The sequence below is a fragment of the Euprymna scolopes genome, chromosome 11 (assembly GCF_053919585.1).
Source record: "Euprymna scolopes isolate OS-2025 chromosome 11, ASM5391958v1, whole genome shotgun sequence".
NCBI lineage: Eukaryota > Metazoa > Mollusca > Cephalopoda > Sepiida > Sepiolidae > Euprymna > Euprymna scolopes.
The window spans coordinates 105,004,060-105,292,417 of record NC_136492.1 but is presented as its reverse complement, the minus strand read 5'-3'; the positions used below and the strand labels follow the sequence as shown (position 1 = coordinate 105,292,417).

Here is a 288,358-nt window from a genome sequence, read left to right as displayed (position 1 = left end):
GAAACCGGTCCCTAACATCCAGGTGTGATACATATCTAAAATAAAAGAGAAAAACAAAAATACAAGCCAGAAATTGTGTTTGAAAAAATGTTCAGTGAACCTGAAATCTTCTGCATAGAGAATAAACTTAGTATTCAACAATATTTTCGCCAAGTAAACATAATATTCAAGAAAACAAGCAAATGTTACGCAAGCAATAAAAACAGGTGGGTATTGTATAAAAGAAAATGAACTGGCTTTTTATTCCTAATTACCTCCCCTACTTCCGCCCCGTACAATGATGGATAGAAAATTATAGAAATATTCGTATTATTGGTGGATAAATCTTAATTTTGTGCACTTTGCTGGGATTCAAGCTGAAATATCGATACATTCCGCCTAGATTAAGGGCGTAGTTCTTAGTGTATTCTGTGCGAGCCTTTTCTAGTCTCACACAAAAACATGCGTTCACATCTCAAGCTATATTACTTGTCATATACATACGCGCACACAAACATACGCGCCCACGTCCACACACGTACATATATTCACGTTCGCGTACATACACTCACATTCACGTGTATATACACACACACTAATGCTAACATACACACATGTACTCACATACACGCACGCATAGACAACGTCACTTCCCCTTTCAAAGGAAATCCACACATGCGCAAAAGACCACCGGAAACAAGTATAAAAGCTAGAGCAATAAGCAGCATCTTCCTTTTCCATCTCGCCTTCCAAGGTGAGTGGTTGGCGCACCAGCCACCGCCGTTTCGGCAGGTGCGCGCATGCGTGTGCCTCAAACCACTTATGTGGGACAAAAAGCCAACAGACAGTACGTACACTTTATACGCTTTCTCTCTCCATGAACTGGATTGACATTCTCACTCTTTCTCTCTCTCTATCTACTACTTGTGCCAGAGAACACCACCGTGTAGCTAACGGCTAACATGGTGCACAGTTTAACTGATGTCAACCCTCTATCCTTTGTCTTTGTCTACACGCTGGACTATCATTCCCATTTTCCACTACATCACTCACTTCTTTTCCCACGCGCGAACAAACGATAGTGACCCGAACGTGAGATGAACACACATTTCCTTTTCTTTCTTCACCACCAGTCCCGCAACAAACGATGGTTACACCCGCGCAGACATGAACACGTGTTATATCTAAAACATTCATTCTTTCAGCAGTAAATAAACGACACGTTTATCTTATCCATCAATTGAGTCTTTGTTTCCTTCATTCCATTCGTTTCATTATTTTCTTTTGTAACGGGATTAGGATTTATATATCTTAGTCCTCTACAATTCTGCCTAGACACAGGGTGTTGTTTTGTACGTTTTGCTGAAGCTTCAAGCTGAATTATTAATACACTCTGCCTAGGTACAAGGGATAGTTTTGTGCACTTTGCTACTGTTCGAAATGAAACATCAATACACTCTGCATATGTTCAAGGAGTAGTTTTTGTGCACTTTGTCTAAATTGAAGGTTTGGTATGTGCATTCTGCCTAGGATGAGAGTGTAATACCTTTGCACTCTGCTTAAATTTAGAGTGTAATAACTTTGCACTCTTCAAAGGATAAAGTTTGGTATCTGTAATCTCTGTTTATAAACAGTTTGTCGTATATATATATGCACACGACCAAAGATCAATGTAATAACTAGGGCTGTGACAACAGAATATTCTTTTCATTATTTTGATGATCGAGTACATATCAGTTAATATCTTATATGTTTTTAGATAGAGTGATGTGGTTCTCGATTGATTAACTGCGTCTAACTGTGTCGGATATATACTCGAGAGTTAAAACAATAATAAGAATATTTTTTGGTCCTCTGCTTAAATCAAACTATAACATCTTTAAACTTTACACTTTAGAACTATTATTATTATTATAATTATTATTAAATAGGAGGGTAGTAGTAGTAGTAGTAGTAGTAGTAGTAGTAGTAGTAGTAGTAGTAGTAGTAGTAGTCGTCTTGAAATCAAGACAAAAAACATGGGTATAGTTAACAAAAAGTGTATTAGCAAAAGTATTTTACGAAAATACACGTCATGATTCTGCAGTCATAACTGCCACAAATCGCTAGTATTTACTTTCTTCCTATGGCAGAAAGATATTACGCAAGGTCAGAAGATGGGGAGAGTCTAGCTAGCCCCGTCAGCATTCCCTGGTCAGGACGTCTCTGGCAATAAGAAATTAACTTAGTTCACCTCAAAGAAAGGACACAAGGTATCCGAGGTGGAACACCTAGAACTACCCAGTATGAACGCCTCAGCTCGCCAGATAAAAGGCCATCAAAATGCCCTAGTTTCATGCCAGTATCTAAAATGGATATTAAACCAATAATGATGGTGACCCTTGAGCATCATTTATTCATTTCAAATGAATCAGATGATTATTGTTGATATTCGTTTCCCTGATATCTTTCTTGTTAGAAATCTTTCTAGTTAGAAATCTTTCTAGTTAGAAATCTTTCTTGTTAGAAATCTTTCTTGTTAGAAATCTTTCTTGTTAGAAATCTTTCTAGTTAGAAATCTTTCTAGTTAGAAATCTTTCTTGTTAGAAATCTTTCTAGTTAGAAATCTTTCTAGTTAGAAATCTTTCTTGTTAGAAATCTTTCTCGGAAGACATTGAGTACTTATGAGAGGGACCACGTGTAGGTTGTCAACATGCCTAAGTGAAGGTGTTTTTGTGGAACGAACTTGGCACACTTAGGTTGTTAGTTTATTTCGTTAACCAATCAGTCACTGTCATCTCCATGATGATGATGATGATGATGATGATGATGATGATAATGATGATACACCCTGATATCTTTATGTCAAATGATTGTTCATGCTTTAATTCCGGATACAATTTTTATTGCTACACTTGCTTCAGATATGTTTTCATATCGATATATAAAATGCTTTGTACATTAGTCAGTTACTTAAATACTCATCTCTACCACCATTGTAAATAATGTTCCTTTTTTTTTCTTCCGTGTATCTAAAACTAAACAAAACTTTGATGACAAAAGCTTTCTTTCCAAGAACTTCCTGTCTCTGGAACACAATTCCATGGAGCTGCTTTCATGTTGACTACATCATTGTCATTTTCAAATCTGCAGGAATTTCGAATGAAACCCTTTATTTAATCCATGGAGGTTGCATGCTCTTATTAAGTTTTTAGTAATTTGCAATTGCATTCTTAGTATCACCTGCACTTTATGGTCGAACTGTCATCTTGTCATCAAATTCTGCTTATTTTACGTATCATCTCCAATTTTCTAAAGATGTTCTCCCATCATCCACCTGGCAAACTCATTAACTTAGATGACTTTTGGCCCGTGATAAGAAGTAATTCATTAGTAGGGCTATGACAACACCATACTCTTTTCATTGTTTTGACTCTCGAGTATATATCCGACATAGTAAGACACAGTTAATCAACCGAGAACCACATCACTCTATATAAAACATATAAGATATCAACGGATACACACTCGAGAATCAAAACAATGAAAAGAATATGCTGTTGTCCTAGCCTTATTCAATAGTATAAAAAATTAGTATTTTCTTCTGTCTATCATGTTTAAGTTTAAAATAGCATTTTCATTGCTCTCTCATGCTTAAGTTTGAAGTAGCATTTTTTCTTTTGCAAAAAAAATGAAAAAGTTTTGAAAATTTTTTTTAATCCCGCCAGTCATGCACAGTGCACACACACTCACACCTTTGATCTACTTTTGTGAGTCTTGCCTAGGAATGTGTCGTGTTAAGTAAAGTTAAAATCCAAGTATCCACATTGAATTTGATGGAACCTGTTACGTCTAATGATACACGTTATCAGTTTAATACCAATTCCAAAATGAGCAGACGATAAAGTATAACCTTTGACAACCTTTTTATTTAACAATTTACAGAGCAAAATGGTAAGGCAGAAGCCACTGGGTGTATGTGCGTGATGTGAGACATATTTGTCTACTTCCCATCTGTCATGGCGGCTCTCTTTTCTACGTAGGGTGATAACTTTCTCTTCTTCTGTCCAAGGAAAATAAGTATTAGTTTTAAGTTGTATCTAACAGAAGCCTCATTTCTCGCTGTACAAATGCAGAATAAATGCTATTTCATGCCACGAATGTATTCCATCCATCGTGTTTTTACTTCAATCTGTATTTTATTTGTTTTTTGAATGGTGAAGGTATTTTATTCTATAGGGTTTCGTCAAAAGATCGCATTTTAATGGTCTGTCGACTTGAGTTTAAAATAATATTTTCATTAGTCTCTTATACTTAAGTATGAAATATGATGTTTTTGTCCATCATGATACAGCAGATAAGATACAGCTTAATCACGTTTGCACACCGGTACCTGATAGATTACTGAAGGTAAGCAACGTTGAACCCGGTCATTACTAAAATGGGTGACTATTTGGGAATTCCAGGTGCTGTATGTGCTCTCCACTTATCTCGGCATTGTTTCCAATCATCTAGCACTTCTCCTTGCCATTGGACTCAAGCAGTGCCGACCCAGAAGAGGTGTTGTTGGAGATTGCGCAACCCTTGCCTCACAATTACTTGTGCAGCTATCCTTACAAGGGGTATCCATTGTCTTTTGAGACTGAACGGAGGCATCGATCGAGTCTATTATGCTTAAGTTTGAAATAAAAGTTTTTCTGTATTATTTGGACTACTGTTCACATCTTGGCTGTTATTTTCACAACATTTTCACTGATGTAATTTTGGCACTTCCAATATGTTTTGTAACACCCTGGAATCTATTTGGAATTTCGAATAGGACCCTTTATTTAATCTATGGATATAACTTGATCTTGTCTCAACAGATATGACTGGGTAAAAGTTTCCTGAGTTCAACAAGATGCTCTGAAGATGGTTAGAGGTTGCACTGTGAGAATGACACCCAAGATGTAATTAGCAGTCTGAATAATTCAAATGATCCAAATTGTAAATCCTCATTGAATATTCCCAAACATTCTCATTTTGTTGTTATTTTAACGTTTCGGCCGATCTAACCTCCGAGCTTCTTTGGATTCATCTTTTTTTTTCTTTTTTTTTTGAACTTGTAAACTTTTGTCTGTCACAAACAGCAATTTAATTGCCAGATGTACAAATTGAATGTAGGCATCTTAAGAATGGTCATTCCAGCTGTTCAGCCATGGGAGAAATGAAGAACGCACTTGTTTTCTCTATAAAGGATAGTCTCTCCGTGCACAAGGTACGCGATTAAAAGGAAAATGACTGTAACTAAAAGTATATGAAAAGTGACATCAATAAAAGATCACACACGTAAAAAAAGCGATTGTTCTTCTCCGGAATGCGTGACCATTAAAGCCACCCCTTTAAAATACTATTTTTAGTTGTATCTATTATATAACGCGTCCAAATTGATATATATATATATATATATATATATATATATATATATATATATATATATATATATATATATATATATATATATATATATATATATATTTCATGATTTTCTTGGGGGTACAAAACTTTATGAAGGCAATCATGAAGGGAAGACGTATTCTTTCGGAATTCATTTTATATTAAAAAAAAAAAAAAGACCTAGGAGAAAAGGAAAATGAATAGCGACTAAAAAATAAAAGTAGAGAAATAGAAAAAACAAAACAAAATCAAAACGAGTCAATTAACATGTTTCGCCCTCACTCAGAAAAATTGGGATCGAGGGATTTCTTTTTTAGTAATTTATTTTCCTTAATGATAAAATCTAAAAAAAAAAAAAAAAAGAGACGGGAGCAACACTATGGGGATGAATTTTAGAGGCTGATCACGTTCACACACACACACACACACACACACACACACACGTGTGTGTGTGCGTGCGTGTGTGTGTGTGTGTGCGAGAGAGAGAAAGAGAGAGAGAGAGAGAGAGAGAGTTAAATAAAAAAAACGTTTGGTAATCTCCAAAAATACCGTTAGGGCTTACAACGTGGCCGCCAGAAGAGTCAACAAAAAACTGCGAATAAAATATATAAAACTCGTAATTTCTGTTTTTAAAGTGGGTTGTCAATTTTCTTTATAAAATATACTTCCAAAATAAACTATTACAGTCGTTTAAAACATAATAGAAGTATTATTCTTTATTAAAAAAAAAAATGTTTACAAAATGTCTACGAACGTGCGTAGACATTTTGTAAACATTGTTTTTAAAGCCTAACGGTATTTTTGGAGATTACCCGTTCACGGCTATGGCGAATTTCTTTTTACACTCGAGCAGAATGTTCGAACATTAGCCTGCCAAGTAGAAAAGATGGATTGGAAGAAACAAAAACAGAAATTATCCCTGCTATTTAATTATTTGCATGCATATATATATATATATATATATATATATATATATATATATATATATATATATATATATATATATATATATATATATATATATATATATAGATAGATATAGATAGATAGATAGATAGATAGATAGATAGATAGATAGATAGATATTAAACCAGAAAAATTGATGATGAACATAAAAATTGAATAAATTACGATAAATTACAATATTTATTAATCCATAAAAAATCCAAACAAGGAATTCTGATGGAGAAAATGTCTTAACCGATGTTTTTTTTTTTCATCAGAAGATAAACATGAGTAAAAATGTATCACTTGTTAGCATAAAATTTTAAATTTATTAAATTTTAAATATGTAAAATTTTAAATATATCAAATTTTAAATATATCAAATTTTAAATTTATAAAATTTTAAATATATCAAATTTTAAATATATCATTTTTAAAATTATCAAATTTTAAATATATCAAATTTTAAATATATCAAATTTTAAATATATAAAATTTTAAATATATAAAAGACACATTTCTGAACTAAAAGGTATTTTCAATAGAATTAAATAAAATATAATTGGATTTTGAATTTTTTTCTATATTTTAATTATCCATCAGACTGCACAATTCCATTGAATTTAATTGACTTTGGACTTTGCATTTTCTTCATTGTGGATCTTAATGATTATTTAATATTTTGCAAATTTAACTGAATTTTTTGGACTAAACTCTAATCCATTCACATCTGGATTAAAGAGTCTGTTAGTTTTCCGTTTGAGCTGTACTGATTACAATTTTATTAATCATTTGATTGACTAGTTAATTTAGTTAACTGAGTAATCTATATATCTATAAAAGTGAACGTGTCTGTGTGTGTACATTTTCCTTCGCAATAACTCTGTAAATTTTCAGTCTACAGATTCGAAATTTGATATATAGGGTACTGAGATTTGGGAAAATCTATGTGATCGGTTTTCGGCCAGAAATTTTGCTGTTAAGGGGTCAAAGTTCAACGATTTGACCTTTGAGAACTCTACCAAACTCCTCCGACGAATTTGAGTCTAAGCATTTGAAATTTTAGATATAGGTTCCTTGTACATAGATCTAACTTAATAAATCGACTTGAGCCCAAAACAATAAATTTTAAGGGGTCATAATTGGGGTCAAACTTTAAAAAAATTGTCCGTTTTTTTTTTTTGTTCAGCATACACCTCCAAACACCCGGGCAACGCCGGGCTGAAATGCTAGTATATATATATATATATATATATATATATATATATATATATATATATATATATATATATATATATATATATATATATAAATTAATGAAAACAAATGGATGTAGTGTTTACCTGATATACGTAATGGTAAACTTCAAACTAATATAAATAATTATATTTATATATAGAAATTTATATTGAATATATATATATATATATATATATATATATATATATATATATATATATATATATATATATATATATATATATATATATATATATATACTAACAAAAGTACCTGTCATTGACTGAGTTCAAAAACAGCCTACAGAAAATGGACTCTGATTTATGAAAGTATGATAGGTTACGAAAAAGAAGGGTTGTAAGGAGATAGCTTCGAATTTGGGGGTATCAAAACCAAAGCAAAATATGATGAAAGTAAAAATAAAATAAATAAACACCATAATTTATTATACCATACCTGTTCACACTTAAACACTTATCACAATATTCTGTGGATCTATATAAAAAAAACCTTGTTAAACTTTGTGACATATTTACATTTTATGGAGGTCAGGTGCGAACGAACACCCCATAATTTTATCATACCATATTTCTTCAAACTGAAACATAATTATCAAAGTATACTTACGCAGATAGATATGAAAAGTATTTATTAAAGTTTGTGCTTATTTCTATTCTATGGAGGCCAGGCGCGAACGCAGACCCCACAATTTTATTATACCATCCCTATTTAAGATAAAACATACTTATCAAAGTATTCTTATGTACATCTATATCAAAAACACTTGTAAACGCTTTTTTTTTTTAATTTTTAAATTTTTTATTTCCATACTTTGTGGACCAGGAGTGAACGCAGACCCCACAATTTTAATGAACCACCGTTCTGCCAGATCAAACATACATCTGTGTCTCGATACATCTTCTAACATTATATGTAATCAGTTTTTTAAAATAGTCAACCATATAGGAGCCTATTCATAACCACACACACACACACACACACACACACACACACACACACACACACACACACACACACACACATATTCAGCTTTATATATATATATATATATATATATATATATATATATATATATATATATATATAATTCTTTCCAAAAAACAGTATTAATATATATATATTACTATTATTATGAGAATTATGGAAATAGGATTCCGATGAAATAGAGAAATAAAAAAGGAACAAACCAAGTTTATGTTGTGGTCTTATTTAAGGGGGTCACAATATTAAGGTGAAGCAATCCTAGTGTTCACTGTGAGCAGTTAAACTGCTTGAAGGCAGAAATGGCAGACGAATCCATACTATCCTGGATATAGAGGTGTTAACTACGCCAGAACACCCTCCTCCAAAGATCTATTTCCCCGAAATATAGTCTTTCTTTCTTGGATTGACACATTTTAGGTGTATCAGAATTTTTGTAGGAATTTTTGACACCCCTAACACGAAACTGCGAATAAAATATAAAAATCTCGTAATTTCTCTGTTAAAAGTGGGTTGTTTATTTTCTTTATGGATTATACTTCCAAAATAAACTATTAAAGTTGTTTTAAAAGTAATAGAAATATTTTTTTTTAAACAGTAATGAATTTTCCGAACTCAATATTTTTCAATTTTTAAACTTTAAAAATCTATCAAAATTTTTCTATTGATTCTATTTTTACGATATTTTCAGGGTCAATATGAAATTTTATGCTCTTTCCAATAAACCGAATATAATATTTTAGACAAACGTTTTTAAGTGTCTATTAAAAGTAAATAATTAATTTACTCACCGAAAAGTAAATAATTAATTTACTCACAAATTGAAGAGAAAAGGTCAATAAATAATATATTCAAATTTAAAACAAAAAAAACGTAGTGTTTTTTAGAATTTTACCTGTAAAGTTTGAAGTTTAAAACCTTTTTTTTTTAAACACGTTATTTGTTTTTTCTTTTTTTTTTTAATGGAACCTTGGTCCTTGCTCCTTTAATTAAAAAAGAAATTAGGGCTTGAATTACATTTTTCGAGGAGTTATAAGTTTGGAAAGACAGAGGGTCGAATAATTCACGCCTCCCATTTTGAAATGTCTATTAAAAAGTAAATAATTAATTTATGTACCAAAGTCTTATATATCACAAATTGAAGAGAAAAGGTCAATAAATAATATATTCAAATTTAAAACAAAAAAACAGTACTGTTTTCTAGAAATTTACCTGTAAAGTTCGAAGTTTAAAACCTTTTTAAAAAAAAACACGTTGGTTTTTTTTTTTTGTTTTGTTTTGTTTTTTTGGTTTTTTTTAATGAAACCTTGGTCCTTGCTCCTTTAATTGAAAAAAAAAATTAGGGCTTGAATTACATTTTTCGAGGAGTTATAAGCTTGGAAAGATGGGGTGGAATTATTCACTATTTTCACGAAATTTCTGACACACCTAGACATATTTCGGTACTAGTTTGAGGGGATTCCATGTCAAATGCGTCATACAGTAGGTCCAACGTCTTTTCTTCTGGTGGAGTTTCACTTAACTCATTCGAAGTGCGTTTGTTTATCTGGTTCCAGTGTTTCTTATGCATGGAATGTGGTCCTTCCACCATTTAGACCATACAGCCGATCCTGTTCATGCAGTCCAGCAAGTATTATTATCTTTGTGTTTCTGGAAGAATATTTTTTCTTCCAGCACATAATTCTTCTTGGGAACAGTTGTCTTTGCAGGTTTTATCTGTTTTGGCAATAATTTGTCGGATCAATCTAATTGTCTATGGTTAACTGTAAATATTGTTTTGCCAAGTTAAAATTCAAAGTTTTTTTATTATTATCATAAATATTTTAACTTGTTTCAATTATTTGCTTTTGTAAATATGTTATTGCGACTCTAAAATCTACTACTGTTTCAAATATTTATCTTCAATAACATTTGTTCTTTTTTGTTATTCATTCGCTCTCTTGGGCAGTCTGGTGTTGTCCGGAAGTTTTTCTTACTTGGATTCTCATTTTTACTTGTTTCAACATTACCTGCCATCATTATTCAACAATGCTGCAGTTATTAACATCAGCTCAATAGTTGGTTGTTAGGATGAAACCGAGCTCAATAGTTGTTTATTGGGATGAAACATAAAAAATAAAGTATGACGTGATAAATGAAATTAGCACACTATTTATATGAGGTCCAAGAATTCAGACACAATCAAAAGTTCGCATACAATCGTTTCTTAACGATTTTTGAATATTTTATTTTTGCTTGAAATGATTCCAAAAAGTCACTTCTTTAATTAATTTAATCAAATGTCCACGTTTTTAATTTTTTACAATTATTTTAACTTTAAAAACTAAAATTCCAAATTTAAATTAATATTATTAATAAGCATCCGTCTTGCCATTTCCTTAGTATATTATTAAGAGGCATCATGTTTATGATGAACAGTAGTGGTGATAGAGAATCTCCTTTGTACTTTTATTTCAATTATGTATTGCCCTTCACCTATCAGTTCAAGTCTCCATGTTTGCATCGCTTTTTCAATCAAATTGATAATCTTATCTGGTATTTTGTACATCTTCAAGCATTCTATTGTCCATACTTGAGAGATTATGCCTACACTTTTTTTGTAGTCGATCCATGCCATGGCTATGTTCTTTTTCTACTTTTTACACCTTTCAGAATCTTTTGGTTTATGTATAGTCCATCATGCACTCCTCTTTTCCTTTTTTGCACAATTATTAAGGGAGTGGTAAATATATTCTCTCACTTATGCTGTTAAGATTTTCCACATGGTTGGTAAGCAGGTTATGGGCCTGTAGTTGCTAAAGCAGTTCTCTTTTCTGTATCTTTTCAAAGTGGTGTGGCTTTACCCTTGATCATCTATTCTGACAAGTCTGCTTCATAGATACATCTTTTTGGGTTTTGAATTAGCCTTTAATGTATGGTTGTGAATTTTTGGAACCAGTACATGTGTATTCTAGTTTGCTATTTTTCTTCCAGTTTGCTATTCTTCAATGTTTCCTTGCCGATTTTGTTTACTATCCCTTCTTCAGTTCGCTGCAACTCTTCTTTCATGTTTTCAGTCATTCGGCATTTCTGTTGTGGTTTTGTCACTCTTCTCATATTTTGCTCCAGTAGAGTTTGTTCTGATTTTGTTTTTCCCCCGTTTACATTTTTATAAAATTAGCTTTCATTGTTTTCTAAGGAACTGTTTAGTTTATGCTGTTCTGATTTGTATCTATATTGCCTCAATCTTCTTTTTTTTTTGCTGTTAATTTTTGTTTTAGTCCTTCATGTTTCTTGTTTAGTCTCTCTCTGTGGGTTCTATTTTCACTTTTCCATCATTTTCTGTTCTCTTTCATCTTGTTTATTGTTTTGGGTTCTTTAATTTTTTTGTATCTGGGTTTCCAGCCTGAATATTCATTCAGAGTTTTTTGGTTATTATTATTATTATTATTATTATTATTATTATTATTATTATTATTATTATTATTATTATTATAGAGTAATATAAAACTATGAAATAAGAACTTCTATCTATCATAATTGGTTGTATATACTCTTAAATTGTGATTTTTTCTTGCTTGATTTCTATTTGTGATATTATGAACGGTGTTGATGAAGAGACTTTTTGAAATCATGTATAGTATAATACAAAATAAAAAGCATTAGAAATGGTCATATACCAAATTTAATTGTGTTTGAATTCTTGGAACTGATATAAATAATGTGATACTCTTATTTATCTCAACTTACTCATATATATATATATATATATATATATATATATATATATATATATATATATATATATATATATATTAGCATTTCAGCCCGGCGTTGCCCGGGTGTTTTGAGGTGTACGCTGAGCAAAAGAAAAAAAAAAAAAACGTCAATTTTTTTAACTTTGACCCCTTAACATTTATTGTTTTGGGTTCAAATCGAGTTATTAAGTTAGATCCATGTCCAAGGAACCTATATCTAAAATTTCAAGTGTTTAGACCCCAAATTGTGGGAGGAGTTTGGTAGAGTTCTCAAAGGTCAAATCGTTAGAATTTTGACCCCTTAACAGCCAAATTTCTGGTCGAAAACCGATCCCATCGATTTTCCTTAATCTCAGTACCCTGTATATCAAATTCCGAGTCTGTAGACTGAAAATTGATAGAGTTATTGCGGAGGAAAATGTACACAGATACACAGACACATTCACTTATATATATATATATATATATATATATATATAGTCATCTATATGCAGTACTGTTTTGCTGTTTCACTGTTCATCAGTGCGGCTAGACAAGCAACTACCTCAAGCCAAGATCAAAACCCGACCGTCCAAACAACAGTCAGAGCTTCTAACCATTGCACTATTTGGCTGCTGCTATGCAGGCAATGAATTATCAATGAAGAAAAAAAATGGCTATAAAAAGTAGACAAAGGAACAGGAAATAACTCTGACTCGCTTTTTAGGTTTGTACAGCGATATTTATTGCTTCGTTGTTACAACCATGACGTCACCAATGTGATGTAGAATGTTCTCCAAAGATTTTGAACATTATCTCGTCTCTGTCGAGATCTTTATCTTTCTTTTTTTATAGTCCTTTACCCCCCCCCCCCGGTGACTTCTACTTCTCATGCATTTACATACACACATTCAGGCTATGTTACAATAGTAGAGGGTGGAATGATAAAATTGTCGCCCTAGGAAAGACGACATAATTCCATTTCCGTTTGATGAAAACTGGTTTTCATTTTTTGTTTGTAGACCATCTATTAGTTGACCAGTTGTGTACAAATCCCAAGAGCGATAGAAGCCTTCTATCATGTCTGAAAGTGACATAATGTTCAGTGAGCGAGATCGGAGATGCATCGCTGTACAACTCATGTTCTCTACCGATTCAATTTATGACAACAGAACCATTGCCAGCACCCTCAAAATGCATCGCTGTATTGCTATGAATAACAGGGTGATGGTCTTTGGTGTGGTTTCAAGTAAGGACCACATCATTTCACCTCACATTTTAGAATCCGGCTTGAAAAACTGCACCTAAATATGTTGAAGAGTGTGGTAGCTGCTGGCAGACCCTCTGTGTGACAGCAGGACTCGGTGCCAGCCCACAAGTTCAAAGAGCCCCAGACTTGACTTCAGAAACAGTGCTATGATTTTGCCCCCTTCTCTCACTGCCCCCCTCCTTCCCCGACCTGAACCTGCTGGACAACTTCGTTTGAGCATCACCAACATGATCTTCCACAACACCAAAGTCAGCCTAATTGCCACCATCCGTCGAGTATTCGCCGAGCTCCAAGTATTGAGGCGGTGATTGAGGCAAAAAGTAGTTACATTGAATAGATGTCAGCTCTACTACAAAATCAAGTTACCTGAATTGATTTTTTTCAATAAAAGTTTTAAAATAAAGCTGTAGTCTTGCTTTCTTCAGGGCGAGACTTTTATCATTCCACCCTGAAATTTTCAGAAAAGATACGCAGTCTCATGACTTATAAATTCGTTTCATCAACTCTAACAACATTCATTCTTGTTAAAACTCGTCTCATGTAAATTCAACTAAAGTTTACACATAAAAAAAACGACAATGCTGAGTAAATAGTTATTTTTTTTAAGTTGACAAAGAAAATAGAATGTTTGAAACAAGAGAATATTTATTTAGTTAGAATGTACTAAGTACTATTATTACACATGTTGTTCAAAATTGTCTGATTTATATCCTGCTTCTTTTGTGTCAGCTCATTTCACTTGTTGCTCTAGTGGTCTTCATTAATTTGCTGTTAACTTATCAAGATTAAACGGTTTCATTTCATTTGATATTAAACCATATGTATAAGTAAGTGTTAGGGTTAGAGTTACGATTATATCGACATCATAATCGTATTATTTCAACACTATTCATATACTTTTAAAATTAATCATCTACGTATATTAATATACTAGCAGGCCGTCCGGCGTTGCCCAGTCTTAAAATATGCATAACTATAATATTTTAATTAATGCAGAATTCTTATTTATTATAAGCAGAAATACCGTAGGTATTGAACATAACGTTAAATTCTTTTAAAAAATTTAAAGTAAAAAGAAAAAAAACGGAAAGAAACTGAGACATGCGCATGCGAGTGTTATAATTTTTCTAAACATTTCACTTCTTGTAATAAAAAAAAATACTTGAGCTGAGATCGAAACCAAAACTTAAAGTTAGTAAGTCAAGTAAACCATTAGGACAATGTGACACGATCTTTAAAAGGTGTTTTCAAACTACTTATTATTAATATAAGTAATCTGTAATGTGAACTATTCACTTATGTGCATTTGTGAAACAGTTAGCAAACAGATAAAAATCTGATCACTCCCACGTACGAATTTTTCAATTTTGATCCCTTAGCAGGCCTTTTTGTTCCGGATAAAACAGATTAAAAAGTTTCCCACACGTCTGAATATCGTATATACAAAATTTCACATCTGTAGATCAAAAATTCGTTGGATATATTGGTTGAGAAGTGTCTTCACACACACACTCTCACTTTTATAGATATATAGATTACATTCGCTTTATTTTGTTTCAGCTAGTGCAAAGAGATCTTGATTTCATTATGATTTAAAATTTATATTTGAGAACTCTTTTTAAGTATAGACTTTGTCTCTTTTTAGGCTGTTATCTATATTTTGCAACAACCTGGTCTTTAAGTGATTTCTTAAGATTTCTTAAGTTTTCTTATTAATTAGGCTGTAGTGAAGTCAAGACTACTACTACTACTACTAATAATAATAATAATAATAATAATACCATTACAGTATACTCTCGCCATTTCTCTTTCTCTCTATCCTTCCCTTTTCCTTCCTTCTTTCCATCATTCTTTTCTTTCTATGCGACTAGAGGTTTTAGCCAATCAGGACGGAGGACAGTTCTGTAGGGAAAGAAGAAGAAGAAGAAGAAGAAGAAGAAGAAGATATAAGATATTCAAGGCGGAAGACGGCTGAAACCAAGACGGAGAGACGAGTTGTTCCCGAGTCATTACACAAAATGAAAAATCCCGAACTTTCTATGACCCCATACAACTTACAGGCTTACTGTAACCTTGGATGCTTAAACGTATATAAAAACTGTTTTGTTTTTGAAATGCCCCGTTTCTTTGTTATCATTATCCCCAGATCTCTTTCTAGACCGTTCCGACACTCCCATCTTCTTATTAATTTTGACAACTCCCCAAGAGGAGGACCCGCCGAAATGGTGACCTACCCAACAAAAGTTACATTATGGTAACCACCATAAGGCCAGTTGTGCCTGCCACAGCTGGTATATTTCTACTTGAGACCATTCCCAAAGTCCTGATATTTAGTGATCTTTTCATGTCTGGCTCTACTGAGTTACAGCAATAAAGAGAACAGTCCTTTAAAGTTCAATATAACAATGCATGATGGTCTTGTCTTCTATGTATTTGCCTGCCTGTAATGTCTCAATTGCTATTTGCTTTTTCACTTCTCCTCACCACTTGGAAGTGGTTTTGCCTGAGAGCTAGAAAATAAAGCATGTGTTTTACTCATTTTACTTTCGTGCTACCAGATGAGGCTGTCTGAAGATACCAGTTTCCTGACCGAAAATGCATCAGATATTGCTGTTATTGTTTTCCATTTTTCTTCTGCAAAACCCAATCACTTGTGTGAAAAAGTAAAACAATACTTTTGTAGGTCAGTGTAAAAAAAATACATATATACAAGAGAAGAGGAATTTATCCATGTTTTCTGTATACCTTTTTCCTTTTTTTTTTTTTTTTTTTTACATGGGAGTCAAGGCTCGGAAGCCACTTGAGGATAAGGGTATATCGCGTAGTAGATTAGAAATTGAACCTTCGGCTTACTTTTGCCAGCCTCGTAATTCTAGCTTCCCTTATTTTATCTTTTAGTCCTTACATTCCATGAGCAATATTTCTGGCGAAGGGAAAAGAATTGCTGTTTTATGGGTTGAAATCTAGCCATTTAACTTTTATCGTTGGCTAGTTTTTGACGTTGAAATATTTTTTTAAATCTTTTTTTTTACATCAAGTGGCTTCATCTCTTATCTGGATCGATTTCCATAAAAATATTCTTAAAAAAGGTTAAAGAATATTCAAGTATGCACATTTCATTTTATAAGAAAAGACGCAAGGCTTAAACTTAATAATAACTGATAATAATAAAAAAAGGAAAGAATTTATTTGACTTTTGATATATACACAAAAATATTCCCTCATCATCATCATCATCATCATCATCATCATCATCATCATCATCATCATCATTTATTCCATTAACTTCACAGTGTTATGATGTTTTACATCGTTTTTTCCCTCCCAAGAGCAGGCTTTTACACCAAAGCTATTCAGGATAGTCAAAGAGTCAATCAAATGGAAAGCACCTGGCGTAGGATGTTTGCTGAGCCAATCAGAACTGACCTCTGGAGTACAGTGATGTTATATCTGATTCCCAAGGAGTTCAGCTGTTTCATGAGATCATCATGAATTGAGTCAAGCACACCTATGATTATTAGCACAATGGAAGCTTTCTTATTCCACAATCTAGCAATCTCCCCCCCCCCTCAGTTTTTGATAGTTCTGTAGTTTTTCATTCTTCTTGCATGTTAAGTTGATGTCTTATTATTATTATTATTATTATTATTATTATTATTATTATTATTATTGTTATTATTATTATTATTATTATTATTATTATTTTTATTATTATTATTATTATTATTATTATTATCATTATTATTATTATTATTATTATTATTGTTATTATTATTATTGTTATTTTTATTATTATTATTATTATTATTATTTTTATTATTATTATTATTATTATTATCATTATTATTATTATTATTATTATTATTATCATTATTATTATTATTATTATTATTATTTTTATTATTATTATTATTATTATTTTTATTATTATTATTATTATTATTATTATCATTATTATTATTATTATTATAATTATTATTATTATTATTATTATTATCATTATTATTATTATTATCATTATTATTATTATTATTATTATCATTATTATTATTATTATCATTATTATTATTATCATTATTATTATTATCATTATTATTATTATTATCATTATTATTATTATCATTATTATTATTATTATTATTATTATCATCATCATTATTATTATTATCATTATTATTATTATTATTATCAGTAGTAGTAGTAGTAGTAGTAGTAGTAGTAGTAGTTGTTTAATTTTGTCTTCTTTTTCGGCAAACTAGAAAAGTACCTGATTCAAAGTCAGCAGTAATTTGGTTTCTGAAATATAGACTTCTTGTTTTGGGTCACTAACTCTTCTGGTTTGATAAGTTTTGCATTAATTTTAATTTATTTATAGTTAATGAATGATTTCAGGTAGTGAATAGGAATGACATTGTGAAGTGGGTAAAGCCAGTTAGTTATCAATAATTTTCTTATTCATTGTTATTAAGATTTTTCTTCTTTCTATTTTCAGATCAAACCTGACATTGGACAAAATAACAACATATTTATTAAGAACACTACATTGTTGCATTCTCAGACGTCTTTCCAATGAGGAAATAATATTTTTGACAACTGCTTTTAACGTTGTACCCCAAACGTTGGCAAAAAACTCAACCACAACCAACAGATATTACTCACAAAAGATACCAAAATGTTTGGTTCCAAAAACAAGTCTTACAAATTTGGCCTTTATGTGCCCAAAGCTTTCAAAGACAATTATCCGGAACTAAACGCTGCCTATGCAAATTTTGGTTATAGAGACACCGAGCAATCTAAAGTCAAACGCAAACTACCACCCATTCCAACTGAGATGGACAACAGCAGGATTTCCATGACGATAGGTAATAGCGTAAAGCCTATCAGTCCTTTGGCTCAGGACATGTACACTATTTCCACTGATCCACCTGAGATGCGTCCACATGGTTATCAAACGACGCATAACCCGCTATACAACTCTTCGTCAACAACGCTTGATTCTGACTCATCATCAATAACCCCAACTCGACATTTTTCAAGTTCCACAGATGCAGATGAGCCTTCAGTTGCTCAGCTATCCCATGATATGCAGGACATGTCTCTTCGGCTTCCATCCGAGTTGACCAACACAGTTACGGAAAATCCTTTGTTTATCTCAGACAGTAACAATTCCATCAAAAAAGATACATCAAATCAGTTAACGGTTGTAGCAACCATGGAATCAGATTATCTTTTGAAGAAGACAAATTTACAGTCGGTCTCAGAAGATAGCGATGAGCTCTTTATTCCAGAGCCAGACTATGATGAAGATGAGTTCACCATTGACTTTAAAAGTGAAGATGCTGATAAGCTTGCCTATAACAGAAATTCTGGAAGTACACTCTACAAAGACTATGAAGGAGAAGACTTTGGTCAGTACCTTTCTGATGAAGATGACCAAACTGAGGACATCGGTTTCACTTGGCGGAAGAATATTCGACACAATTACCCTCGCAAAGCACGGACAGAGGTCAAACGACAAAGGTCATCAAATCAGAAAAGAGCAGAGAAATTATTTAAGTCAGCTCCCAAAATGAAAGGTGGCACAGTGCGGCAGAATCTACGAGAGTTCAGCTTTGCTGATGCTAAAATTAGTCTTGGGAAAACTTTTAAAGAGTTTTCCAATAATCGTTACAAGAAAAACACAGAAGTTACTGCGGATGATGAGCATTTTTTGCGATCACGAAATTCATATGAACAATTTCTAGGGATAAGATTTTCTCAAAGTTTGGAAGGGGGAAATCAGAACTGGTCCCATAAGGATATCGATAACCAGAAAAACTTTGAGAGAGCCCTCGATTTAGACTTTACTGGCAAGTTAACCAAAAAATTTAAAATTAGTAGAGATTCTATCGTTGGTCGTCTAACGACTAAATTACGTCGGAAATCGGAATCAAGTTTAAAAATTCCAGAGAATTGATTGTTTTTGCTTAAAAAGTTGTTTTAGAAAAATTGAAACTCAATTAAAAAAATGTGAAAATGTTTGAACCAGAATTATCAATTGTTTGCATTGTTCTTATTTGGACTATTGTCTTTACTGTTAGTATTTATTTGTCAACTACATTTCAGGCGATCTGTTCTTTAGCCTTTTTAAGGTGTATTCTTCATTCACAGTGATATTTTTCTTATATTCGATAGTATTGATTATTTGTGTAATGAGAATAAGATGGATGTAACATTAAACAAAACTTTAGGTCAGGTGACCCACATGCAGAGCAGGAGACTTCGTTGGTTTGGTCACATTTAAAGAACTGTTGAGATAACAGGGTGAGTTGGCAGGGAATGTCCAAGAAAAATCATGGGATGAGGATGGATTTGAGAGAAAGAGGGATAAATAAAACATCTGTCTATAGATAGGTTAGTTTGGAACTCAATTTCAAAAAGCAGTCCAACACATGTCTGCATATAACACAGATGTTAAACCAATGATGATCATATGTGCTGGTGGTTACTGTGGACTTAAAAAGACCAGGGGATAGATAGGCTAAAATGTAGTGGAAAAATAGATAGTAAAAATGAATTGTCCTATTACGAACAATGCAAATAATAGGTTCCCATCCTCCAAATTAAAAAAAAAAATTGCAGTTTTCTTTTAATTTGTTTGAAAACCTTCGGTCATCACCAAGTGACTTTCAGTTCATTTTAAAAAATTATGGATGCAAAATTTACTAAGCACTTTGATTTTACAAACATCTGTTATAAACACAGAACAATAAATTAGTCCATGACTAAATAATAATAGTATTAGTAGTATTAATAATAATAATAATAATAATAATAATAATAATAATAATAATAATAATAATAATAATAATAAAAACTAAAATTAAATAATTAAAAAAAAAACATGGAAGCAAAGCTCTCTTGAAACTTTTTAATTTTTATATTTGAAAAATGTTTCACACGTTACATTTGTTTACATGACTAACTTGTTTAACAAAGTGACAGAAATATTTGTCGCTGAACAATGACAAAAATTTGATTAACATTTTTTTTTTAAGTTTGATCTAAAAAAAAAAAACAGTTTTGAAAATTCTGCAAATACTTCATTTATGTAGAGGCTTCCATAATTTTTAAGCCTCAAATCTGGGACAATTTTCAATTTTTTTTTTTTTTTTTACCGGTACTCTTATAATAAAGAAATACTTTTATTAACTAATTAAAAAATATTTGAACTGAAAATGATGTCAAACAAAAGCAACCAGGTCTTTGTTTGAGAGGAGTCTGCCCATTGGTCAATTAAAATATTAGCCAGTAAGAGAAAAATAACAATGAATTTGATTGGTTAGCTAGCTAGTATAAACACTATCTGGATATAAAAAACAACTGCTAACAAAAAAATCTTCAGATTTAGCTTGCAAGAATAAAAGACGCCTTCATGTAGCTTACTTGGCCGAACGCAGATATGAAATAACAACAACCCCATTCATTAAACTGAAGCGTGGTAAACCCATTCTCCACTGTGTTGGCTACTTGTTGAATGAACTTTGTAATGCAACGACTAAAGAATTGTCATATATTTTAATGACATAAATGCATCAGTTTACTCCACCCATGTGTCACATTGATACGCCGGGCGAGGAATGTTGATGCAAAACCAAACACGTTGATGCAAAAAATTAGCAACGCAAAAGTCATCTTGCTATTGTTGGCGTAGCCAGCAATGTGTATTGTTGTATGTATTACTAAATCTAGAGAGAAAAACCTTTTTTATAGTAAAGCTTTTTCAAGAACCCAAGAACTTATATGAATGAGCAACAATAAAATAAATGGTTAAAGTCAACATTGTCTGCTGTTTGTGACATCCGGTTTCTGTTCCACAGACGGGACGACGGTAACAAGCAAGACATTTTATCTTCTATTAAGCATTATCTTCCTCTTGGATAAGATAAAAAACCCTCTTTCCCATGTTAAGAATGTTTTTCTTGTCAGCTTGACAATGTCTAACTCACCAGCCAAACGGACAGCAGAAACCGGAAGTCAAAAAGAACAGTTAATCTTGACTATAACCAAATAAACTAATCAGAATCCATACCTGATTCATTTGCATTTTGTATAAAAAAAAAAAAAGCTTTCATTATCAACGTCAGTGTATTCCTTACTGAGCCAGTCTATACCACGAAAGCATTGTATCTACTGCCTGTCATCGTCAACCGATGGTTTCCATAATAAATGCTTGGCCACTCATCTGCTTCTGACTCAATGTAGGGCACACAACCACTGGTTTTAATTATTTGATCCTTATCCTTTTTTTTTGCTGACACAAGCTTTCATTTGTATTATTTGGATTATTCGAACTACTGTTCTCACCTTCGTATTAATCTCACGTTTCAGACGATGGAACCTTCGGCCTTCTTCAATATGCATAAAATTTTGAATGGAACCCTTTATTTAATCCATGCGTGCATCTTCCTCTCATTCCGTGTAGATTCCTAAGTTTTACAAAAAGATTATCAGGTACGAGATACACCTGAAAAAGGTTGAAGTTTACATCAGCCAAAACGTTGTGAGAATAACACTCAAGATGAGAACAGTAGTCTGAATTATATGAATGATCAATCCTCATCTAAAAAACTCAAAAACGTGTTTTAATTCCTGCCTTTTCCTTTTTCTGTTATTTTATACCTTTTAAATTGAACTAAAACGTCTAGCTAGCATTGCCCGGTAATGGATGAGTATGCCTGTCTACTCCTGTTTTCATCTGTGTTAAGTGTTGAGACATTATGTTGAACAAAAATGGCGGCACTAAATAAAAATCGGCGAAGAATCAGTGCAGTCACGATCTTGAGTGTTGAGTAATTCTTAGTAACAAAGATGGTGGCGAAGAATTAATGCAGTCATGATTCAGTTGTTTCAAGACAGAGGTTGACAGCGAATTGAATTGAATCCAAAATTCGATATTTTTTATAATAACGTTTGAAGCTTCTAATTAGTTGATTGTCATAACTGTGGTTACAAAAACAATCGTCGAACTCATTGGAGTCATACCTTGACCGGTAATCAAAAACATTTTAACTGTGAACCTCACATTACTATTTTATGCTTTTTTTTTACTTTTTATAATTTTTATATACATAAGTAATAAGTGAAATAGAGTACTCTTACAATCAAAAGTGGCAGATACTGATGTTAAATTTTTAGAAAAATATTGGTCGTACATTAACAAAATAGGCGAATTTTACAACCAAAATGACAGTTCATTGTTTGAATGGGAATAAGCATTTGCATCAACTGTTTTTTTTTCTTGTATCAAGAGAGATAACTCTTGAATTAGTTATCTCTTATAGTTTTTTTGTTGATTTTGAGATTTCACATTATCAAGACAGGTAACTCCCGAATAAGTTATCGTCCATTCAGATTGTCAAACAAACATACCAGACGATCAGCAAAAGACCCTGTATTAAACCTAACCACCATTTTAGGTGGCATCAAAATATTCTACTATTTAAGAGAATTTTTAAAGGCATGGTAATCAACTTACATTATTTGCAGAGCTTTGGCATATATACCCGTTTTTAAACAAAACAATCATTATATTAGAAGTTAAATTCATTTGCAATTGTGCATGTACAATGCACAATTGCAAATGAATTTAACTAAGAAGAAATTAATACAAAAATTGCTGATTTTTAAAAAACTCTTATTCAACCTCCATCAATTCACAGAACTTTGATTTGTAAACAAGAATGATGCACTGCAGCATCTGCCATGACTATACAATCAAGCTGGAGTTGCCTCTTTAGATGGAGGCCTTTGTAGTTTATAAGGAGACTTGGGTTTGCCCAGTTACTAGGCTGCCCCTCTCAGCATTGCAGACAAAGTCTGACAGAAAGGCAAGCCAGTATGGTTGGAGCCAGCACAGCTGTAGGAGTTGCCGGAAAAGTGTTGCAGTGCTTCACCATCTGCCTATTGGGACTCCAAAACGAATTTTTTGTCAGGGTGTACTCCCTTAACCTTTGCCTTTCTCAAGGCATCCACAAGGTAGTGGAGATATTTTCCCATAGTTTGGGTGTATATATATATATATATATATATATATATATATATATATATATATATATATATATATATATATATATATATAATTTATTTTTTCTTTTAATAAAAGACAGTTTTTTCACTCAATCGGCAGTCCAAGGCGTTGCTATGCCGACGGCCAATTTAATATGATTAAAACAGACTTTTGCTTTTACTCATAGTTTGTTTGTTTGTTTGTTTGTTGTTGTTGTTGTTGTTGTTGTTTTAATAAAAGAACGCGTTTTCCTTCAATCAGCGATTCAAGATATTAATATGCTGATGGCCAATTGAATATGTTTAAAACAAGCTTTTACTTTTACTCATTCGTTTGTCATGATTATTTTTGTTGTTTCTGTCTTTAAACTATCTGATACTAGCAGCCTGTCGGACGCCCTAACCTACCCTGCCTTACCCAATGCATGGTATATATTTTCAGAGATTACAGTGAAGATATCTGCAGTAGAACAGGCTTGCCTAAATCCATACTGTTGGTCGGACAGAAATTTATCAGCTGTAAGTGGACTAATGTAAGTGGTGGACTATAGCTTGATTAATTAATGACTCAAAAATTTTAGTGAAAAGAGGGAGGGGGCTAATGAGGTGATAATTTAATGGGTCAATTCTTTCGTCAGAATTCTTATAAACTGGTACCACAGAAGCAGTTTTCCAACATTCAGGAAAACAAGATTCATCAAGGCATTTGTTGAAAAGTTTGGGAGAGAACTGGAGCAACCTCAGCATAGTATATTTTTAAATAGTACAGCCGGGATGAGATCAGGTCCACATGTTTTTGAGGTGTCTAGGTTTTTTTATGATATCACGTACTTGAGAAGGGGTGATTTTCAAATTATCTAGCGTGGTTTTTGTCTGCAAAGGAATATCTGACAGGGAGTGGTTTTCTGGGTCTAAAGTAGAGTTGGAGGAAAACCGACAGGTAAGCATGTTAGCCTTCTCAGTTGCCATGCAAACAACTTCAAGATGTTGGATAGTGGGGAATTGTTGATTGCCCATTATTTACTATACTGTTATAAATTTTCCAGAAATCACAAGTTCCTAATTTCTGTGATTCAATTCATTTTCTGCTGGTTTTGGTAGATTCTCTCTTAACTGCAGCTATTTCCTTCTTACAGTTACTTCTAGCTTCTATAAACTTTTGTCTATTTGTACTGCACTTTTGTCAGATAAATCTGTATTATGTATGCTGCCTTTGAGCAATGGCAACTGCACAAGTAGAAGTAAATTATTGAGGAAAGTGGGATTTGCTATAGAACTTCTGTGTGAGAACATGCACTCTTATTGCTGCTTTGAACAATTCAGTGGTTTCATTTGTGCACTGTTCTACAGGAAAACAAAAGATATTTCCCCATAGAGCATCTTTGATGTGATTCCTGATAGCTTCCCAGTCAGCCTTACTGTAGTACCTGGCTCTTCAGTTAGGCATCGAAAGTTTAGCGTTATATCTATTGTTATCACAACATGATCAACATTCCCGAGAGAGTATTGGGCATTTATTACACAATCCTCAGGAACTATGACCAAAAAGGAAGTAAGGCTTGCTGGTGCTCATGATTTGGGAGACAGGTCAGGAACATTACTGTGTCAGGGAATGGGAGTTAGAAAAGTTATGGATGATGCTACCAGCTGTGTCTGTGTAACAAGAGAAGCCAATGTGGTGGGCAGTTAAGTCACCAAATACATGTACTTGGGCGCTAGTGTCTTGGGAGAGTGCTACATCTATGCTGTCAGAGACATGATTGATTAGAGTACAGTCCTGGGTCGAGGGAGAACGGTAGAAAAAATATAAGTACCTAATGATATGTTTTAAAGTTAGTCCAAAGAGCACATGAAGGCCATACCGTCCGATTCTAGTTTAGATTCCTTAATTATGGAGAGGGTGTTACAAATATAGACTGGAAATCCGTGCATGTGTTTGTCAGAGTCCTTACGACAAAGTGGGAGATAACCAGACATATTAAAGATGTTAAAGGGGATGGAGAAGTGTAGTAAGTTTCATTTAGCACTAAGATATCCAGGGAGTTTGCTAGGAGAAATGATTCTACATCATCTAAGTTAGTTCTAAGTCCACGGATATTTGTAAATGCAAACCTCAAGGGAGGAGGTGAATCGTTGTTTAAGTGTGCGTCGGTTTGTTCATTATTTTGAATTAAGCTGTCATTTCATTTAATATTTTCGGTTCAGGATGAGAGGTTCTAAACAAAGTCAATGTGCATAGCCTCCATCATGCAACGCAAGTAGACCATCAGCCAATTCCTCGTCCACAAGTATGTGGCCTCAGGAGTACCCACCAGAGATGAGTTATGTGTGACATGGCACTACAATCATCTCGATATTATGCAACTGATTATAGAGCAACTGCTCTAAGTACTACGAAAGAGGTAGGACTCCTACACTGCTAGGTGGAATACAGCAGCTAGACAAACTGTCAAACCAGTAGCTTCAAATCTGGTAGACAAGAGTGGCACAGTCTAATCATGTGAGCATACATGGTAAACAAGCACCCACAAGATGGACAGTTTTAGGGGAATGGAATGAAGTAGAAGTGGGGGATGGCATTTATTGCCCTAGTCAGGAAACAAGGCCAAGCACTGGGCATCTCTAATGAGTCCCTACGAATCTGCATGGAATTTCAAACGGAACTATTTATTTCCTTTGTGGGGGTAGCATGCTCTTGTTCCGTCAGTCATGACTGGATAGATGTTCTAAGCAATTGTACTTTTCTGGTTGCTCACACTAAGGATTGAACCTTCAACCTTTAGAAGAATATCATTTTACTTGCAAGGAACCATGACGTAGTGGTTAGAGTACTTAGAAAAATTTAATTGTAAAGTGAAGTAAATAAATTTAATTGTAAAGTGAAGTAAATAAATTTAATTGTAAAGTGAAGTAAATAAATTTAATTGTAAAGTGAAGTAAAAAAATTTAATTGTAAAGTGAAGTAAATAAAAGGTTCCATTCAAAATTCTGTACAGATTCCTGAGTTCGACAGAAACATTCCCGAGTTCGACAAGATACACCTGAAGAAGGTCAGAGCTTACATCGACCGAAACGTGAAAATGAAACTCAAGACGAGTAGTCCGAAGAATTCAAATAATACAAACAATCCTTTTAGTTATCTGTTTATAATCTTTGCAATTCAAAAATTATAAAAACATTACAAAGAACATTTACACTTTTAATCCAATATCAATATACAGATCAAATTCTATTAAATATTTCATCAAATAGTTTCCAAAATTGTCCTCTTAATTACATCATAATATGATATTTTGTATTAGGGTTAAGGCACCTTCCAGTGTTTTCTGTAAACTGCCGAGAGGATTCTGACAATAGCACAGTCCTTATATTGCATGAGTACCAAAATGTTCTACAGTCTGATCTGACTTGTTCCAAACAAATTCAATTAGTTAATATGCCAAATTTTTTAAAATTAATTGAATGAAAAACCCAAATTTTACACAAAAAGAAAGTAGTTTGCATGGGTGTAAAAATGCTATTTCAAACTGCAGTATTTTGTGATGATTAGGGCTATAACAACAGCATATTCTTTTCCTTGTTTTGACTCTCGAGTGTGTATCCGTTGGTATCTTATATGCTTTTAGAGTGATGTGGTTCTCGATTAATTAACTGTGTCGGATATATATCGAGAGTCAATACAATGAAAAGAATATGCTGTTGTCATAGCCCTAGTGATGAGACACGAATCTGGGAGTTTTGTGAGGGGTGGAGGTACACATTAGGTAACATTACTGTTAGGTTCATTCTGGTCTGGAGTGGTTGTAACTGTCAGGGTCTCATCTATGAGTTAAATAATATTTTTGCCAGGAATGACATTAAATTGTCTTGGACACCCTTGAGCAAGGTGTTCACCATTACTACACTCCACTACCCCTCTTCTAATCCCATATTTTCCAGCCTTTTTTAACTTACGTGCCTAATTATCCTATTTCATCCAATAGTTTCCAAAAATGAAAAGAAAGCCGTCCAGACGCAAAATTACATTCAGCACAAATTGACCCAACTCATTGGCTTTTTGGCACGAGCAAGGTGTAGTATCTGTTCTGATGCTACACTTCACCGTTTTCCTGCCACCTATAATAATAATGATAATAATAATAATAATAATAATAATAATAATAATATGAAGAAAAATTCTCATTGTTGTTGCTATCCTATTCCCTAACCCGAGTAAGTAGTGAAACCTCCTCACCCTCCTTAGAAAACTGACTCGACACAAAATTGCATCGAATGATGAGGCATCAATTTGTGGACTTTTTATTTATTTATTTTTAAATACTAATGGTTCACCACTTACAAAGGCCAAAACTACTCAAGGATAAAGGTCAATGAGATTTTCAGTTAAATGATGGGACATTACTATGAAAGGATTAAGGACTATGATTTTTTTTTACAAACGAGTCACCATTTATCAAGGCCTGGAAGCCACTCGAGGATAAGGGTTAATGAGTGTATGGTAGGCAATGGCACAATATCGTAGTAATCATTAGTAGTGGAAATTTGGTAAATTGGATTATTTAAAGGGATGGCTCATCCAGAACTTTGAAGACGACCAAATTGTAGTCAGCTGGAAAGCAGGGAAACAGAAGAGAGTCCCACAGATGTGCAGTTCTAAGAAAGCAGCTTTATTCATGGAACCTACGTTTAGGTTTAGGCACAAATAAAGAGTGGGGGAAATTATTGATAGTGTTTTCAGCTAGATGAGTGTTTCTCCTGAAAGTTTGGCGGGGTGGGGACTATAGATTGGCGCTCAGACGAGCACTTGTCATGAAAATAACGATAAAGATGAAACAACAGATTTGATGCACGTGTTTTATTTCATATCAGGTGTAATGGTCAAGCCCAGACGCTTGTCAAAATATGGAATCTCACAAGATGAGAGCCATTCATTTCAACTGATGCCAGATGGGGATCAGAGCATTGATGATGTAAAAACAGAAGCTTGGTTTTAGATGCATTAAAAGTAACCAGCCACCTCTTTCCCCATTGTAACACATGCTCAAGATCAGAAGAGAGAGAATCAGAGAGAACTTGGTCATTTACGGTCTTTAATGTACTGCCATAGATGGTAGTGTTGTCAACATAAATATCTACGAATGATCTAAGGATATGATTTGGAAGATCATTGATGTAGATTAGGAAAAGAGTTGGGCCCAGGATGGAACCCTGAGGGACTCCAGCATTAATACTGTGACCTTCTGATTTCTGTCCATGAACCATTACTCTTCTGAACCTACTTAGCTTCTATTATTGTTTTCTCTTTGAACGTGTCTTATTAAAAAACTAAAGTGCTTTAGAGTGACATTTTTCAGCTAAAAAAAAAGTCTGTGAATGGAAACTATGCATAAAATTCCTGCTTGAAAAACAATCGAATGACTGTTGTAAAATAAAAAGTTATGTTTGAACATGAGGTCTAAGTATGAACGCCTTCCTTAGGTTTGCAAAGGCGCTATTCCATTAAGGCCCATTCAACATGCTATCTATTGATCATTGGCAAATTTCCAGCGAGCATCAAGAATGCTCGAGAGACTACTGTGGTTGGATACCTTGATGAAAGATGTGACACTGGTGAAATCTGCTTGAGGTCATCATCATAGCATTTTGGTCCATCTTGAAATCCATTGTTGGGCAGTGTCCAAGGCATCCCTTGGGTACACATCAGAGCATGCCTCACTTAGGATACAGTCTGTGAGGATGCAAGTCAGTGTCACAGGGACATCAAGAGTCCTGTACATAGCCCCATTTGTGCAAGTTGTCTGGTATTTTCGTAACCTTCACTCAAGCCCCATTGAGTGTTACCCACTCTTTCCGGAGGAGTTCAGATCTCTTTTGGTGCTGGAAGAGCTTCATTATTGCCATCTTTGACTGACTCATTCAACCAATGCAGGTGAAAGAACACTGTTGTCATTCATCCAAAGCCTGAAATGGTGGCAAAGCTCTTGCAGAATGGTAGTCACTGTGGCACTTCTGGATGTTTATATAGGAGATGGTAATTGCCGTTGCTCTGCTTGTCATGCTCTGCCTTCACTATTGCCGCTTGAAGAATCTGCAGCAGAGCCATTTCAGATATGCTGCAAACAAATGACAGGTTGGTTGATTTTAGGTTGCTGGCAATTGTCTTGAATATCTTATTGAACTCAACATCAATCTTTGTAGCATGAGCAGAACACATTCATGCCGATTAAATAGCACAGTGCTAAATCTGCACACTTAAAAACTGGCTTGTCATATAAAGAATTAATGCCCTTTATGGGTCTGTTGCAGGGGGTTAAAAGGGCTGAAAGTGAAAATTGACTTTACAGTTAATAAAGTAGACACAAACCAAGGAGGTAATAGCAATAGCAAAAAAGGGTGACAAACACAGGTGTTTGAATAAGGATGATAAGTACTGTGTTTTATTTATGGACGATAAATTTATATGAAAATAGAGGTCATGTCTGATGCTGGAACTAGTTGCTGGCCGCCAGTGGGCACTGGAATGGATAGCTGGATTTCAGTTGCCATTGGAGCTGGTGGTTGGAAGCGTTGGGATCTGCAGACATCTGGCATCAATTGAAATGAATGATTCTCGTCTTGGGGAGGCTCCATGTTTTAACAAGCTCCTGAGCTTGACCTTTACTCCTGATCTGAAATGGAACACATACATCGAATCTGTAGCCAAGGTCGCAGGAAAAATAGTGGAATCCTTCTATCGATCCTGTAGATATCGACCTGCTGATGCAATTCTCTACTTATATAAGAGCCAGGTACATCCAAGGATAGAATATTGCTGTCATATTTAGGCAGGAACTGCTAGGAATACCTTATCCTGCCTTGACAGAGTTCAGAATAGACTTCTCTGCAACCTCTTTCTCACAGAAGAGATGTTGCAAACCTGTCTCTGTTTCATCATTATTTTCATAGCAAGTAAATTGCTTGTCAGTAAGAAAGGTTCTACCAAACTATAAATATTGGAGAAAGACATTATATTTCGAAATATTTGCGATAAGTATTGGTTATTCATATTATTTGTACATTTTCACAACGTTTCAGTCAATATAACCTTCTTCAGGTGTATCTTGTCGAACTCATGGATGTTTCTGTTGAACTCGAGTATTTGGGCAAAATTTTGAACAGAATCCTTTATTTACTTCTCGGGGGTAGCATGCCCTCATTCCATCAGCCATGACTGGATAGAAGTCCTAAGTAATTTACAATTATATTTTTAGCCGCCCACACTGAAAACTGAACCTTCAACCTTCAGGAGAATATCACTTTTTACAATTGATTTTTTCAAGTACTCTTGGAACAGTTCTAGTACAAATTTTGGGAACTGTTAACCTATTTTATTTCTAGTTGTAAATATCACGATTTATTACTAATTATCATTACTATATATCATAATATATATATATATATATATATATATATATATATATATATATATATATAATCTCTCACATTCTGAAAATTCTGTAACAAAAATGGCTTGCTAGGTTAGCTCTGCTGGATGGCGTCATCTTTTCGACTAACAAAACAAACGCCCACGTGTTTGTGCCTTGTGTAGGCATGCGCGACAACAAAACTTGGGGTTTTATAAGCGGAAGTCTCGGGGTTGTCAGGAATCTCCGGGCGCACGCGCAAGAGGAGGGATTGTGAGACATCAGCTTGGTGTTCAGCTAGTTGGATGACCATATCCCTTGTCGAGATGAAGTAGGTCTATTCCACAGCTTGATTTCGTCGCGGTTTGCTTGATCTGTGTTGGTTAATAGAATTTCGTTTGCTCAATTGGTAAAATGCTTGTCTCGCATGCAGGAGACTGTCTGACTGATGAGCCCAAATGAGGGCAAAACTCGAGTCTTAGACTTCCGGTTTGTTAGCTGGCATAGCTCTTGCAGGCTGCAGCGTTCTTTGGGCTGTGGAAATAATTATATATAATATCTCACATTCTGTATATATAAAAGGCAAAATGTGTGTGATCATTTCGTGTATGTCTTCAAAAGGCTTCTTTCGCACGTGCTCCCAGGGTCGTTACTATCGCTTAAAACTGTGTATATAGGTCCTATATCATAATATCTAGGAATTAGTAAAGCGTGTAGCGTATAGATTTATTTACATCGATTTTTACAAAATTATTGTTATTTTGGCTTCTCGCGTGTTGATTGGGCTTTTTAGTATAAATAAAATGAAACTAAACTCAAACGGACGTGTTCGCGGCAATGCGCCGGGAACAGACGCTTACGCTGCGTGACTTCTATTTGACCTTCTTAATTAGGTCAAATGGAAGCAGCAAAGTTAACTTTTATTACGCACGCCTGTTTTTATAGTTATAGTTAGATAAATAAATTCAAACACGTCTACGCTGTATGTCGCGGTGGCCCAATGGTAACATCGCACGTTTTTTTTTTTTCACACATTAATTTCCAACTCAAGGGTACGGGTTCGATTCTCATACTCACCTACCAAAACATTTTTTTATTATTATTTAATCCCCCCCCCCCCGGAGTTTTGATTTACCTCAAGACACCCGGGCATCGCCGGGTACCCCCCACTAGTATATATATAAAGGTCACTTTGTGTGTGTGTGTGTGTGTGTGTGTGTGTGTGTGTGTGTGTGTGTGAGTTCCTTCTTCGTATTTTTCAAAACAGCTAAGCCTATCTTTTGCTAATTTCACACAAAGGTAATTTATGTGTCTGGCAGTGTTCTTAGATCTGTTTTGTATAGAAATTAATCTGATTAGCATCAAAAATTAAAAAAATCCGATCCTAAAAATAGTCTTTCTTTCTTATAGATAAAAGAATTTTTATAGGACAATATTTTATGCTACTACATCCAAGGGAGATAATTCTCAGCAAATTAAAAAAGATTAAATTCTCAGCAAATCATTTCTAAAAAAAGAACCAGAACTATTGTCATCTGGAGATATAGCTCAGTGGTAGAGTATTTGACTACAGATCGAATGGCTCCCCTGTTCAAGCCCGGGTGAACTTCACCATTTTATACTATTTAATTTTATTATTAATGAGTTCCAATTATGATAAAAGAAGAGGTGCCATTTAAAATCGCCGCAAATCATTTCTTCATTTGCATATTTTAAAACTAAATGTTAATCGGAAGTGACTATTCCAGGGAATTCATTGTCAAACCCAAATACCAGCTGACATGATATTGTAAACAAACACAGACTGAATTTGGTGAATAACATTATCATTATTATTTTTTAATTTTTTGTGAATTAGTCCACTGAGCAAATTATTCCTCCTATATTCATTAGAGGGTTGATTTTATAATAATTCATATGCAATCTGCATATATTAAAGTATTATGTTTAAGCATATTGTACAACTGGGGGCAATGCCAGGCATCCAGCTGGTATATATATATATTGTTTTTTAAAAAATAATTATTAGATCAGGGTTAAGGTTTCGAACGAAGAAGATTTCATTTTTTTTCCATCATATTTTCCCTTTTGGCAATGGTTTCAACCATTTGTTTAATTAAAAAATCGATATTATGCGTAAACGCTTACTTTCTTAAGTGGTCTTACGATTTTCACCAGGACTGTATATATATATATATATATATATATATATATATATATATATATATATATATATATATATTAATGTTATTGTTTACTTATTACTGTTTGTTTATATTGTCATTACACCATCAAAAGAACTACAGCGGCAAAAGAACTGCATCATCAAAAGAACTGTGCGATCAAAAGAACTGCATCATCAAAAAACTGCAGCATCAAAAATCAAAAGAACTGGACCATCAAAAGAACTGCATCATCAAAAAAACTGCCCCATCAAAAGAACTGTGCGATCAAAAGAACTGCCACATCAAAAGAACTGCACCATCAAAAGAACTGTGCGATCAAAAGAACTGCCCGCAGGACGCTGTGTTCGTTTACAGGTGTATACTGGTATAATTTGACAGCCAACAACAATGTGATCTATTGATACAAACAATGAATAAAAGGGATGGATGTCACACAGTTTTTGACATTTCGTATAAAATGGGAGAACATGTCTGGGTAAAACCTCCAAATGCTCAGTGCACTACCAAGTTTGGCAGTGTTAAAATAGGTGCAATCATAAATCCTTAGACCATATTGGTTGATGGTGTCCCACGTCATGTGACAGGTGTTCATCCCCGTACATATCTGTCATGGTATCGGCTTGCCCATTCCTTTGTTTACAAAACACTTCACACCATTTTTAACAAACAGGTTTTAAGCCTCAAAACTCTTGACATTTCAAACACTTCCCACATCCCTTCCCTCACACGCAGTCAAATGTTGAATAAAAATTATTTAAATACAACCACTCAATATCCTAGATACTTTTGACCACAACAAATTTGGTAGTTAATTAACTATAGTTAATTAATTGTGACCCTGGTGTTCCACTATAGTAAGCCTCCTTCTAAATAAATTCTGCAAACTTCGGCCAGAAAAAAGTCAGTTCAGACAGAAGGCTCCCACCTTCGACAGTCAAATGTAAACACTTCGTCTTCAGGCCAAGATCAAAATGTAGTATCTGTTCCGACAGATACTGCAAGCAAAGACCATATGTGGGGGTAGCCCACATATCAGACCTTGGTCAATGTAGGGGCAACCCTTCATACCAGTTGCCACTATTCAGCTCCCATTTCCCACCCATCGGGAGCTGGTCCCCTTTTCCCTCCCTCTCTCTCCACATTAAAAAAACGGCCTTGTGCCTAATTTGTTTAGTGGGGAAGCAAATAAATACTCCCACCTTCGACAGTCGTCGAGCTCAGGGAATGGAAGAAGATACTAGCAATCAAACTGCCCTTTTAAAAGCAAAATAGAAACTACTAAAATGCGATTTAATCTTTCACTCCTTACTGCCTACTTCATCGCCCTGACTCCTGCACTTTCAGCTCCCATTTCTCCTCTGACTCGTGAACTTCCAGCTCACTTCTCTCACTCTGACAGTTCCTTCTCCCTAACTCACTCTGACAGCTCCTTCTCCAGCTCTCTCCTGCTGCTCCAACTCCAGCAGCACTTGTCCAGTTTCTTCCTGCGGTTCCTGTCTGTAGTCTCTGGCTGCTCCAATGCTCACTAATGTCCAGCTCTCTGTTCCAGTGACTGTCAATACCAGGCTCCAGGATCCAGCCTTTCCTGCAACTTCTGTTCCTGTCAATCCATCCCTTGGCCACGTCCAAACGGACTAGACCTACCTGAGGACTCTCATCACACCTCAAGGACGTCCACATCTATAACTTTGTGACGTCATTCCATGTTGCTCAGGATCCAGTTTTCACAACTCCATCTCTATTCAGTATCCAGCATTCCTATCCACCCAGTCTTCACTACTGTCCAAATACAGTATTTCATGTTCTCTACTCTTCCTACTTCCAGAATCTTCATCAATCGATTTTTCTCCATTTCCTTTAAATTTCTTTGTGTATTTATGGCGAAATAAATGCAACGTTTCTTTTCAACTGTCCACCTGCGTTTATCCTCTTTTCTTTGCCATTTGTCATATTTTGCCTGCATCTATTTTCTTAGTTGTACGAGCATTTGGCATTCAGCTTATAAGCCTGCAGCAACGCATTTTCTTGCTCAGAGGACAATGAGGAAGATAGTATACCATTCAAGGATAACTCTGACCCTCTACTGCTCAGAAATGTTGCCTTCAGAACCAGAAGAGATAGTGATGGAATCTTTAGGTAAGAATAGTAGTGATGGTGAGGAGTAGGATGAACACGAGGAAGCTACCCATCCGATTTTATGCAGAAATACCCATCAAAGGCGATCACCATCTCCCTGCCATTTGTGTAATAGTGATATAAGGGAAGGGGGGAGGGGTAATAGAAGATACTATTCACACAAGCGGAACCACCTCTGTTTAGCTTTTCAGGTAACAAGATCGCCAAAGGAAAAAGAAGAAAAGAGAAAGTTCAGTTTGTAGATAGATTCTTTATATACATGTGGCATTAATTTGCATATGAGAAGAATAGCGGCTATAAGAAGGACGAATTGGAGAGGACAGTGAGTTGAGATTTTTGACAGCTGAGAGAAAGCATAAACATTGAGAGTTGGCAGTTTAAGTTAAGAGTACGAATTGCAGCATTCATAAGAAGTTCTGACAATTTTTTTCTTTTACATATATTAAACCAAGTATCAACATTATCAGAGTCTTAATCATTCATATATATATATATATATATATATATATATATATATATATATATATATATATATATATATATAGATGGATAGTAGATAGATAGATATGACAGAAAAGTATAGACACTAAGATAAATATGTTCCTTAGATTGATATATGCTTATTTATATTTACAGATAAGAATAATGCTGAAATAACTATCTCATTAAAATTGCATCTAACAATATTGAAGCACGCCACAAGCCAAAGGAGCATCAGACCTAACAGAATTTCTGTGAGGTTGAATCGTAGGGCAACATGAAGGTGGCCTTAGTCAACCCAAAGTAGCAGAAAATCTTTCGGTACTCTTTTTTTTACTGTTAATAGGTCACACAATTCACAAGAGGACAAAGAATACACAAAACCTTATCTAAGTCGCCCTGGGCTCTCTGAAAGATCCTTGTGTCTTGTGAAAAGAAAGGATCCTCAGTGCAAAGCCTCTAACATTGCAATACATGTTGGTGTCAGTCCCAGAACAGCTGTCAGGTATCTTCACAAACTGGTCTATTACTACGAGAAGGAAACCTCTTCTTCGTCCTGCCAATATCGAGCTTAGAAAAGATAGGGCTTGTGATATGGTGGAGAAACCTATAACTTTTTAGACCAATGTCATTTTCTCTGAGTGGAAGGGTATAGGTATGGAGGCTCCCTCAGCAAGAATTTGACTTAAAAAGACTGCAGCCAATGCTGAAACATAGGTGTTTCTCGGTTATGGTATGGGGTGCAATTTGGAGTGATGGTCGCTCAGACCTGGTGGTGTGTGAAGGAAACATCAATTCTTCTAAATTTGTTTCAATATTATATGAAGGACTCCTACCAATATTTTCAAGTAGTAAAATGAAATAAGTTAACTCTCTATTTATGGAAGATGGAGCTCCTTGTCATTCTGCTAGGGTGACATAACATTGGTTGAGCCAAAATGGGATTAATAAAATGAAAACCTTTGTGGCATATTAGCCCGGAACCTTCACAAAAAGAAAAGGAAGCCACCTTCTAAGCCTGAACTTTTAGCATTATTGCATCAGACATGGCAAGAAATTCCTCTAGATGATATTCATCAACTGATCAATGCCATAGCAAAGAGAATTTTTTTTTTTTTACACAGGCATCACCACATTATCAAGGCCAAGAGGCCACTCAAGGATAAGGGTTAAAGAGTGTACAGTAGAAATTAAAAAATATAGTAATCATTAGTAATGAAAATTTGTTAAATTTGTTAACATGGAATGGCTCATTAAGAACTTGTTTACGTTAGACTTGAAGACAACCATATTATCGTCAGCTGGAAAGCAGGAAAATGGAAGACAATTCCATAGGCTTGCAGTTCTAAGAAAGAAGCTTTGTTCATGGAATCTACATTTAGGTTTAGGCACAGATAAAGAGTGAGGGGAAATTATTGATAGTGTTTTCAGCTAGACGAGTGTTTCTTGTGAAAGTTTGGCGAGGGGGGACCATAGACTGAAGCTCAGTCGAACACTTTCCATGAAAATAACAATACATCAGAGACAAGCTCGCAACATCTCTTCTGTGAGATAGAGGTTGCAGGGAAGAGAAAAGGACATCTCCTACGAGGCTATGAAGTCTATTTTGAACTCTATCAAGGCAGGACAAGTTCTTTCTAGCTGCTCCTGCCCATATGTGGCAACAGTATTCTATCCTTGGACGTACCTGGCTCTTATATAGATAGAGAATTGCATCAGCAGTGAGATATCTACTGGATCGATAGAAAGATCCGACCATTTTTCCAGCAGCCTTGGCAACAGATTTGATGTACGTGTTCCATTTAAGATCAGGAATAATTGTCAAGCCCAGAAGCTTGTCAAAACATGAGGCCTCCTGAAGATGAGAGCCATTCATTTCAATTGATGCCAAATGTGGATCAGAATGTTGATGATGTAAGGAGAGAAGCTTGGTTTTAGATGCATTAAAAGTAACCAGCCACTCCTTTCACCATTGTACCACGTGCTCAAGATCAGAGGAGAGAGAATCAGAGAGAACTTAGTCGTTTACTGTCTTAGATGTGCTACCATAAATGATAGTGTCATCAGCATAAATGTCTACAAATGATATAAGGATGTGATTTGGAAAATCATTAATGTAGATTAGGAAAAGAGTTGGGTTCAGGATGGACCCCTGAGGGACACAAGCATTAATACTGTGAGCTTCTGATTTTTGCCCCTCAACTACTACTCTTATCAACCTATCAGAAAGAAATGATTTAATGATTGAGAAGACATTTCCAGCTATACTATAGCTAGAGATCTTGTGAAGTAAACCTTTATGCCATCCCCTATCAAAGGCCTTAGATATGTCAAGAGCAATTGCCCTAGAAAGGTTGCCTCCGTCGAGAGATTTGCTAATCCTATGAGAAATAACTGTAAGCACATCTGCTGTAGATCTAGCAGAACGGAAACCATATTGAGTGTCACTAAGAAGGATATTTTTGTTGAGATGGTTGATTACTTCTGTATTTAACACAGATTCCAGCAACTTACTCATGACGCACAGGAGACTTATTGGCCTGTACTGAGAGGGGGATGAGCGATCATCTGAATTCTTAAATACAGGGCATACTGATGAGATTTTCCAGGGTGATTGAAAGCTATTCTCCTGAAGACAACGTTTAAACAGTTTTGTAAGTGTGCGCACTAGTTCTGGTTGAAGTTTTTTGAGTACTATAATTGGAATACCATTAGGGCCGATTGCTTTACTGGAATCAAGGTTTTTGATTAGCTTGGCAACATGACGTACAGATATTTGTATATCAGATAGCGTGTTTTCTGATACAGGAGGAAATATTGGGGGTTGGCAGCCTTGGTCACAATGGGTAGAATTAGCTGCAAAGTTCTTGGCAAAGAGTTTGGCTTTGTCTGATGCTGACGAGATTACCTCAGGTCCATTGATGATAGTTGGGATAGAGCACACGCTTCTGTTCAGGATTCTGTTTGCTATTTGCCAAAACTAGTGGGAACCAAGCTGCTGCTCAGCTACTTTGAACTTGACAGATTGAGTATACAACTCTCTTGCGTTTTTTATTACTTTCTTACAATGGTTGCTGGCAGTCCTGAAAGCGGCTTTAGTTTCCATACATCTATTACGTTGGAAGCAGTGGAAAAAGTGATTTCTGTGCGCACATTCTGGAGAGGACCATGGCTGGCTGTTAGGTTTTTGCTGGAACTTTTTCGAGGGTATGAAGCGGTCTATACCTACAATTAACCATTCCGTCAGGTATGATACTATAGAGTACACATCCTTTTTAAACACAGAACGCAGAGGTAGATCGGATATAAATGTACGGAAGCTATCCCAGTCAGCCTTAGTGTATCGATATACTGTACGATGGAGAGATACGTCTGGGGACTTATTACATTTCATTTTTATCTTAATTGATACAACAGAGTAGTCGGAAGATCCAAGAGGAGACAGAACAGAAACTGAACATAGTTCAGGACAAGTTGTGAGAAAAAGGTCTAGTAGACTCGCATACTGGCCGTCATTGTCGGGCACACGGGTGGGTTCATGAACAATCTGAGTGAGGTCATAAGCAATGGAGAAATCATGACAGAACTTCCCCTCATCATCGGTCTTGTTTGAGTGGGTCAACCATTCGACATTGTGAACATTGAAGTCTCCACATACGTGAATGTTAGCTGAAGGATAAGCAGATAGGACATGGTCAATTTTCTCAGATATGCTTTTAAAGATAGTAACTCCGCTGTTGTGGGGGCAATAGAGAGTAAATATAAATGTAGTAGTGTGAGTTAATGCAACCCGGAAGCACATATAGGGTAAGTTAAGATCTTCTCTGGAGATGTCCCTATCACATGGAAAGCCATCTTTAATATAGGCACATATTCCATGCCCAGGGCGATCTAGGGGTCAGATTTAGAAGTTAAGTTAGAGTAACCTTTAATTGCGAACTCTTCTAGGGAAATAGCCTGTCCAATGCCAGTTTCGCTTAAAAATAAAAGGTCTGGTTTAGTCTCCTGTAATTGGGTTTCAACCTCTGGAAGGTTAGAACGTAGACCCCTGATGTTGGAGAAGGAGAAGGGGTCTACGCTGGAAGTTGGAGAACCGGGTTTAATCATGTATTTTTATGTCAACCAAGTGTTAGTTATTAAATTTGTCATCATTTATTTTTGATTTTGTTCTATAAATTATATGTTTATTGAAATAAACTGTTCCTATGGGCGTCTATACTTTTCTGTCATGTCTGTGTACATATAAATTCAGAACTAATTCATAAATAAAGACTTTTCCCTGAAACAGTTTTTAAAAATCGTCTGCAGTTTACATTAGAGTGGTCTCCCTTGTTTAAAACCAGCCTCGTTTCTAATTCCTGTTTCGTATGGAATCTCAAAATATTTCATATTCTAAATTATTTTTTGTAAGCAGTAATTAAACATTTTCGATATATTTTTTTATTAAATTATTTGATATTTTTTAAATTAAAAAGCATTTTTTTTTTCTTAAAAGATAAAAAAAAATAGTTAAATATTTGTATAGCGCCACCGGTACGAATCAACCCAGTTCCGTTAATGGAGTCGTGTTTTTATCGAACCCTGATCATGAATTCCTATATAAAAACGTGCCCGTTTTGAAATATGAGTAAGTTCTTGTTTAATATTTCGTTGCATTTATTTGGTAATAGTGCATCTGAGATGCACTGCATCTCTGTAATCGCGCTGAAATAATAACGTTATCATTTAAAAACCATTCTTAACATAAGGAGGGGAAGATGTTTTGTAATTATTCTGTACTTTCACCTAACAACTTAATAAACGAATATATCGTAAAAATTGAATTTAACTGGAAAATACTATTTAAAAAAAAAAAAAATAGGATGCTAACGCAGATACATAAGCACCAATTCTATGAAGCATTAAAAAATAAATGTAACTTTAATTTTCGTAGTCTGGAAATATTTTAAGAATTATGAAAAACAAGTTGTAAAAAAGGAGCCCCACCCCCCTCTACAATCATTATTATTATTATCAATTTTAACTAACTCTATCCACCTGATTGTTTGAAAGTCTCTTTACTTTAATGGTTGTCTGTCTCGCTAATTGCGTTCTCCCCCCCCCTCTTTTATTTTTTGGAAATTTATAATTTTCTAGTTAAAGAATCGACTTATTAACTTGAGGGTATCGCTCTTCCTTAGCTAGCCACATTTCAACATGTTAATGGCGATTATTTGTCACCTGATTTTTCATTTTGGCTTTTTACGTGTACGATATATAAAAAAAATACATTCCTTTTATTTATTATTGATTTATTTATTTACTAAAAATTAGTTGTAATAAAATAAGTTTAGGATGTAATATTGAAATCAGTTTCATTTTATGTGACTGAAAACCAAAATTATATATATATATAAGTTGTCCTGCTAATTCGCGATGTCGAAAATAATCTCAGCTGTTTTGTCAGACATAAACACATCTGTCAAGTAAAATGCTTTCGGAGTGATTTTTTTTTTTTTAATTTAATTTTTTTTTATTGTTATAAGATAAAAATAATTAACTTCCGTCATTTTAAAAATTCATTTCTTGCAGAATGTTTTGTTTTAACGATAATTCTTAACGAAAACACTGTTTATTGTGTTAGTGTTCTACAAAGTGAAACTATTTTCGATATTTGCTTTTTTTCAACAATAAAACAGCGTATTTTTTCATTACTCATGAAATCATTCGACGATTGACTGACGATTCATGTCTCTACTTCACTTTTGGTTGCTGTTTCGTTTTTAATTGAATTTTTGGGTTTGTATTACTGTACACATAGATTCGAAAAAGTTGTCAAAAAACAAATATATAACAAATAAATGTTATCAAAGGCAAGATAACTTACTTTTCTACCTAACTGGATATATTTTTCGTGTTTTTATTCAATGTAACATGCTTATTCAGCTCGAAAAACATACAGTGTTTACCGATGTATTGGAAAATTCAAAATGGCGCCCGATACTCTCTTTAACACGGTAAGTTCAGGAAAAGATGTTATAAATAATAAACTAGACAAAATACTGTTAAAAATTCGCTCATTATATGTTACCGTGACATAAGTTGACATATATTCGGTGTATTTTAATAGTATTTTGTCTAGTTTATTATTTATAACACCTTTTCCCAAACTTACCATGTTAAAGAGAGTGTCGGGCGCCATTTTGAATTTTCCAATACATCGGTAAACACTGCATGTTTTTCGAGCTGAATAAACATGTTACATTGAATAAAAACAAAAAAAAAATGTATCCAGTTTGGTGGAAAAGTTATCTTGCCTTTGATAACATTTATTTGTTATATATTTGTTTTTTGACAACTTTTTCGAATCTATGTGTACAGTAATACAAACCCGGTGCTTATTCAGATTAGCACTTATGGCAGCAATTAAAGGTAAGAAAAAAAAATACAGAAACGAAAATTTCATATTCCCAAATTCACATAAATCGATCAAGTAGTTTTATTTAAAACTAAGAAAATCGAAATTCATGATTTTACTACTAAACTACATTGAACATAAGGCTGGGTTTTTTCATTTCTCATCTTCAAAGATGAGAAATGAAAAAACCCAGCCTTATGTTCAATGTAGTTTAGTAGTAAAATCATGAATTTCGATTTTCTTAGTTTTAAATTTTAAATTGTTCCTCCTTTTTTTATTTCATCGGATTTAATCATGGCCGACGAAAATACTGACTCGCTTAGTCGTAAAATTTGATTTTCTTGAATAATATACCCCCTTTTTTATTTTTTTACATTAGGTCCACACTCCACCGCTACAATTTTTTTTTAATGACGACTTTATAAATTTTCGACTATGCTGAATAAAAAAAATCTCATTTAATTTTGCAGAGACAAGTAGTTTTCGAGATATAAAGACCTGTATTATGCAATGTAATTCACTGGCCGCCAAAGGAGACTGATGTGTGCAAGGAGACAAACTGAATGTGTGGGTGGATGCGAGCTCTCTGGCAGTTGGTGTGGTGTTAGAGAAGAATGGGGCTGCAATTGAGGATGGCTGCTGGTTGCGACCGATGAATGACGCTGCTCATATCAACTTGGCAGAGCTTGATGTGGTAATAAAAGGCATCAACCTGGCACTCTAGAGGAAAGTCAGAAAATTATGCATACACACTGATTCGCTATGTGTGTACCAATGGATATTGGACACACTGACAGGCAAGACCAGGGTACGCACTAAGGCGGCCACTGAGATGCTGATCAGACGGAGGTTGCAGAACATAAGAAAGCTGGTAACAAAGTACAACCTGTCTGTGGTTGTGATATTTGTCACTTCAAACTGCGACCTTGCAGATAGGCTCATTTGGGTGCCACAGAGATGGTATAACACCATGAAGAAGGAAGCTGAGCCAGTACCATTGTTATGTGCTGCCTCTGTTGAGGTGGCGGACTAAATCAGGAAGATACACCATAACAGTGAGCATCCCGGAGTGAGATGAACATGCTATTTTGTGCAGTTGACAATCTGTCAGTGTTCAAAAGTGCAGTGAGAGTGGTAGTCAAGGAATGCCAAACATGCCAGTCAATCGACCCCGCCCCAGCTAGATGGCTAAAGGGTCGGCTGGGAGTAGACATGAGTTGAAGCCGACTGGATATGGACATAACCCATTATGGCAGCCAACACTTCCTCACACTGATTGATTGTGGACAAGGTTCACGATCTGGCACCTATTAGTAAGACATCTGTGAATTGGAGTCCATGTTTTACAAAAGGGCACCACCTAAAGAGCTCCTCATGGACAATAACACAGCCTTCTGCAGCGGGGAGTTCAGGTGTTTTGTAGATGTGTGGGAGATCCAGCTCAGTCATCGATGTGCATATGTGCCGAATGGCAACAGCATAGCAGAGCGATGCCACTGAAGCGTGAAGAGGATTGCATCCAGGAAGCAATGCACAATCACGGAGACAGTCTATAGATATAATGCAACATCAAAGGATGTCATGACTGCTGCGAGTGCACTCGCCAATGCGATTCATTGCTACCAAGTGCACATCAAGGGCATTGACGTCCGTCTGCCTGATCAACGGGGAACATGAGGGCCGTATAAGTTAGGGGACACTGTCGGGGTGAAGCTTCCCAATAGCCAGTGCACCACCAACTTTTGAAGAGGATGAATCACCAGCATCGTTAGTGAGCAGGCTGTGCTGGTTGATGGTGCTCCACACCATGTGAGGGATGTCTGGCCAGCCATAAATACAAACCAGTTTGCGAGTAGTGGCAGTGGTGAATCCTCCAACAATGAACTGTGGATTCGACTCCTGTTCCGTGTTGAAATTAAATTGTTTTGAGCAACCTGTCTTTAGAGCTGAGGAGTCTCTCTCTTCTGGAGGTGGGCGGTGCTGAACTGACCCATATTTTTTAAATTTTTTTATTATTTTTTTTTTTTTTTTACATTGTAGTCACCACTTATCTAGGCCCGAAAGCCACTCGACAAAGTCACTGGACAAAGCAGGGGAGGGTAGAGTGGTAGCTCTAGATATATCTAAGGCTTTTGACAGGGTATGGCATGAAGGCCTTCTCAGGAAAATCAGATCATACGGTATCACTGGACGAATACTTAACATAATTAAATCCTTCTTAGATAAGAGAAAAATTCAGGTTGTCCTCGATGGTCGTGCATCTAAATAATATGATATAAATGTAGGAGTGCCTCAGGGGTCTATCCGTCGACCCTTATTATTCCTAATATTCATAAATGTACCTCCCCAACAAAATTGCCTCTGAGGTGGGTATCTATGCTGATGACACCACACTCTATAACAGGCACGATAGGAAAATAAATGAATACATATCTAGGGAAATGGCAGAAACATCAGAGGATGACCTCCAATCTGTAGTGGAATGGGGACAAAAATGGATGGTCACATTCAATGCTGCCAAGACTAAATTGGTTTCCTTCAATAATTACAAGAAACCTTCTCTACCACCAATAGCAATGGCCAAAGATTCATTATCTGAAACTACTTCTTTTAAACTCCTCGGCCTAACATTCACAAGAAACATGAGTTGGAACAAATACATTGAGAGCACTGCCAGGACCGCTGCAAGGAAGGTAGGCTCTCTCTACCATGCTAGAAAGCTACTAACACCCGAAAGTATCCTGTACCTCTATAAGGCCACCATTCGCCAATGTATGGAGTATTGTTGTCATATTTGGATTGATGCATCTGCTACTAGTCTTTTGCTCCTAGTCAAGGTCCAAAAGAGAGTCTCCAACCTGATAGGTCCTGAACTGTCATCTAAGCTTCAGCCTCTGTCCCACCGACAAAATGTTGCATCCATCTGCCTGTTCTACAAGTATTTTAATGGTGAATGCTCTGACGAACTGCAGACACTGGTGCCCCCACAACGTAAATATCCTTGACAAACCCGACAAACATATAAATCCCACTACTACAGAGTAGAGATCCCTAGATGTAAGAGAGCTTTCGACTTCAGTAGTTTCTTCCTCAGAACTGCTAGACTTTGGAATTCCATTCTGGGTCCTTGCTTCTCCAACTGTACTGACATGCAGAAGTTCAAGTGTTATGTGAACCGACATCTTGCTGCTGAACTCCCTACATAGTATACCAGTAGCTTATGTCCCTGATAGTAGCCCCTTACACCAAAGTGGCAATGTGCCTTGTTTAGGGTGAAAATGTAATTAAAAAAAAAAAAGAAGGGTTATTGCGTGTACAGTAATCAATGAGATAATATCGTAGTAATCATTAGTAATGGAGATTTGATTAAGTGTCTTACTTAAGGGGGCGGTTTATCAGGAATTTGTTTATGTTGGACTTGAAGACGTCCAAGTTGTAGTCAGGTGGGAAACAGGCGAACGGAAGAGAGTTCCACAATCGTGCACTTCTAAGAAAGAAGCTTTGTTCATGGAATCTACGTTTTGATTTAGGCACAGATAAAGAATGGGGAAAATTATTGACAGTGGATTCAGCTAGACGGGTGTTTTTCCTGAAAGATTGGCGAGGGGGAACCAGAGATTGGAGCTCAGACAAGCACTTATCATGGAAATAACGATAAAACAAAGACAGGCTCGCAACATCTCTTCTGTGGGAGAGAGGTTGCAGGGAAGAGAAAAGGGCATCCCCTACTAAGCCACAAAGTCTATTTTGTACTCTGTCAAGGCAGGATAGGCTGTTTTTAGCAGCTCTTGCCCAGATGTGGCAGCAGTACTCCATCCTGAGATGCACCTGGCTTTTCTATAGATAGAGAACTGCATCAGCAATATTCCCTTCCTATTGCTTGTTCATCTTGGTCAAATAATTTGTGACAAAGATGGAGTTATGGACTGGTGCATTCGCACAAATCTTTCGCATCATCAGTTCCTTGCAAATAATTGTATGTACAGTTCCCACACTGACCTCAAACTGTGCACTTATTATTTTTATAGACACCCAATGGTCCTTATCCATGAAATTCTTTATTTGGCCAATCAACTTCGGTGTTTCCTTACTTCTTCCACACCTCTCATCACCCCTCGCAGACTGCCTGCCTTCCTTGAATCCCGTATGCACTCAAAAACTGATGCTCAATTCTTGCGAGATGGTCCAAAAGCAGCCTGAAGTGTTCCATTCGTTTCTGTGGCATTTTTTCCAAGTTTAAAACAATTTTATTGCATATGTCTTCATGTCCAGATTGCATTTTTGAAATTCACCAGCTGTAACAATCAGGCTTTGGTAGGGTGTATTCCAATTCCTGCTGGAGCTGTTCATTTGAACCTGAAATCATAAGAATTGGTCAGTCATCTTATAAGATGTACAGCAATAGCATACTGAATTTTCAATTGACAATTTTAAAAATTTTAAATGCAATTTATTGAAGACACCTAGTATGAGGTTTTAATCCTGTAAATAAAACTTTGATTTGTTTATCACTATGAATAGTGAAAAAGAGAAAAGAACTTGAAAATGGATGATATCACAAAAGGCAAATAGTGTAAATGAAGGGTAAACATCAAAGCAAATAGTGGGAAGAGGTGAATGTCTTAATGTTTAATTTAATAAATATAGTGTTGAATTCCTTGAATATTACGTCTTTCAATGAATTGCTTTCTAACAAAGAAATAATTGAAGGTATTGTCTCTCTCTCTCTCTCTCTCTCTCTCTCTCTCTCTCTCTCTCTCTCTCTCTCAGATATGTGTATCTCTAATCTGTGTTTCAACCAATAAGGATAGACAGTATGAATCTTGAGTTATTGCTTTCTCTCTTCCATGAAAAATAGTTTTATTACATTGCGTTTTATAGCAAGTGGACACTTTTATACTGAATACTTCCTTTCAAAGTTTTTGGTAAGTAATATTTAATATTTAATAGCCATAATTTGAAGAGGGAAAGGGAGGAGGTAGTCTTGGCAATGCTCTTTTAATTTTTTGTCTTCCTTGAACTGGTGTGGGTGGGGATGATATAGTTGGTTTTAACAGTGATAACATTAAAAACTAAGACAAAACAAAATGTTATGTTTCAGAATTTTTTAGATGAGCATTTATAATTTGCATCATTTGGATTATTAAACCTACTGTTCTCATCTTGAATGTTATTCTCGTGACCTTTTGGTCGATAAAACCTCTGACCATCTTAAGATGTATCTTGTCAAACTCTAGAATCTGTATGGAATTTTTTTATTTAATCCATGCGGGTAGCATGCTTTTGTTTTGTGAGTCTTGACTAGGTAGAAATCTTAAATAATTCAGAATTGTGTTCTTAATATCGTTCGCACTGTGAATTGAACCTTCAACCTCCAGAATTCTGTCAATTAGAATTGATTATTACTTTTTTTTTTTTTTTTTTTGTTTTTTTTTACATAGGCGTCACCACTTATCAAGGCCGATAGGCCACTCAAGGATAAGGGTTAAAGAGTAGTCGAAAGGACAATATATTAATCGATAGTAATGGAAGTTCGGTAAATTTGTTAACTTAAGTGGAACAGCTCATCAGAAACTTGTTCACGTTGGACTTGAAGACAACCATATTATAGACAGCTGGAAAACAGGAAAACGGAAGACAATTCCACAGGTGTGCAGTTCTAAGAAAGAAGCTTTGATCATGGAATCTATGTTTAGGTTTAGGCACAGATAAAGAGTGGGGGAAATTATTGATAATGTTTTCAGCTAGACGAGTGTTTCTTGTGAAAGTTTGGCAAGGGGGGACCATAGATTGAAGCTCAGTCGAATACTTTCCATGAAAATAACGATAAAGCAGAGACAAACTCGCAACATCTCTTCTGTGAGATAGAGGTTGCAGGGAAGAGAAAAGGACATCTCCCACCAGGCCACGAAGTCTATTTTGAACCCTATCAAGGCAGGGCAAGTCTTTTCTAGCAGCTCCTGCCCATATGTGGCAACAGTATACCATCCTTAACTTAACATTTTATTTGTTACACCATGCAAGATACACTTAAAGAAGGTTAGAAGTTATGTCGGTCAAGATGTGAGAGTAAATTCAATATGAGAACATTAGTTTGAATAATCCAAATGATATGAAATATATGATCTAGCTCGAATTTAAATTCTGTTTAACTTTCCGAAATGGATATTTTCAATTTGAAAACATGTTTTTCTGAAATATATAATTTTTTGAATGAATGCTAAAAATTTCTGATTTTTTTTTTATAGTTGATTTTTTTTCTTCGCACATTATTTGAATCTTTAACTTAAAAAAAAAATCAAACAAAATTTTTGTTGAGAAATAATATTTTTGCATAAATCTTTAAAATATAAAGTTATTTTAATTTTAAAAATTAAATTTTTTGAACACTTTCTTACATTTCTCGTTTTGACATTTTCATGCCAGTTAAAAAAAGTCTTATGGAGTATATAGAAATAAAATTAAATATTTGATAAGATTGACCCTCAAAATTTCCTTGTAAATTCATTTTGTACTGTTATTTAAAATGAATTAACATTAACATTAACAGCTATTTCACATCTTTCAATTAAGAAAACTTCAAATTAAACACGTTTTCATTATTTACTTTTTTTAATGGTTTCTTCAATCATTTAACACCTTTATTTTGATTTGAAAAACATGAACATCAGACAGAAATTTATAAATTATAAGAAAACCAGAAATTAGGAATGATTTTTATTTCATTTCAATTTTTATATCAACAAAATATTAAGTATTATTATATGAATTATTTAAAAAAGGTTTCTATTGACAATTTTTCTCTTTAGATTATTTTTTCTTATAATTGTTTTACATTATTAAAATCAACAAAATCTATTTTTAGAAAAATCATTATTTCAGCCATTTTCTTTTTCAAAATAGATTTTGAAGCCTTTATATTGGCTAGCGAACAACAAAAAAAAAATCACATAGAATATACAACAGCAACAGCACAATATTTTAAATAATTTTTAATAAGACTTAGGTTCCTCAAATGGAAAATGACAAATAATTTAGTAAAAGAAAAAGGGTCATATCGATTTCAAGCATCCCAAAATAAGCAATGACCGAAGGGACACTTTTTTTTTTTTTTTTTTTTTTTTTTAGTAAAACTGGATTTTTTAACTTTTACCCTCAGTTGAGTTGAATTGTAAACAGAAAAATATGTGCTTTTATAAATTTTAGATCAGACTTTTATTAAAGAACATGTCTCCCTATTTTTCTTTTTTTAAAAAAACTGGGTTTTATTTACAAAAAGTAATTTTTAATTGTTTTTATAACAAAGTATATTTGTAAATGAACCTATGTATTTTTTAAATTATTAACAGATGAAGACAGAAAAATCCACCTTATAATCTGATACGTTCATATATTTAGAAACTTTTTTTTTTTTACAATCTACCATATGCTATGAGCCACTTACATAATTCAGAATCATGATTCTGGATTATGTAGATGGCAGTGTGAATTTTTCTTGTTTATTTTTACGAGTATATATATTTTTAGTGCTGATTAATGCCCCACTGCTATAAGAATAATACTAAAAACATATATTCAGAGAACTATATATAAAAATATCAGTCAAGCAACAAAATCATTGTATGCTTGCATAATAAATAAAACTTAAAAATTTTTATTTTTATTTTAGATGATCATAAAAATGAAGCAGTATGTATCTACATGAAAACAATTATTCCCGTCTAGAAAAAAAAAAAGCATAGTATTGTAAATACAGATGCCACATATAAATGCTATATGCTCACACTAGTTCCCTATATCTAGTGCATGTATTTTGGATATTAGCATTTATTATTTTAATTGTTAATTCCTCTTTTCATTCTGGGATCATTCAATCTCCCAACTCCAATCTCTGGTCCCCCCTCGCCAATCTTTCACGAAAAACACCCGTCTAGCTGAATCCACTGTGAAAAATTTCCCCCACTCTATATCTGTGCCTAAATCAAAACGCGGATTCCATGAACAAAGCTTCTTTCTTAGAACTGCACGCCTGTGGAACTCTGTTCCGTCTGCCTGCTTCACTCCGGACTACAACTTGGATGTCTTCAAGTCCAATGTTAACAAATTCCTAATGAACCGCCCCCTTAAGTAAACACTTCAGCAAATCTCCTCTCTAACTTAATGTACTTGCAATAATCCTTATCCCTGAGTGGCTTCCGGGCCTTGATAAGTGGTGATCACTGTGTAAAAAAAAAAAAAAAAAAAAAAAAAAAAAAATTTACAGGTCGTAGAATAATACTTACTCTCTAATTATTTCATCCTCACACATTCCCATTATAAACCAGGGCAGATATTTCATAGTAATATCTTTCCGCCGACAACCGAAATTATTTACTTTTCATCAATCATGTTTTCCTATTCTCTTGCCATGAATTGCATGAAACAAATTTAATAGCCTCAACTTCTTTGATCCTTTAGAAAAAAAATTTGTTTATTAATTAATGAGTTAAGTCAGGATTTCATTTTTCTCTATTTTTATATATTTTTTATTTTAACCAACAAGTTTTGATGTTTGGTTCAAACCATGTCTGATTGTAGGTTCAATATCTGGTCATTCTGTGTCAAATCATCCCAAAATATGGGATTTTGAAACCCATATCCTCAGATCTGGTTGTAGTTTGCACTGCAGATAGACGATATAGGAACTAAGAAATCATGAAAATTCGAATATGTAACTACAAGTGGTTTCCGAGTTAGATCATTTTTTATTTTGGCGTTAATCGCATAATGCGACGCCTGGGCGACAATTTTGTGATGTCATTTCTTTGAATATTTTCTGATTAAAACATCATATGGCCCTGAAAATTCACCCAGGTAAGGTTTTAACCCAAGGAATCCAAAAAATGAAGTCTTATAGAGCTATTAAGGGTTTTGGATTTTTCCACATGTACCCCAAAATCGAATAAAAAAAGGGTGTAGCTGGCATAGTAACGCATTACTTTTTTCATATATTTTTTTTTTAGACACATTGAATTGTCTCTGGACCAAAAATGGTTAAAAGTTCTTATTTCGTTTACTCACAGTTTCTATTGAAAATCTGGTATATTTTTGATGGTAATAAAAAATATTCTCTCCCCCTATTGAGTGTGATAATTAATTTAGATGTGTTAAACTTAATTTTGGAATAAATTTTTGAGTAAGCCAGATACTAAAACAGTTAAGTATTAGGGTTGGAAACACCAAGCCGGATAAAAGTATGCTTTTTTATAAGAAACCAGGATAAAAGTATGCTTTTTTATAAGAAACCAGTAATAGGATGGTAAAAATCTTAAGAAACTTCTAGTACTATCTCAAGCCAACAATTTTGATTAAGAAACTTCTTAACCTCCAAAAGACTATGGGCAGTCACTTTGACCCAACTTTTTAAACTTTTGTTTATATTTTCCTGAAAACGCAATTTTTTCGCTCTGATTTCTATATAGCTTCCTGAATATTTCTAACCTATCATAAAGTGTCAAAAAATCATAAATTTACAAAATAATTTTTTTCCAGGGATGTCCTTGAGAGTAACCCCCTATCAAATTTTTTCAAAAATTCTAAAATAATAAAAGTGATCTAAAATGATCAAAATACAAAATTTTATTGCTTTTCATGATGAGATACTTAAAACTACATGGAATCTATTTGAAAATATAAAAATTTTAATTAATGTAGCAAAACTTGATGAAAAACAAAATCGGTTTCCTTGAAAATCACATTTTTCTAAAAATCATAAGATTTCTTGACTTGACCATACTTCTTGAAGTCATTGCACATCAACAAAATGCAAAGCACTGCTAATTTTTGTTGATATGTGATCTAAGAAGGATATAAAATTGTTTCAATTTCTTGTGTTTCATGGGGTTTATACACATTTTAAAATTCTGGGTGAAGTTGCCCCCCATCCCCTATGGTCCACTGCACTCTGGAAAAAAAAAACATGATTTTGCGAGGGTTAAGAAACATATCCTACATTACTTTAAAAAAAGTGAAAATGGCATATTTGTACTACAAAGCCCCAAATATTCACACCTACACTATGTTTACCTTACAAAATGTCCTTAAACTATAATTTCCAGAGTACTTGAGAAATTTGATTAAGAAACTTTTGGAACTATGTCAAAAATTAAAAAACTTCTTGTACTAAGAGGCCAACTCATATTTCTTATAAAAAGCATATAAGCAAAATGTAGGTTCTAATTTTCTTTTTTACCTTTCTTCAGAAAACTAGATGACTTACAAGGCTTGCTCCATTGGTGTTCAACTCAATTTGAGTGTCACAAGTTTGACTATAATCAGTGCAAGGGACTTGAGAATTTATCAGACTTGGAGCAAGGAATTGTTGAGACGGATGGCAAAAGACCTGGAGGCAAGAGGATATAATGTAACACCAGGTCACTTTCTTTGTCGTCAGTGCATAAAAAAATATGTGAGTTTGACAGTTGACATGATGAATCCAGACTACAAACCTGCGAGTTCTATGAAAAATTCATAAAAAACCTTGAATGCGAGACTACACAGTGTTGCTTCTCATAGCCGTGTTCATAGCATCAAAAGGAGGTTAAAACAAATTGTTGAAACATTCAAAAGTGACATGTCCATGGTGATAAAGTTGATATTGATGAACTGACTGTGCAGAATTAATGCCCAGTGCCCAGTGAAACAGACATTAAAGAAAAAGCAGCAGAACTGGATCGATTACATTATCTGATGAAAGAGAAGTTAAAGAGCACTTCAACTCCTGATCAAATCCAAATCATGACACTTACTCCCGATTTCTAGTCTTGTGCATATAGCTCCAAATTCTTCAAGATGTCTGAGTATGTTGTTCGAACTGCCAGAGAACTGGAAAGGACAAATGGTATTTTGTTAAAACCTAAATCTAAAAAAGGGAAATGATTTTCCCCGGAAACAGTCGACCTGATAATAAAAATGTATGATAATGATGAATACAGCCACCAAATACCAGGCAAAAAAATTTTTTGTTAGTATAGCAAAGGGTATTCACAAACAAATTCTTGATAATGTGTAATTTGCATGAACTTTACGTTGCTTTTAAATAAAAGTATCCCAATGTCAAGGTGGGGGTTTCCAAATTTGCGGAGATGCATCCAAAGTGGTGTGTTTTAGCTGGATCTACCGGTACGCATTCTGTTTGTTTGTAACATACATCAGAATGCAAAACTTCTTGTCGAAGCCATGAAATGGAACGTCACTTACAAAGATTTGATTTCAAAGTTTGTGATTCTTCTAACAAAGAGTGTATGATGCATTGCTGTGGAAACTGCCCTGGTAGAGTAGCATTGCAGAAATTCTTGAATGAGGAGCTGTATGATATGAACCCTGATGACGAGTTTCATTTTAGTCAATGGGACATAACCGGCCATGCAACATTAGCATACGCAGAATATAAAGATCTGTTGATTGATACCATTGATAATGTTACTAGACACTCATCTAACAAAATGCCAAGCCAATTACTTGAATCAAAAGAAATAAAATCTTTGTTCCAATGAGGTCCTTGTTCTGGGAGACTTTGCAGAAAACTTTCAATTTTTAATACAAGATGAAATTCAAAGTCATTATTAATTAACTTAATTCAGACCTTATTATTGCATGTGGACAAATGATGGCTGCGGGATAAAAACTTCAAGAATTTCATCAATTTATGCTTGCATAAGGAGGACTTTGGCATTGAAAGTGAGTGGGTTTTCTTCACCACCAGTGATGGAAAATTTCCTTGTGATGAAATTGGTGGTTCAGTAAAATGGGATGTGGCTAAGTGGCCAATAATCAAATTTTTATTATAAAGCTATGCTTGCTATCTGCCAGGTGTCTGCCATCTGTTTCTTTGCGATCAGTAAAGAAACCATGGAGAAGGTGAGAAAGTCACTTGAAGCAAGGTTTTCCAGTGCCAGGAACCAGAGCTAGTCACCATTTTGTACTATTGTCAACATCACAAATTGGCCATAAGTTGTCCAATGTGGATGAACTATATATTGATATTCATGATTAACTTGCCATCAATTCTTTATATCTCTGACATCACACCAATGCAATATATAACCTGTATTTCTAACTCTTTCTGGGGGGTTGGTATCGTGAATGAAATAAATGCAGAGGAAGTTCATGCATCTCCATGAACCATGCAAGACATTCAGTTGGCCACAGATTGATGATACATGGTTTGTTCCCATCAAGAAAATTTTTTGTGTTGTATCCCCAACAACATGTACCAAAGGACATACATAATAACTGACCAAAAGTATCAAAAAAACAATTTCTGCATTTCAGTGGCATAAAGAACACAACAGCATGTAAATGTTGAATGATGACTTTGCTTGTGAAATCTACTATTTTCTGAATACCATTTCACTGCAGCTGTTTTATCTTTATTTTTACATATTCAACTTTTTGTAATGGACACCTGTTTGAAAGTTTATGGAATTTGGCACGAATGGCCACTCCCCTGGTTTAACCCCATACAGATCGAAACTGTTTACTTCCCATTAAGGTACTTCTCAGGGAATAGTTCAAGTTCGTTTTTGTGTATGAAATATTTTGTTCACTCAGAGGGGCCTAGCTAAAACAAACAGTCCTTATCAAAATTGCCATGTTTTGTATAAGAAAAGGGAACAAGGGGAGGAGTCAAAAAGGCAGAAAATGAGTGTACATAAGTTTTTGAATGATCTCAAGACTTTTGAAAAAGTCTTTACTTTCAGCAATGTGAGTGAACAAAACAAGAACTTTTAACCATTTTTGGTCAAGACACAATTTAATGTACGAGATAAATATACAGAGAAAGCCTTTGTGAAAATTACTTTTATTGTAAATATTTGATTGAATTGAGCCGTTTACTTTTAGTATCTGGCTTACTCAAAAATTTATTCCAAAATTAAGGTGTGATGCGAGTTTAACACAAGTCTTAATTGATTATCACATCCAACAGGGGGAGGGAATATTTTTTATTATCATCAAAAATATACCAGACTTTCAACAAACTGTGAGTGAACGAAACAAGAAATTTTAACCAGTTTTGGTTCAGAGACAATTTATTGTGTCTAAAAAATATGAAAAAAGTAATGCGTTACTATGCCAGCTACACCCATTTTTTATTCGATTTTTGGCCACATGTGGAAAAATCCAAAATCTCTATAAGGCTTTATTTTGAAGAAAATCTGATGCTATTTTTGGATTCCTTGAGTCAAAAAACTTAGCTGGGTGAATTTTCAGGGCCATATGATCTTTCCAATCAGAAAATATTCAAAGAAATGACATCACAAAATTGTCGCCCAGGCGTTGCCTCATGCGACTAACGCCAAAACAAAATTGCTCTAAATTGGAAACCGCTTGGAGTTATGTGCTCAAATTTTCATGATTTCTTAGTTCCTATATTATCTATCTGCAGTGCAAATTATAGCCAAATTTATGGATATGGGTGTCAAGCCCTGGATGATTTGACACGGAATAACCCTATCTGAAGACTTTGTAGCTACTTTTACAGATGATTTATTTTATGTTTCAAACAATTTTTGTTTACCCCTATTGCATTCAATTTTATATTTTTTTTCAATTCAATAATTTTTTTTTTTTCAGTTTCATGATGGAAATGACTGACTCTACAAACCAGAATGTTTCAAATGGCAAAAATAAGCCAGAAAAAAATGAAATGTCTACAAATTCGGAGGTTTGTATTTGACAAAATTATTTAATTTCTATATTCTTTGTTTGCTTCTGTATCTGCGTTTGTTACAAATGTGTGTATTTATTTTTTCTTTGACGCAGCCAAACAAGGAGCTCCATCTGTCATGTTTCAGTTTGAAATAGTATTTTTTTAAAATGTGCTTGTGCAATATAATGGAATTTCGAACAAATGCATTTTAAGTGAAACACGATTACGTGCGAAATAAGTATAAATTACAAAAAATGATCCAGCAGAAAAATAATTACAATTAAAAATAGAATTTATCAAATTATCAATTTTTTCATGTTTTAATATGGAAAAGTTGTGATCAATTTTGTGTCACAAACTAACTATCTCCCTTACTTTCCTAGAAATCTGTTGTTGAAAAAATAGAAAATGTTGGACTGCTAATGTCTGATTGTTTTGTGAAAAATACATCATTTTTTATAATTTTGGGAATTTATACTAATTTTGACATGACATATAAGTACATAATAGCATTGCCATCACTAAATAAGAAGACTGGATGTATCCAACTTTTATGTCTTGTTTCTTGTGACTATGTGTTGCTATAGTTAGTTATGGTAGTATATTCATGGATGACGTCTTCATTTTTTTTTTTTTTTTTTTTTTTTTTTTTTTTTTTTTGTGACTCCGTTGATTACTGAAGCCCGATGCGTGATCTGCACTGCTTTGCACAGATAGAGCACAGGAATAATTGTTTTCATGTAGATTAAATGTATCGTTTCTGTTGGACATGTATTGTTTTTATTTATGTATTAATTTATGTGTTCACCATCGCCATAAACATCAAAGAGACCCAGCCTCGTTAAAACGTTTTTCCTTTTTTAACTTTTTAACAGAAGATCACAACCGAGGTGTGTCCATTACACGTATAATTTCTGTTGGACATGTATTGTTTTTATTTATGTATTAATTTATGTGTTTACCATCAGCATAAACATCAAAAAGACCTGGCCTCATTAAAACGGTTTTCCTATGTGTTATAAATTCTCTAATAATAAAATAACTGAATGCCCAGAATAATGTTCGTTATATAGAACTGTACATATCTCCAACTGTGGATATTTTCAAAATTTTTTAAAACTTCACTGACCACATATTGATCAAAATGACTCTAAAATTCACCAATGAAAAATCACTTTATGACTTTCAGCTCTGTATTGATAATGTCTGATATAACAATAATTATAATCCATTATTATAAATTCAAATTATTTTCTTTTTTAAGGAGAAAACAAAAGATACCAGCAATGTGAAAAAGAACAAGAGAAAACCTTTGTATCTTTGGTCGACTGCAGATGTAAACAAGTGGCTACGAAAACATTGCAGTTGCTATTGTGATATGTACGAAAATATGTTCCTCGATCATGAGGTCACAGGTAAGAAGCGGTCTTGTTTAGTAAGATTACTAAGTCAAATTTGATAGATTATTTATATTATCACAAATCAGCCCCGTTTTAGAGTGGTAAGATGGGTAAAAATAGTAAAGTTAATTTTGAAGGTCATTTTAGTAAAAATTAGATGCAAACAAAATAAAAATTGTTCTCTTTATAAATGTACAATTGCTTCTCTTGTGTCATTAATATTAAAATAGACTTTAACTGTTAAAAAAAAAATGCTCCACTTGATTTAAAAAGATAATTTATTAAGTTTGTAAGGCTATATTCAAAGAAAGTCTGTTCTTTAAATCATCATCATCATGCAGTCCGTCAAGATTGACGATAACTAGTTGGGCCCTCAGTGCTTTATCTCTCAGTGTTGGCATAGTCTCACTTCATCACCACAGGACTTTCCACCTTGGCTCCAAACTTGCTTGTGCAGTTTAGGTGCAGTATCTGTTGCGCATCAGATAGACCTCCTCTGAACCTCCAATGCTCATGTCCAGTGGAGCGAACCCGTGACGGCTGGTAGCAGAGTAATCTCAGTGAGGTAAACAGTTGCCCTATCGTGTCCGCTACTATGCCTTTTCTTTCTGGATGAGGTTCCATAGCCTTTTAAGGTAAACTGCAAGGCAGCAGTCGGATTTGAAGTCAGTTCCCACCTCTTAGACTTTTGCTGTGATAAGGCCCACAAGGCAGTGGTGTTTGATTTTGGTGATTGGTTCCCCTAGTCTTCGCCCAACCAAGGGCACCCACAAGACAGTGGGGTAGAGGTTGGTAGTGTGCCAGGGCATGTCCACACATCGGTGAGCCACAATGCACTACCTCTGAGGTCCCCTACTACTCCGAGATCTCCTACAAGTTTAGCCTGGGGCTGCAAGGCACCCAGTTACCGTGTGTGGCCAATGTGGAGGCACTGTAGGAGTCTTGATGATGGAGAGGCTATGTACTGGTAGGGAAGACTTATGCATAGCTGCTCCCTTTTCACCACGAGGTTAGCCAGCGGTGTTAGCTGGAAGCGAGTAGGTATGCAAGCATGAACTTAACACTAACTAATACCTAACACAGTAGACGCATCACATCCCCATGCCGGATTAAGAATCCAAATGCACACACTCTTTAAATCGACTGAAAGAAATAAAGAGTGTGTAAATTGGTAAAAATAGTAAAATTCTCTTCAATTTTACATTGCTATATCTCAATTATTTTGATGAAAATTAGATTTAACTTTTTCGCTTCATAAATGTATAATTCTTTCTCCTGTGCTTTTCATAGTTTATTTTTGTTTGTTTTTCCTGGTTACTTCAAGTTACTATTTTTGTTGATTGACCATTTATTTTTTCTCTAGCCTGGGTGCCCGGTATTGCCCGGGTGTTTGGAGATGTGTGTTGAGCAAAAAAAAAAAAAAAGTGGTAGTAGGCAGGCAGTCTCTGACCCATACTTCGAAGGAGGAAAAGAATGTGAAAAAAAAAGTGACGTCTTTGCTGTTGCATCCATCGCAAAACCGGAAGTGGCAAAGGTTTAAATTAAGGCTAGTCAATCAATAAGAGGGTATGACTTTTGAAAATATTGACAAAAAAGAAAAAAGTGACCCCCCCCCTTGTAGAAAAGTGCTCAGTTGAGGGTGAAGGAATTAATGTTTTCAACCAATTTTTTTAATATTTGTCGTCTGAAGGGTTGAGCTTTAAAATGGTACCAATCTCGTGAAAATCCGTCTCCTCTGTCGAAAGTTTTAGACAAACATACATACATTTAAACAGGTAGGTTAGATTTATATTATAAATGATGGTATTTTCAAATTTTTTAAGCGCAATATTGTGTATCTCTGCATATAAAGATAGTACAATTTTAAAGAAAAAGTGCCACTCATTAATATGGTGGACTTAAGTTGTCTTTCTTTAAAAATCCAAGCTGAAAACTTGAATGAATTAAATATTTTCACTATTATCAAATTGTTTCCATCTGTTTTTATATTGTTCAAAATTGAATTATTCTTATTGATTTACTGTTAAAAGAAAAATCCAACTTTATCTTTGTTATGAATCATATTCAGAAGATTCAATGTATTAGCTGTTGAAATGAATCTTGTATGAACAAAATTATTCTTCCATGTCAAGGGATAATGAGATTTAGTCCAATGTTTAGAACTGATTGATTATTGTTTACGTTATGATTAATTTTAATCTCTCACAAAATGATGTTACAATTTTAAGTTTTAATTTCGCGCTTCTTTAAAACCCGTATGTTTAGTTATATGTGAACATTTGCTTCTGGACCAATAGCAGACAAGATGAGAACTTTTCTAATTTCCAATTAACTTTGAACAGTTATAATTTGGTGACTAATTGAGCAACCAAAATAAACTTGGTATCTTTATGCTTTACAAAGATCTTATACCCACATTCAAATTGTTTGCATACAATAAAAATAAGATTTTGGTTATACAGATACTTCTCTAAAATATTTCTACATAGGATACTGGAATTTAGTGCAACTTGGATAACAAAATTTATTGTATTTAATTATTTGGACTACTCTCCTCATCTTCTAGTTGTTGTTTTCACGATGTTTTGGCCAATTATTCTTCTGGCCTTCGTCAGGTGGTTAACCGCGACGGGATAGGAATGTTGCGGTTAACCATCTGACGAAGGCCAGAGAAATAATTGGCTGAAACGTCGTGAAAACAACTAGAAGATGAGTATAATAGTCCGCAAATAATTAAATAAAAAAAATTATACAAATTACTCATCTCAAAAAGAATTCCAAATTAATTCAATAATCGGATAGCAAAGTATAACTTTTAAAGAATACAACCTCTGAACACAACAGAAACGGAACTACCGATTCATAGTAACAGAGCACTGATAAATCAATTACCAAATACAGGAGCTATCAATCTTATTGAATAAATTTCCTGTATGCCATATATGGTTTCTTTTGTCCATGGGTATACCAAAATATTGTTCTTGATTTGATATGAATAACATTTAATTCAAATTTTCGTTTTGTTCTTATTATTCAATCACCAAATCCAATTTCTATTTTAAATTCCATTTGTTTTAATACATGACGTTGCATATCGTATACTATATTCCTACTTTATCTGCTGAACCCATGTATTTAAGAAGTATGGTATTATGCCATTATCCTCCATAACTTCCATTCAACAAAAGTCTCCTATATAGTGTACTCCTTTATTTTCATCCCTATGATAGTAAATATTCCTTTACATCTGTTTTTATTTGTAGTTTTTACTAATTTTTCCAGATGACACCTTAAAGCTATTACAACCTAAAGTTACGGATTACGCTATGCAAAATGTGAAAAAAAAGATGAGTTCAAATAATGAAGTTGCTTAAAATAAATCATTAATTGCCATTTTGTTTCTTATTTTAGGTCGTACTTTGATTCGAATGAATGAGATCAAACTGGAAAAAATGGGAATCAAAGACGCTAATCACAGGTAAAGTAACACTCGCAAATTTGGTTGGCTGCTATAAGAAAAAAAAATGTGATATATAAGAAAAAAACAAAGTATTTATGTATTCATGTTTTGTCTTCATTTCAAGATTTTCTTTGGAATAATTGATTTGGAAAAATAAAAAGTAAAATATATATGAAAATATTTTGTGCATCTGTAAAGTGAAAGAATGTTTGTGTTCTTCAAACAAAACATAGTCATTAGAATTCAAAATATGTAATACGTTTATGACCTGGAATGATTGATTTCATTTTAGGAATTCCAACAATAAGAAAAAAAAAATCTGGTGCTTTTTTTTTTTTTTTACATAGGCGTCACCACTTATCAAGGCCGATAGGCCACTCAAGGATAAGGGTTAAAGAGTGTACAGTAGTCAAAAGGACAATATAGTAATCGATAGTAATGGAAGTTCGGTAAATTTGTTAACTTAAGTGGAACGGCTCATCAGAAACTTGTTCACGTTGGACTTGAAGACAACCATATTATAGACAGCTGGAAAGCAGGAAAACGGAAGACAATTCCACAGGTGTGCAGTTCTAAGAAAGAAGCTTTTATCATGGAATCTATGTTTAGGTTTAGGCACAGATAAAGAGTGGGGAGAATTATTGATAGTGTTTTCAGCTAGTCTAGTGTTTCTTGTGAAAGTTTGGCGAGGGGGGACCATAGATTGAAGCTCAGTTGAACACTTTCCATGAAAATAACGATAAAGCAGAGACAAACTCGCAACATCTCTTCTGTGAGATAGAGGTTGCAGTGAAGAGAAAAGGACATCTCCCACCAGGCCACAAAGTCTATTTTGAACCCTATTGAGGCAGGACAAGTCTTTTCTAGCAGCTCCTGCCCATATGTGGCAACAGTATTCCATCCTTGGACGTATCTGGCTCTTATATAGATAGAGAATGGTGCTGGTATATATATTGTCCCATGCACTAATTGTCATTAGATATGTGTTGATGAAACTCAACAGGAACTAAAGAAAGGATTTAATGAACATAAGTTACAGAAAAGAACAATTCCTTGAATGAATGCACTATTATCTCATGCATTACAATATGATCATTCTTTTAATTTTAAACAAGGTTGACTCATTAAATTTATTTCAAATAAATCTTGGCAAAGACTTCTTGAATCAGCAGTCATTATAAAGTCTAACACAATTAAATGAAGTAACAGCTTGTATAATTTATTTCCTTTAATCAGTAAACTTATATTAACAGAATTTAAATTTAGATCCAGATGAATTTAGATTTTACACCACATAATTATATCATAAAAAAGCCAAAAAAAAACCCCCACTCCTATTTCATAAGCACAAATATTTTGAATTCTGATGACTATGGTTCATTCGTAAAAAAGAACAAAAATATTTTTTCATGCCAAAATCGTTATACGTTTTTTGAATTCTAATTGTTATGTTGTTGAAAAAAAAAATCAATCATTCCATGTCAAACATATTACAAACTTTACAACAAATGCCTTAATGAATCATGCTTTCTTGGTTGCTAGAAAACTGCTTTTGTGGTACCAATTTACAAGAATTCTGGCGAAAGAACTGACCCATTAAATTATCGTCCCATTAGCCTCCTCCCGCTTTTTGCCAAAATATTTGTCCATAATTAACCAAGCTCTAGTCCATCAACTTACAGCTGCTAAACTTCTAACCCACCAACAATATGGATTTAGACAAGCCCGTTCTACAGCAGATATTCTAACTGTAATCTCTGAACGTATATACCATACACTGGACAAAGCAGGGGAGGGCAGAGTGGTAGCCTTAGTTATATCTAAGGCTTTTGACAGGGTATGGCATGATGGTCTTCTCAAGAAAATCAGATTGTACAGTATCACTGGATGAATACTTAACATAATTAAATCCTTCTTAAATAAGAGAAAATTCCAGGTTGTCTTCGATGGTCATATATCTAAACAATATGATATAAATGCGGGTGTACCTCAGGGGTCTATCCTTAGACCTTTTTTAATCCTAATATTCATAAATGACCTCCCCGAAAACATTTGTGTCTGAGATGGGTATATTTGCTAATTACACCACACTCTATAGCAGGCATGAGGGGAAAACAAATGAAATATCTAAGGCAATGGCAGAAACACTAGAGAAAGACTTCTAATCCGTAGTGGAATGGGGACAAAAATGGATAGTTACATTCGATGCTGCCAAGACTAAGCTTGTTTCCTTCTATAATTACAAGAAACCTTTTCAACCAACAATAGCAATGGCTAAAGATACATTACCTAAAAGTACTTCTTTTAAACTCCTCAGCTTAATGTTGACAGGGAACATGAGTTGGAACAGATGCATTGAGAGCATTGCCAAAGCTGCTGTGAGGAAGGTGGGTTCTCTCTACCATGCTAGAAAGTTACTTATGCCTGAAAGTATCCTGTACCTTTATAAGGCCACCATTCGCCCATGTATGGAGTACTGTTGTCACATTTGGGCTGATGCATCTGCTACTAGTCTCTCGCTTCTGGACAGGGTTTAAAAGAGTCGCCAACCTGATAGGTCCTGAACTGTCATCTAAGCTTCAACCTCTGTCCTATAGATGAAATGTTGCATCCCTCTGCCTGTTTTACAAGTATTTTAATGGTGGATGCTCTGATGAACTACAAGCCCTTGTACTCCCACGATGTAAATACCCCTGACAAACCCGACAAGCAGCAAAATCCCACCCCTACACAGTAGAGATCCTTAGATGTAAAAAAGCCTTTTACTTTAATAGTTTCTTTCCCAGAACTGCTAGACTTTGGAACTCCCAGGTTCCTGCTTCCCCAACTGTACTGACATGCAGAAGTTCAAGTGTAATGTGAACAGACATCTTGCTGCTCAACTCCCTACATAGTATCCCTGCAACTTATGTCCCTGATAGTAGCTCCTACATCAAAGTGACACTGTGCCTTGTTTGAGGTGAAAATGGAATAAAAAAACAATTACATATTTTGAATTCTAATGGTTTTTAGAAAAAAAAAGCAAAAACATCCTTTCACATTACAAATGCACAACATAATTACAAATATTGTACTTATATTTTATTTCTGTAAATCAATTATCTCTAGGAAGTCTTGAAATAAAGATGAAATGTTAATGTATATCAATAATTTTTTTTCATTTTTCCATCATGTTTAAATATTATTTCCATAATTTTTATCGTCTGTATTGTTTTGTTTTTCACCCAACTTGCAAACCAGTGCTTGCGCTTTCAGCGATTCCAAAACGATACATCCAGAAAAAGAAAACCAAAGAAAAACAAATGTCGGTGATGGTCGAGATGAGTGATTAAAAACTTCATTTTCAGATATTTTTTTTGGTACTAGTGCAATTATTGATCCATGCTGAAATAATAACGTTATTATTTAAAAAGCCATTCTTAACATGGGGAGGGGAGGGTGTTTTGTACCTATTCTATACTTTAATCTTACAATTGAATAAAAAAACATATCATAAAACTTCAATTAAACTTGGAAATATGATTTAAAAAATAGTGCGGATCAGTAAGTGCACTAGCACCATTTTTTTTTAATATGATTCTTAGAATATTCTTTTAAATTAAAAAAAATGTTTTGTTTTAGGCGAGAACTAATGCAGCAAATCTTGCAGCAGAGACTGAAACATGAACGGACAGAACTAAAAAATGCTGATCTGCGTGGAACATTGATGCTGACATTTCATCAGAATGGAAGTAAGGCATTTTTATATTGTAATACAGGGTGACCCATAAAAAACGGTCCCCAGCTCTAATTAGGCCCCTGTTTCTTACTGTTTTGTCCGAATTAAATGAAACTTTGGTCATAACTAGTTTATTATATTCAAAACATCACATCAAAACACTACGGTCTTTGGCCTTTTTTTCTTTTTTTCTCCATTCTACAGCATATGTTCCAGATGGCCTCTTTTGTTTTTTGTTTTTTTTTTGGGTCACCCTGTATTAATTTTGCATTTATTTGGCTTTTAAAAAATATTTGTATAATCGTGATTTATTTATAGCAGAATTAATACTATGAATTTTCTTTGACATCTTCTCAAATATTATGTATTAGAAGCTTAGAGATGGTTGTGGTTACCAGTGAAGACCTATGTTAAATTATTGTTAAGGCAACTGCATTACTTAGTAATTTTCTTTGGAAAGTTGCAAATTCAACTCTATTCCTTCAAACTATGGGTGAAGTTGGTAGTGGAGACAAAAGCCTTGGTAAGGTAACTTATTTATGAGAAAGATCTCTGAAATACACCTATGATCAAATAGGTCTGTTATGTGGCGAAATCAAGTCTCTGTATAGTCATAACTTGCCTGATAAAGAGAGTGGATCTTCTTCACTATAATATACTATCCACTTAAAGCAAAATCATGTGAAGTAATTCCAATGGAGAGGGACTATCATATATTGTCTATATATATAAAGTAGTAGCGTTTGTGTGTTTGCGTATACAACTCTCCTATAGCCCACACCACTCGACCGATCATGACCAAACCTGGCATGATGATGGTCTCCCACCTAATGATGGTGCACATCATTTTTCAAGGTCAAAGGTTAAGGTCATATTTAGTGCGGCTCTTCATATACTCCCCCACCTAGGGATGGTGCATACCAAGTTGGGGTTCGTCACCATTCGGGGAGGCCGCCATCATGGTGCTGGTCAATTTGAATCAGATCACTCTTCTCCACCCCATCCCCTCAACCAATGAAACAAACCATTGGGATTCTTTGTGATTGTTTCAATTTTTATGTGTAACAATATGTCAACTGTAATATAATCTATTTGCTTTAGAGTTCATAGTTGAATTTCAGTCACTTCAGGGAGTAGTTAAAAAGGTTTAAATACCTTTAAGAAATAGTTGCTCTTACAACATTGAAGTGGGTACCCAAGCGTACAGCGAAGTCCCGCACGATTATCTTTACTAGTAGAATAATATTACCTGCTCCTAGATTGGTTTGATGCTATGGATATTTATTTGCTTTATTTATTTTATTAAACAAATTAAGAAATGGTTGAAATTCAAAAGTCGTTCAAGAACAAAGGAATTCATAAATATTGGATACCACGTTCTCTAATTTTTAAGGGTTGAGCCTTATGTGATTTTCGGTTGTGACATGAGTATAATACCTTTGATAAAAAATATGCAATCATCACTCTGCACAAAAATTTAAGTAAGCACACATCTGAGACAAAGCCGATGGTATTTGTTAGGCAAACTTTCTGACTTAATAGAATCTTAGTTAATTGTTGAAATGAATCTGGTGGTTTTGTTGATTTGCATAAGGGGAGATCACTCTAAACATTTAGTGGACAAGTACAGAAAAAACGTGGATTGATATAAAATGTTTTATGGTTGGACATTTTGCATAAAAGTTTTAAGGCTTAGTGGGAGGGGGTATAACTGTAGAATATGAAATATCGTTTTAAATAGGTGACATTAAAACAAGCATCTCTTGTTAGTAAAAATAAAATAGCCAGCAGAATAAGGAAAGAAGAGGAAAACTGAAAAGTATATCTGGCACTGCAGTTTTAGTATTATTAGATAGGGCTAGTTTTCAGGAGAGATGGAGAAATGACAAGGTTATAGGGACTTGCTGTTGTCATGCGTTTGTGTGCATTTTGATAACAAGTGATGTTATTTTGTTATCAGTCCAAGATGTAGATGTTGAGGACTTTTTTTTTTTTTTTACACAGGAATCACCACATCAAGGCTCGGAGGCCACTCGAGGATAAGGGTTAATGGGTACACATTAGTCAATGTGATTATAGCGTAGTACACATAAGTAGTGGGAATTTTGTAAATTGGATTACTTTGGGGGACGGTTCATCAAGAACTTGTTTATATTGAACTTGAAGACAATCAGATTGTAGTTAGCTGGAAAGCAGGCAATCGGAAGAGAGTTCCACAGGCGTGCAGTTCTAAGAAAAAAACTTTGTTTGTGGAATCTACATTTAGGTTTAGGCACAGATAAAGAGTGTGGGAAATTATTGATAGTGGTTTATCCAAGTCAAAAAAGAGGACAGGTTAATTTTGTGTTTATTTACTTTACAAATTGATAATAGTTAATTATTGGATTTTAATTAATTATAAGGTTAAACTCTAATGATTCAAACTCGATAGATAATGACAAACTTCCACCTATTAATATGGGAGGGAAGATTATCATCAAAAGTGTCCTGAATTGTTAACTTAGCACCGGACTTACTACTTAGATATAAATAAGTCACTTATCCTCATTCCCCCCCCCCCCCGTTTTTTTTTTTTAATAGAGAGTAGATAATACAGTGAATGTGTTATCGGCAGCTCCAGTAACTCTCGCTTCTCCTATTTTGTCATTCAGTCCTCATTCAGTGAGTGATTTTTCTGACAAAGGGTGAAGAAAAAGTTGCTTAAAGGTCGGTAGTACTTCGTGACCAGTAGTTTGAGATGTCGGATTTTTTTCTGTCTCTGTCTGTCCTTGTGGCCATGTCACTAGTAAGGGTGCTGGAGGTAAACGTTTTGTCTGGGCTGACGTTATCCGCCTGATGGTCATGGACCCGAACCTTGGATTAACCACTAAGGAGGCTGTCCTATCAGCAGGCGCAAAGTACTGGGACTGCTGTATTGCCATTTGGTGAGTGGATCTGGACCATGCAGTAGTCTCTGGTGGGGCCTCTCGATGCCATACTAGTGGGTAATTGTTACGGCTTTACCTTTTCGTGTGCTACAAAAAAAAAAAAAAAATTCCCGTCTTTTTCTCTCTTACTTTCCCTCTCTGTACTGCTCTAACCAAGTATGCCGACCTATTCCACAAATCCCAAAACCTCAACATGAAATATCTCCAGAATAAAAACTCGATTAAACCTAGAACCCCATCTTCCAACGTAGACCCCTACTACCAGGTCTCCTTCTCCAACATCAGGGGTCTACGTTCCAACCTTCCAGAGGTTGAAACCCAATTACAGGAGACGAAACCGGACATAGTATTTCTAAGTGAAACTGGAATAGGGCCGACCACTTCCCTAGATGAGTTCATAATTAACAGATACTCTAATTTAACAGCTAAATCTGACACCCAAGATCGCCATGGGCATGGAATATGTGCCTACATTAAGGATGGCTTCCCGTGTGGCAGGGATATCTCTAGAGAAGATCCTAATTTACCCTATATGTGCTTCAGGGTTGCACTTGCTAACACCACTGCATTTATATTTGCCCTCTATAGGCCCCACAACAGCGGAGTTATTATCTTTAAGAGCATATCTGAGAAAATAGACCACACACTGTCTTCACATCCCTCGGCTAACATCCACATCTGTGGTGACTTGAACGTCCATAACGTGGGATGGCTGACCCATTCAAATCATTCAAATAAGACAGATGATGAGGGAAGGTTTTTTCATGATTTTGCCATTGCTTATGACCTCACTCAGATTGTTCGCGAACCTACCCGTGTGCCCGATACACCCGGTCAATATGCAAGCCTCTTAGACTTTTTTCTCTCAACTTCCCCTGAACTATGTTCATGTTCCGTTCATTCTCCTCTAGGATCCTCCGACCACTCCGTCGTATCATTTAAGATAAAAACGAAATGTAAGAAGCCATCAGACGTACCCCTCCACCGTACTGTATACTGATACTCTATGGCTGACTGGGATAGCTTCCGTACATTCATATCTGATTTACCTCTGCACTCCATGTTTAAAAAGGAAGTGTCCTCTATAGTATCAGATCTGACCGAATGGTTAATTGTAGGCATAGACCAATTCATACCATCTAAAAAATTCCAACAAAAACCTAACAGCCAGCCATGGTTCTCCCCAGAATGTGCTACTGCTATCGCGCACAGAAATCACTTTTTCCATAGCTACCAACGTAATAGATGCACTGAGACTAAAGCTGCTTTCAGGTCTGCCAGCAACCACTGTAAAAGAGTAATAAAAAATGCAAGAGAGCTATATGCCCAGTCTGTTAAATCCAAGGTAGCTGATCAGTGGCTTGGATCCCACCAGTTTTGGCAAATAACAAATAGGATCCTGAACAGAAGTGTGCGTTCTATCCCAACCATTATCAATGGACCAGAGGTCATCTCGTTAGCGTCAGACAAGGCCAAACTATTTGCAAAGAACTTTGCAGCTAATTCTACCCTATGCGACGAAGGCCATCAACTCCCCATATTTCCTCCTATAACACAGAACAAGCTAGGTAACATACAAATATCCGTGCATGAGGTCGCCAAGCTAATCAAGAACCTAGATTCCAGTAAAGCAACTGGCCCTGATGGCATCCCAATTATAGTGTTAAAAAAGCTTCAACCAGAACTTGCTCCCATACTTACGAAACTATTTAAGCGCTGCCTTAAGGAGAAGTGCTTTCCGACTCCCTGGAAGACCTCATAAGTTTGCCCTGTATTTAAGAATTCAGGTAATAAGTCATCTCCCTCTTAGTACAGACCAATAAGTCTCCTGTGTGTTATGAGTAAGTTGCTGGAATCCATATTAAATAGAGAAATAGTCAACCACCTCAGCAGGAATAACCTTCTTAGTGACACACAATATGGTTTCCGCTCTGCAAGATCTACCGCAGATGTGCTGACAGTTATATCCCACAGGATTAGTGAATCTCTTGACAAAGGCTTCCTTTCTAGGGCAATTGCTCTTGACATATAAAAGGCCTTCGACAAGGTATGGCATAAGGGTCTACTTCACAAGATTTCCAGCTACGGTATAACTGGAAATGTTTTCTCAATCATTAAATCATTTCTCTCCGATAGGCTCATAAGAGTAGTGGTAGATGGACAAAAATCGGAGGCCTACAATATAAATGCTGGAGTCCCTCAGGGATCAATCCTGGGCCCAACTCCCTTCCTGATCTACATCAATGACCCCCCCTAAACACATAATTAAATCATTCGTTGACATCTATGCTGATGAACCGACCATCTACGGCAACACATCAAAGGCTGTAAATGACAAAGTTCTCTCTGATTCTCTCTCCTCTGATCTCGAGCGTGTGGTTTAGTGGGGGAAGATGTGGCTGGTTACCTTTAATGCATCCAAAACCAAACTCCTATCCTTACATCATCAACGCTCTGATCCCCAGCTGGCATCAATTGTGATGGATGGCTCTCGTCTGGGTGAGGCCCTGTGTTTTGACAAGCTTCTGGGCTTGACCTTTACTCCTGATCTGAAATGGAACACGTACATCAAGTCTGTTGCCAAGGTCGCTGGAAAGATGGTAGGATCCTTCTACCGCTCCAGAAGATATCTCACTACTGATGCAATTCTATATCTATATAAAAGCCAAGTACGTCCAAGGATGGAATACTGTTACCATATCTGGGCAGGAGCTGCTAAAAACAGCCTATCCTGCCTTGACAGAGTACAAAATAGACTTCGTGGCTTAGTGGGAGATGCCCTTTTCTCTACCCTGCAAACTCTCTCCCACAGAAGAGACGTTGCGAGCCTATCCTTGTTTTATCGTTATTTCCATGGCAGGTGCTCGTCTGAACTCCAATCTCTGGTCCCCCCTCGCCAATCTTTCACGAAAAACACCCGTCTAGCTGAATCCACTGTGAAAAATTTCCCCCACTCTATATCTGTGCCTAAATCAAAACGCGAATTCCATGAACAAAGCTTCTTTCTTAGAACTGCACGCCTGTGGAACTCTGTTCCGTCTGCCTGCTTCCCTCCGGACTACAACTTGGATGTCCTCAAGTCCAATGTTAACAAATTCTATATGAACCGCCGCCTTAATTAAACACTTCATATAATCTCCACACTAACGTAATGTACTTGCAATAACCCTTATCCCTGGGTGGCTTCCGGGCCTTGATAAGCGGTGATCACTGTGTAAAAAAAAAGAAAAAAAAAAAAGTAGTTTCTTCTACAAGTTGAAAATAAGAACAGATATTCATAAAATGTGCTGCATGCAGTAATAAAATATAATTTCAAACATAAGTGTGACAAAATGAAGGAAAAGATGGACAGATGTGTCTCAAAATTCTATGTAAAAATTGTGACAAGACTGACGTTTACAGCCTCTGTTAAAAATATTACCTCGGGACAAAAATTATGATCTGTCATAAATTCAGTTTACCCCTCCCTATCCCATCTTAACTGTTTTTGACTTTTAATCACACTTTTATTGAATTACAAAAAAAAATTCTAACTTTCAGGTTGCAATTCTGATACGGATACTTCTAGCGGACAGCAGGCTCAAGCCAAGAAGCCAATGAGCTCTCTTATAGCTTGGTAACCTGCCGACGTTGATTTGTAAGTATCTTTTAGTGATTTCTGTCATGTTTTTCTATAGCTATACAAAGTTTTCTTGTATTTTTCAATTGTATAGAAAAAATAAAATATAACAAGAAATAGAAAAGACAAAATCCAGAAAATTAACTCTTAGTCTACAAATGTGCTTTTCATTTGATTTTACATTTTGTGCTGAATTTTTTATTTCATTTGTCTTATTCTTTCCTATGTTATCCTTACATTCAATCTTATAATAACGTATAAAAATGGATAAAACCACACAATATAAAAGAAAAAAAATCACAAAAAAATACCTGTCGGTAATTGAATCAAAATATGTTTTTTAATTAAAATATTTTTTGTGATTTGTTCACTTTTTCATTTTATTTTTTCTATACATTCTGTTCAATTTTATTTTATCCTTAAATTTTATATATACATTTCTTAAAAGGCAAGAAACGGATGTCATAATGGAAAGGAAAAATTTAAAAAGATTTTTCTCCAATTTTTTTTTTTCTCTAGACATAGATGTAACTAATTTTAAGTAGGGATTTCCAAAACCTATATGCTGAGAAAAATAACAAATACAAAGCTTATATTTTTAAAAACATTGGTGTAAGTCCAGAATTCAACCTAATTTAAAAAAAAAAAAAAATGCAGATGGTCATCCAAAAATTACATAAATTGATAATTTTTTTTTTTTGTTATAGAAAATCATTTTTTATGAGTTTTAGTAATTCATGATATACTGTAAACATTACAGGATTGATTTTAAAAATCTAGGTAGTTCGAATTATCTCCCTTTAATAAACAGGACAGACCAAAACACAATGTCTTGCTCCCTCATAAAATTTGATTTTCTTAGTTAAAAAATAACTACTTGATCAATTTATGTGATTTTTGGAATGACATTTTCGTTCATCTACAAATCAAATTAATTTTAGTATATGTGTGTACACTATATATATATAAACACAATTTAAGACTGTAAATTAAAATTTACAAGAATTTATTGTTCGACAGGATACTTAAAAATAAATATTAAGATTTCCTTAATCCACAAAGTTTCAAAGAATGTTCTTTTCATCAGAGGAAATATTTTAGTAAATAATTATTATAATGAATCTATGAATTTGCCGATATTGGTATAAATTGAAACTTCATTATATGAAAACTAATCATATATGCAAAACAGTGTAAAAAGTTCATGAAATGCTGTAAAGAAATGAACAAATCCAAATGAAAGGATATGTTGTGGTTAGTCTATTTTATTTTATTACATTTTCACCCCAAACAAGGCACAGTGCCACATTTGATGTAGAGGCTACTACCAGTGACATAAGTTGCCAACATATAGGTAGTTTGGGCAGCAAGATGTCTGTTCACATTACACTTGAACTTCTGCATGTCAGTACAGTTGGAGAAGCAGGAACTCTGAAGGGAGTTCCAAAGTCTAGCAGTTCTGGAGAAGAAACTATTAGCGCAGAAGGCTTTCTTACATCTAGGGATCTCTACTGTGTAGGGATGGGACTTGCTGCTTGTTGGGTTTGTCGGGGGGAAATTACATTAAGAGGGTATGAGGGCTTGTAGTTTGTCAGAGCATCCGTCATTAAAATACTTGTAAAACAGGCAGAGGGATGCAACATTTCGTTGATGGGACAGAGATTAAAGCTTAGATGACAGTTCAGGACCTATCAGGTTGTTGACTCTCTTTTGAACCCTGTCCAGGATTGAGAGACCAGCAGCAGATGCACCAGCCCAAATGTGACAACAATACTTCATACATGGGCCTAGTAGAAGTACAGGATACTTTCAAGCGTAAGTAACTTTCTAGCATGATAGAGAGAGCCCACCTTCTTCACAGCAGCCTTGGCAATGCTCTTGATGTATCTGTTCCAACTCATGTTCCCTGTGGATTGTAATATTTAACTAGCAATACACATGAAAAAATTGAAATGGCTTAAAATATTTCAATATTGGTATACTTAGAAAGAGCTTGATGAGGTAAGAAAGAATCTTTTTAAATTTTTTAAATCCAATTAAAATTAAGGAAGTTATGACTATTTTTGTACCTCACACGTTTGGATATTTTCCCCTCTTTAAGACCACATTTTCGTCACATTTTTACTACTTTTTCAGTAAAAATGTTATATCTTTGTTAAAACACAAGATTAAGCAATGAAATTTACCATATAAGTGTATTTTTGTACTAGGAATCAGAATATGTGACTGAAAATCTCCAAAAGTTCATGGTTTCCAAATAATCTACAGTAAATGTGCATGAATATGCTGCAATTCCTTAAAAATGCCATGTATCCATAAACAGAAAAGAAGTTGGAGAACTCAAAGTTGAATTGTAATGTGCTTTATGTACAAAAAACTTAAATCTAAACATAGGAATATTTAAAAATGAATATATTGCAATATTTCTTTGGTATTATTGTAGATTAACACCTGTTTAACCCCATCCAACCCCTTCTGACCACCCCCTCCAAAATGTGATTCTACCTTTTTAGGCAATTATGTATGAAATGCCATGAAAAACTTTAATGAAAGATAAATCATTTTAGAATTTAATGTAAAATAATTCTCGATTACAGGTCATTCTAGCGTTTTAGGGCAGTTAACTGTTTTTGTTTTTTTTATGGGAGATAAATCCTGTATGTTTTTTTTTTTTTTAAGACGATTATGTATGGTTTTAAGAGGGTTTTTATGCAATGAGAATATGGGGAGGGTTGCCATTTGGACTTTGAATTAATTGTAGGGCTAAGGAAAATTATGTGTGAACATACTGAAGACTTGACAGAAAAAACCCAACAAAAACAATATTGGGGGGGGGGTACTTTCACAAAAATATAATGTAAAATAATTCACCATTTCCAGGCCATTCTAGCATTTTAGGACAGTTAACCAATTTATTTTTTATGGGAGATAAATCATGTGCATTTTTCTTTAAGGAAAGATCTATTTTTTTTTTGTTTGTTTGTTTTAGACGCTTGTATGTGGCTTACAGAGGTATTTCGTTGAGGAGTGGGGGGGAGCTTGACAGTATTCAGATTAACACCTCTTCTTATTGGTTCCCAAATTTCATGACGAAATTCTTCATACAATCGTGGTACAAGCCTTTAGAAATCAAGGGGTGGGGTATTACAAAACCTTACCGAAAACGCCATTTTATGACGTTCACATTTTTATCACTTTATTTGCTTAAAACTCTTAAAATATATAATGTACATTCATATTTATTAATTCATTTGAAAGTATATTCATTTCCGAACAAAACAGTAATATTTTGAAGACTTAAAGTGCTTTGATTTAAAAAATATGGCTATTTTAGTAGAACTACCTTGAAATCTGTGATTATCCAAAGCGTTTTGTTCGTCCGTGTGTATTACTAATTTAAAACTAGTGAAATTCAAGAATTAAATAAATAGAAAATGGCTTTATTTTTATAGGTTATTCTAAAAGGTGAATTGGTCAAGATTCAATGCTCTTATAAGAAATAGTCTGAATTGTAATAGGCCATATGGACATAACACTTTCACAAATTCTCTTCATTAATCACTTGCAGACTTTTTTTTTTTTCTACAGAATAATTGGATTACACTTATTTTGGATTTTTAATTTGGGTTTGCAAAATTATAAATTGTAGCTATGTTATTATAATACGATTATCTTTCATTTTCAAGATTCTTTTTTTATTGCATGCAGAATAAAGATTTGATTGATTTTTATTTTTAGTTGATTATTTAAAAATGTTCTATATTAGCAATTATTTCTCTATAAACTAATGTGTGTGTATATATATATATATATATATATATATATATATATATATAATATACATAAATGCGAGCATGAAAAGTAATATAGTTAAGATTAAACTTAGAAAAGTAAAAAGATTAGTTAAAACTGGAAAAGAAATGGTCAAGATATTCTAGTAAAAATATAAATTTATAAATATAAAAATATTGCAGCATTAAGAATTTATGTATAATGTTAAATTGAATTTAAAAAAAACTCTTAATACTGCAATATTTTAAGTTATAAATTTATTATATTTTTACTAGAATATCTTGTCTTTTCTTTTCCAGTTTTAACAACTAGTCCTTTTACTTTTCTAAGTTTAATCTTTATCATATTACTTTTCATGCTTACATTTTTTTTTATATAATCCATGATTTTTCCAGGCTTTGCTTTGAAATATTTTCTTTTTTGTGTTCAATATCATACGTATTGTCAGCAATCCATAAAAAAAATTATTACCAACTTAAATTGAGTAAATAAAACAGAAAGAAGGCACAAAAAAGAGAGAAACAGAATTAACGGGTGCCATCGTAAGGAAAAGATTATCAGCCCTAGCATGGCAAACAGCATCACTTTTGTTAACTCTCTCTATATAACCCAAATGCAAGCGACATTCCTGCTATGATTTTGAAGGTGTTAATGACAAAAAAAGTTGCTATGGTAACCAACAGCCAATCAGAAGAAACCATCTCTCACGTTCCTTACTTATTTTGAAGACTTTTGAACACCATTAATTTTATTGTAACTTTTGTTTTAATGAATGAAAATTGAAAATTTTTATTTTAAAATATAACTGAACAGGTGACCTATGAACTGTAAAAATTGTTTGAAATTTGGTCACAATTTGGTTGTGAAGCTTTAAAGCAGTTCTAAATGAATATCAGTAACACTTAAACATATATTCAAACATGGTAGTGTTTGAATGATATATATGACTTTTATTTACCTCCAACAAGGCATGTTACCACTAAGACATAAAATTAGGAGCCAGATTTCTGCTATTGGTACAGTCAGCATATATATAGTGTGTGCGTATATATAAGACATGTAACAAATAGATAATAAGATCCATTGTTTACTAACTATTCTTTACTATTGTATCTCTTTATATTTTCAAAGAATTATTTTTTTTCTTTTAGGAGAAGCATTCGGTCAACATGAAAGCATCATCGAGATAAAAGGACAAATATATATATATATATATATATATATATATATATATATATATGTGTGTGTGTGTGTGCATACTTTTAAACACGTCAAACTTTACAAATAGTGGATTGCTGTTTATTTTAAACTCCTCAATATGGAAGGAGGAGGAGGTAGTATACTCCCACCCACTCACCTTTTTCCAAAATTTAAAAATGTAAAACATTTTTTTTTCTTTTAACATTTCATTTCGATAATGGAGAAAGTTTTGAGCCCACCTCCTTTTTTTTTTTTTTTTTTTTTGGAAATGGCTGAATATACAAATGCTAACTTTCTTTATAATGAGTAAACATGACCAGAAAGCTTTGACATTTGAAATCGAAATAAAGTAAAACATTTGATATATAAAAAAAAGGGTGATATAGATTCTTTTCACATTATACAAGAATTGACCTAAATAAAAACATTTAAAAGGTCAAATTCTATAATATTCAATAAATGAAGTTTTTTTTAGTTCTTAACATACTCTCTTACTTGTGTGTGTGTATGTATGTATGTGTATATATATATATATATATATATATATCTGAGTGTGTGTTTCTCTAAAAGTCAGAAAAGGAAAAAAATGAAACATTTGTGTTTTTCTTACCTTTCTGCCTTTTATAAATTTTGCCTTCATGATATTTCATTTTATGATATACTAGCGGGGGAGGGGGGTAACCGGTGTGGCCCGAGTGTTTGCAGGTGTGGGAGGTGGGGGGGGGGGTGATCAAAACAACCCTGTTTAAAAAAAATAAAACCTTGCCAGGGTGTTTAGAGGTGTAAAAGAAAAAAAAAAGTTTTAGTAGGAAAGTAGGCTTGAACCCCGAACCTTTGATGTGGAGGTGGAAAGAAAATGGAAAAAAAAACCCTGGGACCTAACTATCTCAGCCACAAGAGAAGAGGAATGAAAAGCAGCTTAATTTAACATTTATAAAATGAAATTAACAGGTGCGAGAAACTTAAGTCGCGTGATGTTTGACCTTGAAACATGACATGGCTGCAAGCCAGTTTTTGCTTGTTTTATACTGAAAAGCGAAAGAAACACGCGGCGATCGAAATATCTGGAAAAAATAGCACGTGAAAGTCGGGCAAATTATATACACATGCGACCCCCGTTCTTAAGTCGTAGATATTATCATTTAGATGTGATATAAAAAGTTTTAAGAAGACGCGAGCTGAGCGAGAAGGCCGACGAAAAAAGCCTTTTGCAGACATACACAAAAAGCGAACATACATACATACACACATTTTCGCTTTTATATATATAGATTATCTATTTTATACACACACACATGCATGTTTAGTAAATGGCATATTGGATATGAATGACAACAAACTTTTAGAAATGAGAATACAAGTATATTTACAAAGCAGAACCAATACTTTGATTCAGATGATTTTAATCTTGTCACACTGAAACAGAAATCAGTTTCTACAGAGACGCACTGCAGAAAAAAATGACTTCAAAAACAACCTCCTACCACATCTTTCCTACTGCATAGAAAACTATCATCCACCTTCTCATTACTCAGACACCAAGGTAATGCTCTTTCATATGAAGCTGAGGCACTCTTGCAAGAAACTCTGACAACACACACTCTTCACAAACTACACCTCCCAAAGTGCTGTAAACAAATTCAACAATAACTACATCATGAAACTAAACCATAAGTTGCAGAACCTAATTTCTGACATCGTTTGGAAGATTCTTGGACAACTGGATGTTGTCCAAAACCTCAGCAACACTGAGTTATTCACCACATAGAAGCTCTCGGCTTCATATAAAATTTTCTACTAGGATCCACAAAAACTGCACCACCTACAGCACTCTATACAACTATAGGAACTCTGATCCTGACCTAACTAAAAGTTTCATCCAAAGCCATCTTGGCCATATCATCCACACCTCAAGAATGAACATTTCCTAAGTGCTATATGACTACTCCAAAAAACTAAGCCTCCATACTTAACACCAATATAATTCCTATAGAAAAAAACTGCAATATCGTCATCTTTTACCAATAAGATAATAATGAACATCTTTGATAACCACTTGAGATATGAACTTAGATAGAAATCTCCAAGAAAAATTTAACAATAATTTCAAAACCTTAACCAAAAAAAACAAGGAATGGAGTTTATTAATCATATCGGCAAACCGTACCATCAGCTTCTCTAAAACATACAAATCAGACATTCTCCAATAATCCATTATATACAGCATAGGAAGCCCCTCCCTCACTCCTACATAACAGCACTAAAATGATAGTAAAATTATTCAGCCTCTTACTAAGTATCATCGACCCTGAATACAGACAAAAAATTTAAGATGCCTCTAAAAAGTACAAAACTAACTTCGAAAACCACATTATGAACATCCTCATCATTAGCTCCTCCCTATACAGTAACTTACCCATCAAAAACTGCATTAACATTCTTGCTAAACCCCTAGACAAAATAAATTTCATTTGAATTAAAGGTATCATTGACACAATTAAAAAATATCTTTTTCATCACTTTCTACAACAGTACAAGTACAACAAAAATTTGACCTATCAAATCTTTCTATTCATACCAGGCTATCTTTTTGTAAACTTTCTGGGGATGATATCTTTCAGTAGCTGAAAACACTTCTTACTTATTTCCTTATTCCATGGGGTTTCAAAAATACATCTTCATACTTGGACAACAATCTGAATATTCATTTTTGCATCTGTATATATTTCTATATAATCTTTTGAACATTCTTCTGAACTTGGACGCTTTCAAATCTTGCGCTAAACAGCAATATTATAGCAAATCTATATAAGATTCCTTTGCTAATCATTTTTCCTTTGAAGAAAGCCAAATTTTTTAAACTCCATGGAATAAGAAAATAAGTTACTTTATCTTGTATTTCTGGTTTTATGAACAATAAATGTTGTGAATCATGATTTGCATAATTGCAACTCCTCATATATATATATATATATATATATATATACACACACACCCACAAAAAAAAAAAAATAGTTATGTGCTGTAATCATAAATATTAGTAAACAGGGAGTCTATTTTTAATATAAGTATTTGAAAGGTGGGTGGGTAAAAACTTATGTATAAACACATCTCGCTAATTGAAGACACGTGCGCAAATATTTTTCGTCATCTAATATCTTATATGAAGACAATCACTGACTGTCATACACAAAAACAAAAAGCTAGTGATCTGTAACGACTTTATTATATGCAAATTATTTCTTGCAAACTCAAAAATGTAAACTACATTAAATGAATGAAATATATATAGCTGTAATAAAGCCAACGATTTATAGCTGGAATTCTGAGAAAATTCTTCAGAAAATTCACAGAATTTCAAAATTGTTTCAAGTGTTTTGCAGTGAATAATAAATTCTAGGAAGATTTTACAGTGTGCATACATCTAAATGAGCGATTCCCAGTTTAAAAAAAAAAGTGGACTTTTTATGGATAAACTGTTTAATTAAATTCACTGTTTATCTTCCATTTTTTATAAACAGCAACATTCACGTATCAAAAACAATTGAGTGTAAATTAAGCTGTCAATTTGTCCTAAAATTCCATGCAAATGTTGAAATTATGTTAAGTTGAACATTTCAATGCCCTCTCAACTTTTTATGAATCTGTAACTTTTTTGGTTTTTTGAACCTGTAACCATGATGCAACTTTGGTTTACAGTTTACAAAGTTTTTTTTAAAAAGTTTTTTTTAACCTTAATGGGAGAGAAGAATATCAGTTTGTGACGTTTGTCTTGAAACAATAAACAAAATATTTAAAAACATTTTTTTCTTTTTTAATCAAATTCGTTGAATTTCCTTGAATACATGCATTACTTTCTATGAAGCAAATTTCAGGAATGATTTAAATTGTAGATGTTAATCTTTTTTTTTGTGGGGGGGGGTCAATCCTTATGATTATACCTCTTGCTGATTAGAATCAAATGATACGCATGAAGTTGAAAGCAACCAATTGGTGATTTTGGTTATTGAGTTTGCATTGATGGAGATGGACCTGTGGGATAGAAACACACTTCTGGCATTTGAGCCCTTTGTCTTGGATCTGTTCTTACCCTGAGGAGAGAGTTTTATGCCAAGAAAGTTATTCATAGATTGGTGTTTCACCGTATCAAAACTCTTCAGTGGTGAAATGTATTCATCTCAAGATTCCAAACTACTTGAGTTGCTCCATAGTAGATATGGAATTGAATTTCCATAATGATTGGCAATTTTATGTTGAAAGTAATGACCAACTTATATACCTATTAGATAACTTAAGATCATATAACAATACTATATGTGGCTGAACACTTTATTTCAGTTTTGCAGAATTTTTGATAGTTATGTATTAAGACATCCTTAACATCTCTTTTCGTGTGAATACCAATTAAAATGAATCTTGCTTTCCGGGCTGCTGGAAAACTGCTTCTGTGGTACCAGTATTCAAGAATTCTGGCGAAAGAACTGACCCATTAAATTATCGCCCTATTAGCCTCCTCCCACTTTTTGCCAAAATATTTGAGACCTTAATTAACCATGCTCTAGTCCAGCACCTTACAGATTCTAAACTTCTGACCGACCAACAATATGGATTTAGACAAGCCCGTTCCACAGCAGACATCCTCACTGTAATCTCTGAACGCATATACCATTCACTGGACAAAGCGGGAGAGGGCAGAGCGGTAGCTCTAGATATATCCAAGGCTTTTGACAGGGTATAGCATGAGGGTCTCCTCAGGAAGATTAGATCATACGGTATCACTGGTAGAATACTTAACATAATTAAATCCTTCTTAGATAAGAGAAAAATCCAGGTTGTCCTCGACGGTCGTACATCTAAACAATATGATATAAATGCGGGAGTGCCCCAGGGATCTATCCTTGGACCTCTGCTGTTCCTGATATTCATAAATGACCTCCCTGACAAAATTGACTCTGAGATGGGTATATATGCTGATGACACCACACTCTATAGCAGGCACGACAGAAAAACAAATGAACATATATCTAAAGTAATGGCAGAAACACTAGAGGATGACCTCCAATCAGTAGTGGAATGGGGACAAAAATGGATGGTCACGTTCAATGCCGCCAAGACAAAACTGGTTTCATTCAATAATTACAAGAAACCTTCTCTACCACCTATAGCAATGGCCAACGACTCTTTATCTGAGAGTTCCTTGGCCTAACGTTCACAGGAAACATGAGCTTGAACAATTACATTGAGAGCATTGCCAGGGCCGCTGCGAGGAAGGTGGGCTCTCTCTACCGTGCTAGAAAACTTCTAACACCCGAAAGTATCCTGTACCTCTACAAGGCCACTATTCACCCATGTATGGAATATTGCTGTCATATTTGGGCTGGTGCATCGGCTACTAGTCTCTCGCTCCTTGACAGGGTTCAAAAGAGAGTCACAAATCTGATAGGCTCTGAACTGGCATTTAAGCTTCAGCCTCTGTCCCATCGTCGAAACGTTGCATCCCTCTGCCTGTTCTACAAGTATTATAATGGTGAATGCTCTGATGAACTGCAATCACTTGTGCCCCCACGACGTAAACACCCTCGAGAGACCCGACAAGCTGCAAAATCCCACCCCCACACTCTAGAGATCCCTAGATGTAAAAGATCTTTCTACTCCAGTAGTTTCTTCCCCAGAACTGCTAGACTTTGGAATTCCATTCCAGGTCACTGCTTCCCCAACTGTACTGACTTGCATAAGTTCAAGTGCAACGTGAACCAACATCTCGCTGCCCAAATCCCTAGATAGTACCCCAGTAGATGTTTCCCCTGATAGTAGCCCCCTACACCAAAGTGGCAATGTGCCTTGTTTGGGGTGAAAATGTAATAAAAAAAAAAAAAACAATTTGATATTTATATACAGTTTCTACTCTACATACGAGATTAATTCATTTCTGGATGGTGCACATATTTAGAATTTTCCCATGAGAAATAATTGAAAATCAACTAATCCATTTCCAGCTCACCAAATCATCCAAGTTAACCCAAATTAACTATAAAACACTGTTACCTAGTGGGGACGGGATCATAGCAGGAGGACGCATAATGGGGACGAGACATTTATATAATTGCATATATGGAGACGACGATGATAACAATTATTTGTTGTTCATATTATTAATAGGAGCTGATATAGGTGAAGAGAGATGTGAAATAGTGCTTTTTAACAGAGGGGATTACATTATTTATGAGGGGATCCCATTAACCCTTTGTCTGTACAAGAACTTTATAATTAACCTGTTCAAAAAAACAACTAAGACAAAGGCTTACAAATAACATGATGACATTTATTCGAGCTGGTGATGAGAATGGTCGGGTATCTGATGTGTTAGGTTCCCACATTTTATTCTCCCCTCTCTGCCTCGCTTCTGAAAGGGGCTTAGGCTACTCTCTTCCTCTGACTGTTCCAAACTCAACTTCTGAACTCTACTCTAATCTGACTTTTTTCTAACCCTAACTTAACTGAATATATTGATTGTATCTTTCTTTGTGACGTCAGAACGTGCTCAACTATATGAATGCTGTTTACGTGTATTTTGCATATTACTCCAACACATTTCTAGCAACACGAGGACATTCCTTAATTTCCATTGTCCTAACTCTGACCTTACTAGTTGTAGTTATTTTTAATATAATGGACAATTCTCTACATTCCTATAATTGTATCTAAATAGCAATATTAATTATTTTTTTTAGCTTTTGATTACGGAGTTCAATTCTAGCATTCTTCTTTAATAAATATTATTTTCATTCCTATTTACTTTGTTTCTTTAATTACCGGGATCTGTCCCCCTCCATACATCTTCCTGCTTACTAAAAACACATTCGAATAGTAATCACACTTAAAAATACATTAAGAAGATGATATTAAGGAAATAAAGTGCGAGTTTATTATGAGCACTTACCATGGAGGAGGACAGCGGCGGCTAAGGGAGGTGAATGCGTGGTGGTGGGGGAGAGAGTTGTGGGAGAAGTAAAGAAGCGCAAGGAACTGTTGACGATATGCATGCACTTACATTTAAAATTAAAGATAACTTTAAATGAACTTAAACTGAATTTTTTTACTGCACTAATCTTATTGTTTTCTGTTTTTTGTTTGTTTCTTTTTGTATTTTTTATTTTTAAACGTTATCAGTTTTTACTTTTTTTCATTTTCTTTTGCTCGTTTAGTTGGGCTTGCAACACTTTCACTTTCTACAGGTCTTTTAAACAAAGAGGTTTGTCTCAGTCTCCAAATGCTATGGAAGTACATAATGCAAGCATCATTAAAAAAAGCTGTAGCACAACCATTTTTTTTTTTTTTTTTTTTTTTTTTTTTTCAACGAAAGCAGCAATTTCCCTCCACTTGGCCTTTAATCTCCTTTGTAGAAGTAAACCTCTCCGGCTCATCCTCCTCCTTGTTGCTGATCTCTTGCAACACCTTCATATGTTGTCAGTGTCTCTCCTCTGTTGATGCAGCCTCACATTAGAGGTTCTTGTAGATTGAGAGCACCATCTTGGAGATGATGCTCTCCGGTATCTCCCGTCAGCTCCTTGTTTGCGGATCCATAACAACAGAAGTCTCTCCATCTTGCCATGGGTGTCGGTCCTCAATTTGGAAATAAAAATCACACCCTTGGTCGGTTTTATACCTTTTACAGCATCTTTCTGTTTCAATATTGTACAGATCATTGATGATGACTGATCGCACTGCTTCACTAGAGCATTTACACAAACACCACGTTTATGTTTGCTTATTATCTCTTGCTTCATTTCGATTGACATCATCCTCTTCTTTTTTCTCAGAGTTTTTGAACTCATAGTTAGGGTCAAAAAAAAAGTTACAAAAAGGAGATGCAATGTGATAAAAATAACACAAGAGTGTGGGATCAGGTTTGCATGGCAGGAAACATACCTACTAACTGGGATGGGCTGGTGCTGGGCAGTTTCAACCACTTAGCCACCTAGTGGTAGCATCTGGAAACTCTCGTAATTTGAATTATTTCTTGTGTGTAGGTCAAGATCTTTGCTCGGAAGACATCTTGTCTCGAATTTCTCATAAATAGAGTAGCTCATATGTAGAGGGCCCACTATATATATATATATATAAATAATCCAAGGTTTACACTTATTATACATGCTCTGTTTTTGATCTTAAGCAGTTTTATCTTTTATAAATATATAACAATGCTACCCCTCAATGACCATTGATCTCCTTTTTGTACCATTGGTTTGATTGCTGAGGGCACATGCATTAATCTACATATTGTATTCAAAGTGAAAGCAATGAAGATACACATAAAAGCAGAAATATATACATTGTGTATTTGGCTTGTTGATAGCAGGTGCATATCGTTGAGCTCTCGCCGTTAGCATCTACATCTGATTGAAATTCTCATCTTTCAAGTTCAGAATGTCAGCCAAGAGTAACTGTCATACAACTTTGTCTGCTCGTCTCAAGCCTTCTAACTCACCTTACTTGGAGAAACTGCCCAACTTGATCTGCTGGTATACTCTAATTTTATCTGTATGATCTGCTAATCTACTTTTGACCAAAAATCCTAATTGCATGGCCTTTTTCTCTGTTATGCTTAGCTGGTCACTGAACTGACAACATCCTTTTTTTTTTTTTTTTTTTTTTTTTTTTTTTTCCCTCCTCAGTTCATCATCTTGCCACCAAGAAGCTAACAGCTAATTGTCAGGTTGCCATTCTGTCTGCTGATTCACCATCCTTTTTATTGTCACTTGCTTATATTTTTTCCTATTGTGAATTATTATTTATCTCCATATTTTCCAGAGTCTCTGCTATGGAGAAGTCCATAGTATCGCAATAAGACATTATTAGCTTAAGAATTATCCAAATAATATGTACTCTGACCTTTGCATGTTTATGCAAAAAATCAAAAGATAATAAAAAAAAAAGCTTTGTTTTTATGAGATGTTGCTATTTTATGTTGTTTTTTTTTTTGTAAACTTTTCATTATCCGACACTTTTTGTTCATTATTTTTTGTTATTGGTAAAACATTTTATTTTTCTGTATAATTTTAAAATATTGTAGTTGAATTTTTTGATTTTATTTTTGTCTAAAGCTGTTTTAAAAAAATTGTTTTGTTTTCTTTCATTCGTTACATGATTTCACTTTGTTTTATTTTTAAATTTGATTTTTTTTTTGTCTTATCAAATAAAGAATAGTTTTTTAAATTCAAGTAAAACACTAACAAATTTTATCAATAATAAAATCTATACAAATTCGGGTACTTGTACAGTTTAATAAAGACATTAAAGAATGAAAATATCGTAAAAAGGTTATATTATACGCATCCATTTTAGACTGAAAATCTCTGGAAAAAAATTTGACTTAATTTGATCGAGTAGTTTTTATTTTATTTTTTTTACAGCGGAAAAACACATTTTTATGACAGTGCATTGAAGTCAGCCATCTTGGAATCTTTTGAACACGCCATGGAGAGACAACTCAATTTAAAGCGCATACACTCCCTCGCCATCTTTAATACTAGCTTTTCTTCCTAAAAAATCAAACCTTTTGCTCGGTATCATAACAAATTGTTTTTTCGCTATAAAAAAAAAAGAAAAGAAAACTACTTGATGAAATTAAGTGAAATTTTTTTTTGGAGGACTTCGTTCCATAACGGATATGTACAATATAACTTTTTTTTTTTTCGATCTTTTCATTTTTTGATGTCTTGATTAAACTGTACAAGTACCCAAATTCGTTTTTTAACAATATTAAACGTTTTCAACAAACAAGTTTTCTTGCATTTTTGAAAATGTGACTCTTCAGAGATTGTTTTTCAAAACGAATATAATAGCTTCTTTCTGTGTTCGGAAGAAACCATGTTTTCATAGAACACACACATGCATATGGTTGCATACCTGCAAACATTAGCATGTTGATACTGTAAATATCTTTGTTCATAGAAGAAGCTAATACTGAGGAATTGTGATCCATATACCTACCTACAAACTATAGTAAACTTATATGGATGTATATAGTTCACTTGAATAAGAATTGTGGTTTCTACTTAATATGCAATAGATACATTAATGTATAAGCGGAGAAAAATGTTTATATTTTTATAGAAAATTTTGCTTTAGAATAAAAATAAATGAATAAAAATAAATGCAGGTAAAAATTGTTAAAAAAAAATATATACTGTGTGTGTGTGGGTGTGTGTGTGTGTGTATATATATATATATCTATATATATATATATATATATATATATAAACGGTCATTTCATATAGATTATTGATCTGTATTTATTAATATAATATTAAGAAATCGAATACAATTAATTTATTCTTCCCAATGCGAACATATACAAATGTTGAAATGCTGGAGGATGTGTGTGTGTGTGTGTGTATATATATATAAAATGTGTCTGGTATGTCTATGTAAATATAGTTACATTTATGTATGTGTATAAGTATCAATCATTGAAAAAATATATTAATAAATAAACAATAATTATTTCATATAGATTATTAACAAAGATAAAAAACTCAAATTCATTCCTTGAAATGTGAATTTATACTTATGTTGAAAAGTGAGATACTCTTACCTATGTGCATGTGAGTGTATATATGTACACTCGTGTTCAGATGGAAGTATAAACATGTCGATATAGGAAGGTGTATATTGTGTGTAGATATATGATTGTACGCTTGGATGTGTGTAGATGTGTGCGGCCAAAGAAATCACTCCACCCCTCCACCAAATATGGTTAACCGTGGTGCTGGAATTGCCGTGGTGCTCGTGGCAAGATAAGTGTTTATCCTAATCCATCCTCATCCTAAAATTGCTAACTTTGTTATTTCTTCTCTTTTAAATTTCTTATTTTATTTTGTAATTTGTAATTATTTGTATTTTAATAATTTATATATGTATTTATTGTTTTTATTTTTGTTTCCTGGGCTTGCCTAGTGTTAAATTCTCCCCCCTCCCCCTCCTCCTACAAACCTAGCAAAACACCAACTACGTTCTCTCCCAGCTTAAATAAATGATTAATTCCACGCTCTGTACTAAGGAAGGCTAGAGATAAAAATACCTTAGGCAGGATAAATTTTCCGAAATTAGCACAAACGTGGATTTATTTTTTCTACCGTAGAAGTCAGAAGAACTTTATTTAAGTAATATACCTAGTATCTACAATTACCATATGCTCGCTTGTATTAATAAAGAAGCCTCGTTGATATCTCTACCAAACCACTGGATATAGCTTATAATTAACTGTTACTATATTTGTAACTGAAATCTACAGTGATCTTAGCCGCGTCACTAGGACCATTTTCTGTATAAATACAATGTTTTGTCACCGACTTGCATGCTAAATAGGGAAAAAGAAGAAAAAAGAATTATTTTTTTTGTTTTAGTTCTGTTTCCTAAGCTAAAACATTACTTGAAACTCTAAATCCTAATGAAACTCTACTGTATTCTGTAAGTTAATAACCCTGTCCCTTAAAAGCTAACAATCTGCTCCCCCCCCTCTAGCTGCCACTAAAACTCTACATTACACACACCTTAGTAGTGGAATCCTTAGCTTCCAGCTCCTAACCTTCACATGCTAACCGCCTAACAGTCATCACTAAACATCTATACATTTCTACCTCTAAGGCATGCATTAGAGTTCATTCTTATCCAGTTTGGTACTTACCAGCCAAAGTATGCACTCAGATGCAAAGCGATCTTCATTACATAACAATGTCTCTTCCTAGATGGTTTTGCAACGATTAATACAAAACCAAATCTGATACTCCCTGTTATGCAAAGCGCTCGATGACTCTTAAATGAAAACTGAAATTATCTTCCTTCAATAGTAGAAACACACTTAACACCGACAACTTTTATCTATTCGCATCTACTGAAAACTTGCCCAAATATCTATTTACTTAATTATACATACGGAATACACCATGACTTAAAATTTACCTCCAGTTATACCCCTACTGTACTGCACCTACATCTTAACCCTCCTGTAATCCAAAATATACAGTGACTGGGCAAAATTCTTAGCTCAATTCCTAATACCTACTCAAACTATAACGTTATCCTGTACCTAAGCTAACATATGAATTAAATTTTTTTAAAAATGTAAAAATCTAAAGGTAAAAGTCTTAATCCACACTAATGCCTTTCTAACAAGCTTGCTCACGTTGTTGCTTCCACTGCATGAGTTTTTTTTTTTTTTTTTTTTTTTTAAGTAACAATGAAATAGCAATGTCCCTAAATCACTTTGAGGAGTGTAACTATTCATTAGATATATGACCTCTACAAACTAACCCTGTAACATTAACTAACCACGTGGGGTCGCAGAAATACCTGGATTAGGACTCAGGTGCGGAGCAAACCCTCTCAGGGCTGATGGACCCAGTAGATCTTTCCAGATCATCCGTCTAGGAGAAGGAAAACTCTAAAACTAAACCTAAGGGGAGGGAGGCTTCTCCAGTCTTGGATGACAACCTTCCTAGAGCTGGTGACTCAAACAAATTACCGGTCTGCAAACCTAAACTGCTTAAGGAGTAGATAGGCTCTGTCTATCGCCCGGCTTCCATACTCCTTTGCCTATTAGTCAGGCGCAGAGATGCTATCACAGTGATTTGACAAAAACACTCAGTGGTAGATCTTGTTTCTTGTCTAGGGCTATGAACGCCGTTTTCCCCACTCCCGACACATCCCACCCCTCAAAACTGGGCACTTGGAAGTGCTTGAGTACCACATATGCCTGTGCAATTAGATTGGGTTGACCTTCTGATGGGTTGAGGGTACCGGATTGACAGTTCTTGGCTGCTGTTTCCGACTGGTAGTACAGGAGCCCTAACTCTTTGGTAGTGCTTAGAGCGGCTGCTCCATCAACAGTTGTATAATATCGGGATGTTTGTAGTGCCATGTTGCGCATGGAAAGGGACCCTGCACTCATCCCTGATGGGCTTTCCTGAGGCCACAGTCCTAGTTAAAGAAAGGTCAGCTGATGGTCTACTTGTGTTGCATGTCTGATACTCTGCATAACCTCTTGTTCAGCTCCCCCTTACCTAACTAAAACTCTTTAAAAACATGATGACAGTACAATAAAAAAATAAGCTTAAACCAGGTTTGCCTCCTCCCTTGAGGCTTACATTCACGAACATCCGTGGGCTTAGAACTAATTTAGCTGATGTTGAAGCATTTCTCCTAACAAATACTCCGGATATCTTAGTGCTAAGTGAGACTAGCCTACACTCCTCCATCCCCTCTAACTACTTTAACATGTCTGGCTATCTCCTACTCTGCCGGAAGGACTCTGACAGACATATGCACGGACTTGGAGTTTACATTCGTAACACCCTCCCCTTGACTAGAGAAACAAACCTAGAATCGGATAATCAAGCCTTTATGTGCTTTAGACTAAACATGCAACATAACATTAGCTACTTTTATTTTCTCTACCGCTCTCCCTCGACTCAGGACTGCACCATAATAAACAAAGTCTCTGACAGCATAGACACAGCACTATCCCTCGACACTAGCGCACAAGTACATATATTTGGTGACTTTAATGTCCATCACAAAAACTGGCTTGGATTCTCTACTTACACAGATGCAGCAGGCAGCACAACACATAGCTTCTCTATATCTCACTCCCTATCACAAATGGTTACGTTTCCAACCCGTTTCCCTGACCAGCAAGAACAACATGCATCACTTCTAGATCTGTTTCTGACTACAGTTCCCGAGGATTGTATAACAAATGCTGACAGCCCACTTGGGAACGCTGATCATGCAGTGATAATGGTCGAAATCGCTCTAAACTCTACACCCAAAATTGAAGAGGCAGTGCTCAAAACGAGATATTATAAAAAGGCTGACTGGGAAGCCATCAGAGATCTTATCAGAGATGCCCCATGGGAAAATATTTTTTCTCTTCCTGCTGAACAGTGCGCAAATGAGACCACTGAATAGTTCAAAACGGCAATTGAAGCACATGTTCCCATGCAGAAATTTTATAGCAAACCCCACTCTCCCCAATGGTTTACTTCTACTTGCGCAACTGCCATTGCTCAAAGGCAGCATGCATACCGCAGATTTAACCGACATAAGTCCAGTTCAGACAGAAGTATATAGAAGCTAGAAATAACATTAAGAAAGAAATAGCGACAGCTAAGAGAATTTACTGAAACCACTAAAAAACGCATCGAAGCACAAAAATTAGGAACTTGTGACTTCTGGAAAATCTACAACAGTGTAGTAAAAAATGGGCAATCAACAATTCCCCACTAACCAACAATCATGAGGTTGTTTGCTCAGCAACCGAGAAGGCTAATATGCTTGCCAGTCGGTTTGCCTCAAACTCCACACTGGACCCCTCCAACCACCCCCTACCTGACTTTCCTTTGCAGACAGACGCCACGCTAGACGATCTAAAAATCACCCCTGCTCAGGTGCATGCTATCATAAAAACCTTGACACTTCAAAAGCATGTGGACCCGATCTCATCCCAGCTGTGCTATTAAAAAAGTGCTCAACCGAAGTAGCTTCAGTTCTCTCCAAACTCTACAACAAATACCTTAATGAATCTTGCTTTCCGGGCTGTTGGAAAACTGCTTCTGTTGTACCAGTATTCAAGAATTCTGGCGAAAGAACTGACCCATTAAATTATCGCTCTATTAGCCTCCTCCCACTTTTTGCCAAAATATTTGAGACCTTAATTAACCATGCTCTAGTCCAGAACCTTACAGATGCTAAACTTCTGACCGACCAACAATATGGATTTAGACAAGCCCGTTCCACAGCAGACATCCTCACTGTAATCTCTGAACGCATATACCATTCACTGGACAAAGCGGGAGAGGGCAGAGCGGTAGCTCTAGATATATCTAAGGCTTTTGACAGGGTATGGCGTGAGGGTCTCCTCAGGAAGATTAGATCATACGGTATCACTGGTAGAATACTTAACATAATTAAATCCTTCTTAGATAAGAGAAAAATCCAGGTTGTCTTCGACAGTCGTACATCTAAACAATGATATAAATGCGGGAGTGCCCCAGGGATCTATCCTTGGAGCTCTACTGTTCCTGATATTCATAAATGACCTCCCCGACAAAATTGCCTCTGAGATGGGTATATATGCTGATGACACCACACTCTATAGCAGGCACGACAGGAAAACAAATAAACATATATCTAAAGTAATGGCAGAAACACAAGAGGATGGCCTCCAATCAGTAGTGGAATGGGGACAAAAATGGATGGTCACGTTCAATGCAGCCAAGACTAAACTGGTTTCATTCAATAATTACAAGAAACCTTCTCTACCACCTATAGCAATGGCCAATGACTCTTTATCTGAGAGTACGTCTTTCAAGCTCCTTGGCCTAACATTCACAGGAAACATGAGTTGGAACAATTACATCGAGGGCATTGCCAGGGCCGCTGCAAGGAAGGTAGGCTCTCTCTACCGTGCTAGAAAACTACTAACACCCGAAAGTATCCTGTACCTCTATAAGGCAACCATTCGCCCATGTATGGAGTATTGCTGTCACATCTGGGCTGGTGCATCGGCTACTAGTCTCTCTTTTTTGGTTTGATTTTCCCATATTCTTCAAATTTCACCGATAATTTCTCAACATATCTTCTGAGCAGAACAACTGTTACTATTCTGTTTTACTATGTTTTTCAAGCGTGCAACAGGATTTCATTTATCTGGTCATTTTTTATTTTTGTCCAAAGATCATTTTGCTTAGCAGAATAGATATGATTTAGTTTTGTTTGGGTTGATCCTGTTAATTGTAATGTTTTCGGAGTTGTTTACGATTTTCATGACTGTTTTTATTGATTCACCAGTACAGTAGCAGGTGCTAGTGTGATTGCAAGACACAAGAATTAGGAATAATGTTTATAAATTTTTGAGATAAAGATTTATAATAAGTGTTATTTGGATTGTTTGAACTATTGTTTTCATCTTGGATGTTATTCTTACAACGTTTTGGCAAATGTAATCTCCAATCTTAAAATGTATCTTGACAATGGCTCTAATTGGTGAATGGTGGAAAAACTGATTTTCTTTTCTTTCTTTTTTTCCAACAAACCAACATCGTAGAACTCGAAATGTATGATGTTTCTAAAAATGAAAAGAGAATGGAGTCATCTCTTTTCACCATTCATCTATAATCGCCATTGTCAAAATACATGTGAAGAAGGCTCTAGGTTACATTGGCCAAAATGCTGTGAGAATAACACCTAGAATGAGTACAGTAGTGCGAATAATCCAAATAATAAACAGATGGAATAAGTTCAGAGGATATCTGTCTACTAACCAGCATAGCATTACCATTGTCAACTAAGAGAAGAGTTTATCAGGCATGTGTATGCAGCGTATGTATACTGTGTGGTGTATCAAAGTGAAATCTGGATTGTGAAGGTTGAGGACATAAGTTGGATGGGGATAAATGGTAGGGCAGTTGTCCTATGCATGTGTAATGTAAGTCTTAAAGACAGGCTTAGCTCTGAAAAGCTCAGAGGAAGATTAAATTTGGACAACACAGGAATATGTATTCAGAACAGGAGACTTTGGTGATATGGCCATATTGAGAGGATGAATGGAGTAGATGTTGAACAATTCAGGTAACAGGGGTAGGCGAAGGAAAACATGAGAAAAAATGATAAGAAAAAAAAAATATATATATATAAGAGCAAATAGTTAATAAAACATGTTAAAAAAACACTTTGAAAAAGAGTTAAAAACATATTTAATTTGAAAAAGAAACATTAAATAAGTGGATAGTCCTTAATCCGCGGAGTTTCGAAGAAATACTTTCCTTCTCATCAGAGGGTAGGATTTAGCAAAATGCGGGATCGGATTTTGCCTGCAAAAGTATTTGATGAAACTACAAGTAAGTCAAAGATCTTACTTGATAACAAAAAGTGAAGCAGAGGGAATAGGGTGAAGAAAAAAGTGATTTCAGGTGAATGGATAGTTTTATTTTATATATATATATATATATATATATATACACACACTAGCAGAGAGACCCGATGTTGCCAGGGATTGAATGATGATCAACGAATATTTTGCACATCTACATTTTTATTGTCATCGAAATCCATGAAATCGCTCCGAGGGGGGGGGGGGAAGATTCACATGCCTCCATGCAGTAACTTAGTCCAAAATATATGTTATTCTACATTGCACTCTAGAGAACCTAGTTTCTCATCTAAAATTATTTTATAGAAAATTCTTTCCAGTTAACAGAAAAAGAAACATTAAAAAATTTGTGCGGATTTTGAACACTGTTCCATTGGCCTGCTTCTTGGCTGATTACAATATGGTAGCCTTCAAGTCTAATGTAAACAAGTTCTTGTTGAGCTGTCTCCTTAAATAATCCAAATTCTACTCAATCTACACCAATTATGATTACTAACCTTACATTCATTAACCCTTATCCTCGAGTGGCCTTCAGGTCTTTATAAGTAGTAACTCCCTCGTAAAAAAAAATCTTAGAGTCTAAGAGTTAACATTTGGATGAGCCAAATAAAAAAAAAAAAAGATTGTCATAAAAAAGCAAAGTTATGATTTATTAGCAATAATGAATTGACTGAAACACCTCAACAGAAGAGAAAATCTCAGAATGAATGGACGTCTTATGATTCTTGCTTTTTGCCATCCAGGACAAGTTCTCCATAGTAAGCTGTTACCGTTTTCAGTTTGTTGTTGAGAATATTCTGCTCGACTTCTACATATCCGTGAGGGGCAGCCAAACTGCTGAGCTGTAAAAAAAAAAAAAAAAAAAAAAAAAAAAAAAAGTTTGTATTGATCTAATTTTATCAATAGCAAAAGCAGAACTGTCGATTATAGTCAGCTAACATACTTCCTAATTTCCGGCATAGTGCTACCGGAAGCGGTGATGATGAGAAATCAGTTTCTTCACTTTTTTCTCTCACGCATATATCTGTTATATATCATATTTATTATTTTGATTTCAATAATTTTATTTTATACATTCATAAATATATATTTATTATATAAATTCAAACAAAAACGTATTTTAAAAAAAAAAATAAATAAATAAAAAACTTATTTTATAATTTCATAAACATATTTCTTATAAAATTTCAAATTAAATAAAAAGTTTTGCTTTTTAATTTTGTTATTACAAGTGCAAATAAAGACTAATTGTGTTATTTTTATCTGCATAGTTTTGTTAATTTTTATTGTATATTTTTCAATAATGTCCTTTTCTTATATTTTATTTCAATAAATCGCTTTCACAATAGAAATACTGAAGAACAATAAAAGTGAAGGAACTAATTTGTCTTGTCATTGCTTCCGGTATCGCTATAGCAGAAATTAGGAAGTATGTTAGCTGACTATAACCAAACTTCCTGATGTGTAAAAATTAAAAAAAAGATAAGTTTCTTAAGTGCGATTAATATCAGAGTTTAACTTTTCAAACTGGCAAGACACAGCTGTGAAGTGGTGATGATTCTCTTACCAAATAACAAGGAAATCAATTCTTTATAATTTTGTCAAATATATTGTTGAAAAGAAAAAATATATATATATATCAATGCAGTACTTAATCAGAATTAAACCTATATTTAAAAAAACTAAATCGCAGAAAATTTTTTTATGATATATGTACCTAATATGGAACGAAGTTGTCATATTCTAAAAATCATGTAAATTGATAAAGTATTTTTTTTTTAATATAGAAAATAATTTCTTTCAGCAATCTTAAGAGTAAATTGTAGCCATTATAAGGCTGATTTTGATCACAATAATTCGAATTGAATTGTCTCTCCCTTATTTATAAAACATGGCAGATTAAAACATAACATCCCGTTTCGACATAAAATTTGATTTTCTAAGTTAAAAATAAAAATACTTGATCAATTTAAGTGATTTTTGGAACATGGCATCTTCGTTCCATGAGGAGTATGTAAATTATAAACTTTTTTCTGCATTTTTGTTTTGAAAATAGATTAAATTCAAATTAACCACCATTAATGCAAATGATTTCTTTTTGTTACACCTTCGTATGAAACTTTATTTATTCATCCTTGAAAATGGTTCAGGTCGGTTGAACACTACTTGAGCCAAATGCATTCCAGACAATTTCTACACATCTCTGATCCAGACTCAAGAACTAAAAGATGATATGTTTTTAAAAAATATTTAAAAGAAAATATTATTAAAAAAAATCTTTGGTGTCCCCTGATTTGTTTTTTTTTTTCCTTGTTTGCAGTGACATAATTCATTTTTCTTTCACTTATTTTCGTTTAGTTTTAGGCATAAATAGAGAGTAATGGAAATTGTTGACTGTGGTTGAAGCTAGATGAGTGTTTGTTGTGAATGTTTTAGGGAAGAGAGGCATAGCTAAAGATTAGTTGAGCAACTGCCATGAAAATAAGTATTTTCGTCAACTGATCTTTAATCTATGCTTCCCTTCCTTACAACATTCACAACACTCATCTAGCTACAACTACTGTCATTAATTTCTATTACTCTCTATCTATATCTAAAACTAAATGAAAATTCCATGAACAAGGTTTCTCTCCTAGAACTGCTTCTCTGTGCAACAATATTGTGGGTCTACTTTCCAGCTGACTATAACATGGTCGTTTTCAAATCAAATGCAAACAACTTCCTGTCTATCAATTTCTACCCAATTTACAAAACTACCAATCATCATGGTGTTGTCTCACTGGCCACGTGACACTCATTAACTCTTATCCTTAAGTTGCCTTTGGGCCTTGATAAGTGATGACTGCTTAGTAAATGTTATGTATTAATCAGAGGAAACTCATGCCAAGTTACATAAAATGAATTACCTGAACAGAACAATTTTACGCCACTTACAAAGATTAAAATCAAGATATAGTAATACTGAACCTAATGTCTGGAATTCTTATTCAAATTTTGATCAAAATCCATTACATGATTTTTATTATAGAAAAGGCGTAAAAAGATCTTTAAAAACTTGAGATTCAGCGAATCTTACTTAATTAGTGTCTAATATCTGTTATATATGGAAGAGGACAGACCCCAGTAAAGAAAAATGTAAATAGGATTAAAAATAATATTTATTATAAGGAAAAGGTTAGAATTGAACCCAGTATTCAAAAGTTAAAAGTGAATACATAATGCAATCTCAGGAATTTAGTGAATTGACCATTGTGTTTAGAAATAAATAAATAATAATACAAGTAGTAGGTCAGATATTGGATAATCTAAATTAAGGAATGTCTTTGTTTTGCTAAAAACCACGTGAGGAATCACATGGTTGGGCATTGTTTCTGATGTCACAAAGAAACATAGATTCAATATCTTCAATAAACAGGATTTGAGATCAGTTCAGCCAGAGAAGAGTAGAGACAGATCAGTCAGGGTCGAGTTGTGGAGTTGCTAAGCCCCTTTCGGATGTGAAAGAAAGGGAAGAAAGGCAATGTAGAAATCAGCAAGTCAATTGAATTCTTGCTGAATGGAATAAAGATCATATTTATAAGTCTTCATCGTCATTTGTCAACTTTCAACCTGAAAGGTAATGCGATTTTGTCTATCGTATTTGTAAAAGAACTTTGTATGAAAAACCTTCCTTCCATAAAATGTAACTGAATCCTTCTTCATAAATAATGAATCTCATATGAGTTAAAAGACTATCTATGCCTCTCTTTATAATCATCTCCTATGTGTTATAAATATGAATATGTGTAATTATTGTAATTGTTTCATCGGCGTCACTTCACTACTATTCAATATACGGACCAAGTTTAATTCAAATCTGATTAGAATTTTAAAAATAGAAGTTATGCCGATATCATGCTCCTAAAAATACTTTAAAATGCTTCAAAGAAACTGAAATTTAGGGAATGTTTACTAATTGATGCCTGTTAAAATTTCACCCTTTGCATCAAACTAAATTTAACTAAGCATTACTATGTTCCAAAATTCATAATGATCAGTTAATTAGTTTAGAAATTAATCCTGTACATAAAAATTTATAAACATATATAAATACCTAATTTTATATAGAGATATATATTAAATAAGTGTGTGTACCCTGTACATGGCATCCATTAACACTGTAAACATGGATAAAAAAAAAAAAGACTCACCTGTTCAGCGCTTGTGTTTCGAGGTACACAGAAGGCAATGTTTTGGGTTATTTTTCGTGCAACAGAAAATATACTGGAAGTATCAAGTTAAGGAGAAATGCATTGTAATTATAGAATAATTCGTTTATAATTTCATTCAGAATGAAAGGAATTTTTTTTATTTTTTATTTTGATTTTGTTTCTTTATCATCTTGATCAAGATTTCAAAGAGCTAATCAATTCAATGAAATATGTACATATTAATATGCATAAGTTATTTATTTTTTATTCCATCAGTAAGAATATATAATATAGAATATATAATAATTATCTATCCAATCAACTTTTACTAATTATAAATCTATAATCATTACGCCTTTCATTTATATAAAAGATCTTATCTTAAATCCATTGGACGTTTGTATCCACCTTCTTTTTAAACTGGGTGAATCTTTGCCCTATCTACTACCAACACAATAGCTGGACACAACAGAGCTTCTAACCAATGTATGACTGCATTAGCACGTGCAATTTACTTTACTGCTGTCCTTAAGCCAGGATTGAGACTCAGCTGCTGAACTGACAGCTGGTGCTTCTAACCTTAATGTTATCGTCCAGTACCTGTTGAATGCAAGCAACATTCTTAGTTGCCAGAGAGCTTTAATTATTTTTACCTAATGAGCAATGCCTTTAACTAGTGGAATGTGGTGATTTTCTTTTGAGAGCTCGATCCAAGAGCCAGAGGAGCGAACAATATATACATATGCGGACAAATTACACAATGTATCATACAATGAAATGCTGTGGAAACAAGATGAGTAAAACAAAAAACAAAAGGAAAAACAATTTCTTTTGTCTTTTTTTATACACATGCATACAAACAGATAATATACAATTCGAATCTAAAAGCTGAAAGATTTTTCATGATAATAAATAATTGAATAATTAATTAAATATATTAAAAATATACACACTTAATTTTGATTTCTTATGTGAACAACAAATTATACGTCGATTATAAAAGGATATGCCTTAAATTCCATCTTTTCAAGATCAAATATTTTGGCTTTTAGGTAATCTGGTCCACCCCAGGGTGGACAGAGGAATACAACATCCACTGCTTTCAGTTGAGGTACGATGTTCATATAGTCACCAACAATAAATTCAATACGATCTTCTACCCCGTACACTCGGGCATTGTGTCGGGCATACTCCACCTTAATTGGATCAATGTCGATAGCAATCACTATAAAACAAAGTAAAGAATTAATGGAAAAACGGTGGCAAAAAATGACAGATCAGATATGATTGAAGGAAGAATTATTAAATAGAGAACAAAGCAAGCATTTAAAAGCAAACAATATAACTGCAATAAATACACTAAGAATTAGTTTTAATTAAGAAATAGATTGAAAATAATGTTAGAATGAGGAAGAGGAGTTGGCAAGACTGATTGGTTGAGAGAGAAGGCAGTTTGGAAATAGTACTTAAGTAGTTGAACAAATACGAGACTATGAAATCTCTTATCTGTAAGTTCTTCAAAATGGATAGTAATGGTGAGAGCAATAATAATGAACGAAAAATATGCAGCCGTAAATGAAGTGTGAATTTCCTCTTGTAAAATAATTGTTTAACACAAAGCATAATCTACCAAGTTGACAATATATAATAGTAATATTAATAGAGTAAAATAATACATGGGAGAAACTTACATACAACGATTCTATAATCAAAAAAAGATAATAATAGAATATAAAGACATTACCATTTTTTCTATTTTTATGGTCACAGATCGTTTAATATTTACTAAATGAAAAAAATAATTTGGATTTCATCATATTTAGTTTAATCTCCATTTTACATGTTTGGATGCATTAGATATCTTTAAAAAAATGTACTTTCAAAGAAACCTATCTGTGTCCAAATCTTTATTTTATCCTTGGGTCCATTTTTATCACTTCTCCCATGTTTTCCTTGGCCTTCCCCAGTGAACTGAACATGCTTCCTGAACTGTTCTACATCTACTAACCCAAGAACTCATAATTTCTTTTAGCATGACTATACCATCAAAATCTATTCTTCTGCACACATATCCCGAAGCTGTCCAGATTTAATTTTCCTCTGAGATCATCAGAAATAAACTTGTTTTTAAGACTCACACTATACACATCCATCGTACCATTCTCATATCATTTCTCTCCATGCAACACGTTTTCAACTCTCAATGGCCAGGTTTCACTTCCACTGCATACCAGATAGACTCTTCCTTTGGTTTACTGTGGTAACACTCTGCTGGTTAGTAATAACAGAATTTCCCTGAATGTATCCCATTTACTGTTAGTTCTGTCAATCATATTAGCTTCACCCTCACATCAATAGTTTCACCATGCAAATATTCTTTCTCCACATCAGAGTTCTCATCCCATCTTCATTGTCTTGCACATCTTTTACACAAATTGGTTAATAGATACTGCTTCAGCAACTTATAGATCCCAAGATTATTGAATACAATAGATTAGATTTGAATTTGGCATAGTCGATTCCATAGTCTGAGATGATATCCATTAGGTGAATCTCACACCCTTAAAGGAATTGAGGATAGTATTGCTAAATCTTGTAAGGAAGTATCTGCAAAGAAAGGCGAAAACAAACTTACCATGTGCACAGGTATAGGCAAATTGGATAGTGTTTCCACCGACACCACAGAACCCATCAACAATAACATCGCAACGGCATCTCTCTGCAACGTGCTCAGCAATTCGTTCGGGCGATACAGAAAACCAACCTTCTGCAAGACAAAAGTAGTTTTACATGTTCAGACGTTTACCACAACTAATAGCAGCAATGTGAGTAGTCAATACAACAGAAAAAATACGGCAATAAAAAATTAATTTCCCAACCTGGGGTTTGTGGGTGAAATACATTTTAAATAATTTGAAAAATGTTCAATTATTATCAGTTTTGGTAAATAAACAAACAAACAAAAAAGGGAACATTTACAAATAAGATACTCATTAGAGTAATTGAGCTGATGACAGGTAAATTTTTCTGATTTTTTTTGCATGGTTTTCTTACATAGTTCCAATCAGTTCCAGCGAAAAAAAAGTAAAAATTAAGAGAAAAACAACATATAGCAGGAAGTCGTTCTTTGATAAAAACAAATCTATCGCTATTTTCATGGCAAGTGCTCAAGTGAACTCTAATCTATGGTTCCCCCTCTTGCCAAACTTAAACAAATAGCACTCGACTAGCTACAGCCAGTATATATGATTTCCCCCAATCTCTATCTGTTCCTAAATCTAAATGCAGATTCCATGAACAAAGCTTCTTTCCCAGAACTGGCCACCTGTGGAACACTGTTCTGCTGTCCTGCTTCCTGGTTGAATGCAACATGATAGCCTTCAAATCTAATGTAAACAAATTCTTGCTAAATAATCATAAATAATCAAATTCTACTCCATTTACACTCTTAACAATGACTACACTACCACCTTACATTCATTAATCCTTATCCTCGAGTGACCTTCAGACTTTGATAAGTGGTGACTCCCAAGCAAAAAAAAAAAAATAAAAAAATGTCACCTAAGTTCCCTACCTGCATCATAAATCTTTTCAACACTTAGCAGCAATGTGAGATCTCTGCTTTTTGATAGAATTTGACTTTTTGTGTAAATCAGAAAAGGCTTTCTATTTTTTTATGTACACTGACAAATTGCTACAGATTTATATCCTTATGTTTTCTTTTTTTTTGTCGTTTAGTTCAATCTTATTTATATTTCCTTTCCTTTCTCTTGTTTTATCTTTCTATTTTCCTATTTTTTCCCTCTCTTTCTCTTTCCATCTTAGCTTGATTTCCCCTGCTTTGCCAAACGCCATACTTCAAACGATTCACAATGTCGGTAGGGGAAGGTAGAAGACATTTGTTAAAGAAGGTTTTCCTATAACCCCTCACACACATGCACTTGGAGGAGGTTTCTCTTGCTAACAACCATGTATTTTTTTTTTCTTCTGTATTTCTATAAAAGGTACTTGGAACTTTTTTCACACAAAAAGCTAATTTTTATGAAATTTAACAAATTTAAAAGCAAAAATTAAGTTAAAACATATCAATCAATACATATTATAGATTAACATCCTTCATGACCCAACTCTTTAATAAATGAGATTTGGCTCTTTTTTTTTAGACGATTATATGAGAACACTTTGAAAAAATTCTTTTATAATTCAAAGTGGAGGATTAGTTTTGTATATAAATTTAATGTAAAATTATTTCCTGGCAATTCTAGTGTTTTAGGACAGTTTTTTTTTTTTTTTTTTTTTTTTACATAGGCATCACCACATTATCAAGGCCAAGAGGCCACTCAAGGATAAGGGTTAAAGAGTGTACAGTAGAAATTGGACAATATAGTAATCATTAGTAATGAAAATTTGGTAAATTTGATAACTTATATGGAACGGCTCATCAAGAACTTATTTACGTTAGACTTGAACACAACCATATTGTAGTCAGCCGGAAAGCAGGAAAATGGAAGACAATTCCACAGGCGTGCAGTTCTAAGAAAGAAGCTTTTTTCATGGAATCTACGTTTAGGTTTAGGCACAGATATAGAGTGGGGGGAATTATTGATAGTGTTTACAGCTAGACGAGTGTTTCATGTGAAAGTTTGGCGAGGGAGGACCATAGATTGAAGCTCAGTCGAACACTTTCCATGAAAATAATGATACATCAGAGACAAACTCGCAACATCTCTTCTGTGAGATAGAGGTTGCAAGGAGGAGAAAAGGACATCTCCTACGAAGCTACGAAGTCTATTTTGAACTCTATCAAGGCAGGACAAGTCCTTTCTAGCAGCTCCTGCCCAGATGTGGCAACAGTATTCCATCCTTGGACGTACCTGGCTCTTATATAGATAGAGAATAGCATCAGCAGTGAGATATTTACTGGATCGATAGAAAGATCCCACCATTTTTCCAGCGGCCTTGGCAACAGATTTGATGTACGTGTTCCATTTAAGATCAGGAGTAATGGTCAAGCCAAGAAGCTTGTCAAAACTTGAGGCCTCCTGAAGACAAAAGCCATTCATTTCAATTGATGCCAGATGTGGATCAGAATGTTGATGATGTAAAGAGAGTAGCTTGGTTTTAGATGCATTAAAAGTAACCAGCCACTCCTTTCCCCACTGTACTACGTGCTCAAGATCAGAGGAGAGAGAATTGGAGAGAACTTGGTCGTTTACTGTCTTAGATGTGCTACCATAAATGGTAGTGTCGTCAGCATAAATGTCTACAAATGATGTAAGGATGTGATTTGGAAGCTCATTAATGTAGATCAGGAAAAGAGTTGGGCCCAGGATGGACCCCTGAGGGACACCGGCATTAATACTGTGAGCTTCTGATTTTTGCCCCTCAACTACTACTCTTATGAACCTATCAGAAAGAAATGATTTAATAATTGAGAAGACTTTTCCAGCTATACCATAGCTAGCGATCTTATGAAGTAAACCTTTATGCCATACCCTATCAAAGGCTTTAGATATGTCAAGAGTAATTGCCCTAGAAAGATTGCCACTGTCGAGAGATTTGCTAATCCTATGCGATATAACTTAAAGCACATCTGCTGTAGATCTAGCAGAATGGAAACCATATTGAGTGTCACTGAGAAGGTTATTTTTGTTGAAATAGTAATACACACTGACGAAAAAACGCTTTGGATAATCACAGATTTCAAGGTAGTTCTACTAAAATAGCCATATTTTTCAAACCAAAGCACTTCAAGTCTTCAAATTACTACTGTTTTGTTCGGAAATGAATATACTTTCAAATGAATTAATAAAATGTGAATGTACATTATATATTTTAAGAGTTTTAAGCAAATAAATTGATAAAAATATGAACGTCATAAAATGGCGTTTTCGGTAAGGTTTTGTAATGACCCTCCCTGTTTTCTAAAGGTCCGTACCGTGATTGTATGAAGAATTTCGTCATGAAATTTGGGAACCAATCAGTAGAGGTGTTAATCTTAATACTGTCAAGTGTCCGAAATATTTTTGACCATTTCTTTTTTTGTTGTGTTAAAAATAAGACTTTAATATGACGAGTATCGAACATTTTGAAAAAAAAATTCTTCGGACACCCAGTAGTAAGTAAATCAATCTTTTTACTACCTTTATCAATTAAAAGTATTATTTTATGTTGCGTAGGACCGCGGTAATTGATAATTTAAAAGGACATACCCGAAAAAAAAAATTGGTTCTATTTCTCGAATTTGGTCAAATGAAGTTAGTATTACTAGAATCAGCCATAGCACAGTGTAAACAACACGCGTTCTTTAATTTTTATTCAAGAACGAATTAAGAAAAACATGAAAATATGAATATAAATGTTCTTATATGTTTTAATTAGAGCTATTTTGTTATCAGAATAACATTAGTTAAGAACTATTTGGTTTTCAGAATGTATAATAACAACAATCCCAACCAATTCGGCATTATGAATCTGTTGCAATTTCTCACATTTCTCGTCAAATTTAAAAACATGGTTAAAAAAACAAAATAAACTTTTGTAGATATATAGCTTGCATGCACTTTTATTCTTTAAATTAGTTTTGAACAGTGAATTAAAACAATGTTTTACTGCGAACAGCCACAAATGTTTTTTTTTTCAAAATCAAAATAAGTATCAAAATCTCGTTTATACATAGATTCGAAAAAGTTGTCAAAAAACAAATATATAACAAATAAATGTTATCAAAGGCAAGATAAGTTACTTTTCTACCTAACTGGATAATTTTCTAGTGTTTTTATTTAATGTAACATGTTTATTCAACTCGAAAAACGTACAGTGTTTACCGATGTATTGGAAAATTAAAAATGGCGCCCGGCCGGACTCTCTTTGACACGGTAAGTTTGAGAAAAGGAGTTAAAAATAAAAAAAACTATACAAAATACTGTTAAAAACTCACCGAATATATGTCAGCCTATGTCACAGTAACATATATTGAGCGAGTTTCTAGCAGTATTTTGTCTACTTTTTTATTTTTAACTCTTTTCCACAAACTTACCGTTTCAAGAGTCGGGCGCCATTTTAAATTTTCCAAAACATCGGTAAACACTGTTTTCAAGCTGAATAAACATGTTACATTAAATAAAAACACTAAAAAATTATCCAGTTAGGTAGAAAAGTAACTTGCTTTTGATAACATTTATTTGTTATATATTTGTTTTTTTAACAACTTTTTCGAATCTATGTGTATAGTAATACAAACCCTCAAAATCTATATCAATATTCTTGAAATTTTAAAAGAAAACACATCAAACTACAATTAGGAAGCTTTTTATTTCGCTATTTTTTTTTCTACTTATTAAGCGAAAGATATTTTTACAACCTGCTCCAGCGTAGTATAAACGGCCTATGGAATTAACACCTTCAACCTCGAAAATAGAAATCAACAAATTTATGGAATTTTCTTTGAAATTTCGCAACGCAGTTTCTTATTAAATTAAAACTAAATATAACATTTGCTGACTTATTTACCTGTCGAATACACACACACACACACACACACACACACACACATATATATATATATATATATATATATATATATATATATATATATATATATATATAACTTTCTGTAAAATATTTATTTGAAATGGAAACGGCATTTTGCAGTTAGGACAACAAAACAAAAATGAAGTAACGGTTCGTATTCCTAAAACACTCTTTAACCCTAACAATAACACTAAGTTCGAGTGGCAAGCCCCCCCCCCATAAAATACCTCTGTAAACCACATACAAGCATCTAAAACAAACAAACAAAAAATAGATCCTTCCTTAAAGAAAAATACACATAAAAATAAATTGCTTAACTGTCCTAAAATGCTAGAATGGCCAGGAAATGGTGAATTATTTTACATTAAATTTTTGTGAAACTAACCGCTCCCCCCTCTAATATTGTTTTTGTTAGCTTTGTCTCTGTCAAGTTTTCAGTATGTTCACACATAATTTTCCTTAGCCCCTACAATTAATTCAAAGTCCGAATGGCAACTCTCCCCATATTCTCATTGCATAGAAACCCTCTTAAAACTACACATAATCATCTTAAAAAAAAAAAAAAAAAAAGCATGCATATTTTCCCATAGAAAAAAAAAACAGTTAACTGCCCTAAAATGCTAGAATGACCTATATTAGGAAATTATTTTACATTCAATTCTAAAATAATTTGTTTATCTTTCATTAAAGTTTTTCATGGCATTTTATACATAATTTCCTAAAAAGGTAGAATCACATTTTATAGGGGTGGTCAGAAGGAGTAGAGTGGGGTTAAACAGAAGGTGTTAATCTACAATAATACCAAAGAAATATTGCAATATATTCATTTTTAAAATGGTCTTATGTTTAGATTTAAGTTTTTTGTACATAAAGCACATTACAATTCAACTTTGAGTTCTCCAACTTCTTTTCTGTTTATGGATACATGGCATTTTTAATGAATTGCTGCATATTTATGCACATTTACTGCAGATTATTTGGAAACCATAAACTTTGGGAGATTTTCAGTTGCATATTCTGATTCCTTGTACAAAAATACACTTATATGGTAAATTTCATTTCTTAGTCTTGTGTTTTAACAAAGATATGACAGTTTTACTGAAAAAGTAGTGTAAAAAATGTGACGAAACGCATATGGTCTTAAAGAGGGAAAAATATCTAAACGTGTGAGGCACAAAAATAGCCATAACTTCCTTAATTTTAATCAGATTTAAAAAATTTAAAAAGATTCTTTCTTAGCTCATCAAGCTCTTTCTATGCATACCAATATTGAAATATTTCAAGCTATTTCAATTTTTTCATGTGTATTGCTAGTTGAAATGGTTGATTACTTCTGTATTTAACACAGATTCTAGCAACTTACTCATGACGCACAGGAGACTTATTGGCCTGTACTGAGAGGGGGATGAGCGATCACCTGAATTCTTAAATACAGGGCATACTGATGAAATTTTCCAGGGAGATGGGAAACTATTCTCCTTAAGACAACGTTTAAACAGTTTTGTAAGTATGGGCGCTAGTTCAGGGTGAAGTTTTTTGAGTACTATAATTGGAATACCGTCAGGGCCAGTTGCTTTACTCGAATCAAGGTTTTTGATTAGCTTGGCAACATCACGTACAGATATACGTATATCACATAGCGTGTTTTCTGATACAGGAGGAAATATTGGGGGTTGGCGGCCTTGGTCGCAAAGGGTAGAATTAGCTGCAAAGTTCTTGACAAAGAGTTTGGCTTTGTCTGATGCTGACGAGATTACCTCAGGTCCATTGATAATAGTTGGGATTGAGCACACGCTTCTGTTCAGGATTCTGTTTGCTATTTGCCAAAACTGGTGGGAACCAAGCCGCTGCTCAGCTACTTTGGACTTAACAGATTGAGCATACAACTCTCTTGCGTTCTTTATTACTTTCTTACAATGGTTGCTGGCAGTCCTGAAAGCGGCTTTAGTTTCCATACATCTATTACGTTTGAAGCAGTGGAAAAAGTGATTTCTGTGCGCAATGGCAGCAGCACATTCTGGAGAGAACCATGGCTGGCTGTTAGGTTTTTGTTGAAACTTTTTAGAGGGTATGAAATGGTCAATACCTACAATTAACCATTCCGTCAGGTCTAATACTATAGAGGACACATCCTTTTTAAACATGGAATGCAGAGGTAGATCAGATATAAATGTACAGAAGCTATCCCAGTCAGCCTTAAAAAAAAGTTTGTTTTTTTTTTGCTATAAGAGATAAATTTTGTGCATTTTTTTTTAGAACATTGGGTTTATTTGTTTTTATACGTGGTTTTTGTTTGGGAAGAGTTGCCACACACACTTAAGATTAGTGGTAGGGTTAAGGAAGGTTTTTTAAAGGGCGTTGCTACTCAGGGTAAGTGGTAGGTTTAAAAAAAAGTTTTTATTAGCAGAGCTTACCACTCAGATCTAAGGTTAGTGATATGCAAGTAATTATTTTCACTAACCTTTCAGCATAAAAAAACAAAAAACAAAAACAAAACACACACACACACACATTTATCTCCCATAGCAACAAGTTCTTTAGTTAATGATTCTAAAAGCTTAAGCTTCTTACATTCAAGTGGCAATATGTCTTGCTTGGGGTAAATATGAGTAAAAAAAATTTTAAAGAAGGCCAGAAAATACAATGGCTGAAAAATTGTAAACATAGCAATAACAAAGATGAGGATAACTGTCTGAAACACATAAATAGTACCATTTCTTGTTTCATGCATTCTACATAAATTTTACCACAGAAACACTTTTATTTAGGGATGTTGGCAACCTTCATATCGTTCCTCTCGTAGGTACCTGATGTCTTTCTAGAAAGAATTCTAACTAGAAAGACATCTAGGAAATGAATGTCAACAATAATTACAGTAGAACCCTGGGATACGGCATTAAAAATTAGTGACAAAATACAGTACAGTATATGATACACATGTATATAATCAAATAACATTATAAATAACACCGCAAGGCGAGGCAAATACAGTAACCAGGAGCAGAAAAAAACATCATATTCCACATTGTAACCTGAAAAAAAAACGTATCCTAGGGCCACTGATTCATGTGAAATAAATTAATTAGATGATGGCCAACAACAGCAGTAGAATCAAGTTGGTTAAAAAGTTTGATTTATATGAATTTATTTTACTTTTATTAGCGTAAATGTTGGATACAAAATGTTGAAATAGCTGATAAAAATCTGGTGGTCCATTTTATCAAATTGTCTCCAAAGATTTTTCAATTAAAATTTATAAAAGGAAGATCAGTGAAATTTAAAAAATTGTCTCCCTTAGAAAATCTCCTTTCAATTTACATAAAGTAAAAATTTTAGTGAAATCGAACATAAAACTAAGAAATATACATTCAATGTTCACAGGTTCTCAGTCAGTGTCATTAACCATTTAATCACATGACCTTGCTGATTCTGCTGTTGGTATCAGGAGGTTGACATTTTTTTTATTTTACTCATTCACCTCAAACAAGGCACAATGTCAGTTGGATGTTTAGGACAATATCTACAGGGACACTATGTAGGAAGTTGAGCAGCAAGATGTCTGTTCACATTACACTTAAAACTTCTGCAGGTTATTACAGTCAGAGAAGCAGGAAACCAGGAGAGAATTGTAAAGTCTAGCCATTTGAGGAAAGAAACTATTAGAGTAGAAGGTTTTCCAGCATCTAGCGATCTCTACAGTAAAGAGGTTGGATTTTGCTGCTTGCCAGGATGTCAAGAGAGCACAAGTGTTGATGAAAGTTGCCAACATCCCTAAATAAAAGTGGTATGGAATGCACTGGATCAAACATTCTTAAGAAACATGTTTTTTCTATGGAGCGTATTAGATGTCAACATGTCTTTTTTTTTTATCTAAGTTGTCTGTCTATGATGCTTCTCCAGAATCCTCCCCCATCATATTAAAAACAAAAATATGTATGATACTCGTACCTGAGATGGAAAGATAATATCGTACATCAAAGATCACATAAATTGATCAAGTAGTTTTAGTTTTAAATAAGAAAAAACCGTGGTCCTCTCTGGTGCTGCATGTGAGATGACGTCACAAAAAATAATGAACAAATGATGAATGTGAGAAATGTGAAGGACCAACGTTACATATTTTCGCTAAGTTTCAGAAAAATCTAATGGATGGGCAAAAGTTATGGGATAAAAAATATCATTTTTTGCAATTTTCGGGCATTTGTGACCCTTTTTGAGCTCCTGGGAATGCCGAATCCCAGTGAAAATGGTCAAATGATGCAGTTTCATGCCTTAAGACATGTATATTTGAATTCAGCACCATGGAAAACTACTATAGAGACATACATATCAAGTTCTTGAGTAATATGAAAAAAGAGCTCCAAAAGAGCCGTAAAAGTCCCAGAGGAATGCGAACCAGAATTTTGCCAGGGTCACCCATACTGAATTTATATTAAGAACAATGACCTCCACATTTTGGCAAAGTTTCAGGAAAATCTAATGGATGGATCAAACGCTATGGGGCAAGAACTTTAATTTTTGGCCATTTTGGGGCATTTTTGACCTCTTTTGAGCCCCTGGGGATGCTGAATCCCAGTGTAAATGGATAACGGTGCAGTTTCAGGCTTTAACACATGTATATTTGAGTTGACCACTGTTAAAAAACACTATATAGTCAGACATATGAAGTTTTTGTTGAGAAATATCAAAAAAGAGCCACAAAAAGGGGCGTGTTTAGCACTGAAAGTCCCCGGGGATGCGAACCAGAATTTTGCCAAGGTCACCCATATTGGATTTATATTAAGAACAATGGGCTCCACATTTTGGCCAAGTTTAAAAAAAAATCTGATGGATGGATCAAAAGTTATGGGGCAAAATGTGTCATTTTTGGCCATTTTGAGGCATTTTTGACTACTTTTGAGCCCCTGGGGGCGCAATGGGAATTTTTGTAAAAAATTTTTTTTACTGTGAATTATGTGTATATCTATTTAATGAAATACAATTTGTGGCAAAATTTCAGGAAAAACTAAACAGACAGTTATCTGGCAATAGTCCGGACTATCGGACGCATGGATGCCACTGAAAACATAGGTCCCTCTCTGATAAATCGGGAGACCAAAACTAAACAGACAGTTATCTGGCAATAGTCCGGATTAACGGACGCCACTAAAAACATTTTTTTTTTTCACCCCAAACAAGGCACAGTGCCACTTTGAAGCAGGGGGCTACTATCAGGGACTTAATTAGCGGGGTCATTATGAAAGGAGATGAGTAGAAAGATGTTTGTTAACATTACACTTGAACTTCTGCATATCATTGCAGTTGGGAAAGCAGAATCCCGGACGGGAGTTCCAAAGACCCGCAGTTCTGGGGAAGAAACTATTGGAGTAAAAGGCTTTCTTGCACCTAGGGATCTCTACTGTAAAGGGATGAGACTTAGTAGCTTGTCGGGTTTGTCAGGGGTAGTTACGTCGGGGAGGTACAAGTGTTTGCAGTTCGTCAGAGCATTCACCATTGAAGTATTTGTAGAACAGGCAGAGGGATGCAACATCTCGTCGATGGGACAGAGGCTGAAGCCTAGATGACAGTTCAGGATCTATCAGGTTGGCGACTCTCTTTTGAACCCTGTCCAGGAGCGAGAGACAAGAAGCAGATGCACCAGCCCAGATGTGACAACAGTACTCCATACATGGGCGAATGGTTGCCTTATAGAGGTATAGGATACTGTCAGGCGTAAGTAGTTTTCTGGCACGGTAGAGGGAGCCAACCTTCCTTGCAGCAGCCTTGGCAATGCTCTCAATGTATCTATTCCAGTTCATATTCCCTGTAAACGTTAGGCCGAGGAGTTTAAAAGAAGTACTTTCAGGTAATGTGTTCTTGGCCATTGCTATTGGTGGTAGAGAAGGTTTCTTGTAGTTATTGAAGGAAACAAGCTTAGTCTTAGCAGCATTGAATGTGACCAACCATTTTTGTCCCCATTCCACTACGGATTGGAGGTTATCCTCTAGTGTTTCTGCCATTTCCTTGGATATGTGTTCATTTGCTTTCCCCTCATATCTGTTATAGAGAGTGGTGTCATCGGCAAATATACCCATCTCCGAAACAATTTTATCAGGGAGGTCGTTTATGAATATCAGGAATAATAGAGGTCCAAGGATAGACCCCTGAGGTACTCCTGCATTTATGTCGTATTATTTGGATGTACGACCGTTGAGGACAACTTTGATTTTTCTATTACTTAAGAAGGATTTAATTACATTATGAATTCTTCCAGTGATTCCATATGATCTAATTTTCCTTAGAAGACCATCGTGCCATACCCTGTCAAAAGCCTTAGATATATCGAGGGCCACCGCTCTACCCTCCCCTGTTTTATCCAATGAACGGTATATACGTTCAGAAACTACAGTTAAGATATCTGCTGTTGAACGGGCTTGCCTGAATCCATATTGTTTGTCAGTCAGGAGTTTAGCAGCTGTTAGGTGCTGGACTAGGGCTTGATTAACTAAGGACTCAAATATTTTGGCGAAAAGCGGGAGAAGGCTAATGGGGCGATAATTTAGTGGGTCAGTTCTTTCACCAGAATTCTTGAAGACTGGTACCACAGAGGCGGTTTTCCAGCAGTCGGGAAAACAAGATAAGTCCCTCTCTGATAAATCGGGAGACCAAAATCAAATTTTATATCTAAACTACAAACGATGCTTTGATGATGTCATCTTGAAAACAGTTTGAAGGAATAAAGGAGATAACTCCAAATAATTAAAACTTTTACAAGACTTGAGAAAGTCATAACATGGAGAGAATCGGGCATTGGAAAAATTCAAATTCACTTAAAATGATTCTCTTTATAAAAGAAAACTGCTTGACCAATTTACATGACTTTTGGTGTAGGATATTTCCTTTTCATCACAGGAACGTACATCATACAGATCTTTCTTTTTTATTTTTTTCATGGGGTAAGGTAGAGGAAGATTCTGAACAAGCGTCAATAAATTTTCTGTAAAAAAAAAAAATAAAGGGAAGTAACTCTGAGCACATAAAATTAATAAGGGGAAGTAACTAGAATTAATCCAACACATGTAAAAAACAAATAATAAATTTTAAAAGTTTTTAAAAATAAAATAACAAATCCAGGTCGATTTTTTCTTTTGACATATGATGTAATAATTGAATAATATACAAAACAATCTTACCAGTATCAATTTTAATTCCTTCATCAAATTTGGAAAAAAGTCGGAACCTCTGTGCCCAGTATTTCGTTAAAGTTCTGTCCTTCAGAATCTCTGCAGGCAATTCAGCAACCTTAGTCTTGGATCTAGAACTATTCCATTTCTTTTTGGTTTTGGTTTTCCAACATCTGGAATCCAAAACCTGATCTCCACTGGCACTAACGGAATCATCCTGAACGGAGTCACAAATAATATCAGTTGTTAACCCTTCCAAGTTGTCGTCAGGTTTTAGAGTGGAGTTACTATCACAAGTTAATACAGTATCATTATTATCATTGATGCAAATTTTGTTGTCACTACTATCCACATCTCCATCTTTTTCACAAACTCTTTCAAAAGACTCAGTGTTTTGATCCATAATGTGGTTGCCATTTTCACTATCCATTTCCTCTGTGAAAAGGTCTTTGGTTGTTGGCTCTTCTGTGACAGCTTCAATTGAATCAAGGAAATTCTTTACTTTCTTTAATGTTTTGCTTTTTAAATGCACAAACTTTGTAGGTGTTTTAACAGCAGAATTATTAGCAGTGTCCATAAATTCGCCCTCACTTTCATCATCGCTGTCAAATCTGATGTGCATAGGTTTTTTCCCAGCATTCAATTTCGCATATTTTGGCAAAGAATCATGATGAACCATTAAGTGCACTCTGGCAACTTTAGCAGATTTCCTAAAAAAAAAATCATCAATATATCTATAAAATTTTTTTAAAAAATAATCAATATATCTATAAAATTAAAAAAAAAAAAAATCATCAATATATCTATAAAAATTAAAAAAAATCATCAATATATCTATAAAAATTATAAAAAAATCATCAATATATCTATAAAAATTATAAAAAAATCATCAATATATCTATAAAAATTATAAAAAAATCATCAATATATCTATAAAAGTAAGAATGTGTGTGATGACACTTCTCAACCTATATACTCAACAAATATTTGATCTACAAACTTCCAATTTGGTATATAGAATAATCAGACATGTGGAAAACTTTTTAATCAGTTTCCATACAGAAAAAAGGGCTACTAAGGGGTAAAAATTGAAAAATTGGTACTTGAGGGTCATAAAACTTTTAGTTATTTGTCAACTGTTTCATGCTTGCGCATGCATGAATCATTCATATGACAGCTTCTGTATGTTAAGAATAAGTAGGTTTGAAAACACTTTTTAAAGATCATGGCAAGTTGGCTTAATGGTTATCATACTTGACTCACTGTCTTTAGGTTTTGGTTTCAATATCAGTTCAAGTATATTTTTTTTAAAACTTCCAAGAAGTGATCTATTCAGAAAAAAACATATTTGCATGCACATGTCTCAGTTTCTTTTCATTTTTTTTTTTTTCATTTATTTTTTGAAGGAATTTAATGTTACAGTTACATCTGCTAGTATTTAGATATTAGTGTTAAGACGATTAATCAGAATCAGAATCTGAAATCGAAAAAAAAAATCAGAACTTTTGAGGGCATCATAATTGGTCTCGGAAAAATTTGTGTCGATTTTCCGATGCCTAAAACTGTTCTTTTAATTGCTTCCATTTGTTCTTATTTAAATCTTAATTTTCCAAAAATGGCAGTAACATGGGAAGGGAATCAGCCAAGGTGAAGAGAGATGTTAAAAAAAAAGTGGTCGTAGGCAGGCAGGCCCGAACCCATGACGCGAAGGCGGAAAAGAAAGTGAAAGAAAATCTGACGTCTTAGTCGATGTCTCCATGACGTGACCGAAAATCAAAAGTGTTGAAATTAACCAAAGTCAATCCAACGGTGACGATGACTTGCTAAAGTGAAAAAAATTGATCCTTGTTCATATAAAATGCTTTGAAGATATATTTTATGTACGATTTTTAATATTTATTTTCAGCAGTGCTGAATACGCAAGTAGGGCTAGGTAATAAGTTATGAAAATATATATAGCCATTATGTCAATATATAAGTTATGAGAATATATGGCAATTAAAGTACACAATTATTTTTTGTTTGATTAGTTAACTAAACTAAACACCACATCAATATATAAAGACAAAAGGTAACATGAATTCAATACATTTTAGCTCAACTATTCCTTATGGGAATGAAACACAGAAAATTCTTGCAGCTTAATTGACACACATATATTTAAAGTGATGGTTGTGTTGTTCCAATGAGAGAAAAAAATGTATATTTAAAAGAGTGTACCATCAACAATTGTGTGTTTTTCAACCTTTTATCATTTTTTATTTTTATAACGCGTTTCAAGCCTTGTTCAGCTCTCTTAAGACATTTTTATAAAGGTTTTTTTAAGTGAAAGTTTGAAATGTTAATTTGGAGAACATTTTACATCTGATAACACTGAATGTGTTTTTCAGAGAAATGCCAGTCTCAGACTTTCTGTCACCAATAGTCAGTGTGATGTAGTCCAATCAGAGTAAAGTTCATTTAGTGGGGAGGAGGCTTTTGGTCCATTTGGTGAAGATTTTTATGTTTTTTTATGACTTTCTAATCACATACACACACATATATACATATGTATATATATATATATACACACATACGCATATGCATGTAGGTACATACACATGCATATATATAGAGACATATGCAGGGGCACACACATACATCCACCCACCCCTATATATATACATACATATACACACACATACACATGCGCATACATCCACCCACCCACACACATCCACCCACTAACATACCACACACATATTGGTTAAAGTTTTCTTTGTCTAGAAAGATTTTCTTTTATTAGGCATGGGCAGTGGTGTATTTTGTTTCTAATTGTTTGTTTAGTTTAGGGAAATGGTATTATACTGGATATGGATGTGTGCACCAGTGAAAGTGTGTGTGTGCTTTATTGTGCTTGTTTTATTTCGTGTGTGAGGGTGCACATTTGCCTAAGTATGCATGCGTGTAAGTGTATTTTGTGTTTTGCCTATCTATGTGTATAATTATTGGGAAATGTTTAAAGCGGGGTTGAACTTTGCTATGAAGTTTTTTTCTTGTGTTAGTAAGTATATATATATATATATATATATATAATAGTAAGAACAGAGCTGTAAAGTAGGAATTTACAAATAGTTTTTATTATTTGGCAGAATACACCAAAACTGGTGTGCTAGGAAATCCTTATTCCGAAGAGTTTCAAAAAATGCTAAATCTCATCAGAGGGAAAAATAATTAGATAGAAATGCTAATTTTTAGCGTGACTATGTATTTGCTGGTCACTGCATAGGATGAAAGTAAAAGTTTCATAGGTTTTAGTTACAAAACTTAAAAAACATACGAATATAGATATGGAAAACAGTTTATTCAGAGTTCAACATAAAGGCAGAAAAAACAACCAACCGTGGATTAAGGATTTCCTAGCACACAAGTTTTGGAGTATTCTGCCGAATAATAAAAACTACTTGTAAATTTTTACTTTACAGCTTTGTTCTTACTATTATTTATCATAACCTCTACTATCTTTAGTGAATGTATTGGGCTTTTTAATTTGGTTGGGATTAAGATATAAATAACTATATTTATAGCGGTTTTTGGAGTTTGCTTTTTCCTTGATTAGTAAACATTTGTTTTTTTTTTAATTCAATTTTTACCCCAAACAAAGCTTTCTGCCTATATATATATATATATAAATATATATATATATATATATATATATATATATATATATATATATATATATATATATATATATAATATATATATATATATAAAAAATTAACACTTATTAACTGTGCGGTTCAACATTTTATTTTTAACATCAAACTTATTTATTTGCAGAGTTATCCTCATAGTTATTGTTTTACTATGTTTCGGCATACTATTCCTCTGGTCTTTGTCAGGCACTCTAGGCCAAAGGGATAGTTGGCCAAAATGTAGTAAAACATTAATAACAACTACGAAGATGAGGATAAGAGTCCACAAATAAATAAATAGACAAATTACTCATCTCAAAGAATTCCAATAAAAATTAATAAAACTTACTGTTCATCCGCTTCATTAAATATGGTATAGCCTAGATCCTCCATTGATTGGGTCAGTTTTTCTGTTTGTTTGACACAATCAGCTCGCCAGTCTTTACTTTCTTTAGCCTCATTTGTCAGTTTTTCGTCAGATGTTCCTTGTGGAGCATCAACTTCTTCTTCATGACTATAAAAGAAAGAATTAAAAGGGAACAAATGTCGATTAAGCACCCCCAATATTTTAGCAGCTAAAATGAATGAGTTTAGCATGACACCATGCCTTTCCAAATGTAAATACAACACTTTCTTAAATTGATTTAATCTCAATAACATCCGTTTCATTAGAAAATCTAAAACAATTTATATTTGTACACATATGCATATATATATATATATATATATATATATCAATGGCAATTACATCAGCCATTTCTTATCAGAAACATGTAACCTAATAAGGAAATTAGGAAGGATCAGATCCAAAATATTTAGAAAGGAATTGATTATAATGAAATATGTTTAAAGGAAAGAATCCTGCCTATATATATAAAATAACAGATGTATATGATTTTATGTCAATTTTAGGACAGACAAAAACTTACATGCATTTGTAGAAGAATTCAAAGCATATTTGAATAATGCAAAATCATGTCATTGAAATTTGTTGCCAAATGGAAACTATTTAAAGGTTTGAACATTGAGTTTCATTTTATTTTCATATTTGATTGACATGAAAATCCATCCGAACTATAAGATTTTTTTTTTTTTCTTAAATATTTTTACACATATTTCATTTCAGAACGGTATAAGTAAATATTTAATTATATCTTACAAAAATATGCAAATTCAATTAATCAAACAACTATTTTTACAGAAAATTATTACAAAAAATATACAGAATAACAAGGACTCTTCCCATTAGGAAACAAGAGCTTGACTGAGCTTCAATTTATGGTCTCCCTTGCCAATCTTTCACAAAAACCAGTTGGCTAGCAAAAACCACTAAAATAAATTTCCCCCACTCTCTATCAGTGCCCAAACCTAAATGTGGAGTCCATGAATAAAGCTTCTTTCCTACAGCTACTCGAAACTACTGTGTAACTGTTTCACTGATCTGCTTTCCATCTCACTACAATATTGTTGTCTTCAAGTCCAATGCAAACAAGTTCCTATTGAACCGTCCTCTAAAATAATCTAATTATTTTAATCAAAACATCGAAAAAAAACACAAAAAAAAACTAACGTAAGGCAAACGAACGATGTTAAATGTAAAAATCGAAAAAACAAAAACAAAAAAGAAAACAGAAAAACGAACGTTACAAAAAAAAATGTGAAAAATGGCTTAAATAAGCCTGTTTCAATATTAAAATTTAAAAAATCGGTGGGTACCCAGGTGTTTTTGGGTGTGTGTGGTCGATCAGGGGTGTTAATGAAAACCTAAGAATAAGCGAAGTAAAAAAACAAAAAAAAAACACAGAAAAATGAACATTACGTGAAAAATGGCTTAAATAATAACCCTGCTTCAATATTTAAATTTAAAAAATCGAAAAAAAAAAAAAAGAAAAGACATCTCACACCACGATTCGAACCCAAAACGTTTAGATAATGAACCAACACCCTAACCAACTGAGCTAACATGACGTACATGAAATTTAGTCAGTTCTTCAACTATTTAAACTAAATCAGGTCATGACGTCATCTGACGCATGCGTAGAACCGGTCGTCATCATGAGAGGACGGTTTTTGTTGACCCCGGACCCTGTAGAAAATTGTCAATTTCGGGGTGAAAAAATTAACGTCTTTGGTCAATTTTTCGATATTTTTCGAGCGAAGGATGGAGCTTCAATATGATACCAAGTTTGTGTCTGTCGAAAGTTTTTAGTGGACACACAAACACACATACATACACACATTTTCGCTTTTATATATATAGATTAATCTAATTTTTTTTTAACAGTCATATCAACATTGAATTATCTTTTTAACATGCACATCTCAACATATCTGTGATTAACTATAACTTTATCAAATTTATTTTGAATGCATGTGTCAAAAAACAGTATTTGTTTTTTGGCTTTACCTTTCGACTTAACATACTCTTTCAATTAGAAATAACTAATTTTATTAAAAACCAATCACTTCACACTATAATAATTTTTCCTTTTTTAATTTGGATTTGTCCGTTTCTTAGTGCTTGTAATTATATGAATTCATTTATTTATGAAACTCAAGTGACACTTTATTCAACATTTATATACCCACACAAACGTCGTTCTTTTTCATAATTACATCTTCACATTCAAACAATTTTTGTTCAAAATTATTTCAATTAAAAAAAAAAAATTGTATTCACATTTTTCATTAAAAAATTTACTCACATATTTATTATCAGAAACATGTACTATTTACATGAAAAAGAAACATGTACATATTTATTATCAGAAACTGATAAGAAATATGTGAGAAATTGTATTTACATTTTTCATAAAAAAATTTATTCACATATTTATAAAAAAAAATGAATAAAATAAATGCAGTGGATTTAACTCCTATAGAAAAAAAAATGAAACAAACCAAATGCTAAACTGATCAATTTACATATATGAAACTGATCCCTCTTTACATTCTGAATAATCCTTTTTTTTCCACCAAACTTTTCATGGTGTACTCATGTAATTGTCTAATAAAAGAATAATCTAGTTATTTTTTGTTGGGGAGGAGAAGAAATTAATGGAGTAAGTTAATCTACAATAACAAATGACATGTTTATAAACTCTATTGTACCATCATACCTATTATAGTAGTAGGGGAGCCATTTTCTTTTCCAAATAAAATATAACCCGGCTGCTTCTTGAATTAATTTCTTTGTGGAAAAGTGGTGTAAAAAGATACATTTTAAAAATATTTTTTCTACATTTTTCTATTTTAGTACTCTACTATTGATTTTCTTTTAATTAAATTAAGCTTCTTATATTTTCCACCAGGAAACTGGTCTTGCTAGTAATAAATAAATAAATAATTTTGTACTGAAAACGTAATTTATTGTAATTGCTAAATGACATATCCATTGAATGTTGTTTTCTGTAAATGCTGGCTGGCTCAATGCAAGGGACATAATTCTGGTTTGCAAAAAGTGAATTTAAAAAGTTACGATTCAACATGAATTACCATAGACGATATGTCATCTGACAATTAAATAATATACATCACTAGTAGTAGTAATAAAACCATAAAAAGTGAACTGTTCGACCATAATTGAGGATGACCTGAATGCTTCCTTTTCATTAGCTACTAGACCATGATGTAGGGCAGGGCACCATTCCTTTCCTAGGCTTATTCAAATTAGCCTTGATCTGGAACTTGTAATGTTTTGTGCTTAGGAAGTGAGTATCAAGTACCATTTTAAGTCTTTGATATTACTAATCTGATGATTGAAACTTGTTCTCTTGGCTGATTACTGAATACTAATTATTATGTCAAATGGGCTGGTAGTAATAGTTGTAGAAAAATCTCCACGTATCAAGTGTGTTTCATGTGGTGAAACTCTGTCCAATGATTTTAAAGTTTTTGCTATTTTTTACCATTTTTTATTATTACTAGTAGCAATACTCACATTTTATTTGCATAAAATGCTGTAATTAAAAAAAAAGAGATTACTGTTAGCGTTCGTATGACTTTCTACATTTCAACCTGTTCAGTTCGGTTCCATGAACTCAACTTTCCTGCCCTTTCAACTTTAGTTTTTTATAACGTTTTCTTAGAAGGGGTGCGGCGAAGCCTTATTGATATGGAAATTGATGCATATCAAACTACATCCCCTCATGATCCTTAAAGATTATCTCATAACCCCGTGCACAGATTGGCATTCACATCAACTTCAAACACCGCTAGACTTTACTAGCTTCGCAAACACTGCTAGACTTTACTAGCTTCGCAAACACCGCTAGACTTTACTAGCTTCGCAAACACTGCTAGACTTTACTAGCTTCGCAAACACCGCTAGACTTTACTAGCTTCGCAAACACCGCTAGACTTTACTAGCTTCGCAAACACCGCTAGACTTTACTAGCTTCGCAAACACTGCTAGACTTTACTAGCTTCGCAAACACCGCTAGACTTTACTAGCTTCGCAAACACTGCTAGACTTTACTAGCTTCGCAAACACCGCTAGACTTTACTAGCTTCGCAAACACTGCTAGACTTTACTAGCTTCGCAAACACCGCTAGACTTTACTAGCTTCGCAAATACAAGAAAAGTCAGTTGAAACCTAATTCTCCATTATATGATGATGATTAGAAAAAAGTCTGACTACTCACATTTCAAGCTTCATTGATATGCAAATCAATGCATATCAAACTACTCGACAGTTCATAATGAAATTTGGTGCAATAATGTGTGATTTTAGAGCCTACCAGCGGACATAGAAAATATGCCCAATTATAATATAGGCATAAGAAACTTAAAAATATATGACCTTCTGCAAAACCTTGGCTCAAAATCATAAAAGTGGTTGGTTGGTTGTTTTGTTTTATGGCATACCAACCCTTTTCAGGTTATTTAATGCCGAATCTGGTGATTTTGAAGAACGATTTTTTAATATAGTATATTTGTTTTTTAAGTCGTATTCTATTTAACCCATAGTTGGGACCCTAACAGGTGCTACCACTCCGGGTCAGAGTGGACCTGGGAGCAATGGCAATTAAAGGGTGGCTCCACACTCCCTAAGGCCTGCAAGCTGGGGCCCTCACCATCGGATATAGTTTAAGGTCATATCCAGGACCCCAAAATCATAAAATGGGGAAGGAGATGTGTCATCACAATTTTTAAAGCAACTTACCTTCGACTTATTTTTATGGGCTTCTCCTCTGGAGGATCATCATCACCATCACTTGTATTGTTCAAGTTATTTACAGTCGGACTATCAGGTTTGCTTTCAAAACCACCTAAAATAGAATGTTAAAAAAAAATAAATAAATAAGTAAAAGAGAAAATGTAACCTCAATTATTCTCTTCTATATTGTTGATTTTATTCAACACTAGCGGGGGGTACCCAGCATTGCCCAGATTTTTAGAGGCACGTGTGGTTGGGGGGTGGGGATGAAAACAAATCGAAGTAATAACCCTGTATAAATATTATAAAACAATGTTGTGAAAAAAGAAAAAAAAAAAAAACAATTAAAAAAATGAACGTGATGCAATATGAATGGTCCGGCAGTGCCCGGTTGTTTGAAAAATCACAAAAAAGTTTTAGGGGGTGGGGGGCTCGAACTCGAATCATTGAGGCAAAAGAGCAAAAAAAAAACAAAAAACAATGTGATGAATTAACTAAAAAGTGAATTAGGTCAAATATCAATTCTGCAGTGAAGTTTGGTTTACTTTAGTTTCAGTAGTCCGGCATCACACTCGAATTCTAAATGAATGTTTTTGTTTTCTCGAATTCTAAATGAATTTACTTGTTTTAATTTTAATTTAAATGTAATGCAAGTGAATTCACGATATCGTTGCGTTGTAATAATAAATAGTAAAGAATGAATTGTTTGTGTAAAAATAAATGTTTAGTTGAAAGCACTAATAAATAAAGGTCATAGTTAGATTTCACGGTTAGAGTCGTTAAAACTGGAAGTAAGAACGGGTTAGTCCCGCAGATTGCGTCTTACACTAACTAAAAAAGAGCAAAAAGAAAACAATAATAGTAATCACGTTTTTTTTATTTTTATTATTTTTTTTTATTATGGGAAAAACAGAAAGCACAAATTAGGGAAAAAAGATAAAAAAAAAACCAAAAAAAAAAACCGGCATAAATAACCTTGTATGATTCCAAACCGGTGTGTTTCCTCGTACTGTTCCTAGTGAACGCATCCACTGTGGTGTAAATGGGGAGCGGAGAAAGGAGGAATCTAATAGAGAGAAAAGATGTAGCAACTTCCATTGAATCTAACCGATTTTGGAAGTGGACTCTCACCGGAAAAAATATAGGAATGTACCATTGTCGAGGTAATAGGCCTATAGCACACCTCAGATAATGTGCTACAGTTTGTACGCATTACATTTGCATGTAATGTCATGATTTTTAATCCTATTAAGGTCAAAGTCGGAGGGGAAAAAATGAGTTCATTTTATTTATATAGAAGATAGAAGATAGATAGAGATGTCAATGCTGATTTGGTGGTTTTATGGCATATCAACCCTCTTCAGGCTATTTAATGCCAAATCCAGTCATTTTGATAAAAGGTTTTATGCTTCAAGTTCTTTATATCTCCAAATATTTATTCATGGTGTTTGCTTTAGTTGTTTTGTAAAAGAAAATTGTTGTTTTTGCCTTTGTGACACATGATTGAGTTTTGCAAAGAGTAAGAAAAACAAAACAAAACAATAACAGCAATGTTTGGTGCATTTTTGGTCAGAAAGCCAGTATCTTCAGACAGCCTGATCTGGTAGCAGCAGATCTGAATGCTGGACAATGACTGGTTAGCACAGATCACAATGAAAGGCTCGGAATTATCTCTTTTGAACAAATCTCATCCAATTTTGTCTTAGATCTCATTGCAACAATCATTTCAAGTTGTTCTGCAGCGACTCAGTCACTGTTTGTGGCCATTAGTTTTCTATCCTTTGGGCAACTGATAAACACACAGTGGCTGAGTTATCAACATCATCAAATGGTATTAGGGCTACAATCTGGCTAACAGAGCCCTAATGATAATCCAGGCAGAGTCAACATCAGGATCTGTCATCCTCTGGTTGTTTCTATCTCTGTCGCAAAGATATGTTAGGTGTGAAACCACAAATAAATGGAGTAGCAAAGGTTATTTCTGGGCCATTTTCCCAGATTTTGTTAATTTATTTAGTTGCAAAACCCAGTTTTAAATTTACAGCTATTTACAGAAAATATCTACTTTATCATGGCTGCCATGCGTGAAATCAGTAAATACAAACTGGTGGTTAATAAAAAAAAAGTCTATTATATTTGCTTATAAAAAGAAATTAATTTTTTGTTTATTTTTCAGTTTATTTAATGTATAATGTTTGTTTTAACCTTTTTTTGCCTGCAAATTTTATTTTTGTTTGTCTTTTTCTTTTAACTGTTTGAACAGATTTTTTGCGATCATTGATATGACTATAGTTTATATTTTTTTGATATGACTATAGTTTATATTTTTTTGATATGACTATAGTTTATACTTTTTTGATATGACTATAGTTTATACTTTTTTACAGGTGCACAGAAAATGCTATATTTTTATATTTCCTTGATAATTTTTTTTTCTTTAAAGTTATTTAATGTAAATTAATTTCTTTGAAAAGAAGTTAATGGTTGGAAATTTTTTTTATAAGTGTGGCATGGTCCATAGAGGCTAAAAATTTAAGGTGGGGTGTTAACAAGTTCTGCTCATTTGCATTTTCTATTTAATGGGCAAAAGAGTTTGGGATTTATTTGGACATTCTTTTTAGCAGCGCTTAAAGGATGGGAGTTGACAAGCATTTTTGTCAAACCACTAATAAGAAAAAAATGATTATCTAATTATCTAATCCAATTTCAATTTTGACTTTTAAAGAAAGGGTACCGTTGTATATAGGAAAACATTTTCGACAGAAAGCACATCTTCAAACTGAAACCATCAATGACTTTACAAAAATTTAACCTTTCCTATGCAATCAATAAAAAAGACTAAAATATGATCAGATTGTAAAAAATACCTTCCAAGCAATTTTGTGGAAAAAAATAAAATTCTGAGCAAAATTTTTTTTTAATATCTAAATTACCCCCCCCCCAAAAAAAAAACATTAAAGAACATACTTAAATATATTGTTGGGCATACACAAAAAGTAATGCAAAAAACAAAAATGGCCTAAAATATAACGGAGGATTTTGAATTAACACTTGATGAAATTTTGGATTTCAGAAATAACAGAGTAGATATTTTCTATTTAGCCAGAATCTGCCAGATGTAATTTATATTACAATCTAAAAAAAAATTATGTAATACTAGCAGTTCAGCCAGCTTTACTCGGGCCCTATGTTCTGTTCATAACTTTATGTGCATATGTATAAATATATTAAAAAGTTTGACTCATGTCCAGGTAAACTACATTCAAAATTTCAAGTGTTTAGACCCAAAATTGGTGGAAGAGTTTAGTAGAGTTTGCAAAGGTCAACTCTTTCAGTTTTGACCTCTTGGCAGCTTAATTTTCGCCCAAAAACTGATTAAAAAGCTTCCTGCATGTCTGAATACACTTTATGTAAAATTTCAAATGTTTAGACACAAAATTGGCTGAATAGTTTGCTAGAGACCGCAAAGGTCAAATCTTTTGAACTTTGACCCCTTGATAGCCAAATTTTCAGCCAAAAACTGATGAAAAAGCTTTCCCTATGTTTGAATACACTTTATGCAAAATTTCAAATGCTTAGACCAAGAATTGGCTGAGTAATTTAGTAGAGACTGCAGACGTCAATTTTTAAAAAAAATTTACCCAGATTTTGATCCCTTAACATTTATTGTTTTGGGCTCAAATCAAATTAAAAAGTTTGATCTATGTCCAAGGAATCTACATATAAAATTTCAAGTGTTTAGACTCCAAATTGGCAGAGGAGTTTGGTAGAGTTCTCAAAGGTCAAATCGTTGAACTTTGATCCCTTAATGAAATTTCTGGCTGAAAACCGATCACATCGATTTCCCCAAATCTCAGTATCCTGTATATCAAATTTCGAGTCTGTAGACTAAAACAGAGTTATTGCGTAGGGAAATGTACACACACAGACACATTCACTTTTATAGATATATTAGTATTTCAGCCCAGCGTTGCCCGGGTGTTTGGAGGTGTATGTTGAGCAAAAACAAAAAAAAAAAAGGGTTCAGTTTTTTAAATTTGACCCCTATTATGACCCCTTATAATTTATTGTTTTGGGCTCAAATTGAGTTATTAAATTAGATCCATGTCCAAGGAACCTATATCTAAAATTTCAAGTGTTTGGACCCCAAATTGTCGGAGGAGTTCTCAAAGGTCAAATCGTTGACCCCTTAACAACCAAATTTCTGGCCGAAAACCAATCACATCGATTTTCCCAAATCTCAGTACCCTGTACATCAAATTTCGAGTCTGTAGACTAAAAATTGACAGAGTTATTGCGTAGGGAAATGTACACAGACACACAGACAGACATGTTCACTTTTATAGATATATAGATAGATAAATAAGTAATCTTTTCCATATAAAGTTATCTATATGTTCATTAATTATCTATTATATTTATTCGTGATATATTTGTATTCTAGTGGGAAGATAGTGTAGTATGCTTGTCATGATAATATGTAGTTACAACCATGACACGCAAAGATATGGTGGTGATGATTAGGGCTATGACAACAGCATATTCTTTTCCTTATTTTGATTCTCAGGTATATATCCATTGATATCTTATATAGGATCAAGTAAAGAATAGATACCCTGTAGCAGACAATGCCGTCTGGCGGCGCACATTTCAACTAACACCGGTGATTCAACCTTGACATTGGCATAAGCACATAGCGTCGGCTGTTTGTAAACACGTCAAATAGCAAACATGCTCGAATATTCACCAGCAATTTTTTTTTTTAATATATTTACAAAACTTTTGAAGATTTAAAAGAAAAAAATATATTTATAAAACATTTTTTTTTAACTAAGTAACAAAACGAGCGTATTTAAATAAAAGATATTTAAATAAATAGGTGTCTTTCTGTTTCGGATTTTTGCGATCAAGATTGATTTTTATGTACCGTGTTTTTGGGCCTTTTTTTTTCTGTGTGCGTTTTTAAGACAATTCAATATTTATTTAATTATTCTTTAACACATTAACTTCAGCGACAATTAATATATTTTAAAAATAATATTTTTAAATATTAAATTTTTACGAATATTCGCGAGCAAGATTTTTTAAAAGTAAAAGATATTTAAATAAATGGGTGTCTTTCTGAGTGTGTTTTTTTTTTAATAAAAATAAAAATTATAAAAAGATTTCTATCTTGTGATACTTCATTTCATCTTTATAAAAATAAAACTTATAAAAAGATATATGAATAAAATAATATATATCTTAAATCTCAATTGTTTATACTTGTGATTTTATTATGCATAAAAATTGCCTCGGCCTAGAAGGATTTCTCCTTTACTGACCACCGACATACATTGCACTTTAAATAAATATTGAATTGTATTAAAAAGTACACAGAAAAAAATGGCCAAAACCGTATAGAATGAGCCTTTTTTTTTATAAGTTTTATTCAAACAGTCTTTATTTGAACTTAATGGACTTATTTTTTTGTTGTTGTTTTTGTATTTATTAACTGTTTTATTCTTTTTATCAAACAAAAATAGAACTCTTATAATAAAATATATATTATGGACTGTTTTTCAAACATCGAAATTTTAAAATTAAAGTTTTATTTAAAAAAAAAAGACGAGGTGTTTTTTTTCTTTTCGAGATATTTTTTTTTTTACCATTTATCACTTTGAAATTTTATTCAACAATGAAATGATAAAAAAAAACTTTTCGTTAAATATATTTAAAAAAAATTATTTTGTTCCGCATGCCTGTTTCTCTCCTGACTTCAGCCTGGATGTCTTCAAGTCCAACACAAACAAATTCCTGATGAACCGCGCCCCTAAGTAATGACACCTTACCAATTCTCCAATACTATTGCTACACTATCCCTTTGATTACTGTACACACAATAACCCTTATCCCCGAGTGGCCATTGGGCCTTGATAAGTGGTGAACTCCGTGTAAAAAAAAATAAAAAATAAAGTCTATTTTTTATGTCTGTAAAAGTTTGTTGAAAGTTCAAATAAAGTTTATAATTTAATTGAAAAAAAAAACAAAAAAACACCCCGTCTTTTTTTTAAAAATAAAACTAACTTTAATTTTAAAATTCCGATGTTTGAAAAACAGTCCATAATATATATGTCATTATAAAAGTTCTATTTTTGTTTAACAGTTATTAAAAAGTTCTGTAAATATAATAAAAACGCACCAGGAAAAACACCCATTTATTTAAATATCTTTTATTTTTAAAAAATCTTGCTTGAGAATATTCGTCAAAATTTAATATTTAAAAATATTATTTAAAAAATATATTAATTGTTGCTGAAGTTAATGTTTTAAACAATAATTCAATAAATATTGAATTGTCTTAAAAATGCACACAGACCCCCCCCCCAAAAAAAAACACGGTACATAAAAATCAATCTTGATCGCAAAAATCCGAAACAGAAAGACACCCATTTATTTAAATATCTTTTATTTAAATACGTTCGTTTTGTTACTTACTTAAAAAAAAAATGTTTTGTAAATATATTTTTTTCTTTTAAATCTTCAAAAGTTTTGTAAATATATCAAAAAAAAAAAAAAAAAAAAAAAATTGCTGGCGAATATTCGAGCATATTTGCTATTTGACGCGTTTACAAACAACCAACGCTATGTGCTTATGCCAATGTCAAGGTCGAATCACAGGTGTTAGTTGAAATGTGTGCCGGTCGCCACCAGGCGGTGTCATCTGCTACGGGGTATCTATTCTTTACTTGATCCCTTATATATTTTTATGTAGAGTGATGTGATCCTCAATTGATTAATTGCGTCTGTGTCAGATATATACTTGAGAGTCAAAACAATGAAAAGAATATGCTGTTGTCATAGCCCTAGTAATAATGATGATGATACAGATTACAGGGAAATAATAATATTAAACAATCATCATCATTGGTATAATGTCCAGTCATGAATGCATAAATTCAGTCATCATAAAATGCAATTTGCCATCCCCTCTGATCCATTCAGATGGAATAAGAAAAAATAGGAGGCATTACTTTTGGAACATCCGTCGTATGATTCCTTTCAACAGTTAACACATAGAATATTCTTACTACTTATTATTCATAACAGACAAGCCTTTTCTTTTTATTGTAAATCATAAACATTTTTTTTTTCAATAGTAAATTAATAAAAAAATACATATTTGAACTGTGTGAAAATGGAGAGAAATACAATTTGATAATATGGCCAAAATTTCTGTAGTATTTTTAACTTTAATTTTTTTTGTACCAAAAGATAACTTAAAATCCTGTATATTGACGAATGTTTTTTAAGATGAGACTATTTTTATACGTATAGTGATACACAATATAGTATTCACTAAATTCGAAAAGCATACAAAATATTTTGGACGAAAATCACCAAAAATAGTAACCTAACTATAAGTAGCTTGTAAAAAAAACAAAAAAAAACCCAACTACGACGGTGTTTCTAAAAGTAAAGCCTCCTATTTTTTAACTAAAGAAGTTGAAGAGCTACAAAGACGTGAGTGGTACCATTAAAACGAGTGACATTTTTTGTGCCCCAGAATTTATTTTTCTACATAGTCACCACCATTCTCAATGCACTTTTGCCAGGATTTTGATGACACATTTCTGCTTCTGACACATGTCCATAACAGGAGTTGCTTTCTTAGAGTCTCACACCATCAATATCTGCAAACGAGAGATGAAACTTTCAGGTCATGAATGCATGTTCAGTCATCATAGTAATGCAATTAGCAATGCCTTCTGATCCAGTCAGACAGAACAAAAAGTAGGAAGCATTACTTTTAGAATACCCCTAAGAGAAAGAACTGTACATTTATAAAGAGAAAATATTAAACTTTATTTACATCCAAATTTTATCAAAACAATCCTTAACATTAAAGAAAGAATGTCACTATAAATGCCGTTTTCACACTCGGAACTCGGCTGATGTGTGATACCAAAGAATTGTAGAGTTATATTGAGAAAATAATTAAATTTTGTTAAATACAATGTGTAATTACACAAGTTCAGCAATAGTAAATATGGATGAATAAAGTAGCATCATCATTATTATTATTATTATTTATGATGAAAAATTTATTTTCATCATAAAACTGGGTGCTTGTCCAAAATTCTCTCTATATGAAAAAACCAAAAACCAAAAAAACTGTATGATGTATGTACCCATAACAGAAAAAATATTATACACCAAAAATTATGTAAATTGATCCATTTTTATTTTTAATGACTAAGAATCTTGTGAGCCATCTTGAAAATTTTCTGAAGGAAGAAGAGAGATAACTCCAAATTGAAATTTTAAAAAGCCATTCTTAACATATAATTTGTTTAAAAATGTTTTTTTTATAAACATGAAAATACTTGATCAAGCTACATGATTTTTAAAGTATGATATTTTCTTTCTGTCATCGGTATGTACACCATACAGATTTTGCTTTATATTTTGTTTTATATAGGGGGTGGGTGAAATTTTGAACAAGCGCCTAAAAATGATTTGGATATTAAAATAAGACTCTTACTTGAATTTGCTGGTGACTTCTGAGGTGGTGTTTCCTTTGCAGTGGACCCTTTTCGTTTATGACTACTGCCATCTTGCGGCTGATTATCTGAAGAGTTATTTCCCTTTAAAATGTCGGCGGCACCGACACTAATCGTAGTCATTTCTTTAGTGATGCAATCAATCTGGGCAGAATGAGTTTTTTCAGAGTTTGCATCGTGATTTTCTTGCTTACCACTCACCTCAATATTGTCCTTGGGCTGAACAACATTATAACAGTGATCTCCAGAGCTTTGCATCTGGCTATCACATGGAGCCTCTTTATGTATCAAACTGTCCATTTCTTGATCATCTGTTTCGCTTATTTCTCTAGGAATTTGAGAATAAGGGTAATGCCGTTGATAGGCAGCTTGGAATTGGTTGTAGTAGAACCAGTAACATTCTTGATAGTGTTCGTTCCAAAGATCACGCCAAATCTCATCATAAGTTTGAAGTTTTTCATCATTTTCTTCTTCTTCTTCTTCCACATGGACTCCATGATTCTCTTCCTTCTTGGTGTTCTCATCCTTGTTCTCAGATAAATCAATTACATCGGAGATATTATCAGGGAGTCGTGAATAGGAATGCATCATTTGGACAAGTTCAGCTGTCTCGTTCGCTCGGTTGTGGGCGTCGGGACTTTCCAATTCCACACAGGTCTCAGAAACAGCTTCAGTCATTTCTTCTGGACTCAATTCACTGACACCTTTCATTGTCTGTTCAACCGCATCATCAAATGAACGTCCCTGGGTTCGGAATGTCCATAACAGTTGTGGATTAGACTGATTTGTAACACTTCCGTTTGCTGTCGGAATCACTCTGTTCTCATTTGAATTGCTTAAGGATTCTTCATTTTTATGATCTTGGTGTCTATTATTACTATGATTTGATCCTGAGGCTTGGAGCTCATCTTGAACTGAGCTACTTTCAGGTTCCTGATTCAAATTAGTAGTTTTTAAGATAGTTTGATCAGGCTTTAAAGATTGATTTAATGAATGTTCTATCTGCTTGCTTTCTTCATGTAAATCATCTACTGATTGTTCAGTCTTTGTTGAACTCCTCTCAGTTGAGTCAGTGTTCAAAATGGCTGATTGAGGGCTTGAATCTTTTGCTGAATGATTACAGTTAGAATTAGCTAAAGTTAAATTACTGTGTTTGATCGGTGTTAAACTGTTATCATTAACACTATTTGATGTAGAATGATTGTCATTTAAATGTTCAACTGGACAACAATGTTCCGATATGTCTAAATCTATGTTAACAAATGAGTTGGAACAGGAATTATTTCCCACTTGTGATTTGTTATTATGACTCGGTAGTTCATGGTTTAAATTCTGACATTCTTTCTCGTCAATCACTTCCATGTCTTCCGTTTCGATTTCCACTTCCGCAATTATTGGCACAACATAAGTGGAATTCTGTAAATCGAGCTGGTCTGGGTATTTGGTCACCCATCCCTGCCATACCAAGTATTCTCCATACTTCTGCCAATAGTCTTGCCATATGCTATCTATGTCTGATGCTGGTTGTGAAAATGTCTCTGGAGGAATTTCTGGTATTAACAAAGATGGTTCAGCTACTGGAATTTCTTCCTCAAACAAAACCTCTTTGCAGTTGTTTTTCTTTCTCTTTTTTCTTTGCTTTTTATGCGTTTTTCTCTTTTTCTTTTCTTTCTGAAAAAACAAAAAAAACAAAAACAAAAAAAAACGCAAAGGTATAAATGAGCAGATGAGTTAAATAATGATAAAGCATATTGAACATGCTTTGTTATTTTCATGACAAGTGTTCGACTGAAATCCAATTTATTGTTCCCCTTGCCATTTTTCACAAAAAATATTTGTTTAATACACCTTTTCATTTTTATAAAACAAGAACATCTGTTTTAATATAATCAAATTAACAATGAAAATATTTTGTAATTCTGTAATTTATAGTTTTTATAATATTGACTTATGTCGAATTGCTTATTTGTTGCTTTTGCATGTTTAACTATTTCTACTGTTAAATTAATGTCAACGATATTATTGTTGTATTCTTCTAAACTTAGGAGTTCGTCATTCTGCCTTTCTTTAGGTTGATTGATGTCTTTTATGCTATGGTTGAAATGTTTACAAGATTTATCTAGTGTGTGAGTGTTGCAGTTGTCAGATAAGTACAAGCTGTTATCTTAGTATAAAACAAATCATGGTTCACATGGTTTTTACATGCATACAGCATCTTTCAGACAATCAAGTAAAAGAACTGAAACAGGGGTTGCACAACGAATATGAAATTTTAAAGATGAAATTATAGAATTGAAAAAAAAATACTAGATGACCAAATTCATATATTCTCAGCTCCAAGAAATGTGTTATGTACAATAGAAAAAAAAAAGATTGAATTCTACGAGTTTTAGAATCACCAAATAGTTGTTTATATATTAAATCCAAAAGTTTTCAGAGTATGCCCACATCTGCAGAAATATTTTCTTTACGATGGTCACTTAACCATGTTCTCTTTTTCTCGTGTGCCTAAAACTAAACAAAACTTCCATAAGCAAAGCTTCTTTCCGAGAATTACCTGCTGTGGAACACAATACCACAGGACTGCTTCCCAGCCGACTACAACATTGTTGTTTTTAAGTCTAGTGTAAACAAATTTTTGTTGAGTTATCTTCTTAAATAATCAAATTCTGCCAAACTTTCACCATCGTTACCAATCATCATACGACGCCTCAATGTCTACCTGACACTGCTTAACCCTTGTCCTCGAGTGACTTTTGGGCCTTTTTATAAAAGAAACTTAATATATCTAAATAATTTAACATACAATTGTATTTGACCTGACTATTATAGAGTATTAATCCCTCCTTACATAGTGTATATTGAGTACATATATATTGGATATACGTGTGTTTGTGCATATATGTTTATATTATTCAGGGCTCTACGGACAAATTTATCTTTAGTTGACCTTCAACAACTAAATATTTTCGTTTACTAGCCAAACCTACATGATTTTTAGAATATGACATCTTCATTCTGTGATGAGTATGTACATCATAAATATTTTTCTGTACATTTTTAATAAGTAATTCTAAATATACAACAAATTTTATGTTGATACTTGAAGGTATAAACATTCTAATTTCTTCAGATATTTTTTTAACAGCCTTCGTTAAAAAAAAAGAGTATATTGTTCTATTAAACTTTTATTGTTTAAATAATTTAACTTTGTTTTATTAAAAAAAAATTGAAAAGATATTTTTCACTCAATAGTGAGCTTTGGAAGATTGTCAGTGAAAGAAATGCAATTGTCAAAAGATAAGCGTTTCATTATTTCTAGATTCCATGAACAAAGCTTTTTTCCCAGAACTGCCCGCTTTGGAACACTGTTCCGCTGGCATGCTTCCCAGCTGAATACAACATGGTGGCCTTCAAGTCTAATGTAAACAAGTTCCTGTTAAGCTGTTCTTCTAAATAATAAAATTCTACTAAATTTACACCATAAGTGATTACTACACCACCACTTTACATTCATTAACCCTTATCCTTGAATGGTCTTTGGGCCTTGATAAGTGGTGACTCCCAAGTTAAAAAAAAAAAGAAAGAGTTATCGCTGTAATCATTAGAGTTGATACATGATTAACACGGCACAACAATGGCGTTAGATATGATAGTCTGAACTGTAAAAATCAGTTCAAAGGCGTTTTCATCTTTCAATTAGAATATAGAGGCATGCATCTCTAATTTACTCTGAAGTTATCAAACGGTTCCTCATTCGGGTAGAAAGCAAAGTGTATCCAAATTAACAGGCAGAGAAATTAGAGTGCCAATAAGTTATTTGCCAAGAGGAGAAAATTTGGTATAAAAGAAACAAGCCGTGCATGCATGGTCCGTCTCTGGTGCTGCATGTGAGATGACGCCACAAAAAATAGTGAAGAAATGATGAATGTGAGAAGTGTGAAGGGCCAACATTGCCTTCACATTTTTACCAAGTTTCAGAAAAATCTAATGGATAGGGCAAAAGTTATGGGGTAAAAAGTGTCATTTTTTGCAATTTTGGGGCATTTGTGACTCCTTTTGAGTTCCTGGGAACACTGAATCCCAGTGAAAATGGACAAACAGTACCGTTTCACGCCTTAAGACATGTATATTTGAATTCAGCACCATGGAAAACCACTATATAGACATACATATCAAGTTTTTGAGTAATTTGAAAAAAGAGCTCCAAAAAGGCATGTTTTTTAGCCCTAAAAACACAAACTAGAATTTGGTCAGGGTCACCCATACTGGATTTATATTAAGAACAATGGGCTCCATATTTTGGCCAACTTTCAGAAAAATCTAATCGATGGATCAAAAGTTATGGGGCAAAACATGTCATTTTGGGCCATTTTGGGGCATTTTTGACTTCTTTTGAGCCACTGGGGATGCAACAGGAATTTTCATAAAAATAAATTCTGTACACATCTATTTAATGAAATACAATTTGTGGCAAAATTATCAGGAAAAACTAATGGACAGTTATCTGACAATCGTCCGGAATAACGGACGCATGAACAAATGCCACTGAAAACATAGGTCCCTCTGCGATAAATCGGGGGACCAATAAGGAGGCAGAGCCAGAGACAGCAAAGTTCATTATACAAAAAAAAAAAGGATCGAATGCGGTTGTACTAGAAAAAAAAAAATGGATCGCCAATATTAGCTTATGTTGACTAATTTAGAATCAGGGATGAGTCTGATGTTATTGATCTGCCTGATGAGGAACAAGAAGAAATTGAGCAAGAGGAACAGAAAACTAAACAAAACATGGAGAAAGCAAGAATGACGTAACAGATGTAGATGATGAAGATAGACAAAGGCTTCCTTAAAAAAAGAGCGAAGAGCAAACGTGAGACTGACACAGATCTTCTAGAACAGAACGGACTACAACTTGGATGTCTTCAAGTCCAATGTTAACAAATTCCTAATGAACCGCCCCCTTAAGTAAACACTTCATCAAATCTCCACACTAACGTAATGTACTTGCAATAACCCTTATCCCTGAGTGGCTTCCGGGCCTTGATAAGTGGTGATCACTGTGTAAAAAAAAGTTAAAAGAAGTTAGAGGTTAAATCAGGACTTCAAACCTTTCAGACTCATGAAGATGTAGTATACGATATACAATTGGGATGCATAAATAAATAGAGCTGACCTCAAGCAAGGGTTACCGCTATTAATCACAAATTTAACAATAAAAACGCTATTTGAAACTTAAGCATGACAGATCATAGATATATATCTAAAAATTAAAAAGAAATTATTTTAAAATATTTTACCTTTTCTTGTTCTGCTTTGTTGCTTTCCACTTTACTGCTGACAAATGAAGTGGGCAAGCCCAATTGTTTCATCAATTCTGCGTCTTCTGCAGTATTGGACATTGCGGGTTCAACTGATCCATCGTTGTCACTATCACATGGTTTCATTGAATCTGCACTGCCAAGAGAATTTGAAGTGACATCATCTTCATCTTCTCCGAGAGGAAACTCTGCAACAGCCAACAATGAGGAACAGCGACTAATGTCGTCACTGTCGTATGTCATTTCTTCATAGCCTTGTTTACAAAGATCAAAGTCCCTTTTAAAAAGAAGAGAAAAAATAACAAAAGATTTCTTTTAATCCTGACGCTGCTAGATTTATTTTTTCTTTAAAACACATAAACTTATCTCCAAGTATGGGATGCACGCTACAGACTTATGTCAAACATGATGTAATTTAAAGTGGATCAAGATAGGTAGATAGATACAGAGATAGATAAGGAAAGTAAAAGAGTTTGGTTGTTTTATTTTATGGCATATCAACTCTTTTCAGGTTATTTCATGTCCAATCTGGTCATTTTGGTAAAAGTGTTAATGCTTTTAGTTGTTTACATCTTCAAATATTTATTCATTGTGTTTGGTTTGGTTTGTTTCTAGTAATTGTTAAAGGAAATTTATAAAAGTAGAACCAAAAATCACAAGGATTACATAACAATATTTCTAAGTCAATCTTATAAAAGATGAGTGATCTTTGGAAAAATGAAGAGATAGGAAATACTTGAAAATTCAAAAACGTTTTCATAAATATTTGGTAACAAATACTAACCCAACGGTTCATGGGTGAACTAGTCTATATATTAATATGATAGCGTGTGTTCTTTTGTGTGTCATGCTTACATCTGGGTTGTTTAATTTTTATATTCTACTATTTCTTGTCATAAATAATTTTACCAAGAATTCTTCATAAGTTTTGGTTTCAATTATGGCTGAAGGAACTGAAGTTATATATATATATTCATTTTTATTTCAGTTTCGATTCAAGCCAATGCACCCAAGTCATATGGATATATTTTTTTTATTTTTGAAATTGCAACTTTATAATATATAAAAATCGATAGAACATTAACTCTATAATAATATATACAAAATCTGCAATAATTAAAACATCATATTTAAGCATACTTTACGACCGGGTTTTACCGGGCGTTCGTGCTAGCTTAGATAAATACTTTTTTAATTTTAACAAAAAAGTTACAATAATATCAGAGCGTCTCCATTTACACTATCACATCTACAGAATGCCAACATCAATATATTATATATGAATGAGTCCCCAGTGGAATTTTGACAGGTCCCACAAGTTAGTATTAAAATGATATTTCTTAATATTTCAGATTTTAAAAATCTTTGAGAATATGACATCATAACTGAGAAAAACACACTAACTCTCCATTATAACAAGATTTTAAAGAGAATAAAAGTGAAAGCAGGAATGTGAGTAACCAATGGCAAAAAAAGCTGAAAAAATAAATTTCCTAACTAGGTTGTGTGTGTGTGTGTGTGTGTGTGTGTGTGCGTGCGTGCGCGCATGTAGGAAAATGCAAAAAGCAACAACAAAAAATATTTTACTGATATGCTTGTAGTACAGAAAAATTTTAAATAAATACATTTAAAAAAATGGGATCAAATAGATTTGAAGCACATCTAAAATGTGCAGTGATTAAAAAAATAAGTTTTACAAGGCAAAAAAAAAAAAAAAAAAAAAAAAAAAAAAAAAAATCGCCAAAGTATTGAAATTTTATTTGTTTACGTTTTGTAATTCTGTTATGTTTTTAAAATACCCCCCCTTTTTTCTTAAAATAAATACAAGCATAGTTTTAATTACTGACAAAGTAACAAATGAGCATATTTAAAAATACATAGTTTCGTTTTCATCTTGTTATATGCACATTTTTTCATTAAAAAAACTTTTTTGTATTAATTGCATTATTCTAATAATAATAATACCATTCTATTATGAATGGTATTATATTATTATTCTAATAATATAATACCATTCTCAATTTGAGTGTTATTCTCACAGTGTCTCGGCCAATGTAACCTTCCACCTTCTTCAGATGTATCTTGTTGAACTTAGGAATCTGCTCTTGGTGAGAAACATTTGCAGGATTATCTGCCCTTGCAAAGAACATAGCATTATTGGAACGAGATCCAACATGGACATTAAATTTATTATCATCTTTTGTATTATGTATTAATTGTATTATTCAGATTATTAATTTTATTTTGAGTGTTATTTCTACAACGTTTCGACCAATGTAACCTCCGACCCTCTTCAGGTACGTCTTGTTGAACTTGAAAACCTTTCTGTCAAACCTGAGAATCTGTACAGAATTTGGAATGAAACTCTTTATTAAATCCGCAGGAGTAACATGTTTTCACTCCATCAGTCATGACCAAAATGAAATTTTATGTGATTCACAATTGTATTCTTAGTATTGTTCTGCACAGAGATTGAACCTGCATTCCCAGAAGAGTATCATTTACAACTGAATTTACTTGGTACTTTATCCATTATGTTATGGGTCCTTGTGGACACTTTTTGTAAATAAAACATTTTTTGTTTTAAGAGTAAAACTATTTTATTTAATAAAAATCTGCAATGGAAAACTTATAAAAGTGCGTATTGTTTATGACATTTCTGAATTTTTGAGATGAGGATTGGTTATTTGTATTATTATTTATTGGACTATCGTTCTCATCTTGAGTGTGATTTTCACAACGTTTCGGTCGATATATTGTTTATTGTTTACGATTCAATAAGAAAAAAATTGGTCTTAGGACAAAATGTGTTCTTTTGGTTATTACTCATTTTGGGGTGCTTCAAATCTATTTGATCCAAAAAAATGTTTATATTTAGAAAATATTAATCTTGGGAAACAAGAAAGTCAAAACACTGAGTGCGTATCTGGGGGAGGGGAGAGGCAGCAAGTGATTCTTTCATGAAACAAGTAATCTAATTCCCCTGGCGTGATTCATTTGAAGTCTTAACCTTCATAACAAAACTAATATTTTCAGTTTTCAGAGAAAACTATCACAAGAGGGAAAAGGAAGGCAAGAGGAAAAGAAAAAAAAAACATGGGAAAAAGAAAGATAAAGCAAGAGAGAAAAAAGAGAAAGATAAAATTCAGCCAGATAAAAGAAAGGTTAGATTCTAGCAATTTGACAGAGATCAGCTTTTTCTTATGAAACAAAAAGTCAAAATCAAAATGTGGGTTTCAACCAACAAACAGAAAACACATTCATGGACAACTCTAGTAATTTAAGCACAAATTCACCTTTCCTGGATTAAAAAAGAAAAAGCGAGATTCCATTAAAAAACGGAGATCTCACATCCCTGAGAAAGACAAAATTCAAAGAGATGTAGAACTCTTCTGCCAAATGGAAGCCACATGGTCTGGTGTCTTACTAACTTAGGTACTTGTACAGTTTAATCAAGACATTCAAAAATGAAAATATCGAAAAAAGGTTATGTTGTATGTATCGGTTTTGGACTGAAGATCTTCGAAAAAAATTTCATTTAATTTGATTGAGTAGTTTTTTTTACAATGGAAAAACACGTTCTTATGAGAGCGTGTTGAAATCAGCCATTATGGAATTTGTTGAACATGCCACGGGGAGATAACTCCAGTTAAAGCGCTGACACTCCCTCCCCCATCTTTATTACTAGCTTTTCTTCCTAAAAATCGAACCTTTTGCTCGCAAATTTTTTTTTCACTGTAAAAAAAAACAAAAAAAAAAACAAAAAAAACAAAAACAACAACAACAAAAAAAACCTACTTGATGAAATTAAGTGAAATTTATTTTGGAGAACTTTGTTCCATAATGAATACGTGCAATATAACCTTTTTCAATATTTTCATTTTTTAATGTCTTGATAAAACTGTACCCTAACTTAATATTATTCTTGAGATATCAAATAGCTGCATTAATCTGGAACAAATAGTTGCACATGACTAAAAGCATTGCACCGAGCATGGTTCCATCCTTAATTGTAGTCTTTAACGTAGTTAATTACTTAATACAAGTTAAAATTATTAGTTAATGAGATTACCTGATGGCAGCTCTGGTAAGATGACAATCAATTGAAAACTCATCTCTTCCCCAAACTAACTTCATTACTGCAATTGGTTCCATCTTTAATCAGGTGTTACATTCTTTCTGAAATAAGTAAAAAGGACATAAAAAAAAATTAAAAAACAAAAATGGATTTTTGGAGTAGAAAAGAACAATGATGATTGAGTTTAAATTCAGATCAGAAATTATTTTCTATTCAGCAGCTTAAGAATTAATTTCAAACATGTCGGCCATTTGAAAATCTATCCTTCACTCTATAATAAAAACCAATTACTATATATATATATATAATAAAAACCAATTACTGGCTTGGCAAGGCCACAGGGGAGACAACCAAGTAAAAAAAATCCCTAAGCAAAATTCATCCCAAGGCAGCAAAACTGAAGCCTGCCAGGACACTATATATACAAATGTAGGCAAATTTCGGCATATTTTATCTGTTTCAAAATATAGGTTCTTTTTTACTGATTGTCATAAAAATTTAACTATAAAATAGTATTATAATCTTCAAATAACCAGTAAATTTTCATGTAGTTCCGTCCCATAGAACCAAAGATATGAGCATTTCAATATTCAATTTGACTACCAGTATAGGGTATCAGTATAGATATAGCGATATATACGTCTATTTCCCCAAAACCTATGGTTTTGATGGAGGGGAGCGGAGACTAAAATTTGCTGATATGGTTTCAACTGATATGAAATAACAGCAAGGGGAGACTTGATTCCAAATATTTATCATATGTTATGCTTTCCTTCTTTTGAGAATAGGGTACGATTATGAATATCTCCAGTAACAAATAATCCTTATACACTGTGAAATTTACTTTATGTATGAAAACCAAAGAGGGGAGATATAACGTATGAGAAATATTTGGAATCAAGTTTCCCCTTGCTGTTATTTGGGATCATTTGAAATCATAGTAGCAAGTTTTAATCTCTCCTCCATCAAGGCCAGAAGTTTTGGGGAAATATATATATACATATATATAAAATCTTTTTGGGGGGTACAGAATTTAATAATGGCTAAATACAGACATAATGATTTAAAAAATAAAAAATGAAAATAAAAGGTTAACTAACCAGGTTTTGTTCCTCACTCAACAGAGCTAAATCGAGGAAAATACGATTTAAAAAAAAAGTCATGAATATGGTGGGGGAAGAAAAAATAAAGCGAAAAATAAACGGGGGGAGGATTATATAGAAACTAAATTAAGTCCTAAAAGATTTTCTTTTTGCTTGCAAAGAGAAGGTCTCAAAGACTTAATAAAAATAGTCTCTAGAATTTTTAAATGAAAGGGCGAGTGCGACTTACTCAAGATCATAAACACGTCAGCGCTAAAATTCGTGGCACACGCATGGTTATTTATAAGGTGCTTGCAAATCGCAGAACCATGCGTATTATTCAGAACATCCGAGGGTGAAAAATTTGCATAACAAATCTTTGATGGTACATGTTGTTTCAAACAGAAATCCAATCTTTGCGATGTTCGCCCAACATAGTGCGCACTGCAACTACAATGCAACTGGTGGGGGGAAGAACATCTTTGCAAATGGACCACAACATAGGTCTGGTTGAAAAAACAATGTGTGTGTATATATATATATATATATATATTAATTTAATTCTGACCAGAGTTAGGCTGGATGGTCTGAGAAGGGACCGGTATCAAGGTTGCAAAATGATCATTATTTCGCAACCCCAACTCAGGAATCAGTTAATAGCTAGATGAAGAAATATGATGCACTGACTTTATGGTTAGTTGTTGGATAAGTTCTGAAAGGAACCAACGACACCCACATCCTGCAGAGGCCCCGTCCACAGCATACTTTATTATCACGCCCAGACTTGGAATGGTGCATGTATGTCGGCAACCAACTGGTAACAGATACAGGGCTCACCGAGGTACTGCTAGCAACCTACCTCATCACATAACAAGAATAGATGCAACATAAGAAACTACTGGGCAGATAGGGAACACTGCAGAACACGGACGATGTCGGCATCCCTCAGAACTCAGATGAAGTGGCGCGCACCAATAACCCAACCATCTGAGCCAAGGTATGTTCAATATATGTCCAAGGGCCAGCACCTCCCAGTAACAACATAAAATGGCAGAGTCAAAGACACCTTAGGATAGAACTGACTTGTCGGACCTCCACCCCCTCCTTTGCATTGGTCCTTCCCTTATTTTTTCCACACACTCCCAACAACAACAAAAATAAAAAAAAAAAATGAGAAAAAATAAGGGAACCCATAGCTTGAATCTTTGTTCCAAATCGGCAGTGTAGAAATATTCATCAAATAACATAAGCGAACTATTTTTTAGTTTATTTCAGCAAGTGTTCGCTTGATGTAGTTCAAACTCTGCAGAAGCATTAATGTCATTAAAAAAATACAATGGCCAAATAATTAAAGAAACTAATCCAAACCCCCATCGTTAAAAATTATCCTTGATTGGTTTCAGAAAAAAAAAAATTAAAAAAAAAAAAACAGCAGCCATACTGAATGTAAATTCAGCAGTAGTGACATTTGATACCCAAGTGGCCCCGACACTCGTACACTGCAAGACCCCGTCCGCAACATACTTTACTACTCGGTATGGTGCATGTAGGTCGGCAACCAGCTGATAACAGATAAATGCTCACCAAGGTACTGCTCGCACCCGGCAGAGTCATGTAACATGAACTGGCATAATGTTAATAAGCAACAAAGCAGACACGAAACTCCGCAGTACACTGTTGGTAGGGTAGAAATAATGGTTCACGCAGTCGTGATGATAGTTCAACTGTTCAAAGAATCGGTGAATAATGTTCTGTCAATCAAGTGGAAGTTGCAAATAAATTCCAATTATTGGTTCAAATAGGAGTCCAGTGATAAGTCTCGTATTCCCTTAGGTAATGAGGCTCCATTAAGACGTTCTTATCTACGTTACATATTGGTAAAATACTTGCTTTTGGTCATCATTTTCTCCTATCGTTTCCCATCCTTTTTAAGGTGTTGTTTATCGGGTAATATGTAGATTCACTATGCATAGGCTTGGTTACTTTGTATCGGTTGGAGAAATACTTCATTTTGCAAAATGTCGAAAATTTCATTCCAACCAGAGTTGAGCTGGATGGTCTGACTCAGTTAATAGATAAAGAAATACAACGCATTGACTCTGTGGTGAGTTGTTGGACAAGTTCTGAAAGGAACCAACGACACTCGCATCCCGCAGAGACCTTTCTCCACTGCATACCTCATTATCATGCCAGACTTGGAATGGTGCATGTACGTCGACAACCAACTGGTAACAGATAAAGTGCTCACCGAGGTACTGTTAGCAACCTACCGCGTCACGTAACAAGAATAGACGCAATATAAGAAACTACTGGGCAGACAGGGAACACTGCAGAACATGGACGACGTCGGCACTCCTTAGAACTCTATCAATGAAGTGGCGTGCACTAATGACCCAACCATCTGGCCCTGGTTCAATATATATCCAAGGGCTAGTGCTTCCCAAATGTAAAATGGCAGTCAAAGACACCTTAGGGTATAACTGACTTTTCGGACCTGTTTGGTATTGGTCCTTCTCTTATTTTCTCTACACATGCTCATGAATGTGTAGCGAAATATTGATGCTTATGTAAAAACAAATAAAAAGCATATCTTTCTTGCCCTACTTCGGTATTGAGCACTCTTGTATTAACCTTATTATAACTTCATTGGCTATTTTGCCTCTGGAAAATATTAACCTGGAATTTTTATGCATATATATATGTATATTATCATTGAGGCACTTTCAGTTGAGTTAAAGTCGGCCAATTTAGCTCTTATGCATAGATCATCGTTTAACGATTAGATCACTGTCTGACTGACGTAAATGAACATTTAAAATTAAAAATGTTTAAATTCAACGTTATTTCACACGGTTAATGGTAGCCGAATTGATTAGGTCTTCGCTAATCGAGCCAGAGATGTTTTGTGTTGCGGGGTTCGAATCGTTCGACTGGTATTAATCGTGACACCCTGAACTGAAGTTTCCTGAAAGGATGAAACACTAGTGTCTGTAGGTATTTAATTATTATAGTAAAAAAATAATTATATATGTATAAACAAATAAAAAGTATATTTTGCCCTACTTCGGTATTGAGCACTCTTATATTAACTTCATTATATATATATATATATATATATATATATATATATATATATATATATATAATTGAAATCCTCAGATATGAGAAATCAGCTGATGATATATATATATATACACACACACACACACACACACACGCATATACATCATCTCATCAACCAATTTCTATACTTATATTAATCATTTGATTTCATATAAAATCTCCAAAATTTCATTTGAATATTACTTTATAATTCATACACCATCCATTATGACTATAAAATTCCTACAGCTACATAAAACGACGCTGTTAAGCTTAATATAGTGATATGAGACAAGAGGGAGAAAGTAGAAACCCTAGTTGAAGTAAGTTTCCCTAATGATACTGGCTTTAAGAGAGCTGAGAAGGAGAAGATAACAAAATAAAGATCTTATGTAGGATATGAATATCTTATGTAGGATATGAATATCTTATGTAGGATATGAATATCTTATGTAGATCTTATGTAGGATATGAATATCTTATGTAGATCTTATGTAGGATATGAATATCTTATGTAGATCTTATGTAGGATATGAATATCTTATGTAGGATATGAATATCTTATGTAGGATATGAATATCTTATGTAGGATATGAATATCTTATGTAGATCTTATGTAGGATATGAATATCTTATGTAGATCTTATGTAGGATATGAATATCTTATGTAGATCTTATGTAGGATATGAATATCTTATGTAGGATATGAATATCTTATGTAGGATATGAATATCTTATGTAGGATATGAATATCTTATGTAGATCTTATGTAGGATATGAATATCTTATGTAGATCTTATGTAGGATATGAATATCTTATGTAGATCTTATGTAGGATATGAATATCTTATGTAGATCTTATGTAGGATATGAATATCTTATGTAGGATATGAATATCTTATGTAGGATATGAATATCTTATGTAGGATATGAATATCTTATGTAGGATATGAATATCTTATGTAGATCTTATGTAGGATATGAATATCTTATGTAGATCTTATGTAGGATATGAATATCTTATGTAGATCTTATGTAGGATATGAATATCTTATGTAGGATATGAATATCTTATGTAGGATATGAATATCTTATGTAGGATATGAATATCTTATGTAGATCTTATGTAGGATATGAATATCTTATGTAGATCTTATGTAGGATATGAATATCTTATGTAGATCTTATGTAGGATATGAATATCTTATGTAGATCTTATGTAGGATATGAATATCTTATGTAGGATATGAATATCTTATGTAGGATATGAATATCTTATGTAGGATATGAATATCTTATGTAGGATATGAATATCTTATGTAGGATATGAATATCTTATGTAGATCTTATGTAGGATATGAATATCTTATGTAGATCTTATGTAGGATATGAATATCTTATGTAGGATATGAATATCTTATGTAGGATATGAATATCTTATGTAGGATATGAATATCTTATGTAGGATATGAATATCTTATGTAGATCTTATGTAGGATATGAATATCTTATGTAGGATATGAATATCTTATGTAGGATATGAATATCTTATGTAGGATAGGAATATCTTATGTAGGATATGAATATCTTATGTAGGATATGAATATCTTATGTAGATCTTATGTAGGATATGAATATCTTATGTAGGATATGAATATCTTATGTAGGATATGAATATCTTATGTAGGATAGGAATATCTTATGTAGGATATGAATATCTTATGTAGGATATGAATATCTTATGTAGATCTTATGTAGGATATGAATATCTTATGTAGGATATGAATATCTTATGTAGGATATGAATATCTTATGTAGGATATGAATATCTTATGTAGATCTTATGTAGGATATGAATATCTTATGTAGGATATGAATATCTTATGTAGGATATGAATATCTTATGTAGGATATGAATATCTTATGTAGATCTTATGTAGGATATGAATATCTTATGTAGGATATGAATATCTTATGTAGGATATGAATATCTTATGTAGATCTTATGTAGGATATGAATATCTTATGTAGGATATGAATATCTTATGTAGGATATGAATATCTTATGTAGATCTTATGTAGGATATGAATATCTTATGTAGGATATGAATATCTTATGTAGGATATGAATATCTTATGTAGGATATGAATATCTTATGTAGATCTTATGTAGGATATGAATATCTTATGTAGATCTTATGTAGGATATGAATATCTTATGTAGATCTTATGTAGGATATGAATATCTTATGTAGATCTTATGTAGGATATGAATATCTTATGTAGGATATGAATATCTTATGTAGGATATGAATATCTTATGTAGGATATGAATATCTTATGTAGGATATGAATATCTTATGTAGATCTTATGTAGGATATGAATATCTTATGTAGGATATGAATATCTTATGTAGGATATGAATATCTTATGTAGGATATGAATATCTTATGTAGGATATGAATATCTTATGTAGGATATGAATATCTTATGTAGATCTTATGTAGGATATGAATATCTTATGTAGGATATGAATATCTTATGTAGGATATGAATATCTTATGTAGGATATGAATATCTTGTGTAGATCTTATGTAGGATATGAATATCTTATGTAGATCTTATGTAGGATATGAATATCTTATGTAGATCTTATGTAGGATATGAATATCTTATGTAGATCTTATGTAGGATATGAATATCTTATGTAGGATATGAATATATTATGTAGGATATGAATATCTTATGTAGGATATGAATATCTTATGTAGGATATGAATATCTTATGTAGGATATGAATATCTTATGTAGATCTTATGTAGGATATGAATATCTTAATTAGGATATGAATATCTTATGTAGATCTTATGTAGGATATGAATATCTTATGTAGGATATGAATATCTTATGTAGATCTTATGAAGGATATGAATATCTTATGTAGGATATGAATATCTTATGTAGGATATGAATATCTTATGTAGGATATGAATATCTTATGTAGGATATGAATATCTTATGTAGGATATGAATATCTTATGTAGGATATGAATATCTTATGTAGGATATGAATATCTTATGTAGGATATGAATATCTTATGTAGATCTTATGTAGGATATGAATATCTTATGTAGGATATGAATATCTTATGTAGGATATGAATATCTTATGTAGGATATGAATATCTTATGTAGATCTTATGTAGGATATGAATATCTTATGTAGATCTTATGTAGGATATGAATATCTTATGTAGATCTTATGTAGGATATGAATATCTTATGTAGGATATGAATATCTTATGTAGGATATGAATATCTTATGTAGGATATGAATATCTTATGTAGGATATGAATATCTTATGTAGGATATGAATATCTTATGTAGGATATGAATATCTTATGTAGGATATGAATATCTTATGTAGATCTTATGTAGGATATGAATATCTTATGTAGGATATGAATATCTTATGTAGGATATGAATATCTTATGTAGGATATGAATATCTTATGTAGGATATGAATATCTTATGTAGATCTTATGTAGGATATGAATATCTTATGTAGATCTTATGTAGGATATGAATATCTTATGTAGATCTTATGTAGGATATGAATATCTTATGTAGATCTTATGTAGGATATGAATATCTTATGTAGGATATGAATATCTTATGTAGGATATGAATATCTTATGTAGGATATGAATATCTTATGTAGGATATGTATATCTTATGTAGGATATGAATATCTTATGTAGGATATGAATATCTTATGTAGGATATGAATATCTTATGTAGATCTTATGTAGGATATGAATATCTTATGTAGGATATGAATATCTTATGTAGGATATGAATATCTTATGTAGGATATGAATATCTTATGTAGATCTTATGTAGGATATGAATATCTTATGTAGGATATGAATATCTTATGTAGGATATGAATATCTTATGTAGGATATGAATATCTTATGTAGGATATGAATATCTTATGTAGGATATGAATATCTTATGTAGGATATGAATATCTTATGTAGATCTTATGTAGGATATGAATATCTTATGTAGATCTTATGTAGGATATGAATATCTTATGTAGATCTTATGTAGGATATGAATATCTTATGTAGATCTTATGTAGGATATGAATATCTTATGTAGATCTTATGTAGGATATGAATATCTTATGTAGATCTTATGTAGGATATGAATATCTTATGTAGGATATGAATATTTTATGTAGGATATGAATATCTTATGTAGGATATGAATATCTTATGTAGGATATGAATATCTTATGTAGGATATGAATATCTTATGTAGGATATGAATATCTTATGTAGATCTTATGTAGGATATGAATATCTTATGTAGATCTTATGTAGGATATGAATATCTTATGTAGATCTTATGTAAGATATGAATATCTTATGTAGGATATGAATATCTTATGTAGGATATGAATATCTTATGTAGGATATGAATATCTTATGTAGATCTTATGTAGGATATGAATATCTTATGTAGATCTTATGTAGGATGTGAATATCTTATGTAGGATATGAATATCTTATGTAGGATATGAATATCTTATGTAGGATATGAATATCTTATGTAGGATATGAATATCTTATGTAGGATATGAATATCTTATGTAGATCTTATGTAGGATATGAATATCTTATGTAGATCTTATGTAGGATATGAATATCTTATGTAGGATATGAATATCTTATGTAGATCTTATGTAGGATATGAATATCTTATGTAGATCTTATGTAGGATATGAATATCTTATGTAGATCTTATGTAGGATATGAATATCTTATGTAGGATATGAATATCTTATGAAGATCTTATGTAGGATATGAATATCTTATGTAGATCTTATGTAGGATATGAATATCTTATGTAGATCTTATGTAGGATATGAATATCTTATGTAGGATATGAATATCTTATGTAGGATATGAATATCTTATGTAGGATATGAATATCTTATGTAGGATATGAATATCTTATGTAGGATATGAATATCTTATGTAGATCTTATGTAGGATATGAATATCTTATGTAGGATATGAATATCTTATGTAGGATATGAATATCTTATGTAGATCTTATGTAGGATATTAATATCTTATGTAGGATATGAATATCTTATGTAGGATATGAATATCTTATGTAGGATATGAATATCTTATGTAGGATATGAATATCTTATGTAGGATATGAATATCTTATGTAGGATATGAATATCTTATGTAGGATATGAATATCTTATGTAGGATATGAATATCTTATGTAGGATATGAATATCTTATGAAGATCTTATGTAGGATATGAATATCTTATGTAGATCTTATGTAGGATATGAATATCTTATGTAGATCTTATGTAGGATGTGAATATCTTATGTAGGATATGAATATCTTATGTAGGATATGAATATCTTATGTAGGATATGAATATCTTATGTAGGATATGAATATCTTATGTAGGATATGAATATCTTATGTAGATCTTATGTAGGATATGAATATCTTATGTAGATCTTATGTAGGATATGAATATCTTATGTAGGATATGAATATCTTATGTAGATCTTATGTAGGATATGAATATCTTATGTAGATCTTATGTAGGATATGAATATCTTATGTAGATCTTATGTAGGATATGAATATCTTATGTAGGATATGAATATCTTATGAAGATCTTATGTAGGATATGAATATCTTATGTAGATCTTATGTAGGATATGAATATCTTATGTAGATCTTATGTAGGATATGAATATCTTATGTAGGATATGAATATCTTATGTAGGATATGAATATCTTATGTAGGATATGAATATCTTATGTAGGATATGAATATCTTATGTAGGATATGAATATCTTATGTAGATCTTATGTAGGATATGAATATCTTATGTAGGATATGAATATCTTATGTAGGATATGAATATCTTATGTAGATCTTATGTAGGATATTAATATCTTATGTAGGATATGAATATCTTATGTAGGATATGAATATCTTATGTAGGATATGAATATCTTATGTAGATCTTATGTAGGATATGAATATCTTATGTAGGATATGAATATCTTATGTAGGATATGAATATCTTATGTAGGATATGAATATCTTATGTAGGATATGAATATCTTATGTAGGATATGAATATCTTATGTAGGATATGAATATCTTATGTAGGATATGAATATCTTATGTAGGATATGAATATCTTATGTAGGATATGAATATCTTATGTAGGATATGAATATCTTATGTAGATCTTATGTAGGATATGAATATCTTATGTAGATCTTATGTAGGATATGAATATCTTATGAATATCTTATGTAGGATATGAATATCTTATGTAGGATATGAATATCTTATGTAGGATATGAATATCTTATGTAGATCTTATGTAGGATATGAATATCTTATGTAGGATATGAATATCTTATGTAGGATATGAATATCTTATGTAGGATATGAATATCTTATGTAGGATATGAATATCTTATGTAGGATATGAATATCTTATGTAGGATATGAATATCTTATGTAGGATATGAATATCTTATGAAGATCTTATGTAGGATATGAATATCTTATGTAGATCTTATGTAGGATATGAATATCTTATGTAGATCTTATGTAGGATATGAATATCTTATGTAGATCTTATGTAGGATATGAATATCTTATGTAGGATATGAATATCTTATGTAGGATATGAATATCTTATGTAGGATATGAATATATTATGTAGGATATGAATATCTTATGTAGATCTTATGTAGGATATGAATATCTTATGTAGACCTTATGTAGGATATGAATATCTTATGTAGGATATGAATATCTTATGTAGGATATGAATATCTTATGTAGGATATGAATATCTTATGTAGGATATGAATATCTTATGTAGATCTTATGTAGGATATGAATATCTTATGTAGATCTTATGTAGGATATGAATATCTTATGTAGGATATGAATATCTTATGTAGGATATGAATATCTTATGTAGGATATGAATATCTTATGTAGGATATGAATATCTTATGTAGATCTTATGTAGGATATGAATATCTTATGTAGATCTTATGTAGGATATGAATATCTTATGTAGATCTTATGTAGGATATGAATATCTTATGTAGATCTTATGTAGGATATGAATATCTTATGTAGGATATGAATATCTTATGTAGGATATGAATATCTTATGTAGATCTTATGTAGGATATGAATATCTTATGTAGATCTTATGTAGGATATGAATATCTTATGTAGGATATGAATATCTTATGTAGGATATGAATATCTTATGTAGGATATGAATATCTTATGTAGATCTTATGTAGGATATGAATATCTTATGTAGATCTTATGTAGGATATGAATATCTTATGTAGATCTTATGTAGGATATGAATATCTTATGTAGATCTTATGTAGGATATGAATATCTTATGTAGATCTTATGTAGGATATGAATATCTTATGTAGGATATGAATATCTTATGTAGGATATGAATATCTTATGTAGATCTTATGTAGGATATGAATATCTTATGTAGATCTTATGTAGGATTGTAATATCTTATGTAGGATATGAATATCTTATGTAGGATATGAATATCTTATGTAGGATATGAATATCTTATGTAGGATATGAATATCTTATGTAGGATATAAATATCTTATGTAGGATATGAATATCTTATGTAGGATATGAATATCTTATGTAGGATATGAATATCTTATGTAGGATATGAATATCTTATGTAGGATATGAATATCTTATGTAGGATATAAATATCTTATGTAGATCTTATGTAGGATATGAATATCTTATGTAGATCTTATGTAGGATATAAATATCTTATGTAGGATATAAATATCTTATGTAGGATATAAATATCTTATGTAGGATATGAAAATAAATTGAAATCTTAAGATCTTCATTTTTTTATTATAGGAGCAACTGTATTACAAAAAAGAATTTTAAAAATTACCCATTGAATATACCCAGCGAACCAAGTTCAAGAGAAATACAAACAATTACACTCAAAGAAACAGTTAGAATCTTAAAAAGATCTATCGGTTGAAGTGATTGAAATTGCGGGTGATTGTTTCGTATCTGGTTGGATGCCCCATCCCCATGAAAAACAAAATAAGAAAATTTAAAGAGATACATTTCAACTCTTAAAAATGTTATATTCTATCCATCCCCACGAGGGCAGAGTTATACACAAGGTTGGTTTTTAATGTGAGGAATCCAACTACCCCACAGTTGTTGTACATTTGGACATAAATCATAAAATTGTCTCAGTCTAGAAGGATTTCCCCTTCACTGATCGAAAACAGAAAAAAAAAAATGAAGTGTTGTTTCAGATACTACACTTTTGTACTTAGTGAAAATGCCAAGAAAATACATGGTTATAGTCAATACTAGCAGTTCTGCCTGGCTTTGCTCGGACCCTATATACTGTTCATAACTTTATGTGCATATGAATATATTAAAAAGTGTGAAGATGTACGGTAATGTCTTTCTTTCTTCCTTAACTACCATATAGAAAAGTTGCTAGAGACCGCAGAGCGCAGAGGTCGAATTTTTTAAAACTTTGACCCCTTAACATTTATTGTTTTGGGCTCAAATCAAGTTAAAATATCTGACCCATGTTCAAGTAACCTACATCTAAAATTTCAAGTGTTTAGACCCAAAATTGGTGGAAGAGTTTAGTAGAGGTTGCAAAGGTCAACTCTTTCAACTTTGACCTCTTGGCAGCTAAATTTTCGCCCAAAAACTGATTAAAAAGCTTCCTGCATGTCTGAATACCCTTTATGTAAAATTTCAAATGTTTAGACCCAAAATTGGCTTAATAGCTTGCTAGAGACTGCAAAGGTAAAATCTTTTTAACTTTGACCCTTTGGAAGTCAAATTTTCAGGGGAAAAAACGATTAAAAAGCTTGCCCTATGTCTGAATACCCTTTATGTCAAATTTCATATGTTTAGACCAAAAATTGGTTGAAACTTGACTCCAATTATGACCCCTTAACATTTATTGTTTTGGGTTCGAATAAAATTATAAAGTCAGATCCATGTCCAAGTAACATATATCTAAAATTTCAAGTGTTTAGACCGAAAATTGGTGAAGTTCTCAAACGTCAAATCGTTGAGTTTTAACCCCTAACCAACCAAATTTCTAGCCGAAAACCGATTAAAATTTTTTTCCCAAATCTCAATATCCCTTATGTCAAATCTTGAGTCTATAAACCGAAAATTGACAGAATTATTTCGTAGGGAAGACACACACACACACACTTTCACTTTTATAGATATATAGATTGTTTGCTCTTTTTTACTTCCTTTTTCTGCCCAGCAAACGGGACGATGCTAACCAGCAAGATGTGGTCTTTTATGATTCTTCGTGAACAGTATAACTGAGGCTGAGGCTGTTCGCTGAACACTGAATATTTATGTTAAGAATAGATTTTAATTGGCTGCTTGATCATGTCTAATTATCTAGCAAAATGGACAACAGAAACTGGAAGTCAAAAAGAGTACGCAATCGACTATGATCATTGAATTTTTAGTGAAATCGAAAATAAAATAAAGGAAAACTATTTTTAAGTAATTGCAAATGTCACTATATTTATCCAAGCTGAGTAAATAATAATAAAACGTAAAATGAAATAATTGTTTTTTTTTTTGATGGAATTATCGGTTGAAGAGGAGGTGGGTTTTTATTGCTAAAAATAAAGATACTTATGTATTTTTGGTACCACGCTGAGATAATAACGCTATTATTTCGAAAGCCATTTTTAACATAGGAAGGGGATGGTGTTTTCGAAACAAAATTCATTAATAAGGACTTCAGGGGCTTTTTTTTCGTTATGTTCCTGTAAAAATTATTTTATTTTTATTTTATTGTTACAAATTACGATGCTTTATTTACATAAAAAAAAAGCAAAAATAAAATTTTGCGTTTTTTATTTACTACTGAAAACCATAACTTTAGTAAAGGTATTTTTTGTTTAAACAAAATAATAAATTTTCACTAAGATATGAATAAAAATAATTAGTTCATTATATTCCGCGATCATTATTTGATAAATACTGAAAATTTCATTAAAATTGGTTAATTTCCTGATTTTTGGTGAATTTTTAAGTAAAGGGAGGGGTCAAAATGTTTATACATTTTGAGCATCGGCATTCATTTTGCCCGTACCTAGTGTTTTGTACGTATTTCGTACTTCCAAAAAAATAAATAAATAAAATAAAATAAAAAAAAATAAATAATAAAAATAAAGGATATCGTGAAACTTGAATTTAAGGTGAAAAAAAAAAAAAAAAAAACTATTTAAAAATAGCGCCGTACCAAAAATACATAAGCACCAAAATAAACAAAAAAAAACATGAACAATGAATGAGTGATGTTTTGTTTGAGGAACATTTTTAAGAAATGACGACGTTTAAAAAAAGCACGATGTCTATCAACTGTAATTTACAAACTAGAAATTAGGAAGTTAAAATCAGTGTTACATAACTACGAAAAATACACAAAAAAAGTAAATTCTAGCACACGAAATAATTTTAAATAATACTTAAATAATAAACATACCATGTGCGAGAAATCAGTCATCAGCGAAGAATTACATCTCCATACAGACGGTGTAATAATAAAATATGCAACCTATAAAATAAAGCTACTTTTTTGTTCGTTTCTTCAATAAACCAACTTCAAATCGGAGTACTAAATTGAACCAGCCTTCATAAATACGTACATACTTAACTTTTTTGTTTTGTAAACACAGAATATTAATTTACATTTTTTAATTAAATGGTTTCATGTAAAAAAACAAAACAAAACAACAACAAACAAACAAACAAACTGTTAACTAAGTATTTTACTGTAGTGTGAACAATTAGGTGTATCAGAATTTTTGACACCCCTAACAGAAAACTGCGAATAAAATATAGAAAACTCGTAATTTCTCTTTCTAAAGTGGGTTATTTATTTTCTTTATAGAATATACTTCTAAAATAAACTATTTAAGTTGTTTAAAAAATAATAGAAATATTATTTTTCATTTTTTAAAAAACAGTGTTTACAAAGTGCGTGCGTGCGCTAATTGGATTAAAAACGATTAATTTAAAATCAACCATCATTATTTTTAGTAATTAAATACTTTTATTAATCGTTTGATTTCATATAAAATCTAGATAAAAGAAAATTATTTTAATATTACTTTATGAAAAATTTACTTTATAAAAAATTGTTTTTGTTGAATCCGGACCCAAATTATAAGTCTCAAAATCGACTTTACACCGGTTGAGGAGTTATTTCCCTTATTCAAACGCAAACAAACTTCCTTTCAGAAGCCAAAATGATGGAAGATGAAGAAAGTAAATTTGATGCGGATGAATGGATGATGGAATCGGTGTTTAGGTAAAAAAAAAAAAAAAAAAAAAATGATACTTGTTAAGTTATAATCAAAAGATTAAAATTTTAAATATTCCCTTTTAAGCAAAAAATAATATTACTTAACATAGTGTCATCTCGAGAAAAGCAATATATCTTAAAATTACGATAATTCATCGAGTAGGACAACTTTTTTTGTAACTTAAAATAATCACGTCATTATTTAAAGACACATATTCTTAATATGGGGAGGAGCGTTCTTTAACTATTTTGTACTCTCACCTAGAAATTTAATGAAGTTTTAGTACCGCAAAAAATTAACTTGAAAACATATCCTAAGGTAATCATATTAACTATTGTGCGATTTGTATATAAAGCAAAGCCGAATTAGGATCTTGACCGCCACTCAATGAGGCAACGCTGGATTTGATGTGTTGACCTCCCCCATTCCAAATTTACCGTAAGTGATTAATATGATTTTGTGCTGCTGATCACCAAGAAAATTTGACAACATTTGTTAATGATGATGAGTCGTATCACGAGTTATCTTCTCTTGTCAAAATGACGAGAATTTTTTCAAACGTGAACACGGTTTTCATTTTTCAATAGATACTTGTAATATTTACTAATTACTAATAATCGCGCTAACTTGTAATAATTACTATCAATACAACAGCAATAATTACTATCAATATAACAGCAAATCTGCATAATATAAAAGAGGACTATTCTTTATATATATATTTTTAGCAGTGATTTTAATTTTATGAAGTTTCATAAAGTAGTGTGTGATTCTGATTCGATTGTAAACATTGTGGTTAACTGGTATTATGACCATTGAATGCAACTTTCGTTTATGAATTTGGTAAGAGAAAAAGATGATTGGCAGAAAACTGTCTTCTGTATATTTCAGTTCAACACATAAGAAAATTGACTTAGGATTATTATTAAGGGTAAGGTAGTGTTTTTGTTTTGGAAGAAGATTTTGTATTCATAACTATGATTAGAAGTAGGTTAAGGGAATTTTTTTTTTTTTAGATGAGGGAGTCCTGTCACTCAGATTTAGAGTTAGTGGTACGACAATGTTCAAGGGAAGGCACTTTTATGAGTTAATTTGGACATTCGAATATAGGGTTCGTGCAAGGTTTGGCAACCTATGGCCTGCGGGCCTGATCTGGCCCATGAAAGCATTTTGCTGGGCCCTCGAGCTTGATTTCTTTATTTTTTTTTAAATTACATTTTCACCCCAAATAAGGCACATTGCTACTTTGATATAGGGGGCTACTATCAGGGACCGAGTTGCACGTGTACTATGTATGTAATGAGTTTAACAGTAAGATGTCTGTTCACATTACACTCGAACTTCTGCATGTCAGTACAGTTGAGGAAGCAGGAAACCAGAAGAGAATTCCAAAGTCTTGCAGTTCTGGGGGAGAAGCTATTAGAGTAAAAGGCTTTCTTACATCTAGGAATCTCGACTGTGTAGGGTGGGACTTCGCTGCTTGTCAGGTTTGTCAAGGGTATTTTCATTGAGGGGGTACAAGGGCTTGTAGTTTGTCAGAGCATCCACCATTAAAATACTTGTAAAACAGGCAGAGGGGTGCAACATTTCGTTGGTGGGACAAGGGCTGAAGTTTAGACGACAGTTTGGGGCCAATTAGGTTGGCGACTCTCTTTTGAACCCTGTCACGGAGCGACAGACAAGTAGCAGATGCACCAGCCCAAATGTGACTTTATAGAGGTTTATAGAGGATTACCAATGACTTTATTTTTAACAGGAGAGACAAGGCTTTCATACTCAACAAAAGGCTTGCTCTTATCTTTCTCTGATCCATTCAACCAAATTTGAATGCTGTGACCAGGTGGCAGATATTAGGCAGGGACAGTTTCAAAGTGGTAATGTTATCTTAATTGGCTTTCTATTTCATTCCTTCAACAGTGACCCCTATCGCTTACCTTTGCCACCTACTGTATGTAAGTTGTTAGAATCTTTCAATGCCCCATGTTTTTATCTTTTCAATAATAGTTTCAAACATACACACCATAATTTCATCCATTTCACTTCAGGTGATTTTTTTTTCACTTTGAAGTATTTTGATGTTCCTTGAGAAAAACTAATTTTTGTTAGATGTTTAAAATTTCTTTATTTTCATTATGATTTTAAATATTTAGATTCACAGGGGTATGCATATGTAATTTTTCTTAATTTTTCATTAATGGTCTCTGTCTGGTTCGCAACCAGTCATTATAACACAGTTTGGCATCTGGCGTGAATCAGTTGCCGACTCCTGGATTAGTGGTAGGATAAGTAGTTTTTTTTTTAATAACTTTAAAAAAAAAATTTTTTTTTGAAAAAATATCAAAGGAATTTGTAGGGTCAACTGCTTTATGATCAGGAAATGAAGGATTATTTTATGTTAAATTTATATACAAAAATGATTCCTACTCTAACTTCTAATTTTTAAAAATTTTGTTGTCTTCTTCCATCAAGCCTTTTGGGGCATTCATGCGTAATTGCCTAAAAAAGTAGAATCTTATTACTTTTTGAAATTGCCGGTGATAAAGTAATTTCTGACCAGAAGTAAAGTTTAAAAGTTGAGTATATTTGAAAAGCCAGTATTTCTTAAAGGTTGGTTGGTTGTTTTGTTTTACGGCATATCAACCCTTTTCAGGTTATTTAATGCCGAATCTGGTGATTTTGAAGAACGATTTTTTAATATAGTATATTTGTTTTTTAAGTCATATTCTATTTAACCCATAGTTGGGACCCTAACAGGTGCTACCACTCCGGGTCAGAGTGGACCTGGGAGCAATGGCAATTAAAGGGTGGCTCCACACTCCCTAAGGCCTGCAAGCTGGGGGCGTCACCATCGGATATAGTTTAAGGTCATATCCAGGACCGTATTTAATATTTACACATCTGAACTTAACGACTTTTATTCTATAAATAGATAGGCACATATGCACAAGTTATCCGGAAATAGAAATCTTCTTACGCTCTAAAAAGACACGACAATATGCCAGTTGGCAAAAAGACGCCGGAACATTATGGCAAATAATTTGCAAACATTATGGCAAATAATTTGCAAACATTATGGCAAATAGTTTGCAAACATTATGGCAAATAATTTGCAAACATTATGGCAAATAATTTGCAAACATTATGGCAAATAATTTGCAAACATTATGGCAAATAGTTTGCAAACATTATGGCAAATGATTTGCAAACATTATGGCAAATAATTTGCAAACATTATGGCAAATAGTTTGCAAACATTATGGCAAATAGTTTGCAAACATTATGGCAAATAATTTGCAAACATTATGGCAAATAGTTTAAGGTCATATCCAGGACCGTATTGCTTAAAGGGAACATTTTTTTTATAAAAGAATCACAAAGTGTATTAACCTTAATTTTAAGCCCCCTCTCCAATTATTTCTTTCTTTCTTTTTTTTATTTTTCAAAATAAGCTTTTAAATGAAGTTTAAAACCGCTAGTTTTGTAAACAACTGCTGCTACTGGCTGGTAGTATTATCAGTAATAATCGTGTTGGTGAAACAGTCAAATTTTGACTTCCACTGAAATGGAGACTATATTTCTTCGGATAAGTTAATTAAAAATTGCTAGTACTAAAAGAGAAGATAACCTACAAATATAATTTTAATGCATAAAAAGGTTTTCAAATTTCATAACAAAATTCCTCATAGAGGGTTGCTAATAAACTTTTAAGGAACAGGGAGGTGGGTTAAAAATGTTATGAAAATAGCATTAACAGTTTTATCATCAGTTTTATCATCTGTTTGTTCAAAACTCTTCAAATATATCATGTATGTTACTGAAATGATAATTATTGATATTTGGTTAATAAATCAGAGTCGAACAATGGAAAGAGTGTAATAACAACTTTATTTTAGGAGAGCATGTGAGACTTGTAAGAGTTACATCCGTTTTCAAGCAATCCGAAGTAAATAGTATCTGTGGTACTATAACATCCCCCTGTTTAGTTGTCTATTAGTGAGAATGTGTGTGTGAGAGAGAGGACACTTCTCAACCTATATACTCACCAAATTTTTTATCTACAGACTTGAAATTTGGTATATAGGATATTCAGACATGTGGAAAATTTTTTTATCGGTTTTTCATCTGGCAAAAAATGGCAGCTAAGGGGTCCACATTAACAAATTGGTACATGGAGGTTGTCAAATTTTTATCTGTTTGTCAACTGTTTCACGACTGCACATGCATGCTGGGGAAACATGACATCTTCCTTATGTTAAAAATAAGTTGGTTTGAAAAAAGGTTGTGGCAAGCTGGTCTAATCGTTATCGTATTTGACTCACTGTTTTAGGTTTTGATTTCGATCTCAGCTCGAGTATTTTTTTCTTTTTACTTACAAGAACTGAAATGTTTAGAAAAACATAATACTCACATACACGTCTCAGTTTCTTTTGTTTTTTTTTTAATTCATTTTTTTTAAAAGGGATTTAGTGTTACATTTAATACCTATGATATTTTTGTTCATAATAAATAAGAAATCTGTAATAATTAAGTATAATATTTATGCATATTTTATGACCAGGCAATGCTGAGCAGCCTGCTAGTATGTCTATATTTGTCTGTTTTGTCTTTGATTTATAGCGTTGAACCATGTCATATCCCTATTAACTTATTCAACAGATACAGTAATACTTAGTTTGCTGTACCTTTTGTCTATACAAAATTTCAGCCAGATCTGCTCAGTAGTTTTTGAGAAAAAGTGGAACTTAAATACTAATCCCTAACTGTGCATCGAACAGATACCATAATACTTAGTTTGCTGCACCTTATCAAAACAAAGGTCTATATAAAATTTCAGGCAGATCAGGCCAGTAGTTTTTGAGAAAAAGTAGAACAGGCAGACAGACAGACAAACAAAGAGAAATCTAATATAGAAACTTTTTTAAAGATAAAAATTTTTGTCATTATTTTTCAGATACCGTCGATTACACATGTATGATCTTCATTTGCCAGTGACAGCCTCGGATTGGATCAATGAAAAAAGTATGAACCACCATTTTTATCTTTATGAATAAAAATGAAATAACTGTCTGACAGTTTAAGTGTACATCCAGATTGCATAAGAGATGTTTTATTGACCTAATGATTACCAATGAAGACTATGTAATTGACTATGCTAAGTTCAAATTTTATTGGGTCTATTGTGTTCACCAATGTCCGAATCAACAATGCTTTCGGTCACCTACAATCCCGTTTTTGGTCACAATAGGCACAAAAGTTCGGATCTATCAAGCGTTTGTTCAGAGAATCTTATTCAGTGAATGTTGCCTCACATAAGTAAATGTTCAATAATGCACTAATAATGTTAGTGAATGTATGAATTGATAATTTATTTGCAATTATAAGAAAAAGGTTTTCTTTGTTATTGTAGTGAGATTCAATAATTGAAATATTGAATTTCAAGTGAAATCAATGATATATGGTGAATCATCATATCACAATAATGAACATATCTAAAAATTATGAAAAACGATAAGGTAGAAAATGAATTATTAATGAAAATAGTTTTTGAAGACAATTAGCGAAAATTGAGTTTTGTCAAAAGAAAAAAAATAAAGAAAGAAAAAAGAAATCAGAGTTTTAATTGTAACAAAAGGGAGGTAAATCTTTTCTGAAAACTGAAAATCTTTTTTCAATTTAGTAAAACTCAATTTTTGCTAATTGTCTTCGAAAACTGTTTTCATTAATAATTAATTTTCTACGTCGTCGTTTTTCGTATTGTCATTACTGTGACATGACAATTCAGTAGATGCCATTGGTGTCACTCGAAATTTAGTATTTCAATTTTCAAATTTTGCTACAATAACAAACAAGAACCAAGTGACATTTTTAACTAATCGCCCAAAAGGCGTCGATATGTGGTAAAACGCAAACTAAACTGACCAGATTGGACCTTTCATATGTTAGATAGATAGATCTTTCATATGTTAGATATTATTCCTTTTAAAACAAGTGCAAGGGAGATAACTCTAGCAGTGTTTTTGAAATTTTTGTGATGTGATGTAGATTGATCGTTTGGATTATTTAGATATCCCAAACCAACATTTTATTTTTATTACATCGAAAAACGTTTAATGTAGCAAAACAAATAATCGTACAAAATTTATTTTGTTAACAATAGACCAATGAATTATGAATAGTTACAGTTTGTTAGAAATTAGCTGTCTTTTTTCCAGAAGCCAATTTCCACAGTGTATAACTAAAAATGCAGGTTTTGAGCAATCTCTTTACAAATGAAATCACATCTTCTGGTAAATGAAAATTAAACATGCAAACAATAATCATTGCATAAAAGCAGCCTAAACATTAGGTAAAATCCCATTTCTTCTTGATAAAAAAACATACAAAAATGACACAAAAGCACAACATTGATTGTTCATATAAGATTTATTTCAAAAGCTAACACATTGGATCTTCTTATTATGATTCATATCACAATAAAACCACTCAGATTTGAACAAGGTAAAAACAGAAACACAATATGATAAGGCAAAAATTTAATTCATTAAAGTGTTCAATTTCGGTTTTGTATGAAAGACAAGTTAAAATCATGAATTAAGCTTGCCAAATTGCTGAGTGGATCTTTTCCTTTAAGATGAGATTGTTTTTATATGCATAAAGTCACACAATATTGTGGACATTATGTTGAAGGAAAAGAAATCAATATTAAAAAAGAAATCAACACTAAAAATAAATCACCAATCACTGAAAATAGTTACTTAATTTGAAGTAATCTGCAAAACAAACAAACAAACAAACAAACAAACCTATTAATAACACTAGAGAAAAAAAAATTGTGTTTGGCCAATATTCTCCCATATTAAAAAAAACAAAAATAAAGAAAAATCTGTATGATGTGCATACCTGTGACAAAATGAAAATATCATATTCCGAAAATCACGTAAGTTGATCAAGTAGTCTTACTTTGAAATAAATTAAATTTTATAAGTAACAGAAGTGTGGCTGCCTTGGCCATCATTTAAAAAACAAAACAAAAAAAAAAACAAGAAACAAACGGAGATAACTCGATAATTAAAATTTGTGAGATTTATATTATAATGCCTACAAATTTTCATTAATCTCTTACAAAGGATTTTCTTTATAAAAATAAAACTACTTGATGAATTTCTGTACTTTTTGGAATATGATATTTTCATTTTGTCACAGTTATGTACATCACAAAGATTTTTCTTTATTTTTTTAATATAAGGAAAATTCTTGACAAAAAAAAAAAAAATGATGCAGTGTCTTCTTTTCAAAAGGAATACAAGATGGGGGAAAAAAAAATAAGCACAATTTTCTTATTTCAATTCAAGCTAGCTTAAAAAGCTTCTAAAACAACTTGCGATATCAAGAAAGCGGTTGGTCCAGGAACCACTATTGAACTCACAGCACAATGGTGGTTTCAGAAATTTTGTGGTGATGACGAAAATCTTGAAAATAATGAGCATAGTAGTTGGTCATCGGACGCTGACAACGATCAATTAAGAGCCTTAGTTGAAGCGAATTCACACAACTGTTTGAGAACTTGCTTCTAAATTAGACATAATGTATACAATGATTTTCAACTACTTGAGAAAGATTGGAAAGACAAAAAAACTTCATAAATGGGTGCCTCATGAATTGAACAACAACAAAAACGCAATTATGAAGTGTCATTTTCTCTTCTTTTATGCAACAAGACCAACTCATTTCTTGACTGGGTTGTGACTTACAATGAAAAGTGGGTTCTTTACGACAATTGGCGATGCTCAGCTCAGTGGTTAAATGCTGACAAAGCTCTACGATACTTCCCGAAGTGAGAGTTGCACCAAAAGAAAGTCATGCTGACTATTTCGTGGTTTGTGACTGGTCTCATCCATTACATGTTTTTGAATGCAGGTGAAAACATTATGGCAGAGAAGTACTGCCAATAGATGGATGAAATGCATTAGAAACTTTGACAACACCCAGCATTAGTCAACAGAAAAAGTCCAGTTCTCCTCCACGACAATGCCCCACCACACGTTGATAAAATGACCCTGCAGAAGTTGAACGAATTGGGCTACAAAACTCTGCCTCGTCCACCATACTCTCCAGACCTCTCACCTACTGACTACTACTTTTTCAAACATCTCTACAACCTTCTGCATGAGAAATGCTTCAAAAACCTAAGTGATATCAAAAACAAATGCAATATTTTTATGTTACTGGCATAAATACACTTGTTTTGTATTGGCAAAAGTGTATTGATTCTGATGGTACTTATTTTGAGCAATAAATCTTTGTTTGAACCAAAATATGTTCATCTGAATGTAAAAGTTAAAAAACTGCAAACTCTTTCTTATCAACCTGATATATGTTTATTTTTATTCTTATAGCCTTATTACACTCATTTCACTCTTATATATCTTCATTTGATTTAGTTTGTATCTATCCATTACACCTCTGCATTGTATTGCCTTCTATGACTTTCCTTTTATATACATACTAAACAATGCATCAAGTAAAGTACATTAATCTCTTATTAAATAGATATGTTTATTGGTTATATTATTGTATAAGGCTGTTGAAATATCTCATCTGTTTCCCTTGATTTTTGTTTAAATTTTGAATAAAAATTACTTTTCATCTCATATTTTTTACTTTTTACCAAAAGGTAATATTTTTAATTGTAAACATTAATTACCGCTGAATAAAAAATGTTGCAATATTTTTGATATAATAAGAGGTATGATTACATAAAGTTGGAAGGTTCTAGTTATAGGCACTGACGATAACAACTGACCAATCAAATGTAGCCACATTCTGCTAGCAACCAATCAGAAATCAGAATTGCTCCATAAAAATATTGAATCTTTCAGCATTCCCACACATGATTTTTTTCATGTCTAACATAAGAAAGAATTTGCTCTCCATCTGCAGACTTTTACAGTTTGTCTTGTACAGATTGATTACTCAACGGAAAACCTATTCTTTGTCTTTGTCTTGGCTTTTACAATTCAAAGCTTGTCTTATTGACAACTGCCATTTTGTTTTGAACAAGATTTTTTCTTCTCTTCTGAAACCAAAAATGGCTTCAATTGTAAAAAATATATACATATATTATATGGAAAAGGTGGAATTTGCATAGCTTATTTCACTGTTATATTTTAATTTGATACAATTTGTGTATCTGTTACACTTTTGCATTGTATTGCTTTCTATAAATTATCTTTATATAAACACTAAACAATGCTTTAAGTAAACTATATTAAATTTTTATATTTTCAGATGTTTGTCTTGCCACATCCGATGGAAAGAATCATGAGATTTGGCAAGTGGCTCTTCCAGATGATTTACTTGAAGAAGAACAGGAATCGGTAATTAGTTGATTGTTAATTTTTCTATCTTGTCTCTACGATTCCTTTCAATTTCTATTCTTTTATCATAAATAATTGCATGGTTATTGACATCATAAGCTGAACAAAGTATTTTAAAACAATTTATATGATGTAGGTTAACATATACGTGTGAGGCTCACTTTAATAATCACATGCGCAAATTTAATTTTTATAAGCAAAGAAGGTAGGCTTCATCATAATAATAGCTGATAATAATAAAGAAAGGGAAGAATAATCACATATGCAAATTTTATTTTTATGAGCAAAGAAGGCGGGCTTCATCTTAATAATAGCTGATAATCTATTATATTAATCTCACCTGTCGGTTAGTGTGAATGTATGTATGTATGTCTCACTAAAACTTTCGACACACGCAACCAACACTGACAAAATTAGTATCGTTTGAAAGCTCAGTCTCTTGGCCAACAAATATCTAAAACATTGACCACAAACATTAATTCATTCACCCTAAACTCAACCGCTTTCTACAAGGAGGGGTCGCTTTTTTTCATTGACACTTTCGCCAGTCATAGTCTCCGTTGGATTGAATACGCTTAATTTCAACGCTCTCCACTTTCGGTTGGGCCATGGAGACATCAGCTTAGACGTTTTGTTCACTTTCTTTTCCTCCTTCGTGTGATGGGTTCAAGCCTGCTTGCCTACTGCCACATTTTTTTTTTCTCTCTCTCCACCCAAACTCACTGCTGTTTTGACCCCCCCCCCCCGCTACTACCACTTACTGCTAGTAATATAAAGAAAAGAAAGAATAATTACATATGCAAATTTATTTTATGAGCAAAGAAAAGTAGGCTTAATCTTAATAATAGCTGATAATAATAAAGAAAGGAAAGAATATTCATGCATGCAAATTTAATTTATTATGAGCAAAGAGAAGAGGCCTTAGCTTAATAACTGATAATAAAATAATGGAAATTTTTTTAAATTTTTAATATTCTCACGTTTTTTATATTTTTATGACTAAAATAGGAATTAATCTACAAGTGCACAGACGCTTTACTTACAGAGAGAGAGAGAGAGAGAAAGAGAGAGAGAGAGAGAGAGAGAGAGAGAGAGAGAGAGAGAGAGAAAGAGAGAAGGATTAGTTTATTTTTTTTAAGTAAAACTTATTTTGAATATCATTTATGTTTTTATTGTCATACTTGTGTATTTGTTTGATGCAAAAGACTTGAGTATATGTTCTTTTTCTTTTTGGTAAGTTTTACTGGTATTGTTTCAGTTTTTACAGTAAGGTTTACCTCATATGTGACAAATCAATTGTTATTGCTAAAAATAATTACTTACTCTTTTCCTTGATAATGCTAAGCAGCCCTGCTAATAATGAATTAATGGTTCTAGTCCAAAATTTCCCTAATATTAAAAAAAACAAAAATAAAGATAATTCTATACAATTTACCTACCTGTGATGAAATGAAAATTTCAGGTTCCCAAAAATCATGTAAATTGATCAAGTAGTTTTATTTTTAAACAAGAAAACCAAATTTTATGAGCATTTGAGGAGTGTCTGTCTTGCCAGCCATTTAAAAAAAATGGTAGGAAATAAAGGAAGATAACTTAATAGTAATTCATATTAAATTTATAATGTCATGCTTACAAACTCCTATTAATCTATTAAAAATGATTTCCTTTATAGAAATAAAACTACTTGATCAATTTATGTGATTTTTAGAATATGATATTTTCGTTTTGTCGTGGGTATGTACATTATACAGTTTTTTTTCTGTTTTTTTTTTTTTTAATATATGAAGGATTCTGGACAAGAACCGAATTAATTTGTGAATGAAGAAATACAGAAAAGTCTTTATAAATCCAATTATAAAGTTTCAGGATCAGTCAAGAGAGATAACTCTCTTTTTAACATTTCTTTCATTGTATTTCATATTAAAATTAAAGTATTTTTGCAACAAATTTTGATAGTAATCAAGTAATAAAAAAAGAAAATTTAAACTTAAAAAATTATCAAAAAAAAAAAAAACCCACGCCATTTTTATTGATATATTAAAGTTTTGTATTTGGGGATTAAAAAAAATTATTTGCAATGACTGGAGAACTTTCATAACCTGAATTTAACGTACCAATGAACTTGACATAGGTGGGTACTTCAACTGATAGTTACTAGGTGCCTTCAATAAGTTTCCAAACTTTTTTTGTACAGGCATATAACATTGTTGCAGACTTTTGAAAGTTCGGTATGCTATTCCTATACATGTTATGAGATGACTGACCAATTTTTATAATTTCAGGTTCTAATGATCAGCTACAACAGGAATTGGAATACACCTTACTAAAGCCTGATTGTCACAGCTGGCGAATTTAAAAAATGCGATCTAGATGTGATGACAATTTAGAAGAATGATATGCAATAAAATTCTGTTTTAAACTTAGAAAAAAATGCCACAGAAATGTGTGGAATGCTTCAGATTGCTTTTGGATCATCTTGCATGAATTGAGCATCAGCTTTTGAGTGGCATAAGAGATTCAAGGAAGGCAGGAAGTTTGTGAGGGATGATGAGGTGTCGTAGGCATCAAGACAGTTCGTCACCCTCCCTATTGTTCAGACCTTGCTCCCTGTGACTTTTGCTTATTCCCTAAGCTCAAGGAAAACCTTAGAGGCTGTCGTTATAAGACAATTGTAAAGGTGAAAGAGACTGTGACAAGGGTCATTAACATGCTCACACAAGAGGACTTTGATGAAACAGTACAACAAGTGCATTGCAGCCGGAGGAGATTACTTTGAAGAAGACTAGAGTTTCATGTGTGTACTATCAATAAAAGTGCTCATATGAAAAAAGTGTGGAAATTTATTGAAGGCATCTCATAATATTCCCCATTTATAAAAAACTAATGCAAACTATAGATTAGGCATGCCATGTTCAAGTTTTTTTTAGGGCTGATAAGTCATTTGTACTAATTCTGCTTGGAAAAGTATAGATTTACTTTCTCTAGTCACAACTTTTTAAATTTAGAAGTAAAAGTTTTTTGTTTTTTACGAAAATCATTATTTTCTTCTGCATTTCTCCTGTGCAATTGATTTCTCCCTTCATATGGTGAAAGGCTTGATCAGGATTAAGTCTGGCCATCTTTAAATCCTAGTGAATGGTATTCAGCTGTCTTTGTTTTGGCTGTCTTCTCTGCCTTTTTCCAGAAGCCTCCATTTTAAATCCTATTTTCATGATGGTGTTGTCATTTGTGCACAGTACATGTCTGCATAAATGCAGACGATTTCCCCTCATTTGGAAGCATCATAATGGTGGCAAATTGCAGCATTTTAATACAAAGCTGAATTCTGTTGCTATACATATTGTATTCTTGCAGCCACCCTCTCCACCCAGATCTTGACAACAGTAGACAACAACTCAATATAACCATCTGAATTTAATCTCAGTTCATTTCCAAAGATGTGAATAAGCATTGAAAACACACCAACTGATCATGACACAGTTTAATGGAACTTAATCTTCACAACATGAAGGACTTTACGTGGGAACTGTAGGCTAGCCACGTTTTATTCTGTACATTGTGTAACTGGTCTTGAGAACAACCAGAGCATCTTCAGCTCAAATGAGCTTTCAACCTTATTAAGGAGTTTCTTGGTTTTTGTAAGGAAATTCTTTTGGACTTTGGTAGAGAAAAGTTGTCTCTTGCGACTATGAGGAGCAACGAAGATCCTTGTTCAATAATTTCTTCATAGTCGCCTTCTAATGCCCATTTCTCTTAACATGGTTCACATTGCCTTACCTAAATATTGCTGCGACTTTTTTTGCAGCCTCTCAACCAATTTTGTTGTATAAGTCAGAATGTCTGCCATGATTCTTCTTGCTAGTCATGTAATAAATAATTAATAATCATGAATAATAATAAATAATAATAAATAATAAATAATAATAAATAATAAATAATACCAACTCAAAAATGAGCAGAGAATGTAAATATAATCTTTAACAGATTTATTCAACAGAGCAAAAGGGTAGAAACCATTGGATGAGTGATGATTAAAGTCTGTGATGAGTGACAAATTTGTTTTCCTTCCATCTTTTTCATTAGTGGATTTCTTTTTTCTAAGGGCGATTACTCTTTTCTTTCTTTTTTCGGTCCAAAGGAGATAACTCTTTATTCATAACCAATTTTATTGTACACGTTTTTTGTTTTTTTTTTAAAGAAAGAAGTCACCACTTATCACAGCCCGGAGGCCACTCGAGGATAAGAGTTAATGAGTGTACAGTAGTTAATAGGACAATATCATAGTAATCGTTAGTAGTGGAAATTGGATTACTTAAGGAGATGGCCCATCAAGAACTTGTTTATGTTGGACTTGAAGACGATCATTTTGGAAAGCAGGGAAATGGAGGAGAGTTCCACAGGTGTGCAGTTCTAAGAAAAAAGCTTTGTTCATGGAATCTGTTTAGGTTTAGGTACAGATAAAAAGTGGGCGAAATTATTGACAATGATTTCACTAGACACATGTTTTTCATGAAAGTTTGGCAAGGGGAGGACTATAGATTGGAGCTCAAACTAGTACTTGCCATAGAAATAATGATAAAGCAGAGACAGGTTTGCAATGTCTCTTTTGTCTGAAAGAGATTGCAAGGAAGAGGAAAGTGCATCCCCTACTAGGCTACAAAGTCTATTTCGAACTCTGTAAAGGCAGGATAAGATGCTTCTAGCAGTTCCTACACAGATGTGGCAACAGTTCTCCATCCTAAGACATACTCGGCTTTTATATAGGTAGAGAATTGCATTGGCAGTGAGATATCTACTGGAGCGATAGAATGATCCCATCATTTTTTCCAGCAACCTTGGCAACGGATTTGATCTGAAATATTCTTTTCTGAGTTATGTCCCCTGTGTAATCTTCTATTGCCTACTTTATAATGGTTAAGAAAAATATGATTTTACCCAATTTTCCGTAAAAATTACTTTTAACTAGACATAAATTTCTACTCGATTTTTCGGAATTTTTGGATATATTACTATTTTTGGCACGACAAGTACATATGTAACATTGTTTTTTCTTAAAAGAACATATTTAAAAAATTGATCTGTCGACTGTATCTTAACAAGCACAAAATTTTTCTACTAGATTAATTGCCTAACAAGGCTTGATGGTCCAGTCTACCCTGCTATTTTAGCCATAGCTGGAGAGAGGAGAAATGGATTCAAACCTTTCTCCAGTGGCATTAGTGACAGTGATGCAATTGCAGTGACAACGATAGCCATTTAAGGAAAGAATATGTGCCACATGACCTGGTGTCATATATCAGAGTTTTCCTAGTAGACTAGTTCCCCTAACAAGGCTTGAGAGTCTTGTCTATTCTACTATTTTTATCATAACTGTATGAAGGACAAATGGCTTCCTACCAAAAGGCATTAGCGAAAGTAATACAAAACCCCTGACAGAACTTGAACACAGCATGCTGAAACCACAGTCCACACCAGCAACAACTACTCCACCATTATTTTGCATATATGTAAGAATAGGTACAATTTAAAAACGTTCAAACCATTCTTAATAAAAATTCTTCCTTTTGTCTCAGTAAAGTATTTATTTTTTTTCTCTGCAGTGTTTAAGCAAAGATCGTGATTTTAAGTTGGTTGCTGGCGGATTCTGTGATAAGAAAGTTTCAGCTGTGAAATGTTTTACGTCTCAACAGTAAGTTGACCTTTTTTTTATTTTTGATCTAAAAAACATTGGTTTATTTATTTATATTTTTTATTTATTTATTTTTTTTACATAGGCATCACCACTTATCAAGACCCAGAGGCCACTAGAGGATAAAGGTTAAAGAGTGTACAGTAGAAATTGGACAATATAGTAACCGTTAGTAATGGAGATTCGGTAAATTTGTTAACTTATATGGAATGGCTCATCGAAAACTTGTTTATGTTAGACTTGAAGACAATGATATTGTAGTCAGCTGGAAAGCAGAAAAACGGAAGACAATTGCATAGGCGTGCAGTTCTAAGAAAGAAGCTTTGCTCATGGAATCTACGTTTAGGTTTAGGCACAGATAAAGAGTAGAGGAAATTAGTGATAGTGTTTTTTGCTCGACGAGTGTTTCTTGTGAAAGTTTGACGAGGGGGGACCATAGAATGGAGCTCAGCCGAGCACTTGCCATGAAAATAACGATAAAGCAGAGACAAACTCGCAACATCTTTTCTGTGAGAAAGAGGTTGCAGGGAAGAGAAAAGGACATCCCCCACAAGGCTACAAAGTCTATTTTGAAATCTATCAAGGCAGGATAAGTCCTTTCTAGCAGCTCCTGCCAGATGTGGCAACAGTACTCCATCCTTGGACGTACCTGGCTCTTATATAGATAGAGAATTGCATCAGCAGTGAGATATCTACTGGATTGATAGAAGGATCCCACCATTTTTTCAGCGGCCTTGGCAACAGATTTAATGTACGTGTTCCATTTAAAATCAGGAGTAAAGGTCAAGCCCAGAAGCTTGTCAAAGCATGAGGCCTCTACAAGACGAGAGCCATTCATTTCAATTGATGCTAGATGGGGATCAGATCGTTGATGATGTAAAGATAAAAGCTTGGTTTTAGATGCATTAAAAGTAAGAAGCCACCTCTTTCCCCATTGTACCACTTGCTCAAGATCAGAGGAGAGAGAATCAAAGAGAACTTGGTCGTTTACAATCTTAGATGTGCTACCATAGATAGTAGTGTCATCAGCATAGATGTCTACGAATAATGTAAGGATGTGATTTGGAAGATCATTAATATAGATCAGGAAGAGAGTTGGACCAAGGATGGACCCCTGAGGGACTCCAGCATTAATACTAAGAGCTTCTGATTTCTGCCCATCAACCACTATTCTTATGAACCTATCAGAGAGAAACGATTTAAAAATTGAGAAGATATTTCCAGCTATACCGTAGCTGTAGATCTTGTGAAGTAAACCTTTATGCCATATTCTATCAAAGGCCATTGATATGTCAAGAGAAATTGCCCTAGAAAGGTAGTCTCCGTCGAAAGATACACTAACCCTATGAGATATAACTGTAAGCATATCTGCCGTAGATCTAGCAGAATGGAAACCACATTGCATGTCACTAAGAAGGTTATTTTTGCTGAGATGGTTGACTACTTCTTTATTTAATATAGATTCCAGCAACTTAATCATGACGCACAGGAGACTTATTGGCCTGTACTGTGAGGGAGATGAGCGATCACCTGAATTCTTAAATACGGGGCATACTGATGAGATTTTCCAGTGTGACGGGAAGCAATTCTCCTTAAGACAATGTTTAAACAGATTTGTAAGGATGGGCGCAAGTTCTGGTTGAAGTCTTTTGAGTACTATAATTGAAATACCGTCAGGGCTGGTTGCTTTACTGGAATCAAGGTTTTTGATTAGCTTGGCAACATCACGTACAGATATTTGTATATCACATAGCATGTTTTCTGATACAGGAGGAAATATTGGAGGTTGGCAGCCTTGGTCGCAAAGCTTAGAATTAGCTGCAAAGTTCTTGATGAAGAGTTTGGCTTTGTCTGATGCTGACGAGATTACCTCAGGTCCATTTATGAGAGTTGGGATAGAGCACACGCTTCTGTTCAGGATTCTGTTTGCTATTTGCCAAAACTGGTGGGAACCAAACCGCTGCTCAGCGACTTTGGACTTGACGGACTGAGCATATAACTCTCTTGCTTTCTTTATTGCTTTTTTACAGTGGTTGCTGGCAGTTCTGAAAGTGGCTTTAGTCTCAGTACATCTATTACGTTTGAAGCAGTGGAAAAAGTGATTTCTATGTGCAATGGCAGCAGCACATTCCGGAGAGAACCACGGCTGGCTGTTAGGTTTTTGCTGGAAATTTTTGAGGGTATGAAATGGTTTATATCTACAATTAACCATTCTGTCAGGTCTGATATTATAGAGGACACATCCTTTTTAAACATGGAACGCAGAGGTAGATCTGATATAAATGTGCGGAAGCTATCCCAGTCAGCCATAGAGTATCGATATACAGTACGATGGAGAGGTACATCTGAGAACTTATTATATTTCATTTTTATCTTAACTGATACAACTGAGTGGTCAGAAGATCCAAGTGGAGACAGAACAGAAGCTGAACACAGTTCAGGGCAAGTTGTGAGGAAGAAGTCTAGGAGACTTGCATACTGGCTGTCAGTATCGGGAACATTTGCATTATCTTGGAAAATGATGAAATTGTAATATTATTTTCAAACTCATTAATTTAGGCATCGAAGTAGAGAGAAATAGGAGATTGGTTTGGCTGTTTTTTTTAGGGCATATCAACTCTTTACAGGTTAATTAATGTCGAATCCAATCAGTTTGGTAAAATGTTATGCTTCAAGTTATTTATATCTTCAAATATTTATTCATGGTGTTTTTTTTTATGGCATATCAACCCTTTTGAGGGTTTTAATGACAAATCTGATCATTTTGATAAAAAAAAAATTTAATGCTTCAAATTCTTGATATTTTCAAATATTGATTCATGGGTTGTTTTTTTTTGTTGTTGTTTTGTAGAGGAAAATTGTTGTTTTCTTAGCAGAACATGATTGAGTTTTGCAAAGGGAAAGGAAAAAAACAATAGAAAGCTAGTGAGGAATAGGAGAGCCATTCTTAGTTCTTAGTATGTCATAGAGCTTCAAGATCGCTGTGGCTAAATAGAGAAGAACCAGCCAGTAATATCAAAAGAGAGTAGAGTCTGATTAATCTCTGCTGGATCACCTGGAGGAGAGTGTATGGTGTTGAAAGACCTGAAACATCCAATAATTTTAGGAGTATCACTGATGATATGTCGATATATGTCAGAATATGTTTTCCGATTTACTTCCCTTCCTATAACATCAATGTTAGACACAAAGTTGGTTTTTAATGTGGGGAAAATTCAACTCCTTGAAAATGAAAATTACCTCAGTTTTTTTTTTTTTTTTTTTTTACAAAGGCATCACCACATTATCAAGGCCCAGAGGCCACTCAAGGATAAGGGTTAAAGAGTGTACAGTAGAAATTGGTCAATATAGTAATCATTAGTAATGAAAATTTGGTAAATTTAATAACTTATATGGAACGGCTCATCAAGAACTTATTTACTTTAGACTTGAACACAACCATATTGTAGTCAGCCGGAAAGCAGGAAAACGGAAGACAATTCCACAGGCGTGCAGTTCTAAGAAAGAAGCCCTGTTCATGGAATCTACGTTTAGGTTTAGGCACAGATAAAGAGTGGGGGAAATTATTGATAGTGTTTACAGCTAGACGAGTGTTTCTTGTGAAAGTTTGGTGAGGGGGACCATAGATTGAAGCTCAGTTGAACACTTTCCATGAAAATAACGATACATCAGAGACAAACTCGCAACATCTCTTCTGTGAGATAGAGGTTGCAAGGAGGAGAAAAGGACATCTCCTACGAGGCTACGAAGTCTATTTTGAACTCTATCAAGGCAGGACAAGTCCTTTCTAGCAGCTCCTGCCCAGATGTGGCAACAGTATTCCATCCTTGGACGTACCTGGCTCTTATATAGGTAGAGAATAGCATCAGCAGTGAGATATCTACTGGATCGATAGAAAGATCCCACCATTTTTCCAGCGGCCTTGGCAACAGATTTGATATACGTAGTTCCATTTAAGATCAGGAGTAATGGTAAAGTTCTCCTTGACTGACTAAGGACAGAAAAGATGAAGAAATGTAGTATTTGAGTAGATATTACACTTTGCGCATAGACAATTTATTTAGTGAAATAACAATAATTTAATTTAACTGAGGCATTATGCTCTATTTGTTTTTTTTTTTGTTTTTTTTTGGGGTGGTAGGGTGGTTGAGCGCTATTCTTTTGACAATAAAAACATTTTTTCACTCTAAACTAGACTCTTTCACCAAAATACCACATTCACTCCATGGCTTTAATCCTACTTAAAAGATCCTCAATGATTTGAATAAGATTTTGTTTACAAAAATAAATATATGTGAGTAATGATGGGGAGTGGGAAGGTCTACAAAAACACAAAAAGAAGGAAAAAAAAAATAAAGAACCTAACAAAATGCTAATGGGGCAGATTAGTAAGAACTTCCGAATCCTTTGCTAAGTGTCAAACTGCCTACTATGTTCGAGGTTAACCGAAAACGTGCAGGTCAGTTCCTAAATGGGAGTGGAAGCTAAGAGGGACATCAAAAATCAAAAATATCAAGATGGAGTATGGAGATGAATGGTAAACTTTAAGATTGAAACAATATTTAAAGATGACCAAGGGTAAAATAAATATTAGGAGTGGGTGCCTTTGGAGTTTTTTTTTTTTTTTTACATAGGTATCACCACTTATCAAGGCCAAGAGGCCACTTGAGGATAAAGGTTAAAGAGTGTACAGTAGACAATTGGACAATATAGTAATTGTTAGTAATGGAAATTCAGTAAATTTGTTAACTTATATGGAACGGCTCATCAAAAACTTGTTTACGTTGGACTTGAAGACAATCATATTGTAGTCAGCTGGAAAGCAGGAAAATGGAAGACAATTCCATAGGCGTACAGTTCTAAGAAAGAAGCTTTGTTTATGGAATCTACGTTTAGGTTTAGGCACAGATAAAAAGTGTGGGGAATTATTGACAGTGTTTTCTGCTAGACAAGTGTTTCTTGTGAAAGTTTGGTGAGGAGGAACCATAGATTGAAGCTCAGTTGAGCACTTGCCGTGAGAATAATGATAAAGCAGAGACAAATTCGCAACATCTCTTCTGTGAGAAAGAGGTTGCAGGGAAGAGAAAAGGACATCCCCCACAAGGCTACAAAGTCTATTTTGAACTCTATCAAGGCAGGATAAGTCCTTTCTAGCAGCTCCTGCCCAGATGTGGCAACAGTACTCCATCCTTAGACGTACCTGACTCTTATATAGATAGAGAATTGCATAAGCAATGTGATATCTACTGGATTGATAGAAGAATCCTACCATTTTTCCAGTAGCCTTGGCAACAGATTTAATGCATGTGTTCCATTTCAGATCAGGAGTAAAGGTCACGCCCAGAAGCTTGTCAAAACATGAGGCCTCTCCAAGACGAGAGCCATTCATTTCAATTGATGCCAGGTGGGGATCAGAGCATTGTTGATGTCAAGATAAAAGCTTGGTTTTAGATGCATTTAAAGTAACCAGCCAAGTTCTCTAGTACCAAAAAATAAAACCAGACGAGGAATCATTTATTCTATTAGCTAAGAGTCTTTTTAAATAAATTCTAAGAGATCCTATATATTTAGTTTACTGCAGCTCAAATCAAATATACATTACAATAACAAGAACATTTAGGAATGCAATTTAAAAGGAATCACAACAAACTTAGGCAATAAGCTCTATGAAATCCTAGCTAAAATGCTAAGAATATGTATGTTCACAGCCTTGAATTAATAGAGTTAACTCCCTTGAATATTCCAGAATTTGTGATTTGCATATTAAATTTTATTGTAGTGTATTCTGTTAGATAAAGCTCATATATCACAAGGTCATTATTCAAAGTTCATGCATTGCAGAACAATGCTAAATATGAACATCTAGTCATTCATAAGGCAAACTTTTATCATAATTTGGATGTCAATGATTATTTTAAAACAATTATACACATAATATTTCCTTTTTTACATCAGAGGGTGCATGCAACACAAGGTTACTTATTTCATTTGAACAAATCATAATTTAATCCTTTGTAGTGTACATCCAGTGAAAAGTGCTTGGGTCTGGCAGCGTTGTGCGAGCACAAAGCAAAGATAAAAGTATCTCAAATTAACCTTTAAAACCGGATATGGACATATCGGTCACTGAGTACACGAATGGATTTAAAAGGTCAAGTAGCTAAATCCACACACACAAAAAAGGCAGAATCAATAAAAATTGAATCTGTCTATTTTAGTGGACAATGAAAACATGCTGTTAAAATTATTGTTTATTGTAATGGTATAACCAGTTACCTCCCCCTTTTTAACTTAATTGATTAGTCGATGCTTCTATATCGAACGAATAAAATTCGAAACTCAAAATAGTGAATTACAATTAAAACAAATGGTATCTATGCAATTGCCATGTCGCAAATGGTAACATATCCCAAAATTATGGAAAACAATAAGGTAGAACTATAATTATTAATGGAAAACAGTTTAGATGGGGAATAAATTTTGTCTGACATTTTGAATTACGTTCGTCATGTGACATAAGCAGCAGAACTTAATTATCTCCTCAGTCAACTTATCTCTTTTTAGTAAGCATGATAAAGTTATTTTGTTTCATTTAATAATTTCTTTTTTCATCAATAATTATTTTTCTACCTTATCGTTTTTCATAATGTTTGGATATGTTACTATTCACACCATAACAATTATGTAGGTATAATTTGTTTTACTTGAAATTCAATATTTCAATTTGTTCATTCAATATTGAAGCACCGATTATTCTTACCAGCAGTAGTACAAATTTATATCCCCTTCTACCTAAAGTGGATTGTGGCATTAGGTATTAATCAAATAGAGATCGACAAATGGCTAAAGACTAGTTGCTAAAATTGAATGAACAACATATAAACAGAAAGCAAAGAGGAGCATATTGTTCATTTCCTTCCTCACAATCTAGAACAATCCATATGAATTCATTCAAATAAAGTTCATTCTTTCAAACTGGGGTTGTTGAATGGTAGCAAGTTTCTCAATGCTCAGCTCATCTTCTTCCCCACATCCTCAACAATAATATCCATGACTGAGTTAGGCAAAGGATGATGGCTAGATAGATCAGGTTAAGACATATGATCAAGTGCAGAATCATCGGACACACTGGTATCATTGCTGAGTGTGTTAGAAGGGAGAGCATTAACAGGTATGGGAGGATGAAATAGTGGAGAGACCAGAACAGTTCTGGGATTGCCAACTGATGCTATGATTTGATGACCGATGACTGCATTTGATGGCATCAACCTCAAAATACGTCTCTTGCAGAGTGTGACTTGGCCAGAGTGGAACATTTTCACTCTGTACTGACAATTAGGTGACACTTCCACAATAGGTGTTTTCTGAGGTTGATGCTGCCAAATGTTCACATATCATTTAAACTGCTGATCAGTATCTCTTGATATTTGAACTTGCCTGTAAGAACTACAGTCCCTTTTGGAGCAGATTTGAACACTTCTCATACATGCTTTCTATAGTTTTTCTTTAAGTATGAACAAACACTTGGAACATGTTTGTGCAATGGGAGGAAACAAATGGTTGGTTACTTTTAATCCTTCTAAAACCAATCTTCTCTTGCTTCATCGTCATTTCGCAGATCCTCACATTACCTTAGTTAAAATGAATAGCCTCTTCTTTGAGGAAGTCTCCTGTTTGACTTTCACTCACTCCAGACCTGAAATGGAAGTATTATATCAAATCTGTTGCTAATGTTGTTGGAAAACTGGTTGAATCATTCTACTGCTCCAGAAAGTATCTCACTCCTGATTCAATCTTCTACCTGTATAAGAGCCAGATATGGCTGTTGCAACATCTGGAGAAGTGAAACTCAGAGCACTCTCTCCTGCCATGACAGAGTACAAAATTGACTTTGAAATCTAGTGGAGAATGTCTTATTCTTTTCTCTGCAGCTTCTTTCTCACCAAAGAGACATTGCTAGTCTTTCTCTACTCTATCATTATTTTCATAGTAGATGATCGACTGAGCTCCAATCTTTAGTTTCCCACTGTAAAACATTTACAGCAAATAATCATCTTGCTACAACTACTGTAAAAACAATTCTTTTCTTCCTCTCTGCACCCAGAGCTAAATGACAATTATGTAAGCAGAGTTTCTTTCCTGAAAACTTTTGACATTTCTTTGTTATAAAAACAAAATTCAAAATATTGAATTTCAAGTAAAACCAATGGTGTCTACTTTACTATCAAGTCACAGTAATGAACATATCCAAAAATTATGAAAAACGATATGGTAGAAAATTAATTTTAATTAAAACACTTTTCGAACACAATAAACAAAAATTGAGTTTTGCTAAATTGGCCTAAGATTTACAAAGTTTTCAGAAAATAATTACCTGCCTTGTTATGATTCAAACTCTCTGATTTCTTTTTAAAGCAAAACTCAATTTTTGCTCATTGTCTTCGAAAACTGTTTTCATTAAGAATTAATTTTCTAGCTTATCGTTTTTCATAATTTTTGGATATGTTCATTATTGTGACATAACTATTAAGTAGATACCATTGGTTTTACTTGAAATTTAATATTTTACTTTCCAATTTTACTATAATGAAGAAGCACCAAACTTTTCATCTGTGGAATGCAATACCATGGAACAGCTGCCCAGCTGACTACAGCATGATCATTTTCAAGTCTAATGTTACCAAATTCTTGTATCAAATTCTGCTCAGATCCAACCATGATCTGCATCCTCAAAGTGTTTGTCTTTCCATCCATCTGACACAAACCATTAACCATTAAATTGGAAACCATTTTTAGTTTCAGAAGAAAAGAAAAAGTCTTGGGTAGTTGATTTATAAAGTGTCGAATTGCTAAAGTCTGCAGATGGAGAGGAAAGTCCTTCTCACGTTAGACACAAAAAAATCATGTGCAGGAATGCTGGAAGACTCAATATTTTTTATGGAGCAATTCTGGTTTCTGATTGGTTGCTAGTAGATTATGGCTCCATTTGATTGGTCAGTTCCTATCGCCAGTGTCTATAACTAGAACCGTCTAACTTTCTGTAATAATACCCTCATTATATATAAAAAATATTGCAACAATTGTCCTCAAGTAGCTTTCAGGTCTTGATTCGCGATGATACGTTAGTAAAAATAAAATGGATTACTGATGTGTTCTGCATCAGATAAAGACAACTGGTAAAGATTGTTCTATTAGTTGAACTATTATTATCCATATTTCATTAATCCATTAGTCAAAGTAGTGATGGGGCAATTCCAATATTTTCCCCGATTCCGATACAATTACCGATTATGATTCAAATTCTTCATAAATCTCTAAATATTTAACTATAAAGTTGTTATTTTCCCTAATTACCGTAAAATATGTGCTAAATTTGTACATATTTTCTTAAATGTAAAAATACACTTACCGGGGGGTCGGGTGATTTATAGATTTTAACTTTACTGATATTTTAAAATTAATGAATATTTATTATCTTAGTATTACTACCAGCAGTGGAAGTGCTTTAAGCAATCAAATAAAAAAGATAAAGGAATTGTTTTGGCATCGAAAATATACACAAATTTTTCCGATTCTGATAACCCAAAAAGTTCCGATTTTTCCGATTCCCGATTCCAATTCCAATTAATCGTCCCAACACTAAATTTTAGACATTCAGTGGGTCAAATAAGAATCTTCTATAAGTGTAGAGATAGTTTCCATATGCAATTATTTAGCCAGGATGATTGACGAGGTTTGACTAGAATCCTTATTTATTTGTCTCTTTATAAGAGCATAAACACAAGGTCAGCTTTTCATATGGAAGATATATAGCTCCCCCTAAAAAGAGAAGCTTTAGATGGGACAAAGATAAAAACTACTTGAGTCAATTGCGGACAGAACAGATACTACATTTTGATCATAAATCGAAGGTTTGAAAGCAGCTAAAACTCCATATAAAAAAGTAGAGTCATGATGTACGAGAGATGTGACGTTAAAATTAGTTGCTACCAGTATATTAGCATATTGTCTTTGCACTTGATACCTATAAAAACAGTGTACAACATTTTACTTCATTTTATTTTATAACTTTAAAATTACAAAAGAAAAGTAGAAAGTGGATTTTAGGTTTATTTTCAGCATCTGCGTAACTCTCCCTTCCTTTATTTTGTCCTTTAGTCCTCACATTCCAGAAGTGATGTTTCTCACTTATAATTGACAAGTTTTTGACCTTGAATTAGTATTTTTTTTTTTAGCTCTTCACATTCAGTGGCTTCATGGTCTGAGTACAAAATGACATAATGTTACTTATTTAATCCTGAGCAACACCGGGTTTTCCTGCTAGTGTATAATAAAAATTAAAAGAGAGTAGTAAGATTGGTTTCTAATGCATTCATTAGATTATACAAAAAAATAATTGCTGTTATTTCCCTTTTTAAATTCTGTATGCTATTCAGATACCAATGACTTTTCTGTAGACAAAGTCGTACATATGCTTGTAAGAATAATTTTTTGTATTTCCTGAAAGTGTAGATTGCCGAAGATATTTTCAGTTAACCTATTCATTCTTGTACTTTCACATTTAAGATCCGCATATTTTAATATTTTCTTTTATACCTAATAAGAGTTCCCATACAAGTCATAATCGGTGATTTCTCACTAGGAAAAACAGGTGGTGTTCGTTAGAGTCTGACAGTAAACCTCCCCAGATTTCCAGTACTCTCCATTTCTTTTAATCAGTACACTTCATTTTGTGTTTCCTCCCTCTTCCTATGTAATGCAGTCAGTGTACTACCAATAAAACCAAGTAGGATTATCACTTTTAGTATTGTACTAGACCACCCATGACCCATTGGGTCAGTATTTGTTATATCTTGTATTATTAAAAATATAATTTCTAAACTTTGATAATCATTTTTTTGCAAGAAAGTATTTTCTTGAGAAAGATGCCATCAGAAATGATGAATAGTAGGTTTTGCAACTTTTAAAATAATTAAGATCATTCTGTGATGGCACCCATTACCAAGTAAATACAGGGTGGAACGATAAAATTGTCGCCCTAGGAAAGACAACATGATTCCATTTCCGTTTGATGAAAACTGTTTTTTTTTTTTGTTGCAGACCATCTATTAGTTGGCCAGTTGTGTACAAATCCCAATAGTGATAGGAGCCTTCTATCATGTCTGAAAGTGACACAATGTTCAATGAGCAAGATTGGAGATGCACTGTAGTACAACTCATGCTCTCTACCGATCAAAGTTATGATAATAGAACCATTGCCAGCATCCTTAAAATCCAAGTCCGGATGGTTCAATGCTTGAGGGACGTGCCCAGGGTGATGAAAACAATGTTTCCGGTCACGGTTATGGTCTTTGGTGTGGTTTCAAGTGAGGGCCACATCATGCCACCTCACATCTTCCCAGTCAGCTTGAAAGTCAACACTAAAGTGTACCTAGATGTGCTGAAGAATGTGGTGATCCCCTGGTGCAATCAGGTGGCTGCTGGCAGACCCTGGGTGTGGCAGCAGGACTTGGTGTCGACCCATAAGCCCAAAGAAACTCAGGCTTGGATTCAGAAGAAGTGCTATGACTTTGTACCCTTCTCTTAGTGGTCCCTCTCCTCCCTCAATCTAAACCTGCTGGACTACTTTGTTTTGTCATATGTCGAGAACATCACCAACATGACCTCCCACAATACCAAAGCCAGCCTAATCGCCACCATCTGTTGAGTATTCATTGAGTTCCCTTCGGTGCTTGTGGAAAAGGCATGCTCCCAGTTCTGGACACATTAAAGCAGTGATTGAGGCTGAAGAGACTACATTGAATAGATGTAAGCTCTACTGTATAATCAAATTACTTGAATTGATTTTTTCAATTCAAGTTTGGAAACAAAGTTGTATTGTTTTCTTTTGGGCGACAATTTTATCATTCCACCCTGTATATATGTTTCTTTTTTAATCATTTTTTTTATCCATTCCCTCTCTCTCACTCTTAACCATTTTCTTTCTCTCTTTTAATTATTCATGCCTTGTGTCTCCTCTCACTACTTCTTTTATGATTACCTCTACCTAAGCAAAGGTCTATTTTTTTGGTGGAGTTTATTTGCTTGTTTGTGTACAGCCTAGCATCCTCATTGCTTGGTAAATCGTTGCCAAACATGGTTAAATATCTGTGATGGTCTAATTTAGAACTGGTTTAATTTTGGGATTTCTAAGTTGAGGTCAAGGTTAAGGATTCCTCTTTCTTATTTGACCTTGACCATGAAAAATTAGGTCACAGTTGAAATTTTGATGGAATTTCAATCTCTGATTTTTCAAAATTTGATGTATAGATTTGATGTTTTTAATATTTATGAAAAATAACATCTTTTAAATGACTTCCATTTTCAGTCTTGTTAGCAACTTTTTCTTAAAGAAAAAATTTACATGAAAAAACCTGAGAATATTATTTTTGATGGTACCTTAATGAAATTTTAATGTAATATAACGAAGATTTGTTTGCAAAAAGTGAACAAAAATGAAAAAAAAAAATTCTTTATCAAAAATAACATTTTTTAAATGGTTTTCATTTTCAGCATGTTAGCACATTTTTTGTGGGGGTATCTAAAAGAAAAGGTTTATATCAAAAAACCTGAAAAGTGAAGGAGAACATCAGGAGTGAAGTCGAAGAATTCAACTGTAATCGAGTGATTCTGCAATTTGTCATGAATAATATTTTGAAAAGGAAATCACGCAGCACGAATTTATGAATCTAAAAAAAAAAAGAAAGCATTTAAAAATATTATTTTTCAGCTTTTTACAAACAAATTTCCATTATGTTTGTAATATTATGATAAAATTCCATTAAAGTACCATAAAAAAATAAAGAATCTATTCAAGTGAAAAATCCCCCAGTGACTTTTTTGCCACCCTGTAGAAGGAATCAGAAATGTGAGAACATATTTTGTGGCTGGGTAGCAAAGACGTCTTCTTCATGTTTTTTTTTCTTTGTTTTTTTTTTCTGTTAATCACTCTAGAAAACAACAATTCTTCCATCTTTGTCAGAAACATCTTCCATAGAATGTGAGAACAAAAAGACAAAATAAGTGAAGCAAGAGTCACAAAACCCCTTTCTACTCTATTTAAACTAGACTTGTTCCTACTAAGCTAGTTTCATTCAATAATTACAAGAAACCCTCTCTACCACCCATAGCAATGGCCAACGACTCTTTATCTGAGAGTCCATCTTTCAAACTCCTTGGCCTAACATTCACAGGAAACATGAGTTGGAACAATTACATTAAAGGCATTGCCAGGGCCGCTGCAAGAAAGGTGGGCTCTCTCGACCGTGCTAGAAAACTACTAACACCCGAAAGTATCCTGTACCTCTATAAGGCCACCATTCGCCCATGTATGGAGTATTGCTGCCACATCTGGGCTGGTGCATCTGCTACTAGTCTCTCGCTCCTTGACAAGGTTCAAAAGAGAGTCGCCAACCTGATAGGCCCTGAACTGACATCTAAGCTTCAGCCTCTGTCCCATCGACGAAATGTTGCATCCCTCTGCCTTTTCTACAAGTATTTTAGTGGTGAATGTTCTGACGAACTGCAATCACTTGTGCCCCCACGACGTGTGCACCCTCGACAAACCCGACAGGCTGCTAAATCCCACCCCCACACTGTAGAGATCCCTAGATGTAAAAGATCTTTTTGCTCCAATAGTTTCTTCCCCAGAACCGCTAGATTCTGGAATTCCATTCCAGGTCCCTGCTTCCCCAACAATACTGACGTGCAGAAGTTCAAGTGTAACGTGAACCGACACCTTGCTGCCCAAATCCCTACATAGTACCCCAGTAGTTGTTGCCCCTGATAGTAGCCCCCTACACCAAAGTGGCAATTTGCCTTGTTTGGGGTGAAAATGTAATTAAAAAAAAAAAAAAAAAAAAAGGCAGGAGAAATGATACATGAAATGGAAGAGTTCAAGAAAACAGTGTGACGTCAAATAAAGTAAGAGATTAAAGTTTCCTTTATGGTTTTCAATTGTAAAACCAGAAATGCAAGGAGAATTCTCCAATGGTATGACAAGTGTCTATGTAACCTTACCCCTAGCAAAGAAAAGGGGCCAACTAGATTACAACCTCACCATCTAAAACATTCATGTGCAGGTGAAAAGTGTGCATGGTGACAAGCAAGCAACATAACAAACAACAATATCAGAGTTTTAGAAATATGCAGGGTGGAACGATACAGGTTTATTGAAAAAAGAAATCAGTTTGGGTAACTTGATTATGTAGTAGAGCTGACATCTATTCAATGTAGCCACTTTCAGCCTCAATCACCACCAAAACTAGGAACATGGCTTTTCCACAAGCACTGGCGGGAGCTCAGCGGATGGTGGCGATCAAGCTGGCTTTAGTGTTGTGGATGGTCATGTTGGTAATGTTCTCAACGTATGACCAAACAAAAGTAGTTTCGCAGGTTTAGGTTAGGGGAGGAGGGAGGGCCCAGTGAGAGAAGGGTACAAAGTTGTAGCACTCTTTCTGAAGCATAACCCGACGGTCTATTTGGACTTGTGGGCCAGCGTCAAGTCCTGTTGCCACACCCATGGTCTTCCAGTGGCCACCTGATTGCACCAGGTGATCACCACACTCGTCAGCACATCTAGGTACATTTTGGTGTTGACTTTCAAACTAATTTTGAAGATGTGAGGTAGCATGATGTGGCACTCGCTTGAAACCAGACCAAAGACATAAATGTGGCCTGAAACTTTGTTGAGCTGTGCCCTCAAGCATTGAACCATCCGGATTTGCATTCTGAGGGTGCTAGCAATGGTTCTGTTGTCATAACTTGGATCAGTAGAGAGCATGAGTTGTACAGTGGCGCAACAAAAAAAGAAAACCAGTCTTCATCAAATGGAAATGGAATCATGTTGCCTTTTCTAGGGCGACAATTTTTATTATTCTATCCTGTACTAGTACACGACCTTTATGACATAATCCAGTGTACACGAGAACAAACAAGATAATAAGATTAGGTTGGTGCAAAAATGTCGTTTTCTGACGTATATATATCTGATAAAAAACAACATTATTTTTGCACGAACCTAATACTAACTCCTTTTAATTCCTAACTGTGCATCAAATGGATACCATAATACTTAGTTTGCTGTACTGTATCATAACAAAGGGCATACAAAATTTCAGCCAGATCGTCCCAATAGTTTCCAAGAAAGTGGATGGACAGATAAAAAACAGACAGACTATCAGCAACATTATATAGATATAGATACATCTCACCTCCTCTTTTATTCCTCTTCTCCCATCACTTCTCCTTTCATCCACTATTCCTCTTAACTATATTTAGTTTCAATCCATGAACAACCAAGCAAGATCCACAAATAATGGTATTAGATAGTCAGCATTTCTATATTTGTAAATGTCTGTGAGTGCGAGTCTATTTACTTGCATATATATATGGCCTTTATCGGAACGTCTCTTTGATGTGTGAGAATGCACATGAAAGAGTTCCTATCATGCTTACATAGAACCAGTGGAGCAGCTGCTTTTCGATTCCCAAGGTCATTCATTGTTTTTGTTTAGAGGCGTGGTATCGTATAGGATGTAGTCGCTTCTTGTATACCTACACTATGGTGGCATTGCTTATATTCCCCCCCCCCCATCCAAAAAAAAAAAATTGTTTTTTTGGATTTACTGTTAGTCATAGCAACAACAATTCCTGGAAAATTTTAACAATTTTTTTCTTGGCAATTTTGTTCTTTGAGCAAAAGTTTATCTTGACATGACAAGCAACAGATCTTAAACATAGTGCTTGAATTATGAGGTATATTAACCACTTTCCACAAAGTTGAAGTATATATATATATATATATATATATATATATATATATATATATATATTTGGTAAAACTGGTAATTAGTAAATACTTGAAGAGAGTGCTCAATACTATTGCAGGGCAAATATGTTTTTATTTTTTTTATTACCGTTTTATCTGTTTGGCTACATATGTTAGTCATTGGAAAAAAGGTGTTTTTAAGAAAAAAAAAAAAAGAAAGAAAAGGGGAGGGGGGAGAGGCGGATGTTGACAATATTTCAGTTTTGAAGGTTAAAGATACATTCGATTGTATTGTGTGTGTGGGGGTAGCTGATTCAGGTAGGTGTGTGTGGAGATATATGGATATAGTGAGGAAAGGTGGGGAGAGGATGATAAAGAGAAAAGTGAGGGAGGTAAGGAGAAGAGGGGGGGGAGAAGTTTCAATATTTTGGTTTTAAATTTTAACTGGCTTTTGTTTTTTTCACAAGGTATATTAAATAGATGGGAGAGGGAGAGAGGGAGAGAGGGAAGACGAGAGGGAAAGAGAGGTAGAGCAAGAGGGAAAGAGAGGAAGAGAGAGCGAGGGAAAGGGTTAGTGCAGATGTAATTTTTTTTGACACGATGTTCGTTTAAAGGTTTGTTGTTGCACATTGGCTAGTTCCTTGTCATTTATAATGGGTTTATTTTATATTACATAGGTTAACGCATGCGCACATTCAGATACATACATATATATATACATATGTACACTTCTAGGCAACCACATACAGACACATACGTACATGCACACATACATAAACAAAGTAAATGCAGACATATATGGGTTCATAAGTAGACATATACACAATTCGAATGTGCGCATGCGTTAACCTATGCAATATAAAATAGACCCACACCTGCCAAGATGGCCTAATGGTTATCGTATTTGACTCACTGCCTTCAGGTTTTGGTTTTGATCTCAGCTCGAGTATTTTTTTTTACTTTCAAGAAATGAACTGTTTAGAAAAACATAATACTTGTATCCATGTGTCTCAAATTCTGTATGAATTAAAATATGCATTTTTGAATGATATATGAATTAAATTATGCATATTTTACTACTGGGCAACGCCGGACGACCTTCTAATATATATATATATATATATATATATATATATATATATATATATATATATATATATATATATATATATATATAAGAGCAAATAGTTAATAAAACATGTTAAAAAACACTTTGAAAAAGAGTTAGAAACATATTTAATTTGAAAAGGAAACACTTAATAAGTGGATAGTCCTTAATCCGCGGAGTCTCGAAGAAATACTTTCTTTCTCATCAGAGGGTAGGAATTAGCAAAATGCGGGATCGGATTTTGCATACAAAAGTATTTGATGAAACTGCAAGTAAGTCAAAGATCTTACTTGATAACAAAAAGTGAAGCAGAGGGAATATGGTGAAGAAAAAGGTGATTTCACGTGACTGGATAGTTTGGTGAAAGGCAAATTATCCAATGACGGTAAAATCCAAAAATATAGATCCAAGAAAGTTAATTGAATTTCCATTCGCACAAATAAAATCCAAGGAAATCATGTAATTTGGAAGATTTTATATATATATATATATATATATATATATATATATATATATATATATATATTAGTAATAGGACGATTCCAATATTATTCTGATTCTGATACAATTACTGATTCCGTACTAAATTCCCAATTCCAATACAATTACTGATTCCAATTCTTTATAAATCTCTAAATATTTAACTATAAAGTTGTTATTTTTCACGATTACCATAAAAAGACATGTTAAATGTGTGAATATTTTCAAGCTTACAAATACACGTGTGAGGAATGATTTATTGATTTTGATTTTACTGATAGTTTTAAATCAATACATCTTCATTACTTCATCAGTACTATCAGCAGTAGAAGATTTGTTTAAACAAAATCAAATAAAAAAACAAAAGAATCGTTTTTGGCATTGGGAAATAGACACAAATTTTTCCAGTTCAGATACCGATTTCGATACCCCAAAAGTTCCTATTTTTCCAATATCCGATTCCAATTCCGATTAATCGTCCCAACGCTATATATATTAGCAGGCCATCCAGCTTTGCCCGGTCATAAAATATACTTAAATTTAATATTTTAATTTATGCAGATTTCGTATTTATTATTAAAGAACCAATTCCCTGTTGCTTATTATATTGTACCAAATATATATTAGTGATTTCAAAAGTAAAAAAAAAAATATATGATTTGGGTTCCATCAGCTTTGACAAAGATGCGTCCGGAATAAATGTTTTCGCATGCTTTATTTCCTTTAAGAGAAATGTCTTTACATATTGTTCTATTGTTAAAGTATTTTTTATTCAAATGCCATGTTTGAATTTGTCCAATTACTCTTGAAACAATTGTAACTAACAATGAAATACACTTTTTGTTGCTATCAATTCTTTTTTTGAAGTCTTGATTTTGTTAATACAGTATATGAATGCTCAATTATGAAATATGATAATTTTGTAGCTTACAATTTAAGTCATCTCGTTTTGGCTTAAAATTTATTGGTATATGAAAAGTTACTGAATTATACAAAACCAGTAAAATTCGGTATATTACAAACAAGCAATTTAGCAAGGAACGAAACAGTAGAACCTTTTCTGGTATCCGGAAATCTTTACAGTGAAGGGATGCCCGTCAAGTTTGTTGGAGGTATGTATGTTGTGCACAATAAGTTCGTTGGAGCACATTCTGTGGAAGTACTTGTAAAACAAGTGCAGAGATGTAACATTGCAGCAAGGGGACAGGGACTAAAGCTTAACAGACAGTGCAGAACTTTTTTTATATGACGGCACACTATTGAGTTTATTTAAATTTTAGTAGCACACCCATTATAAAAGAATTAAAATTTTCTACTTATAAATCCCTTTTGTAATAATATAAAAAACAGATTATATAAAATGAATTTTTATTCCCATAAATCAACATATCCTGTATTCAATACCTGGTGAATGTCATTGGGACAGTTGTGCCTGGTGCTTTTTAACTACTGCTGCAATCTGTGGGCAAATATGAGAGAGACACTTTTAACTCTTTTTCAATATTTTTAAGTCTTTCATGTTTTTGTTTTTAGTGTTGTTTTTAGTGTATGTTTAATGTTTAGGTAGGGCATTCTGAGTTCACATAAATACGAAGTTGAGAATTGCAGTAAGATTTCGATAACATTTTAACTTTCTTTTTTTACATAGGAGTCACCACATATCAAGGCCCGGAGGCCACTCGAGGATAAGGGTTAATGGGTGTACATTAGTCAATGTGATTATAGTGTAGTAATCGTAAGTAGTGGAAATTTTGGATTACTTAAAAAGTTAAGCCAGCGTAAATGAATAATGTTTGTAACAGTGCGAAATTATCAATAAATCGTTTAGTTACGAAGCCAACGTAAGTAAATAAATAAAAAATGTTACATGCGCATGTGTTAGCCGTGACTCAGGGAGCGACCATTAAATAATTCTGCTGGTCACCATGGAACTCAACACCCAAGGAGTACCAACTAAAATATTAATTTTCGTGAAAAAACTAAATTTTTTTCCTATACTTTCATCTAACAATTTACGCTTTTCATAACAATATTTTTACATATTTACTTTAAAAAATATATTTAAAAATTCTGTGGCATCCCAAAAAAAACTTTACTGAAAAAAAAAAGTCGTGGAAAAAAAAAAAAATGATATAAATTATAAAAAAAAAAATTATAACTTTTCACGTGGGAGTTCAGTTTTCAATTATAACCTAGTACTAAATTGAACACGGAATTTGTGGCCACGATAGATAGATAAATAGATAGATGAGATAGGGGAAATTAGTCTGTCGCAATGCTCGGCTTAAACCGATGATTGCCGGGAAGATATACATTAATTCTAGGAATGTGTTTTGTAAGAAAACAGTAAAAACTCAAACTAAAAAAGGGATTAGTGACCTCACTCAGATTGTCCACGAACCCACCCTTGTGCCCGATACTACCGATCAGTATGCAAGCCTTCTAGACCTTTTTCTCACAACTTCCCCTGAGCTATGTTCATGTTCCATTCTATCTCCTCTGGGATCTTCCGACCACTCAGTCTTATAACTTAAGATAAAAATGAAATGTAATAAGTCTTCAAACGTACTTCTCCACTGTACTGTATATCGATACTCTATGGCTGACTGGGATAGCTTCTGCACATTTATATCTGATCTACCTCTGTATTCCATGTTTAAAAAGGATGTGTCCTCTATAGTATCAGACCTGACAGAATGGTTAATTGTAAGCATAGACTGATTCATACCATTCAAAAAATTCCATCAAAATCCTAACAGCCAGCCAGGGTTCTCCGCAGAATTTGCTGCTGCCATCACACACAGAAATCATTTTTTCCACAGCTACCAACGTAATAGATGTACTGAGACTAAAGCTGCTTTCAGGACTGTTAGCAACCACTGTAAAAGAGTAATAAAAAATGCAAGAGAGCTATATGCTCAGTCCGTTAAATCCAAAGTAGCTGAGCAGCGGCTTGGTTCCCACCAGTTTTGGCAAATAGCAAACAGGATCCTGAACAGAAGTGTGCATTCTATCCCAACCATCATTAATGGATCTGAGGTTATCTTGTCAGCATCAGACAAGGCCAAACTATTTGCCAAGAACTTTGCCGCTAATTCTACCGTATGCGACGAAGGCCATCAACTCCCCATATTTCCTCCTATAACAGACAACATGCTATGCAACATACAAATATTTGTGCGTGAGGTCGCCAAGCTAATCAAAACCCTTGATTCCAGTAAAGCAACTGGCCCTGACGGCATTCCAATAATAGTGTTGAAAAAGCTTCAACCAGCCCCCATAGCATTAATACTGTGACCTTCTGATTTCTACCCATGACAAACGATTCTTAGACAAGAATTTGAATCTTAATTTGTATATCTATTTTTTAACAACATATAATAAATTAATGCTTGATGTTATTGATTTGTAATTTTATTGTCTTATTTCTCTCATATATATATACAGTGGTCTCATTCATATTAATAGTAATTAAAGTAATTTAATAAAAACAAGGATACATTATCTTAAAAAAATCTTTTTAAAAATCTGCCCATTCATTTTCAAGAAAGGTTGTTAGACCAACCCTGTTTTAACAAGGTCATTTAAATGAAACTTATCTACTTTATTGAATTAGAAAAAAAAAATACCAACACATAAGAGTTCATTAAAAGAGAGAAAGGGGTGAGTGCTCTCCTCCAGTGCATCATTCCCTCTTTTCCCCTCACTCTTTCTTTCACACAGTGCCAAGTTTCTTAGCCCATTTTCTTTGGGATTCACAATTTATGTGGAAATTGTTTGCATCACACTTATTTTTAATTGGAAAAATCAATTCCAGAATCACACCCTGTAATGTTGACAAAACTTCTTAAGTGTTTTCTGAATCTGATTGATTCCTGATTCACATTTTCAACAAGTTTTTCTCATCTATCGAATGGTTCCTGGCAATAGAAACCGAATGGTGAGCTAAAACTTTTTTTTCTCAAATATGGAACCAAATATTCCAAAACTTGTTGCTGATCATCAACAACAATCTGCACATTGATTGGTGATTCCTGTGATTATTATTTTGATATTTATTGATTATTGATTATTGTTTTAGCAATGGTATGATTTATTAATTGACCCACTTGATTTATAGTTGTTACTGTTTGACATTTGATCGACAGTGTTGAATTTTATTGAAGAAACTCTATGAATATTCAATCATTTTCACTTTAAGTATCTACTACTACTTTATTATCAGGAAAACACTGATTTCACCGTCTGATATTGAAGAAAAAAGAAGCTGATTTTAATACTTATAGCATGCATGATAGCATGATCTTAAAACATCTTTCATGCCCTGTTTGAAAGGCAAACCACATTTTTATTTTTATATTTTAATGTGTCCAGCACAATCACAATATTATGTAAGTATGCATGTAGGGAGGGGGCGGTAGTAAGTATCCAGTGTTCTAGGGGGGGGGGGTGCCGAAAAAGATTGGGAAACCCTGCTCTACACTAAACACTCTCACCAAAATACCATATTTACTCTAAGGTTTAATCCTTACTTTGTGAATCAACAGTGCCAATATGTTATAAAAGAGAAAGTATATAGAAATCAATAAGTTATCAGTTGGAAAATTCAATTTAGGTTTAATAATGGTGACATTTAAAAAAAAAATTCATGACACCATGCAAATTTTTCTCGGATTCCATTGAAAATTTCTAGTTTTCAGTTATCGATTTTTATTATCATTTACCAGAGATGCAATTGAAAACAAAGTCCTATACCAAGATCAAATACAACTTTATTCAGGTAAAATTTTACAAAGAATACATTGGTGGTGACAATTTTGTATTAAGATTTTTTTTTTTTTTTTTGGAAGCTGAGGTAGTCAAGTGGTTAATGACATCGACTAACGATTTGGGTGTTCCAAGTTCAAATCCAGTTCATTTCACAAAAATCTCTTTCATTTAGGATGTTGGCAACCTTCATGTGATCCCTCTTGTAAGTACCTGATGTTTTTCTAGAAAGAATTCTGATTAGAAAAATATCTGTGAAACCAATGCCAACAATCAAATCTTTGGATGCATATGATATGATAATGATTAAGATTTTTAAAAATTTTGTGGGGGTTTGTTAGATGTCCATAAACAGACAATTTTAAGAATTAAAAAAAAAAATGACTGAAAATGATAATATACGGTTGAGTGTTAGTGTGCCATTAGCTCGAACACATGACTACGGTTTATATATATTTAATGAAAGCAAAACTGATAGTTGTCAGTTAAGGCTGTGAGTTGGAAAGGCAAACTTACAGTGAACCATTAGCGGTTTACTTGCCGACTCAGTTACCAGTTGTTGCTACCTGACATGGATGTTTATTATTGTACCTATCGAAATAAATCTGTTCTATATTATGATATCTGTGTGTTGTTTTTCACTCTGTGATATAGCATGATTGAAAGCAGAAACATGCAGAATTTTCATTACTTCTCGGGCAGCGTAAGGTTTAAAGTTAATGCTTTATAAGTCTTAAGCCACTCATGTGCAGATGAAATATTGTATACTTGTTAGGTCTGTATACGTTGACACTTTCTCATCGTTAAAGGACCTTAAAGAAATATGTGCACACACACTTAACCACATTTTTCACCTGTGATTTTTACTGATGTTTTCTGTGTAAATAAAAGTAAAACTTTTAAGCAATTTCTCTACATAAACGAGAATAATTTTTTTCAAACAATTTTTCAAAATTCATGATAATCGTTTAATTAGTTTATATAAATAAAGTCATTTAAAAGTTGTTTTTGTCTCCGAGAAACTTTGTTTATCCGCATATATTTGGTTGACAAGAAGGTTCTTGCGGAATTTTTAATTTTGATTTCAAATTATGTATTTCCCAATTTGTTTTTCTTATAATACTTTTAATTTATATATCATTTTAAAGAACGTTTTTCATGCTATCTAATTGTTTAAATTAAAATCATTTTAAAACAATTATGTCTTCTTTTCAAAACGTCACAATTTTCTTATTTTAATTTAAGCTAGGCCGAAAAGCTGCTAAAATAGCTTGTGATATCAACAAAGCATTTGGTGCAAGAACCACTACTGAATACACATCACAACGGTGATTTAAGAAATTTTGTGGCAGTTATGAGTCTTGAAAAGGATGAGTGAAGAGATCGGTAATCGGATATTGATGACGATTAATTAAGAGCATTAGCTGAAGCCTATCCATGCACGACTGTTTGAGAACCTACTTCTGAATTAGATGTAACGTATGACAATTTCCAACCCCTTGAGAGAGATTGGAAAGACAAAAAAACTTGAGAAATGAGTGTCTCACGAATTGAACGACAACCAAAAGGAACACTGTTATGAAGTGTCATCTTCCCTTCTTTAACGCAACAAGAACGACCTATTTCTCAAACAGGTTGTGACTTGCGATGAAAAATGGGCTCTTTATGATAACTGGTGATGCTCAGCTCAGTGGTTAGATGCTGACAAAGCTCCATGACACTTCCTGAAGTCAGAGTTGCACCAAAAGAAGGTCATGCTGACTGTTTGGTGATCTGTGGCTGGTCTCATCTATCACAGTTTTTTGAATGCAGGCGTAAAAGTTACGGCGGAGAAGTATTGTCAATAAATGGATGAAATGCATCAGAAACTTCGACAACAACACCCAGCGTTAATCAACAGAAAAGGTTCAATTCTCCTCCATGACTATGCCTGATCACACATTGCTAAACTGACCCTGCAGAAGTTAAACAAATTGGGTTACAAAACTGTGCCTCATCCGCCATACTCTCCAGACCTCTCAACCTACTGACTACCACTTTTTCAAGCATCTCATCAGCTTTCTGTGTGAAAAATGCTTCAAAAAGTTAAGTGATATCAGCACCACCAGAACGCAAGATTTTTACATTACTGACATAAATACACTTGTTTTGCATTGTCAAAAGTGCGTGAGTTATTTTGATCAATAAATTTTTGTTTGAGCCGAGATATGTTCATCTGAATTTAAAAGTTAAAAACCGCAAGAACTTTCTGTTCAACCTTATAAAAACAGACAACAAAAACTTATTTCCTTTTGATGCAGGATAAGCAAAAATAAAATATTTTAAATTAACCAAATTTTGAAGTTCACATCTTGAATTGTCATTAGGTTTCTAGCTTTTTTCTTTCTTTGTCTTTTTTTTTTTTTGCCAAATTACTTTAATCTCCCTTAATCGATTTGTAGGAATCCAAAAACCAAACAAGCAACAACAAAAAAAAAAACGTAAAACAAAAAAGGAATTTTGATTTAAATTCAAATTAAAAGGAATGTGGCTAATTTTTTCATAAAGAATTCAGTCAAATTGAAAATCTTTTCCGTGACCTTTTTATTTTGTTAACTTTTCTACATGAGTTTGAAATCAGTATGTCACAACCACAAATCTTGATAAGAAGAATTCCTAATTCAAGGGAAGACAACTTAAAAAAAAAAGAAGAGAAACTACTATTTTAATTATGACACTATTTACACTAGCTATAGGTAAATTGCGTTTTGTTTGTGCATGGAAAAACCACCTGAGACACTGAGTGAGCAAAGCATCTATAATCTCACTAATACTGTACTGTACTGAAGTGACACAGGCAAATTAAACCAGCTTTCTCTAAAGGAGGAAGTTTCATGGGAGTATGAAATTCACAAGCGGTCCCCAGTCGCATGTATATCCCCGTTAGAGGAAATGACAACATCAGGTTTTTGCAGTTGTTGCTGGGAGGTGTCAACATCCTTACTTACAGCACATACTATTCTCAAATGGTTACCCATTTGGTACTGACCAAGTTCAATGTTGCTTAACTTTGGTGATCTAACGAGAACCAGTGTGTCAACGTGATTATTCTGTATGAAATAATCTCACCAATACAAATTTCTAATGAAGCACGACTGAAAGGATTCTTTCTTTGAGTTTGCAGTCTTTGCAGATCAGAAGCATTTGGGTTCCATGTAGTGGTGGGACGATTAATCGGAATCGGAATCGTTAATCGTAAGAATCGTGTATTTTGGGAGGTATCGGAATCGGAATCGCATCGTTAAAAAATACTTTAATTTTCCGATTCCTTCATCACGATTCTTTTAGTCTGATGTTGAAAAAAAGAAAAAAATTTCCTGATATTTCTAACCGCAAGAGAGAAATGTAGCATGTTATAAAAAGAAACCAAAGAAATTTATTATTAACAGGGCAATGCTTAGTGCCGCTCCCTTACAAGGTTCATTCATTCAGATCTATTGTAATCAAAACTACAAAAGAGTTAACTTGAAAAGAAGTATGCAGGGCTCTACATTGCGAGTAAAAATAAAAAAAACGCTTATCTTTTTGGCGATTGTTTTTTTTTACTGACAAATCTTCTAATACTGAATGAAAATGCTTTTTCAATTTATATTTTCTTAAAATAAAACGAGCAAAGTCAAATTATTTAAACAGTAAACGGTTTAATAGAACAATGTACTTTTTTTCTTTTTTTTAAAAGAAGGCTTTTGAAAGAAATATCTCTAAAATGAAATTGATCACGTTGTATTATTTCACAAAGTTTTGACAGTTGTCGGCTTCTTTTGATGTTTCCAAAAAATCGACCTCATACCTATCTCTTCCAAACCTAAAGTTATTAAATAACCCCTTCGTTAATTCAAGGGTAATTAATTCAATTCAGTCAAGTTTTTTTTTTTTTTTAATTTCATTGAAATAAAATAAATTTTTTAAATTTTTTTCTCCAGAAAGATAAAACCCTGAATTGGATTATATTAAAAGCAGAATAATATGATCTTTTTTCTAGAATTTTAAATTGAAAATTAAAAGTGTTTTGCGCAGTTTTTTGCCGAACGAAAAAGAAATTAATATATATATTTTTAAAAGGTTTTGTAATCAATTAATTTTTATGTCTAAATAATATTTACGATTAATTAAATAATTTCATTTTAAAAAGTATTTATGAATAGAATTTTACTTAAGACTTATAGTTTATCAATATTGAACCGCATCAACCATGTGTGAATTGAACACAGTCAACAAAAAAAAAAATTCAAAAGAAAATGCATATTTGCATTTCATTATGTAAACTTTTATACATTGGTTTAAAAAATTAAATTCTATAAGGTTTTTTTGTTAACTACCGGTTAGTACAATTTACCGCCCCATCCCTTTATATTTTTTTCTTTTTGTCTTTTTTAGCGGATTTTTTTTTTCTTTTTTTTTTTTTTTTTACACAGTGATCACCACTTATCAAGGCCCGGAAGCCACTCAGGGATAAGGGTTATTGCAAGTACATTACGTTAGTGTGGAGATTTGATGAAGTGTTTAATTAGGCGGCCGGTTCATTAGGAATTTGTTAACATTGGACTTGAAGACATCCAAGTTGTAGTCCGGAGGGAAGCAGGCAGACGGAACAGAGTTCCACAGGCGTGCAGTTCTAAGAAAGAAGCTTTGTTCATGGAATCCGCGTTTTGATTTAGGCACAGGTAAAAGAGTGGGGGAAATTTTTCACAGTGGATTCAGCTAGACGGGTGTTTTTCATGAAAGAGTGGCGAAGGGGGACCAGGGATTGGAGTTCAGACGAGCACCTGCCATGAAAATAATGATAAAACAAGGATAGGCTCGCAACGTCTCTTCTGTGGGAGAGAGGTTGCAGGGTAGAGAAAAGAGCATCCCCCACTAAACCACGAAGACTATTTTGTACTCTGTCAAGGCATGATAGGCTGTTTTTGGCAGCTCCTGCCCAGATATGGCAACAGTATTCCATCCTTGGACATACTTGGCTTTTATATAGATAGAGAATTGCATCAGTAGTGAGATATCTTCTGGAGCGGTAGAAGGATCCCACCATCTTTCCAGCGACCTTGGCAACAGACTTGATGTACGTGTTCCATTTCAGATCAGGAGTAAAGGTCAAACCCAGAAGCTTGTCAAAACACGGGGCCTCACCCAGACGAGAGCCATCCATCATAACTGATGCCAGCTGGGGATCAGAGCGTTGATGATGTAAGGATAGGAGTTTGGTTTTGGATGCATTAAAGGTAACCAGCCACATCTTCCCCCACTGAACCAGGCGCTCGAGATCAGAGGAGAGAGAATCCGAGAGAACTTTGTCATTTACAGCCTTTGATGTGTTGCCGTAGATGGTCGTGTCATCAGCATAGATGTCAACGAATGATTTAAGTATGTGTTTAGGGAGGTCATTGATGTAGATCAGGAAGAGAGTTGGGCCCAGGATTGACCCCTGAGGGACTCCAGCATTTATATTGCAGGCCTCCGATTTTTGTCCATCTACCACTACTCTTATGAGCCTATCGGAGAGAAATGATTTAATGATTGAGAAAACATTTCCAGTTATACCGTAGCTGGAAATCTTGTGAAGTAGACCCTTATTCCATACCTTGTCGAAGGCCTTTGATATGTCAAGAGCAATTGCCCTAGAAAGGAAGCCTTTGTCAAGAGATTCACTAATCCTGTGGGATATAACCGTCAGCACATCTGCGGTAGATCTTGCAGAGCGGAAATCATATTGTGTGTCACTAAGAAGGTTATTCCTGCTGAGGTGGTTGACTATTTCTCTATTTAATATGGATTCCAGCAACTTACTCATAACACACAGGAGACTTATTGGTCTGTACTGAGAGGGAGAGGACTTATCACCTGAATTCTTAAATACAGGGCAAACTGATGAGGTCTTCCAGGAGGTCGGAAAGCACTTCTCCTTAAGGCAGCGCTTAAATAGTTTCGTAAGTATGGGAGCAAGTTCTGGTTGAAGCTTTTTTAACACTATAATCGGGATGCCATCAGGGCCAGTTGCCTTACTAAAATCTAGGTTCTTGATTAGCTTGGCGACCTCATGCACAGATATTTGTATGTTACCTAGCTTGTTCTGTGTTGTAGGAGGAAATATGGGGAGTTGATGGCCTTCGTCGCATTGGGTAGAATTAGCTGCAAAGTTCTTTGCAAATAGTTTGGCCCTGTCTGACGCTGACTAGATGACCTTTGGTCCATTGATAATGGTTGGGATAGAACACACAACGCCAAAGTCCAAAAAAAGTCTTCCATGGAAACTTTTTGAAGTTGATGAAGATGATGAGTTGAAAGCCATTTGCAAAGTCTGTCAAATTAAAATATCGCGAGGAATAAAACCATCTAACATGACCACAACCAACATGTTAAAACATTTACCTATGATGCATCCAAATAAATTGGAGGAGCAAAATAAAAAAGAAAAGGAACAAAAAATTACCAACTAGTCACTCAGAGCAGTTTTATTAGTGAGGGTCGAAATCGCAGTGTCTTTTTTTTTTTTGCCTACGTCACCATCTAGGTGTCACCAATTTTTTTAACCCTCCTTAACTTCAAAGAGTAAATACAATATATACAACTAAAAAAAATTTTTTTAAATGCTGATTCTATTCATGAAAAATTCTTTTAACTAGAAATTAAAACTTAGGTAAAGATAGCTGACTGACAGCAACAGGAGCACTGGTTAACTACTGAACCACGTGGAAAGGTGTGGGGGGGGGAGGAAAAAAAGGAAATTAAATGATGATAATAAATTATGATAACCGTCTTTGAAAGGCACTAAACTCCTAAAATTTACTTCTTTAAAATTTTAGGCGGCACTCCCCGGCGATTTTAAAGCACTCTCTCTCTCAAAAAAAAAAAAAAAAAAAAAAAAAAGATTTAATTTTTAAGTTTGGGAAAGATATATTTATTATAACCGAATTCTTGTATGAAGACTGGATATACTTTATTGGATGTTAATTTGTGAGATAAGTAATTTTTCAATGTTTAATATGTTTTTAAAGTTTCAATTATCAATTAAATTTTTTTAATTGCATTTATTTTTCAATTTATTTTAAAAAAAAACAGGGTTTTAAATGTATTTTTCAAGGTAACAAGCTTCGAAAGAAGTCTAATAAAAAAAATCATTTAATTTTTAATTTCGACAACCCTGAGAATTTAATTATTAAAAAAATATTGAAATGTGACATTTTTTTATTTAACATTTCTATTAGTTCAATTAATTTTCTTTCAATAATTCATTTCACTCAACAAACTTCACCATTTTTTTTTTATCGTTTTCTGTAATTTTGGTAATTATGTTTGCTCAATTTTATCTAGTATTTCATTTGTTTTTTATAGTGGTATCATTTTTATATGTGTTCCTTTGATATACCCTATTTCAAAATTAGTTTGGCTAAACTTATTCTTCACGTTAGAAACAACGTGTAAAAGCAATGAAAAAGTAAGAAAAAATAATAGGTGTTAACTACTCCTTGTGAATTATGGAGGTCTGAAGAACTGCCGTCACAAATACAACTATCAATAGCCAAACAAAAAATCGTTTTTGAAATTCCTTTAATTGTAACTTTTCGCTATACCTACCTTTTTGGTATAAAACACAAAAACTTTCGATTAATGGTATTTCTCATATATGGTCGTTAACTTTGGAAAGGTTATTTTGTATCTACGGCGCCATGTCACATGGTATATTGTTTTTTTTTTCATTACGCACGTTCATTTATAAATTCTTAAATTAAATAGTTATCTTTTTTATATTTAATTAGTATATATTTTCTTTCTCTTCCGCTATATTTTTTTTATTTAATTCATTAAATCTGTTAATTATGATGACCAAAATAATGAATCGTGTGTATTTATTCTCTAATTTTCTTGTTTTTGTTCTGTTATATAAATTCTATTTTATTTGTTTTTTTTCTGAAGGATAAATTCTATTTTATTTGAGTTTTTTTTCTGTATTCCAATTAAGTAAAATAAATTTTCTCGAAAATAAATTTTGCTAAGTTTTCCGTTTAGTTTACTATATAATAATTTTATTTAAACCAAAACACGACGGTGTACTGGTGTAGACATAAAATATCTCTTCCAAAGTTAGGGAACATATTTGGGAACTACCGACCATAAGTATAAAACTACCTGGTATATTTCAAAACAATAATTCCCTAGGAATCGGAATCGGAATCGGAATCGTACTTGGTATCGGAATCGTTAATCAATATTTTCCTGGAATCGGAATCGGAATCGGGATCGTATAAAAATTAGGAATCGTCCCAACACTAGTTCCATGTTTCACTGTCATGCAAGAATAATACAAACTGAAAATACTTTGTCTTGAATTTGAATTTTGAAGAAAATGTGATTACATGGTTGAGACTTTCATTTAAAAAAATATATTAAAATTTCTGAAAATAACCAAATTCAGCTCTTTCCATTGTTGATTTGATAAATTTCATTTGAATTTAAAAAGGATATTTGTTAATTTTATTAATTATTTTAGAATGTCAAAGTTCTTGAAATGTTAACATTTTTTTTTAAATGCAAAAAGCCTTAAGTCCAACATAAAATATAACTCTGCTGAAGTAAAATTTTATGAGAAATTCAATTGTGATATTAATATTGTATTAATGTTTTGCCAACAATATGGAGTGTGTGTTCAGGATGTTCATAAACAACAAAGACAGCATCATTGTAGGTATAAAAATAAAAGATAAAAATGGTAATATAGATGTTCAGGATTTGGAGCATAAGTACACAGGGTTATTATCATTTTTCAGTCAACACCAGGAACACCCACTAGATTAAAAACCAATGTCAATATTATGTTTGAGAATTTTTGAGATAAGGATTGATAATTTGGATTATTTAGACTACTGTTCTCATCTTGGATGTTATTGTGAAACGATAAAAGTTCTAAGTGACAGCTTCATAGAGGTTGAAGGTTCAATCCTCAGTACAGGCAATACTAAGCATACAATTACAAATTACTTAAGATTTCTAACCGATCATGACTGATAGAATGAGAGCAAGCTACTCCTGTTGATTAAATGATGGGTTTCATTTGAAGTTTCATACAGATTCTCAAGTTTGGCAAAATATTCCTGAAGAAGGTTGGAGATTACACCAGCTGAAACGTGAGAATAACAACCAAGATGAGAACAGTAGAAATGGTAAGAGGACATAAATGAAGAAGGTTGGAAGGCTACATCGGTTGAAGCACTCTATAAATATAAATATGAACGTTGATGAAGTCAATAGTTTGGATATAAACAATGTAAATTGCAAAATCGGAGTTGTTTAAGGTAACATCCTCAGTGAAGTTATTGCGTGCATTAATACAACATGACTCAAATGATGCAGCAACACTAGCATCCTCTGTGATCACAAGATGAATAAAGTTGAAGTTATTGTGAAACTCGTCACTTTTTACAACAATTATGCAATTAAAATAAAATATTTTATTAATTAATGTTATTAATTAACATTTTTATGTTGTTGATAGATGAGGGTTGATAATTTGTATTATTCCGGTCCTTATATTCATAATGTTTCAGCTGCTATCAGTTGTATGTTTTCAAATTTGAGAAACTTCTTGTTAAACTTTGAAATCTTTGTTGAACTCCTGAACATGGATGAAACTTCAAACTGAACCTTTCATTTAATCAACATATTTTGTCTATATTATATTTTTCTTTGTTTGCCTGTCTGTCTATTCCAATTTTATCGAAAACTACTGGGCCAATCTGGCTGAAATTTTGTGTGGACCTTTGTTATAATAAGGTGCAATGAACTAAGTATTATGGTATCCGTTAGGGATTAACAGAAATTTGTATTTAGGTTCCAATTTTCTTGGAATCTACTCAACCGATCTGATTGAAATTTGAATGCAAAAATGAGTAAAAATTTAACCATATTCAACCATCAATTTGACATAATCCACTCATTCTAAGTCAACAGGCTATAACTTTTGCCCGTTTCTAAAAAGTCTAATTCTCAGTCTATTAGCCACAACCAGGAAGAAGTGTTAATTTATACTATTTTTAGTTATTATTGCCTATAACAAGGATTGAACCCTACACCTCCAGAATGTTACTTATGACTTTTTCCAAAAAATTAGTGCACATTATCTTCTTTGTCTTTTTAATGAGTGGAATTTTCTCAATGAAGCCCAGCAGAAAGCGAAGTTTTGGCTCCAGCAGACTAGGAATGGGACACACATGCAATCTCTATTTTAAGACTGTTACACCCACATCGACCTCTACAGCCATAGACGTTGATACTCTTACCAAAAGGACAACCAAAATGATACTCAAGGTTTAGTTTGATCGATGGCGCCCCTCCTCCTCCTCTTATTACTACTAAGTTGTGCTTTATGCTTTTTTTTTTAAAAAATTGTTTTTGTTTAATATTTTAATATTTTCAATCAGTTTTTAATTCAACCTTTTAAGTGGATGTATCTTTGTTAGTGTTCGTGATCTTATTTTTATACGATTTAATATTTTTGAAATATTTTTATTCAAATCATATTTTAGATATTTTGTCATCTTTGAATGCATATAAAAAAAAGAGCTCTCGGCTGGTTTCAATAAAAAGCAGGGCAATGTTGGCAGCTGGTTTGATTGCCCCATACCCAACGTTATAATCTTCAAAGGAAGAAAATTAAAAAAAAAAATTTAATAAAAAATGCTCTTGATAAAGGGAAGTTAGAGCGATAGTCTTTGATATATACGAGGCTTTTTATGATGAGCTTCTCATGAAAATTATATCCTATCCTATTTCTGGACGAATATTCAATTTAATCAGATCCTTCATAGATGAGAGAAAAATTCAAGTTGTCCTTGATGGCCATACATCTAAACAACATGAATTTTAATGCAGGTGTACCTCATGGAGTCGACCTTTGACCATTATGATTCCTGATATTTATAAATGACATTCCTGATAAAATTGTGTTTCAGATGTGTATATTTGCTGATCATACTATCGACATAAGGGTGAAACAAATGCACACATATCCACATTAGTAGAATGGAGCTGTAAATGGATAGTAATATTTTAATGCTACTAAGACTAAGCTTCTTTCCTTGAAAAACTACAAAAAAAAAAAAACCCTTTTCAACCACCAATCGGCATGGCAAATAACACCATACCTGACAGTACATTTTTCAAACTCCTCAGTCTAACATTCACAAGCAACATGAATTGGAACAAGTACATTGACTGGAAAGCCTTTTACTCTAATAGTTTCTTCTTTCAGACTGGTGGACGTTGCCAAGGCTGCTATAAAGAATGTGGGCTCTCTCTACAGTGCTATCAAGCGACTCACACATGAAAGTATCATTTTTTTCCCCTCTATTGTGCTAGAAAATTACTCACACCAGAGAGCATCCGATATCTTTACAAAGCCACAATTCATGCATGAAGTATTGTTGCCACATATAGGCTGGAGCATTTGCCACTAGGTTTTCACTCTTATACAGAGTCTCAAATCTAATAGGTCCCACACTATCGGACAAGCTTCAGCCCCTGTCTCATCGTCGCAATGTCGTATCCTTATGCCTGTTTTACAAGTACTTTAATGAAATGTGCTCTGATGAACTCACAGCACTTCTGCTCTGTCAATGTACATACTCCCAACTAATACGGCAGGTAGCAAAATCCCACCCTTTTACTGTTGTGGTCCCTAGATTCTGGAAAGCCATCTACTAAAATAGTTTCTTCTTTCAGACTGCTGGAATTTGGAATTGCCTCCCTGTTTACTGCTTCCCTGACTGTACTAACCTGCAGAAGTTTAAATGTAATATGAACAGACATCTCGCTGCTCGACTCCCTACATAGTATCCCTGTATACATGGTCCGAAATAGTAGCCCTTACATTCAAGTGGAAATATGTCTTGTTTGGGATGAAAATGAGTGAAAAAAATAAGTTCATTTTTTTTATTTGGAAGCTAATTTACAGCCTTGTTTAATGTTATGTTTTTTATATGATTTAATGCTTTTTTGTATGATTTAATGTTTTTTAATATTTCTATTTCAATCATATTTTTCATTCAACTTTTTTAACTAGATGCTGATTTATGGCTTGTTTTACTGTTATATCTATCATCATCATAACAATGTTATTAATTTTTATCGTTTTGTTATCTAAAAGAAAATGTTGATACGTTGATTTGTAGTTTGTGCAAGTGTTAAAATGTGTTTTTTTATTTTTAATCATAAAATGTTATCCTTATTACGATCCAGATGGAAAGAGAACCTCTTGAATAGTTGCAAAAAGCTGACAGCTGACATCTTAATGGTTTCTTCTATTTTCAGGTGTGTTGCCGTTTCACCTGCTGATACCAGTTCTCTTGATATTCTGAAACTTTGTACTGATTCCAGTGTAAGTAAGTAAAACTTTTCGACTTCAAATTTAACTTTAAGGACCAAGTGTACATTCAGCAGCAGCTTTTGTTAGCATAAACCCAAAACATGCCACATCTAAGTAAAGTAGAAGAAACTTACTGGTCAGTATAAAGATTAAAAATTTTGAAATTGCGGTTATAAACATTGATTGTGGGAGTGGGAAAGCTGGTAATATCCATAATGGACACATATAATCCAATGGTAAAATCCAGTCGGAGCATTTTACTGAATTAAATTAGTATACAGTTGAGAATCTTAAATTCTGTAGAAATGTGGCCTTTTGAGGGTTTTAATATAGAGGACTAGTAGGTTTTTATCGACTTCATATTTATTTATTATTTATTTACTACCAGCATGGGTGCCCGGCATTGCCCGAGTGTTTGGAGGTGTGTGTTGAGCAAAAAAAAACAAAAAACAAAAAAAAAAAGTGGTAGTAAGAAGACAGGCTCAAAACCGCGAAGGAGGAAAAGAACGGGAAAAAAACGTGACGTCTTTGCTGTTACGACCACCGCCAAACTGGAAGTGACATAGGTTTAAATTATGGCTAGACAATCGAAAAGAGGGGATTACTTTCGAAAATATCGGAAAAAAAAGCGACCCCTCCCTGTAGAAAAATACCCAGTTGAGGGTTAAGAAATTAATGTTTTTAGCCAATTGTTTAGTATTTGTCGTCTGAAGGGTCGAGCTTCAAAATGATACTGATCTTGTGAAAATCCGTCGCCTCTGTCAAAAGTTTTAGGCAGACATGCAAACATACATACATACATTTATATATTGGTAGCTCAAATTTTCGACCCAAACCAATTAAAAAGCTTGCCCTATCTCTGGATATCGTTTATGTAAAATTTCAAATGTTTAGACCAGAAATTGTCTGAAAAATTTGTTAGAGACCGCAGAAGTAAAATATTTTAAACTTTGACCCCTATTATGACCCCTTAACATTTATTGTTTTGGGCTCAAATCAAGTTATTAAGTTAGACCCATGTTCAAGTAACCTATATCTAAAATTTCAAGTGTTTAGACCCAAAATTGGCAGAGGAGTTTGGTAGAGTTCTCAAAGGTCAAATCATTGAACTTTGACCCTTTAACAGCCAAATTTCTGGCCGAAAATGGATTACAAAGATTTTAACAAATCTCAATAACCTGTACATCAAACTTCGACTCTGTAGACTGAAAATTGACAGCATTATTGTGTAGGGAAATGTACACAGACACACAGACAGATACTTTCACTTTTATAGATATACTAGCATGGATGCCTGGCATGCCTGGGTGTTTGGAGGTGTATGCTGAGCAAAAAAACAAAACAAAAAAAACGGTAAATTTTTTAAAACTTTGACCCCTATTATGACCCCTTAAAATTGATTGTTTTGGGCTCAAATCGAGTTATTAAGTTAGATCCATGTCCAAGGAATCTATATCTAAAATTTCAAGTGTTTAGACCCGAAATTTTCGGAGGAGTTTGGTAGAGTTCTCAAAGGTCAAATCGTTGAACTTTGACCCCTTAACAGCTAAATTTCTGTCTGAAAACTGATCACATAGATTTTCCCAAATCTCAGTACCCTGTATATCAAATTTCGAGTCTGTAGACTAAAAATTAACAGAGTTATTGCGAAGGAAAATGTACACAGACACACAAACAGACAGACAGGCACACAGACACGTTCACTTTTATAGATATATAGATATATAGACTCATTTCCTATGAAGAGAAAAGTACAAATTTTTGTAACTTCATGGATGAAGGAAAAACTTCTATAATATTCTGTTTCTGAACATTTGATGATTCAATACATAATGTACATTTTTTTATCTGTTGTCAGTTAATTTTTCTTTGTTTATTAATGCTTTATCTAGAATATCGAACATCAATTTCATAATATTCATATTTTCATGTTTTGTAATATATATATCTCGAATGGGATTAAACAATATGGATGGATTCTTTATATAGAGATTATCAGGATATAAGAAGTTCAATATATGAGAATGGATAACATGAGATTTAAGACAAAATAAAATAAGTACAGGTATATATGAATCCATTTTTTGTTTAATATGAACATTGAATAAAACTCACAGTCCACCATTTTTTAAACTTCAGTAAAGTTTCACACAATGACCATTTTAATATCAATATAAAATAGTTTCATTTTTTTTTTTTTTGAAAATTGTCATTTTTATCTAAACTTAGGTAACTAATTATTGAAAAAAAGCATTAATAATTCATATCTGTTAATGTGGAAAAATGTGAAAGATTATTATAGAAATGTCCATTTGTATGATTTTCACCGCAAGTGAATATCGAACGATTGAAATATTCTCTGCTTATTATTTCCTTTTCTTGTTATATAACTTGTATTTTTTACAGACCACACTTGATTTTTCATCTTTAAAATTAGTTTCACCTTTTTTCTCAATTATTGTCTCTATTTCTTATGTCAAACTGCTGACAGAAGACAGAGAATCAGTACGTTTTTATTGTCACTAAAATCCACTTCGAGACCATTGCCAAAGCTGCTGCGAAGAAGGTGGGCTCTCTCTACCGTGCTAGAAAGTTACTTACTCTTGAAAGTATCCTGTACCTCTACAAGGCCACCATTCGCCCGTGTATTGAGTATTGTTGTCACATTTGGGCTGATGCATCTGCTACTAGTCTCTCACTACTGGACATAGTTCAAAAGAGAGTTGCCAACCTGATATCTAAGCTTCAACTTCTGTCCCATCAACGAAACACTGCATTAACAGTGTTTCACAAGTATTTTAATGGTGGATGCTCTGATGAACTACAAGTCCTTGTACTCCCTCTATGTAAATACCTTCAACAAAGCTGACAAGCAGCAAAGTCCCACCCCTACACAGTAGAGATCCCTAGATGTAAGAAAGCCTTCTACTCTAATAGTTTCTTCCTGAGAACTGCTAGACTTTGGAATTCTCTTCCGGGTTCCTGCTTCTCCAACTGTACTGACATGCAGAAGTTCAAGTGTAATATGAACAGACATTTTGCTGCTCAACTCCCTACATAGTATCCCTGCAACTTATGTCCCTGATAGTAGCCCCCTACATTAAAGTGGCACTGTGCCTTGTTTGGAATGAAAATGTAATATTAAAAAAAAAATTGCTCATGATTTCATAGTCCTGAAATGTTGAATAGTTTTTACTATTTGTCTGTTTTGTTTCTAACAAGTTAAAACTGTTTAAATGGGTGTTTGAAAAGTTACAACCTTTAATTCTTTATTTGCAGATGTCATGCCTAAGGTGAAGACTATTCAAAATGTCAATTGTAACCGGTAAGATACCATTAAGTTTATTGCACTGGTGTAGTTTGGTAAGTTTAACAGACTATATTTCACTGATTTATTTTAGTTTGGTTTGGAAGTTTTATGGCGCATCAACACTTTAAAGTTATTTAATGCCAAAACATGATACTCATTGTCAATAATTCATTGGTATTATTAATTGAACACAAGTTGCTATTGTAATCATAGAGTAAAATTGTACAATCATACCTTTTCAATTCAATTTTACTGATGGCGCTACAAGCAAAACAGTTGCTTCCAATTTGTCATGAGTCAGCATGGAAGAAGTAAGGCTCAGAAAACTGCTATGAGAATGTTCATGTCTGCACAGTTTTGTTTAACTGGAGAGAGTGAAACATGAAATGATAATTATATATATGAAACTGATCTCCCACTCTAAATTTTAAAACTTTTTTTTTTATCTTCATGTCAAGTTTTTCAGTGTGTTCACACATAATCGCCTAAAAAAATAGAATCTCATTTTGGAGGAGTTGATATAGTTTAGAGTGTTATAAATTATCTGTGAACGTATGTACTTGTCTTCTCACAGGAACAGTGTTAGACACAAGGTCGGCTTTTAATGTGGGGAATCCAGTTCTCCAAAAAAATTATCTTATGGGGATTTCGCCTTCGCTATCCAAAAACAAAAAAGATAAAGTGTAGTATCAGAACAGATATTGCATTTTGAATGATTTATTTGCTAAACAAATGTAACATATATTTTAACGAATGAAGCATATTGTATTTGTTAGCGTTTTAGTGCTTTTTTATTATAAGAGCCAAAATCGAAAATCAAAATATTGAATTTCAAGTAAAACTAATGTTATCTACTTAATTATCATGTCGAAATTTGTAACATATTGAAAAATTACGAAAAACAATAAGATAAAAAATTAATTATTAATGAAAATAGTTTTCAAAATAAATTTCATGTTTATACATAAATAAACAGCATCAAATCAGGGGAAATAACTGGTCTATCTTGTTACAATTATTGGCGGATGTCACTAATTCATAAAATGTAATAATATTATGTATGTACTTTAACTAATTGCGACATGAAAATTAAGTAGATAACATTGTTTTTAGTTGAAATTGGCATGAAAAGGAATTCTACCTTTTTAGGTAATTATGCATGAAATGCCATGAAAAACTTTAATGAAAGATAAACAAATTATTTTAGAATTTAATGTAAAATAATTCCCCATTACAGGTCATTCTAGCGTTTTAGGGCAGTTAACTGTTTTTTTTATGGGAGATAAATCCTGTATGCTTTTTGTTTTATTTTTTTTAAGACAATTATGTGTGGTTTTAAGAGGGTTTCTATGCAATGAGAATATAGGGAGGGTTGCCATTCGGACTTTGAATTAATTGTAGGGCTAAGGAAAATTATGTGTGAACATACTGAAGACTTGACTGAAACAAAAACAATATTAGAGGGGGGGGCGGTTAGTTTCACAAAAATTTAATGTAAAATAATTCACCGTTTCCAGCTTTTTAGGACACTTAACCAATTTATTTTTTATGTGCATTTTTCTTTAAGGAAGGATCTATTTTTTGTTTGTTTGTTTTAGACGCTTGTATATGGCTTACAGAGGTATTTTGTTGGGGGGGGTTGCCACTCGAGCTTAATGTTATTGTTAGGGTTAAAGAGTGTTTTAGGAGGAAACTTGCCACACATAACTTTAGTAGGTGGGTTGCTAACAGTATTTTGTTTTACTATTAAAAATATTTAAGTCATTATCAAGACTTCAAATATTTAAGTTTCAACTAACTGACATTTGTCTTGTTCTCAGGAAATGCTCAAGAGTCAACACTATTTGTGCGTTTGTATTACTTGCCATAGAAGTATGAAAAAGTTGTCCAAAAAATAAAAAAAATAAAATTATAACAAATAAATGTTATGCAAAGCATGTTTTTATTTAATGTAACATGTTTATTCAGCTCGAAAAACATTCAGTGCTTACCGATGTATTGGAAAGTTAAAAATGGCGACCGATTATCTCTTTCACACGGTAAGTTTAGGAAAATGAGTTAAAAATAAAAAAACTAGACAAGATACTGTTAAAAACCCGCCGAATATATATCCGCCTATGTCATGGTAACATATATTGAGCGAGTTTCTAAGAGTATTTTGTCTGGTTTTTTTATTTATAACTCATTTTCCCAAACTTACCGCCTCAAAGAGAGAGTCGGCCGCCATTTTAAATTTTCGAATATATTGGTAAACACTATGTTTTTCGAGCTGAATAAACATGTTACATTAAATATAAGCACTAAAAGCATATCCAGTTAAGTAGAAAAGTAACTTAACTTGCCTTTGATAACATTTATTTTTTATATATTTGTTTTTTTACAACTTTTTCAAATCTATGTGTATAGTAATACAAACAAGATTTTCATACACCTTTTGATTTGGAAAAAACATTTGTGGCTGTTCGCAGTAAAACATTGTTTTAATTTGCTGTTCAAAACTAATGCAATGAATAAAAGTGCATGCAAGCTATATATCTACAAAAGTTTATTTTGTTTTTTTAACCATGTTTTTAAATTTGACCAGAAATGTGAGAAATTATAATGGATTCATAATGCCAAATTGGTTGGGATTGTTATTATACATTCTGAAAACCGAATAGTTCTAAACTAATGTTATTCTGATAACAAAATAGCTCTAATTAAACATCAGAAAATTTATATTCATATTTTCATGTTTTTCTTAATTCGTTCGTGAATAAAAATTAAAGAACGCGTGTTGTTTATACTGTGCTATGACTAATACTACAGCTGCTGCTGCTGCTACTAATACTAACTTTGACCAAACTCGAAAAATAAACATTTTTTTCGGGTAGGTCCTTTTAAATTATTATCAATTACCGCGGATCTACTTAATTTAATTGATAAAGATAGTAAAAAGAATGATTTACTTACTAGTGGGTGTTCGATGAAATTTTTTTTCAAAATGTTTGATACTCGTCATATTAAATTTTTATTTTTAACACGACAAAAAAAGAAATGGTCAAAAATATTTCGGACACTTGACAGTATTAAGATTAACACCTCTTCTGATTGGTTTCCAAATTTCATAACGAAATTCTTCATACAATCATAGTACGGGCCTTTAGAAAACAGGGAGGGTCATTATAAAACCTTACCGAAAACGCCATTTTATGATGTTCACATTTTTATCACTTTATTTGCTTAAAACTCTTAAAATATATAATGTAAATTCATATTTATTAATTCATTTGAAAGTATATTCATTTCTGAACAAAACAGTAGCAATTTGAAGACTTGAAGTGTTTTGGTTTGAAAAATATGGCTATTTTAGTAGAACTACCTTAAAATCTGTAATTATCCAAAGCGTTTTTTCGTCCGTGTGTATTATTACTTAGAAAAAGAAAGATTTTGTTGTTTCAGAAATTCTATGAGCAGAAAAATAGGAAGGAGATTAAAAAATTGCATCAAAAGTTAAAAAAGATAATCATGCTAAAGATAGGATAATGACTGTGACTGGTAATGAACAATTATTTGTTCAATTCTGAAATGTAAAAGTCTCTGGAATAGCCGATCAGAACACCCAAAAAGCAAAAGAAATCAACCTGTATTTAGGCTGTAAAAGTTTAGCATGAAAAAGGTAATAGCAAGACAGAAAAAAAATGAAATATTGATAGTGATATCAAATAAAAATAGCTCATGAAGATTACTTCCAGTGTAAGATGGTGGCTGTGGCAGTAGGTCTGAGTATAGGAGTGAAAATCACTCCAACTTTCTATATATATGACTTTTGTAAGAGAAACAGGTGAGTTGTAAAAAACGTTTAAATTACTGAAAGTAAACAAAACGTTTTCTGAAAACACACATCAGGAATTAGTCTAATGTCTAAGCATAGTTAAAGTCTATATATTGTTTGTGTTTACAGAGCTAACGAAATAAGGAAAAATTGACTTTACTTTATTATTTTAGAAGATGACTCTTAGACTAATCACAAATATTTCAAACAAAATTGAAATCAAAAGAAAAGCAAAAATATATATGTATTTGTTTTGTCTTTTATTTTAGTGAATCTTCATCTCTTTCCAAAATGTCTGATAAAAATGTGGCTTTTGGTTCTTGTCTGAATAACATTTGCGTTGCGGATATTACAACTCAGACTGTTTTGCATCACACCTACAGAAAAGGTGAGTTTGATTCTCTCTCAATAGTAAAATGAACCTACGATTAACTGAGAAAACATCACGATCACAAAAACATCTGATTTTGTTGATTTTTCTGTGTCAGTGTTTAAGTTTATACATTTAAATAAAATACAGATTTGACAGGAACTAAGAGAACCTACTGTTGATTTTATACACTGGCTCCTTCTGCTTATGCAGTGATAAAACTTCTCAAATACACTTCTGATGTTAACTCTGGTCAAAATTCGACTGTTCCTTCTTTAATTGAATTTTTTTTATTACTGAGTTTTGATACTTATCAAAGGCATTCCGATACAAATCATATCTAAGAACATTCCCAGACACATAAAGTACATCTGTGTGAAATTAAAAAACAATTGGCTTAGTCGTTTCAGAGCCAATATGGAACAAACTCTCTCTCTCACACACACACACAGTGCCTTTTATATATAGGTAGAAGTAGATAGAGATAGAGATTTCCACTTTGATTCAATAATCATTTTAATTTTTCTTATTTATTATTAAAGAAACTTTTAGAACTATTATCACTTTTTTTCTTTTTTAAAATGTTAATTTTCTTTTCTACTTTTCCAACCAGATTTTGGTTCTGATGAGAAACTTGGTGGTTTAGAATCCATATCACAAGATACTTTAGTTGCTTGTGGTGAACTTTCTGGCTCCTTATACATGTTGGACTTTCGGCTAAAAGAACCCTTGAAAACACCTTCTCATCCTAATGGTGAGCACCTCTCAGTATCTATGACGGATTTGAAGTGGACCATGACCAGAGCTCACATGACACTCATTCCTGGTGCCGATGAGCATTCCTCTGGAAGCTTATGGCGTTTGTGCACCGATGGTACTATTACAGAAAACTCTTTTTCAGATTTAAAAAAGCCATGTTTTCAAACATGTCCTTCTACAATACAGCAAAAAGAAAAAGAAAATAATAATGCCCTCAAAAGTATAAAGGTAAGATTTAAGTTTTTGTGCTCAATAAATTATTATATCTACGCTTGATGTTTTTTGGCATGGTTACTATTTAGAAAAATAAAGACAGTTTTATTTTTTCGAAATTTATTTATAAAAGTTGGGTCATTCATATTGTTTGGATTATTCAAACTACTGTTTTCAGCTTTTTATTTTTACAATATTTTGGCTGATGTAACTTCCAACCTTCCTCAGGTGTATTTTGATGAACTCCGAAATCTGCACAGAATTTCGAATAGAACCCTTTATTTAATCCATGGGGGTAACATGCTCTAATTCTGTTAGCCATAACTGAGTAAAAGTCCTAGGTAATTTGCAATTGTATTTTAAGTATCACTTGCACTGAGAATTGAACTTTTAAAGACTGTCACTTAGAAAGGAATTTTACCAAATACTTTATTCATTATATCATGGGTCCCGGCGGGCAATTTGAGAAGATACATCTGAAGAAGGTTTGAGGCTATATTGTCCGAAACATTGTGAAAATAACATTCAAGATGAGAACAGTAGTCTGAAAAATCTAAATAATCAGTCATCATCTCAAGAACTCAGAAACATAAACTAAAAAAATATCTATGGAGCCATTAACTTTTCTCCTTTCTTTTCTAAACAACAAGCAACATGCCTGAAGACGGTCGAAGGGCAAACTGACTGAAACATTGCACAAATAACATTCATGATGAGAACAATATTTCAATCAATACAAGTAATATAAACTAGGTCAGTTTGTCTTTTTCACTTAATTAACTTGCTTTAGTTTTGATGACAGTTTTGAAGCAACCTTGGAAATGACCACAGGCTTTGTCATTGTCTCATGACACTTAGGTTCCCAAAGGCTCTAGTGAGGCTGGCCTTTAGTTTATCTTTCATACTGAATCTGTTGGTGTACTTGTTGCACCTCACCTCATACAAAAAAGTCGAAAGGTTGCAGATGTGAGGTGAAATGTAGTCGATAAAGTTCTTTGCCTGCCATGTCTTTTGGTTAGTATGGCAGTGCTGAGTTTTGCTGCCACAATTATGACTTTCCTACAGATAACTGGTCGATTTAGAGTTTCACTATGTTACTCAAAATGTGAGTGTAGCCAGCATCAATGTTCAGCCTGAAACTCTCTGGATAGAAGTCAGGTGGCATGGTATCACCTTCACTGCTGATGATACCAAAAGCTGAAAACTTTGTCACATCTTTGAATAAGTCAACAAGCCATTATCTGTTTTTGGCAGCAGTTCTTTTTGTCGGTGTGTCTGGCTTTCAACTTGTTAATCAGCTTTTCTGTATGCTTTAGTTGTTTTTCTAGCATTATACTATGTAATTCCAAAAGGAAAACTGACAGAACTCCTCTTCACTAATGCTGCAATTTACAACAACAAATCTCAGCTCCAATGTTTTCTCTCAACTGTCAGACATTCAACTGCTTTTCCTCTCCAATTTGTCCCTCTTAGAGCAGCTATTCCTCTTGTATGCAAGAGTTACAGCACAAGTTCTTTACTTCTTTTTCTTTCTGTGATACCCACACCCAACATGTCAAACAGATGAGCTGCCGTTTTTATGAGTAGTTTCTTCTATTACATAATGTCAGAATTTATCCTGACCTCATCTTGTATGAAATGTAGCAGATATCCCCCTTGCACCACCAGCCTAGTGAGCTTTTCATGTACACGTTTTCCTTTGATCAGCTGGATTCATTGTTGATGATCTCTTGAAGTTCAGCATCAGAATGTAGATCATGTGTTCTTATCTCTGATTTCACCTTGTAGTTGAATCCTGAATCTTTCAATTGCTTCCTGAGTACCATTCTCTTGCTTGTACGGATGCTTATGAAGTAAGTCTGTAATATTACTTGTCCTTCTAGCACAGATTCCAAGGAGAATTCAGTGTCTCTTCTACAAATATGGTGGTTCAGAATTGTTTTCATTAAAACAGAACTGTCATTGAAAATAAAAAAATGCATAAAATTAATTTTTTTGAGATAAGTATTGATAATTTGTACTACAGTAGAACCCCGAGATACAGCATTAAAAATTAGTAACAAAATACAATACAGTATATAATACACATGTATATAATTAAATAACATTATAAATAACATCATAAAGTGGGGCAAATATTGTAACCAAAGGCCGGAAAAACATTGTATTCCACATTGTAACCTGAAAAAAAAAAAAGAATGTATCCTAGGGCCACCATATCCGGGGTTCTACTGTAATAAGAATTATAAACATAAGTTTAAGTCGCATTATATGTTGTTTAGTGATGCAAATTTATTGATCAAATTTTGATCGAAGAAGGTGGCATAATATAATCTGTGTTCCATAAAAAGGAAATATGATTTTCTATGTTTTATTTGATTTCTAATGTGACTATAGCAATACACATGAAAAAATTGAAATAGCTTGAAATATTTCAATATTGGTATGCATAGAAAGAGCTTGATGAGCTAAGAAAGAATCTTTTTAAAATTTTTAAAATCTGATTAAAATTAAGGAAGTTATGGCTATTTTTGTGCCTCACACGTTTGGATATTTTTCCCTCTTTAAGACCATATGCGTTTCGTCACATTTTTTACACTACTTTTTCAGTAAAAATGTCATATCTTTGTTAAAACACAAGACTAAGAAATGAAATTTACCATATAAGTGTATTTTTGTACAAGGAATCAGAATATGCAACTGAAAATCTCCCAAAGCTTATGGTTTCCAAATGTAAATGTGCATAAATATGCAGCAATTCCTTAAAAATGCCATGTATCCATAAACAGAAAAGAAGTTGGAGAACTCAAAGTTGAATTGTAATGTGCTTTATGTACAAAAAACTTAAATCTAAACATAAGACCATTTAAAAATGAATATATTGCAATATTACTTTGGTATTATTGTAGATTAACACCTTCTGTTTAACCCCACTCAACTCCTTCTGACCACCCCTCCAAAATGTGATTCTACCTTTTTAGGAAATTATGTATAAAATGCCATGAAAAACTTTAATGAAAGATAGACAAATTATTTTAGAATTGAATGTAAAATAATTTCCTATTACAGGTCATTCTAGCATTTTAGGGCAGTTAACTGTTTTTTTTTTCTATGGGAAAATATGCATGCTTTTTTTTTTTTTTAGATAATTATGTGTAGTTTTAAGAGGGTTTCTATGCAATGAGAATATGGGGAGGGTTGCCATTCGGACTTTGGATTAATTGTAGGGCTAAGGAAAATTATGTGTGAACATACTGAAAACTTGACAGAGACAAAGCTAACAAAAACAATATTAGAGGGGGGAGCGGTTAGTTTCACAAAAATTTAATGTAAAATAATTCACCATTTCCTGGCCATTCTAGCATTTTAGGACAGTTAACCAATTTATTTTTATGTGTATTTTTCTTTAAGGAAGGATCTATTTTTTGTTTGTTTGTTTTAGATGCTTGTATGTGGCTTACAGAGGTATTTTGTTGGGGGAAGGCTTGCCACTCGAACTTGGTGTTATTGTTAGGGTTTTAGGAGGAGACTTGCCACACATAATTTGGATTAGAGGTGAAGTTAAGAGAGCTTTTTTTCAAAGAGAGCGTTCACTCATATTTACTGTTAGCGGTTCATAATTATTGGCTTTTGAAAAATAAGTAATAGGTAAATAAGTCAGCAAATGTTATATTTAGTTTTAATTTAATAAGAAACTGCGTTGCGAAATTTCAAAGAAAATTGCATAAATTTGTTGATTTCTATTTTCGAGGTTGAAGGTGTTAATTCCATAGGCCGTTTATACTACGCTGGAGCAGGTTGTAAAAATATCTTTCGCTTAATAAGTAGAAAAAAAAATTAACGAAATAAAAAGCTTCCTAATTGTAGTTTGATGTGTTTTCTAACTGCTTTTAAAATTTCAAGAATATTGATATAGATTTTGAGGGTTTGTATTACTATACACATAGATTCGAAAAAGTTGTCAAAAAAACAAATATATAACAAATAAATGTTATCAAAAGCAAGTAACTTTTCTACCTAACTGGATAATTTTTTAGTGTTTTTATTTAATGTAACATGTTTATTCAGCTTGAAAACAGTGTTTACCGATGTTTTGGAAAATTTAAAATGGCGCCCGACTCTCTTGAAACGGTAAGTTTGGGGAAAAGAGTTAAAAATAAAAAAGTAGACAAAATACTGCTAGAAACTCGCTCAATATATGTTACCATGACATATATTCGGTGAGTTTTTAACAGAATTTTGTATAGATTTTTTCTTTTTAACTCCTTTTCTCAAACTTACCGTGTCAAAGAGAGTCGGGCCGGGCGCCATTTTTAATTTTCCAATACATCGGTAAACACTGTACGTTTTTCGAGCTGAATAAACATGTTACATTAAATAAAAACACTAGAAAATTATCCAGTTAGGTAGAAAAGTAACTTATCTTGCCTTTGATAACATTTATTTGTTATATTCAGCTCGAAAAACGTACAGTGTTTACCGATGTTTTGGAAAATTTAAAATGGCGCCGACTCTCTTGAAACGGTAAGTTTGGAGAAAAGAGTTAAAAATAAAAAAGTAGACAAAATACTGCTAGAAACTCGCTCAATATATGTTACCATGACATAGGCTGACATATATTCGGTGAGTTTTTAACAGTATTTTGTATAGTTTTTTTTTATTTTTAACTCCTTTTCTCAAACTTACCGTGTCAAAGAGAGTCGGGCCGGGTGCCATTTTTAATTTTCCAATACATCAGTTAGCACTGTACGTTTTTCGAGCTGAATAAACATGTTACATTAAATAAAAACACTAGAAAATTATCCAGTTGGGTAGAAAAGTAACTTATCTTGCCTTTGATAACATTTATCTTCTATATAAATAAAATGAACTCATTTTTTCCCGTCGGATTTTGACATTAATAGGATTAAAAATCAAGATATTTCATGCAAATATAATATGCACAAACGGCAGAACAATATCTGAGGTGTGTTATAGGCTTATTATTTCTCAAATTCCTCAATAATCTTAGATTTCTATACTTTTTCTGCTGAGAAGTCACGGCCAAAATCGGTTAAGATCAATGGAAGTGGTAAAATATTTTCTCTCTAATAAATTCCTCCTCCCCCTGCCACCACTTAACACCGTTTGGGGATCGTTCACAAGGAACAGTTGAGAAGAGAACACCGGTTTGGCTTCGTAGTTCTTTCATGTGAAGTTATTTAAAATCACTAAACTAAGCTGCAGTGCTCTGTGGCGTAGTGGTTAGCATGCTGGACAATTCACATTATATTTTCACGTTCGCGCCGAACTACTGTAGTCGTTTTTTTTTTGTTTTTTTTCCTAAACAACTGGAATGAACTTTTCTTGGTGGCCGAACTGTTAACGTTGCAGATGTTTTTTTTTGTTTTTTTTCACACTTTATTTTCCTACTTTTACTCATGACTCCGGGTTTGATCCTTCCTACTTACCTACATAACATTTTTTAAAACTCCCCCCCCCCCACGTCCCGGAAACAAACACTCGGGCAACGCCGGGTACCCCCGCTAGTTTGTTATATATTTGTTTTTTTTGACAACTTTTTCGAATCTATGTATAAACGAGATTTTGATACTTATTTTGATTTTGATAAAAAAAACATTTGTGGCTGTTCGCAGTAAAACATTGTTTTAATTCGCTGTTCAAAACTAATTTAAAGAATAAAAGTGCATGCAAGCTACAAAAGTTTATTTTGTTTTTTTAACCATGTTTTTAAATTTGACCAGAAATGTGAGAAATTGCAACAGATTCATAATGCCGAATTGGTTGGGATTGTTGTTATTATACATTCTGAAAACCGAATAGTTCTAAACTAATGTTATTCTGATAACAAAATAGCTCTAATTAAACATAAGAACATTTATATTCATATTTTCATGTTTTTCTTAATTCGTTCTTGAATAAAAATTAAAGAACGCATGTTGTTTACGCTGTGCTATCGCTGATTCTACAGGCTGGAGCTGCTGCTGCTGCTTCTAGTAATACTAACTTCATTTGACCAAATTCGAGAAATAGAAACAATTTTTTTTTCGGGTAGGTCCTTTTAAATTATCAATTACCGCGGTCCTACTCAACATAAAATAATACTTTTAATTGATGAAGTTAGTAAAAAGATTGATTTACTTACTACTGGGTGTCCAAAGAATTTTTTTTTCAAAATGTTCGATACTCGTCATATTAAAGTCTTATTTTTAACACGACAAAAAAAGAAATGGTCAAAAATATTTCGGACACTTGACAGTATTAAGATTAACACCTCTTCTGATTGGTTCCCAAATTTCACGACGAAAATCTTCATACAATCACGGTACAGACCTTTAGAAAACAGGGGTGGGGGGTCATTACAAAACCTTACCAAAAACGCCATTTTATGGCGTTCACATTTTTATCACTTAATTTGTTTAAAACTCTTAAAATATATAATGTACATCCATATTTATTAATTCATTTGAAAGTATATTCATTTCCGAACAAAACAGTAGTAATTTGAAGACTTGAAGTGCTTTGGTTTAAAAAATATGGCTATTTTAGTAGAACTACCTTGAAATCTGTGATTATCCAAAGCGTTTTTTCGTCCGTGTGTATTACTAGTGACTATTATAGAAATTAAAAAAATAATAAGTGCCTGTTTTACAAGTATTTTAATGTTGGGGTTCTACTGTATTTGGATTATTCAGACTACTGTTCTCATCTTAGGTGTTATTATCATAATTTTTCAGCCAATCTAACCATCATCAGGTGCTTTCCCAGAATTTTACTGTCAAACTCAGGAATTCTGAATAGAACCTTTTATTAAATTCACAAAGGTAGCTTGCTCTCATTCGGTAAGCTATAACCAAGTAGACATTTTAAGTAATTCATAATTGCAACCTCCAGAAAACTGACACTTAGAACTGATTATCACTTTGCACTTTTATCCGTTGTATTATGTGTCCATAAGCTGAGACTTCAATCTTTGTGGATGGTGCCCTATATGTTAGATTAAAACATTTGAAGAGATTACTTAATGCCCCTATGTAACAAGAGCCGCTAGTGCTGTTAGCAGCAGCAGCAGTTGCATGACACATATGCAAATGACTGAGCCAATGTGCGAAGTGACGTCACAGCAGAGGAAAAGAAGGAATAGAAAAAGAAAAGAGCAAAAAGGACACACGTGGATGACAGTGAACACACGTGGGTGGTAGAGGACAGAAAACAAGTGGGTGCCAGCATAAGATGGATGTGTGGCCCTGTAGTGGTGGCAAGACCCTTTTAAAGCCATATTGAGACAACAGGGTTGTGTAAACTACATGGAAGACGAAATGAATTAAGATACTTTTAAAACAATATGCAATGTGTTGTTGGAAAGCATTGGTAATAAATGCATTTCATTAAAACTGGAAAAAATGCTGAGTCAAATTTCTTCCTTTTGTGTTTGTTTCCTTGCAATTGTCTCAGACACGACGTGTTAGGTCCAAATGTTCAAATGTAACAACTACATTACAACAGTTGCTCCTCAGATATAACTTAAAGCTGAAACGTTTGAGTGATTACTTTAAACCACTGATTAAGCCGAGAATGGTAACTGTTGGCTGAGTATATGAAGCCCAAATTAAGCCAAGAATTGTTGCAGACCAAAATTAAGCTTAGAATAGTAACGTTTTAGGTGATTACTTGAAGCATAAGATAAATTTCTAAGTAGTGTCTAAAAGCAACTGATCTTTGCTAAACATGTGGGTGATTCCTTGAAGCCTTAAATACAGCTTAAGCTTGTAATGTTGTGAATGATTACTTCATGCTTCAAGTTCAGCTTAGAATTGTAAGCTTGAAGGTAATTTCTGCATTTCATTTCCAAGTTTATAATGATAACCTTTTTTATAATTACTTGAAGCACCTCATCCAGCTCTGAATGGTTACATTTGATGATCGCTTGAAACCGCAAAGTAAGCTTAGAACATTCTGGATTCTTGCTGTAAGTTTAGAATAGTAACAGTGTGTTGCTTGAAGGTTCAGATTCAACTTAGGTTACTAGCATTTAGGTTATTTTCTGAAGCTGCAGATTAAGCTTAGAATGCTAATATTATAGCTTATTTCTTGAAACTCAATTCTGTTTAGAAAAGTAACGTTTGGATGATTATGTTTCTGAATTTTTTAGATGAGGATTGATTATTCATATCATTTTGATTATTGAAACTACTGTTCTCACCTTGAGAGTTATTTTCACAAGGACCCATTGCATAGTGGATAAAATATTTGGTAAAATGCAGTTGTAAAGTTACACTCTTCTGAAATTCAGTCCTCAGTGCTGGCGACACTCAAAATAAAGTTGCAAATTAATTAACCCTTATCCTTGAGTGGCCTCTTGGCCTTGATAATGTGGTGATGCCTGTGTAAAAAAAAAAAAAAAAAAAAAAAATTAGAACCCAGTCATGTCTGACGAAACAAGAGTTTGGTATCTCCATTGATTAAATAAACGGTTCTGTTTGAAATTTTGTATAGATTCTTGAATTCGACAAGATACACCCAAAGAAGGTCAGAGATTGAATTGACTGAAACATTATGGAAATAGCACTCAATACTTCAGATTTTTCACTTAAAGTCTCATTAAGCAAATACATAATTACCCAAGGCAATAGTAGTAATCATAGTGATGATGATGGAGCAGCAACAGCAGCAGCACTTATATTTCAAATGATGGTAATTATGATGCACTTGGGATTGAGATAACATTTTGAGGTGCTATAAATTGGTAAATTAAATGGATTCTTTACAAGAAGATTCATTCTTATTTCTTTTTGAATGCGTCATGCAGTAACAATTTTATCTGAATATTAGAAATTTTTTTTTTTTTTTTCTTACAAATTTATGTTTATTATTTTTATTCGTTATTTATTTGCCCTGCATTATTTATTTTTTTTTGCTGTGTCAGGTCTCACATGATGAACATCCTTTAATTTCAATAGCAGGTAAGTTTCTTTTTTGGTTTCCTTTGATTTCATTTAAAGTTTTTATTTTGATATCAACTAGCTGTACCTTCCAATCATTGCATGTAAGTGTACTTTTTATTATTTAAATTGAACCGTTTTTTTATACAAAATATTAAGATTTTGTTTTTAAATATAATTTTGGAATATAATAATTAATATAATTTTGGAAGTTAAACTTAATTTGCATAATGTCATTTGGCTATGAAATTCTTAATTGAATTTAATTGTATAGAAACTAACTGAGGTGGGGGGGGGGGCTCCCGGCTTTGCCTGGTTAATTGTAAAATATGCTTAAATATGATATTTTAATTTGTCCAGATTTCGTATACATTATTATAGAGTCGTGATTTCAAAATTAAAAAAAAATGTATTTGGGTGCCATCAGCTAGAATCGAAACTGAAAGCCAATCTGTAGTATCCAAAGCTGGTGATGTTACCACTGTACCAACGTTACACACATATGAACTGATTAAAAATTAAAAATAAGATGAATGTACAAAATGTATAATGATTAGTTCAATTTTGACCCATTAATTTTGAACTATTTTAAATGGCTAAAGACCTGTAAAAGAAATTATGCACTTATTGAACCAGACATAACCCAGTGTTTGGTTTGGCTTTTCCCAGAACATGTAAACAGTTCAGGTTTAATTGATGTCTCATGTAATATGGTGATAGGCCAATCACAACACTGCGCGCTGAATTTCAACTCAACACGCATGCATGCGTCCGAGCAGCAGATGAGAATTACGATACCAATTGGAAGAGAAAAAAACAAGAAACAAAAATCCATCAATTCTTGCAAGTCAAGAAACGCTGAGGTTATTTTTAAAACAATCACTTTAACCATTTTATCACACCAGCTCCAGACATTGGAGGCTGTAATACAGTTTTACCAGCAAAGAAAATTGATGGCAAATTCGATGACGTGTTCAACCTTCGGCCGGGAATGTTTACGAGCCAAATGAGGAAGCATAACAGACAGGTATGGATGGAGATGTGGCAACGTGAAATGTTGCCAGTGGACAGCTATTCGGACAGGGACTTTCTTTGCCAACTCATGACTGAAGACTGCAGGCATACTGAAATTCATTTACTTGTGAGCGTTCGAGATGGCAACAACAGTGCGAATGTTGGTCGGGTTCATGCTACACAATTGTTGATTGGAAGAATTTCCTGTGAGACATTTGCCAGGATTATTTTCTCAGGAATCCCTGCCAGATTGGATGCCCAGGCAATACTGTTGAGATAGACGAGCCTGTTTTCAACCAACACAAACATAACGTCGGCAGACTGCTCACACTGGTCTGGGTCTTTGGTGGATATGACCCCACCGATAAGGAGGGTTTCTTGGTGAGTGTACCAAATAAAAATGCAGAAACCCTCTTTCCATTAATAAAAAAAAAAATATATTCTACCGGGGACCACGGTCGTATCAGACTGTTGGAGGGCATAGAACAAAGTGGGAGGAGAGGGGTATCACCATTTAATGGTGAACCACAACCGTCACTTCGTTGATCCTGAAATGCAAGCAACTACTAATCATGCAATTGTATTTTGAGTGTCATTCACACTGAGGATTGAACCTTCAACTTCCAGAAGAGTGTAACTCACAACTGAATTTCATCATGTACTTTATCCACAATCCCTGTTACGTATTGCATGTTACCAGCAATATAAGACAACCTGGAAAATGCGTTATCTTGCAATTTTTTAAGAATTTTTCAACACGTTCCCACATCCACATTTTGATGAGTTGATGTATTATTATTTCTTCCTCATAAAAATTATTATTAGTGATTAGTCATTGGTAAAAGAAAGTGATTCTCTGGAGGTAGAGTGACAACAAATCTTCTCACATTTCCAGTATTTTCTGCTTCTTTCAATCACCATCACAAAGCATTTTGCATTTTCACAAAACCGTTTTAATTCCAATAATGGTTGATGTTTTCTCTGCAATTTAAATGACGAACTTTCTTATGATTCCAATATTCTCTATGACCTTTCAGTAGATCAGACCATTGCTGATAATTTTACCAACTTTGGTGATGATTGGTCAAGCGATTTGAATGTTATGTTATAAACAAATAAACTCAACTGAAAACATAACCTCCTTGTTGAAGGTAATAAAAATCATTAAAGGAATTTTAGAAAAAAATATTTTCATGTTTTTGGAGGGAAAATATTTCTGTATTTTGTCTAACATCTATTTTGTAAATTGTACTTTCTTAATTGTGGGTCCATTTGTTAGATTCAGCAAGAGAAAACAGCTGACAGATGTTTAATAGGCATTAAAAAAAATTGTAAAGGGTAGAGAAATGTTTTTATTGTACGATTCTGCTGATAATTGACTGATGATGGTTTAATAGGCATATAAATGGGTTTCTTGTGAGACCCAGTTTTATTTGGCATTGAATTAGGAATCCTATATAATTTTGTGCCTAACCTATGATATTATTTTATTTCTTATTTTTTACATTTTATAATATTCAGGTTTTGGGGTGAAAGGGGATGTAAGTAAAGTGACATTATTTGAAATATTTTTTTTTAAACTCTTATTCATCTTAAACAAAGCATGTTGCCATTTAGATGTTAGAGGCTATTATTTAGGATTAAGTCTAAAGGGACACTATATAGGGAGTTGAGCAGCAAAATATATGTTCACATTACATTTAAATTTCTGCATGTTAGTACAGTCAGGGAAGCAGGAAGGGAATTCCAAAGTCTAGCAGTCTGTGAGAAGAAACTATTAGAGCAGAAGACTTTCCGGCATCAAGGGATGTCAACAGTGAAGGGGTAGGATTTTGCTGCTTGTCAGGTTAATCGGAGAGTATTTATGTTGAGAGGACACAAGTGCTATGAGTTTGTCAGAGCACATTCTATTACGGTATTTGTAAAATAGGCACGGAGATGCAACATTGCATCAATGGGACAGGGGTTGGAGTTTAGTTGCTGGTTAGAGACCTATTAGATTGGAGACTTTTGAGGAGTTTCCGATGGGTAACTAATCTGTATAAGTCAAGGAGATGAATGAACTTTAAAAGTTTGCGGAGGAAGAGCAAAGATCTTTCTTGTGTGGACACAAAAAATTATGTGCAGGAATTCTAAAAGATCCAATAGTTTTTTAGAGCGATTCCAGTTTCTGATTAGTTGCTAGCAGAACGTGGCTCCATTTGATTGGTCAGTTCCTATGAGTAGAACCTTCCAATTTTCTTTAATTATACCCTCTTTTATATAAAAAAATATTGCAACAGAGACTTTTTTTTTTTAACCCTTTCTAAGAGAAAGAGACTAGTTGCAGATATACCAGCCCAAATGTGGCAACAATACTCCATGCATGAGCGAATAGTGACTTTGTAGAGATATAGGATACTCACAGGTGTGAGTAGTTTTCTAGCATGATAGAGAAAGGCCACCTTTTTGCAGCAGCCTTGGCAATGTCCTCGATGTATTTGTTCCAATTCATGTTGCCTGTGAATATTAAGCCAAATAATTTGAACAATGAGCTCTGAGGTAGATTTTTATTAGTCATGGCAATTGGAGATTCACATTGTTTCTTGTAATTATTAAAAGAAAGAAGCTTAATCTTTGTATATGTATAGTGTTTAATCCTCTTGAGGCACACCTGGCATTTCCCTCAGGAATGAATGAGGAATTCTTTGCTTCAAGCGCTTTACTCTTTATTAACATCTTTATTCTTATTTATATAATTTACAAGTTAAAAATAAAACTGAACATATTTTCTTTTTATGGGTTTTCATGTGCAAACAAAGATTCCACAATAATGTTATATAATAAAGTAAAGTCAGTTTCCCCCTATTCCATTAACTATTATAGCTTTCAAACCAAAATCTTCATATGCTAATCTGTTCCAGCAGCCACTGCTAATTCCTGATGTATATTTTCAGAAAATGTATGTTTGTTTTGTTCTCTTTCAAAAGTTGTTTTTCTCAACATAGTCATTTCATCAAAATAAAATATATTTATCTAAATTGAAATTTGTAAGTTTAAAAAGTTAATACAACGCAGATTTTTTTAAGCAATAAACAGTTGTTTATTTAAAAATTTAATACATCATCAAAATTACACACTGCTTACCTTTCACATTTGGAGCATTTAGTTTAAAGAATGCGGAGATATATTACTAGTCAGAAATAATTTCAAATATAGTTATGTTTCTAGTTTTTATCTTGAAAGAAAATTTTGAAATAATAAACTACAGAAGTTTTCTGAAAAGAAAAATATTCTCATAGACAGCTACAAAATGACAAATGATTTTAATGAAACTAAATGTATTTGTTTTCATTCCATTATTATAGATCATAAAAACACAAATTAAAAGGATTATTTAAATGCTTAAACCTTTTTTTTTTTAATACATTCTTGATGGAGATATTCCTATTCTTTGTTTAATTTTATTTTTGTTTTCTGAAATGAAAAAAATCTATTTAAAAACGTTGAATTTTATTTTTTTATATTCTACTTTATGAATCCAACCAATAATTGTCCCTTAGTGGCTTCAAATGGGATCCAAAGAAAATTTCATTGGTGTCTTTAAATTCTGTGAAAAAAATGTAATCTTATTAAAACTGTTAATGTATATTTCTGAATTTTTAAGATGAGAATTGATAATTCATATTATTTGCATTATTCAGAATACTGTTCTCATGTTAAGTGTTATTTTCGCAATGTTTCGACTGATGTAATCTCCAGTCTTCTTCAAGTGTATCTTGTCGAACTTGGGAATCTTTCTGTCAAACTCAGGCATCTGCATAAAGGTTACATCATCTGAAAATTTACACTCAAAATGAAAACAGTGTAGCAACCATGATGATTACAGATGATCATAGCAGCAGTGACAGCTTGTGGTTTACGATTTTGAATCTATGTTTGGTTTCTAAGCTTGGCTTTCTTTCTTTCTGGCTTACATAATTAGAGGTCATGTCTCAGGCGAGCCGAAGTTGTGATAGAAAATGATAAAAAAAGGTTAACACATGGCATACTTATTCTTTTCGGGCCAGGAGAAAAAAGTGAGCTGACTCTTTTCACAGCACTTCTTCCAACCTCAAACTTCTCTCTTGGCAACTAGAACCCCTTGGGCCGTCCGTTCAACAAGAAGTACCATGGATTCAACATGGCTACTATAGCTGCACACATTACTTACTATAACATGCATACATAACTCTGACTTCAACACCAGTGTACAGTATGCATTCTTTATAAATGAACACTTTCCTTTTTCTTATGAACAGAAAATTAATTCCTTCTTTAGAAATGAACATTTTTCTTTTTCTTATTAATGGAAAATTTGTTTAGCACCACGTGGAATTCTTAAGGTTTTGTCTTCATCCATATTTGTGGACTTATTCCATCGCTAACATTCTTCTCTTTTTCATCCCCCTTTTATTAACATGTTAGCAAAGATGATCAATAAAATTGTTTTAAATGTTAGAATGAAACTACAGTAATCTGAAAAATCCAAATAATATGAAATATCAATTTCTATAACACACAAACATTGATTTTTTTATATTGATAGATGATAGAAAGTATGCTGAAAAAAGAAACCGTTTTGAAAATATCAAAAAGTGTAAAATTTGTTTAACTGTTATTTTTTTACTTTTAGTCTGAAATCATATAAGCCAAGTTGAATGATTTACAACAACATTCTCTGCTTTGCAGATGATCTTAGACTCAATCATTTTCTATTCTTCTTGTAGGATTTGGAAGCCTGGTCCAGATTTATGACAGCGAAAGATGGAAGAAAACTGAAGATCCTGATAAAATGGAACCTGTTTTTGTGCATGATGGTCATCAAGTTTGTTGCAATCAGCCCCGTGTTAATCGTGTCACATATCACGGTTGGCATCCATTGAAACATGGACTCATATTGTCAGCTGACAGTGAAGGCAGTTTGCATGTTTTTGAAGCAAGTGTTCTCTAAGACAAGTTTTCAGGAAGCTTTGGTTTTGAATCTGACCAAATTTCAAAATTCCTTTTTTTTTTCTTAAGATAATGATTATATCTATCTTGATATAAAGTAAGATATGTGTATATATTTAGATATTTGTATGTACATCATTCACTTCTAAAGTAATTAATTGATCATTATTAATTTTAGAATATGACTGCTAAGCATAAGAGTCATAATGGGGATTATATTTAGTTTAATTTAGTTTTATGCTTAGGGGTAAGAAGGGATTAGAACCTTTTGTAAAAATTCAAATGCATCTGACTTTTTGTGAAATTGTAAAATTTTAACAAATATTAAACATCGATTAATAAATATTTCATTAATTTCAATTTCATGGGATTATTTTAAAGAGTTTTAGGAGGCTAAGTATGATTAGAACCTCCCGTTTGAAAATTAAAATATTTCAAATATGCATGATATTTGATTCATATAATAATTAAAAACAAATTAAGCAAGATTCCATGTTTCGATTTTTTTTAAAGCTTCTTGAATTTTAGGCATTTTCTAGAATCAAAATCATATAATAGATTTTGATCAAAATTGGAGAAGGAATTTACTATTATTATATCTTCATTTTAACCTTCATAGGGAACATGAAAATGGGACAAAACTGTTCTGTTCGGGGGATTTAATTTTACCCTTCCCATGAGTCTTCTAGTTTTATGTGAAGATCTAAAACTATGATGTCATCTGGTAGGCATTATGTGAGAAAATGATTATAATTCACAATTTTAAATACCATTTCGTGCTGGGTTTATGAAAAACCTTCATTCGTTGGGAAAAGGATTTGTAAATCTGCAAGATAAATAAATTTTGACTATCGATAATGTTAAATTTAGATTTTTAATTAAATATTTTTCACTATCAAATTGGACTGAAAATTTACAAATTTTAATATGAAAAAATTTGTTAAATAAAAGAAAAATAAAGTCAGTTTAATTATCTCCTTTGTTTTTGTATGGATCAAAAGTTAGAACTTAGTGTTTAAAATGAAAATTGATTAATACCAAAATGGGGACCATGTCAGTCTAGATTTGTTTTTGGCTCCTTGGTATATTGTGGTTTATAATCGGTATGGCTTTTAAGTTGGCATTGGGTGTGGAAAGCATAAAAAACGGATAAAACAAACTAAGAATTTTTATTTTTGATAGAAAATTTTTGAAAGAAAAATGTTCAAAAATATGATGTATATTGTATTACTAAACCAAGCTAATTTTTGATTCTAACTTGAGTAATTGCAATCTTCTCACATCCATGGATTCTTTGCACTCTTGAGAAATGTACAAATCTGTGATTTCCACCATGTATAAATTAAATAGCAATTTGTATTCAATTACAATGAATAGCAATTTGTACTCAATTACAATGAATTGCTTCAAATAGGTTTTGTATTTCAAATAATCCCAAAATGGTTTATTTCTAATAAAAACAAACAACCGAAAGCAAATCAAGATAATTTCTGATTCTAATTGTATAAAAAATTGCTAAATAATAAGCCTTTTTATGAAAAGGTCTATTTACATGTTTGTAGAATCTTGGGCACTTGAAAGTAGGGCTTAGCGTTCCAGTGATTTCCCATCCAAAATGTTTAGGAATCAGAATAATTTATAGTTTTTTTTTTTAAATGGCACAAAGTAAATGTAAACAAAAATCTTGGTCGAAGAATCCTTGATAGATGTCAAAAGCTTTTGATTATCTTGATTTAATGATGTGTTAAAGATGCACAAGTTTGAATGCAAATGCTTATTTATAGCAAAATGTGAAATGAAACAAGTACACACAAAAACAAAAAAACATTTAAAAATCAGAAATAACATATTCATAATCAGTTAACAATATACACTTTCCATGTACGATTACCAGATGAACATGGTTCTTCTTTCTTGTACGATCCTGCATCACGGGGTTCATTGATGTTATTTTGTCTGTTTCCTTAAGTCATGTGTGTACTATTGATTTTCATGTCCCGGTGAAATATGTGATGCCAACATTGTTTTGGCTGTCCTCTTGGATGCTGGTCCCAAACTGTAAGCTTGTACACAACTACGACAAGACTGCCGTTGGCTCATAAGACCTTTTCAATTGAGATTCATGGAGCTTGTTGACAATTGGTCATATTGCTGACGAATGCTGTCATTAGTTATGTGGTCTAATAGGGTAATGCCTGATATCCAATACAGCATTCATGTTTTTATGATACTGAGGCAGTTCTCTAGCTCCTTGGAGCTCCCAACATTCAGCACCATGAACATTGACTGGTTGGATGACTTAACAATAGATCTTGGATTTCAGTGAGTCACTAATTTTATTGCACATCAGTAAAGTTGTGTCAGATAGTTGATGATAGATGTCATTCCATATGTATTCAGTTGTTAGTACAGATCTTCATTCTAGCAATGACTTTATTGTTTGCTTTATTTTATGGCATTTCTGCCAGTTTTCATTTGTCTTATCTGCAAGAAAACAGTAATGGAGTTTTTTCTACCAGATCAAAAATAGCAAACAGAAGATATAAAAATAACAGACTAAAAATAACAGCAAAAAAAAAATAAATGAACAAAATTTATTTTAACTAAATTTTTGATTAAAATATTTATTTCAATAGAAATTTTGGATTATGCGACTTTTTCAAAGTATGCATCTTGTTTTTAACAAAAGCAGTTGTACTCAACATGACTTCACCAAAATATGTATTTTAAATTAGTTTATAGTTTGGTTATTTGCTTGGTTGTTTTTTTTTGTTTTTTTTTAAATATTTATCCCAAACAAGGCATATTGCCACTAAGACAAGAGACTACTGTAACAGGAGCCAGATGTAGGGCAGAAGCAACTTAAGTGGACAGTTGAACAGCAAGATTTTTATTCACATTGCATTCAAATTTTTAGATGTTGATGTGGAGGAAGGAAGAAATTCTAAAGACAAACAGTCCAAAGAAAGATTAGAATGTTTTCCAGCATCTAAAAATCTCTAGAGGAGGAAGATTTTGCTGCAGGTCAGGTTGGTCAGAGATGCAACATTGTAGAAGTCAAAAGCGTTGAAATTAACCAAAGTCAATCTAACAGTGACGATGACTTGCTAAAATGTTAGCGAAAAAAATTGACCCCTCCTTGTACAAACAACCGAATTTAGGGTGAAGGAATTAATGTTTTGGCCAATTTTTCGGTATTTGTCATCTGAGACATTGAGCTTCAAAATGATACCAATCATGTCAGGATTCGTCGCCTCTGTCGAAAGTTTTTGCAAGACATACAAACATACATACATACATTTAAACAGACAGGTGAGATTTATATTATAGACTAGCCTGGGTGCCTGGCATTGCTCAGGTGTTTGGACGTGTGTGTTGAGCAAAAAAAAAAAAAGTGGTAGTAGGCAGGTAGGCTCGAACCTGTACCGTGAAGGAAGAAAAAAAATGTGAAAAAAAAACATGACGTCTTTGTCATTGCGTCCTTTGCCAAACTGGAGGTGGCGAAGGTTTAAATTAAGGCTAGTCAATCCAAAAAAGGGGATGACTTTCGAAAATATCGGTCCAAAAAAGCGACCCCTTCCTTGTAGTAAAGTGCCCAGTTGAGGGTGAAGGAATTAGTGTTTTTAACCAATTTTTTGACATTTGTTGTCTGAAGGGTTGAGCTTCCAAATGATACTGATCTTATGAAAATCTGTCACTTTTGTCAAAAGTTTTAGGCAGACATACATACATACATACATACATTTAAACAGACAGGTGAGATTTATATTATAGACTAGCGGGGGTCCCCGGCGTTGCCTGGGTGTTTAGAGGTGTGTGTGTGGGGGTAAATCAAACCAAAGCGAAGTAATAACAAAAAAAAAACCAAAAAAAAACAGCGAGCGTGATGACCCCCCCCAACAAAAACCCGAATGTGATGCAAAACGAACAGTGTTAAAACTTCTTTGCAGGAGTGCCCGGTGTTGACTGAATGTTTGAAAAAAAAAGTTTTGGGGAGGGAGGTAGGCTCGAACTTGAATTCTTGAGGCGAAAGCAACAAAAAAAAGCGTGAATGATAATGGATGATATTTAATGATTAAAAAGGGAATTGACATGTGCATAAATTTAATGAGGTCAAACATCAATCCTGCAGTTAAGTTTGGCTGCAAAGTAGTTTTTTTGGTTTTGTTTCCCCAAAGGTGTTGGGTTGGGGGGGGGGGGAAAACCAGCTCCCCATAAAAAATGGGGGTGTCCAAATGAAAAGCAATTGTCTGATATGACGGTTTTCACCGCATTGATTAAAGCTGATTTGCTTTCTGGACGTCCACAGTGTGAAAGCCAAGGAAGAGACATTGTTTCAATTTAGTTTCACTTTTTCACTTTATTTATACTAAAAGGTCAAAGAAACACAAGAGGAGCTGAAATAGCAGGAATTTTGTAAAAGTCGATGCAAATAAATCTAGACGCGACGTGCGTTCGCAAATTGTAGATATTATGATTTAGACAGTATATAAAAAGTTCTAAGACATAGTGACCCCCTCCCCTCTGAGAATCCCGGCAAAAAAAGCCTTTCTTGGACATACAAAAATGCTCCCAATTTGCCTTTTATATAGATGACTTATATTAAAATCGTCATCATCATCATCATCATCTGTTTTACATGCTAGCATGTGTTGAATAACTCTTATTAATTCATTTCCAAACTAACCTACCTTTGGCCACATCTTTATTTATTCCTCTTTCTCTTGAGTCCATTTTTATCAAATCCGTCTATATTTTTCTTGATCTTTCTGTTTCTTGAGCCTGCTACCAAAAATGTGCTACAACTATGAACTTTCATCCATTCTTTCAATATGGCCATGCTATTGAAGTCTGCTTTTCTACACACATCTTGCTATACCATTTAGAGTTAATCTTCCTCTGATGTCAGCAGATCTAAGCTTGTAAACTGTGTAATAAGACCAAAAAGGTATGCTTTGATTAGTCAGGTTCTGAATCCATGCTCAAGTAAGATAGTTGTAGCGAGAATTTTATCTTGAATTCATTTAGATAATAAAAGAAGGTATAATAATCACACACACTTATTAATTTTTATAAACAAAGAAGAGAGGCTTAATCTCAATAATATCTGATAATAAAAAAGAAAGGAAAACATTTCTTTCACATTTTATATAGACAAAACATAGTACCTAATTTATAATTTTTATTATTTTATTATTAAAATAGCATGAAGAGAGTTTTGTTTTCTTTTTTATTATTGACTAGCCTGGTTGCATTGCCTGGGTTTTTGGAGGTGTGTGTTGAGCAAAAAAAAAAAAGTGATAGTAGGCAGCCAGGCTCGAGCCTGTACCACGAAGGAGGAAAAGAATGTGAAAAAAAACATGATGTCTTTGCTGTTGTGCCCATCACCAAACTGGAAGTGACATAGGTTTAAATTAAGACTAGACAATCGAAAAGAGGGGATGACTTTCAAAAATATCGGCAAAAAAAGCGACCCCTCCTTGTAGAAAAGTGCCCAGTTGAGGGTGAGGGAAGTAATGTTTTTGGCCAATTTTTCGATATTTGTCGTTCGAATGGTTGGGCTTTAAAATGATACTGTGAAAATCTGTCGGCTCTTTCGAAAGTTTTAGGTAGACATACAAACATACATACATACATGTGAACAGACAGGTGAGCTTTATATTATAGAAAGTATAACCTTATGGCTTAATTTTGTCTTCTTTTTTTCTGATGAATTTGTTTTACCTTATCGATTAGTTTCATCTTTATTTCTGATCAATTAGTTATGCCTTATTCTTTCTGATTAATTCGTTTTGCCTTCTTATTGATTATGTTTCCCTTATTTTTTCTGATTGATTAGTTTTGCCTTTTTCTTTCTGATCGATTACTTTTGTCTTCTTATGGATTAGTTTTTTTCTTCTTTTTTAATTGGTTAATTTTTTCTTATCCATTAGTTTTGTCAGCTTTTCTTGTCAATTAGTTTCGTTTCAGCGATTTCAAGTAGTAAATAGGGATAAAATTACAAAGCAATAGCAAGCGAACAAAACCTATTAGTCTAAATATAATGGTAGATGTATGTATGTGTGTGTGTCTATGTGAAAATATTTAACCACTAAACTCTTAAACTTCTGGTCACATAACACTGAAATTAACAGGAAACAGTAATCATACACCAATGCTGGTTTATAATGAGTAAAATCTTTGTTTGATGAGTAAAATCTTTGTTTGATGAATAACATGTACAAAAATTATTTCTGCAAGTTGAAATGCAAAATGTTCATTTCAATTTGCCGACATATTTCTATTACTTTTGCACATATACAAATTCATTTATAGCTTGAAGTAGTTTAATTTTAAATCTTTCTTATCTGTCTGTTGATAGCTTACATCGTACAGAACGCATCTGATTTTGCTTTTAGCTGATGGCATTGAAGTCATTTTTTAAACTTTTGAAATCAGTACTATATATTAGGTACAATATAATATTCAATAGAGAATTGGCTTTGTAATTATAAGTGGATGTCTTCAAGTCCAACATAAATTCCTAATGAACAGCCCCCTTAAGTAAGACACTTTATCAAATCTCCAATACTAACGATTACTATGATACTATCCCATTGATTACTGCACACGCAATAACCCTTATCCCTGAGTGGCTTCCGGGCCTCGATAAGTGGTGGCTTCCATGTAAAAAAAAAAAAGTACAAAATCTGCATGAATTAAAATATATTTAAGCTTATTTTACTACTGGGCAAGGCCGGGCACCCCTGCTAGTTTAAAATAAATCAATTAACTTAGTGACAGCTTGATAAGCCACTTTTATAAATGACAACCTCTGATCTGGTTAAGTCAGCTTCATTATCACCACAGAATGGAATAAATGAGTTTTATAAATGACGTCCTCTAAGTCAGTCTGTCTAATTACACTAACAACAGCTTGATCCCATTGGCAACAGCCTTTGTTTAAGATGATCCAACTTTTTAAAGGACACTCTTCACACTGGACAAGCTGTTTCCATTAATAAGAGCTTCAAAGTTGAATAAGCCAATCAGCAAATACCCCCAGCTGAGATAAGACAGTTTTATAGAAAATGGTTTCCTATGATATCAGTAGAATTAATCTCATTTGTTGGATGTAAAATAATGTCAGATTTGGTATTATTCAAATTGGTCACTCAGTTTTCAAATAAATCTTTATCATTCCACAGTTTTTAGATAAGGATTGAATTCTTAGTATTAACTGTACTAAGGATTGAACCTTCAATATCCAGAAGACTATTACTTAGGATTATGCGTAGCACTTATATCCGTTGTGCCATGAGTACACATGGGTCAGTACAGGTGATACTTAGAATACAATTACAAATCAATTCAATGCTAGTAAGACTAAGCTGTTCTCTTTAACAATAAAAAGATGCCTCTCTAACCACTGATGGCCATGACAAATAACACCCTACCTGAGAATTCTTCCTTCAAACTTCTTGGCCTAACATTCATGGGCAATATGAACTGGAAAAAATACATTGAGGACATTGTGAAGGTTGTTGCAAAGAAGTCTACTCACACCTGAGAGTATTTTGTACTTCTACAAGTTCAGTATTTACCGATGCATGGAGTATTGTTGCCACATGTGGGCTGGTGCGTCTACCACTAGCCTCTCCCTTTTGGATAGAGTCCAAAAAAGAGTTTTCCATCTAATAGTGTGACCTCTAGGTAGCAGGACTTTTGTCTTATCTATCCTGTTATCCAGGGACAATTCTGTAATACCACTCTGGATCTCTTTGGATCCGGGGAGCTGTAAAGTTCTTCAGATTTCAGTGTCACAGGATCAAGAGTAACCAAACTGATACATAGTGTCTTTCAACCTTCAGTAAAGATCGGGTGTCTTCTCGTTCACTTCTCAAAGCAAGAGTCAATGTGCCGCCGTTCTGTTCCGTCGGTTGCTCGCTGAAAATTAACAGCTCATTAAGCCAAAGATGTCGGCATGCAAGCGAAGGAAAGAGAAAAATCAACTTCACAAAAAGACAAACTTCAATGTTTTTTTTTTCTACACTAATTATTAAAATTCAGCAGCAGGTTGGTTACAAATCAAAATAATATTTTAAATTTCTTTTTGCAAAATTTTGATAATTTCCTTTCAACAGTAAGTTACATGATATCTATGTTTTCCCTTCAATTGAGAGATGGTGACGGGTAGAGTAGGGTGGCAAACTTGACTTGACTGTTCTCTCGTGACTCCCAATTAGCCTTCTCAACTCAATTCGACTCTCCTCTACTCAACAACTGGCAAAATTTGTTTGTACCATGGTTTTTTTTTCAGGGATGGCGTCCTCATTCAACCAATCATCTTACTCCACGCCACCACTGGCCCTTCTCTAATTGGTTAGTTAGCCAAAACATCCGTGCATAGTAATTTGAGATTTTTCACAAAGAATTGCTTAATTTATATATTTCTTTGCACGATTTCGGGGGTCAAGGTATTGACCCCCCCCCCCCCCCCCGCCATATCCAGCCTTAGATGAAAACAAAACATAACTTGTTTGTCTTCGCAATTTCCTAAACCCACGATAATCCCATTTATTGTGTCACCATTAAATTTGAACTTTTTCATAATAAATATATTAAAACCCTCAGGTCATCCGACGATGCCCGGGACAGCTTACATAACAAAAGCTTAAATTGAGTGTTGATTTCACCCTTTAATGATGCAATTTTCACCCCAAATAGGGTCACAATTTGTCCCATTTTGTCAACTAAGCTCCAACCCTGTCCCATTGCTGCAATGTTGTGTCTCTGTGCCTGTTTTACAAATATTTTAATGGAATGTGCTCTGATGAACTTGTTGCACTTGTGCCCTTCGATGTACATATCCCCAACAAACCTGCTTAGCAACAAAATCTCACTCCTTCACTGTTGAGGTCCCTAAATGCCAGAAAGCTTTCTACTCTAATAGTTTCTTCTCTCGGACAACTAGACTTTGAAATTCCCTTCCTGCTACCTGCTTCCCTGACTGTACTGATATGCAGAAGTTTAAATGTAACATAAAACAACATCTTGCTAATCTTTCCTAGGAATGGTCCCAAATAGTAACCTATTACGTCCAAGTGACGATATGCCATGTCAAGGGTGAAAGCGAGTAAAAGAAAAAAAAAATTACTTAAGGGTCTACCTGGTCATGGCTGATGAAATAAAAACAAGCTACCCCCATAATGTAACATAGCGCGGATGCACGGGTGTAAATGCATACAAAATGATGTCACAGGTAAAGAAAGAATAACCAAGAAAGAGAATGATCACGTGAAAGATGTGGATAACGTTTGTGATCACATGAAGGACGTCACAGCAGTAAAAATATATATTGTCTAAATAAATGTTGTTGCTACAAAGAACAAGCGAGTTGGAGTTATTTCCTATTCTTTGTCCTGATCTCCTTTCTAACTTAAACTGGACACAATGTGTGTTGATTCCCAGAAAACGTTACAGTAAATTAAATAAAAGCTTTCATTCAAAATTAGATACAGGTCGCTGAGTTTAACGAGATGCACTTATAAAAAGTCGGAAGTTAGATCATCTGAAAAAATTATTATGAGATGAGAACAGTCGTTTGAATATTCCAAATAATACATGTTATCATTCCTCATCTCCAAAAAATTAATCCAAAATAAGTTTAAAAGCTTATCTGAATGTAAAGGTTGTTCCAAAATTAAAGCCTCCTATTTGTTTTTCTTAACGCAAAGAGTTAAAGAGTTTCAAAGACGAAAGTGGTACCATTAAAATAGGCGACCTTTTGTGTTCCAGAATTGATTTTTGTATTTAGTCACCATCATTCTCAATGCACTTTTGCCAGGAATTCAAGATCGCATCTTTGTTTCTGATGCATATCTATGACAGGGGTTGCTTTCTTAGACTCTCACACTGTCAATATCTGCAACAGTAAGATGAAGCTTTCAAGTCCTGAATGCATGAGTTCAGTCATCATAACAATGCAATTTGCAATCCTCTTATCCATTTGGACAGAATAAAAAATAGAAAGCATTACTTTTGGAATGCCCCTCATATTTTAATTATGGTTATGTACCATGTTAGAATGCAGTCTTTTATCTACAGTTCCTTTAGTTCTGTTGATTAGGCCACAAATTCACCAACTGTAACCTCAGATAGAGGGGAAAATCACCTTCAAAAACAGGGATATCTTTTTTGAAAATTAATTATTTTCACTTGTTAATTTGGTCAGAAAATAATTTTTTTTCGAATCAAGATGATTTAATGTGTTGGAAGATGCCCTTTCCTCTTCCTGCAACCTCTTTCCCACAGAAGAGATGTTGCGAGCCTGTCTCCGCCTTATCATTATTTTTATGGCAAGTGCTCATCTGAGCTCCAATCTATGGTCTCCACTGGCCTGACGTTCCATTTTCCTGCTTTCCAACTGACTACAATATGGTTGTCTTCAAGTCCAACATGAACAAATTCTTGATGAGCCATTCTAACCCGTTCCCCTTAACTAATCTAATTTACTGATTTTCCACTACTAACGATTACTACATTTTCCCATTGACTACTGTACACTCATTAACCCTTATCCTCGAGTGGCCTCCGAGCCTTGATAAATGGTGACTCCTTTGTAAAAACAAAAAGAAAAAAGAATCTGATAAGATTATTTTATATGCTAGATTATATATTTCTCATGTATAAAAATTATGTTGACATTTTGCCATTTCATATTTCAATGTAATTTTCTGATAACATTAAAATCACCATTTATAATATAAATCTCACCTGTCTGTTTAAATGCATGCATATATGTATGTATATTTATATATCTCACAAAAACTTTCGACAGAGGCGACGGATTTTCACGAGATCGGTATCATTTTGAAGCTTGACTCTTTGGACGACAAATACTGGAAAATTGGCCAAAAACATTAATCCCTTCACCCTCAACTGGGCACTTTTCTACAGGGAGGGGTCACTTTTTTCATCGATATTTTTGAAAGTCATCCCCTCTTTTCGATTGTCTAACCTTAATTTAAACCTACGTCACTTCCGTTTTGGTGATGGACGCAACAGCTAACGAGTCACATATTTTTTTCTTCACATTCTTTTCCTCCTTCACGGTATGGGTCCAAGCCTGCCTGCCTACTTTTTTTTTTTTTGCACTTGCAATTTTCCTATTTTTTTTTTTTTTTTTGCTCAACCAACACCTTACACACACCACTTTCTTTTATGCCTTCACATCACGGGTTTGAGCCTGCCTGCCTACTACAATTTTCTGTTTATAGTTCCCAATCGACATTATGAACAATGTACAAGGTGTTTCAAAAAGAATATGCCCAAATCATCATCAGTTTTTTAGATCTATATCACTGGACTGAGTTAGTGATTATTTGATAAGTAATTATCCAAGTTTGATTCACTGTCAGTTTCACTGCTATCGTTAGTATAATTTCTGGCACACTTGAATTATAAGAACATCAATCAAAATGCCAACTCCTTAGCAAAAGGCATTTTGCATGCTTTAGTTTGCGAAAAACAAATGCCATTGTCATGGTGCAAGATGCTTTCAAAACGCAGTTCGACATTGATCTGCCTTATCATGAGAGCATCTGGTTGTGAGTTAGACAGTTTAAAGAGAGTGAATTTCTGTGCAAATGAAAGAGTCCGAGAAGACCATGTGTTACAGAGGAGCAAGCGGAGAGGATTCATTTTGAGGAGCCAACGTAAGTTCGTACGTTGAGCAAGCTTTTAGTTAGCCATTCCTTATACCATTGTCTGGCATGTGTTAAAGAGATGATTACACATGAAACCAGACAAACTAAACCTTGTTCAAGCACTTAATAATGATGCCAAGGTGAGAACATTCTGGAGATGGAGGAAGGAACTATTGAGCATGTAAGAGATTCCCTTAAAGTGAAATGCAATGAAGACAAATGTTTTGCTGTGCAGCAAGGCATAGTCTGATAAGTAACAACTGATATGAAATGAGTTACCATGAAGTCGCGAATATCGTGTTGCTTTGTGATGACATAATGAATCACATGCCAGTTTTTGAACGAGGGTGCATCCAAATAGTTTTATCGCAGTTCTTCTCTTGGAATACTTTGTTGGTGATAGTGAGATTAAACTCGGTGTATAGAGAAAGAAAACAGACCATTATCATTCATTTTCCCAGCTCCATGACATCCTAAAGCCCCTCTCCATGTTTGGGAATCGGCATCAACCCTAGCATTAAAATCCCTGATCACAGTAAGTTTATGCTTGTGACAAATACCACCAATTACTTCACGTAAATGCTGATAAAAATCGTCTTTCTCTTGATTAGGTCTATTCATTGTTGATGCATAGCAACTTACTAGTGTTACCCGTGCCTTAAGTTTTAACTCAAGGGTTAGTCATGATACGATCCAACAGACCTTTGGGCAGGGATTGCAATGAATGCACAAGTTCTGATTTCACAGCAAAACCCACTCCAGAGAGACGTGGCTCATCTGGACCTTTTCCATTTATGAAGAAAACATAACCACACTTCTCTTCCTTGAACTGCGAGATTCCAGGAAGGTGGGTTTCATTAAGTGCTGCAACATCTGTGTTATACTTTGAAAGTTCAAGAGACACTGGAGCTGTTTTGCATTCAGACGCATCGTTATTGTCCTAGAGGGTGCAAACATTTCTTCTTTGATTTTCGATTCTTTTGACTGTGAAACTGGATACCAAAACATCTGCAGTTAGCTACCAAAATAAATATGTAAGTAAGCAGTGTTTAGAACTCCTTTTATCGCCCTCTCCCCGGCATGAGAAAAGCAGTGCTGTTCCTAACAAGGGCTGCTTTGTGATTGATGGTGGACATAAACTTGCAATTGCTTGCTTGTATAGAACAGCCAACACCTATCGATTGCTACATGTAGATATCCAGCTAAGGACTCCTAGTGATATCCTTCACCTGGCCCCGTTGCCTTCAACCAAAATTTTTTTTGGGGGGGGCATAAAATTTAATTATGGCTAAATGCAGACCAATTAGAAAGTTTCCAATTTTTACAAATCTAAAGAAATTGTAGCTAATAGATTTTCTGCTTACCTTCATCTTACCATGGCTAGGTAATATCAGCGACCAATTTGCTAAGCAAATCTCTTTGTACAACAATGTTATTTTGTATCCAACCCATGCATTGTTTTTTCAACCAGACCTATGTTGTCGGTCATTTACACAGATATTCTCCCTCCCCCATAATAATTCTATTATTTATTTATTCAAATGTAGTTGTAACACACACTATGTTGGGTGGACATCGCAAAGATTGGATTTTCGTTAGAAACAACACGTACCATCGAAGATTCTTTATGCAAATTTTTCACCTTCAGATGGTCTGAGTAATACGTACGGTTCTTCGATTTGTGAGCACCTTATAAATAACCATGCATGTGTCATGAATTTCAGTTCTGACATGTTTACGATCTTGAGTAAGTTGCACTCACCCTTTCATCTAAAAATTCTAGAAACTATTTTTATTAAGTCCTTGAGATCTTCTCTTTGCAAGAAAAAAGAAAATCTTTTGGGACTTAATTTAATTTCTATGTAATTTTGTTTCCTTGCTTATTTTTCGTTTTTTTTTTTAATAATTTTTTTTCTCCCCCACCATATTCATGGCAAAATTTTTTTTTAATTGTAATTTCCTTTGATTTAGCTCTGTTGAGCAAGGAATGACACCTGGTTAGCTAACCTTGATTTTCATTTTTAATTCTTTTTAATCATCATGTTAATAGGTCTGTACTTAGCCATATATATATATATATATATATATATATATATATATATATATATATATATTGCGATCATGAAAGGAAGACTTTTATTATTCATGATTAAAAGTAAAATACACAAAACAAATTTTTTAAAAGGCTGGCGGGGGGGGGGGGAAGAAGAGGAAAGAAAAATAAAGGAGGAAGTCAGCTGACCGGTTTCGCCCTCGCTTTTTCAAAGCTGTATCGAGGGATTTAAAAAGGAAAAATCAAAAATATGTACATTATCAAAATAAAGTTGTGTTACGTTGTGTTGCATTGTGTTCTGATCATAGGTGAAAAACAAAAAAATAAAAAACGGGAAGCGATTAAAATAAAGCAACGTTATGATATTTTCGGAGATCCTAGAGGTTAATCACGCTCAGACTTAAGAGACATTCCCTCTGTTTACAGAGAGAAGGCCTCCTCAACCGAACGTGAATAGTCTCCAAGACTTTTAGAGGGAATGTGGAGTGAGCGCAATTGATCAAAATTGAAAATGATTTTGTGCTGAAGAAGTTTGCTGCACATGACAGGTTTTTAATGAGATGGTAAGTTATTGTATTGGCAGATACATTCATTGCTCGGTATGTCCCATTTCTGATTTTACTAGGTATGTGCTATTGGACTCTCTCATCCAATCTCAATGTTGTTTGACCCACGTAGTTGGCACTGCAACTACACTTAAAATTGTAAATTACATTATCATTATGATGGGTGGGCAGAACATCTTTTTAAGAGATAGCATCAAGGTTTTTGTTGAGAACATAACTCACACATTTGAAGCAAAAGAACATTTTTAAACCGTTGAACTGATTTGCTGGCGAATTTCTCACTGTTTGCAATCATGGTAAACGAAGATATATTGGGCATTTAGTCATGGTTTTAACTTTAGTTTCAGAAAACTCAGTTATTTTTTTTTTGCATAACTGACCTAATAACATCAATGATTACTGATACCCTATCCAAGAATGGGTACCCTTGATGTGATTAGATCAGTTATGTAAAGAACAATAACTGAGTTTTCTGAAACTAAAGTTAAAACAGTGGCTAAATTCCCAATGTATTTTGATTTACCGTGGTTGGGAATAGTAAGTGAGAAATTCACTCCACATTCCATCTAAAGATCTTAGAGACTATTTACGTTCGGTTGAGGAGGCCTTCTCTCTGTAAACAGAGGGAATGTTTCTTAAGTTTGAGCATGATTAACCTCTAGGATCTCCGAAAATATCATAACGTTGTTTTATTTTAATCGCTTCCCCCCTTTTTTTCACCCATGAACAGAATGCAGTGTGACTTTATTTTAATAATGTACATATGTTTGGTTTTTCCTTTTTAAATCCCTCAATACGGTTTTGTAAAAGTGAAGGCGAAACCGGTCAGCTGACTTCTCCCTTTATTTTTCTTCTCTTCTCCTTCCCTTTGTTTTAAAAAATGTGTGTTACGAATTTTACTTTTAATCATGAATAATAAAAGTCTTTCCTTCATGATTGCAATATTTAAACTTTGTACGTCCCAAAGAATCATGATATATATATATATATATATATGGAGGGTGGCTAACAGGTGCTACACTTAGACCAAGCGTGACTGGAAACTATGCAAGGCAGGCACATTCATCTCCCTGAGGTATTATACATACTCACTATATATATATATATATATATATATATATATATATATATATATATATATATATATATATATATATATAATTGTTACTATAATAATTTATAAATACTTACAGACACTAGTGTTTCATCCGTTTAGGAATTACTGCCGATTGGAAAATTCGAACCCAGCCATGAAGCCATCTCTGACTCCATTAGCAAAAAGCAAACCCACACAGTCAACTTTAACTGCGAGAAATATCGTTGAAATTTAAACATTTATTTTTAAATGTCAAAATGTCCGTCCATAGTGATCTAATGATTATAACATAACCGCAAGAAATATCGTTGAAATTTAAACATTTATTTTTAAATGTCAAGACGTCTGTTCATAGTGATCTAATGATTATAACATAACCACAAGAAATATCGTTGAAATTTAAACATTTATTTTTAAATGTCAAGACGTCCGTCCATAGTGATCTAATGATTATAACATAACCGCAAGAAATATTGTTGAAATTTAAACATTTATTTTTAAATGTGAAGACGTCTGTTCATAGTGATCTAATGATTATAACATAACCGCAAGAAATATTGTTGAAATTTAAACATTTATTTTTAAATGTAAAGACGTCTGTTCATAGTGATCTAATGATTATAACATCATGATGTGCACATGTGAGCTTAAGTGACCGACTTTCATTTCAACTTTAAAAGGCTCAACCGGCAGGTCAGTTATATATATATATATATATATATATATATATATATATATATATATATATATATATATATATATATATAACTTTAAAGTGCTCAAATGCTCAACAATAAGAACCGAGTTTCATAATTATTACAATAATATTTTTTTTAATACCTACAGACACTAGTGTTTCATCCTTTCAGGAATCATCAGTGCAGGGTGTTACGATTACTACTGGTCAGGAGATTTGGACCCGGCTATGAAGCCATATCTGACTCCATATACATTCATCCAGCGCAGCAGAATTTGTAGTGTAATTCAAATCTTGTCGGTAGCTGAATACTTGGTGCTTCGGCAAGGCTATCAATGGTATTTTTTTTATCGTGACACCATCACTAGATGGGGTGCCTACCATGGCTTAAGAGAGTTCCATCCACCCTCGAGAGAAGGATAGACCACTCCAGTTTCTCAACCTGGTATTTTACCTTGCCTTACATACAGCGCCTTGCCTTCCCAAATGGTCATCCATCTGGTACTGGCCAGGCTCAATGTTACTTAACTTCAGTGATCTGGCGAGAACCAATGTGCTGCATATTATTATACAACGTCTTTATTATTATTATTATATACGGCACGTCTTTACAGTCACAATTAAAAGATATAAAATGTGTACTGATATAACCTAAATGTTAAATGTATGCAGCTATAATTACTTTGATACACTAAAAGTAATCGAGAGTAAGCGATGTTAAGCCTTGTCAGTATTTAGATGATATAGGAACATTAGATACTGTATGTAAAATTTCTTTGGAGATTCATCGATCAGCTTATAACTGTTACAATTTATTTTTTTATTTCATTTTCACTCCAAACAAGGCACAGTGCCCCTTTGATGTAAAGGGCAACTATCGGGGACATAAGTTGCAGGGATTCTATGTAGGGAGTTGAGCAGTTAGATGTCCGTTCACATTACACTTGAACTTCTTTATGTCAGTATAGTTGGGAAAGCCAGAACCCGGAAGGGTTGGTTGTTTTTGTTTTACGGCATATCAACCTTTTTCAGGTTATTTAATGCCGAATCTAGTTATTTTGAGGAACGATTTTTAATGGAGTATATTTATATTTTTATTAAGTCGTATTCTATTTAACCCATAGTTGGGACCCTAACAGGTACTACCACTCCGGGTCAGAGTGGACCTGGGAGCAATGGCAATTAAAGGGTGGCTCCACACTCCCCAAGGCCCGCAAGGTGGGGCCTCACCATCGGATATACTTTTGGTCATATCCAGGACCCCCGGAAGGGAGTTCCAAAGTCTAGCAGTTCTGTAGAAGAAACTATTAAAGTAGAAGGCTTTCTTACATCTAGGGATCTCTATTGTGTAGGGGTGGGATTTTGTTGCTTGTCGAGTTTATCAGGAGTATTTACATCTAAGAGGTACCAGGGCTAGTAGTTTGTCGGAGCATTCACAATTAAAATACTTGTAGAACATGCAGAAAGATGCTACATTACGTCGATGGGACAGACGTTGAAGCTTTGATGACAGTTTAGGACCTATCAGGTTGGCGACTCTCTTTTGAACCCTGTCCAGGAGCATGAGTAGTAGCATATGCATCGGCCCAGATGTGACGACAATACTCCATACATGGGCGAATGGTGGCCTTGTAGAGATACAGAATACTTTCAGGCGTAAGTAGTTTTCTAGCACGGTAGAGAGAACCCATCTTCCTCACAGCAATCTGTTCCGGCAGATGCTGCAGTCAAAGACCATTGTCCTTGTGCCAATCTTTTGGTCCATGTAGGAGCAACCCTATATACCAAATGGCTCTCACTATCCAGCTCCCATTTCCCACCTCTCGTGAGCTGGTCCCCTTCCCCCTTCCTCTCTCTCCACATTAAAAAACGGCCTTGTGTCTAATTTTCTCAGTGGGGAAGCAAATAAATACAATCCACCTTCCTCACAGCGGCCCTAACAATGCTTTCAATGTATCTATTCCAACTCATGTTCCCCGTGAACATTAAGCCGAGAAATTTGAATGAAGTGCTTTCAGGTAACGTATCTTTAGTCATAGCTATTGGTGGTTGAGAAGTTTTTTGTAATTATTGAAGGAAACAAGCTTAGTCTTCGCAGCAATCATTTTTGACCCTATCCCCCTACAGATTGGACGTCTTCCTAAAATTTTGATTAAAAAAAATCCAGCGCGGACACCGAATCAGCCGAGTAAAATGAAGAAAAAAAAAGATGATTGTTTGAAATAACTTGATAGTTTTTTTTTTTTCACATTTCCTCACTTTCAAGTTGTTACAAGGAAATCAGCATTTTTGAATGAATTCATTTATTGTCTGCAACAAGGCTTATCTGCTTTTTGCACACAAAGTGTTTAATCTAAATAAATTCATGTAACATATTGAATACGGTAGTACGATATATTTCATACATGTCTAAAGTTTCTATTTCCTTCTCGACCATAAACACTCATAGCCGTACAAGCAACAGGAAATGATATTTTATATTAATTGACAATTTTTTTGTGTTCAAGTATCAAAATATATATCACGTTTTAAGTATGATATTCGCCAAAGAAGTATTAGCATTCTCAGACTTTCATTTGTCGAATATTAAGAGGTTAATGTAAAGGTGGACTTAATCAGGTTCAAATCGCTGTAAACCTTGATCTTCCACTTTCTACTGTTAAACGAGTGATTGTATTTTGCCTAGCTCAATCAAGACCATCTGGCAGTAGTCTTATTAATTAATGATAATAATAGTGTCTATTTACTTTTTTCATGTCTTTCTCTATCCTTTTCTACACATACACACATTATATATATATATATATATATATATATATATATATATATATATATATATATATATATATATATATATATAGCCAGTAGAGTTTAGTTTCCTAGAAGTACATCCAATGAAACAACATGTGTCTACCAAAGAGTGCTCAATGAGTAAACAGAGCAGGTATATGAAATGTATTTATACAAACATCAATGTTTGTATAAATAAATTTCATATATATATATATATATATATATATATATATATATATATATATATATATATATATATATATATATATATATATATATATATATGTATGTATTTAATTATTATAGTAGAAACTAATTATATATATATATATATATATATATATATATATATATATATATATATATATAAAGTTATGATCATATTTATTGGCACGGTAAAATAAAAGTTAAATTTTGTCTAATAAATTCTAAAAAAGGGATTAAATTAAAGAAAATAACAAAGTATATTATGTATTTTTAACTGGCCTTTCCGATGCAGCAATCGGATTTTAGAAAAAATAAATAACAAAGGAACAACAAACATAATTGCAAAAAACCCTTGTTCAAAATTATTGGCACGGCTTTGTTTTTCTTTTAGTATCAGTATAATATCAATCAATTTCCGGTTTACGTGCTTTCTGAACTTTTTATAGCCATATTATGCTTGTTTAACGCTAATTCAGTGATTAATTTTTTTCAGATAATTTTTAGATAGCGATTTATTTAAACTATTATAAGTGACTAAATTATAATTTTCAATCGCCATGGTTAAAACTAAGGAACACAGCGAAGACGTCAGGAAGCTTGTTGTAGCATGCCATACCAATGGGGAGGGCTATGATAAGATTTCAAAGAAGCTAAACCTTCCCAAATCCACTGTTAGAGCCATAATAAACAAGTTCAAATCGCAAGGCCACGTTATGAGTTTAGAGGGTAGAGGGAGAAAAAGGATTCTTTCCCCAAGAGATGAACGGAAAATTGTTCGACAAGTAAAACAAAACCCAAGGATCTCTGTTGGGGAGATTGTTGATGAACAGAGCACCTCTGGAGTGAATGTATCTCGACATACAGTTGGTAGAGTTTTGAAGAGAGCTGGTTTAAAAGCATGTCGTCCGAGAAAGACTCACTTAGTGAAGCCTATGCACCTGAAAGCAAGGCTAGCCTTTGCAAAACGTCATATTGATAAAGATGTTGCATTCTGGAAACGTGTTCTATGGACTGACGAAACGAAAATAGAGTTATTTGGCCATAATAAAGTGTCTTATATTTACAGAAAATCTGGCGAAGCTTTCCTGCCTAAGAACACTATACCCACAGTGAAGCACGGTGGAGGCAGTTTGATGTTTTGGGGATCCTTTGCTGCCTCTGGACCAGGGCGACTTGTTAATGTCACAGGTAGCATAAAAAAGGAAGATTATGTAAAAATATTGGATGAAAACCTGAAAGACTCTGCTAAAGAGCTCTCACTTGGTCGTCGTTGGTGGTTCATGCAAGATAATGACCCAAAGCATTCGGCTAAACTGACTAAGAAATGGCTTGAGGACAATCATATTAATGTTTTGGAGTGGCCATCACAAAGCCCAGACCTTAATCCAATTGAAAATTCATGGAGAACATTAAAATTGAGGGTAATGCAAAGGAAGCCTAAGAATCTTATTCAATTGGAGGATTATTGTCAGGAAGAGTGGGCTAAAATTACTACTGAAGAGTGCAACAACTTGGTTGTAAACTATGAAAAGCGACTGAGGAAGGTAATCAAGGCTAAAGGCTATACAATTGATTATTAAATAAATCGTGCCAATAATTTTGAACAAGGGTTTTTTGCAATTATGTTTGTTGTTCCTTTGTTATTTATTTTTTCTAAAATCCGATTGCTGCATCGGAAAGGCCAGTTAAAAATACATAATATACTTTGTTATTTTCTTTAATTTAATCCCTTTTTTAGAATTTATTAGACAAAATTTAACTTTTATTTTACCGTGCCAATAAATATGATCATCACTGTATATATATATATATATAAGGAACTTTGTGTATGTGGGGGAGTGTGAGTTCGTTTCTTATAGACTCCACAACTGTTGGACCGATTTTTATAAACTTTCACACGAATGCACTTTATGTAGCTGGTGGTGTTCTTAGATAGGCTTTGTATTGGAATGTCTCCGATAAGTATCGATAATCGACATACAAAAAAATTAAATGAAATAAGGAACAGGCGATTTTGACCTTATACAGCCTAAAATCACAATTGCATTTGAGAAGTTTTATTACCACATAAGATGAAAGGTCTGGTACATAAAATCAACAGTAGAGTTTTTGATATAACAGGAATGAATTCGAAATGAATGTTTCTGTTTAGAACACAATTGAACCATGATACTGGACTTTTGCATTTTGAATTTCAATTCAAACCGTTATAAAAATAATTTTATAAAATCAACAGTAGGTTCTCTACAGTGCAATATAGACTACACTATATTGTGAACTAAGTCTCTAAGGCATATGAAACTTCCTCCAGGTGCACCATGATGGGTCCCTAACTAGAGCAAGCAATCAATCGATTTGATTGAAAAATTATCGATTCCACTGATTTCAATGACAATAAAAATATGAGTGCGAAACATTCGTTGATCAACATTTAATCGCGGGCAACATCAGGTCTCCATGCTAGTATATATATATATATATATATATATATATATATATATATATATATATGTAGATAGATAGATGGAGAGAAAAATAGTGAAGGAGAGAGACGTGTGGAGATAGACAAATAGAGAGAAACAATAACGCATATTCTTGTAGCAATATTTAGATGTAGATATGAAAAAATAAGGTTAGCATTGTGAATTTCCATGTAAGGTTAAATTAATTTGAATTTACGCTATGTGTCTAGACAATCACATCACAAACAGGAAGTTCATAGTTAGAGGTGAAGAATGAGCAGAACGTATTCTTTTCTTTTTATTGAATTAGCAGAGATAGATAGATAGATAGATAGATAGATAGATAGAGAAAGAGAGAGAGAACGTTTGTTAGGCAGACAAAAAGACAGAGGTAGTTGTCGGGTTTTTAGATAGTTTCTCCTTCTCTAATGAAGGATGTGCTGACAATTATTATATGTGTATGCATGTAGAAGGAAAAGGAAAAAAAATACCTTTTCATCCTCCAAAAGAAAATTGCTAAACCCCAAATGAATGTGTGTTGTTATTTATCAAAAAAAAAAACCGTTTACAATGACTCTTATTAAAAAATAAAAAATACGTCAACACCACGAGAGAGAGAGAGAGAGAGAGAGAGAGAGAGAGAGAGAGAGAGAGAGAGAGAGAGAGAGAGAGAGAGGGGGGGCGAATTATTGCAGTGTATTGCTTACACAACGAGACTTCAACTGCCTGCATGAGAAAATTTGAATAAAAGAATTGACTGCTCTAGTCCTACATTACGCGTAATTAATTCGTGAATTTCGCGATAAACGTGCAGATTGTAAAATAAATTGTGATCACAAAAATGCTATTTCCGACGTAAGTGTGAGATGTTAATAAGCAGACAACTCCCATCTGGTGTCACTCTCTTGTTGATTAACCTTTACACTTTTTGACGAATAAAGTACCTTGTCTGCTTATTAACATTTCACACTTACGTCTGAAATAGCAATTTTGTGATCACAATTTATTTTACAATCTCCCTTATCCCTGAGTGGCTTCCGGGCCTTCTAAGTGGTGACCACCTGGTAAAAAAGAAAAGAAAAAAATGACTATGATTTTATAGCTGTAAAAAAATTGCCAAAAATATGCTCTAGATGATGGATGATCCTCTTAAGGGCAGACGCCACATAGCCTGTTACACAATTCAGGTCATTACCTTTCCACCGAGCCTTCATTTGTTAAATTCTGATCAATAGTTGCTGAGATTTGGAATTTAAAAAATCGTCAAAAATAGTGCTCGCTCTCTTTCTCTCTCTCTCTCTCTCTCTCTCTCTCTCTCTCTTTATATATATGTATATATATATATATGATATATATATGATATATATATATATAAGATATATATATAAGGTATATATATATATATAAGATATATATATATATGATATATATATTTATGATATATATATATGTGATATATATAATGATATATATATATGACATATATGTGATATATATATATATAAGAGATATATATATATGATATATATATATGATATATATATATGATATATATATGATATATATATGATATGATATATGATATATATATGATATGATATATATATGATATATATATCTGATATATATATATATATCAGATATATATATCGTATATATATGATATATATTTTTTTTACACAGTGATCACCACTTATCAAGGCCCGGAAGCCACTCAGGGATAAGGGTTATTGCAAGTACATTACGTTAGTGTGGAGATTTGATGAAATGTTTACTTAAGGGGGCGGTTCATTAGGAATTTGTTGACGTTGGACTTGAAGACATCCAAGTTGTAGTCCGGTTGGAAGCAGGCAGACAGAACAGAGTTCCACAGGCGTGCAGTTCTAAGAAAGAAGCTTTGTTCATGGAATCCATGTTTTGATTTAGGCACAGATAAAGAGTGGGGGAAATTTTTCACAGTAGATTCAGCTAGACGGGTGTTTTCGTGAAAGATTGGCGAGGGGGGACCAGAAATTGGAGTTCAGACGAGCACCTGCCATGGAAATAACGATAAAACAAGGATAGGCTCGCAACGTCCCTTCTGTGGGAGAGAGGTTGCAGGGTAGAGAAAAGGGCATCCCCCACTAAGCCACGAAGTCTATTTTGTACTCTGTCAAGGCAGGATAGGCTGTTTTTAGCAGCTCCTGCCCAAATATGGCAACAGTATTCCATCCTTGGACGTACTTGGCTTTTATATAGATAGAGAATTGCATCAGTAGTGAGATATCTTCTGGAGCGGTAGAAGGATCCCACCATCTTTCCAGCGACCTTGGCAACAGACTTGATGTACGTGTTCCATTTCAGATCAGGAGTAAAGGTCAAACCCAGAAGCTTGTCAAAACATGGGGCCTCACCCAGACGAGAGCCATCGTCCCAATTGATGCCAGATGGGGATCAAAGCGTTGATGATGTAAGGATAGGAGTTTGGCTTTGGATGCATTAAAGGTAACCAGCCATGTCTTCCTCCACTGAACCACGCGCTTGAGATCAGAGGAGAGAGAATTAGAACTTTGTCATTTACAGCCTTTGATGTGTTTCCATAGATGGTCGTGTCATCAGCATAGATGTCAACGAATAATTTAAGTATGTGTTTAGGGAGGTCATTGATGTAGATCAGGAAGAGAGTTGGGCCCAGGATTGACCCATGAGGGACTCCAGCATTTATATTGCAGGCCTTCGATTTTTGTCCATCTACCACTACTCTTATGAGCCTATTGAAGAGAAATGATTTAATGATTGAGAAAACATTTCCAGTAATACCGTAGCTGGAAATCTTGTGAAGTAGACCCTTATGCCATACCTTGTCGAAGGCCTTTGATATGTCAAGAGCAATTGCCCTAGAAAGGAAGCCTTTGTCAAGAGATTCACTAATCCTATGGGATATAACCGTCAGCACATCTGCGGTAGATCTTGCAGAGCGAAAACCATATTGTGTGTCACTAAGAAGGTTGTTTCTGCTGAGGTGATTGACTATTTCTCTATTTAATATGGATTCCAGCAACTTACTCATAACACACAGAAGACTTATTGGTCTGTACTGAGAGGGAGATGACTTATCACCTGAATTCTTAAATACAGGGCAAACTGATGGGGTCTTCCAGGGAGTCAGAAAGCACTTCTCCTTAAGGCAGCGCTTAAATAGTTTCGTAAGTATGGGAGCGAGTTCTGGTTGAAGCTTTTTTTAGCACTATAATTGGGATGCCCCAGGGCCAGTTGCTTTACTGGAATCAAGGTTATTGATTAGCTTGGCGACCTCATGCACGGATATTTGTATGTTACCTAGCTTGTTCTGTGTTATAGGAGGAAATATGGGGAGTTAATGGCCTTCGTCGCATAGGGTAGAATTAGCTGCAAAATTCATGTATATGATATATATATGATATATATATATGATATATATATATGATATATATATGATATATATATATTATATATATGATATATATATATTATATATATATGATATATATATATAAGATATATATATATATATGATATATGCATGATATATATATGATATATATATATGTATATATATATGATATATATATATGATATATATAGATGATATACATATATATATATGATATATATATACATATATATACATATATATATGATATATATACATATATATATATATGATATATATATATGATATTTATATATATATATGATTTATATATATATATATATATATGATATATATATATGATATATATATGATATATATATATTATATATATATCATATATATATATGATATATATATATGATATATATATGATATATATATATGATATATATATATATATATGATATATGCATGATATATATATATATGATATATATATATATGATATATATATGATATATATATAGATGATATACATATATATATATGATATATATATATACATATATATATGATATATATATATGATATTTATATATATATATGATTTATTTATATAGATATGATATATATATGATATATATATATATATATATATATATATATATATATATATATATATGCTTTTATTACCGTTTTTAATCTGCTTGGTTACACATGTTTCGATTACCGGAGTCATGTTAACGAGCCGACAATTTCATCAAACTTCACAGAAACCAATATTTATTATTGTGAGAAAAAAAGAGAAAAAAAAAGCTACGAATTTAAATCAAAACGGTAGCATTTACTCATTATTAATATATATATATATATATATATATATATATATGTATATATATATATATATATATATATATATATATATATATATATATATATATATATATATATATATATAAAACAACAAAAAAGTAAATAAATAAAGTATAAAATAAGAAAATCGAAATAAAAATGAAAATAATTCGCTCCTAACCATCCTGCACCCACCCTTATAACCAATAACAAAAAAAAACTATAAACATACCAAGCCTCAAAAAAAAAAAAAATTGAAAAGAAAACGATAACAACAACAATCGCTCCCGACGACGATCGGATGCACTGATAGAAAGTGCTTGAGAAGAATATGGCTAAACAACAACCTTTGGGTGCCATTATATGCAACATGCCAATAAAATAAAAAAGACCGCTCAACGAATTGAAAAGATATCCAGAAAAATCGTAAAAAAAGAATAACTCTGTCGTGTTCAATCAGAAGTGCTTGAATAATGAGTTGCTGCCAAAATACACACACACGCACGCACACAGACATGTATATGCATAAATATATATAAGATATACAAATATATACACACATATATAATATATATATGTGTGTGTGTGTGCGTGTGTACACACACATAAATATATATATATATACTATATATATATATATATATATATATATATATATATATATATATATATATGGATATATTTATACTTGTAACCAAATTGAATATTGAAATGCTCATATCTTTGGTTCTATGGGACAAAACTACATGAAAATTAGAAGGCTTTTTGAAGATTATAATACTATTCTATGGTTAAAATTTTATGACAATTGGTAAAAAAGTACCTACATTTTCAAACCAATAAATATGCCTAAATTTCCCTATATTTGTATATATAGTGTCCTGGCAGGCCAGCTTCAGTTTTGGTGTTTTGGTATGATTTTTGCATAGTTTTGTTATTTGCTTGGTTGTCTCCCATGTGACCTTGTCAAGCCACTAATATACATTTACGCAATATATTTGTCGATAGTAAAACGTCATATTATGCTAAAAGGTGAAGAACTGGTACTACACTTTGAAATTTGACCTTAACAAAAAGGCCATGGAACTATAAAACAAGTGCTTTATGAGTAGACATTTGTAAACAAATGAAAGAAAAAAAATTTAATCTATTACTGTATTATTTTTAAAGATGAAGTTAGTGTAGTATCGGTTCAGTTATCACAATACCGTCGAACCCAGGAATTACCTGTTCCTTTTAAATGGTGTGAAGGATGATAATGTTGTTCTGTTGTCATGAGACCATCTCCCAAGGAATTACCTTTTCCTTTGTTTTTTTTTCGCAGCTAGTGAGAAGGGGGCTAGTGTAGTATATTTTTCTGTTTCTATGATGTCATATTCACAGGCATTACCCCCTTCTTTAATGTGGTGAGAATCCACGCTGATATTATGTTCTCTATTTTGGAAGAAGTATTGTAGTATCTGTTTTCTTGTCATGATGCGATCCTAACAGGCATTACTCCCTCTTTTAGTGAGTAGTGTAGTATATCCTATTTGTTTATCATGATACCATCCTCCCAGGCATTACCATATCCATTTTAGAGGAGGAAAAGGATCACCCCAGGCTTTATTTCCTCATTTGCGGGTAGCATATTATATTTTCATTTGTCCTCTCAAGACTGTTTCCTCTTTGGGAGGCAGTATAGTATATGTCTGTTCCTCACAATACCATCATCCTAGGATAACCTTCTCCTTTTTAAGGGGGGGGGGCGATAGTGTAATCTATACTGTTGTCATGATACAATCCTATAAGTAATTGCAACCTTTTGGATGTCAGTATATATGTAGTCGTTCACAATTATATCATCCTTTCAATTTAGCAAAATATAAATATGTAATAGTTTGATCTGATCGGCCTTCTTGCCCGGACCAACCACATTGAATCGTTCAAAAACTCGGATAATATCGCCTGTGAAACGCAGTAGTCTCTCAATCAGACTGGTTGACCGTTAATCGATAATTGATTCTTCTGCTGAGCATCTTTTGTTCTCTGTCGGTAAATGGTTCTTTAGTTCTTCTGCCAGGGCGCGCCACTGTCATGCTGCTCCCCATGACATAACCAGAGCCCCGTTAGCCAGTTCAGGTTCTACACCAGTTTGCCTGCCATGCTTACCAGAGACTATATTTTCGTTCTGCCACAATTTAGGTCTGAAATGAGAGTCTCTTTCATCCCACGGTATAGTCTAATGAAGCTACCGCACGAACTATGACGTGGGGTTGGTATTTGCAATAATAGTAATATATATATATATATATATATATATATATATATATATATGAAATTTATTACTGTGAGTCCAGAATGAGTTTACAAATTGTTTCAACTAGAGGAAAATCCTCAAAGATTATATATATATATATATATATATATATATATATATATATATATATATATATATATATATATATATATATAGTCCTGATCAAAATCATAAGACCACTTAAGAAAGTAAGCATTTATGCATATCATCGAATTTTTAATCAAACAAATGGTTGAAACCATTGCCAAAAGGGAAAATATGATGGAAAAATGAAATCTGCTTCATTCGAAACCTTAACCCTGATCTAATAATTATTTTTTAGAAAACAAACATTTTCACCTAGTCAAAATGATAAGACCACTTTAATAAAATCGGCTAGTTTTGAAAAAAATGAATACGAAAAGCTTTCTATGTTACTAAAAGCAACTTGTTAGTGGATAAAAAACATCTTACTAAATTATAAATGGCAAAAAGGAAACCATTATCAGAGTTTGAGAGAGGAAGGATCTTTGAGCTTAATAAGGGTGGACTCTCCCATAGATCCATTGCAAACGAAGTGAATCGTAGCAAAACGGTCATCACAAATTTTTTAAGAAATCCAGATCAATATGGGCACAAAAAGAGTCCAGGTCGACAAAAAAAAAATAACCCCATCATTGGATCGCCGTATCAGAAGAAGTTTAAAAAAAACCTCCAGTATGAGCTCAAGTTGATTGAAAAGCCAAACAGCAGCAGAATGTAGTCCTAAAACCATCAGAAGGCATCTGAAAATGAAGGGTTTCAATCATTTAAAGCGACTGCAGAAACCATGTCTTCTTGAACAGCACAAAACTAACCGACTTATATATGCCGCCAAATACCAGACTTGGGATGAAGAGAAGTGGGAAAATGTAATTTTCTCCGATGAGAAAAAGTTTAATCTAGATGGTCCAGATGGATTTCAATACTATTGGCATGATAAAAATTTGCCCAAAGAGATTTTTCCAACTCGGCATTGTGGAGGAGGGTCTTTAATGATCTGGGGTGCTTTCTCGTCAGTTGGGACCCTAAAGTTGCAAGTAGTGAAAGGCCGGCAAACATCATTGAAGTATATTTCAATGCTTGAAAATGCTTCTATCAGGACTGAAGGTCCACGTCTGTGTGGAAGAAATTGGATTTTCCAGCAAAACAACGCTGCGATACACACTTCTCGACAAGCATGAGAATACTTTTCTTCAAATAATATAGAATTGTTAGATCATCCAGCATGTTCTACGGACCTCAATCCCATTGAAAATCTTTGGGAATGGATGGCAAAAAGAAGTGTTCAAGGATGGAACCCAGTATGATTCGATAAAGGAACTTTCTGATTCAGTTTTCAGTACATGGGATAAAATTCCTTCACAACTGATGAAAAACTTAGTCGTAAGCATGCCGAAGAGAATTTTTGAAGTAATTCGTAATAATGGAGGCTATACTAAATACTGAGACCCTTTTTAGTAATTTATAATTGCCTTTTGTTAGATAAATTATCAGTGGTCTTATCATTTTGACCAGGTGAAAATGTTTGTTTTTTTTAAAAATAATTATTAGATCAGGATTAAGATTTCGAATGAAGCAGATTTCATTTTTTTCCCATCATATTTTCCCTTTTGGCAATGGTTTCAACCATTTGTTTGATTAAAAATTCGATAATATGCGTAAACGTTTACTTTCTTAAGTGGTCTTATGATTTTGACCAGGACTATATATATATATATATATATATATATATATATATATATATATATCCCTTAATCGATATGTATACTCGTTTAACTTTTTCCCAGAAACTACTAGGCCAGTCTGGCTTAAACTGTGTATTGACCTTTATAATGATAAGGCGGAACAAACTAAGTATTATAGTATCGATTCGATGCGCAGTTAAGGATTAATACGGATTAATAGAAATTAGTCAGAACAATACCACATTTACTGTTACTTTTTCTGGATAACTAGTGCGTTGATCTAACTAAAATTTTGTATGAGGCTTTGTAATGAGAAGGTGCAGCAAACAAAGTATTATGGATCTCGTCCGATGCATAGTTATGGGTTGGCAGGGATTAAGAAGAATTGGTATTTAATTAAGCACAAACTTAACCATATTCAACTATCAATTTAGCAAAAAGCATTCATTCTAATCAATGGGCGATAACTTTGTCTCGTTTGTAACGTGCTTAAAAGTCTAGTATGTATATATATATATATATATATATATATATATACTAGACTTTTATATATATATGTATATATGTATATATATATAAAGAGAGAGAGGAAGGTAGGGAAACATATATATATATATATATATATATATATATATATATATATATATATATATATATATATATATGGAGAGGGAGTGGAAACAAAGAGATAGATAGATAGAGAAGAAAGAGAGGGGAAAGGGAGAAGTAAGGTGACTTTTGAAATTTTTTTGACACAGGAAAGCTTAAACTGATTTCCTGCCATTTAGCTGTCTCGGGTACTTTTGATATAACGGAAAGATCAACGAATTGGCTGTGATTAGAGCGGGTGGCAGTGGGGGATTCCATCCGACCTCCCATATCCACAGTCATTCCGATCTGCAATACGAGACTGTTTCTCCTTCAACGATATTAATTAACAAATTAGAAACTATTTTTTTTCCATCGTAAAAGCAATCATTTATTTTTTTATGTGAAATGTTCGGATTTTATTATTTTCTGGATTGAATCGACCAAAACTGACAAAGAATATAGAATCCATTTTGCTGTCGTTAATAATAATTGATTAAATTAATAATTTGAGCCACTCGCGAAACCATTTTTTGTTTTGTTATCTGGCATGAATGTAAGAGGAATCTGTTATATGAAACGGTGGTGCTTGTGCATTTTAGGTTTAGAGGACAACTTTTAATGTTTTGAAGAATTACACACAGAACAAATGGAGACAATTCAAAGAGTTGTTAAAGTTTCGCGCAACTTATTTGTAAAAGGCAGGACAGACACATAAAATTAACATGATACAAAATAAAACATTATTTATCTGAACGTTTATTGAATTACATCTTTTTTTTAGATTTTATAAAATAATAAAAAAATTTCGAAATAAATTACAACAGGCATGTTTATATTTTTAAACGAACTTTTTAATGAGCAGTTTCTCTTAGAAAATAAAATTCTGCAAATACCATCGGCGTTGTCCCTCATCCCCAGCCCAAGTTCTTGAAAGTAAAAAAAAAAAAAAAAAAAAATGAGAGAAAAAGATATATGACAAAAGAAAAGAGGAAATAGATTTGTTCGAAGAACAAAGGGGCATAAATAAATATGGTATGGGTTTGTTGGTCAATGTTTGGCAGTAACATGAACTAAAACAGAATTGTTAAGCAAGGTGTGACAGTTATTAAAATGACAACCGCTTGAACAATAGATATCAATATATTTTAATTAGTTTTAGTATTAGTAATGAATTTTACGATAGTTTGATATCATTTGGGAGTGTCAGTGGTTTTGTGACAACGTGTTTTTAATGCTGGTGACCGTGTAGAAAAATAAATTCTGACGCCCAAAAGGACGCTCGTTTTAATAGTACCACTCCCGTCTTCACAGCTCTTCAAATTTTTTAATTAAAATGAAATAGGCGGCATTACTTTTGGAATGACCCTCATACTTTTTAAAAGCAACCATCATTATTTCCTCTCTTTTACGGTTAGTCAAGAACAGTTACTGATCTATTTGCGTCCTTCCATTTTGAAAACCATTATTTATTTATCAAAAGTAATGCATGCACAACCGATGTGGACATCTAACAACTTTTTAAAATGAAAAGATGTCGAATTTTAATTCTAGTTTTTGCGTGCCGCTATTTTCTTGCCTCCCTACAGGACAGCGGTAGATACAAGTCCAGTTGTTAATATGATGATCATCCAGCGTCCCAAAATAGGGGTACACTGAGTTGGAACAAAAAATAGAAATTGTTTCAGTCTAGAAGGATTTCAATTTCTCTGACCGTGAACAGAAAAAAAAATGAAATGTAGTGCCAGAACGAACACTACACTTTGTTCCTAGCCAAAAGGCCACCTTTCTTTTTATCAATCCCTAAAACTTCCCCTCTATGCCCCCATTCCTCAAACAATATGATAAATGGCACAAATTCCACAACGTTTCATGCTATAAATTAGATAGACAACGATGGGTAAGTAGGTCTACTAGTACAGATATGAATAGAAGCGATTAAAACATCCAATGATAACAAAGCCTGTGATATTCGAAGCTAGCAATAAGGGATGATTGACCCAAATTAATACAATTTATGCCCAGCTGAACGAATCAAGCGACCTAGTATATTGTTAGTATGTCAAGATGCTAATAATTTGCCCAATGCAAAACTGGATTGGCTTTATCACACGTAATTAAATAAAGGATACAAAGAATAATAAGGCCCCTAAAATCTATATCGGGGTCACATAACATTAGACACCTGTTGAATAAAAACAGAATTGTAATAACGCCCATGTTCACTCTAACCAACTCTTAGTATCCCTCCCCAAGTCACTGCAACAGTTAGACATACCGTCAATTTATACTGTGTAATTCAGATTCTCCTAACAAGAGACACTCAGAACAGGTGCAGAATTAGTCGTAATCGAACCCAAAGGAGGAGGCAATGCCTGAAAGGATGCCCACCCCGCGAAACTGAACAAAGTCATATTTAATTCTCATAATAGGACGCGGTAGACTTTGTGTCAGGTTAGTTATTTAAACAAATTATCATCAAAAGGAGATAAAGTGCGTTTGATTGTTGCTATTTCTCCTGATGAGTTAAAGGTAAAAATAGATTCACTGATTGATATAAGAATTAAGTGATTGATTTTGTGCTACGAAACAGATACTGCCAAGAATTGTAAATGTCAACTGAATTAAAAGAAATAAATTGTAAGATGGTCAACATCATAAAATTTGGAATATAGACTTTTTTCATTCATTATATGCTCTGTAATTACATTGAGTTTCTTAAAAAAGGATTGGTATATATTTTAAGAAAATAAAGCATATTTCCACAGAAATATATATATATATATATATATATATATATATATATATATATATATATATATATATATATATATAAGAAACTCTTAGATATGAAATAAAAATATAATGCTTAATATATACGTGTATAAGTATGAAGCAAACTAGTTACAATAATGACACAAACACGTTTAGAAAACAACATTTGGTCACGTTCAATGCCGCCAAGACTAAACTAGTTTCCTTCAATAATTACAAGAAACCTTCTCTACCACCTATAGCAATGGCCAACGACTCTTTATCTGAGAGTACATTTTTCAAACTCCTTGGCCTAACGTTCACTGGAAATGTGAGTTGGAACAATTACATTGAAGGCATTGCCAGGGCCGCTGCAAAGAAGGTAGACTCTCTCTACTGTGCTAGAAAACTACTGACACCCGAAGTATCCTGGCCGCCATTCGCCCATGTATGGAGTATTGCTGTCATATTTGGGCTGGTGCGTCTGCTACTAGTCTCTCGCTCCTAGACAAGGTTCAAAAGAGAGTTGCAAATTTGATAGGTCCTGAACTGGCATCTAAGCTTCAGCCTCTGTCCCATCGACGAAATGTTGCATCCCTCTGCCTGCTCTACAAGAATTTTAATGGTGAATGCTCTGACGAACTGCAAGCACTTGTGCCTCCACGACGTAAACACCCTCAACAAACTCGACAGGCAGCTAAATCCCACCCCCACACAGTAGAGATCCCTAGATGTAAAAGATCTTTCTATTCCAGTAGTTTCTTCCCCAGAACCGCTAGACTTTGGAATTCCATTCCAAGTTCCTGCTTCCCCAATTTTACTGACATGCAGAAGTTCAAGTCTAACGTGAACCGACATCTTGCTGCCCAAATCCCTACATAGTACCCCAGTAGTTGTTGCCCCTGATAGTAGCCCCCTACACCAATGTGGCAATGTGCCTTTTTGGGGGTGAAAATGTAAAAAAAAAACAAAAACAAAAAAACAATTAGGTCTTTAACCAGATTTAATTATGTTAGAAAGGCCTAATATATATATATATATATATATATATATATATATATATATATATATATATATATATATATAAAATTAATTAAACCAAGACCCCGGCGGAAACGAACGAACGAACGAACGCGCGCGCACACACACACTCACACACACACACACACACACACACACACACACACACACACACACACACACACAGAGAGTTCCTTTTATATCTATCTCTATCTATTTACTATTATATAAAATGAAATTTGTCTGTGTGTGTGTGTGTGTGTGTGTGCGTGTGTGTGTGTCTAGGTCGATTTTATGAGATTTAACACGAAAGTACTTTATGTGTCTGGCAGTGTTCTTTAGATAGGTTTTGTGTTTAAATGTTTTCGATAAGTATCGATAATCAATCATCACAATAATTCGGAAGGAACAGGTGATTTTGACCCAAGTAAACATCTTACACAGCCTAACACCACAAGTGCATTTGAAAAGTTTTATTACCACACAGGACGAAAGACGATATGACAAGGGCGTGTTCGAAATGAATGTTTCTGTTTAGAGCACAACTGAAACATGATACTTGACGTTCTCATTTTAAACTTTAATTCAAGCCATAATATATAAAAATAATTTTATGAAATTAATAGTAAGTTATCTATGGTGCGTTGTAGACTACAATATATTGTGAACTTGGGCACTGTGAGAGACATGTAAAGCTTCCTCCAGGTGCATCATGATCCAATTAGAGCAGGCAACAATCGATTTGATTGAAAAATGGGCTATTCCATCGATTTCGATGACTATAATAATATGGGAGTATGAAACTTTCATTGATCCTCATTCAGTCACGGGCAACATCATGTCTTCCTGCTATTCATAGTATATATATATATATATATATATATATATATATATATATATATATATATATATATAGTATTGATTTCGAATCTTGCAAGATTCAGCCAATGTGATTAGTCGTACACCGACGAAAAACGTATCCGTGGATGATTGAATTTTAACAATACATCTCTATCTCTACTGTTATATAAAAGTGACTTTCTGTGTGTGTGTGTGTGTGTGTGTGTGTGTGTGAGCTCCTTCCTCATAGATTCCAAAACGGCTGAGCCTATCTTTTGCAAACTTCACACAAAGCTAATTCATGTCTGACAGTGTTCTTAGCTATGTCTTGTACAGAAATTCATCTGATAAGTATCGAAAATCGAAAAAAATCCAACCTTAAAAATTTTATGTTACACTGGCAAGGGAGATAATAAAATTCAAACAAATCATTTCTTCTTGAAAAACAAACAAAACAGGTTTGTTATAATCTGGAGATATAGCTTATTGGTAGATCATTCGATTACAGATCGAATGATCCCCTGTTCAAGCCCGGATGTACCTCACCGTTTTATTTTAATTTTTTCTTATCAATCAGTCCATTTTACAATAATAGAAGAAGTCCCATTTAAAATCGCCGCAAATCATTTCTTGGTTTGCATATTTTTAAACTAAACATTAATCAGACGTGTCTTTTCCAGGGCATTCATCGTCAAGACAAAATATCAGCTGACGTGATATTGTAAACAAACACAGACGGAATTTGATGAACATTATCATTATGAGTTTTTAATTTTTAATTTTTTTTTGCGAATTAGTCCACGTTTAAGCGTATTGTACGACTGGGCAACGCAGAGTTGCCAGCTAGCATATATATATATATATATATATATATATATATATATATATATATATATATATATATATACTAGCAAAAGTACCCCTCGTTGACTGGGTTAAAAAACAGCGTACAGAAAATGGACTCTGATTTATGAAAGTATGATAGGTTATGAAAAGGAAGGGTTGTAATGAGATAGCTTCGAATTTGGAGGTATCAAAACCAAAGCAAAATATGGTGAAAGTAAAAATAAAATAGATAAACCCCATAATTTATTATACCATACCTGTTCACATTGAAACACTTATCACAATATTCTGTGGATCTATATTAAAAATTCTTGTTAAACTTTGTGACATATTTCCATTCTATGGAGGTCAGGCGCGAACGAACATCCCATAATTTTATTATACCATATTTCTTCAAACTGAAACATAATTATCAAAGTATACTTACGCAGATAGATATGAAAAGTCTTTATTAAAGTTTGTGCCTATTTCCATTCTATGGAGGCCAGACGCAAACGCAGACCCCACAATTTTATTATACCATCCCTATTTAAGTTAAAACATACTTATCAAAGTATTCTTATGTACATCTATATCAAAAAAACTTGTAAGCGTTTTTTTTTTAATTTAAAATTTTTTTCTTTCCATACTTTGTGGACCAGGCGTGAAAGCAGACCTCACAATTTTAATGAAACACTGTTCTGCCAGATGAAACATACCCATTCCTGTGTTTCGATACATCTTCCATCATTATATGTAATCAGTTTTTTAAAATAGTCAACCATATAGGAGCCTATTCGTGACCACACACACACACACACACACACACACACACACACACACACACACACACACACACACACACACACACACACAGACATTCAGCTTTATATATATATATATATATATATATATATATATATATCATGAGGGAAAATTATTCTCAACTAGCATTTCAGCCCGGCGTTGCCCGGGTGTTTGGTGGTGTATGCTGAGCAAAAGACAAAAACAAAACAAGCAAAAAAACGAAAAAAAAAAAAAAAACGGCCAATTTTTTAAACTTTGATCCCTATTATGACCCCTTAAAATTTATTGTTTTGGGTTCAAATCGAGTTATTCTATTAGAAGCATGGATTAATAACGAAATTCCAAACATACATTCATTCACAAAGACGGGAGTTGAGCTATCCGTACTAATTCAACTGCAGTCTTGTTGGTTGAGTTTTAACGCCACCTTAAAAAAAAAGTTGCTTTTCCTAGGAACAGGTTCGAATTCTCTACGAAACTTATTTTTTTTACTTTAAGAACTTTATTTTTGTTTCAGTTCCGTAGAAGCAATAACTGTTTTTTTTTCTAATAGCGGTGATCAAGTGTCAATATATATATATATATATAAAAAAAAAAACAGTTTTATACACAACTTTGAATCCTTTACAATATGTATTATTATTCGGAATTAAAAAAAATCATCTTAAAGTATTAAATACCGTAAAACAAACCGAATCAATATAAATCAAATAAAGAACAATAGTCAATCGTGAGATATTTGATCCTCACCTGACAAAATAAAGATAGGCCAAAGTCTTATCTGGACTTTACTTTTCTATATTGTATGAAGCATTCTTGAAATTATGTCATAGAACTGTTAACTCAAAAACTATTCATCTGATCGAGCTGAAATTTTGTATGGTGTCTGTTATCATAGAGCTTCAGACCCATACATCGAATTTAGAAAAAATATCAAAAGGTGAAACTCCATAATTTTTTTTTATATTATCCAAACTTTTCAAGATCAAGGTCAATATCAATATTAATGTCATATAAGATTCGAGGATTCGTTGGCTGCAATATGGTCTAAGTGACGAGTCTCTAGGATAAGCAGAACCGAAGTTATCGCTAAAAATGTTATTCACTATGTCAATGACCTTGATATTGACCTTGACCTTCACCAAGATATTTCAATATTGAAGTAGGTCTAACTTAGACCGTGAGCATTAATTTGACCAAGTTTGGTGACGATTGCTCAAGCAATGTGGACGCTAGGTTGTATATGAACAAACAACAAACAAGTAAACAAACAAACATAGTGACAAATTCGTCAATAAACAACATTCTTGGCGGAGGTAAATATGTGCCACAGATTTATCTGATGGCCGAAAAGAAAATACAGTATTTAGTGAGGTTAGTATAGTTTAGATTTGTTTGATCCCTAAAAAGAGCACGCAGATAATCTTGCACATACAGCGTCGACGTGCCTGGTCGATGAGACTAACTTACGTACCTCTACTTATATAAACGTGGTGGTAGGCGCCTCGCACCTTTCGTAGGAATTTTTTTTATCACACTAAAACTTGTACATCTACGATTCGCTTTCAAATGCCTTTTAACTCTCTGCTTACTCGAAATAAATAGCAACCCATTGTTGTTGGTATTTGCGATTGAAGAGTGTAGGGATATTATGCGAGCGCGTTCAGAAAGTTGGGGTTAGGGAGGGTATGAGTTAGGGTATCTATTACTGGAATGTCAGAATGGGTTTACCTGGTGTTTATCTCTTGTTGCCTAGGTAACGACCAGATTGCGACTCATCGTTTCAACTCTCTTAGCAACACACCGGAAACTGATAAGGCTACCCTTCTCTTAAAAAAGAAGAAAAAAAAAAAATATTAGAGGTCACAATACAAAATAACAGAAGCCGTTGGCATTTTGCTTCTAAATCTTTACACGTCAAAAATAAATCGTTTTTGTCTTCTACTGCACATCTTCCTAGCTTCAAAGAAAATAACCGTGTGTGTGAGGGTGGGTTACTGGTGTGCCGAGTTCGAATTGTGTTGGAGTTAACACGCATCATTTCCCCAAAGACACTAGGAAAATATATTAACCTATCTCTCCTCCCTCCAGTTATGACTAAAGCGGTAGGGTAGACTAGGCTCTCAACCCTTTGTAAAACAACTCCTCTAGAAAAAGTAAAACTTTACAATAACGCCGATAGGTAGAGTAGACCTTTATGCCTTGGTAAGGCAACTAGTTTAGGAGAAGGAGCACACATGGTAGATTAGTCTCACGCTTTGGCAAGACAACTAAGCTAGAAGAAGGAACACTTTGGAAATTCATGTTGAGCCGTCCCCATAAATAATCAAATTCTACCCCATCTACACCCTTAACGATTACTACACTTCCACATTACATTCACTAACCCTTATCCTCGAGTGTCTTTGAGACCTTGATAAGTGGTTACTCCTTTGTAAAAAATAAATAAATAAATAACAACGTTTTTCCGTATACAATTAAATGTCGGTACAATATACTTTCCAATTGATATTTATTTCTTTTTAATTAGCTGTCTCTGTCAGGCGTGACCCGGAATTTTTTAATTTTTTTTTTTAGTAAGAATCATATTTGCTACCGGGAAAGTAGCAACGACCAACAGAAGATATTGCTATTTGGAAGAAACAGCTTACCCTGTACACTTTGATATAATGGTGTTTATTGGCTGTTTTCACTTGTGGGATATTTCATTCCAACCGCTAGATACTGTTAGGTTGTCACGAGAGAATACGTATCATTTCAGGGCCTTCATCTCGACGGCTTTCCGACAGCTTTACCGTCAGCTTAATTTAAATACGTTTTGAAACAGGATTTCTTCGCCTGCAAACAAACGACAAAATCTTATTTAGTTTATGAAGAAATGTAAAAAAAGTTGCTTCCTCGCGACCATTTTATCTGGACGCGATATAAAATACAAATAAATGTAAAATAAGAATAAATGTAAAAATAATTTGTTTTTTCTTTACATAAAGTCAATAAATTGGTGAAAGGCGAAAAATTGATCCGAAATAGATTTATTTCTTAAACGAAGTGTACAGTTTCAGGTGTAGAGATTGTTTCGTATGCATAAGATTTTGAAATCATAATCATTTTATTTTATTTTTCTTGTTATGTAAATAGCTCCAGACACGGCATGAAACCACTTGATGTAAAAAGCTAAAATACTTCAACGTCAAAAACTAGACAATGATAAGTGATGAATAGATAAATTCCGACCCGGAAAACAGCAACTATTCCTTCCTTTGCCAGAAAAATCGTTCATGGAATATGTGAAATAAAGGACAATATAAAGGAAGCAAGAGTTACAACGCTGCCTAAAGTAAACCCAAGAACCGAGAAGGTCAACGAGGATGGAAAGACTGAGGATAGAGCGCTGACCAGACCTCCCCTGAACAAGCGCAAAGAGAACTGAGACCTTGGGGAGGCTTATCGCCACTCAAATTTCAGTGGAGACCAATGGCCGCTGCCAACGAGAAATCAATGGTGAGATGCTGTTACGATAACGCAAATTTATTTGCCAATGTTATCGAAGGAGGTGGAATGTGCTGGAAATCTGGGGAGACTCAGCTCCCAGGGAACACCACAGGTTTTCAATGGGAGATCTTTGATGACCTGTGTGAAAGCTCTTTGTGAGCCGATAATAATAATCTCTCCCCCCCCCACTAAACTCACTGACGTCAGAATGGCTGGCACTGCACCAAATAGTCGGTGGGTCATGGAGGATAGAAAGACCAAGTACAGAAAACACTAACAAAGCCTCCACTGGATGAGTACGACTGGGACCTTGGGTGAATTTTTGCTAATCTAATTTCAATCAAGACCTATAGCCGCTATCAATGGAAAATCAATGGTAAACGGTTGTTGCGATAACGTAAATTAAATTTCAAATAGTATCGAAAGAGATGGAGAATACTGGGAATCTGAGGAGACTTGTTGTCACTCAGACTCCAGGGAACACTACAAGTTGTTCTAAAAAAAAAATGTACATGTTGTGGTAGGATCCACTTAATCAACTTACGTGGAGTGTCAACCATATATATATATATATATATATATATATATATATATATGGTTGGTACCATAAAGACAGGAGAGACCCAACGAGAGACTCAGAGAGACAACGAGATCAAGAGTCGACGACTACCTCGCCGACACCTTCTCCAGGGATGGTCTCCCCATGACTATACCAGTAAACTCTATGTAAATGTTGTATATACTTTCTTGCTCTCAATATATCTGTTCTATTTTACTTTTGTGTGGTAGTTATTTATTTTCAGGTGTTCAATCGAGTTTCAACAGTACATAAAGCAATTCGAAAACGATAAAACGTTTATTTTAACATAAAGAAAAACAAAACAATATGGTTTCCGCTCTGCAATATTAAATATGCTTTCTTTGTACTACTAGATATTTGAAAGCGTTTGACAAGATCAAAGGGAGATAATCAATTCTAACTTCAGAAAGAAAGTTAGAATTTGTAGTCGTGAAATCTGAAAGAAGGAAGACCGAGCAAACAGTACATTGAAATAATATTTCTTTGGTCAGAGAGAAAGACAGAAATGTTTATATTTACCAAAGGTCCAGTTTTTCTTCGAGGGATGCAAATAATTGATTCATTTAAGTGAGTTCCTTTCGGTTGGAGAATCATCCTATGAATTTTGCGGAGTCAGCTGTAGTTAGTGTCTTAGCAATTGACAACTCATCTCGCCGCGTATATGCTTGACTAACTTAACTACATAACTGAAAAGTTTACGTGAACAGCCTTCTTTTATAGTTTTGGTAGATGGAACATTTCAGAATTGCTCAAAATAGAATATTTTATTATTCCACAATATAGGACATTCCAAATAGAATATTTTAAAATTCCATATTTTAAAACGTTCAGGAATCTCTACAAAAAAACCAAAAAACCAAAACAAAAACAAAAAAACAAAACATTTTTATATTCTATAATAATGTAATATTTTTAATGGTAATAATTATACACCTTTAATATTATTATAAGAAATTGGAATATCTTAATACATTTCTGAGGAATATGTCCTCCCATGACCAGCGCCACTCAAAATTCAAAGAAGACTAATGGTATTTACTAAGAGAAAACAACTATTACGGTAATGCAAAGTGATTTACAATAGTTATCGAACGAGGTGAAAAGTGTTGGTAATCTGGGGAGACTTGTGGTCATTCAGACTCCAGGGATATCCCAATCGTTATTGCCAGTGAACAGTCACTAATCATAGGTTGAACGAAAACTATTAGTGTGTAAATAATAATAATAATAATAATAATAATAATAATAATAATAATAATGACGATGATGATGATGATGATGATGATGATAATAATAATAATAATAATAATAATAATAATAATAATAATAATAATAATAGTGAAAGAGAAAATTGGAAAGGAATACAGGAGAAGAACAAGGAAATTCCGAGAAATTAAACTGTATAATAAAAAATTAATAAAGGGTATAAACACATCAACAGTGTAATTAGTGAGATACTCTGCACTGTTTATAGGTTGAAGCAAAGGAGAACTGAGGCATCTCGACCAGAAGACTAAGAACCTTATGACCATGCATAATGCACTACACCCAAAGAATGATACCGATCGACTGTATGTGAAAAGGAAAGACCGGGGGGGGGGGGGAAAGACTGATTTGTATAGAATACTGTGTGAATGACACAAGCACACAAATAAAGAATTTGAAAAATACATAATGCAGAACACGGAAAGGATAATTACTGCATCAAGAGACACTGAAAAAAATGAACAAGACATGAAACAAAGAGAGGAGAGATAAGACAAGAAAAGAAAAAAAGTGGGAAGAAAAACCGCTACATGTATGATTCATAAGGATGGAAAAAGAAGTGACTAACAAAAACACTTGAACATGGCTACGAAAAGGACACATAAACAGAGAAACTGAATCCCTAATAACAGCTGCAGAGATTACGATAAACAACATAATAAGCAAATGTAGCAAACTAGCCCCCCCCCCCCAATAGAATGAATTTTCAATGACTGATTTTTCTGACAAAGGGTGAAGAAAAAGCTGCTTTCCAGGTCGGTAGTACTTTGTAAAGAGTAGCCTGAGATGTCGGAAAATTTCTGTTTCTATGTCTATCCTTGTGGTCATGTCACTAGTAAGGGTGCTGGAGGTAAACGTTTCATCTGGGTTGATGTTACCCGCCTGATAGTCAGGGACCCGAACCTTGGATTAACCACTAAGGAGGCTGTCCTATCAGCAGGTGCAAAGTACCGGGGCTACTGTATTGCCATTTGGTGAATGGATTCTGGACCATACAGTAGTTTCTCGTAGGGCTTCTCGATGCCATACTAGTGGGTAATTGTTACTGCTTTTCCTTATTATGTGCTACAAAAAAAAAAAAGAAAGAAATTTATTGTCTTTTTCTCTCTTATTTTCCCTCTCTGTCCTGCTCCAACCAAGTCTACCGACCTTGTCTACAAACCCTAAAACCTCAACAATCATGACAAATCTCCAAAAAAGAAACACGAATAAACCTAGAACCCCATCCTCCAACGTAGACCCCTACTACCAGGTCTCCTTCTCCAACATCAGGGGTCTACGTTCCAACCTTCCAGAGGTTGAAACACAATTACAGGAGACGAAACCGTACATATTCTTTCTAATTGAAACTGGCATAGGGCCAACCACTTCTCTAGACGAATTCATAATTAAAGGATACTCACACTTAACATCTAAATCTGACCTCCAAGATCGCGATGGGCATGGAATATGTGCCTACATCAAAGATGGCTTTCCATGTGGTAGGGATATTTCCAGAGAAGACCCTAATTTACCTTATATGTGCTTCTGGGTTGCACTAGCTTACACCACTGCATTTATATTTGCCCTCTATCGCCCTCACAACAGTGGAGTTACTATCTTTAAGAGCATATCTGAGAAAATTGGCCACATCCTGTCTACTCATCCTTCGGCTAACATTCACATTTGCGGCGACTTCAATGTCCATAATGTGGAATGGCTGACCCACTCGAATAAAACCGATGGCGAGGGGAGGTTCTGTCATGATTTTGCCACTGCCTATGACCTCACTCAGATTGTTCACGAATCCACCCATATGCCCGATACACCCGGTCAATATGCAAGCCTTCTAGACCTTTTCCTCACAACTTCCCCGGAGCTGTGTTCATGTTTCATTCTATCTCCTCTGGGATCTTCTGACCACTCTGTTGTACAGGTAAGATAAAAATGAAGTGTAATAAGTCTTCAGATGTACCTCTCCACCGTACTGCATATCGATACTCTATGGCTGACTGGGATAGCTTCCGTACATTCATATCTGACCTACCTCTGCATTCCATGTTTGAAAAGGATGTGTCCTCTATAGTATCAGACCTGACTGAATGGTTAATTGTAGGCATAGACCGATTCATACCACCCAAAAAATTCCAACAAAAACCTAACAGCCAGCCATGTTTCTCCCCTGAATGTGCTGCTGCCATTGCGCACAGAAATCACTTTTTCCATAGCTACCAACATAATAGATGTACTGAGACTAAAGCTGCTTTCAGGACTGCTAGCAACCACTGTAAAAGAGTAATAAAACATGCAAGAGAACTATATGCTCAGTCTGTTAAATCCAAAGTAGCTGAGCAGTGGCTTGGTTCCCACCAGTTCTGGCAAATAGCAAACAGGATCCTTAACAGAAGTGTGCATTCTATCCCAACTATCATCAATGGACCTGAGGTCATCTCGTCAGCATCAGACAAGGCCAGACTATTTGTCAATAACTTTGCAGCTAATTCTACCCTATGCAACAATGACCATCAACTCCCTGTATTTCCTCCTACCACAGACAACACGCTATGCAACATACACATATCTGTGTGTGAGGTCGCCAAGCTAATCAAGAACCTTGATTCCAGTAAAGCAACTGGCCCTGACGGTATTCCAGTTATAGTGCTGAAAAAGCTCCAACCAGAACTTGCCCTCATACTTACAAAACTGTTAAAGCGTTGCCTTAAGGAGAAGTGCTTTCCAACACCCTGGGAAACCTCATCAGTATGCCCTGTATTTAAGAATTCAGGTGAAAAGTCATCTCCCTCTCAGTACAGACCAATAAGTCTCCTGTGTGTCATGAGTAAGTTGTTGGAATCCATATTAAATAAAGAAGTAGTCAACCACCTCAACAGAAACAACCTTCTTAGTGACATGCAATATGGTTTCTGCTCTGTAAGATCTACAGCAGATGTGCTAACGGTTATATCACATAGGATTAGTGAATCTCTTGACAAAGGTTTCCTTTCCAGGGCAATTGCTCTTGACATATCAAAGGCCTTCGATAAGGTATGACATAAGGGCCTACTTCACAAGATTTCCAGCTACAGAATTACTGGAAATGTTTTCTCAATTATTAAATCATTTCTCTCTGATAGGTTCATAAGAGTAGTGGTTGATGGGCAGAAATCAGAGGCCCACAGTATTAATGCTGGAGTCTCTCAGGGGTCCATCCTGGGCCCAACTCTCTTCCTGATCTACATCAATGACCTCCCTAAACACATACTTAAATAATTCGTTGACATCTATGCTGATGACACGACCATCTATGGCAACACATCAAAGGCCATAAATGACAAAGTTCTCTCTAATTCTCTCTCCTCTGATCTTAAGCACGTGGTACAATGGGGGAAGTGGTGGCTGGTCACTTTTAATGCATCCAAAACCAAGCTTCTATCTTTACATCATCAACGCTCTGATCCCCATCTGGCATCAATTGAAATGGATGGCTCTCATCTTGGGGAGGCTCCATGTTTTGACAAGCTTCTGGGTTTGACCTTTACTCCTGATCTGAAATGGAACACGTACATCAAGTCTGTTGCCATGGACACTGGGAAAATGGTGGGGTCCTTCTACCGCTCCAGAAGATATCTGCTAAAAACAGCCTATCCTGCCTTGGCAGAGTACAAAATAGACTTCATGGTTCAGTGGGGGATGCCCTTTTCTCTTCCCTGCAACCTCTCTCCCACAGAAGAGACGTTGCGAGCCTGTCTTTGTTTTATCGTTATTTCCATGGCAGGTGCTCGTCTGAGCTCCAATCCCTCGTCCCCCCTCGCCAATCTTTCACGAGAAACACCCGTCTGGCTGAAACTACTGTCAATAATTTTCCCCACTCTCTATCTGTGCCTAAATCCAAACGTAGATTCCATGAGCAAAGCTTCTTTCTTAGAACTGCACGCCAGTGGAACTCTCTGCCACTTGCCTGTTTCCCTCCTGACAACAACCTGGACGTCTTCAAGTCCAACATAAACAAACTCCTGACAAACCACCCCCTTAAGTAAGACACTCTATCAAAAACCCCTATACTAATGATTACTACAATACTATCTCATTGATTACTGTACACGCAATAACCCTTATTCCTGAGTGGCCTTCGGGCCTTGATAAGTGGTGACCCCCCATGTAAAAAAAAAAAATAAACACAATTAAGTGGGGAATGTAATACGCTAGGAATTATGCAAACATCCAGAAAACTATACAAGCACAAAACGGCAGCAGTACTTGAAAACGAAAGTCACAAAAGCCGGAAGAAGTTGTGCAGGGTCAAAGAGGATGGAAAGACCGATAATAGAAAGCACTAATCAGACCTACTGGATGAGTGCGAAGAGAACTGGGACCTCGGGGAGGTTTATTGTCACTCAAATTCCAGCAAAGATCAATGGTCGTTGTCAGTGAGAAATCAATAATAAACGGCTGTTGCGATAACGCGAAATCATTGGCAAATATCATTGAAAGAGGTGGAGCGTCTAAAAATCTGGGGATACTTGCCACACAGAATCCACAGAACACCACAAGAAAAATCTCTGATGATGGCCTGTGTGAAAACTCCTGGTGAAGAAGAAGAAGAATAATAATAATAATAATAATAATAATAATAATAATAATAATAATAATAATAATAATAATGATAATGATAATGATAATAATAATAATAATAATAATGATGATGGTGTATATGATGACGGCATCAACAGATTAAAATGATGAAATATTTACAAAAAATGATTGATGTAATTTATTTTACTAATTTAAAGACCGATATTAGTTTCCATCAAAGAGTTTAAAGCCGTTAAAATCACATAAGAATTTCGATCACAAAATAAGTACTTTCGATTTTAAATGTTAAAAAGAAGAGTTAATCTTCTATTAATAAAATTGCTCAAAAGCCGAAGCTGTTGTCGAAGCTGTTGAAGTGTTAATTAGAAAATCAAATCTGGCTCGAACTAAACATTTCCAAATGTAAATGTCCACTAATTTATTATAATACATTAGCAGGGTTACTCGACGTTGCCAGGGCAAAAACTGGTAAGTATTTAAACTTCTATCTATTTTATTTTCCTTCTCTGCGTTCTTCCCCTCTCTGTCTCCATCTCTTTCTTTTTTAACCATCCAGCACATTCCTCTCTCTGGATACGCACACATACTCCTTTATATAGAAAAACGTTAATTCTTTAAAAAAATATCAGATTTACTCCCCTTTAATTTGTGACTGGTAAACCGTTCCTCACAAAATTTGCGTTGATTAAGGTAAAAGAATGGAAAATTTTTCTAAATTTTTGATATTATTAATTATTATGCTGATCAAGAATATACAATTTTTGTGGGTCATTATTTTGTAGTTTTCGACTTTTCGCCGGGCACAAACGCACATAGACATATAGATACACACAACTGTCCTTTATATAATAACTTATTGAATATGAACAAAAGGAAAATGTTATATTTTGTACGCGCCTATCCTCATCTACAATAATGATGAATGTGATAATTATTACTAGTTGTTTGTGTTCCGGTGTTGCACGGTAAGGTATATATATTCAAGAACGTACATGCCCAACCTTGAACGATCCGTCACTAACACATACCTCACAATGTTACATTTCTCACATTTCAGATCCCCTGAAATGTCTATTAAAGTTTGGTCGTGAATACCAAACATGGGACGTTGAGAAATGGGAGAAAGTTCTATTTTCTGATAAGAAAAAATTCAATCTAGATGGTCCTGATGGCTTCCAACGATATTTGCATAACGAAAACATGTTTCTTGAAATTTTCTCCACACGTCATAGTGGTATGGGGTGCCTTTTCTTACAGAGAGACGATAGAGCTTCAGGTGGTGCAGGGTTATCAGACATCGACTGGTTATGTTAGCATGCTACAAAAAGCATCGTTGATGACGGAGAGCCATCCTTTGTGTGGGGATGAATGGTTATTCCAACGGGGTAATGCTGCAATCCACGCTACATGACGGATCTGGACCTTTCTGCAAGAAAATGGGGTCCATCTCTTGGAACATCTTGCATGCTCACTGGACTTGAACCCAATTGAAAATGTTTGGGATGGATGATAAGAGATGTTTATCGATATGGCAAACAATATTCAATAAAAAAATGAACTTTGTGAAGCTATTTTTGGAAGCTGGATCAACATCTCCCGCATCTTAATGGAAACGCTTATTTCTAACATGCACCAAACAATGTTTGAAGTCATCAAAACCAGTGGAGGTAAGACTCATTATTACATTTAGTTGTTGAATGTTTTAATACACTTTCCGTATAATTTCGTAGAATTTATACCCTTGATCTCACGATTTTGATCAAGTGTAAAATGCCCTATTTTATAAAAATGTAGATTTCTGAATTAAATGTTTGGAATATAGCTTTTTTTCATAATTATAGTATTGGTAGCCTTAAATGGGAAGAGTTAAGAAATCTATCCTTAAAAAAGGTTTCTTTTTAAAGATTTTCAAGTTATCTTAAATTTTTAATTAGGAGTGTGTGTGTGTTTATATATATATATATATATATATATATATATATATATATATATACATATATATATGTAAAATATATAAAATATATATATATGAATTCAATTAGTTGGGAATAATTTTCGCTTTGACCAATTTGGTACCCCCAAACATATGTATTGTTTTAAAAACACTATTATCCACTGACACGTGTTTCGTCGACTAGATTTAGCCACTCTGATGAATCGTAGACGACAAAATACGTGTCAGTGGATAGTAATATTTTAAAAACAATACATATGCTGTTCCCTATTTGGTTGATTGGTTGGTTGGTTGGTTGGTTGGTTGGTTGTTTTTGTCTTACGGCATATTAACCCTTTTCGGATTATTTAATGCCGAATCCAAAGATTTTGAAGAAGATTTTTTTAATAGAATATATTTGTTGTTTTCAAGTCGGTTTCTATTCAACCCATAGTTGGGACCCTAACAGGTACTACCACTCCGGGGCAGAGTGGACCTGGGAGCAATGGTAATTAAAGGGTGGCTCCACACTCCCCAAAGCCCGCAAACTGGGGCCTCACCACTGGATATAGTTTAAGGTCATATCCAGGACAATGTTCCCTATTTGGGGGTACCAAATTGGTCAAAGGGAAAATTATTTCCAACTAATTGAATTTATTCAAAAAGTATCGCTAACAAAAACAAATAAACAACATCTCTCTCTCTCTCTCTCTCTCTCTCTCTCTCTCTCTCTATATATATATATATATATATATATATATATATATATATAAATATATATATATATATAAATAAATATATATATATATATATATCAATGGTAATCAATGGGATAATATCGTAATAATCGTTAGTAGCGGAAATTGGGTGAATTGGATTACTTAAGGGAAACGGCTCATCCAGATCTTGTTTACGTTGGACTTGAAGACGACTAAATTGTAGTCAGCTGGAAAGCAAGGAAACGGAACAGAGTTCCACAGGCGTGCAGTTCTAAGAAAGAATCTTTGCTCATGGAATCTACGTTTAGGTTTAGGTACAGATAATGCAGATCTATGTTCTAGACTTGAGAGCTGATTTAAGCACAATTAAAAAAAAATTAGCGACTATTAGATGAAGGTTTATACGATGGATTCAGAGTTAATGTAGAGAAAGATAGTGATAAACTTTTATATCAATTGACAAATATCTAGATCTATTAAGACAGTCCTAGAAAAGACTAAGACAACAACATCACGACATTGAGAGAGACGTTGCAAAGAAAAAAGAAAGGTGAAAACAATGAAATTTTAGATGTGTTTCTACACTTTATCAAGAACCCTCAACTTAGATAAATTATTTTGTGGATTTATAAACAAAAGTCACAGTTTTATTTAATATTAACACATTCCGTACACACAGCAATTTAATTAGTTAAGATTTAAACAAAGCTCAAACATTAAACATTGGCATTTTCTAGAATGAAGATGAATTTCATAAAAATAATTAAAAATTACTTTTTTTCGGGCTGCAAATTACGAAATTGAAAATTGATAATAAAGGAAATTTTGTCAGTTAGCAGCCTACACATCAATAAGAAACTAATCGTTTTAGGTGTTGTCTGCTCAAATGTATGTTTTTCTGGACTTACACATCTATATATGAAATAAAATTGAGGTGGAAAGACCTGGATACTCAACGTTTCGCCCGATTTATGCGGGTTTCTTCAAGAGGGATGGTCATTGACGAGAGAGTCGGAGGATTGGGGCTATATATAATGATGGGGGAGAGCAACGTGTTTTCCTTATGTAAATTAGATGTCATATATACATTTTATGAGAGAAAAAGATAAATTAGAGTAAACTAGTATAGTGGATTACGTCTAAAAAATATCGTAGAGATTAAAAAAAAATTGTGTTTGGAAATATAGCGGTGATAGATTAAGTAAATAAAATGACACGAGATTACGAAAGAATTTTTTTTTTAATTAGAAATAATTGAATTGGGATAAAATAGCGTAGTAACTTAAAAGATGGTGTCTAAAAATAAGAATAGGAGGTGATAAAATGGAGTCTAAAAATAGATAATGCTAAAATAAAATACAGTAAATAAGTAAAATAAAAATAATAAAATTAAGTGAAATTACGAATTAAAAATTTTTTTTATTTTTATATCGCGTTTAACCGTATATATGTCGTTTTTATAATATTTCAAGCCAAAGACCAAAATTTTACTGTTATATTTAACTTATCTAATAATTAAACAAAAACTTTTACAAGATATAATGTATATTTTTACTAAGTTTTTAAAAAATATTTTCCATCTTTTTATGTAACCTCTTTTCTCATATATATCAAAATTCTCTACTAATTTCTCAATATGACAGCAGTACTCTATACATAGTTTGATTGTAGATTTGTAGAATACTTATGTAAATGACAATTAACAAAAAAAGAGATGTTATTCGAAACGGCAATTTATTTGATTTATACTCAGATGTAGTAATTTTTTTAACGATCACTTTTCTTTGCTTTTCGTTTTTTACTCTGAGATTAACATAAATTGGTTTGAAACTTTATGGCAGGATGTCGCTGTAACTGGCGACCACTTAACACCATTTTTGTGCAAGATTCACTTTTAAAAAAGAAAAAAATATACCCACAAAAATACGTTTGGTTCTTATAATCAGATTAAAAAAAATAACCAAGTAAAAATCTTAATATCACCAATTAAGCTTGTCTGCATGTGAGGTGTTTTTCACATGAGAATTTTGCTTTTTAATTTCCATTTACGCGTGTATACGTATTAGTGACACAGAAAAGCTGTTTTATATAGAGTCAAACCAATCTTAATGAACGTCTTTTACAAACAAATAAATTTACGAACAGAAAGCTCAGACAAAAAATTACCCGATTTAAGAACGAAATATCGATTTACGAACAAATTAAATGCTGAATATCGGTAATTAGTTAAGTTGTCTACCCTTCATCGTCCGATTTTTGATTGGCCAATATAACTTTCGCATGGTACAAATTTGAAAGTTAAATTGAATTATCAAGATATCGTTTTCTTATTCCATTATTAATAAAATTATATATTTTTTAAAATTAAATTATTGTAGCCCTAAACAGTAGCAAAGAAATAAGACAACAAAGACGTAGTTTATTAGAGTATATATTTACAGAAGATACAGAAATAATAGGTTGTCAGAGACTGCTTTTTCACTTGGTGGTATAGACCCTGTCTGTTACCACTATTACCACTATTCATGGTGCCTAGAAGAGTCCATGTAATGACGCGGTAGACTAGATTACCATAACATAAATTTAATTATTTCTGGTTCCTGGAGTTGTTTTAATCGCAGCTAGATTGTAAATTTGTCTCGATCGCTAAAACGTTAAAATATTTTAAGCGGTTTTTTTTAACCAAATATTTCTTTTTCTTTTCTAAATAAGATTTAGAATGATTTGCTATAAGAATATGCAAAAAATATTATATAAGTACTTGAATTTCAAATAATTCCAAATTTTATATCACTCTATAGATTTGTGTAGCGAAATAAAAAATAAATGAAAACAACAACAAAATTTAATGATAGTTTAAACTTAAGTACGGAGGCCTAGAGGGGACCAAATAAACTATATTTAGCCATGTATTTTTAACGTTTGATTTGATGATTAAGTGAAGGGTTTAATTCTCTTTTCATAAGCAATATATATATATATATATATATATATATATATATATATATATATATATATATATATATATATATAGTAATTTATAAAATATATATGGCGATTAAGCTACACTGAATATTCGGCGTTTCATCCACTCTAGGATTCGTCAGGCTTATGCGCGAATTCTGTTGTTGTTTCTCGTTTTTATATGGTCCTGTTGAGGATTTTAGTTAGCCAATCAGCTTTCTAGTATCCACCGCGCCCCTTCCTATCAGTCTATTGAGCACTTTTGAAGTAAATACGCATAAATCTATACTTTCGTATATTAATTTTATGTGAGTAAATGAATAGTTATATATATATATATATATATATATATATAATTTTTATTTATATAGACAAATATTACATACTCGCTACATTAAACATGCTAATGTTTCGGAGCAAATTGGTTTATTAAAAAACCAACTGTTCCTCATCAGTTGAGAGCATCTTGTTCTTAAATGAAGAAGTGAGATGTATTATTTTTATTTGTAAAAAAAAAACAAAATTTTGAAAAGCTAACTTGGAGTGGGAGGGGTGATATCAAGTCATCTATTTTTTTTTGTAAAGAACCGCAAGTATATATATATATATATATATATATATATATATATATATATATATATATATATATATATATATATATATATATATATATATTGTAAATTTAAGCATTACAATCTGGGACAAATTCTATTAAGAAAACATTGAGCTTCAGAAACCGAAGAAAATATTATTTTAACGTGAAACACGACAGACCACTGCATATTCTGAAACGACAAAAACAGAATCACAGAAAGATAAATATTTCAATTTAAACGCAACAAGTTGTGTTCATATAGTAATAACAAACTGCTTTATTGTATGCCCCAAATACTCAAGTATAAGTTCTAGTACTGAGAAATATGAGAAAGGGAATTAATTTGAATATGATTAAATACCCCCCCCCTACGTTTCAATATTCGGGGCCACTGCATCGTCGACTGCATCTACCTTTGCACTTACCGTGACAGACTTACGTTGCTTATGGAGATATTTAAACGTATGTAACATTAAATGCGCCCATTCCTTTACGAATGGAACTTCTATTTAAATCTTAAACGTGACAGACGAACGGACCGTCACCAGATCGAGAATGTCTCTTATTGTGATGCGTGAACGCATCTCAAGAGAAGTAATTCCTTTTCGCTTGCGAAATAGAATTTTTTCTGTCGCCAGAATTTGTCAACCTGCCAATGGTGAGCACATGCGTTCGTAATGACGCCAAGACGTGTCGTAACAAGCAAGTACACGAACGAGCGTAGGTTTCAGAGTCTTACGTGAATCAGGTATTTCTACCCGGGAGATTCGTGAAAGCTGAACCGTCGCTCACGATTCGCATTCAATAAGCTTCGTCATAAAACAAATATTAACGTAACAAATATAGGAAAACTACTATTACTACTACTACTACTACTACTACTACTACTACTTTTGTAGTAGTAGTATACAGTAGTAGTAGTAGTATACAATAGAACACCGGGATACGGCATTAATACGTTCCGGGGCTGGAATCGTAAGGTATATTCGCCGTTTGGCGGGGCCTAAGCAAAATTGTATACAGTAAATATTAAGAATTAGTAACAAAACAAAGGACAGTAGACAATACACATATATATAAAATAAAATAATATTATAAATAACACCGTAAGGCGGGGTAAATACAGTAAACAGGGGCCGGAAAACATCGTATTCCACATCTTAACCTGAAAAAAAAAGAGAGTATCCTAGGACCATCGTATTCCGGGGTTCTACTGTAATATGAAATATGATTTTAATATTTTAAAATTCCTTCCGTGAGAGGCGCGTGAAAATGCTTCTAGTTGTTTTTTTTTCTATTCCGATGGAAGGCGAAACAAGTACCAGTGGAAGGATCCTCTACTATAAGGAATTGCTTTCTTACTATATGATATTTTTTTAAAGCTTGATTTAAATACCTTTTCGTTGGTGAGAGGTTTAGTTGAACCAGATTACCCTTTCGATGTTTATTTTTATTTTCTTGCTTTTGGTTGACTGTCATGTCTGCGAAGTTTAGACAATTACATAAAATGAATGCATGATTTATTGTTATGAAATATGAATAGATGACGTATGTATAATTTAGGTGATATGATTTGATCTTTGTTTTTTAATTTATGAAATAAATGAGAAATTCATTATAAAAGGTGTGTACTACAATAGACTACCTCCCCCTGTCCGAGCAAATGCACTCCACACAGTCAATACTATTAATATGACTCTGTTATAGAAAGTGGGATAGTTAGACAGATACAATCTATTAAGTTCATCCAGACGGGTGGACTTATTTGATAGTTTTCGGGTAGCTAGTTAGGAGTGGCTGAGAGGACGAGCGGAAGTAATAATTTCCGCCGATGAGCTGAGTTTGATTGAGAAAAAAAAAACAGACGTGTAGAATTTCTGGTTGAAACTAAATATATTTAGCAACCAAAGTTCGGCTTAGAGCAGATAAGGGTTGACCCTAGACGTAAAAGCTCGGCACAGATTTAGGCCGAGTGGAGCTGACGATCAAATGAGCTTTCAACCAAAAGATAATGATGTCTCGACAGCTGAAACACTGGGTTTTAAATGATACACTAGAACATAACTAAGAAATAGACGCTAGCGTTTGGGGGTCATTTGCCGCGATGGTGTCACACACACAAGCACAACTGACTTATACTCAATGTACTTGCGTTTATGTGTTTTCTTATGAGAATCCGTTGACTTTGCTTTTGGGATGCTTATAATACCTTGGCGGTTGCTAATATGAGAGACAGCATGAACAAAAGACGTAGATAAAAACAAACAAAGAGAAAACCACGACACACGGACGTTTAAATTGACGCTCTTCAGAGATAAACCTATGCTCTTAAACTGTTGCAACAAAGTGTAAACAATGAAAAATCGTTATGGTTTCGATTCTTCATCTTTCATCCTTCACTTTACTCATTTTTGACCAGTAAATAACGGAGCATAACGTCTACCTGATAACGAGTTTATAGGGAATCAAGGGTATCGAAATCTCTAACCGCACTTCTGACTCGGAATTGCTTAAGTTTAGTGGCAAAGAGCAATCTAAGATGATCGGGCACAATGATTTGATAAGCATAAAAGTTAATGTAATTTTCTTTACACTAGTTGCCCTACGATTTAATCCATTGTTAGGAGAAGGATCAGGCGGTTTCATGCCGTTCAAAAGAGTATTTTAGAATAACTTTTACAGCCATTTCCAAACTTACGACACTTTGTATTACTTAGGGATACTCATCTCTGTACTGACCAAGTCCAGTGTTGCTTAACTTTAGTGATCTGACGAAAGGCTGTATTTGAACGTTATATAACCGTAATTATCTCACATAATTTACTTGTTATCATTCAGCTGTTTATCAAATGAACCCATTTATTAACTTATTTGTTTACATACATGCTCACAATCACATATACATACATATATGATAAGGTGTGTGTGTGTGTTGGAGGCTTGACTAAAGTTCAACGATTCCATGTTTTCAATTCGGAAATTGTCCAGTTATACGCTAACTGGAATCCGAATGTTTTTCAGCTACAATAATTTTTATTAACAATCTTTCAAAATAGGTTTCACTTCATCTCCATATATAATATTTTGATTGCAGAAATTCCCCTCTGGACCAAAGTATCGCAGGTTTGCAACAACAGATGCCACTTACAAATTTATTGTGTATAGACTATTAGCCACTATCTTATGTAACTTTAGAACGACATTTTAGACACATTTGGTCGTTATAATAAAATTCTACATTTCATCCTAGGAGCAACACCATCATAATCGCAGCATCTTTAGAGGCAGTATTTCCTATTTTTCCACCTAAATATTAAGTCTTCCTACTGCCCAGTCAAGACCGGGAGGAAATATATACATTCTACAGATATTGTGCTTGCGCCCTTCGTAACTAGATCATAAACTCATAGGCATAACATAATATTTACATTTCCAGATTTAAAAATAATGAATTATTACTTCTAAAATTCAGCCCATTCTCATTGGTTGAAAGCTGACAAATCAATTATTCCGGAATCTACCTCTTAATATAGAAACGAACACTCCAGAACTTTTCAAATATGGCGGCACTTACTATAGGAGGTAATCCTTTTAAAAACTAAACCAAATACAATCATAATAACTGTTCATAACAGAAAATTAACTTCTTACCTATGCACACATTAGCAACACGCCATTATCCTCCGAGCAAAACAAACCCTGAGAAACGTATATGTACAAGTACCATTACTTTATTTTTCGTTTTCAGAGTGGCTTAGTGAACCTTATACGCTAACACCAGTTTATAGCCGAAAGGCAGCAACAGATCCAACGAAAAGCTTTCACGGACTAATTAGCACAAGCACATACATGCTTTTAACTGAACTTTCTCGCACAAAAGTTCGTACATACACTTACACACTGAGAAAGCAGACACGCTAATATGCAGGTACATCTACATGCCTATTGCATGCATACATACGTAAACACATACATAAACGCACACGGCACCAACCGAAACAGACATAGGTACTGAATTTCTCCTTATAGACCAAAAAACCTCTTTTTTTTTTTTTTTTACACAGAGATCACCACTTATGAAGGCCCGGAAGCCACTCATGGATAAGGGTTATTGCAAGTACATTACGTTAGTGTGGAGATTTGATGAAGTGTTTACTTAAGGGGGCGGTTCATTAGGAATTTGTTAACATTGGACTTGAAGACATCCAAGTTGTAGTCCGGAGGGAAGCAGGCAAACGGAACAGAGTTCCACAGGCGTGCAGTTCTAAGAAAGAAGCTTTGTTCATGGAATCCGCGTTTTGATTTAGGCACAGATATAGAGTGGGGGAAACTTTTCACAGTGAATTCAGCTAGACGGGTGTTTTTCGTGAAAGATTGGCGAGGAGGGACCAGAGATTGGAGCTCAGACGAGCACCTGCCATGAAAATAACGATAAAACGAGGATAGGCTCGCAACGTCTCTTCTGTGGGAGAGAGGTTGCAGGGTAGAGAAAAGGGCATCCCCCACTAAACCACGAAGTCTATTTTGTACTCTTCTTTACCTAGAACATTCTCGGACTTTTTTGAACTCTAATTCTTTATTTAACTTTATCTTTCGTACCACAAAGTCGTCTATACCTAATTAATATATTTCGCATATTTAAATTCCTAAATACAAAATACGAAATAGATAGTGTAATAAGTCACCAAAAACAAAGCAATGAACGCTTTGTTTTCATTTGTACTACCATAAAGATTGATACTACGAACAACTCATCATAAAACCAGTTCTATAAAGCATAAAACAGTGGAAATGTGCAATTTAAGGTTGAAATGTTTAAAAAATTAAAGTGCACAAAATACTCTAATATATAAACGGCTATATGTCTGTGTGTTTGTCAGTCTATCTGTGTATCTGTCGATCTGTCTGTCTGTTTCCATATTTTCAAACTCTATCTCCTCCGAAACTAAAAGTCGCCGAACGGCGCAATGTGCCTAAAATGATTGGATTCTTTACGGGCCGTTCTTTTATGGGTCATTAGCCGCTTAAATTTGTTCTTAACGAGACAAAAATGGGTCAAAATTGAAAAAATCGTTAAACATTTTGTACATTCATCTTAATTTATTTTAAATTTTTAATTCTTAATCGGTTTATATGTGTGTCATGTTGGTACAGTTGTAACGTCACCAGCTTTGAATGCTTCGGTTTCGATTCTAGCTGATAGCACTTAAATATCCTTTTTTTTTTACTTTTGACATCACAACTCTATAACAATATATACAAAATCTGGGCGAATTAAAATATCATATATAAGCTTATTTTACGCCCTGGCACCCCCCCCACCGCACTAGCATATAAAACGAAATTAATTTAATCATAGTTATCCCCCTTTCGTTCATATAAGAAGCAGTGATTTTCTCTTTGCTCGTGTATTAAACAAGGATTCAATCTGCGTTCATCAGTGAAAATGTTATTGTAAAATGGAGCGCGGTTGGCAGGTTTCATAGTTCGCAACATCATTCAATCTTAATATAAATATTTTAATTTCGACAGTTAAAAAAGTAATAGATACTATCAGGACCCATGGAAATTTCACATAACAAGAAATATTTAATCAACAAATCTGTTTTGATAAAGCTGGCATTTTTCTGAGTAACGCAATATATATATATATAGCTTTTTGGACAGAAAAAACCAAGAATACGCTGCAAATATCAGTTTATTAACATTTTTATGAAAATATTAGTCATTGTATTTTAAATATAGAACTGACCAAAATGAGATGAACTAATAAGAAGTAATAAATACTCAAAAAGTAATATTGTACTGCATAGTTTTATACAAATAATAACATTTTTCATTTACTCTTTCAGCCCAGCACCTCTTAGCAGACAATATTCTTTTTTGTCCTGTTTCTTTCGAATGTTCCCTTTTTTACGTAACGTTCCTCTGACTTCTTTCTTCAGTGAAAAATCGCTGCACGTCGAAAATAACTACGAGATTCCTTCTCAAACCATTACAACGATAATCATATATTATTATAATTATATTCGAAAAAGAGGCTAAATCAAAGGGAGGTCGCTCTCATATTTTTTCAGGATTGCCAGATTGGCCTTTTTAAAGCCAAATTTCGCGAATATGGCCCTTTTTGAAGCAGTTTGACGTTTAAAGATTGTATTTGGCCTTTTGGAAAGCAGAACGTACGAATATTATATAGATATAAAAATGTCAATTTTTCAACTTCATGATTTTAGATAAATCTGTTGGACTATTTCTTAATATTTATATTTTATCAGTTAATAAGGCTTATATTAAAATATTATTTCGTTTTCGTTCAGATGTTCAGACGTCATAATTTTCAATTTTCAATACATTACCAAGAGCTCTTTATGCCAATCAGTGTGAATCTAACCAACATTTTAGGAATCGCGGCCTTATTGGATATTGGACAGCGTGATTAAAGATAGATTACAATGACATAAGCTTAACCTTGAGTAGATGTTTTTGTTTCCAATGAAGTTGTCACTTATCAAGGCCTGGGGGTCACTCGAGGATAAGGTGAGGGAGTTTAATATGTAAAGTGAGACAAGAGCTCAGTGACCATTTTTGATGAGAATTAGGCAGAATTGGACTATTTTAAGGGGGCGGATTAGCAAGAGCTTGTTTACATTGGACTTGAAGACGACCATGTTGTAGTTAACTGAGAAGCAGTCCAGTGTGAGTTCCACAGGTGGGCAATTCTGGGAAAGAAGCTTTGTTCATGGAATTTGTGTTTAGATTTAGGCATAGATAGAGACTCGGGGAAACTGTTGGTTGTGGTTGTAACCTGACGACTGCGTTTTGTGAAAGTTTGGGCGGGGGGGGGCGACCATTGAATGAAACTCAGACGAATGCAGTCTTTCAAGTATCTCTTGATCAATCACTCATTCGCATCAGACTGCGGTTCTCTTCAAGGACCTACGTTTTTATATTTTTTTAGAGAATTTTACTGTAATCTCTGCCGATACGATCATTGAAAGCTCAACTATTACACCCAGTTCTTGTAAGTCAACAAGCTACTGTATAATTTGGATCTTTCAGTGTTTTTGGATATAGCGCAGCCGAGGTCACTGATGTTAAGGATAGGACATTATCAAAAGCAAGAAGCAACAAATGCGGTTTTGCGGTTAATAAACTAATTTACAAAAGATATCGACTTCCGTTTGTGCCAGCGAAAAATGAATTAGAGTTAGAGTTAATTATATTACAGCATTTGAGTCACTGAAAAAAGATGCAAGGTTTCATGCAACAATAGAGTGAGAACTCTTTTTTATTAGAGAGCTAGCGAACAAGAGAAAGAAAGGGATGTATAGGATTGATATGTAGTTTGCCTGAAGCATTGTGTGGGATAGGTATGTAGTAGAGATTTAGAAGGCTATCACAATGTGAGGAATTAAATATAGTCGTTGTTGGTGAAAGGAGACGAAAGCAAGTGGCAATTTACAAATCAATAAGTGGAACTCCGTCATCTAGCATTCTTTGAATCGATCTGTCACGTCTATCATTTGAAAAGGTAATTTTTTCCGAAATTAATAATGGATATTGTCGCAGACATAACAAGTAAGACTTTTGTACCTAATACAATTGAATAAATATATGTATATATAGACATATATGTATGTACTTATTGATTTGTAAATTGCCACTTGCTTTCGTCTCCTTTCACCAACAACAACTATATTTCATTCCTAGCATTGTGATAGCCTTCTAAATCTCTACTATATATATATATATATATATATATATATATATATATATATATATATATATATATATATATATATGGAAAGAGACAGATAGATATATAAATAGCTAGCTAGATAGAGCGATAGAGAGAGAATGAGAGAGAAAGTGAGAGAAAGAAAGAAAGAAAGAGAGAGAGAGAGAGAGAGGGAGGGAGAGAGAAAGGGAAGATGCGTTTTTTGAAAGAGGATAGCTGAATACCTGAAGGCCAGTGGTAAGTAACATACAGATATACAAGAACCAAACACTCGGCAACAACTTACCTGTTACAGAACGCAACGGACGCCTATAGTTTTACTTCGGATAACAATTTCATCTCGGCCTTTTTAATGTTACAGCAACAGCTTATAACACTTCAGCTTGAAATAGCATTTTCACCACAGATTAAATGAACGCATCTTATTTTAGATGCGCCCACGTATATCCATAAGAGGCTTCGTCTGCCAATGAGTTTATCATGCAACATCATTTTTTGTTGGCTAATCTGACCACGAGTTTCAGGGTGAAACAGTTATTTCAAGAGCAGCCG

At 33.5% G+C, this 288,358-nt stretch overlaps 4 protein-coding genes across 9 annotated transcripts in view; 3 read left to right on the top strand and 1 right to left on the bottom strand.

Moving 5' to 3' along the window:
- The window catches only part of LOC145288034 (uncharacterized), a 164,468-nt gene extending 142,679 nt beyond the window's left edge, over positions 1-21,789 (top strand). For all 5 annotated transcript variants that reach the window (XM_080136050.1, XM_080136047.1, XM_080136048.1 and 2 more), the window contains one exon: positions 18,059-21,789. In XM_080136050.1, the coding sequence (XP_079992176.1) occupies positions 18,239-19,522 (1,284 nt within the window). In that variant the 5' untranslated portion in view covers positions 18,059-18,238 and the 3' untranslated portion in view covers positions 19,523-21,789. The remainder of the gene's footprint in view (positions 1-18,058) is intronic.
- Positions 21,790-40,317: 18,528 nt separating this feature from the next.
- LOC145288033 (protein aveugle-like) lies at positions 40,318-76,111 on the top strand. Its single transcript, XM_080136045.1, has 7 exons — positions 40,318-40,445; positions 55,830-55,920; positions 57,170-57,320; positions 60,717-60,783; positions 64,387-64,496; positions 70,951-71,047; positions 75,973-76,111. Exons 2-6 carry the CDS (start codon positions 55,834-55,836, stop codon positions 71,028-71,030), a joined length of 495 nt encoding a protein of 164 aa, XP_079992171.1. The 5' UTR covers positions 40,318-40,445; positions 55,830-55,833; the 3' UTR covers positions 71,031-71,047; positions 75,973-76,111.
- A 17,472-nt stretch (positions 76,112-93,583) lies between these two features.
- On the bottom strand, positions 93,584-153,592 carry LOC145288030 (uncharacterized). The gene is made up of 11 exons (XM_080136042.1): positions 153,463-153,592; positions 138,610-138,716; positions 134,517-134,814; positions 129,198-130,887; positions 120,680-120,785; positions 115,864-116,028; positions 111,850-112,550; positions 99,780-99,911; positions 98,154-98,369; positions 97,145-97,224; positions 93,584-93,796 (listed from the first exon to the last, which is right to left on the bottom strand). Exons 2-11 carry the CDS (start codon positions 138,690-138,692, stop codon positions 93,671-93,673), a joined length of 3,597 nt encoding a protein of 1,198 aa, XP_079992168.1. The 5' UTR covers positions 138,693-138,716; positions 153,463-153,592; the 3' UTR covers positions 93,584-93,670.
- Positions 153,593-154,168: 576 nt separating this feature from the next.
- LOC145288032 (integrator complex assembly factor WDR73-like) lies at positions 154,169-228,276 on the top strand. 2 transcript variants are annotated; one of them, XM_080136043.1, is made up of 10 exons: positions 154,170-154,290; positions 159,237-159,304; positions 163,574-163,662; positions 169,263-169,351; positions 203,854-203,924; positions 207,188-207,233; positions 211,302-211,420; positions 212,016-212,389; positions 221,301-221,337; positions 227,079-228,276. In XM_080136043.1, exons 1-10 carry the CDS (start codon positions 154,229-154,231, stop codon positions 227,300-227,302), a joined length of 1,179 nt encoding a protein of 392 aa, XP_079992169.1. In that variant the 5' UTR covers positions 154,170-154,228; the 3' UTR covers positions 227,303-228,276. The 2 variants fall into 2 exon arrangements, with proteins under 2 accessions (XP_079992170.1, XP_079992169.1); XM_080136044.1 differs by lacking the exon at positions 221,301-221,337 and having other exon boundaries at positions 154,169-154,290.
- Positions 228,277-288,358: the final 60,082 nt, after the last annotated feature.

Bases quoted from the DNA above. Each gene is read 5' to 3' on its own strand.
- LOC145288033 (XM_080136045.1), top strand. From the start codon at position 55,834: ATGATGGAAATGACTGACTCTACAAACCAGAATGTTTCAAATGGCAAA. The intron at 55,921-57,169 runs GTTTGTATTTGA...TTCTTTTTTAAG, and splicing joins AAATGTCTACAAATTCGGAG to GAGAAAACAAAAGATACCAG. The intron at 60,784-64,386 runs GTAAAGTAACAC...GTTTTGTTTTAG, and splicing joins ATCAAAGACGCTAATCACAG to GCGAGAACTAATGCAGCAAA.
- LOC145288032 (XM_080136043.1), top strand. From the start codon at position 154,229: ATGATGGAAGATGAAGAAAGTAAATTTGATGCGGATGAATGGATGATG. The intron at 159,305-163,573 runs GTATGAACCACC...TTATATTTTCAG, and splicing joins GGATTGGATCAATGAAAAAA to ATGTTTGTCTTGCCACATCC. The intron at 212,390-221,300 runs GTAAGATTTAAG...TTGCTGTGTCAG, and splicing joins ATGCCCTCAAAAGTATAAAG to GTCTCACATGATGAACATCC.
- LOC145288030 (XM_080136042.1), bottom strand. From the start codon at position 138,692: ATGGAACCAATTGCAGTAATGAAGTTAGTTTGGGGAAGAGATGAGTTT. The intron at 116,029-120,679 runs GTAAGTTGCTTT...TTTCTTTTATAG, and splicing joins CCCATAAAAATAAGTCGAAG to TCATGAAGAAGAAGTTGATG. The intron at 112,551-115,863 runs GTAAGTTTTATT...TTTTTTTTTTAG, and splicing joins TTTAATGAAGCGGATGAACA to GAAATCTGCTAAAGTTGCCA.